The following is a 227,743-nucleotide window of genomic DNA, read 5'->3' as shown; positions in this document are numbered from 1 at the left end:
GCGAGCTGTATTGGCTTTGCCAATGCTTCTTAGGTCTCTGCGTAAACACCCTTTAATTCTGAGCAAATCAGTTAATCTTCCCTGGCATGAAAAAGAAAAAAAATAGGACATTTGGTAGGTAATCGCTTCATGAAAGAAAGCAATTGTCCCTATATCCATGTCTTAGTGAAATATAATATTTGTTGGTAACATCTGTTGTCAAAGAAGAAAAGTGCTGCTTTGAAGTGTGTGTAGTATAGTAAAACATAGCTACAAATGGCAAGAGGTTCAACACAGATGACAACGAAGAAGAAAAAGTAAAAGTAGTGCCTCCATCACAGCACTATGAGTGGAAGGACAGCAATCAAGTAATCAGTACTTGGTCCATGCTCCAGCCAAAAGAAGGGAAAGTTAAGTTAACATGCACTGGTCATTAGAAGGTAGGAAATAAGTGTGACAGTGAAGCCAACAAAAGGTAAGTAATGGGCGTGCTGCGGCCCTTGTTGAATACAATATCTCTGGTAAGCAAAAGCGCATGCACAGTCGCAGGCAAGACCTAAAAAGTAGACACCATCAGTTTGTTAATCCTGGATTTATGTACAGTAATCCCCCTTTGTAAATCATTTAAAGTGCACATAAACTCAGTAACATGTAAGTCCTTTACAAGAGTAAAAAACAACTCAATAGGTTTATCGGGGCTTCAGGTAACATGCTATTATGCCTCCAGAGAGTACCAGTTTAACGTAAACGAAGACAACTATTCACAACTTTGTTGTTATTTGGCATCATCTCTAGGCTGCACTCACGTGTTCCAGGGTATTCAAGCAGGTCACTCTCAGACACATGCTCAGACTGAAAGGGAGTTTCTTGTTGTAGAAGTTTCACTACAAATCTGGAAAAATTACAATAGTGAGCAATGTCAGTCTTTAGTTGGCCTAGCCAGCTGAGTCTGATTTGGGGGATTATGCATAATGATTAATGCATAAGTTGTTCTTATCTGAAATAAGTTGTTCTCCCTCCACATAAATCCGCCCTATTGATCTGAACCCTGGTGCCAGATCCATCTACCAGAGGACCAGCTCTCCAAAACGAGCCCAAGACTGGAGGAATCCGCCCCGTAGAACGAGAGTTACGTGCGTTCCCGAGTAAAGGCCTACAGCGGAGGAAAGACCGGGACCTGTAGTGCTGGGGTGCCTCGGACAACGACTCCACTGCTGAGGCCCCCGGGACGCGCTCAGAAATCGAGGCGATCCGGGCATAGCCCGCCGAACCAGCCGGAGCGCCCCCTGCGCCCCCCCCCCTCTGAGATTTGCCCCTGGCCTGCTTGGGAGCGGAGGCCCAGGGGCATTACCGGAGAGTGCGGGATGACGGGCCGCATCGGAGCAGCGACCGCAAAATAGGGGTGAGCGGCTCCACCCGCCAGGGGTGGCGGCGGTGACCTAGTGGCCCATCCGGAGTGGCGGGGAACCCAGAAGCAGCAGGCGATAGGCGCTGCGGGAATATCATGGCGGCCTGGACCGGCACGGCACACGGAAGGCGCAGGGGTGCAGGCACACGCACCTGAAGGGAGCTCAACCCTGAGGCATCCACATGAGACTTTCCCTCTGCAGTGGCAGCACAGGCCCACACCGGTTGGCAGCTGAGTGGGTAACGAAGGATGATAGAGTGCAAGAAGTGCCATACCGACGGACATCAAGGTAGGGGCACACTCATAGGCCTGGGACCTGCCGCAGAGGTACAATAAGACCAATGGACATACCACTGCGGCGCCCCTCTTCGCCCAGAGGGACCCAGGAGGTGCACATTGATCGATAGTGGAGGCAGCTGCAAGGGGCCCTAGAGGCCAGAGCTGGGGGGTCCAGGAGGTGAACTCCAATTGATAGTGGAGGCGGCTGCAGGGGGCACAAGAGACTAGAGCGGTAACGTGTAGTGCCTATTTACACCAGGGACTCAACAGTATACCACCCATCTACCCCCAGGGCAGCGACCTACTCGACAGTGATGTCAGGCTCACGGGGCTCAAAGAACACTCAGACTAACAAACTGGATGAGTAACATGTCCCAAATCGGGCCATGGCATCGCCACACCCTCCGGAAGCTAGTGAAGGCTCAGAGACAGGAGCGACAGAACACACCTTGAAAGATGTGCTCGACGCCATTGGAGGGATCACTACTTCGCTGGAACAGAGAATGGACACCATCTCCTCGGAAGTTATGCTCATCAGAGCAGACCTGGCCACTAACAGGGAGAAATTTCAACAATTGGAGATCACCGCGGCGAGCCTCGTAGAAGATACCAACCAGCTTCAGATACAAATACGAGAATTACAAGCATTCCGGAAATTTGGGAAAGGAAAGCTGGACGATCATGAAGGGTGCACGAGGTGCAACAACGTGCACATCCTTGGTGTTCTGGAAAGGGCAGAAGGGCACGCAGCAGACCTATTCGTAGAAAACCTGATCACCAAACACCTCCAACCCAAAGGCCTATCGAACATCTTCGTCGTCGAGAGAGCCCACCGGGAGCCGGGGGGGGGGGGCCGAGGCCTGGGGCCCCCGCCCCATATTGGCCAAACTCCTGAACTATAGAGACAGGGACCTAATATTGCAGACAGCCAGAGTGGCAACCCCAATACGTCTGAAAAATTCGGAAGTCAGCTTCTTTCCGGACTTTACCCAAGTGGTTCAAAAACAGCGTAGATCTTTTCTGGAGGTTAAAAAGCGCCTGAGAGACAAAGGCTTAAAGTACGCCATGTTGTTCCCTGCGCGACTTCGGGTTGAAGCCGGGGGAAAGACCAGGTTCGTTGAGACACCGGAGGACGCTGCTGATTGGCTGGACGAATGGAGAAACCCGACGGTTCACGGCTCCCAATGAGAATAGGAGGTACAGAGGCTCCACTAACTAACTCTGGGGACATCGGGCCCAGGTCTGGACTATTTCTCCGTTATGCTGACTGGGGACTCTCAGACAAACCACAGCTTTGTAATGTACTTAAACGGTGCGGGTTGTTTTCCTTATAAGATTACCATGGGAGGGAGAAGAGGGGTGAAAGAGAGCATATCCCCGATTTTCTTCATTTAGTATACGTTAAGGGCGACAGGCACTCTGCATAGTTCAGATCATGGCAGTTTGGAGCACAGAGTGCAGGGGAGCAGGAAGGGGGGCAGTTGGGGGGGTTTATAACTAGTTGTATGTTTTCTAGGAGTCGTCAAGGCACCTCAATCAGGCGAATTCGGCATATATGTGATACATGAATGTCAGGGAATATGTACTGGGATAAAGGGTTCAGATTAATGAGCTGGAATGTCAATGGATTGGGGGACAAAGTCAAAAGAACGGTGGTGCTACACCATATTAAGAGACAGGTCCATGATGTTGTACTCCTACAGGAGACACACCTGGTGGGTAATTCCTGCAAAGCCCTCAATCGGTGGGGATATAGTCTGAGAAACTCCTTTCCCCTAGTGATCGAATCCACATGGGTAGACACGGGGGGAGATATGTGGGCATCACGGGCCAGTTGGAGGGGAAAGCATTGACTCTCATGTCGGTCTACATGCCACCAGCCCTCCAAGACCCAGCATTTAAGGATCTAGGGTCCATCCTGATGACTATCCCAGAGGGCCTACTAATAGTGGGAGGGGACCTGAACGCAGTGGCGGATGGCACATGAGACAGACATCCGCCTAGGCAACTCCGTCCGTCCAACAGCTGGTTGCCAAACTTTTTGGGGGCGCTGGGGCTACAGGATACATGGCGATCGCTGCACCCGGACACCACCCAGTTCACCTTTCACTCTGGTGCCCACAACTCCCAATCCAGGCCAGACTATTTATTGGTCCCCCTGACCAACTACAACACGTGCAAGAGATCAGCCACATGGCGAGAGGCATTTCTGATCATTCCCCGTTGTGGATGCATCTTGTGGTGGGCCACCATAGAGTGGGCAGAGTACCCCCGATCAACCCCTGGCATCTCTGCAACCCAGTGGTCCACAAGGCGGTTCATGCCTCTATTGAGCACTATTTTTAAGAGAATGAGGGATCTGTCAACTCAAGCCAAACACTGTGGGAAGCAATCAAGACAGTGGTCAGGGGCCAGGCCCTTTCCCAAATAGCTGGGGTAAAGAAGGAAAAGGTCAAGGAGGAGGAGGCACTAGAGAGGGAAATCAGCCGGCTAGAAGAATAGCAGGCAGAGCGACCTAACTCAGACACCCTACACACGTGCAATTAAAACAAGATAACTATAAGGCCCTTGCTACGGACAGGGCCAAAGAGCTGGGAAGAGAAACGTTGGGTAGTATCTATGATAAAGGAGACAATGCGGGGAAATTGCTAGCATGGCTGGACAAAACAAAACTTGCAAATAGACTAGTACCTGAACTAACTGATAAAGACGCACACACCATTACAGACCCCCAAGACATAGCCAATACATTTGCACTACATGTCCAGGGGGTCTATGCCTCTCTAAACCCATACACGACACAGGACTCAATTGCCTTCATAAGATATATAACACTCCCTAAACTCTCAGACTCAGAACTTGAATACCTGGAGGGAGCAATCACACCAGATGAGGTGGCACAGGCAATCAGGGGACTCAACTCGGGGAAGGCATCGGGGCCCAACGGGCTACCGATAGAACTCTATAAACTCGGGGCGGATATCGTTGCCCCTCACCTCTGCAAAATGTTTCAGGAGAGTAGGGAGATAGGAGAACTGCCACTGTAGTGTAGTTCCTATATTCCCAATAGGCTCTGCGCATTGGAATAATATATCCTATAGATGTGACGTAGGACTTATGTCTACTAGGTCGCTATTGAATATATTAGACTTAATAATGAGTGTCAGCTAGCTCAGAGGTCACTAGAAACTTTCTTGAGTTCACAAGAAGGGATTTCGTTTCTGACAACCGCATAAACATGACAACTTTGTTTCCCCAAGATAAAACTGATCTTCAGAGTCGTGAAAACAATAGATAGATATTTTACTAAGTCAATCCTGCATGCTTCATTTCACCAGAGGTGCAGAGAAATAGATAGACAGCCGTTTTCAATAAAAAGATGTATTGAACAGTCTTCTTTCTCAAGCATAAGACATGAACTGCTACAATCGTAAAACTGGTTGCAAAATATAATACATACAGTAAAAAGAGTAGAATAAAATAATACTGTAAGAGCATTGTATGGTTCCTAGACCATAGATAAATATATACATAAATAACAAAGGCTAAAAAAGTACTCAACTGGTACTTCTAAAATACGCCTACCCCGGTGTACCTAACCTAAGCTTACTTCGAGGGAAGAAGTAAGTGAGGTGTAGCATAAATTTAGTATTCTTTGCCAAGAATATATCCAAGATTTCTCTTAGGGTCTAATCAGCTCCGTACCTTGGTTTAGAATGAAGAAGGTCAATCTCAGGACTCGATTTCCCAACAACCCGCAATGGTAGCTTGGAAAAACTCGAGCTGGATTTCTCCGTAGGAGAAAAGACAGCGTCTCTCTCAGTGCGTCTGCTGGAGGGTCGGCTTCCTTCGGCACTTGCAGTAGCAGGGCAGGTTGGGCAAGTAGATAGTCGAACTGCTCCAAACCACTGTGTGTTTGCAATGGCAAGTGTGGGCATATTTATACTTTGAAGGTAACAAGTTTGACGTAAAGGTAGACATAATAACGTCATCAAAGAGTCTCAGTTCTTTGAAAACTCCATGAGTTCTTGGACAAGTCAGTATTCGAGCAAGGGGAAGTCCCTAGCTGCTGAAGCCGAGTTTTCTAAGAAATCGTTGTAGATTTTCGGAACTAGTGGAAGTAGCCCTGTCGTATTTGGACTGCATGAGCTATGTCTAAATATGGTTATGATTCTTATGCCTATATAAGGATATGGTGATTTATACCTATATAAGGGCATGAATCGGGAAAATTACAATAGTGTCCTAAAATATTATACAACACCCACTCCACGTTATCATGTTCAGCTAAGTTCAAGCACTAAAACATATAGCATGTGTTTACAATCCCACCCAAAAGTACATATAAAATGCATTTGAAATGGTTGCACACGAAAAAATGAAAATTTTTACTGAACGTATTTAAAAGCAAAGATTTAATTGTAAGCCCACAATATGATATTGGAAATGCTAACTGAATGAATCATGAAATTACATTTATGAAATGGCTCTTGGTTACAGAAAAAAAAAATTGAGACCCTCCCATAGCAAAATATACAAGCTATTTTTGGTTTGAGAATTTAGGTCAATATTGTTTCTAGGAAGTATTCAAAGAATTCTTGCTCTCTGAGAATGTTTCTACCTTAGCAGATTGCCAAAGTTCATTGTGTTTTGGAAAAAAGTCAAGTCAAATTGTAGAAAAATGGAGTTCCAAAGTTAGAAGCTTTTTGTTTTGAAAAGAGTGAAGGTCGAACTTCAGAGTTGAAAGAACACTGTGTGCTAACTTCAAAAGTTATTCTCGGTGTCAGGAGAAAACATTAAGTCGTTAAGGCTGGCAAAGAAATTGTCTACCACAGTAGATGAAAGTTGAACCACTTCATTAAGAAGGTCAATTGTACACAGATGTGAAACATCGTCGTCAGCGTCAGTCGCATTAGCAATGTTCGTAATAGATGGTACCTGGGTGCCTGTTGGTCCGTGTATGTCACTTTCATCTGGAATTTCCTGTGAGATCTCAATGAATGTCGTCATCAGGATTGGTAGCCGTTGGGGGCAACACAATACATGAGCTGTTACCGGACCCAGTAAATTGTCAACATCCGTTGGCATTGCCGATGGAAGTATTAGACAGATATCCAACACGCATTTCTCTCCACAAAGCAGGCATCGTAGAACAGGTAAGATGCAATCTTGCCAGATTGGTCTGAATGGCAGGAACCATGTGTTATTCAGATCTCTCAAGCGAGCCAAGCCAAGGATCTGTGTTATTCTTTCACAATGCAACATTGTCAGAAGAGCATTCTCCATGGTAATTTGGGTATCGCTGTTTGCCGGACTTGCCATAACGGAGCAGGAGGAATAAAAATAGTATCCCTGCTATGAGTTCCAAGATTAGAGGCAGGCCACCGAACACAGAATGCACGAAGTTAGGAAAAATGCCCAGGACTGCTTCAAAGGGTGCTAGCGGTCCCGAAATAATCGTCTTAAATACATGTACAATACCGCTGGTATCAGACATGTTTAAGATATGACCTAACATTTCTGCGAAATGTATGGGGCAGTTTGTTGATAATAATGCATGTATCTCTGCAGAGGACCTTGCAACTTGCAGATCATACGTCTCTCTGGACGAGATCATTGGCACAGTTTTTTGTAAAATAATGGCTTTCATTCTGATTAAAGTATCAATTCGTATAGAAGAGATGTTCAGTGAAGGCCATAGTGGCGACTCCACGTCTGTCTTAGTTTTTTGAAACAATACTTGCATACAACAAGTTACCCTGGCAGACACACTAACCAGATAGGCTGTCCCTGGCATCATTCCACAACAGCTGTGATCATTCAGCATTAGGTAGCTTCCATTGGAAAGCTGTCTAAAATTGGATCTATCACTGCTGCCGGGGAACCCTGCAGGTGGCATGATAAGTTGTTTTAAGAACCCTCACAGGCTCCATGTAAATTAATGCCTTGACACAGAAGTGGTTTTGCAATTTTTACCACTAAGAAATACCTCCTTTTCCCCACTCCAACATTTGTGTGTGTATGGTCAATCCCAGGTCGACTTTATGTACTCTTTACCCAACGTTTCATACAGGCCTGCTGGTATGTGTTTTAAGCAATACTGAAACTGGACAATCGTCACTGGTATTGTGATGGTGCCATGTATGATCCATTCAACTGATGTTTTCTCAGAAACGGTCAATGGTAATCTCTCCAGTTTTTCTATGCTCAGCACCGTATAGTCTGCTCCCCTTTGTGCCAAAGAGATTTGTTTATCTGTAAGGTTAAATACAGTAAATAATGACGTGGTGTTGATTAGACGCCAAGGCACATAGCCAGAACAAAGGTTTTGTAACGTTCAGCATAGCAGCATTATAGAAGGTAATTGAGACTGGCCATGTTGTAACATTAGCAAGTCCTGTCCCATTATGTCAATGGCAGAGGATACGATGCTGTCCAAAGAATAAATTCCAGACGACAGAGTTGTTAACTCATTGTCAACAACAGAGAGAGCTTTCTCTAAATTAATACGATCAATTTCTCGTATTCGTTCTGCAGTTTCCATTTGCGTGACTTTCCATGCTTCATTGTAAGCAGCGTAAATACCGGCATATATGAAACATTTATGACGTGGTTTGCGAAACCAAGTAAGAATTCTCGTAAGTCAACGTCATATTTAAGTAAAGTTAAGTCTTGTTTTATATCTGGGAGTGTGGATTTTTGTAGCCATTCAAGGCACAGTTTTCTTACACTGTAAGATGTTATTATCCCTGGATGTTGTCTCTGGACATATCTTGGATCTGGCCTAGTTACTGTAAACCCTTGTGTCTTGTTCAGGAATCTATCTTGACAGGTATTTGTGTTTGTGGGCCAGATTAACAATTTTTTCTATTCAGGATTACTTCTGTTTTGTTGTAAAATATAATTTACGTCTACCTCCTCATCTATAGTTCTATTACTATCAGGTGTAGGCTTAGGTATTGACGGTTTGTTTAAATCTTTTATCTTAGCCAGACCAAGACAAGATGTCTGTTGAATAGTTTCATTTAAGAACAGTGGGACCGATTCATAGAATGAACTTAGGACTCAATCCTAAACCTACTACTATTTTGGTATTCACAGAATGCACTTATTACTTTTGGTTTTCACAGAAGTTAGGATTTTGTCCTAAGTTAGTCTTAAGACAGACTTAAGACAAAATCCTAACTTAAGTGGGTCTTAAGTTTGTCTTAAGTCTGTCTTAGGTTTGTCTTAAGACAAACTAAAGACAAAACCCTAACTTCTGTGAATACCAAAAGTAGTAAGTTCATTCTGTGAATACCAAAAGTAGTAAGTGCATTCTGTGAATGCCAAAAGTAGTAATTGCATTCTGTGAAAGCCAAAAATAGTAACTGCATTCTGTGAATGCAAAAAGTAGTAATTGCATTCTGTGAATGCCAAAAGTAGTAAGTGCATTCTGTGAATACCAAAATAGTAGTAAGTTTAAGATTGAGTCTTAAGTTCATTCTGTGAATCGGGCCCCTAATTTGTTCTGGGATGATGCAGGCTCTGAATAATGCTTCTAAACCTTGTACCTGCCAGTCTTTTGTGCCCCAGACAGTTTTTGTCTCAATGTTGTCTTTCCAAAAGTCAAAGCCTAATGTGGACAATTGAGCATTAAAGGCCGCAGAATAAATTTGTTTAGTATTTGTTAACATACTTTTCATGCCTGTCTTATTAACATTTTTAAAGTAAAAGCTTTCTGGATTTGTGACATTAAAACCTGTAAAGTATGGACATTTTCTATAGAATGTTTTAGAGCTACCTTTTGGAGGTGTTGGACAATGTTCCCATTGATTATAAGATATAAAATGTCTAGGGTTTGCTGATTTGTGCAAATAATGATGACCAAAATGATTAAAACAATACATTTCTTCATAATTTGATGAACCTTATAAATATTTATGTTTTGCAAATGTTGCTGACATTTCTAAGTCTGCCATCATGTTATTAACAGTTTCAAAGTCCCAATCATCAGAAAATGTACTTGGTGAAACAAAATCACTCAAGGAAACCTTAAATTGATGTGGAATCTTCAGCAGCTCGACAGGGCCATAAATGTCATAATCAGTTCTATCCCAAGCTATACCACCAGGTAGAGGAACGGCTGTGATGCTCACTGATGACATGTCTCTTTGTTCACGATGAGATGATTTGTGTGGTTTCGGGAGCAAGTTGATGCTCTTACTTGCTGTGCCCCTTTTAATATGTTTTCCGTCTATCAGCTTTCCCAAACTTAAAACAAGAATGTGCCATAGTAGGAGAAAAAGTACACCTAACCCAATCCAAAGTTCAACCCATGGTGAAACCAGATATGTATTTGCAAGCTAGTGAAAAAGTTCTGCTACTTGTTCCTTGAAAGTTTTGTTTGTTGGCATTGTTTCAGGTTCCCTGGGATCCTCAGAAAAGGTATCAAAGTTGATGACATAGCCAGAGGCAGTTCTGTCAATAGTTGGTATCGCAACCAGATTATTTGAAATCACTGGAGCTGCTTGTTCCCTTGACATGTTAGTGTAGTCATTTGCTACATCATTGTAGACGGGAGTTTCTTGACAAACTGATATTTGGGTTTCAAGAGGCGCAAGTTCCATGGCTTTGTTGCATAGTCCTTCTTTTCTCACTGCAGATTCTTCAAAGGTGATGAGTCTTTCAGTTTGAACCTCTTGGATAGTAGCAAGATTCGGTCGCCTGCTACATCTTGGGAGTCCACTGGGCCTACTACTTATTATCGGCCACATGATGTGGTTTTACCAAGTCAATTGATACAGACCGGTTCTCCTTTCTTCCAGCAAGGGGCGGCAGTAACACTGTTCTTGATCCTTGGACTGCTAGTACAGGTAATGGTTTTCTGTAAGAAGGCCCAAATTCCTTCTTATCTGCTAATTTCTCTCTGACCAGATCCCCAATCTTTGGAATCCAGACAGGTCTTGCTGGGACAGGTGGTTTTTCTTCAGTGGTAGTTGGCTTTTGTATGGTGTTGCTTAGACTTCTTGTTTCATTTAAGTTCTGTAAAACAGCTAAGCATGGGCGAATTTTGCGAATTCGCGATCCGCAAATTTGCGGATTTGCGAATTCGCGATCCGCAAAATTCGCGAATTTGTGCGAATTTGCGGATTTTTGTTTTTTTGCGTGTTCGCGGGGTTTTTTGCGTGTTCGCGGGGATTTTTGCGTCTTCGCGAGCCGCTTGCATAGCGAAGTTACCCATGCAGTCGTTTATGGGAGAGGGAGAGAGAGATAGATAGATAGATAGATAGAAAGAGAGAGAAAGAGAGGGAAAGAGAGAGGGAGAGAGAGAACGAGAGAAAGAAAGAGAGGCCGGATCTCTGAAGGGCCAGATTCCTGAGTTGCCCCTACAGAACATACAGCTTTTTATTTTTAGCAAAATGCATATGAAAATTGTGCTGTAAAGGTCTCTTTTAGTTTAACCCCTCCTGACAACTCAAAATGGGTGTGTTTGCCATCCTCTCCCTTCTTCCTGTTTTTTAGATCTGTAAGTGCTTCCTGATGAGGTTTAATTCCTTGGACAGGTGCCTCGTTGCCTACTTGTAAGTATTCTCTGACCCTGCTTCAAGGGTCAGAGAAGGGTCAGAGAATAGTTGCAAGTAGGCAACGAGGCGCCCGGAAGCAATTAGCAGCAGGTGTCCAAGTTGAAGTTAATTTGTTTGTAACCCTTTTGTAAAAGGTTACAAAGAAATTAGGTTCAACTTTTGCACCTGCTGCTGTAACCCTTGCTTGGCTGAAAATTCGTCCCCGAAACGGATTTTACGCCCATCCTTAAAAACAGCCAAACGATCTTTGATATCAAAGGGTTTTTGTTCCACCACTGAAGTATGACGATCGAGGTCTTCAACCATCATTCTAGTACCAAAAAGGATTTCATATGGAGTGATTCCACCCAGAGGATTTCTTGGCAGGTTATTAAGACTACGTTGGACACTAATTAGATGTTTGACCCACCCGTCACCCGAAACTTATACCCTAGCTGTTATAGATTGCTTTATGTCATGTTTTTTTCTTTCCACAACCGAATTTCCCTCAGGATGGAATGGACTCAAAAACCACAATGCAGCGCCCAAGCTGGCCATGGCCTCCTTGTAAGCTTTGGAGCTAAACGCAGGACATTGGTCAGAGTGTAGCGTGCCGATTGCGTATGTGCCGATAAAGACTCGCAAATCTTTTATAACAGTTCGGGCGTCAGCCCAGCGCCAAGGCCACATCCAAATGAATCTTGTACTAGTACTTTCGGGACCGCTTCTGTCCATAGGGACGTCTGAGCGTGGATAGTCTAATGCTACCTAACAGTGGTGTCTGTACTGGGCTGGCTACACTGTAGTCAGTAATCTAGTGGGGCTTCAAGCTGTGATCTCTGTAACAGTCATCGCAATTAATTTCGAATTCGTAAATGTGGGCTTTCATCCCTGGCCACCAGTACATCTCATGTAATTCTAGTAGAGATTTAGAGATCCCTTTATGAATCAGACTCTCTCCCATGTGTGCTTGTTGTATCAAAGCACCTCTCCTACTTCTGTTTGGGATTACCCTATCCCCAACTCCAAGGATTCGAGCAAAAGGACCGGAGTTTGCGTCAATTATGTATGTATACTCGAGTGGATAGTTTTAGAGGTAACGCAGCTCCGCCGCCTTTGCTTGTGGCATTGACAGAGAGCATGGTTTCACCGTCTATTCTTGTTTTTGAACGAGTGATTGCAGCTACGGAAGCCGTTTGCACAGCTGCCTTCGCGGCTTCATCAGCCAATTAATTACCTTCAACGTGAACGCCATCACGCTGATGACTCAGTGTATGGATCATGTGAGTCTTTTGTTGTTCTTTCTGTAAAAGAACTACTTGTTCCCAAAGCATTTTATGCTTGATTGTGCCACCTTTTGCATCTTTAAAACCATTTTGAACCCAGTTCTGCAGATATTCATTATAAAGCTGGAGGCAGTAATACAAATCGCACACTATGAGTGTGGGGAATTCGCGATCTGTATTTTCCAGCGCCATCTTGAAAGCCTGTAGTTCAGCTCGCTGACACCACTGGATTCAAGCAAGCCGGGCTGAAGACAGCTGGAATGCCAGAAACCGGTCCTCGGAAGCTTGTTTCCGGTCCAGGGAAGGCATGGCTTGGCAGTTCGGGCTGGACTGTTCCCATGAGGCACAGGGTCAGACTGATATGCATATGGCCATGTCTGAACTGGGATGGTGTGGAGTGCAAAAAAACAATGGATTTAGACCCAGATCTCTGTACTGGGGTGAATGTATGACATTGTTCTGCATTCTGTCCATCAACTGTGGTTTTTGCATTTGTCACCCCGAGTGGGATGGGTATGCTCAGACGTGAGTCCCATGCTCTCCACACCACTGGATTCAAGCAAGCCGGGCTGAAGACGGCTGGAATGCCAGAAACCGGTCCTCGCAAGCTTGTTTCCGGTCCAGGGAATGCATGGCTTGGCAGTTCGGGCTGGACTGTTCCCATGAGGCACAGGGTCAGACTGATTTACCAATGGCCATGTCTGAACTGGGGTGGTGTGGAGTGCAAAAAAACGATGGATTTAGGCCCAGATCTCTGTACTGGGGTGAATCTATGACATTGTTCTGCATTCTGTCCATCAACTGTTGTTTTTGCATTTGTCACCCCGAGTGGGATGGGTATGCTCAGACGTGAGTCCCATGCTCCCCACACCACTGGAGTCAAGCTATCCTGGCTGAAGACGGTTGATAGCCAGAAACCGGTCCTAGGATGCTTGATTCCAGTCCAGGAAAGACATGGCTTGGCAGTTCGGGCTGGACTGTTCCCATGAGGCACAGGGTCAAGGCTGATTTGCATATGGCCATGTCTGAACTGGGGTGGTGTGGAGTGCAAAAAAACAATGGATTTAGGCCCAGATCTCTGTACTGGGGTTAATGTATGACATTGTTTTGCATTCTGTCCATCAACTGTGGTTTTTGCATTTGTCACCCCGAGTGGGATGGGTATGCTCAGACGTGAGTCCCATGCTCTCCACACCACTGGATTCAAGCAAGCCGGGCTGACGACAGCTGGAATGCCAGAAACCGGTCCTCGGAAGCTTGTTTCCGGTCCAGGGAAGGCATGGCATGGCAGTTTGGGCTGGACTGTTCCCATGAGGCACAGGGCCAGACTGATTTGCATATGGCCATGTCTGAACTGCGGTGGTGTGGAGTGCAAAAAACGATGGATTTAGGCCGGATCTCTGTACTGGGGTGAATGTACGACATTGTTCTGCATTCTGTCCATCAACTGTGGTGTTTGCAGCTCGCTGAGCTGTACAGTCTCCTAGGGATTGAGTTTTTGTTACCATAGGTCTGAATTTACCATCGCGCCAACGACCTTTAACGATCGCGCACGCAGCACTATAAGCTTGTTCCCCCCATTGCGGGCTGTGCTGACCCGTCTGCATATATTATACAGCCGTAGTGTTCTAGAGGCAGAATTTCAGTGGGCAGAGAACATTCTTGTTCGTATTGGAGAAATTCTTGTGTCTTCAAGTTAGGGTCAAAAACGTATTCAACGTCTGTTGCAGCAAGAGAATTAACCCATTGTATACATCTCAAATGTAGAGCTTTTGCATTTGGAATGCTTGCTTTTGTTACAGCCTCTAAGGCAGGTATAGGAGTAACGACTTTAATGCATGCCATTTACCCTGTGCGAGGGCTTTTTCTTTTGCTACCGCAGTCTGAACCGCTGTCAGAATTTTTTCTGTTGAAGTGAATTTCATTTCAGCTTGTGTGTACAAGTGTGATATGTAAGCTATTGGTACCTTTTCATCTTCATTAAAGGTTAGGTATGTGAATCTGCATCTCCCTGGGATGATTCGGATTACAAGGTTGTGTTCATTTACGTGTGTCTGTAATTGTGTGTCTGTGTGTTTTTGAGTCCAATTAGCACCTTCGCTGCTTGAGATATTCCTCTCCTGTGCTGGGCCCTAATAGAAATTGGTGTGGTCATGACGAGCTCAGCTCATCATGAGCACACGAGCACTGTGCCTCATGACGAGCTGAGCTCGTCATGAGCACCGAAGGGGTTAGTAGGTTTAAAATCAAGTTTTATTAATTCGTAGAGGGGTTTAACCCTTTTTGCGTAATTTAGAATTTAAGTTCTTCCGAAATTCAGGAATCCTAGAACTGACTGTAAGTTTTTCAGCATTTATGGCGGTTGGAGCAGCGCACATTTCTCTAAAAAGTTTGCTGCCAGGCTTTTGCCTTCACTTGAAAGTTCATATCCTAAGAATAGGACGTTGAGGTGGGCAGGTCCTGATTTTTTAAAGTTGAATTTATACCCTTCAGAGGCGAATCCAAGTATTATGGTGTTCACCCTGTTCAAGTTCTTGTCCAAATCATCGTCTGTAAGATAGATGTCATCAACATAAGATAATGCCTCACCATCGTACATTTGTAGTAACTCTGTTACTCTGGCTGAAAATAACCCTGGACTATTCTTGAATCACTGTGGGAGACGATAGAAGTGATGCTGTGTCCCAATAATTGAGAACGCGGTCAAGTACCTGCTTTCAGGTGCAATATTTTGACAGAAAAAAACATTTGAAATATCTAATGTGGTTTTATATTTTTTGCGCACAATGATATTCATCAGTGCTGCACTGTGTGCATTTTGTACTGCAAAGGTTTTGCAAAAAGAGTTTAAATATCTGTAGTCCAAAACTAGATGATATGTATTGTATGGTTTGGACACTGGAAACAAAGGATTGTTCATGGACGAGGTGCATGTTCCAATCACCCCTTGGTATTCAAGTTGATCTAGAATCTCCCTGACCTGCTTTTTAGATTCTTGTTTAACTGGATACTGCTTCTGAGCAGTTGGTTGATTTTTTAACTGGATCTTGTGGTGAGGAGAATCCTCATCCCATCCCACATGATTTTTATATAACGCTGGTGCCTGGGCACAGCCCATTTTCTGGCATAGGTATATTTTTTATGAATAGGAATATGATTTGATCTCTTTGCCATGTGGGCACTCCCATACAAATTCAGGTGTCCAGTCTTTTTCAGCCAGAAGGATGTCATAACCCTTAGATAGTTTTTCCCAAAAGAGCACTTTTATTTTCCTAGTTATACCCCCTCTATTCGGAGTGTTACTTCATATAACTTATGCGGTACACTAACCCTGGAATCTGCAGTTTCAACCTGAATGCTTTCATTCAGATCCACTGTCTCCAGATGATCCTTCAGGAACTTGCGTGCTATGGTAACCTCTGCTGCGCTGTCCAGCATTGTCTGGGCCAACTCCCCGTTCTTGAGTTGTGTCTTCAAGATCCTCGGCATGTCTGATTTTAAGACTTGCTACCTTCTTTTTGGTGAATTGAGTTTTATTATTTTTCGGAACGTGTTGATCATCTGTGGACTTCACGAGTTCTTCCTTGTGTTCTGATCGTCCTCTTCTTTCGGATTTCTGCGAGGAAGTGTGAAAGGTACGAGAGGAACGTGTATCAGTATGTTGATATCTATCAGGTTTTCTCAAATTATCTCTGTTTCTGAGGTTATACCTCTTTTCAGAGGGCTTCTTCTGAGGAGACCTACCTCTGGATTGAGAACGCTTCTCTTTAGGAAATGTTTGTCTAGTATTTTCCCACTTCTTTTTTAGGAGCGGTGAGAGTGTTTTTAATAAAAACTTTTTCAGGATTTTCTGTTAGTTCAGGTTTTACTGGTTTCCCTCCCAAACTATCTCTTCCTAATTCTTCATAGGATTTTTCTATTATTCTGGCCAGTTCATATGGTTGCTCAGTTACATCAAGTTCTTTTTGACGGATTGCCACGGATGCTGCTTCACAGTGGCGTAACAAAACTTGAGGGGCCCCCCTGCAAACTACATGGAGGGGTCCCCCCCATTCTGCGTGCCATTCTAGAGCTCTCAGGCCAGTGACATGCCATACTGCAGGGGATGCGGGTCTATTGCTATACCACTGTCACCAATACAGCCATTATAAGTAACACTGGATGGTGGAGTTAAAGGTTGGGCTTAGTCTGCCAGCAAGCAGGCTATCATAGGTGGTGGTCCATTCATTACAGGGTCCCTGCCATCAGTAGGCCGGGGAAGTTTGCCCAATTTTAGGTGGGTTTCCTGATGCAGACTCATATCATAATATACAACATTGGGCCCACTCATCGTTCAGTTTTGACAAAAGTACATCCACTGCTCCTTCTCGTTTCCGTTTTAAAACATTAGACAATGCGACAATGCAGTATTTCAAAAGCAGATGTAACTACAAAGAGCACATTTTGATAATACATTTTTATTAGTAGACAATAGCAATCTTAAGAGGCATTGCATAGCTTCATACACACTTTGACTCCAATTCCATCAAAGACTCTCTCTCTCTCACAGTCAGTCAGTCTCTCTCTCTCTCAGTCAGTCAGTCTACCTCTTTATATCAGTCAGTCTATCTCTCTCTGTCATTCAGTCTCTCTCAGTCAGTCAGTCTCTCTCAGTCAGTCAGTCTGTCAGTCAGTCAGTCTCTCTCTCTCTCTCTGTCAGTCTGTCAGTCAGTCGGTCTCTGTATCTCTGTCAGTCTCTCTATCTCTCTCTTTCTGTCAGTCTGTCAGTCAGTCTCTCTCTCTCAGTCAGTCAGTCTCTCTCTCTGTCAGTCAGTCAGTCAGTCTATCTCTCTCTTGCATTCAGTCTCTCTCAGTCAGTCAGTCTCTCTCAGTCAGTCTGTCAGTCAGACGGTCTCTCTCTCTCTCTGTCAGTCCCTTTCTTTCTCAGTCTCTCTCTCTGTCAGTCTCTCTCCCTGTCAGTCCCTCTGTCTGTCAGTCTCTCTCTCTCAGTCAGCAAGTCTCTCTCTCTCTCAGTCAATCTATCTCTCTCTGTCATTCAGTCTCTCTCAGTCAGTCAGTCTCACTCTCTCTCTGCCAGTCTGTCAGTCAGTCGGTCTCTCTATCTCTCTGTCAGTCCCTCTCTCTGTCAGTCTCTCTCTCAGTCTCTCTCTCTGTCAGTCTCTCTCCCTGTCAGTCCCTCTGTCTGTCAGTCTCTCTCTCTCTCTCTCTCTCTCTCTCTCAGTCAGTCTCTCTGTCAGTCAGACTCTCTCTCTGTCAGAGTCCCAGTCTCTCTCTCTCTCTGTCAGTCTCTCTCTGTCAGTCAGTCTCTCTGTCAGTCAGTCTCTCTCTCAGTCAGTCTTTCTCAGTCAGTCAGTCAGTCTCTCTCTCTTGGTCAGTCAGTCTCTCTCTCTCAGTCAGTCTCTCTCTCTCTCTGTCAGTCAGTCTCTCTCTCTCTTATTCTTTCTCTGTCTCTCTCTGTCTCTCTGTCAGTCAGTCTCTCTTTGTCAGTCAGTCTCTCTCTCTGTCAGAGTCCCAGTCTCTCTCTCTCTCTGTCAGTCTCTCTCTGTCAGTCAGTCTCTCTCTCTCAGTCAGTCTCTCTCTCAGTCAGTCTCTCTCAGTCAGTCAGTCTCTCTCTCTTAGTAAGTCAGTCTCTCTCTTAGTCAGTCTCTCCCTCTGTCAGTCCCTCTCTCTGTCAGTCTCTCTCACGATCTCTCTCTCTCAGTCAGTCTCTCTCCCTGTCAATCCCTCTCTCTGTCAGTCTCTCTCTCTCAGTCAGTCAGTATTCCAGACAGTCTCTCTCTCCCTCTGTCAGTCTCTCTCAGTCATTCATTCTCTCTCTCGCGCAGTCAGCCAGTCTCTCTCTGAGTCAGTCTCTCTCTCTCTGTCAGTGACTCTCTCTGTCAGTCAGTCTCTCTCTCTCTCTGTCAGTCAGTCAGTCTCTCTCTCTCTGTCAGTCAGTCTCTCTCTCTCTCTCTGTCAGTCAGTCTCTCTCTCTCAGTCAGTCTCTCTCTGTCAGTCAGTCTCTCTCTCTGCTGGCCAGTCTCTCTTTCTCTGCCAGTCTCTCTCTCTCTGTCAGTCAGTCAGTCTATCTCTCTCTGTCATTCAGTCTCTCTCAGTCAGTCAGTCTCACTCTCTCTCTGCCAGTCTGTCAGTCAGTCGGTCTCTCTATCTCTCTGTCAGTCCCTCTCTCTGTCAGTCTCTCTCTCAGTCTCTCTCTCTCTGTCAGTCCCTCTGTCTGTCAGTCTCTCTCTCTCTCTCAGTCAGTCTCTCTGTCAGTCAGACTCTCTCTCTGTCAGAGTCCCAGTCTCTCTCTCTCTCTGTCAGTCAGTCTCTCTCTCAGTCAGTCTCTCTCTCAGTCAGTCTTTCTCAGTCAGTCAGTCAGTCTCTCTCTCTTGGTCAGTCAGTCTCTCTCTCTCAGTCAGTCTCTCTCTCTCTGTCAGTCAGTCTCTCTCTCTCTTATTCTTTCTCTGTCTCTCTCTGTCTCTCTGTCAGTCAGTCTCTCTTTGTCAGTCAGTCTCTCTCTCTCTGTCAGTCAGTCAGTCTATCTCTCTCTGTCATTCAGTCTCTCTCAGTCAGTCAGTCTCACTCTCTCTCTGCCAGTCTGTCAGTCAGTCGGTCTCTCTATCTCTCTGTCAGTCCCTCTCTCTGTCAGTCTCTCTCTCAGTCTCTCTCTCTGTCAGTCCCTCTGTCTGTCAGTCTCTCTCTCTCTCTCAGTCAGTCTCTCTGTCAGTCAGGCTCTCTCTCTGTCAGAGTCCCAGTCTCTCTCTCTCTCTGTCAGTCTCTCTCTGTCAGTCAGTCTCTCTCAGTCAGTCTCTCTCTCAGTCAGTCTTTCTCAGTCAGTCAGTCAGTCTCTCTCTCTTGGTCAGTCAGTCTCTCTCTCTCAGTCAGTCTCTCTCTCTCTGTCAGTCAGTCTCTCTCTCTCTTATTCTTTCTCTGTCTCTCTCTGTCTCTCTGTCAGTCAGTCTCTCTTTGTCAGTCAGTCTCTCTCTCTGTCAGAGTCCCAGTCTCTCTCTCTCTCTGTCAGTCTCTCTCTGTCAGTCAGTCTCTCTCTCTCAGTCAGTCTCTCTCTCTCAGTCAGTCTCTCTCAGTCAATCAGTCTCTCTCTCTTAGTAAGTCAGTCTCTCTCTTAGTCAGTCTCTCCCTCTGTCAGTCCCTCTCTCTGTCAGTCTCTCTCACGGTCTCTCTCTCTCTCAGTCAGTCTCTCTCCCTGTCAATCCCTCTCTCTGTCAGTCTCTCTCTCTCAGTCAGTCAGTATTCCAGACAGTCTCTCTCTCCCTCTGTCAGTCTCTCTGAGTCATTCATTCTCTCTCTTGCGCAGTCAGCCAGTCTCTCTCAGTCAGTCTCTCTCTCTCTCTGTCAGTGACTCTCTCTGTCAGTCAGTCTCTCTCTCTCTGTCAGTCAGTCAGTCTCTCTCTCTCTGTCAGTCAGTCTCTCTCTCTCTCTCTGTCAGTCAGTCTCTCTATGTGAGTCTCTCTCTCTCAGTCAGTCTCTCTCTGTCAGTCAGTCTCTCTCTCTCTGCTGGTCAGTCTCTCTTTCTCTGTCAGTCTCTCTCTGTCAGTCTCTTTCAGTCATTCTCTCTCTCAGTCAGTCTCTCTCTCTCTCTGTCAGTCTCTCTCTCAGCCAGTCATTCTCTCAGTCTCTCTCTCTTAGTCTCTCTCTCTGTCAGTCAGTCTCTCTTTCTCCCAGTCAGTCTCTCTCTCTCCAAGTCAGTCAGTCTCTCTCAGTCAGTCATTCTCTCTCGAAATCTATCAGTCAGTCTCTCTTCCTGTCAGTCAGTCTCTCTATGTGAGTCTCTCTCTCGTTGTCAGTCTCTCTCTGTCAGTCAGTCTCTCTCTCTGTCGGTCAGTCTCTCTTTCTCTGTCAGTCTCTCTCTCTCTGTCAGTCTCTTTCAGTCAGTCTCTCTCTCAGTCAGTCTCTCTCTCTCTCTGGCAGTCTCTCTCTTAGCCGGCCAGTCTCTTGGTCTCTCTCTCTCTTAGGGCCCGATTCACAGAACTACATTAAGAACAAATCCTAAACTTACTAATTTTGATATTCACAGAAGTTAGGATTTTGTCTTAAATTTGTCTTAAGACAGACTTAAGACAGCTTAAGTTAGGATTTTGTCTTAAGCCTGTCTTAAGTCTGCCTTAAGACAAACTTCAGACAAAATCCTAACTTTTGTGAATACCAAAAGTAGTAAGTTTAGGATTTTGACTTAGGTTAGTTCTGTGAATCGGGCCCTTAGTCTCACTCTCTGTCAGTCAGTCTCTCTCTCTCCCAGTCAGTCTCTCTCTCTCTCCCAGTCAGTCAGTCTCTCTTAGTCAGTCATTCTCTCTCCCTCCACTCTCTATACTCTCTCTCCACTGTCTCCCTCCACATTCTCTCTCCACCCTCTCTCTCCACTCTCTCTCTCCACTCTTTCTCACCACTGTCTCTCTCTCCACTCTCTCTCTCAACTGTCTCTTTCCCCTCTCTCTCCACTCTCTCTCTCCACTCTCTCTCTCTCCACTCTCTCTCACAAAGTAGTGTGTGTTCCATGGGCTTCCGCAAAAATGTTTCCAGGAGGGGGCACATTTTTACCTTCATCACCATCCCTCTTGCACCCTTCTCCCCTCTGCCTTGCACCCTTCTCCCCCTCCCCCTTGCACCCTTCTCCCCTCCCCTTGTACCCTACTCCACCTCTGCCTTGCACCCTTTTCTACCTTGCACCATTCTGCCCTCTGCCTTGCACCATTCTCCCCTCTGCCTTGCACCCTTCTCCCCTCTGCCTTGCACCCTTCTCCCCTCCACCTTGCACCCTTCTCTCCTCCGCCTTGCACCCTTCCCCCCTCTACCTCACACCCTTCTCCCCTCCGCCTTGCACCGTTCTCCTCTCTGCTGCACCCTTCTCCCCTCTGCCTTGCACCCTTCTCCTCTCTGCCTTGCACCCTTCTCCCCCTCCACCTTGCACCCTTCTCCTCTCTGCCTTGCATCCTTCTCCCCTCTGCCTTGCACCCTTCTCCCCCTCCGCGTTGCACCCTTCTCTACCTTGCGCCCTTCTACTCTCTGCCTTGCACACTTCTCCTCTACCTTGCACCCGTCTCCACTCTGACTTGCACCCTTCTCCCCTCTTCCTTGCACCCTTCTTTCCTCAGCCTTGCACCCTTTCCTCTCAGCCTTGCACCCTTCTCCCCTCTGCCTTGCACCCTTCTCCCGTCCACGTTGCACTCTTCTCCCCTCTGCCTTGAACTCTTCTTCTCTCTGCCTTGCACCCTTCTCCCCTCTGCCTTGCACCCTTCTCCCCCTCCGCCTTGCACCCTTCTCTACCTTGAACCCTTCTCCCCTCCGCCTTGTACCATTCTGCCCTCCCCCTGCACCCTTCTCCCCTCTGCCTTGCACCCCTCTGCCTTGTGCCCTTCTCCCCCTCTGCCTTGCGCCCTTCTCTACCTTGCACGCTTCTCCCCTCTGCCTTGCACCCTTCTCCTCTCCGCCTTGCACCCTTCTCCCCTCTGCCTTGCACCCTTCTCTACCTAGCACCCTTCTCCCATCTGCCTTGCACTCTTCTCCCCTCAGCCTTGCACCCTTCTCCCCCTCCCTGTTGTACCCTTCTCCCCTCTGCCTTGCACCCTTCTCCACTCCGCCTTACACCCTTCTCTACCTTGCACCCTTCTGCTCTCTGCCTTGCACCCTTCTCTACTCTGCCTTGCACCCTTCTCCCCTATGCCTTGCACCCTTCTCCCCTCTGCCTTGCACCCTTCTCTACCTTGCACCCTTCTCCTCTCTGACTTGCACCCTTCTCCCCTCTACCTTGCACCCTTCTCCTCTCTACCTTGCACCTGTCTCCCCTCTGCCTTGCACCCTTCTCCCCTCTGCCTTGCACCCTTCTCCTCTCTACCTTGCACCCTTCTCCCCTCTACCTTGCACCCTTCTCCTCTCTGCCTTGCACCCTTCTCCCCTCTGTCTTGCACCCTTCTCTACCTAGCACCCTTCTCCCCTCTGCCTTGCACCCTTCTCCCCCTCCGCCTTGCACCCTTCTCCCCTCTGCCTTGCACCCTTCTCCTCTCTGCCTTGCACCCTTCTCCCCTTCGCCTTGCACCCTTCTCTACCTTGCACCCTTCTCCCCTCTGCCTTTCACCCTTCTCCCCTCTGCCCTCCCCTCTGCCTTGCACCCTTCTCCCCTATGACTTGCACTCTTCTCCCCTCCTCCTTGCACTCTCTCCCCTCTGCCTTGCACCCTTCTCCCCTCTGCCTTTCACCCTTCTCTACCTTGCACCCTTCTCCCCTCTGCCTTGCACCCTTCTGCCTTGCACCCTTCTCCTCTCTGCCTTGCACCCTTCTAACCTCTGCCTTCCACCCTTCTTCCCTCTGCCTTGCACCCTTCTCTTCTCTGCCTTGTGCCCTTCTCCCCCTCTGCCTTGTACCCTTCTCTACCTTGCACCCTTCTCCCCTCTGCTTTGCACCCTTCTCCCCACTGCCTTGCACCCTTCTCCTCTCTGCCTTGCGCCCTTCTCCCCCTCCGCCTTGCACCCTTCTCTACCTTGCACCCTTCTCCCCTCTGCCTTGCACCCTTCTCCCCCTCCCTGTTGCACCCTTCTCCCCTCTGCCTTGCACCCTTCTCCCCTTCACCTTGCACCCTTCTCTACCTTGCACCCTTCTCCTCTCTGCCTTGCACCCTTCTCCTCTCTGCCTTGCACCCTTCTCCCCGCTGCCTTGCATGCTTCTCCCCTCTGTCTTGCACCCTTCTCTACCTTGCACCCTTCTCCTCTCAGCCTTGCATCCTTCTCCCCTCTGCCTTGCACCCATCTCCTCTCTACCTTGCACCCTTCTCCCCTCTGCCTTGCACCCTTCTCCCCTCGGCCTTGTACCCTTCTACTCTCTACCTTGCACCCTTCTCCCCTCTAACTTGCACCATCCTCCTCTCTGCCTTGCACCTTTCTCCCCTGTGTCTTGCACCCTTCTTTACCTAGCACCCTTCTCCCCTCTGCATTGCACCTTTCTCCCCCTCCCCCTTGCACCCTTCTCCCCTCTGCCTTGCACTCTTCTCCTCTCTGCCTTGCACGCTTCTCCCCCTCTGCCTTGCACCCTTCTCCTCTCTGCCTTTTGCCCTTCTCCCCTCTGCCTTGCACCCTTCGCCCCCTCTGCCTTGCACCCTTCTTCCCCTCCACCTTGCACCCTTCTCTACCTTGCACCCTTCTCCTCTCTGCCTTGTGCCCTTCTCCTCTCTGCCTTGCACCCTTCTCCCCTCTGTCTTGCACCGTTCTCCCCTCTGCCCTCCCCTCTGCCTTGCACACGTCTCCCCTCTGCCCTCCCCTCTGCCTTGCACTCTTCTCCCCTCTGCCATGCACCCTTCTCCCCTCCGCCTTGCACCCTTCTCTACCTTGCATCCTTCTCCCCTCTGCCTTGCACCCTTCTCCCTCTGCCTTGCACCCTTCTCCCCTCCGCCTTGCCCCCTTCTCCCCTCTGCCTTGCACCCTTCTCCCCCTCCGCCTTGCACCCTTGTCTACCTTGCACCCTTCTCCCCTCTGCCTGCACCCTTCTCCTCTCTGCCTTGCACCCTTCTCCCCTCTGCATTGCACCCTTCTCCTCTCTGCCTTGCACCCTTCTCCCCTCTGCCTTGCACCCTTCTCTACCTTGCACCCTTCTCCTCTCTGCCTTGCACCCTTCTCCTCTCTACCGTGCACCCTTCTCCCCTTTGCCTTGCACCCTTCTCCCCTCGCCTTCCACCCTTCTCCCCTCCGCCTTGCACCCTTCTCTACCTTGCACCCTTTTCCCATCTGCCTTGCAAACTCCTCCTCTCTACCTTGCACCCTTCTCTCCTCTACCTGCACCCTCCTTCCCTCCGCCTTGCACCCTTCTCCTCTCTGCCTTGCACCCTTCTCCCCACTGCCTTGCACCCTTCTCACCTCTGTCTTGCACCCTTCTCCCCTCTGCCTTGCACCCTTCTCCCCCTCCGCATTGCACCCTTCTCTACCTTGCACCCTTCTCCCCTCTGCCTTGCACCCTTCTCCTCTCTGCCTTGCACCCCTCTCCCCTCTGCCTTGCACCCTTCTCCTTTCTGCCTTGCACCCTTCTCCCCCTCTGCCTTGCACCCTTCTCCTCTCTGCCTTGCACCCTTTTCCCCCCTTCCTTGCACCCTTCTCCCCTCCGCCTTGCACCCTTCTCTACCTTGTACCCTTCTCCCCTCTGCGTTGCACACTTTTCCTCTCAAACTTGCAACCTTCTCCCCTCTACCTTGCACCCTCCTTCCCTCTGCCTTGCACCCTTCTCCCCTCTGCCTTGCAACCACTCACCTCTGCCTTGCACCCTTCTCTACCTTGCACCCTTCTCTACCTCGCACCCTTCTCCCCTCTGCCTTGCACCCTTCTCCTCTCTGCCTTGCACCCTTCTCCCCTCTGATTTGCGCCCTTCTCCTCTCTGGCTTGCACCCTTTTCCCCTCTTCCTTGCACCCTTCTCCCCTTTGCCTTGCACCCTTTTCTACCTTGCACCCTTCTCTACCTTGTGCCCTTCTCCCCTCTGCCTTGCACCTTTCTCCCCCTCCCCCTTGCACCCTTCTCCCCTCTGCCTTGCACCCTTCTCCTCTCTGCCTTGCACCCTTCTCCCCCTCTGCCTTGCACCCTACTACTCTCTGCCTTGCACCCTTCTCCCCTCTGCCTTGCACCCTTTTCCCCCTCTGCCTTGCACCCTTCTATACCTTGCACCCTTCCCCCCTCTGCCTTTCACCCTTCTCCACCTCTACCTTGCACCCTTCTCCTCTCTGCCTTGTGCCATTCTCCCCTCTGCCTTGCACCCTTCTCCCCTCTGCCTTGCACCCTTCTCCCCTCCACCTTGCACCCTTCTCTCCTCCGCCTTGCACCCTTCCCCCCTCTACCTCACTCCCTTCTCCCCTCCGCCTTGCACCGTTCTCCTCTCTGCTGCACCCTTCTCCCCTCTGCCTTGCACCCTTCTCCTCTCTGCCTTGCACCCTTCTCCCCCTCCACCTTGCACCCTTCTCCTCTCTGCCTTGCATCCTTCTCCCCTCTGCCTTGCACCCTTCTCCCCCTCCGCGTTGCACCCTTCTCTACCTTGCGCCCTTCTACTCTCTGCCTTGCACACTTCTCCTCTACCTTGCACCCGTCTCCACTCTGACTTGCACCCTTCTCCCCTCTTCCTTGCACCCTTCTTTCCTCAGCCTTGCACCCTTTCCTCTCAGCCTTGCACCCTTCTCCCCTCTGCCTTGCACCCTTCTCCCGTCCACGTTGCACTCTTCTCCCCTCTGCCTTGAACTCTTCTTCTCTCTGCCTTGCACCCTTCTCCCCTCTGCCTTGCACCCTTCTCCCCCTCCGCCTTGCACCCTTCTCTACCTTGCACCCTTCTCCCCTCCGCCTTGTACCATTCTGCCCTCCCCCTGCACCCTTCTCCCCTCTGCCTTGCACCCCTCTGCCTTGTGCCCTTCTCCCCCTCTGCCTTGCGCCCTTCTCTACCTTGCACGCTTCTCCCCTCTGCCTTGCACCCTTCTCCTCTCCGCCTTGCACCCTTCTCCCCTCTGCCTTGCACCCTTCTCTACCTTGCACCCTTCTCCCATCTGCCTTGCACTCTTCTCCCCTCAGCCTTGCACCCTTCTCCCCCTCCCTGTTGTACCCTTCTCCCCTCTGCCTTGCACCCTTCTCCACTCCGCCTTACACCCTTCTCTACCTTGCACCCTTCTGCTCTCTGCCTTGCACCCTTCTCTACTCTGCCTTGCACCCTTCTCCCCTATGCCTTGCACCCTTCTCCCCTCTGCCTTGCACCCTTCTCTACCTTGCACCCTTCTCCTCTCTGACTTGCACCCTTCTCCCCTCTACCTTGCACCCTTCTCCTCTCTACCTTGCACCTGTCTCCCCTCTGCCTTGCACCCTTCTCCCCTCTGCCTTGCACCCTTCTCCTCTCTACCTTGCACCCTTCTCCCCTCTACCTTGCACCCTTCTCCTCTCTGCCTTGCACCCTTCTCCCCTCTGTCTTGCACCCTTCTCTACCTAGCACCCTTCTCCCCTCTGCCTTGCACCCTTCTCCCCCTCCGCCTTGCACCCTTCTCCCCTCTGCCTTGCACCCTTCTCCTCTCTGCCTTGCACCCTTCTCCCCTTCGCCTTGCACCCTTCTCTACCTTGCACCCTTCTCCCCTCTGCCTTTCACCCTTCTCCCCTCTGCCCTCCCCTCTGCCTTGCACCCTTCTCCCCTATGACTTGCACTCTTCTCCCCTCCTCCTTGCACTCTCTCCCCTCTGCCTTGCACCCTTCTCCCCTCTGCCTTTCACCCTTCTCTACCTTGCACCCTTCTCCCCTCTGCCTTGCACCCTTCTGCCTTGCACCCTTCTCCTCTCTGCCTTGCACCCTTCTAACCTCTGCCTTCCACCCTTCTTCCCTCTGCCTTGCACCCTTCTCTTCTCTGCCTTGTGCCCTTCTCCCCCTCTGCCTTGTACCCTTCTCTACCTTGCACCCTTCTCCCCTCTGCCTTGCACCCTTCTCCCCACTGCCTTGCACCCTTCTCCTCTCTGCCTTGCGCCCTTCTCCCCCTCCGCCTTGCACCCTTCTCTACCTTGCACCCTTCTCCCCTCTGCCTTGCACCCTTCTCCCCCTCCCTGTTGCACCCTTCTCCCCTCTGCCTTGCACCCTTCTCCCCTTCACCTTGCACCCTTCTCTACCTTGCACCCTTCTCCTCTCTGCCTTGCACCCTTCTCCTCTCTGCCTTGCACCCTTCTCCCCGCTGCCTTGCATGCTTCTCCCCTCTGTCTTGCACCCTTCTCTACCTTGCACCCTTCTCCTCTCAGCCTTGCATCCTTCTCCCCTCTGCCTTGCACCCATCTCCTCTCTACCTTGCACCCTTCTCCCCTCTGCCTTGCACCCTTCTCCCCTCGGCCTTGTACCCTTCTACTCTCTACCTTGCACCCTTCTCCCCTCTAACTTGCACCATCCTCCTCTCTGCCTTGCACCTTTCTCCCCTGTGTCTTGCACCCTTCTTTACCTAGCACCCTTCTCCCCTCTGCCTTGCACATTTCTCCCCCTCCCCCTTGCACCCTTCTCCCCTCTGCCTTGCACTCTTCTCCTCTCTGCCTTGCACGCTTCTCCCCCTCTGCCTTGCACCCTTCTCCTCTCTGCCTTTTGCCCTTCTCCCCTCTGCCTTGCACCCTTCGCCCCCTCTGCCTTGCACCCTTCTTCCCCTCCACCTTGCACCCTTCTCTACCTTGCACCCTTCTCCTCTCTGCCTTGTGCCCTTCTCCTCTCTGCCTTGCACCCTTCTCCCCTCTGTCTTGCACCGTTCTCCCCTCTGCCCTCCCCTCTGCCTTGCACACGTCTCCCCTCTGCCCTCCCCTCTGCCTTGCACTCTTCTCCCCTCTGCCATGCACCCTTCTCCCCTCCGCCTTGCACCCTTCTCTACCTTGCATCCTTCTCCCCTCTGCCTTGCACCCTTCTCCCTCTGCCTTGCACCCTTCTCCCCTCCGCCTTGCCCCCTTCTCCCCTCTGCCTTGCACCCTTCTCCCCCTCCGCCTTGCACCCTTGTCTACCTTGCACCCTTCTCCCCTCTGCCTGCACCCTTCTCCTCTCTGCCTTGCACCCTTCTCCCCTCTGCATTGCACCCTTCTCCTCTCTGCCTTGCACCCTTCTCCCCTCTGCCTTGCACCCTTCTCTACCTTGCACCCTTCTCCTCTCTGCCTTGCACCCTTCTCCTCTCTACCGTGCACCCTTCTCCCCTCTGCCTTGCACCCTTCTCCCCTCGCCTTCCACCCTTCTCCCCTCCGCCTTGCACCCTTCTCTACCTTGCACCCTTTTCCCATCTGCCTTGCAAACTCCTCCTCTCTACCTTGCACCCTTCTCTCCTCTACCTGCACCCTCCTTCCCTCCGCCTTGCACCCTTCTCCTCTCTGCCTTGCACCCTTCTCCCCACTGCCTTGCACCCTTCTCACCTCTGTCTTGCACCCTTCTCCCCTCTGCCTTGCACCCTTCTCCCCCTCCGCATTGCACCCTTCTCTACCTTGCACCCTTCTCCACTCTGCCTTGCACCCTTCTCCTCTCTGCCTTGCACCCCTCTCCCCTCTGCCTTGCACCCTTCTCCTTTCTGCCTTGCACCCTTCTCCCCCTCTGCCTTGCACCCTTCTCCTCTCTGCCTTGCACCCTTTTCCCCCCTTCCTTGCACCCTTCTCCCCTCCGCCTTGCACCCTTCTCTACCTTGTACCCTTCTCCCCTCTACCTTGCACCCTCCTTCCCTCTGCCTTGCACCCTTCTCCCCTCTGCCTTGCAACCACTCACCTCTGCCTTGCACCCTTCTCTACCTTGCACCCTTCTCTACCTCGCACCCTTCTCCCCTCTGCCTTGCACCCTTCTCCTCTCTGCCTTGCACCCTTCTCCCCTCTGATTTGCGCCCTTCTCCTCTCTGGCTTGCACCCTTTTCCCCTCTTCCTTGCACCCTTCTCCCCTTTGCCTTGCACCCTTTTCTACCTTGCACCCTTCTCTACCTTGTGCCCTTCTCCCCTCTGCCTTGCACCTTTCTCCCCCTCCCCCTTGCACCCTTCTCCCCTCTGCCTTGCACCCTTCTCCTCTCTGCCTTGCACCCTTCTCCCCCTCTGCCTTGCACCCTACTACTCTCTGCCTTGCACCCTTCTCCCCTCTGCCTTGCACCCTTTTCCCCCTCTGCCTTGCACCCTTCTATACCTTGCACCCTTTCCCCCTCTGCCTTTCACCCTTCTCCACCTCTACCTTGCACCCTTCTCCTCTCTGCCTTGTGCCCTTCTCCTCTCTGCCTTGTACCCTTCTCCCCTTTGCCTTGCACCCTTCTCTCCTCTGCCCTCCCCTCTGCCTTGCACCCTTCTCCCCTCTGCCCTCCCCTCTGCCTTGCACTCTTCTCCCCTCTGCCTTGCACCCTACTCCCCTCCGCCTTGCACCCTTCTCTACCTTGCACCCTTCTCCCCTCTGCCTTGCACCCTTCTCCCCTTTGCCTTGCACCCATCTCCACTCCGCCTTGCACTCTTTTCCTCTCTACCTTGCACCCTTCTCCCCTCTGCCTTGCATCCTTCTCCCCTCTGCCTTGCAACCTTCTCCCCCTCTGCCTTGCACCCTTCTCTACCTTGCACCCTTTTCCCCTCTTCCTTGCACCCCTCTCCCCTCTGCCTTGCACCCTATACCCCTCTGCCTTGCACCCTTCTCCACCTTGCACCATTCTCCCCTCTGCCTTGCACCCTTCTCCTCTCTGCCTTGCACCCCTTCTCCCCTCTGCCTTGCACCCTCATCCCCTCTACCTTGCACCCTCCTTCCCTCTGCCTTGCAACCTTCTCCTCTCTGCCTTGCACCCTTCTCCCCTCTGCCTTGCAACCACTCACCTCTGCCTTGCACCCTTCTCCCCTCTGCCTTGCACCCTTCTCTACCTTGCACCCTTCTATACCTCTCACACTTCTCCCCTCTGCCTTGCACCCTTCTCCTCTCTGCCTTGCACCCTTCTCCCTTTGACTTGCGCCCTTCTCCTCTATGCCTTGCACCCTTTCCCCCTCTTCCTTGCACCCTTCTCCCCGTTGCCTTGCACCCTTCTCTACCTTGCACCCTTCTCTACCTTGCACCCTTCTCCCCTCTGCCTTGCACCCTTCTCTCCTCTGCCTTGCACCCTTCTCCCCTCTGCCTTGCACCATTCTCCCCTCTGCCTTGCACCCTTCTCCCCTCTGCCTTGCACCCTTCTCTACCTTGGACCCTTGTTAGACGGGACCCCTGAGGGTCGGCCGAGCAAGGGGGAGAGGCCTCCAGGCGAGGGCCCTCTCCTAAGATCGTACAGACAAGCAACCACCCCCCTGCAGATGGACGCCACACAAAGATATGTTCTTAACTCTTTTATCGGTAATATTAGCCAGGTTATCGTAATGATACATAAGGAATGGGATTCTGGGATCCCTTCAAACTTAGTCTCTGGGGGAAGAGGGTAGCGGGACAGTCTTGATACCGGCCTGGTACGGGTGTACTTGACGCACAGCTTTCAATCCTCGAGCTGGAGGGTTCTGTGGTATGGGCCGCGGCAGCGCCAGCAGGACTCCCAGATGGTTCACGAAGATGAGCCGCGGCAGCCCTAGCAGGACTCCCAGGATGGTTTACGACGATGAGCCGTGGCAGCGCCAGCAGGTCTCTAAGGATGGTTAACGAAGATGAGCCGCGGCAGCGCCAGCAGGACTCCAAGGATGGTTCACGAAGATGAGCCGCGGCAGCGCCAGCAGGACTCCAAGGATGGTTCACAAAGATGGGCCGCGGCAGCGCCAGCAGGACTCCAAGGATGGTTCACGAAGATGGGCCGCGGCAGCGCCAGCAGGACTCCAAGGATGGTTCACGAAGATGGGCCGCGGCAGCGCCAGCAGGCCTCCAAGATGGTTGCAAGAAGATGAGTTTGTCTCGGTGTCTCTCGACTCCAGGATACAACTCCCTTCCTGCTCTGGAGCGGCCCCAGTTATAGGTCTGGCGCCCTTTGATGTCCGGACCCTCGCACTTGGAGGTCGGGGGGTCCGGAATGAGGGAGTCCAGACACCCAGCAGGGGATGGAGCCAGCGCCCAGGGAGGCTGGGGGCGATCGAAACCAGGCGAATGGGAGCCATCGACACTCCTTCTCCCATTGACTCGCCAAGTGGTCTCTTTACCCCCTGGGTGGGGGGTGGTGCCTCGGTGTCGGGCTTGGCTGGGCCTGAGGCTGAGGTCGACCTGGGGCCACGGGGCCTGGTCGGGGAGGGTCCAAGATGGCGGCTGGGCCGGGGACGGTGGTCCGGGAAGAGGGGGTCCGGCCCAGCTGAGAAGGTTGCGGACAGGAGTTTGAGTTCCATCGGGGAATAGCTGAGGTGGCCCGGAGGGCGGAAGGTGCAGCTCTTGTCCGGGGAACAGGGTTGACGGTAGCCCGGGACCCGCCATGCGGGAGGGGTCGGGCCACGCCACGAGGCCGGGTCCAACATGCGTCCCCCCCAGCTGAAGGCAGGGAGAGTCACCCATCTCCTTGGGTATTCTCCTCGCCGAGGTGGAAGAAGCGGTACAGGCCATCGGCGTTGGCGTGGTCGTTGCCTGGGCGGTGTTCCACCGTGAAGTCCATCCCTTGCAGGGAGATGGCCCAACGCAACAGTTTCGGATTCTCCCCTCGCATCTGCATCAGCCATTGCAGAGGTCGGTGGTCCGTTTGCACCCGGAAGTGGGTACCGAAGAGGTAGGGTCGGAGCTTCTTGAGGGCCGATACTACGGCGAAGGCTTCTCTCTCAATGGTGCTCCAGCGCTGTTCTCGGGCCAGCAGGCGGCGGCTGAGGAAGGCTACCGGCTGGTCAATTCCTTCTGCGTTGATCTGGGAGAGAACGGCTCCGATGCCGTGATCGGAGGCATCGGTCTGCACCACGAATTCCCGGCTGTAGTCGGGAGCTTGGAGCACTGGTGCGGTGCACATGGCTGTCTTGAGGGTCTCAAAGGCGGCTTGACATTCGGGGGTCCATTGTACCTTCGGGGGGTGCTTTTTGGAGGTCAGTTCTGTGAGGGGCCCCACAATGCTGCCATAGTCCTTCACGAAGCGCCGGTAGTATCCGGTGAGCCCCAGGAAGGCTCGGACTTCTGTCTGGGTGACCGGGGGTACCCAGGCCCGGATGGCGGCGATCTTGGGTTGAAGGGGGGCCACCTGACCGCTTCCCACCTGGTGCCCTAGGTAGGTCACGGACCCTTGGCCGATTTGGCATTTGCTGGCCTTGATGGTTTGTCCGGCCCGCCGGAGGGCGGCCAATACCTCCCTGAGGTGTTGGAGTGTTCGGCCCAGTGGAGGCTGTACACAGCAATATCGTCCAGATAGGCGGCGCTGAACTCCTCGAGCCCCGCCAGCACCTTGTTCACGAGTTTCTGGAACGTGGCAGGGGCGTTTTTCATCCCGAAGGGCATCACCTTGAAGTGATAGTGGCCATCCGGAGTGGAGAAGGCGGATCGTTCTTGGGCGCCCGGGGTGAGGCCGATCTGCCAGTAGCCCGCCGTTAAGTCAATGGTGCTTAGGTAGCGGGCGGCACCCAGGCGGTCGATCAGCTCATCAGCCCGGGGGATGGGGTGAGCGTCTGTTCGGGTGACGGCGTTCAAGCCCCGGTAGTCCACACAAAATCTGAGTTCGGGGGCGACGCCCGGGGCGGCGGCCTTGGGGACCAGCATGACCGGGCTGGCCCAGGGGCTGTCGGAGGGCTCGATCACTCCCAGAGCCAGCATCTTGGATACTTCCGCCTGGATGCAGGCGCGTACTCGATCGGGTACTCGGTAGGCCCGGTGCCGGATAGGGGGGCTATCCCCGGTGTCGACATCATGGAGGCACCAGGAAGTGACCCCAGGGGTGAGGGAGAACAGGTCGGCAAACTGCTGCAGCAAGTCTTGGCAGCCTTGGCGTTGTGCTGGGGTCAGGGCGGAAGAGAGGTTGACTCCTTCCACGGAGCCATCCTTTTCGAGGGTCTTCAGGAGGTCCGGGAGGGGCTCGGAGTCCTCTTCAGCCCCACTGTCGGTAGCCATCAGGAGGCTAAGTTCGGAGCGCACAAAGTGAGGTTTGAGTCTGTTGGCATGGAGGACCCGGAGGGGGTTCCGGGGAGACTCCAGGTCTACAAGGTAGGTGACGGGGCCCTTGCGCTCCACCACCTTGAAGGGTCCTGTCCATTTGTCCTGGAGGGCACAAGGTTCGACCGGGGACATGACCCAGACCTGTTGTCCCGGCTCGAACTCGATGGATGAGGCGTTTTGATTGTACCAACGCTTCATGTCTTCCTGGCTGGCTTCGAGGTTGGCCTTGGCAAGCTCCCGGAATCCCAGAGTTTGGTTCCGGAGGGTCAGGAGGTACCGGTACACATCAGGAGGGGCATTCTGGGGGGTCACCTCCCATCCCTCTTTGACCAGACTTAGGGGACCCCGGACGGGGTGCCCATACAATAGTTCGAAGGGGCTGAATCCCAGGGACTTCTGTGGGACCTCCCGGTAGGCAAATAGGAGGCAGGGCAGCAACACGTCCCATTGGCGTCGTAGGGGCTCCTCCAGGCCCATGATCATACCCTTGAGGGTGCGATTGAAGCGTTCCACGAGTCCGTTCCCTTGCGGGTGGTAGGGGGTCGTAAATTTGTAGGTGACCCCGCACTGTTGCCAGAGGGATTTCATGTATCGGGAGATAAAGTTCGTGCCCCGATCACTGACGACTTCTCGGGGGAAGCCTACCCGGGAGAAGATCCCCATCAGGGCCCGGCCCACCACGGGCGCGGTCACGGTCCTGAGGGGTATGGCCTCGGGATAGCGGGTAGCATGGTCCACCAGGATGAGTATGAACCGGTGACCTTGCGATGTCCGGGGCTCCAGGGGCCCCACAATGTCAATCCCCACCCTTTCGAAGGGAGTGTTGACGATTGGAAAGGGTTGCAGGGGGACCTTCAGTTTTCGGCCGCTCTTTCCACTGGCCTGGCAGGTGGGGCAGGCTCGGCAGTGGTTGACCACGTCGTTCCTCATCTTGGGCCAGTAGAAATGGGTCACCAGGCGGTGGTAAGTTTTGTCCTGTCCCAGGTGCCCAGCAAGGGGGACATCATGAGCCAGGTTCAGGAGGAAGTCTCGGAAGCGAAGGGGGACCACCAGCACCCGGCTGGCCCCTAGTTCGGCAATCTTCTGCTCGCTGTAGAGAAGCTCATTGTCCCAATAGATCCAGTGAGCCCCCGAGGCATCCCCTGCGCTCTGGGCTGCAGCTTGTTGTCGGATCCCCTCGAGGGAGGGACACGTCTTCTGTTCTTGGAGGAACTGTTCTTGAGTGGGGCCACCTTCCTGGCGCCACTGGGCCAACTCCGGGATGTCGCGGAACGGTTCCGAGGCTTCGTTGTCGGGCCCCTGTGGGTCGGCATCCGGGGTGGCGTCCTCAGAGGCGACGGGCGGTGGAGGTTCGGGCCACTCGGTTCTTCAGCGGAGGGGATGGTGCGGGCGGCCATGGATTGGGTCGTCGCACAGACCCATTCAGGAAGGCCAAGCATCCCCAGGTGCTCCCTTCATTCAACGGCCGCCCAGGGGGAGCTTTCCAGGTCGTTCCCCAGGAGGCAGTCCACGGGGGCATCGTCTCGGACGGTCACTTTCAGCATGCCCGACACTCCCCCCCATTCGAAGGGGACGCGGGCCATCTGGCACAGGCATTCAGAGTTGTCGGCAGACCGTACTGGGGATAGTACGTTGGGCAAGATTTGATCTGGGGTCACCAGATGGCAGCGGACGGCTGTCACGCTGGCTCCTGTGTCGCGGATGGCTTCGGCCCGGTGTCCATTGATGGTGACCCACTGGCTGTACTTCTGCGTGTTGGCCGGGATGGGGGCCCGGGGGACCATGTCTCTCTCTCCTAGGCACACCAGGGACATGGCTGCGGGTTCCCACTCTGCCGGGTATTGTTCACAATCTTCGGCTTCTTCTTCGCCTTGTTCTTCTCCGAGGGTGACGGCGGTGATCTGGTGGTTCAGCGGACCCGTGGCCTGGCCTGGCTGGTTTCTGGGACAGTTGGAGTCATTGGCGTAATGACCGGGTCGCTGGCATTTGTGGCAGACAAAGTTGGTGCGAAATCCCGGTCACGTCGGAGGGCTCCCTCTTCCGGCCAGGGGAGTGCTAGTGGGGGGCATCGTGGTGGTGTCCCGGCCCCGACCCTGGCCTCCTCCTCCTCCTCGCGGGCGGTGGGACCCCTGGGAGGCTCGGCCCTGGTCACCCACCCAATTCCTGGGGACCCGGGTGCTTTCCCATCGATCCGCCTCGATTGCGAGTTTCCTGGGCTCAGTCAGTTTGCTGTCGAGGAGATGCTGCCTTAGTTCGACGAAACAGTTATTGGAGAGGTGCTCCCACACAATGAGATCAACTAATTGTTCGTAGGTGGTGACTTGGCTGCCTTTGATCCACCCCTCTAAGGCTCTGCTAAAAAAGTTCACATATTCCACCCAGGTGGTACCGGGGATCCGTTTACAGTCTCGGAATCGCTGCCGGTACATCTCGGGGGTGAGCCCATAGCGAGTGAGAAGGGCGGCTTTCATATGGTCGTAGGAGGTCATCTCAGCGTCGGGGAGCTGTAGCAGGGCATCTCTTCCTTCGTTAACGAATCTCCCCCACAATCCGGCCCCCCAGTCTTTTCTTGGGACACGGTGGGAGGTCATGGCTACTTCCTATGCCTTAAACCATTGCTGGATGTCGTTGTTCTGGTAGTACTCTCGGACAACATCTTTGGGGAAGTGGACCTTGGTGTCCGTAGAGGGAGTGGAGCTCTGGTTCCCGGCGACGCCGGTGTTCTTGTTTTGTTTCCTAATTTCCAGTTCTTTCAAACCGCGCTCGTGCTCATACGCGAGCTTCTTCTCCTCTAGCTCCCTCTGGCTTCTTTTCTCTTCCGGGTCTCCCTGTAACCGTAGTTGTTCCAGGGCTATCTTCTTTTCCGCTAGTTGCAGTTCCCCATCTAAGCGGAGTCTAGCCAGTTCCAACTCGTGGAGCCGGCTCCTCTCTCGTTCTCGGGCATCCTCGTGAGGGAGGCCCGTGTTCCTCTCCTCCTCGGGGGTTGTACTGTTCTCAGTGATTGCGATGGTTTCGTTTTGGGGTGGCGACGCTCCTGTCTCCACCCAAGTCTGCAGGGCCTGCTTGAGGTCGTCTTTGGTGCTTAGTCCCGTGGTAGCGATACCCAAGTCTATGCAGAATTGCTTCAATTCCTTGTGACTGTAATCTTCCAGCCGTTCCATCTGGAATTTTGCGGTTGGTCCGGTTTCTTTAGTCGTCATGGTCGCTGTGTGTTATTCGTTTGTAGTGGGGCTAGTTACTCTCTGTACGATTTTGCGTTGGCTCGGATCGCGCCGCTGGCCACCAATGTTAGACGGGACCCCTGAGGGTTGGCCGAGCAAGGGGGAGAGGCCTCCAGGCAAGGGCCCTCTCCTAAGATCGTACAGACAAGCAACCACCCCCCTACAGATGGACGCCACACAAAGATAGGTTCTTAACTCTTTTATCGGTAATATTTGGCAGGTTATCGTAACGATACATAAGGAATGGGATTCTGGGATCCCTTAAAACTTAGTCTCTGGGGGAAGGGGGTAGCGGGACAGTCTTGATACCGGCCTGGTACGGGTGTACTTGACGCACAGCTCTCAATCCTCGCGCTGGAGGGTTCTGTGGTATGGGCCGCGGCAGCGCCAGCAGGACTCCAAGATGGTTCACGAAGATGAGCCGCGGCAGCGCCAGCAGGACTCCCAGGATGATTTACGACGATGAGCCGCGGCAGCGCCAGCAGGTCTCTAAGGATGGTTCATGAAGATGAGCCGCGGCAGCGCCAGCAGGACTCCAAGGATGGTTCATGAAGATGAGCCGCGGCAGCGCCAGCAGGACTCCAAGGATGGTTCACGAAGATGGGCCGCGGCAGCGCCAGCAGGACTCCAAGGATGGTTCACGAAGATGGGCCGCGGCAGCGCCAGCAGGACTCCAAGGATGGTTCACGAAGATGGGCCGCGGCAGGGCCAGCAGGCCTCCAAGATGGTTGCAAGAAGATGAGTTTTTCTCGGTGTCTCTCGACTCCAGGATACAACTCTCTTCCTGCTCTGGAGCGGCCCCAGTTATAGGTCTGGCGCCCTTTGATGTCCGGACCCTCGCACTTGGAGGTCGGGGGGTCCGGGATGAGGGAGTCCAGACACCCAGCAGGTGGTGGAGCCAGCGCCCAGGGAGGCTGGGGGCGATCGAAACCAGGCGGATGGGAGCCATCGACACTTCTTCTCCCATTGACTCGCCAAGTGGTCTCTTCACCCCCTGGGTGGGGGGTGGTGCCTCGGTGTCGGGCTTGGCTGGGCCTGAGGCTGAGGTCGACCTGGGGCCACGGGGCCTGGTCGGGGAGGGTCCAAGATGGCGGCTGGGCCGGGGACGGTGGTCCGGGAAGAGGGGGTCCGGCCCAGCTGAGAAGGTTGCGGACAGGAGTTTGAGTTCCATCGGGGAATAGCTGGGGTGGCCCGGAGGGCGGAAGGTGCGGCTCTTGTCCGGGGAACAGGGTTGACGGTAGCCCGGGACCCGCCATGCGGGAGGGGTCAGGCCACGCCACGAGGCCGGGTCCAACAACCCTTCTCCCCTCTGTCTTGCACCCTTCTCCCTTCTCCCCTTCTCCCCTCTGCACCCTTCTCTACCTTGCACCATTCTCCCCTCTGCCTTTTAGCCTTCTCACCTCCAACTTGCACCCTTCTCCCCTCTGCCTTGCACCCTTCTCCCCTTTGCCTTGCACCCTTCTCCCCCTCCACCTTGCACCCTTCTCCCCTCTGCCTTGCACCCTTCTCCTCTCTGCCTTGCACCTTTCTCCCCTCTGCCTTGCACCCTTCAACTCTATGCCTTGCACCCTTCTCCCCTCTGCCTTGCACCCTTCTCCCCACTGCCTTGCCTCTTCTCGGCCACCCCCTTGCACCCTTCCCACCCAACGGAGGGGGCACCCCAACTGGAGCAATGGCACCATTTCAAAAGCATGATGGACTAGGACTGGGCCCACACCAGACACACTGGTGATCCTTGCCCCCACTGCAGACACCCATGGTGTGTTCTAGCAAGAGTGCTTACCTGAGGGCACCATTTTGCTGCCTCATCCCTTCTCATATGAGCATTGCCCTATTGGGAATGCTGTCTCTGGACCCCCACCCTTGTCAGGGTCCTGTGCAGTGCTCTGTGCTGCCTTCTGCTCTCTGGGGCCCCAACCCCCATCCTTTTTCGGGGCTGGGCTCTGACTAAAGAGAAACAATTCGAGCTCGGCGGTGATGGGTAGGTGACTCTACACGGACACGGGTAACTTGAGCCTGATTCATAGGCAACTCCTGTTGCTCCGACCCGCCGACAACTCAGGTGGCCATTAGTCCAAGACCTATAGGCATAGGATTATCCCCTGAGGTAAACCACATGAGATTCATGACAATAGCATGGTTTCTTTTTTAACTCTTCACTCACTACACCACTAGGTCCTGACGAATCGCGGGAAAATCCCATGCGAGAAACATGTTGACCGACCTTCACATTAGTCTTGCTTTGGGTTACGCTACGTAATTCTCCGTGACCCAACGAGCTAATCACACCTTTTAATGGTAGTAGGAGGACCTCCAGAATAAAGTAGTTCTCCGGCACCCTCTAATACATTTTAATTCACCCTTCCAATTCAGGATACTGATTGCCCTGGCCCACACACCCGCACTTCACCAACAGGCAGCTGGACAAAAAGATCTCCGCCAAAGAGCCCCTCTTTGAGGTGAGCCCGTCGGGGATTGCACTGCCTCCCCGACGAGGAGCAACCGCCGATGATGAAGCATGACATCCTTCGGGGTGTGTGAGGCAAACATGTCCAACAAAATGGATGCCCAATGGTGTTAGTATACACCATCGGTAAAGCCAATCCCCCGGGGGAAAAAAAACCCTCTAGGAACAGTTCAGCAACCCCCTCTTGTTGTTAACGTGTTCTCTACACGGGCACACGCTGATACTGGACCTTCCACCCTCCTTGGGTTGGTAATTGGTGCCCGTCTGATCAACTGATCGCTCTCCCTCCTTCTTGATGACTAAAGAGAAACAATGTAAGTTGTTACATTGTTTCTCTTCAGTCAGCGGGAGGGGCTCAGAGCAGGCTGCAGACAGACTGCACCTGCTTTAGAAGGAGAGAGGCTTGCCTTAGCCACAAGCCTCTCTCACAGCTCTCATTGAAGAGCTGAGGGGGCCCCTTCATTTACTGAAGAGAGTGGGGCCCCCGCACCGTGTGGGCTGCGGGGGCGTTTGCTACGTCCCTGTTGCTTCACCTTTAATATTAGCTAATATTATCGCTGAGACCTGTTTGAAATCTTTCAGCAATTTCATACCCAGATTTAAAGCAGGCTCTGCCCCGTATTCATTTTGAATCTGTTTCAGGATGTCTGGTATTACCGCCATGGAAGGAACATCATGTGTTTTTGTGTATATTGCAGAAAAAGACTGTACCCCAAGTGTCACAGTCCTCTAGGTGTGGTGTGATCTCCATTGGTAAACAGATTGTAAGAATCCTGTGTTTCTCATGAGGTGTGCTATCGGGAAATACTACCTCAATTTGAGTAATTTTCTAAGCTGGCCAGAAAGGAATTTGTTCCCTTTTTGTGGGTAATTTGCCGATCACTGATTGTATAGTCTGTGGTGTAATTTTGTTTGTGTTCCCCTGATGAGGGGTGTGCTGTGGAATTCTTATAGCAGGTTGGACTGTTAGAGTCTGCATCACATATTGTACCAATTGTCTATAGATTTTAATTAATTGTTTTAGCTGAGCTAACAGTTCTACAGCTGTCATTCTTTCAATGTCAGGATGTGGTGTATCCTGGTCCACCTAGTGGACCAAGCCTGGTAAGGTGATTTTGATGTTGTAGGGCGCCTTTAAACCAGAGCTGATGCTCTTGGTAAGTTAGTGGAATTTCAATGTCCTCGAAAGGAACGTATTCTGCTGGAGGTTCCTATATCTTATAGAAGTGGAACACATGTGTTTTTGGATTTGCTTGTGGAAAGATAATCTATGAATAGAATACCTCTGTCTGCCGATATTCATGTGCCTCTATGACAAATATTACCCTACCACCTCTTGCTGATAGGCCATTTTCTATAAGCTTTATAGCTATGTTTTTCCGCACATTATCTGGGATGTTTATAGCATCCGCATCGTCATGTCGGAAACCTGTAGTGTCAAGACCTGGTTAGTTTGCATTTACTGCAGCTCCATTTACCCTAGGATTATCTTCGTCGGTATCCGACATTCTGTTGAAAGTCTTGCAGAGCAAGTTTCAAGGAAATAAAAATAAGGTGCACAATATTTTGGAACACTGTATCCTTCAACGTTGAACAAAACCAAAATCGAATAAAATAGGATTTTTCATCCTACTCAGTTTAAGGCGGATATTTTATCCTTTAACCCACTCCAGAAGTCTATTGGAGTATTTCATGGGAGAAAGGGGTCTCTGTGAAAAGCACGACTGAGTTACTCTAGTATGTAGCGTTAAATTTGTGCCTTACCAAACGTTGGGCGCCATGTAGTATAGTTTCTATATTCCCAATAGGATCTGCGCATTGGAATAATATATCCTATAGATGTGACGGAGGACTTATGTCTACTAGGTCCCTATCGAATATATTAGACTTAATTGTGAGTGCCAGCTAGCTCAGAGGTCACTAGAAACTTTCTCGAGTTCACAAGAAGGGATTTAGTTTCTGACAACTGCATAAACATGACAACTTTGCTTCCCCAAGATAAAACTGATCTACAGAGTTGTGGAAACAATAGATAGATATTTTACTCAGTCAATCGTGCATGCTTTGTTTCACCAGAGGTGCAGAGAAATAGATAGACGGGCGTTTTCAATTAAAGGATTTATTGAACAGTCTTCTTTCTCAAGCATAAGAAATGAACTGCTGCAATCGTAAAACTGGTTGCAAAATATAATACATACAGTAAAAAGAGTAGAATAAAACAATACTGTAAGAGCATTGTATGGTTCCTAAACCATAGGTAAATATATACATAAATAACAAAGGCTAAAAAAGTACTCAACTGGTGCTTCTAAAATACGCCTACCCCAGTATACCTAACCTAAGCTTAGTACGAGGAAAGAAGTAAGTGAGGTGTAGCATACATTTAGTATTCTTTGCCAAGAATCTATCCAAGATTTCTCTTAGGGTCTAATCAGCTCAGTACCTTGGTTTAGAATGAAGAAGGTAAATCTCAGGACTCGATTTCCCAACAACCCGCAAGGGAAGCTTGGAAACACTGGAGCTGGATTTCTCGGCAGGAGAAAAGACAGCGTCTCTCTCAGTGCGTCTGCTGGAGGGTCGGCTTCCTTCGGCACTTGCAGTAGCAGAGCGCGTCGGGCAAGTAGATAATCGAACTGCTCCAAACCACCGTGTGTTTGCTATGGCAAGTGTGGGCATATTTATACCTTGAAGGTACCGGGTTTGACGTAAAGGTGGACATAATAACGTCATCAAAGAGTCTCAGTTCTTTGAAAACTCCATGAGTTCTTGGACAAGTCAGTATTTGAGCAAGGGGAAGTCCCTAGCTGCTGAAGCCGAGTTTTCCAAGAAATTGTTGTAGATTTTCGGAACTAGTGAAAGTAGCCCTGCCGTATTTGGACTGCATGAGCTATGTCTAAATATGGTTATGATTCTTATGCCTATATAAGGATATGGTGATTTATACTTATATAACGGAATGAATCGGGAAAATTAAAATAGGGTCCTAAAATGTTATACAACACCACAAGATCAAAGGCTAGCCTCCCTAGTGATGATCCATAAAGAACGTAAATGTCGGACGGATTGCTCATCCTATAGGACTATTTCCCTAGTAAAGGCTGAACCCAAGATCCTAGCCAAACTCCTTGCTAATCGGCTAATTAAGGTCATTAATAATCTCGTACACCCAGACCAGTCTGGCTTCATGCCTCAGCGCAATACAACTCTGAACTTGTGTAGAATACATGGAGTGATGGGGAGAGCGACCACAATACAGGCGGAGGCAGTCCTGGTATCATTGGATGCCTCCATGGCCTTCAACATGCTAGAATGGAAATATTTATTTGCAGTACTAGAAAAAATGGTTTTTGGGCCCCAATTTATCCAGTGGGTGCAACTCCTTTACACTAAACCACTAGCCCAAATTGTGGTAAATAATAAAACATCTGGTGTGTTTGAATTGGACAGGGGCACGAGACAGGGATGCCCGCTCTCCCCTCTCCTTTTTGCCTTGGCCCTAGAGCCTCTGGTGTCATGGATACGGAGGGATCCGATGATCCGTGGATTTAGGTGGGCAGAATCCTGGGAGGATCGCATCTCCCTATATGCGGACGACATCTTGTTGTTCTTAACTTCCCCGAAAGTCTCGCTCACAGCAGTGCTTGACATCTTTGCCAACTTTGGCAGAAACTCACGGTACTCTATAAACTGGCTCAAGTCAGTATTGTATGTCCTCAAGGGACCCCTCACAGGCCTACCCAGGGGCTGCCCGATACAGGTTACCACACAGGGCTTCAAATACCTCGGCATCCACATTACCACCAATCCAACAGAAAGATTTGTGCGGAACCTGCTTCCACCCTTGCAGAGACTCAAAAGAGACTCTGACCGTTGGCTGCAACTCCCACTCTTGCTGCTAGGCAGAGCCGCACTGTTTAAAATGATGTCCCTGTCCTGATTCCTATACGTCCTGCAAAACTCCCTAGACTTGGTTTCCGCCAGCTATTTTAAGGTGATCGAGACCCTGCAACGCCGTCTGCTATGGAACGGGAAGCCACGCATAGCACTGTCCAAACTCAACCTTACCGGGTACGATGGCGGGATTGCTCTCCCCGATCTAAAAAAATACTACTGGGCTGCACACCTGGCAGCCATTAACCATGGCATTTATAGGCAGGCTGGCGACCCAGGCTATTCCATGGATCGCTGAGTTCTGCCTGGAGGGAACTACAACCGAGCGCTCTATTCAAGAGCTGGGAGAAATCAGCTGACTGGTCCAACTAAACAATCAGTGCAGGTTTGGAAGGCGGCGTCTAGGAGCTTAGCATGGGAAAATAAAATAACACTAGCCACACCGTTATGGGACTCCAAAAGACTTAGGAACCTCTGGTCCACTAAAGGCTTTGATAAATAGGATCGAAAGTAGGTGACCTATGGGTTAAAGGCTAGGAGAAGTCGTTCTCCACCCTACAACAGGAAAATGAATTTGCCCCCACAGAATATTTTAGGTACATGCAGGTCCTCCATGCCCTCTGCTCCTGTCTCCAAAAGGGAGTATCCCCCACTGACGTAGCACCCCTCAAAGATAGACTCCTTGATGGCTATTTGCCTAGAGGCTAAGAGATGTCTCCTAAATGTATGGGAGCCAGCAGATCTCAATAACACACGCAGAACCGGGGCTACATTAGGGCTTATGATAGCCAAACGCAACATAGCACAGAGGTGGGGGGCATCGAGGGCACCAGCTGTGAATGACTGGAGGAAAGACATGGACTGGTGCATGTTCTGGGAGAAGCATGTTTATGTAGCAAGGGGATGTCCCAGGAAATGGTCCCGCATCTGGGAAGGTTGGAACGAATATAGAGGAAGTATCTGTACCCCGCCGCCGATGCCGGCTCAAGATGAACAATTGTAGACATGTCACTAATCACCAGTAATCACCACATAGTTTATCTGTACTTGTCTGAAAACCTTGTTTATGATAAGCAGTGATAATGTAATGCTTTCTGCCTTGTGATTTGGATTCCTACTGTTAATAAAAAGAATTATATTTTTTTAAAAACACGTTCCTATATCATGCACTGATATAATCTGAAGTTCTAAAGTGAAAAGGTTCTGTCTGGGGCGTGGCCAAGAGCCGAACATGGTGGACGTGTAGTCCCTGAGCTCCGTCCTTAGCCCTGAAAACGAGCTATTTATCCTGCAATCCCTGCCTGCAACCCACCTGAATCCAGCACACGGAGCCTCCGGGAGCAAGCGGCGTGCAGCGGTGAAGTGCTGCTCTCCCCGAACCACTCCGGAAAAGCAGCGTGGCTGTGGTGCCTATTGCGGCCTGCGGAGCAGTGTAAAGCCTCGGCCTCAATTGAGCGGCCTGCCCGACCTGCCCCCAGTTGCTGCCGCGCTCCAGTCGGAACTCCGGACTGGAAGTGAGCTGCAACGCCTGCCGAGGCACCGAGATGCGGTGAGGTGTCCCTGCTCGGCCTGTAGCCCCTCTGCCTCCCTCCAAACTGCTTTCACCCCCAGCCAGCTTGCCCTGCCGTGAGCCCACTCTGGACACGGGGACTGCACGGACCGACCCGCAGCCCGCCCCCATCATCAGCAGTGCCCACACCAGCTACGACTCGGGTGAGGAGAGCGGGACAGGTGAAGCGTGCTGCCCGCCGTCGGCGCTGTGGGATCCGCTTCTCTCTGGCTGCACTACTCGCTACAGGACGGGCGGTCGGGGCTGCCCTGCCGGCGCCATCTTGACACTGGGGTCCCGGTAGTGGTGCCTTGCCTACCCCTATATCATAAAGCAATGAGCGGACCACGAGGAACTGACACGAGTTGGCACGCATCAGAGGCCCGCACACCTTACAGTGGGAGGTGTGCCCTGAGCATCTGAGCTGGTAGCGCCGGCCCGCTGTGTAGGAGTGCGTCACGCACCGCGGTGCACTGCTCCGGCATTAAATACCTGTCTCCTGTTCTGCTCCCGGTCTCTAGAGGAAACCAACATTGCAGCCACCTGGGAACTGCGATCTTCCCCCCGTCTACCCCGCACGACCACGGACGTAACAGCCCGCAAGGCCCCCAGCAGAACGCTGACCCACTCTGCAGCGACGCTACGTTAGGCGAGTCAACATTGCCCCTGCCACCACTGGGGTCTGCACTGCGACTGCCTTCCTCCAGCACAACCCAGATTCACCGCGACCACTGTCCGGCACCCTGAGTAGACACTTGAGAGGGTTGTGGCAGACGGCTGCAACTACTACAGCGCCACCCTGCTCACGAGGTCAATGGGCAAACATAGGGGCAAACCTCAGGACCAGGGCGCCCCTACGGACATGCAGTCCACAGGCTCCGAGGACCCACTAGCCTCTTCAAACGCGGACATCATCCCGCCGACCGGAAAGGGATCCCAGGATGCCAAGTTGGACCTTATCCTAAACGAAATACGCGCGACGCGCGAAGCACTGGAATCGCGCATGGACAGTATGGCAACTGGCCTGTCCCTACTGCGGGCTGACCATAAAAAATTGGCGGAGCGGGTCTCAGAACAGAAGATAGCGCTGAGTGACCTCATCCCGCAACAGACAGAACATTCCACGAAGCTGGAGAATGTAGAAAAACAGCTCAGACAACTGTGGGACAGGGTGGACGACGCAGAAGAACGTGCCCGCCGCAATAACGTCCGCATCCTGGGTATTCCGGAGAGAAGCGAGGGGAGGAACCCCACCCAGTTCGTGGAGGATTGGCTGCGGAAACTGGTGGGCCAAGAAGATCTTACTGCCCTATACAGTGTGGAACGGGCACACAGGATGCCGTCGCGACCCCCACAGCCGGGGGCGCCTCCTCGTCTCTTGATTGCACGCCTTCTCCACTATCGAGATCGGGACACTGTTCTACGAGCGGCTAGAGAGAAGGCGCCGACACGCTTCGAGGATAAGAACATATCGGTATACCCTGATTTCACGCCCACAGTGCAACGAGCCAGGTCCACCTTCATGGGAGTGAAGCGCAAGCTGAGAGACAGAAATATGAAATATGCGCTTCTGTTCCCCGCAAGGCTCAAGATACTGCATGACAACAAATCTCATTTCTTCGACTCGCCGGAGGAGGCGGAAGAATGGATGGAAGTCACACTGACCCCACCGACCTCGCAGGACCCTTTAGCAGATCATCGCAGCGGTAGTCACAGGAGCCCACCTGACCGATGGGACAACACTTCCAACCCAGGACGCCACCCTTCACGAGGCACACCGACGAAAACACAACCTTCCGGAGATCAGACAGCAGATCATTCGTCGCCGCAGATACGGCTAAAGGAGGAGGCGCTGGCCGCTCACGACGCGGGAGCAACCGGAGACAGAATCACCGTTACCACCGACACCCATACCGAGGTATCCGGATCAGTGGACAGCCTACAACTATTTCCAAAGATCACGGCTCAGATGGCGGCGGAGTTCTGAGTGGCACCACGATTGATCCCCTCCGGGTGGTAACGTATAACTGATCCCCTTCTTCATGTATGGTGGGTTGCATAAAGGCCCACCCTGTCGAGGGCTACCATGCCCATGCAGGCCGTTAAGTGACAGTCACCAGAGGCCTACTACCCAAGTATGCACACAAACCTAACTGACTTGTGCCCACGTTGGGCACCTTGGTTTGGCTCCCGAGCCCGTTGGCTTGGGGACCTTATTGTTAAGGGGTTACATGTTCGCAAGACACTCTCACCTTGTAGCAACACAGATCTGGCTTGGTCACCCAGGTGTTTCACTTTACCGTTTCACACAGATGGTCATGGGGCCTCTTAATGTTTACCAATTGTGCACCTGGAATGTACGGGGCATGGGATCGGTACACAAAACGCCATAGAATTTTGGCTCAACTCAACCGTAGGGGGACACAGATTGCTTGCCTACAAGAGACACATTTGAACAATGCAGAAAACATGAAGCTACGCAAGAAATGGAAAGGGCAGCTCTTCGCTACCTCCTATTCCGCCTTCTCCGGGGGGCGGCAATTTGGCTCCGCAACTCTGTCCCTTTCAAAATGTTGGAGCAAAGAATTGATCAGGAAGGTCGTTATGTATTTGTGCGGGGATTGTTGGACGGGGATGCCATTGTATTTGGTTGTGTGTACTCACCAAACACAGGTCAAACAGAGTTTTTGTTCACTATAAACGGGATACTTGCAGATTGGGCTGATCACCGCTGGATAATTGGGGTAGATTTCAACGCTGTGCTCGATATTACACTGGATAGGTCACACCCCCCCTTGCAGGCCACTGCGAGCAGGAAACAGGCAGACGCACTGGCACGGTGGGCCGAGGGATGGGATTTGGCAGACGCATGGCGCAGCGCGCACTCACAGGAGAGGGAATATACCTTTTTCTCCCCACCCCACCAGCTCCACACCAGGATTGACCATGTCTTCTGCTCCCGCTCCCTCACTGACTCAATTGTTCAGACCCAACACATGGGGAAAACTCTATCCGACCACAACCCCGTTGAGCTCGCTTGGCAGTGGGGCAGGCGACTGGCCCCCATCCCGACTTGGAGACTGCCTCCAGATCTCCTTGAAGACTCGGTCTTCCGGTCGTCCCTGTCCGACACTATAGACGCCTACTTCTCCACAAATGTGAACACAGCCAGCACCCGTCAGATAGAATGGGACGCTTTCAAAGTCTGTCTCAGGGGAGCAGCAATGACCACTCGAGTGGGCAGGAAGCGGGAGGTAATCAGTAAATTGAAGGAAGTGGAGGGCTTGCTGGCGTCCCTAGAGAATGAGGCAGCGGGCACAAATGCACCTTCCACACCACTGCAGGAAGCTCACATTAGACACGCGGAGCTACTGGAAGACCTAGGGCTCCTAGACCATAAAGAATACACGAATAGACAGCATACACAGGCAGATAGAGCCGGTCCCCTACTAGCCCGCCTCCTACGTGATTCCCCAGCTTGCCATCCGATCCTGGAAATACTAGACCAGGCAGGTAACCCGACTTCCACCCAAGTAGGGATTAATACGGCGTTCAAAGACTATTATACCACACTGTACAGCCCCCCCCCAAGCCCCTATCAGAGAATGCGTTCGAGGCCTTCATGAGGGACCTAGACCTCCCCCAACTTACCGACAGGCAATGCAAAGACCTGAAGCGCAACATTTCAGTAGCGGAAATTAGGCAGGCAATACGAGCTCTCCCGAAGAACAAGGCTCCCGGTACGGATGGCCTACCGGCCGAATTCTATGCAACATTCCTTGATGTCCTGGCCCCTTCGGTTACACTCTGTTTATTTGGAAGCCCTACAGACGGCATCCCTACCACAATCATCCATGCAAGCATTAATCACATCCCTCTTAAAGCCTGGCAAAGACGGGCAACAGCTGGCCGACTACAGACCCCTGTCCCTCCTCAATACTGACTCCAAGATCTTGAGCAAAGTGCTGGCGTCGAGACTAGTGCAATGCATACCACAGCTGATCCATCCGGACCAATGTGGTTTTGTACCGGGCCGTAATACGGACATGAATCTCAGGCGCCTAGCCCAGCTGATGCTCGGCAACCAAGTGGGCACGAGCTCGGAGGGCTGCATCTCTTTGGATCTGAAGCAAGCGTTCGATTCCCTTAGATGGGACTATATGTTTGCCACACTGTTAAAATTCGGGATACCACCCGAATTCATTGCCTGGGTCAGATTGCTGTACACCCTCCCCACAGCTAGAGTGCGTACCTCCAGCCTCATCTCAGGACCCATAGCTATAGCGAGGGGCACCCAGCAGGGCTGCCCGCTCTCCCCTCTCCTATTTATCCTCGCCCTCAAGCCAATGCTCTGTAGGCTTAGGACAGTGGCCCCCCGCTGTGGTATACAGAGGCACGGGACTGCACACATTGTGTCCGCTTATGCGGATGATATCATATTATATCTTCGGGATTTGCGGAGCGACCTGAGCCCTATACCCCAAATATTTGAGGACTTCAGGGCAATCTCTGGCCTCACCATAAGCAAATCTAAGTCCTATGGATTCACCTTTGTGGCTACGGGCTTATCTACTCCCCTACCCTTCGCCCCTCACGAATTCCAGATGGCAGAAACCACCTTCCGATACCTCGGGATGCACATCTACAGGGAGGCTGACATGATGATAGACGGCAACCTTGGAAGGGCCATTAGAGCACTGAAATCACAAATTCAATTCTGGCTAACACTGCCCCTCTCAATAGCAGGCAGAGTGGCAATCTCTAAGATGGTGATGCTCCCCCGCCTCATCTACCACTTCACCAATCTGCCGTTCCTGATCCCAGCAGCGACATTTAAGACTCTTGACACACTACTCAGGGAACTTGTATGGGGGCACGGGCGCAGACGCATAGGCCTTGCTAAACTACAACTCCCCTCCGACTCCGGTGGTATGGGCCTACCGGACTTTAGGGTCTATAACTATGCGTGCCAGCTGCAGTGGCTGGCCTACTGGGTAGCAGGTCGTAATCTTCACGAGATCAATGTATCAGAGGATGAACATGTAAAAGGGAGAGTACATACATTACTTTTACCCAGATCAGATCTACCGAGAGACACCCCACCACTCCTCAGGCTGGCGGTAACATACTGGCGGAAGGCATTAAAGTACACGTCCCCCAAGACATCTTACGCCCCCATGATCCCACTCTTGGGTATCCCACTGGGCTCGGGAATACTCACGACGAACAAACTGGTGTCCTGGCACGACTCAGGAGTGTCGCAAGTGGGTGACCTGTTTCAGGAGGGGCACTTGTTATCCTTTGAAGACTTTAGAGCAGCACATGGCATTCCTAGTGGCTCATTCCTCTTACATGCAAGCCTTCGCCACTATATAACACTCAAGTGGTCACATGAGGGACAAGAGCCTGTTACAAACCCCCTCATAACAATGCACTACCTCATGGGCACAGGCGGCCATCTGACCAAATGGCTCACTTCTAGTATCAAAATGGGGAGGGCGATTACATTGTCACCACTCCGGGCAGTATGGGAAGGAGATATTGGTAGGCCTTTGAGAGACAAAGAGTGGGAGCGTATCCTTCAGTTTCCCAAAAAGGTAGCTAGAAACCCCAAGTTTAAGTTTATTAAATTGATGTTGCTACACAGAGCCTACCTGACCCCACACTGCATACATATGATGTTCCCTGATGCGGATGGCAACTGCCCCCGATGTGACACTGACGACGCATCACTAATACACATGCTATGGCAATGCCCTATGTTGGGATACTACTGGACCACGATCCATGACTCGCTTGAGAGAGCCGGTACCCTGTCCCAATCACCTACACTGGAAGATACACTATTAGGGCTAGGACCACCATCACGCACTAGAACCGTGGCGACACGTTTCACAGACATGGCCCTATTAATAGCGAAGCGAGCAATCACGATGAGGTGGAAGTCATCCAAACCTCCCAACCCTGAATTATGGAAAGCAGAGGTAATACGGTGGGGCAAGGCGGAAGGCGAAGCACTGCAATGAGAGGAACGCAGAGGCCTCCGGAAAACACAGATTTCACTAGATTGGTTTGCCACAGTGGGGACGTTCGAAACGGGGGATGACGGGGACGATGGGGATGCACATGACTCGCCACATATAGGATGAGCGTGTTAAGATCTAGTCCTTTCATGCACCGCCACGGACTATGGTGGACTGTGATGGGGTACGGGGAATCCCGAACCATCGAACATTTTACCCCAGCCTACCTGTGTGTATAGATAAAGTTGCATGTCAAAGTGTCATGGGTGACCCAGATGTAAACACTACGGTTATACGCATAATGAGAGAGTGTCGGGTGGGATTCTCGAGGGTGGGGGGAGGGATCGGGAACAACGTTGGATTGTTCAGTTAACTTGGTTCCGGACAACAAAACGAAAAATCAATGATACTATGTACTTATACGTTCTGAGCAAGCACCTGCATGTACCATCCTGATTATAATCACGCTTGAATATGTATGTAACTGCTCTACCTACTATGCTAATAAACAGATTTAAAAAAAAAAAAAGTGAAAAGGTTCTGTCTGTTAATTAAATTCATTTTTTATTTTTTAGGAGACTTTATCATACTTTTATACTTTTACAGCAAGATGCCTTTAATAATGAAGGTGCTTCTAAAGTTAAGTGGTGCAAGGCTCAACAGCTACTTTCTTTACACCAATTAACCTTTATATAAATGCTTGCTTGTTTGTTTAGCATCTTTTTATTGTTAGCATCTTTAGTAAAAAGTAGGTGATTGCTGGTGAACACCAGGGGGCTGCTTGTTAGGGTCAGGAATCCCCCAGGTTGTACTTTGAGTGTTAATGTCTTATAGAATTGCCACATTTCTAAGTGAAAAATGCCTGCCATTTATTGTTTTTTAAGAGTCTACAGAGGCCCGGACATTATAATAGACAGGACTTTCAACAAATGATATGTCTGCTTTTGTAAAATGACTTTTCTACCTCTGTTCACCATGACTTTAGCTCTCTAATAAAAGAGAGAGGGACCCCTAGACCAAAGGGATAGGGTACCACAATAACACACAAGTCAAAAAAGTCAATTCCCTTTGAGCAGATGAACATTAATACCACAGTACTTACAAACAATAACCTCACTAATACATAAACATGACAAAGAAGCAATGAAAAATGAAAATTCAAAAACGTGAAAACACTGTAATAGGATCAAAACATTAATACAATTTATTGACATACATCATGTTAATTAAAAATTGGGAAACAAACACAGGACGTGACAATAGTAAATAAAAACATTCCAATTAAAAAAGGAGCTAAAGGAAAAGGACTAAATTCAAACACTATTATTATGAATTTTCCTTAGTTATGTAATCCACATTCACTCCTTGAGCATCGACGCGTTTCGACGGGATGAACAATGTATGACCACCTTCATCAGGGTATGAGTATATCTGTTTCCCAATAGTTCTCGGGGATAAAATATTAAGTCAGTGCGTCATAAGGGGTATGTATCCTCCTTATCCTTTCATTGGGATATTCGCCAGCGAATTATCCTAAAGTTTGCCTAAACTGAAGCTGAAGGGACACACTGTGACTCCTGATACCCTTCAATATGGGCAACTCAGTATGGGTCTCTGTCCTCTAGCGCTTGCTTAACCGGCGTCCTGCGTCCGTCCTCACGTACGTGTAGGCAAAATTGATCAATTTTGCCTACACGTACGTGAGGAGGAACGCGGGTCACAGTGTGTCCCTCCTAAGTTTAATAATTATTAAGACTGTACAGCGTTCCAGGCTTACACTCTTTTTATTTCATCTTTTAAACCACATTGCCTGACGTAATTCGGACGCATTTGGGAAGTCGGATTTTACGGCAACTACCATGTTTTTATATTACCTCCAGTTTTAGCGCTGGACGTATTGTGAATCTTGAACGTTTTTCAGCTTCAGTTTAGGCAAACTTTAGGATAATTCGCTGGCGAATATCCCAATGAAAGGATAAGGAGGATACATACCCCTTATGACGCACTGACTTAATATTTTATCCCCAAGAACTATTGGGAAACAGATATACTCATACCCTGATGAAGGCGGTCATACATTGTTCATCCCGCCGAAACGCGTCGATGCTCAAGGAGTGAATGTGGATTACATAACTAAGGAAAATTCATAATAATAGTGTTTGAATTTAGTCCTTTTCCTTTAGCTCCTTTTTTAATTGGAATGTTTTTATTTACTATTGTCACGTCCTGTGTTTGTTTCCCAATTTTTAATTAACATGATGTATGTCAATAAATTGTATTAATGTTTTGATCCTATTACAGTGTTTTCACGTTTTTGAATTTTCATTTTTCATTGCTTCTTTGTCATGTTTATGTATTAGTGAGGTTATTGTTTGTAAGTACTGTGGTATTAATGTTCATCTGCCCAAAGGGAATTGACTTTTTTGACTTGCACCATGACTTTAGTCAGGGATCGTTAACGTAGCTCTAGAACACATTTACAAGTTCTTTCTATTTATACCTACTGTTTGAAGTATGTACAGGTAAAGGTTAGAAATACCGGCTTTGGGAGAGTTTGCTTTTATTTTTGTTCAGGCTGAGACATTAAAATACGGGTGGTGCCGGTAGGAAACCATCCAGGTGGCAATCCTACTGCCTCAGGATAATGGAAAAAGGTACATGAAGCACAGAGAACGGAGGTGCAGTATATGAAAGGAGTAGGACAAAGGGGGAAAAGGGTACACGAAGCACAGAGAATGGAAATGCACCGATTATGAAAGGTGTAAGATAATGGAAAGAACTAAAATAAGAGGTGGCGGAGAGGTGACAGGGGAAACGAACAGCAGAGAGGCGACAGATAAGTGCATTGCGGGCAGAACAGCAACAAAGAGAAAGAGGCTTGAGGGAACAGACAGGAGAAGAGATGCAGTGTATGCGAAGGGCAGAATCAGTGACAGAAGGAAAGAGTCTGGGGGTGTAGTTACCAACATTTTGCACAGACTTTGGATCACAGAAGTGACACAAATCAGTGCAACATGTTTAGTTGGAATGCACTTTCCATTGCAAAACTTCTCGCCTAACCTCTGGCTAAATAAACTCCTGTTTAAGGTTGGTTTGTTTTGCTCTTGAAGTTGCAAGAGGATCTTGAGCTGAGCCAGAGCCACGCAGAAAATGTAGGAGGCTTTCATATGTGTAGGTGGAGGGAGTGGAGAGGTGGACCTAAAGGAATAGAACAGCTGAAACAAGGTAAGACGCTGCGTTGAAAAGAGTGGTGAAGAGCAGCGTATGGTGGAGAGAGGTGAATGAGAGAGGGCCAGAACAAGCAAAAGGAGGGTACAGGCAAGAGAAAGATAAAACGCGAAGAGTAAATGTGAAGGAAAGATGTGGCTATAAGAGGAGCATAAACAGCAAAAACAAGTTGGGGAAAAAAGGAAGGATTGGTGGAAAGGGTTCAAAACCAGCTTAAAAGGTTGAGGCTTGAGGGAAAGGTGAAAAGCGAAAAGTAGTGCATGGGTAGTAGAGATAGATGTAAGAGAAGCAGAACCATCAGGAGATGTTGTGTGGCAAAGAGAGAAGGTTGAGAGGTGTAAGAAGTCAGGACCAGCAGGTAAGAGGGTGAGGGAGAGGAGAAGTAGATGTGAGAGGAGTAGAGCCAGCGAGAGACAATTAAAGGCTGTGGAGAGATGCGAGGTGATATGTATAGCAGGGAGATAAGACTTGGTTGAAAATGGGACAGAGATCAGTGAGAAAGCTAAAAGATGGGAAGAGATGAGGTGTAGGGTGGAGCATGGAAGGGAGTGGTGCATGTAAGAGAAGCAGAAACAGTGAGACGAGATAAGACGCTTCGGGGTATAAAAGGGGAAAAGTTGATATAAAGGGGACAGATCAGCAAACAAAGTTAGGAGACTTGAAGGAGTGATGATAGGTGATGGGCAGGACATGGATGGGAGATGTAGATGCTAGAGAGGCAGAACCAGCAGTAGAACTGAAGCGGAAGGGAAAGAGAGAGACTGGTGTGAGGTGGAGAGTGGACTGTAGAAGGGCTGCCTCCCTGAGAAAGTTAACAGCCAGGGGGAAAGATGGGAGAAAGAATAGAGCATGGAGGAGAGAGGTGGATATAAGAGTGACAGAACCAGAAAGAGAACGGATGAAGTTAGGAATGTCATACAGTTACTACTATTTCAGAAAGACTGTGAGTTTGGGTAACATAAACTACAGAACTATGCAGTATTGAGTCTGCGCACACCATCAGAATATGTTGACCTAAGACCTAGCGAGCGCACAGTGAACCATCTGAACCTCTAACCTTACAAGGTACCGGATGGTATATGCTACCTCAGAACATGACAACCCTGATTCCCCAAGACAATTGTGCAGACAGATCCACCCTGAGGCATGCCCAAAGAATGACTCAAGAAGTAAGCAAATTGGCATTTCACACATTTATTAGAGCAACTGGATTCTCTCTATGCCAGAGTTCTGGTCTGGCTGTCATTGTTTATTCTACCCACCCAGAGCTGTCGCCAAACTGACAACAAACGACATTTTGCGCAGTGAACTTAGTCCTTGTACAGAATGTTCCAGGTCCTGAAAATATGCCTACGAGGAAGTGTAATGAAACCAATTTCCGAGAACATTAACCCATAATGGTGCTCAGGAAATGTGTGTTAAAAGTCATTGTGTAAAAAGGATGTCAACTTAAAATGTGAACGTCTAAAACGGAGATGGTGTGTGCCCACAGCCTTAGTAACCTCACAACAGGAGAGAGATGGTTGTAAGATGGACATAATCTGCAAGGTGTGGTTAGAGGCTGGGGAGGGATAAGAAGAAGTGTTGAACATGGAGGACAGAGATGAGAGCAAAAAGGGTAGAATTAGAGAGTACAGATAGGAGGATGAAACTGGAGAGATGGATGCAAATGGGGCCTATCCGCTGAACCAGTTAAGAGGCTGTAGGAGAAGGTGAGAGGTTAAGGTAGTGCATGGATAAGAGAAATTAATATAAGAGAGACTGAACTGGCAAGGGAAGGAAAACAGAAGGGTGAGAGAGACAGTGGTTAGATGTGGATGGAAGAGGGCAGAACAATCAAGGGATAGTAAGAGGAAGACAGTAAGAATGAGAAAGGAGCGGTGAGTTGGATCTTAGATGGGCAGAAACAGCAAGAGAGAGTTAAAGGCTGGGTGAGAAATAGAAAGTAGATTGGAGATGAAGAGGTCGCTGTAACTGGAGCAGAATCAGCAGGTAAGGTAAGACAAGAATGGGAGGAGGAAGGGAAGAAGTTTATTTAACATGCAGAATCAGTGAGAGAAGAAGAAAAGGAAAGGAAAGAATGGAAAGTGATAGGTGGAGTGAGAATAGTAGAACCAGCAGAAACGTTAAAAGGCTGTGAGGATAGTTGAGTGGTGAAGGGTAGGACAGGGAAGGGAGACATGAATGCACAAGGGGCAGGACCAGCAATAGAAGGTGAGAGGCCGGGTGGAAAGATGAGAGGTAAAGACAATAGTGGAAAGTTGGGCATGAATTTCAGAATATGAGAGAGAAGTTAAGATGCTTGAGGAGAGATGAGCGGGGAAGAGTGGAAAATGCAGGCATGAACGGGACATAAGAGGACCTAAACCCGAAAGACTAGGTAATAGGCTAGGCAAGAGATGAGGTAAAAAGTACAGCATGGAGTGAAGAGCTGGATGTAAGTGGGCAGATTCAGCAAAAGAAGTAAGAGGCTGTAAAAGAGGTCAAGTATCTTTCAACCAGTGTTTGCTGCCAAGACAGTTGAACTTTGTGCTGCAGTTTGCAATTCCCTTTATCTTGATTTTCCATGTCTTATTTCTGAGAAGCATGTGTCATTCTTCACAAAGGGCTGTGGCATTTTGGAACCTGGGTAGTACACCTATTGTCATTATGGATAATTTTATTAAAATTAACAAAACAATTGAGGCCGTTTTTACCGGCAGCAGGAATGACAAGTCATCCCGGGGAAAGGGTTGGTTCGATCATGCATGTACAACTCTCTTAACCCAACTGAAACAGGCCCAGGGATCGAGACCCAGGGATCAAATTCAAGTTGTTCACCTGAGATCTGAATATAAATTGGCACTGTCTAGAAGAAAGAAGGAGTTACAGCAAGAAGCGTGGGATAATCTATCGCAGGCGGCAGAAACTTCTGCTAACTGCCTGTTTTGGTCCACGGTTAATTCTCCCTTCCTTGGGGATGATAAAGTACCACACCTCGCATCTAATGTTGGTAGCGAGGACTGGATCTCCCACTTTTCGACCATATTTCATGCAACAGGTCCCGCTGATGTCGAACCAAGTACTTGGCCCATAGTTCCCCTAGACATCACCTTGGAAGAAGTTGAAAATAGTATTAAGTCTAGCAAGGGGGTAAGGCGCAGGGTCCAGATAGAGTACCCATCAACGTTTATAAGACAGTCCCACTGATGTGGGGACCCATACTTACTCTGGTATTGAATGCAGCCGTAACAACCCAGATTCCATCTACACGATGGTGAGGCCCCCCCCCTCCCCCCGCTCCGCGGTGGCTGCAGGGGCCTGTGTTATGCCCCTGCAAGGGCAATGTCAGCCCAGTAGAACATTAGCTCGGACCTGCGCTGTAAAAGGACTTCTCGTGACCGTCCAAGCAGCCTGGATATTACCGGACCCTGCCATTTAGATCGCTGGATTATCTGTTCTTTAGCAAAGTTCAAGTGCTTTGGTGCAAGTTGCAATTGAGAACTGCTTGAACAGTAGTACAAGCCGTTTAGAGAAAAGGGCATTCATTTCTTACCTGGACTTCGGGAGAGCCTTCTTACTTTCAATTAATCAGAGGCAGAAGAGGCCTGCTTCGTGTTGACCCGTGGATTGCTTCTGTCCCTGTGATAATGGGGTGTGACGTGACTGTAGTGAGCGCTCTAGCGTTGCACGTCACGTAGCCACGTGACGTGCGGTGACGTAGGGAGGCGGCGTGCGCAGCGAGGCATTAGCGCGCAAGCTGGCTGGGCAGAGGACATGCTTGGCGCTCCTTGTATGATACTACTTGAATAAACAGAGTATTGCAGAGACCTGACTCCGAGAGTTATTGGGGGAGAAAGCACATCCTTACAGTGGCGACGATGGTGGGATCAGCGACCCACGACCCCCACGACCCCCACGACGCGGATTACGCGGAGAACGGCGTAACGGAGCGGAGTCGCGGAGCAGAGAGCAAGGAAGGCCCGAGGGTACGCACAGCGACCACACCCTGACCGGGCACCACAAGGAGCGCAACGCAGCCAATAGCACGCGGAACAGAGCACCGCAAGCGCACAGCGAGCAACCTGTTGGGCACTGCGACACAACTAAAGCAGGAAGCCAGTCACGATCAAGGCCCACAGGTAACCGCACTGGCTACCCCACCTGAGCGGGAAGGGGCTGAAAGGAGCAGCCCTCCACCCTTACTCAGTAAGGAGGAACAAAACAGTGCGCCAGGGAGCCCGAGAAGCCTGGAAAGTGCGCCGCCCACATCCAAGGGCGAGAAGATGAGCGCGCAAGCGGGGTTCGCGATAGCACCAGTCCAGTTCCTTCCCAGACCAGGTGAACCGCTCATGAAATGGGAGGACTGGAAAGAGTACATTGATAATTTCATAGAAGTACTGGAAGACGAAAGTGAGGAGAAATTCAAGCCGCCAAGAAAGAAACGCATCCTGCTGCTAAACCTGGGCCCGGAAGGCCTGAGGATTTACAAAAGCTTGGTTCCTAAGAAGAGAGAGACGGATGATGACGATGTGTACGCACACGCAATGGAAGACCTGGAGGAACACTTCAAACCATCGGTATGTGTCTCAGTGGACAGGTTTAACTTCCAACAAAGGAAACAACTACCAGGGGAAACCGTGGAAGAGTATGTGGCGGCGCTGAGGAAACTGGCGTCCTCATGCAAGTACGCCAACTGGGAAAGTGAATTCATAAAAGACCAAGTGGTGATGCACACCACGTGCACGAACGTACAGGACAAGCTATGGGCTGCAGGAGACACCTCGCTCAAGGACGTGCTGGTGATAGTCAAGAGAGCCGAACTGGCGCGAAGGTGTGCAGCGGCTACGAAGAAAGAGAGCGTGCCCAGCGGTGTAGTGGACAATGAAGAGCACCACAAAGAACACCTAGTGCGGAAACCGCCAGAAAAGGGCCCGAGCAAATGGCAAAGCAACCCAGGCCCCTCCGGCAAACTGGCCGGAAGTAACAAACGGTCTTGCTACAGGTGCGGAAGTTGGGCGAACGAGGCGCACGACCGGAAGTGCCCCGCGCTTCGCGCCAAATGCATGTTTTGCGGAATTGTCGGCCATTACGAAAAAGTGTGCAGGAAGAAGGCTTCCAAGAACGCAGTGAAGTACGTGGGCCAAGAAGCGGAGGAGCCAGACGAGGTGGCTGAAGAAGAGGTGGTCACGGTCCTCTGCATCTACGACGAGATCTTGAGCGTGGACGACCATGTCCGAGGCGCCGACGGAAGGAGAACGATGAAGCCAATCATGGACATGATGATAGGAGGTGTGGAAATCCAAGTAGTGGCAGACACAGGATCACCTTACACCATAATTCCGAGAAACGTATGGGAGGAGAAATTTGCTCCACAACTGGGCCCCGAGTTGGATAGGCTGGACATACGTCCCGTTACATACAACGGAGACCGAATCCCCATGGCCGGATGCAGGAAGCTGAACTTCGAGTTCAGGGGCAAGTCTGCCAGGTGCAAGTTGTATGTCTCCGAGAAAGGCCCTTCTGTCCTGGGGTGGCTCGACCAAGGAGACTTGGGGATCAAGTTGGATCCAGGTGGCAAGGAGCAAATACTGCTGACGGAGCAAGAAGAAGGGCTGGACACGGCCAGGTGGAAGAAGGAGTTCCCAACGGTCTTTGGAGGCACAGTAGGAAAGCTCGACAGATTCGCGCACAAGATCATACTCAGAGAAGGAGCAGTACCGGTGGCCCACAAGGTGAGAAACATCCCGTTGGCTGTGAGGGACGACGTAAAGGAGGAGCTACGGCAGCTAGAGAAAAGAAGGATCATCGAGCCGATTACCTGCGCTGAATGGCTGGCACCATTGGTGGTGGTGAAGAAACCCAATGGCAAGGTCCGTCTATGCGTTGACCTGCGTGAGTTGAACAAAAACATAGTGGTAGAGAAGTTCCCCCTTCCCCGGATAGAGGAGATGTTGGCCAGCACGAGGGGCGTTCAGTGGTACTCCACCATTGACTTAACATCGGCTTATCACCAGATTGCATTACACCCGGAGAGCCGCAGATTGACCTCGTTCATAACCCCCTTCGGGTGCTATCAATTCCACCGCATGCCATTCGGGCTAGCCTCGGCGGCTGCGGTGTTCCACAAACTCATGCACCAGTTGTTCAAGGACATTCAAGGGATCCAATACTTCCAGGACGATATCTTGGTGATGGGTCGTGACAGAGCTGACCATGACAAGAAACTGGATGTGGTATTGGGAATCCTGGAAAGGAAGGGCCTCACAGCAGAATGGGCTAAGTGCCGCATAGGAATGGAAAAGGTGACGTACTTGGGCCATGAGATAAGCGCACGAGGAGTAACCCCCAAAAGGGAAAATGTGAAAGCGATCTGCGACGCACCCCCACCGGTCAGCAAGGAGGAGGTCCGATCATTCCTGGGGATGGCAGAGTACTATGGGAAGTTCATAGAACACTTTGCCTCGAAGACCCATCATATGAGACTGCTAACAAGAGAAAACAGCGAATTCCGGTGGTCGGAAGAAGCCCAGCAAGAATTTGAGAAGGTAAAAAGAGAGGTGGCAGGGGCTGTTCCACTACAAGGATTCGACCCCCAAGGAAGTACAATACTCACAACGGATGCCAGCGACAAAGGACTGGGAGCAGTCCTCATGCAAGACCGCGGCCAAGGGAGAGTGGAAACCATATGCTTTGCGTCCCGCACCCTGAACGACACCGAGAAAAAGTACAGCGTGGTCGAGAAAGAAATGTTGGCGGTAGTGTGGGCCATGTCTCGGTTCCGGCAATTTCTGTGGGGCACCAGGTTCCGGTTGAGGACTGACCACAAGCCACTGCTCAAGGTACTCACATCCAGTGGACATGCAGACGCAACGCCGAGGATCTCAAAAATGTCACTCAAACTAATGGAATTTCGATACGATGTGGAACATATCCCAGGGAATAAGAACAAAGTGGCTGATTACCTGAGCAGAGCGGCAGCAATGGAGCCCAGCACAGAACGCAGCGAGGCGGCGGAAGAATGGGTCGCAATCACCGAAGACCAAGAAACGACCATAAGCAGGCAGGAATGGAAACTAGCGTATGATGAAGACCCCGTCCTGGAAGAAGTGAAAGCCCATATAGTAAGGGGTTGGCCAGACAAAAACAAGACAGGGCGAGGCCTCATTCCATACTTCGAAGTTAGAGAGGAACTATCAATGGATGACCAAGGCATCTTCGTATACAGAGGAGAGAGAGTCATACCTCCGGCAAAGATGATTCCCCTGTTGATGGACATGTTGCACGAAGGCCACCTGGGAGCGGGGAAGTTGAAACTAAGGGGCAAGCAGAATTATTGGTGGCCGGAAATGGACATAAGAGCGGAAAGACACGTTAGGGAATGCCCGAGGTGCCAGGGCGCGGACAAAACACTCAAACCGGTGCGCCCAGCCCTAGGAAAATTTGATCCTCCGAAAAATCCGTGGGAGGAACTGTCCATAGACATTTTGGGTCCAGTACTAAATGCACAAGGAATACAGAAGTACATCTGTGTAATGGTGGATCGATATTCCAAATGGCCGGAATTGAGGATTGAAGAAACCATGGACACGGAGATGATAGTGAGCTTCATGGCTGAAACTTTTGTGAGAGAGGGCATCCCAAAGTGTGTTCTCAGTGACAATGGGCCCCAATTCCGTTCTGAAAAATGGTCCCAGTTCATGCGGAGGAATGGCATCATGGCAAAACACACATCCATATACCATCCTGCGGGAAATGGCCTGGTGGAACGTTTCAATAGAGTAGTGATGGGTTCGATACAAGCAGCGATCTCAGACAACAAAGACTGGGAAGCAGAGATTTGGCACATGGTATGGGCGTATAGGATAACACCCACGAACACCGGCTATAGTCCCTTCCAGATTCTCAGAGGCCGTGAGCCTTTCACTCAGGACAACAGAATATGGAAAGAAAGAGTCATCAAGAGCGAGTGGTCACCGGCGGTGGTGCAGGCTAATCTGGAGAGAGCCCAAGCGGTGTACACCAAACACTATGACGCGCGGAGGAATGTAAAGGACGCCGCTTTAGAAAAAGGAGAATGGGTGAGAGTAAGACTGGCCACATTGCAGAAAAAGGGAGAAAGCAAGTACAGCAAGCCCCTGCAGGTAGTGGAAGTCAAAGGCAGGGCGGCCTTGCTGAGCGATGGTAACGTGTGGTCGCAGGACCGCATGGCCAGGTGCAACAAAATACTCTGCTGGAGAGGCAACAGAAATTATGGAGATAGTGAGAACAGCAGCGATAACCCCTGTGAGTATGGGGGAGAGGATCTAGACATTGGTGAGACAAGGCCAGAGGACCAAGGAGCGAGTGGGGAGCAGCTGATTGAAGAGGACAGGAGCCGGAGTGAGCCTAGCGCGGCTGCGCTAGGAAGTGGTAATGAAAATGAAGCGACAACTGCCACGCCCCCGGTAAGACTGACGAGAAGGGGCAGGGCGGTGGTTCAACCTGCGAGGTTCAGAGACTACGACATGAGTCAGGACTTGTACATATAATTCGTTGGGAAAAAGGGGAGATATGTAGTGAGCGCTCTAGCGTTGCACGTCACGTAGCCACGTGACGTGCGGTGACGTAGGGAGGCGGCGTGCGCAGCGAGGCATTAGCGCGCGAGCTGGCTGGGCAGAGGACATGCTTGGCGCTCCTTGTATGATACTACTTGAATAAACAGAGTATTGCAGGGACCTGACTCCGAGAGTTATTGGGGGAGAAAGCACATCCTTACAGTGACCTACTTCGAGACCCAGCCCAGGCCCCAGGCAGTTGCAGTTTCGGTTTCTGGCTGTAATGTGTGTAGCTCACATTAGGCGGGCGGCAGATTTGAAATACTTTATGCACGCTCCAGTCTCTCCGCACGCGCCGCACGCATGCATTGATGCTTGATACCAGCTCTTCGAAGGGATGGGGAGAGACTGGAACGGTGGCACCTGCTCCGAGAATGCGCAATTATTGCTCATTCGCATGTGGGCTTGTCTAGAGTGTAGACCCGGCCCTGAGATATAAGTGCCGGTGCTAAGCACCGAGAAGCACCGGCACAAATTATCTGATCTGACATGTATCCCTTTCTGTTGACTGCACCATGCCTGCTGAAAACTAAATGCCTGTTTTTGAACTTCACTTGTGCAAAGAGAGTGCTGGGGAGCCACTTCAATCACTCCTGTATAGCTCTGGGACAGTCTGTGGTGGAGTTTTACTCAGGCACGAATAAGGAAACAATTAGTGAACCTCGGAATAATCATACCGGTTTTGGTGAAACCTACTCCTAACTTTTAGCTCAGTTTGATTAACGTAATTGTCCATTAATACAGACGCAAACATATGTACTTATTTTATTAGGGTCATTATTTATATTTTAGCGATAGCCATACTAGGTAACCTGCTTCAACAATACCAGAAAATGAATGGTCAATTGATTCCACTGCCTCGGACGTTACATCTTACACGTGCCTCCCTCGCATGTTCATATTCTGCCCACAGATCCTGAAACAGACCCTGGGATGAGCTGTTCGCAAGAATCTCGAGACATCATGTACAGAAAGAGAATACAATTGGTGTCATGTTATTTTTCACGTCCACGTGCGTGTGAGCGGCTTAATTCGCCGACTCAGAAAGTACTCGAGAACTTTCGATTGACTTTTACTGGCCCGGGAGTTTTCACGAAGGGAGGAAAATTAATACCAAAGCCGCTGGGCAACAGGTGGATCGTCAGCCAGACAAATGCATCTCACCTCCCAAAATGAAGAGCTGTCAACGACACGCGGTAATTACATCCGGGCTGCAATGTTTTTTAGTAAACGTGCGTGCCAGCGTGCCGGGGAAAGTACACAGGAGACACGTTGGTCGAGATGAAACTACTGTGCACGATTTAATGTACACAGCTTTTCTGGCTGATTTACATACAGCCGGCTCTCATAGGCTGCCCTGGAGGAGGATGGACGGAAAGGGCGACAAAGAGGCACTGGAGTGAGGTGGGGCGATCCGAACCTTCAGGAGTCATTAAAAGACAGGTGAGCCGGAGGATCGGAGAAAAGAGAGACAGGGGAGGAAAAAGGACGAGGAAGAAATCAACACTATCAAGAAGAAACAGCAGAGAGAGGTGGAAAGGAAGGGAAGGATCAGTCTCTTTTGCACTCCAGGTGAAAGCAGGCGTGCACCATGCTGTCCCTCAGCGCAGTGTTACTGGCTCTGGTGGTGGCTGCAATCACAGCACAGTATTTCAAGCTTCAGTGGTCGAGGAGAAGGTACCCTCCTGGGCCGACCCCGCTCCCCATCATCGGCAACCTGTGGACCCTGGGATTTGAGCTTCGCCATGAGACCCTCATGACGGTAAGAGCAGCTGGGAATGGCAGGCCAGGGGTACTGGTAAATGTAAATCCGTATTTGTAAAGCGCAAACTACTCACCCTTTCGGGTCTCAAGGCCTTCGTGGAAATGAAGTGAGCTATTGCCCAGAGTCACATGGTGCTGAGCTGAGCTACCACCGGAGCCGGGGATTGAACTGTGAACCCTGTGATCCAAGTCAGCTGCCCTGGCTGATGCGCCACACCTCTGCACTCTGGTCATGCCAGGGTGGACCTCTAGCTTCAGGGAGACAGCACAGCACTGGGAGGACATAGCAGTCTCACTGTGACTGCAGGCAGGTGGTTGTAGTTCAGCATAACAGGTGAGTGTGTTTCATATTTCATGGTCTGAACTGAGCCACTGATGGTGAAGTCAGAGTGCTTCGGCAAGCCTCTCCCATTGGCAGCCGACATCACTTCGTCTCTTCACTCCTACTATATGAGTGTGAATGCAGGTAGCAATGGGACTCTGTAAAAGAGGAACCTATAGCAGCCCTCTAGCGAACCTCTCACTTGTGGAGGAGTTGCATCAGGACCAGGCTGGGCAGGGGCAGCATCATTGGGTCTTGGGCAGGCTGCTTAGGTTCAATGAGCAGGTCTACAGGGCAGTACCAGCACCTGCTGAGGCTTTGCAGTTCTTACACGTTTCGGCTGTCCCAGCAGCCTTGATCACAGGTGAGCCAAATTGTACTGCGTAGCGAACCGATGTTTGCACTATAAGTCACATGCTAATTTGGATTTAAGGCCTCCAGTGCTATGCAGTACAATTTGGCTCACCTGTGATCAAGGCTATATATACATGTTACCCAGTGGCGGTTGCCTCTGGGTAGTTACAGTTAAGATTGTGCTTCCATAGGAAAAGGCTTTTTGTGTTTGCTAATATCTTTGGCACCGTTTGATGAATCCCCACTAAAGTTTCTAAAAATGTGCTACTTTCTAATTTAGTTTGTGCATTGAAAGTTTCAGGGTGATCCGCCCAGCTGAGGTTGAGAAAAAGGAGAGGTCCCAAAATGTGTTTTCCTCATTCATTTTTCCATAGGAACTTTAGACACAGCTACAACCAAAACCACTGAAGGGTTTTACTCCAAATTTGTCAGAAAGCTAGATCTTGGTGCAGAAGGAGTTGTTTTTGTAATTTTATTGTAATGTAACTGACCATGTCATGAGTGATGTAATATGTGAGATCATAAGCAGTGCATTACAGGGGCGTGAGCTATAGTAGCCCGGTAACTATAACTGCTGAATTTCTATGGTTTTGTGCGTGTGAATTTCTAATGGTTTTTTAATTCTATTTCCTAATTATAACATCCTTGTTACCTTTGGTTTGTTCACTGTATCTCTACGTTTTTTAATGTTATTTCCTAACTATAAAGTTCGTGTAACCTTTTGCTTTTAGTGAATTTCTATGTTTAAAAAAAATATTTCCTAATTATAACCTATAACATAAGGATGGGTGTGTGAGTGGCTGTATGAGTGAGTGAGTTGGTCTGTGAGTGTTGTATCACTCTATGAGTGGGTGTGTGGGTCTGTGAGTGGGTGTGTGAGTGAGTCTGTGAGTGGGTGAATTAATGTTTGTTTGGGCTTGTGAGTATCTGTATGGGTATGTGAGTGGGTGCGTATGTGTGGAAGTGGGTCTGTGGGTGTTTGTATGTGTGTCTATGAGCGGAGGTGTGAGTGTCTGTATGGGCATGTGAAAGGGTAAGTGTTCATTTGGGTGTGTGAGGGGGAGTCTGAGTGTCTGTGTGTATATGTGTGTGGGTCTGTGAATATGTGTGTGGGTCTGTGAATATGTTTGTGAGTGTGTATGTAAGTGGGTCTGTGAGTGGCTGTGTGAGTGTCCGTGTGGGTCTTAGAGTGGGTGTGTAAGTATTTGTATGGGTCTGTGAGTTGCTGAGTGGGTCTGTGGGTGGATGTGTGTTAGTGAGTCTCTGGTTAGGTGTGTGTATGCCTGTGAGTCTGCATGGGGGTACCTGGGTGTGTCTGTAAGTGTATGTGTTAGTCTATAAGTGGGTGTGTGAGTGTCTGTGTGGGCCTGTGAGTGTCTCTGTGGGGCTGTGAGTAGGTGTGTGAGTCAGTCTGTGAGTGGGTAAATGAATGTCTGTGTGGGTCTGAAACTGTGTGGGTATGTGAGTTGGTGTGTGAGTGTGGACATGTGTCTGTGAGTGTCTATGTATGTCTGTGGGCAGAAGTGTGAGTGTCTGCGTGTGTCTGTGAATGGGTGTGTAAGTGTTCATTTTAGACTGTGAGGGGGTATCTGGGTATCCGGGTGAGCGTGTGAGTGGGTCTGTGAATGTGGGAGTGGGTCTGTGAGTGGGTGTGTGAGTATGTAAGTGGGTTTGTGAGTGTCTGGGAGTGTCTGTGTGGTCTGTGAGTGGGTGTGTGAGTGTGTGGGTCTACAAGAGGCTGTGTGAGTATTGTTGTGGTCTGCGAGTTGGTGTGTAAGTTGTTGTATGGGTTACTGTGTGGGTCTGTGAGTGGATGTGTGTTAGTGAGTCCCTGGTTAGGTGTGTGCATGTCTGAGTGGGTCTGTGTTCATTGTAAGTGGGTGTGTGAGTGAATGTGTGGGATTGTGAGTGGCTGTATGAGTGTTTGAGGGGTCTGTGAGTGGTTGTGAGTGGGAATGTGAGAGGGTGTGTAAGTGTGTGAAGGAGTCTTTGAGAAGATGTGTGAGTGTCTGAGAGTGGGTGTGTGAGTGTCTGTGAGTGGCTATGTGATGTGTGAGTTTAAAACAAAATTGCAGTGGGATTCTCAGATCCATTGCAACGCCACATGGGTCCATGCTGAGCACCAATATCGGTCCATGGATCCTCGTATATCGAAAAAAATGTTTTAAGAAAACATCGTGACCTTGGGGTCAGGGTACCTCTATTCTGCCCTCTAATCAATATGCAGTCAAATTTTCAGGCACCTTGGACCGTGCCCCGATACATAAAATGGCACTCACTACTTTCCAGTCAGGTGGCAGTCATCCAAGCAACACTGCTGTTAGCACGTGGGTTTGTGGAGTGCTGCAATGGATCCACTTCACTGGATATATATTTGGAAAAAAAATTCTGCAACTTTTAAACTGATTTACATCAAATCCCTAAAAGAGCTCTTTATTGACCAAGAACTATCTTACTTGCAGACTGGGTGAAAATCCGTTCAGCAGTTCAGGCTGTAGTTGTGTTAAAGAACGGCAGAATCCCCATAGACATGGATTTAGGAAAATGTGTTTCAGGAATAAGCATGGGCGAATTTTGCGAATCTGGCGTTCGCGAATTTTGCGAATTTGCGAACTCACAATCCGCAAAATCCGCGAATTCTCGCGAATTTGCGGATTTTTTTTTGTGTTCGCAAGGATTTCTGCCAGTTCGCAAGGATTTCTGACAGTTCGCGAGGGTTTTGTAACAGTTCACAATCGCGAACTTACATGTCGGCTCGCAGCGGTCACGATTATGTTGTTTCTACGTCTGGTTCATCATCATAGGTTCCCAGCACCCTCTGTTTCACCCCTGCCACCCTCTGTTTTACCCATGCCACCCTCTGGTACATCAATGCCTTATGCCACCCTCTGGTTCATCATCACTGTAGATTATGGGGGGGAAAAAGCAAGCACACCTGCCCTGCTTCAACTGACTTGAATTAATTTGGGGTTGATTTATTAATGTGTCACTGTTTTAAAATTCCAGTCTGGCACATGCTTCCTTATCTGTAATTTGCTTTCTGTTGCAGTGCAATTTTTTTTTCCAGGACCTTTGTGGCCTACTTGTAGCTATTCTATGAGCCTGCTGTGAGGGTCAGAGCAGGGTCATACAATTGTTGCAACTAGCAACTGAACTTTGGAGGGGCCCTTGTCAGGAAGCACTACAGGGAACAGTTACTAATGATGAGTTTGAACTTTTGAACCTGCTTTCACTTTTGCAAAACTCGTTTTTCTGCAGAGCAGCATTACAGCAACTTTAATGCCCCACCAAGCTTATATGAGAAAGTTGATTTCTAATCCAAAAGTTATCCAAAGAAAAAAAAAAAAGGCATCAAATCTAAAAAAGTGCAGGCAAATGTCAACCTGAGGAGTTATTCTGATAAAAATAATCATTTTCAGAAGGTCTATGCTGCTTGCTAGTAGATTTCTTGTGCGGAATTGCAATTTTTGTAATTTCACGAGTGCGAGATTGTTGCTGCCCGCCGCACCTACATGTTCGCAATTGCGAACTTACACCGCAAAGAAAAAAAATCCGCTGTGTGCGAATTTGCGGATTTTGCAGGAAATTCGCGAATCTCGCGGATTGCGAATTTACAGAAAATCCGCGAGCGTAACGGATTTTCCGCCCATGCTTATTCAGGAACCCCTACATCTCATCCCACTCTTTCCAAACTTTCCAAACAGCAGCTGAAGTGAGTGGCAAAAAAGTTTTGAAAATATTCTTCAAACTGAGGTAAAGTTATTAGCAAAACAAATAATGGTTTGTCAATGGGAAAAGTTTGTCCTGACTATAACTACCTACTGGCGACCCCCATTAGGTGACATATATATATGTATATGTGTCTATATGTGTGCATATATATATATATATATAGAAAAATATATTAGAGGTGGGCTGAAGTCGAGTAAGGGACTTTCGCAGAGAGGCACGGAAATTGAACCAATCTCCATGCCTCTCTGCATATTTCCGTTACGCGACGCCCACCCACTCGCTGCCCGCCTCCCGCCCGCCTCCCATCTCTCGCCCGCCTCCCACCCGCCTTATTAAATTATATGTAAACGCCTAAAATTAAACTTAAATAAAACTTACCTTACTGCGGCCGCATCCTTGCTCATCGCGGCTTCATCTGGAAACTGTGCATGCAAATTTCTTGCCAGGACTGTGCATGCGCAGGCTCCAGCCCATGCGCAGTTTCCCCGATGGGCAAGGATGCGGCCGCAGTAAGGTAAGTTTTATTTAAGTTTAAATTTAAGCTTTTACATATAATTTAATAAGGCGGGCGGGAGGCAGGCGGGAGGCGGGCGGGTGGCCAACTTCCGTTCCGCCCCCGAATGTGCGGAGATTTGTCGCAAATTTACGCCTTCTTTGCGCAAGGGCAAATCTCTGCACATTCCTTGAGCGGAACGTATATATACATATATATATATGCCAAACACTTATTCACCGCACAAACGGATTCCGACCAGGACATGGACCACACAGCAAGATTTCAAAGTTTCAAAGTGCTTTTATTTTCCCATCCAAACAGACATGGCGTGTTTCGTCCGGTTAGCCCGTCTTGATCACATGACATGTTGTGACCACCCCAGTGCAAAAAAACTGTTTCCAATTAACAAAGACTCCTACCTTCTTTTGTAAAGACATAGAAGACAGACTATGACATTAATTCATGTATAAATACAACACTGATTATATAACTGTATGCCGATATTCGAATGTATAAATATGTCTGGATATTTCAATTCATTTCTCCATAAAAACAGAGTATAAAACGTTCGACATATATATCAAACAATTTAAAAAATATTTCAGATATACTGGGCAAGTGCCCTAGCTCTAAATGACCAATTGATTAGTGGGACCAAAACCTAAAAGCCACAGCAAATATATGAGTTACCCAACCGACAAATATTGGCATGTAATCCATAGCCTGTAATTCATAATAACAGAGGGCCAATGAATAGAGGGAAACCAGTAAAATTCTTTTATTTCATTATAGTGCAAAAAAAGAGAAAGTATATAATCTTAACTCGAATCCTATATAGTTTAAAAAGCAAAATCCATCAAAATTACACATTTTATGACGGATGTAGTATACATAGTTAATTCATAAGAGAAAATGCAGTATTGTTCATTCATATGTTGTCATAATATTAAAATGTGTAATTGATCAAGGCATCCAAGACATAAAGTGACTAGTGAAATGAAAAGATAAATACATGAATCAGAACATGGCAGTTCTTAAGACTGCATTACTTTTCCATATTTTTACTATTGATCTTAAATTCACATGATATAAATGTCTGTATCAGTGCAAAATAGCAAAGTACAAACACTCCACCCAATAAACACCAGATAAAAACAAGTAAAACCAAATATTTGGTAAAACCCGTTAAAATCCAATATAAAATAGGCAAAATATTCATACAATACTATTTACACACATAATAAAATTGCATAAAAGACAGTTATAAAATTCAGTTATAAAAAACACATTCATAATGAGGTAAATTGCAGTTTTAAGTAGCAGCAAATATATAACCGATTAATAATATTTCTACAAAAAAAGTTCAGCTCTAAAACTTTTTACACAAAATTATATAAATCTTCCCCTGTGTTTAAACCGTTCGGTATCTTAGTGTCAAATTGCATATTATAACGACTTTCCAGTTGTCCAAGTTTTTTATCCCTGTTTCCTCCTCTTAATTACTTTGGCACCGCATCTAGTACAAAATAAGTTAGATCATTAAGATTGTTATTATGTACAAGTTTAAAATGGCGGGCCACAGGGTAACTGGCGTCGGAATTGATAATGGCTCGTAGGTGTTGTAAGATACGATTGGCAACAGGTAATTTTGTACTGCCTATGTACTTAAGTTTGCAAGTGCATTCTAGGATATAAACAGCAAATTCTGTTTTACATGAAAACAGACCTTTCAATTGGTATAGATCTGTGGAGAAAGCATCTTGAACCTCCCTTATATTGATACCAAATTTGTAGGCTCTGCATGAGCTGCATTTATAAAAGCCTTTCCTGTTAGTTAGGGAGTCACTTTTGATGTTAGTTTTAGTGACTATCTCTGGCATGGTTTTTACTAATGTGTCCCGCATAGAAGGTGCATAGTAATGCTAGGGACAGTTTTAATTTCAGATGCCAGTGTTATGTCAGATTTTAGAATGAGACAGTTTTTAGTTATTATCTGTCTATACTTATATATCCAAGGACAAAACTGCTCCCACCAGGAAACAGAGCAGAGCACACATCTGACAGCAGGAATCAAATTTTATTTAAATCAGCATGATGGCTTTCAGCATTCTTGCCTTTTTCAAATGCAGAATTGCTATTGGCGGATGTTAAACGTGGGCAGTGAAAAAAGACTTCAAAGTCTAAACTCTTAAAATAGTTGATCCGAGCACCACACGTGCATATGTTATTAACATTTTTTCAACCAAACATTGTTCATTGGCCCCATCACTGTTGTCTGCCGCATATTTTAAGTGAATGTTGTCTCTCCCAATGGGCACAGGATACATCCATTAGCACAATGAAGGCACCACCCTTCTCATCACCACACATTGACATTGTTCGCCATAATAATGCGTCCCGTACCTTAAAAATATTCAGAACCTGTAGTCCCTTCATCCAACCGAATATATGCCCACCAGATAGCCAATACCTGCGAGTGCTGACATGTTGAACAACACTCCTCATGTTGTCATGACCTGACTTTTGTTGGCAGGGACACCATCGCTGCTTGTAGCGATTCAGCAGATACTTCAATACCTCAAACACTTCCTCCCAATGCTACTGAAGCTGCCTAACTTCTTCAGGATGGGTCCTCCAAAATGTGCTAGTGGCTGCACATAAAAATCTAAGGACAAAACTGCTCCCAGCAGGAAACAGAACGGAGCACACAGTGGGACTGCAGGAATCACATTTTATCTAAACGATATACATGGATATGCATATTCACTGAAAAAAACAAAGGTTACAGGGATGTTATAGTTTGGAATTACCATTTAAAAAACCTTAGAAATTCACAGAAAAAACAAAGGTTGCAGCTACTTTATAGGTAGCAAATATAATTTTAAAAACCCTTAGAAATTCAATGAAAAAACCAAAGGTTACAGGCACGTTATAGTTAGGCTGACATTTCACTAGTACAAAACTAGAGAAATTCAGCAGTTATAGTTAGCCCAGCTAACTATAACTTGCGCCCCTGCATGCCACTGCTTATGACCTCACATATTACCTAACTCATAACATGGTCAGTGACATCACTGATACATCATCTAGTGACTGTGAATATTTTTTAAATGTTTATGAGTGTTAAATATATATACCAAGGTGTATTGATGAACCACTGGGTGTATGAGTGCCTGTATCAATGATTCAGTGGATGCGTGACTGGCTGTATAAGTGAGTGATTAGGTGTCTCAGCGTATGTACGAGTCACTGAATAGTTTGTCAGAATATCTGTATCAGTCTTCAATTGTAGTATAATTGGCAGTATGGGTGTGTGTATAGGTATGCAGATGGCTTTACGGGTGATTGATTGGTTATCTAAGGAGTAAGGTGGACTTCACCCTCCAACCAGTGGTGTATCAGGAATCACGCTTGCAGAGTGCTGGAGAAAGGGGGACTAGCCCCTTAACACCTCTTAGCAATCATACTGTGTGAGACTTACTGAAGGTTAAAGGAGGGGTAGTGGCCCCCAAGATGCCCTTGTGGGCCCCACTCTTCAAATGTGCTTCCTGGTGAGCAACTAGTTGGGGGATGAAGTCGCCTTAGTTCCAGAGGGTGCTTGGGGGTCAGCAACTCCTCCTGTTACCTCCTGTAAGTCCCACACAGTGGGTTTGCTGAGAGGTTTTCAGTGGCCTCGCCCACCTTCTCCACCACTCTGCAAACGTGTATCCTAGTGCACTACTAGTTGGGGATGAAGTCCCGTTTGCTCTTCAGGGTCCTTTGGGGACCAACTAGCCCTTCTGCTACCTCCAGTAAGACCCATTATGCTGCATTGTTGTGAGGTGGTCAAGGCAATGCCCCCTTTCTCTGCCGTTCTGCAAATGTGACTGCTTATGCAATACTGATTCAGGGATGAAGTCCACTTTAGTTCTGAGGCCCTCAGAAGGCAAGGGGACCTCATCCTCCCACCAGAAATGCGCAGAGAGGCATGTTTGCTGAGTGGTGGAGAGAGGGGTGTATCCTCCGACCACCGCTCAGCAGTCCCATTGTGTGGGGTATACTGGAGGTAAGAGGAGGTCTTGTTGGCCTCTCAGGACCCTCAGCAGCCAAGGGGACTTCATTCACCCAACCAAGAGTGCACCATGAGGCACATTTGCAGAGTAGTGGTGAAACTGAGTGGGGCCTCCCGCTAGTTGATGGATTTTTTTTTTTTTAGGAAGGGGTGCTGCATGCCCCACCCCCCTCCTGGGCCCTTTTAAGCATCGGAGACCCCATCCCCAGGGGCATACCCAATTTTTTAAAATTCTTTTCTTTAAAGGAAAGGGAGGGATGCACACGGCTCCACTCCCGAGGCCGAATTTGGCCCTGGGGACCCCATTCCCCAGGGGCAGGCCTTAATATATATCAATATATATTTTTAAAGGAGAGGGGGATCACGTGCCCCTCTTACCAGGCCGATATAGCTCTGGGGACCTCATCCCACAGGGCATGGCCACTTTCTTGAGGACCACAGGGGGTGCCTCAAGGTCACTATTGTTGCTTGTAGAAAACACTCCTATGTCATTTTGCGTGCCTTGGACAGGCTTCATTTCTGTGCTGTGGAAGAGCTGGAATGAACTTGGATCCGGGACAGTTTAGGTATTTATAAAGAGGGAGGTGAATTTATGAGCTGGATACCGACCTTTCTCACTGGTCGAGTAATCTTCCCTTACTCAGTCACGGCTAAGCCTGGGCGTAGTTCGCGATGTAGCGCTACGCATAGCTACGCGAAGTGCACTTCGCACTACGCCAGCTAGGTATAGCGCTACGTGAACTGCTTAGTGCGCTATTCGCGATGATTGCACACTGCCGGATGCTTTTCCGCAATAATTGAAAATGGCATCTTGCACAGCGCGAGCTGTCTTTTACTGCCGCTGGAGTAGATTTTTACTTGAGCGGCATATTTCTCAACGCGGACTGGTAGTTTCTCATCGCAAGCGGGCGCGAGCATACGTGACCACTCGCAATGAGTAACCTGACCTCCCCGCGTTTATTTTCCACGCTCGCAATTGGAAACTTGATGTTGCTGATTGCGAACAAGGAAAAAGTCTCGCCAGGATGCCATTTTGCTTGGTCGCGGTCGCCAACTTGAAGTTGAGGACAGCGAGCAAGCAAAAAATGACTGCTGCACTACTCTATGCTACGCTACACGTGTTTGCACTGTGCTACAGGCAATTCACGTAGTGTGAAGTAGTGCAAACTTCACAAACTACACGAGCGTAGCGTAGTGCTTTGACCAAGGTTAGTCATGGCCATCTTAAGGGTGTACTCTTTCAGACACCAGCATCAGATAAGAAAGCACTATAGTATAGGCGTGCAACAGGTTGTTCCCCCGATAGAATAGCATTGAGATTGAGGCCTTTTACAAATGATTGTAAAGATGCAAACATTTGTTAAATTATAATGGAAGATAGCTGCCAAGTTATCAGTTTGCTTTTGTGTGACGTTTCCATGCGTAGAGTGTGTTCATGTGTGAAATTCCAAGACCTATTGTGTGACACTTTGAGTTACACCTTATTGAGAGTAAAAAAAGGCAGTTGCGTCCATGTCAAGAGACAACAGTCAAGAAGAATTACACCTTTTTCTTATATCCATTTTTTAAAAGGGACTGTAAAAGGCACATCATCCTTAAATCACTAGAAACAATCAATGTGGACAGTGGCATATCAGAGAGGATTATGTGACGCATAGAGAACTCATAGCTGAAACTGAGATCCTATTCTGTTGTATCCTAATCTGTGAAGATTCGGGCATAGGGGAAGAGCCCACCGCTGCTTGGAGCAGCATATTGGCTTCTGTACCATCAGTGACATAACTGAACATTCATATACTGAAATTATAACTCACAAAAAGAGAGAAGGACTAATTTAAACAGGGCCAGAGATATTAACCCAATTTGAATTATAAAGTTCTTGTCCCTTTTACTACATAGGAATAGTTAATACGTGAGACCCAGTGGAAGAAGGAAAATCAAAAGATTTCCTAATACTGCCCTCACCCACTATGCAGTGGCATGCTTCATCATAGGGCCACTGCAAACGTCCAGGCACAGACCAACACACTGGATGGAGCGCTGTTTTTAAAGCGGTGAGGGAGACAAGAAAAGAAAAGAAAAGAAAATTAGTGACAGCGAAGAATATTCCCTAAAGAAGGGATCTTTAGTGCAGAAAAGTAATAGAATAAAAATGTCTAAGGAGATACCTTTGTAATGCCTTTATTCTTTGTTTCCCTTGACAGGATTAAAAATAATGCGACCTGTGGATATGCCATTGGGCTAACTGCCTTTAAATCCCCACTGCAAGTACCAACATGTTTCGGCCTTCCATTCTAGCCCCCATGGGTCATCGAGGCCTACTTCAAGGTGTAGCTCTCTTTGATTAAATGGTCTTGACCCACAATTTGGTCTTTGCGAAGAAATAAAAATAAAAAATAAATTATAAAATATTTATATATGTGAGGCGCCTTCTACTTTTCCAGTAGGGTATTCATTTTCTGTAAGGGAGAAAAAACATAGAAAGTCCTGTTCACTCCCCTTCAAAAAACCATCATCATACTGTTTTCTTTTGAAATGTGCAGCCCAGCAAGAAGGCTTGTGGCACTGCTTTGTGCTAAAATGCTGTAAATGAGGACCTTAGTACTTCAGTGAACTTTATATATTGTTTACTATTAGATTGTGAATATTTTGAGTCCAGTGTATTTTGACTACAGCAGGCTCAGGCAGCACAGCGCAAATTTAGTCACCTCTCGAGGAATTCACGTCAGCACTATAAATGTGTGAAAAATGCATTTTAGTATGATGAAGGGGACACCACACTAAACTGCGTTAGTTTTACACCTGCTGCAAGGTACTTGGTAAGGCTGAAGGAATATAGAATATGCATGCATCTGTTTGAATAAGCAAATCAAAGAATAGAGCATTAAGAAATACAAAACATTGATGGCAAGGTGGAAACAAAACCGCATGAGATCTTTAAATCTTGGTGGCCATTTTGCTGCCTACAGTATGAAGTCCACATCATTGGAATCACACCATTGCCAGACAATAGTAATTGCTTTTACATCAAGAAGGTTGACTTCGGTCTTCAAAGAGCCTACTTGAATACTGAGGCTGTCTGAATCCTGAGTGGGCTGAATATTCTAGACATTCCGGCTTGGGCTTGAAAAAAACAAAACAAGAAATAAGTGATACAACATTTATAGATTTTTTGATTAATAGAAGGCAAAACTAATTTTAAAGTTTGCAATTGATATAAAAAAGCAAGATTAATCAACGGATTGATCATTGTGAAAGAAAGACTACAGACAAAGAAGATAACTCTTAGACAAAACGCAAGTTTCCAAATAAGGATGTGACAGTCAGTTAACTTTAACAGGGTAGACATACATTTGAGATCAAGAATCAAAAACAGCCAGCAGTTGAAATTAGTTGCATACATTATTTTGAAAGCCTGCTTAGACCTTAATCTAAAGGACAATATCAAAAATGTATCTCAGAATTGAAACTATTTTGGGTTTGACAAGGCAAACTCAACAAAATCATGGAAGAAGTACAGGAGAAGGTGTATAGATGATGACAGCTGGGAGAATTCTAGCACATTAAAGATCTCTATGTTAGGGTTGAGTGGGTATTTCATACATAATATACACAAAGGAGCACCTGAGGAAATTTTAAGACCAACAGAGGCTGCTTCCCAAAGCATATAACTGGAAAACACAATATGGGCTCCGGGTCTAAAAGCGTATTGTTGGGGCGCTGGAGTATCCATTTCTTAGGACGAGTCCCCTCACCCACCTGTGGGTGTCATGCTTCATCATCGGGATGTCCTCGCACTACGAACCTAGTCATAGAGCAGGTTACAACCCCCTCTCTAAGAGGAAGGAACTCAGGTATAGTTTGAGGGAGATGCTGAGGAGTACTAAACCTGTTGATGAGCTGTTTCATACATGCCATCATTTCAGAGTTGGCAAGAGGCAGATTTTTTAAAAATAGTTGGGAGAATGTATTTCCCCACTTACTTATATTGAATCTGAGGCAATCTGCCTATGTCAGCTCTATTGGTATGTATGGTGACAGTCAATCAATGTTTAATCTTTGACAGTTTAATATCATTCTGTAACAAAAACAGAGTTATAAACTCTAGGCCGTATTTGTGACCCCAGTTGCGTTGTGCTTGCATGACACAACGTGGCACATGCATGACACAAGATGAGATTTATAAAGCCACGCAAAACCACTTTGCATGGGCCTGAAGGGGTAAATAAATCTCGAGTAAAGCAATGCAGCGCAAATCCCTGAGTTGCCATACTCGGTGCTAGAGAGACGTCCATTGGCATCGTGTGTCTGTGCCCACGCAACTCCCATGGTTTTGGAAGCATTTCTAGATTTACCAGAACTGGTATACCCGAGTATGTGCCAAAAAGATACACCTTCCCAGAGGAAGCATAACAAGGAGAAATCTCTTTATTTCTTCTTGTTACATCCTCTTTCTATGTGTGCCGCAATATGCCTCTCAGGATTGGTTTTGTGCAGGAAAAACAAAAAGCTAGGCACACAAAACAATCCTGCATGCAACACAGGCACCCTCGCACAATGGTGCAAAGGTGTCTGCATTGGCTCTAGGCAGCCAAAACGGTGCCAGCGCATGGGAAAAGGCAGGAATGTGCCATATTTGTTTAATTACGGCACATTCCTCCCCTTTCCCTGTCATGCAGTCAGCGCTGCATTGCGTGAGAGTTCCCATAAATATGCCCCTCGGTTTTTGTTTGCGCTTGGTAAAACTGCCAAAAATAAAATGATGAGTCCTGTCACATGCGCTAATCTCCCCTTCCAAGAATTAAGGGCAAAATGTTAACCTTTGATGTCAGAAATAATTCTTTGAGAGGGAGATTGTATCGTGCTTTACATGCATCAACATTTTATTTTTGGCAATCTTACAAAACTCAGAATCAAGTTTCTGCACGTAGGTATTGGGAGGCGAGTGACTAGCCCTAAGGGTTGGCATGTATGGTATTTAAACACTGATCTGTTTATTTCCTAGAACTTCTGAGAAGAGTAGGGAACATGTTGAGTTGATTAGAAAAACCTTGTCCATGCAGACTGAAAAGAAAGAGAGAAACCAGTGAGAATCAATGCGTTGAACATCTATCTCTTCAACTCATTCTCTCAAAATCCAAACCCCTTTCCTCTTCCCCATCTTCCTACAAAAGGGGGTAATATGGTTAGCTGTAAAAGGTTAAGAAGGGTAAAGGGGTTATAGCCTTGTTCATCACTCCCACTGAGCCTGAAACACAGGTTAGTCACATTGTTAAACGGTAGTAGGAGTTGCTTGATTTATGCGTACCTAAATCTACCACATGCTTTGAGTGCTGTGGTAAGGTCACGCTAAGAATACTGAGTAAGGTATGAGGCAATGCCTGTGTTGTACAGTTGGAGGTTGACTGGACTTCATTGCCCACACTCAGGCTGAGATCCTAATTAGGACGAAGGACTCCTACAAACTTGCACTTCATAAGTGCCGGACTCTCCCTGCCGTGCGGCACCCTCTGTTATGCAGTTGGGTGCTAAGTGGGACTTCATTCCTCACAAACCAGCTTTGCCCATAAGGAGGAGGAGGGGCTCCTACAATGTTGCGCTTCTTAAGCGCTGGACTCTCCCTGCGGTGCGAGATGCCTGTGTTGTGCAGTTGGGTGTTAAATGGGAATTCATTGCCCACAATCCAGTTAAGCCTCTGAGGGGGAGGAGGGGGTCTAAGGATCTCATGTTTCTTAAGTGCTGGAATCTCCCCACAGCCCAGAAGAGGATGCACTTGGCCATCCCTCTTTTGCCTCCACAACCACGAGTGGTCCTTTAAGGTACTAATTCATTATTTTTTTTCTGATTGCTACCCTGTAATTCTCAATTTATGGGATTTTTTATTTATTTTGTTGGACTAGGAATAGGGAAAAGCAAGCCCACTGCTAATTTGTCCAAACCACAGTTGGGCTCTTCACTGGATGAGTTCCTCCGGCATCAGTAGGGTTTATCAGCAAGGAAATTGAACTTGCTGAGATCCATTTTTCTTTTATTCATACTCTCTCAGAGCACCCTCATGGTCAAACAGCCTAGCTTCTGCACTTAGTGACCCATCCACTATCAGTGTGGACCTCCCTCCTTCTCGTACGGTTCATTCTGAGCCATGACTGAATATATCTCGTTCTACAGTTACTGGCAAGCCAGTAAAAGAAGAGGGTCCAAGTATGTGCCACATCCTCAACAATTTTTCATCAACTGCTAGCCCAAAAGGGAATTCTGCTAGCCTCAGAAAAGTATTTACTGCTGCGGCAGTGGCAGTTCTGTGTAGCAATATATCCGTTATTTTGGAGGCCAAATTAAAGCCAATCTAAAAATGTTTAGAGGCCTCTGAGGCAGAACTTTCTAAGATAAATCTAGCCATTCCACTGCTGGTCCCCAACCATTCTCCCCCCACCCTGGAGCAGAAGCATCACCTTCTTCCAATTGTTTGGCTAATGATGAAGAGAGCACTGGGCAGGTGTTAAACCATCCTACTAGAATGGGGAGCAGTCTAAAGAACTTGGCCAAATTTGTTACCCTAAGGGGAGAGTGGGATAGCCACTGTGCCAGCGAGCTTGAAAGAGGTGGAAGGGCAGTGGGGGAATAGAGTATCAATTGCCTCAGGAATTTTATTTCCCAATGTTTAACCTCCCTCCTGAGGCTTGCCCATACCTGTCAGTATTAGCAAATGTTCCTCGCTGGGCACCACATAGTGTTAAATCCTTAGTCCAGTTTAGGTCAGACAGGGGCATCAGGCAGGGGTGCATTTTAGTGCCCCTGCTGTTTACACTTTATATAAACGCCCTAGAACAAAGCCTGGGGGAGGTTTCCGCGGACGTTCCGCGTGTGGGGGAACTGGTCATACCAGTTCTCCTATACGCGGATGACGCGATTCTCTTGTCACGAACCGGGGTAGGTCTACAAAGACTGCTAAATGCTTTTGGTACCTTCATGCAGAACCTGGACTTGAAAGTAAATGCCAAGAAATCCCAGGTTCTGATTACAGGAAGAAGTAACTTAAGGACCAACGCGAAAAGCTTCTTCTGTAATGGAGAAATGGTCTGCAGGGTCTCCACATTTCCCTATTTGGGGGTGGTTTTCGACCAGAAGGCCACTTGGCGTGCACAAAATCACAGTCGTTCGGTGGCATTCACGAGGACAGTTTCAGGCCTCATGGCGTTTAGCAAAAAGCTGGGAGGTAAACCAATTAAGGCAATTTTAAAGGTGTATGAATCCAAGTGTTTGTCCGTTGCGACTTACGGGTGTGAAATATGGGGCTACACCGCCGTAGAGAAAATACAACAAGTAGAGAATAAGTTTCTAAGAAGTGTACTATCAGTTCCTCAATCAACCCCTACTTTCTCATCTCACACAGAATTGGGAATCGTGTATATATCCGATCGGATTAAAATTGCACCCTTGATTTATTGTTTGAGAATATGGCTAAATGACGAGATCCCCTTAAACCATTCAATAATCAGGGACTGCTAGTCACTGGACAAAGCACATAAAATTTCATGGCTGGCGTACATAAGAGCAGGGTTCCAGAAAATAGGGCGTATTGGTTTATTTACCTCTCCGGAAACAATAACCAATAAAGACATTGCCTTACCAAAAAAAGCCCTCCTGGACCTCTTATACCTAGAGCAGGAGGAATTAGAGATGAAGAAACCCAGGGTAAGAGAGAACTATGCACTGGTTACCTGCACAGGCCTCGAATCATACCTGACCATAGTTAACATTCCTTATCACCGGTTTCTCTTGACCAGATTTCGGTTGAATCTAATTCACTTTACCCTGGGTGTTTATCATCAATGGTGCAGTCCGGAACGGGCAGATCCTTGCTCATGTGATAACTTTTCCACCCAAAACACCCTACATTTTCTGATGTTCTGTGAACATTTTAATGACTGCAGGAGGAAATATGTATTACCTATTCTCAGAGAAGCAGGATTTGTACAGGTCAGGCCTGCTCTTGTGTACCTAAAGCAACTCAGTACACCTAAAATAATGTTTCATGTTGCTAGCTTTTTGATTGCAGCCAACCGAATTAGGAAAAAGAATGCTATACTTTTACCGCTCTTAAATATCTGTGAAGAGTAGTCCCCATGTTCATAAACATATTACTATGGGACAGGCCGACTCTATGGAACTTTTACATAAATGTGGTTTTTAGAAAAATGTTTAAAATATGAGATATAATTAAGACACATATTTTTTAAACATTTATTGTATGAAATGATTTTTAAGAAAAATTTCGTTTTATTTTTAGAAATTTGTAATTAACTGTGTATTTATTGTAATTGACTGTGTTTTCTTGTCTTTATATGATATTAATTTATCGAAATAAAGGAATTGACTGACTTAGTCCAATTAATAAAGAGAGTACTTCATTGGTTTGGATGAAGCCAGGTTCCACATTCTAGACTTACTCTGGAACCCCTGGTTGATGGCTCTTTGTTTCCATGATTTTTAAGTGTGGAGTGGAGAGAAACTCATCTGTCAATTGTACATTACCAGTGCCCATGACACTGAAGGAATACAGGATCATAATCCAAAATTTTGTATATTTATTACAAAGCCAAGAAAGGTTGGACATATGAAACAAACACCTCATGAAGAGGGTGCAAAGATACATGGACACTAATGCAAAACTACAAATGAAATTTAGGCAATGCAACATGCACAGAATCACCAATTCAAGGATAAAAATATAAAGAAATAGAAAGACTACATCAAGAGATTTCTGCATTGGCGGTTCTTAAGTAGAAAACATTTATCTGTCCCTACACTACTTCTAGTGTTTGAACAGCATTTACAACGCAACTTTTACCACGCACTACCTTTACCACGCAACTTTTATAACGCAAGTCGTTACAATGACTTGCGCTGGGGACCGCTGTAGGATAGGGAATGGTTTAATTTACTATCCAAAACCTTCCCTACTATCCATGGGACTGGAGTTGGAATAGTAAATTAAACTATTCACTATCCAGCGCCCCCCAACGCAAGTCGTTGTGAAGACTTGCGTTGTAAAAGTTGTGTGGTAAAGGCATGCGTTGTAAAAGCATGCGTAGTAACGACATACATCCTTCTAGCGTGACATCCCTACTTAGCATTTCCCCAGGCAATTTCCCTGGGGAAATGCTAAGTACTACTCCACTACTCCACTACTCGACCAATTCCCTAGAATTGGTCGAGTAGTGTAAAGCTACAGAGCTTGTTATAAGATGCTCTCTTTTTCCAGGTAACGGGGAGGTTTTCTGACTCTGTCCCTAACCCCTCTACAAAAGTCAAACTTAATACCCCCGAATACATCACGAGACCACTTCATCCAATTAGACCCCTCTTGTTAGGTAACTTTCCATGAAGGAATGGACATCCAGGCTGTTGCTCGATGACCTTGGTTCCCAGGCCTTTCTAGACACAAATGACATCCTCTTACATTATTGGCTCCATTAGTTCAAAGGCATCCTCTCCTCCCTATGTCTGTCCAACTCCTAAAACAGACGTTATTTAAACTTAATGAGGACAAATTCCTGCACCTGCATGGGAAACTTGAAAGGAGAGAAACTCCACAAGCACATATATTCAAATTAGCAACCTTCAACCCGAGAGCAAACAGGGAGAAATGAAAGTTAAGACTACCAAGTTTTCAGCTAACATAAGAACAGTGCAAACGTTTAAAATGCATGCATATATGAATATGCATGTATTTTACATGCATACATGAACATTTACATTGCATAAATGAACTATTAAAATACACACATTATAGGAGCCTTTATAAAAAATATGTTCATTAGTCTATACTTCACACGTATGTGGTTACCCAAATACTTACATTTACAAACTAAATTCTTTGTCTACATGTGGGGACACCACAAGGACAACAAGCTGCTATTGTTGCACTGCTCTTTACCCACAACCCCTTGACATTGTGAGTGAGGAGGCGGGTGTTTGAGCGCAGGATCGCTATAACAGAGGCAGAAGGGTCCCGCAGCGCGGCCTGCCACAAGGACTACACGCTGCTTTTTTGCACTGCACTTTACCCATGAACCCTTGACCCTGTGAGCAAGCGGGTGTTCGAGCGCAAGAGCGCTATAACAGAGGCAGAAGTTTCCCAAAGCCAGGAACGCCACAAGGGCTTAATGCTGCTTTTTGTGCACTGCACTTTACCACAACCCCTTGATCCTGTGAGAAGGCAGGTGTTTGAGCGCAGGAGCGCAATAACAGAGGCAGAAGGGTCCCGCAGCAGCGAAGACCGGGACTGTCTTAACCCGTCATAGATCGGAGGAGGCCAGGCTGGGCCACCCTCCTTGGTTTCCCATTGTGAGAGCCTTGCTGTTTGGTGAGTACTTAGTAGCCTCTTCATATAGCTGGATATCCAAAGAAAATCTGTTGACTTTGATTGCACCAGCGATTGACTGGTTAGCGGCATCAAACAAACGTCTTGCAGAATTAACAGCAATATAAACATCTTTGCTGATTGCTGGTTTTCCCTATCAAAAAAAAAATCTTTAAAATGGGAAAAAAAGGCGGAAGCCAATAAAGAAACTCTCAAGAAGGATGCGTCTAAGATGGTTACAAGTTCATGTTCATCTTCATTGAATTACCTCACGGTGGTAATCGAAAAACAAATAAGTACTGTTGAGGAGACTTTAAATGCGGGGACCAGAGGAGAAATCTTGCACGTCAAGACAATTTCAATAGAAAGACCTCTAACAGTTAAAGGAACTGACCGTGATTTGTATAAAAATGGATGTGTGCAAAATGTATCGGACCATGTGTGGGTTAAAGTCCATAGGTCGAACTCTGCTCCACCCACCAGCAGGTATACCCCATGAGCATCATGGTAAATGCAGTTCTTTGAAGCGTGTGCGCTTTTCGTAGAGTCCCAAGTATAAATTCAAAATTGCAGGCCAACTCTGGACACCGGCGTTTCAGGATTGTTATCCTTCATCAGCAGAGTATAGGCAGTACTTCAGGGTTTGCTGTGCAGGCTGCCAAGTTTTATAGGGTCTGGTACCTCTCACGGCGCGCATGTGCGTAATCTGAGCTCGTCAGCTCGTATGCCTCAAGGGAGCCATATTAAGTGAAAGTCCATAGGTCGCAATCTGCTGCACCCACCAGCAGGTATAACCCATGAGCATCTTGGTAAATGCAGTTCTTTGAAGCGTGTGCACTTTTTGTAGAGTCCCAAGTATAAATGCAAAGTTGCAGGCCAACTCTGGACACCGGTGTTTCAGGATTGTTATCCTTCATCAGCAGAGTATAGGCAGTTCTTCGGGGTTTGCTGTGCAGGCTGTCAAGTATTATCTGGTCTGGTACCTCAACATCCAGCATTACAGCTGTTAATAGCTGAACTATTGCTGGGATGAATTTTAAATTAGAAGATCTAGAGTCAGGCCACATCATAGACCATTACAGGATTTGACTTTTTTCAGAAAAGGTGGGTGACCTTGAAAATTTCAGAAGTGGTTTTATGAGCTATTGCATTCTGACTATCAGGTCCCCAGTAGAATGCTCCTTGGATGGGTTGCTCATTTGGGTGAGCAATATGTTGACCTGCTCTTTAGTGGAGTTACCCATTGTGTCACCTGACATGCAAGGGTCAAAGTTTACGTATAGTAAGGGAACGCCTCACCTACTGCTTAACATTTACATTTGGAATTTCGGCAACAAGAAGGAGTCTCCAACTCTTTATCTAATTGATAAAACCCTTGTGTTGTATTCAAAGACCTATAATTGCATTGTGGCAGTGCTGGAAAGGGTCAGGAAATGTGACTATTTGGGGATTCGTCTCTTTTTCTAACCCATAGAGTGGCAGCCATTCTTAAATTAGCCAAAATGACTCCCTAGTACCCAATTTTACAAGCAATGAAAATGTATAACCCTCAACCAAGTGGTGCAGCTCAGTATGGTGCAGAGTTATGTGGCCAATGCCCCACAGATTATCTGCGGACCAGTGAGAACAATTTTATAGGAGCTCTTACAGGTATGGAGGAGGCACCCCCTTGGTTCCCCTTTGCTTGGATCTCAAACTTAAACCTGTCTATGTGTTGGCTTCATTAAGGCTGCTACTCTATTGGGTTCGCATATGGACTGTTGAGGAACTACAATTTAATAGAGTGTGTATTGCTGACATCCTTAACTTACATAGCTCTAACAAGATTAAGTTGTTAGCCTATGTTAAAAAGCTATTTCATGACCTGGGTTTAGCTAACCTCTGCAAAGAGAATTCCTCCATCACATCTACTGTGGTTACTGAGGTCAAAGCTAGATATTGGGAGAGAGTTATAGCCCAGATTGAATTGTTTAGTATAACAGGTAGCTGCACAATGTTTTTTTTTTATTATGTAAGTGCGTTTTTAAGGATGAAAAGTTTCTGATTTTATCTGTTGCGCCTGCCCATGTTCACTCTACATAGAGTTTAGGCACAGTATCTTACTGATTGCTGTGTTTACATCAACATGCAACATGCAACAGAAAACTTTCAGTCAGTAAAATGTCAGAAAGTGACGAAGAGAGAGAAAGAGAAGCCTTAGCAGCTCGACTCTTAGAGGAAGACACAACCCTCCAAGAAAATGACCCGAGTGTTATAATCATTCCGGTCAATATAAGAAGAACTATAACTTTTAAACTTATCGAAAATGGACTGACACCACGAGGTGGTACAGTCATATTCGTGGCAGGGGCACATGATTATCGGCAGACAGAGGTATTCTATTCATGGATACATTTTCCAGCAGCACACGCTGTGCCAAAAGACTTCCACTATTCCAAAATAGAGGAACCTCCGGGAGAATACACTCCTTTCAAGGAGATCGAAATCCCACTAAATTACCAAGAGCACCTGCTCTGGTTTAATGGCGCCCTAAAACATAATAATCACATCACCAGGCTCGGTCCACTAGGTAGACCAGGAGCAACGTGGCTGGTTCTAGCCAGCTACACACCACATCCAGACATTGATAAAATGTCAGACCGGGAACTTTTAGCTCAGGTAAAACTCTTAATTAAAATACATAGACAATTGGTCCAATATGTAATGTAATGTAATGATGTCTTGTAAAGCGCATGTATCACCCCGCCATGGGGTATCTCAGTGCTGTAGACCGATGGGGAATCCGTCCTGGTTTTCCCTGTGAGATGGTCCTTGCTGGGTATCTCCAAGGTGAAACCAGGCATCCCTGGCGTATGTGGGGGGCCATTGTGGAGATCAGGCAAGCTAATGCCCAGAGTTGCCAAGTGTGATCCCTGGTTAGAGTAGGCACCGAGGCGAGAATTATCGAGTCCGCTGACTCTGGTCCACGACCCTGCCGCGTCAGGAATTGAACCCTGGTCCGGGGCCGTCCTCTGCTTCTGGGTCTGCCGCCTCTAACCAGTGAGCCACACCACTCCACCACGTATGTCATGCGGACTTCAATAGTCCAACCCACAATTAATATTCCACAGCTGACCCCTCATCAGGGGAACACAAACAAAATCTCACCACAGAACATACAATCATGTCTTGGTAAAGTACCCACAAAATGGGAACAAATTCCATTCTGATTAGCACAAAAAATTACTCAAATAGAGGCAGTATTTCCAGATACTACTCCTACTGAAAAACACAGAATTCTGACTATATGTCTTCCAATGGGGATCGCACCACATGTGGAGGACTGTGACAATTGGGGCACAGTCTTTGCTTCCATCTATACAAAAATACATAGGGCTCGAATCCGATCCGGTAAAATGCGCTCCGAATCGTCGTACGGAGCAATTTTCCCCGTACGAATCGTACCCGTACACGTCCACGTACGTACGACGAAGTACGATCCGTACCAGGAGCCAAAGACCGTACGAGTCGTACAGGACTCCGTACGACTAAAATATCCGTACGAGTCTCACTCGGAACCCGCTGTACGTGACATCGCTACGGTTCGCGGCTGGTTTTTACGACCCAGCAAGTACGATTCGTGTCGGGTACGCAACGTACAACCCTTTTTTTTACAGGAGCTGGAAACAGCCGTAAACGCATAGTTCGCGCCGAAACAAGTACAAAACGCCCCCCCGGGGACGCCGCGTACCCCACATGATCGCCGGGGTACGCGCCGTACCCCTGCGATCATGTGGGGTACGCGGCGTACACCGAGCGTACATGGGGTATGCACCGTACCCCATGTACGGTGGGTGTACGGTGCGCACCCCATGTACGCTGGGTGTACGCCGCGTACCCCACATGATCGCAGGGGTACGGCACGTACCCCGGCGATCATGTGGGGTACGCGGCGTACGGTGTGTATGTGATTGAGCGCTTTTCCGTACGAATCGCCCTTACCTGGCGCCGACCGTACGAATAGCGTCCTGATCACCCGGTCTGGATCGTACTCACCGGGTCGTACGGTGTGTTTACGAGTCGTACGGAAATGGCTACGAATACGATTCGTACGGGGGATTTTTTTTACCGGATCGGAATCGAGCCCATGGTGTCCCGTCTATGGCGGTCATACCAGATGTACTAAGACAGATTCAAAATGAATACGGTCCAGAACCTGCTTTAACTCTGGGTATGAAATTACTGAAAGACTTCAAGCAGGCCTCGGCTATATTATTAGCCAACATCAAAGGAGAAGCAGCATCTGTGGCGATCCGCCAGAAATTGAAGGAAACAGATATAGCAGACCAACCATTTGAACTCGCCAGAATATTAGAAAAATCCTATGAAGAACTAGGAAGAGATAGTTTGGGTGAGAAAACGGTAAAACCCCAACTAACTGAAAATCCTGAAAAAACATTTATTAAAAATAATTAAAAAACTCCAAAAAAGAGTTGGGATGGTAATAAACAATCCACTCCCAGGGAAAAACATTTCCAGTCCAGAAGAAGGTCTCCTCAGCGGAGAGAGAGATCTCCAGATAGAGAAGACAAGTCTCCCCAAAGGGAGCCCTCTGAAAGAAGATATAACCTTAGAGATAGGGATAAAATAAGAAAACCTGACAGATATCAAGATGTTGATACACGTCCCTCTCGATCCTTCTCACTCAATCTTTCTCGATCTTCCTCACAGAAATCGGAAAGAAGAGGACGGTAAGAACACAGAGAAGAGCACGTCAAGTCCAAAGACAAGGAACCTGCTCATCAAAGTAAAAAAGTACAATTTCCCAGAAAGAAGGTAGCAAGTATTAAAATTAAACATGCCGAGAATTCTGAGGACACATCAGAGTGGGCACAGACAATGCTAGACAGCGCAGCAGAAGTGACAATAGCTCGCAAGATCCTGATGAATCTTCTGGAGACAGTGGACACGAATGAATACATTCAGGTGGAAACTGCAGACACACGAGTTAGTGTGCCCCATAAACTATATGAAATAGCATTACGTATAGAGGGAGATAAAACCAGGAAAATAAAAGGCCTCTTTCGGGAAAAACTTTCTAAAGGCTATGAAATCCTGTTAGCTGAGAAAGACTGGCCACCAGAGTTTGTCAGGGAGTGCCCTCATGTAAATGTAAATGTAAATGTGGCGTATTTGTATAGCGCGAACAGTGACCCGGAGGCATCCCGGCGCTTGTACTCCTACCACAAGGGAACCCCTCCTGGCTTTTCCTTGTGGGGTGTCCACTCCTGGGTATCCCATGGTGAAACCAGGCATCCCTTGTGTATAAGGGGGCCTTTGTGGAGACTAAGCAAGCTATTGCCCAGAGTTGCAGCGTGGGGCCCATGCTTAGAATCGGCACTGAGGCGAGAATATCCGGTCATAGGAATTTAAGCTCGAAACCCACCGAGGCGGGAATCGAACCCTGGTCCCTGGCCAGCGTTCTGCATCAAGGTCTGCCGCTCTAAGCATTGAGCCACACTTCTCATGGCGAAGAAATGATTATGCCTGCCTTCTCAAATCATATTCATTGGCAAGAAAATGGGCAGTGGCGCAAGCTCCTGCTTTATACAAAAATCATGTAGGAGGGGATGAGGATTCTCCTCACCACAAAATCCAGTTAAAAAATCAGCCCACTGCACAAAGGCAGTACCCAGTTAAACAAGAAGCTAAAAAGCAAGTCAGGGAGATCTTAGATCAACTTGAATATCAAGGGGTGATCAAAACATGCACCTCTCAAATGAACAATCCTTTGTTTCCTGTCTACAAGCCAGATGATTCATATCATCTAGTTTTGGACTACAGACACCTTAACTCCTGTTGTAAAACATTTGCAGTACAAAACTCACATAGTGCAGCACTAATGAATAACATTGTGCGCAAAAAATATAAAATGACATTTGATATCTCTAATGGAATCTTCTGTAAAAACATTGTAGCTGAAAGCAGGTATTTGACAGCTTTCTAAATAATGGGATCACAAAAACAATTTTGCTGACTCCCACAGGGATTCAAGAATAGCCCAGGATTATTCTCAGCAAGGGTAACAGAGTTACTACAAATATATGATGATGAGGCATTATCCTATGTCGATGACATCTATCTCACAGATGATGACCTGGAGACTCACTTAAAAAGAGTGAACACCATAATACTTGGGTTTGCATCAGAGGGTTACAAATTCAACTTTAAAAAGTCACGAATTGCCCATCTAACAGTCCTATTTTTAGGATATGAATTATCAAGTGAAGGCAAAAGCCTGGCAGACAATTTCTTAGAGAAATGTGCTGTACTCCAAGCACCAAAAACGCTGAAGAATTTACAATCAATACTAGGTTTCCTGAATTTCGGAAGAACATACATTCTAAATTATGCAGAGAGGGTTAAACCTCGCTATGAATTGCTGAGACCAGATTTCAAATAAATCAATTGGACTCAGAAACACACAGAGATTTTGAGATCATTGCAAACAGACATGTTAACTAAAACAAAATTACAAACTCGCGAAAACATACGCAACCTTGTAATCTGAGTGATCCCAGGAAGACGCGGATTCACATACCTAACCTCTAATGAGGGAGAAACGGTACCTATAGCTTACAAATCTCATTTGTACACTCAAGCTGAAATGAAATTCAGCTCTACAGAAAAAATTCTGAGAGCGGTTCAAACTGCTGTAGCAAAAGAAAGAGCCCTAGCCCAAGGCAAAAGAATATCTGTTTATGCAGCAGAATCAGCCCTTGAGGCATTAACAAATCCCCGTAATCTGATTACAGTGGCCTTAGATCCAAAATGGATAGAATGGGAAAATTATTTTGCTACAGAAGACGTGAAATACTATTTTGACCCAAAACCGAAAAAAAACTAGATGATCTACAATATGAACGAGAATATCCTCTGCCAATCGAAATTCTGCCTCTGGAACAATACACCTGCATAATCTATATGGACAGATTCGCACAACACTACGATGTGGATAAAAAATCCTACAATGCAGCGTGCCCGATTGTTAAAGGTCGCTGGCGCTCTGGTAAATTCAAACCGATGATCACCAAAACTGAATCACTCAGAAACTGTCCAGCTCAGCGAGCTGCAATAAGATCTTTAAAGATGGCGCTTGAAAATGCTGATCGCGAATTCCCCACACTAATAGTGTGTGTTTCGTGTTTCTTCGTCAAATCCTACAACAGTGACATGCAGACATGGAGTAATAACGGTTACAATGATGACACAGGTGCCACAATAAAGCATAAAACGCTTTGGGAACAAGTAGTTCTTGTAAAGAAAGAACTACGAAAGACTCACGTAATACACACACTGAGTCATCGACGTGATGGCGTTCGCGTTGCAGGGAATTCATTGGCTAACACAGCCACAGCGGAAGCGGTTCAACCGGCTTCCGTAGCCACTGAAAAGCGTTCAGAAAAACACATAGATGGGGAAACCATGCTGGCAGTAAAAGCCTCATTAAAAGGCGATTATGCAGCATTCCCTCTCAACTATCCACTCAGTAATACATACATAATAGATGCAAACTCCGTTCCGTTTGCTCGAATCCCTGGAGTGGGGGATAGAGTAATTCCAAACACGAACCGGAGAGTTTTCTTGATTGAAGACGCACACATGGGATTGGGTCTGAGGCACCAAGAGATCCTGAAATCTCTGATGGAATTACAATCAGAGTACTGGTGGCCGGGAATGAGCGTAGATATCTTCAATTTTGCAAGAAATTGTGAGGACTGCAACAGAGATCGCAGTTGTGAACCAGACCAGCCAATAGCCCAGATACCACTATTAGATAGCATCAGGCTATCTATAGCGCAGAAATCCAGTCGGAGGAATGCGTCCCCATAATTATTAAGACTGAATTCACTTAAAATGTAGACCCTAGCACTCGGCTGACGCCAGAACTGTTATAAAAGATTTGCGAGTCTTTATCGGCACATACGCAATTGACATGCTACATTCTGATCAAGGTCCTGCGTTTAGCTCTCGAGCTTACAAAGAGGCCATGAACAGCATGGGCATTGCATTGCGGTACTCTTCTCCCTTCCATCCTGAGGGAAATGCGGTAGTGGAAAGAAAAAACCAGGGCATAAAGCAATTTATAACGGCAAGGGTATTAGGTTCAGGTGATGAGTGGGTCAAACATTTAACAAGTGTCCAACGTAGTCTTAATAATCTGCCAAGAAATTCTCTAAAAGGTCTCACTCCATACGAACTATTGTTCGGCACTAGAATGCTCATTCAGGATCCTGATTGTTACACTTCAGTGGTAGAAGAAAAATCCTTTGATATCAAAGATGGTTTGGCTGTTTTAGAGGATTTAAATGAAACAAGAAAAAACCTGAGTAACATAAAGTTGAAACAACAGCCTACAGCCACTGAAGAAAAACCACCTGTCCCAGCAAGACCTGTCTGGATTCCAAAGATTGGGTATCTGGTCAGAGAGAAGATCTCGGTGAAGAAGGAATTTGGGCCTTCTTACAGAAAAGCAGTACCTGTCTTAGCTATCAGCGGAACAAGATCAGTTGTACTACCGCCCCTTGCTGGTAAAAAGGAGTACAGAGTTGTATCCATCAACCTGGTAAAACCACAGTCATGTGGCCAATAATAAGTAGTAGGCCCAGTGGACTCCCAAGAAATAGCAGAATACCGACATTTGCTACAATCCAAGAGGCTCATACTGAGAGACTAATCACATTTGATAAACCTGCAGTGAATAACAAAGGACTATGCAATAATGCCATGAAACTAGTGCCTCTTGAAACCCAAATTGCAACAGTTCGTCAAGAAACACCAGTCTACAATGATGTAACCTCTGACTATGCTAATGAAACAGAGAAAAATGCAAAAGCAAATGAAAATCCGGAAGAAATTCCAACAAATTACAGAACTGCGTCTGGCTACTTCATCAATTTCGACGACTTCTCTGAAGATCCAAGCGAACATGAAGAAACGCCTCCAACAAAAACTTTCAAAGACAAAGTAATTGAACTTTTTCACCAACTACAAGAAACATATCTGATTTCACCATGGATTGAATTTTGGATTGTGTTAGGTGTACTTACTCTCCAGCTTTGGCTCATCATGGTTCTATGTTTGGGAAAATTCATAGATGGAAAATATAGTACAATGGACACAGCAAGTCAGAACATCAACTTGGTCCTAAAGCCTCACACATCCTCCCACATCGAGAAAAGGAACTGTCATCAGTAAACATCTCAGCCAATCCAATACCCGGTGGGATAGCATGGGACAGAACTGATTATGACATTTTTGGCCCGGTTGAGCTCTTGAAATATCCACACTAGTTTAAGGTTTCATTAAGTGACTTTGTGACACCAAGTACCTTCTCTGATGATTGGGACTTTGAAAACATTAATAATATGATGTCAGATTTAGTAATGTCAGCCAAATTTACAGAATATGATTACTTACAGGGTTCATCGAATTATGAAGAGTTATATTGTTACAATCATTATGGTGATCACTATTTGCATAAAACTGCTCAGCCTAGAAATGTTTTATCTTATAACCAATGGGAACACTGTCCAACTACACCAAAAGGCAGTTCGAAAACATTTTATGAGAAATTCCAGTACTGCTCAGGGTTTAACAACAGTGATCCAGAAATGTTTTATTTTAAAATGTTATTTAGGACAGGAATGAAAACAATGCTGACAAACACTAAATTGATTTATTCTGATTCTTTTTTAACAAAGTGTCTATATTTGATTTTGAATTTTGGAAAAAGTACAAGGCCTAGAAGCATTATTTAGGGCATGCATGATCCCAGAACAAATTATATTCTTGAATGACACAATTCAACAAACTACTTGTCTTGGCCTAGCTAAGATAAAAGACTTAAATACACCGTCTATTCCGAAACCCATAACTGATAGTGACAGCACTACAGATGTGGAGATAGACGTATCCCATATTTTACACCAAAACAGAACACATCCAGATTGGAAAAAGTGGTTGATCTGGCCAACAGACACGAATAACTGTCAAGATAGATTCCTGAACAAAACACAGGGGTTCAAAATGACCAGGCCAGACCCTAGATACTCCCAGAGACAACATCCAGGGATAGTTACAACATAGAGTGTAGGGAAACTATGCCTTGAGTGGCTAGAGAAATCCACACTGGCTGAAATTAAGCAACACTTGACTTTACTTAAAGACGGTGCTGACCTGCGTGATTTCATATTGGGACCACGCAAACCGCGTCAAAAACGTTTCATAGCAGCCGGTATAAACGCTGCGTATAACGAAGCTTGGAAAGTAATGCAAATTGAGACAGCAGAAAAAAATACGAGAAATTGATCGTATAAATTTGGAAAAATCACTTTCTGTAGTGGACAATGGGTGAACGACTCTGTCCTCCAGAATATATTCACTGGACTGCATTGTATCATCTGCTTTTGATATAATAGAGCAGGACTTACTAATGTTACAACATGGTCAGTCTCAATTACATTCTATTGTACAGCTTGGTTGGACGTTGCAAAATCTGCGTTCAGGCTACGTACTTTGGCGTTTAATCAACACAATGCCATTATTCGGTATCTTTAACCTTACTGATAAACAAATCAGTTCGGCACAAAAAGGAGCAGACTATACGATTCTGAGCATTGAAAAACTTGAGAGATTACCATTGACAATGTCAGAGAGACCTGTCATTGAATGGATAATACACGGAACAATTCCAATTCCAATAACAACTTTCCAGTTTAAATACTGCCAAGAGTATATACCTGCAGGCCCGTATGAAAGGTTGGGTAAAGAATACATCAAATCAACCTGGGATTTACCTTATAAACACAGATGTTGTAGTGAAGGGAATAAGGAGGTATTCCTTAGTGGTAAAAATTTTAAAAAATCACTAAGCGGTACACTTTTGTGTCAAGGTATTAACTTGCATGGAGCCTGTGAAGGGTCTTCGAATAACCTTTCATGTCACCTGCATGGCACGCCTGCAAAACAGATAGAGCCATTTTTTAGACCACTTTCTAACGGCAGTTACGTTTTAATAAGTGACCACAGCTGTTGTGGCATGCTGCCAGGAAAAGCCTATCTGACAACTGTAACTTCCAGGGCTGTTTGCTGTATGCAAGTATTGTATCCACACAGCAATCCAGATATGGGTGCTGCGGTATGGCCTTCGTTGAATATATCTTCTATTCGAATTGATGCTTTAAGCAGAATGAAGTCTATTCTTTTACAGACAACTGTGCCTTTAACGTCATCCAAAGAAATGTATGATCTGCAAGTGGCAAGGACATCGGCAGAGATACATTCCCTTTTATCGACAAATTGCCCCGTGCATTTCGTAGAAATGTTAAGCCAAATCTTAAACATGTCTGATACCACTGGCATCGCACATATATTTAAGACAATTTTTTCGGGACTGTTAGCACCCTTTGAAACAGTTCTGGGCATCTTCCCGAATTTTGTCCATTCTGTGTTTGGCGGCCTACCCTTAATCTTGGCACCCGTGGCAGGAATTTTATTTTTGCTCCTTCTGCACCGATATGGCAAGCCAATCCACAGACAAGACTCCAGCAACGATGGAAGAAACGATCCTAGCAATACGATACCGAGACCGTATCACTAAGGTCCTCGGATTGGCCCGGCTAAGAGATCTGAATACAACCGGGTTTCTTTCATTCAGACCAATCTGGCAAGATTGCATCTTACCTGTGCTTCGATGTCTGCTATGCGGAGAAGAATGCGTGTTGGACATCTGTCTTACACTACCATCAGCAGTACCAAAGGATATCGATACATTGCTAGGTCCTGTAACGACTCATGCATCGTGTTGTCACCAGCGGCTACCCATTCTGATGACGGCATTCGTTGAGACTTCACCACTACGAGTAGGTGGTGGTGAGGTACGAGAGGAAAGCAGCACCAAACAGGTACAACCTTCCTTGAGCATTGCTGATCCAAACATCGATGATAGCAATCACGCAGAGAACTGCACAGTTGCAGTATTTTCGAACTTGGTCGAACTTTCACCTGATGTTGTAGACCAATTTTTTGCGAGTCTGTCTGAAATTATGTTCTCCCCTGAGCAACGAGAATGAAAATATTTTAACAAGTACACTGCGTTCCCTGAACTATGAATTCGGCCTTCAGTTTTGATAAACAAAGCTACCGAAAATATTTGGACCAATTTTTTCCCCTGAAAGCGAAATTATTTTTGTCCATATTTCCAAAATATTTACCTTTTTTTTTTGCACATGGAACTCTGCTTAAAGTAGAACTATTCTTAGAGAACAGAGTTTCTATTTTTAGGATACTAGAGACAATATTTTACCTCAGCCCCTAGCACATATACAGCATTTTGTATAAATATGTGATGGAATGGTCTCAACCTTCTTTTCTGTATTCAGAGCCATTTCATGTGTAATTTTCGCAATTCATTCAGCTGATATATATATGCATTTATCTGAATGATGACACTGCTTGAAAAGCGTACAGTACCAACACTCATTTTCGTGTATTTACCATATACCATTTCAAATGCGAAATATGTATTTTGGGGTGGGTCGGAAAACACACATGCATCGTTAAATTTTTACTATTGCTTAGTTTTTTAGTAATGATGGACATTAATCCGTGGAGTGGGTGTTATGTTTCTATCTAGGACCCTAATTCGATATTCCCGATTCTTGCCCTTATGTGGTTATAATCAATAATATCCTGATAAAGGCCTAAGAATCATATCCATATTCAGTAATAGCCCATGCAGTCCAAAGCACAGCACGGCTACTCCCATCGACTCCTAGAAAGCACAACGCGTTCTTTAAACAAACCAAGCCTCCAGCAGCCCGGAAAATCCCCCCCTGCTTTTGTTTTGATTTGAACAAGAACTCCTGGAGTCCAGAAAGCACTGTTAGTTCTTAGTGACGTCTTATGTCCAACCTTACGTCAAACTCAGCACCTTTCAGGTATAAATATACCAACAGTTGCCTTAAGCAAACACACAGTGGTTTGGAGCAGAGCGGCCCTCTATTTGTCCGAGAGCCCCGCTGATGCGAGAGCCCACGGAAGCCACCCCTCCCGTTTGACGCACTGAGAAAGACGCTGTCTTTTTCTCCAGCCGAGAAAATCCAGCTCCGGTGTTTCCAGCCTACCCTTGCGGGTTGCTGGGAGATCGAGTCCTGAGGAAAGAGATACCAGACCTCTCACATTATATTACCAAAGTACGGAGCTGGCTAAACCCTTAAGAGAATTCTTGATGCAGATTCTTGGCAAAACAATCTTAACCAACTTAACTTAAACTGCTATTTACTTACTCCTCCCAAGTATTAGGCTTAGGTCAGGTACACCGGGGTAGGCGTAGTTAGAAGCACCAGTTGAGCACGTTAGTCAAATGTTTTTATGTATGTATATATTTTATCCATTTTTAAGTATCATATGGCTAAGAAACAACCATATCAATGCTTTTACAGTATTATTTCATAATACTACTTTTACTGTACGCACTTTACTTTATGATAAGTATTGCAATTGTGGCAATTCATTTCTCTTGCATGAGAAAGAAGACTGCTCAATAAATAACACCTTTTATTGAAAACGCCCGTCTCTCTATTTCTCTGCACTCTGGTGAAACTAAGTATGCACGGTTGACTGAGTGAAATAGCTGCCTATTGTTTTCACACAACTCTAGAGATACACTCTTATTCTGAGGGAGCAAAGTTGTCATGTTTATGCGGTTGTCAGAAACTGAATCCCTTCTTGTCTGGTAGTTCATCCCTCCCTATTCATTCAAGAAAGTTTCTAGTGACCTCTGAGCTAGCTGGCGCAAACCTAAATTAAGTTTAACATAGTCAGTAGAGACCTAGAGGACCTCAGTCCTACGTCTACACTGCTGTTTATGGTATTCCAATGCGCAGAGCCTATTGGGAAAATAGGAACTACACTACATGCCTGTAAAGGTAATTTGATAGTAAGTCAGAGTTTCAGTGTTAGTGAGTTCGTGTTTTGGTGTAGGTTTTATGTAATACTGATTATCAACCCACAGAAATGTGTCGTAAAGGAATATCAAGGATAGAATATAGAGGGCTAAAATATTAAAAGGTAAGTGCATATAGGTAAGAGGGAATTACTATTCATAACTCCACATCACTGTACCTTTAAGATATATATATATCACCAGGATACATATATGTGGAGTTGTGTTTGGACAATCTTGACATATTTAACTTTTGATATTTGATTTTTGATATTTTGTCCTAGATATTGTGTCCCATTAATATTCAGGTGTCTATATTCAGAGTGCACACCATTGATTAATAGTGGAGACTGCAGTGCTTAATTTGTAAATAAAAAATAACTTTAGCCAGAAACTCTTTTCAGAAGCACGCGGCTGGTGCAAGTAAACGCTGGTGCCCCAAATATCAAGGTTGGCAGTTTTAAAACTACCTCATGACTCAGTAATCTTCTATCATACACTCTATGCCCTTTTTTCACACTTTTGCATGTTGGCATATTCTACCTTTGTGCCTTTTTTCTGTATTTCTCATCTGCTCTCTGTTACATATAGTGCTTTTTTTCCATCCCCAGCTTGCAAAGACCTATGGGAATACTTTCACTTTGTGGCTGGGACAGTCACCGGCGATAGTACTGAATGGATGCCAGGCAATAAGAAATGCACTAGTTGCACACTCAGAGGAAATGGCTGGACGTCCTGCTACACCCATTTTTGAAAGACTATCAAGAGGAAAGGGTAAGTAGCTATTCTGTAAGAATGAGTATGTTACTCATTAAATACAGGAGACTACAAGAAAAGAAAGTGTTGAAAAAATGGCAATTCATTAGATGAGATATAATGACTGGAAGCATGACCTCAGTACTTCACTAGTAAGTCTGTCTGTCTGTCTGTCTGTCTGTCTGTCTGTCTCTCTCTGTCTGTCTGTGTGTCTGTCTATCTATCTATCTATCTATCTATCTATCTATCTATCTATCTATCTATCTATCTATCTGGTAGTAGCCACTGTGTACCTTTATACAAGTCATAATTGATAAAAGAAGAGTGCTTTTTGTTTTGCTAATAACTTTGGTGAAGTTTGACGAAGCTTCCTGAAACTTGAACAAAATAGTATATCCACCTCAGTTCTTTTCTGGAATGTTTTAGCATGATCAGCCAAGAAGGGGAGTTGGGGGGCCTAGAGAAAGGGGGACTCAAAGCTCATTTTTCCCATGGAATGTCCATAGGTAAAATTGAACAGTGATACAGAAAATACAGCTAAGCTGAATTACACCAAATCTGGCAGAACGCTAAATACTCTGGAAAGTGTGCTTTTTGTGATATGGTGTAAATACTTCCAGTCATTTTTGAGAGTGAGGTTTAAAAACTAGAGATATCTGTTGTTGCAGGACTCTCTCGGGACTCCCAGAGGATTACAGTGGAAAGAAATGTCACAATGTGCATTCTATTTGACCTGTCCTGAGAGACACCAGCATGGCTAAGTGAGGTGGTTGACTGACTGCAACAAACAAAATCATTGTGCCTGCTATTACAGGATCAGGGGTCTCAGCCCAGAGTTCTGAAATATAAAATAATAAATAATATAAGGAGTCTAGGTAAGGATACATTGGCCCTCAAGCCCTTATGGTGACATCCCAGAGGGACCCTCTCTCCAGGACACAAAAATGGAAACTAAAAAACATTTGCGGTCACAGTTAGACATCCTTGATATAAGGGAAACCTGTATCACGCAGTCATTACGACGCATTAACATGACCATGCAATCACTCTCACGCAATGCCTTTATCGAATCACTGACAGAATATCGACAGTCAAAATATCGACTTACCAAATTATCGAGGTAAAAATATAGAATGCTAGAATATCAATTTCCTATCTACAAACAGGTAAGTACAAAAATATTCACTCCAAAATATCGATAGGAAAAAATATAGACAGTCAAAATATCGAATTTTTTAAACATCTTAAAAGTAATTTAAAAGTAATATAATAATAAATATAATTAATTTAAACATACTTAAAATACTTAAAATTAATAAATAATTAACGTAACTTAAAAAAATATATATATTTTAAAACATATATTTATATATATATACATATTATTAACAAAACATATACACTATTTTTTCCGTAGGATAGCGAGAGGGTTAAATTTACTATTCCCAATCCAGAGAGTGCAACAGTAGGGAAAGCGTTGGATAGCGTAGGGGTAAAAATTACTATTCCCAATCCAGAGAGCGCAACAGTAGGGAAAGCGTTGGATAGCGTAAGGTTAAAAATTACTATTCCCACTCCAGTGTGCGCAACAGTAGGGAAAGCGTTGGATAGCTTAGGGGTAAAAATTACTATTCCCACTCCAGTGAGTGCAACAGTAGGGAAAGCGTTGGATAGCGTAGGGGTAAAAATTACTATTCCAACTCCAAAGAGTGCAACAGTAGGGCAAGCATTAGATAGTGAGAGGGTAAAAATTACTATTACCACTCCAGAGAGAGCAACAGTAGGGAAAGCGCTGGATAGTGTGGGGTAAAAATTACTATTCCCACTCCAGAGAGCACAACAGTAGGGAAAGCATTGGATAGCGTAGGGGTAAAAATAACTATTCCCACTCTAGAGAGTGCAACAGTAGGGAAAGTGTTGGATAGCGTAGGAGTAAAAATTTCTTTTCCCACTCTAGTGAGTGCAACAGTAGGGAAAGCGTTGGATAGCATAGGAATAAAAATTACTATTCCTACTCCAGAGAGTACAACAGTAGGGAAAGCGTTGGATAGCGTAGGGATAAAGATTACTATTCCCCCTCCAGTGAGTGCAACAGTAGGGAAAGTGTTGGATAGCGTAGGAGTAAAAATTACTATTCCCACTCCAGTGAGTGCAACAGTAGGGAAAGCGTTGAATGACATAGGGATAAAAATTACTATTCCTACTCCAGAGAGTGCAACAGTAGGGAAAGCGTTCGATAGCGTAGAGATAAAAATTACTATTCCCACTCCAGTGAGCGCAACAGTAGGGAAAGCGTTGGATAGGGTAGGGGTAAAAATTACTATTCCAACTCCAGAGAGTGCAACAGGCGGGAAAGCGTTGGATAGCGTAGGGGTAAAAATTACTCTTCCCACTCCAGTGAGTGCAACAGTAGAGACAGCGTTAGATAGTGTAGGGGTAAAAATTATTATTCCTACTCCAGACAGTGCAACAGTAGGAAAAACGTTGGATACCGTTGGGGTAAAAATTACTATTCCAACTCCAGAGAGTGCAACAGTAGGGAAAGCGTTGGATAGCGTAGGGGTAAAAATTACTATTCCCACTCCAATGAGTGCAACAGTAGGGAAAGCGTTGGATAGCGTAGGGGTAACAATTACTATTCCCACTCCAGTGAGTGCAATAGTAGGGAATGTAAATACTTCATATATAAATATAAATAACATACATGTTAATACTAATTACAACATAATTAACATATTTTACAATTTTATCAAATATATTAATCAATTAAAATTACAAATAACAATTAACTAATAATAAAAATTACCTACTAATACTAATTATTTACCAATTACCAATAAATTAATTTACAATATAAAAATAAATAAAAGTTAGACACAAAAAAATATTTATAAAATGTATTTACTTACAATTAAATTACTTCCCAAGCTATTCCCCTATAAACACACAGTCCACTACAGAAAATAATGTAATAAAAGTAACATATTTATCAATTAATCAATTACAATAAATTACAAATTATATTTTAATTAATTACCAATTAATAATTAATTAACAATTAATTCTAAATAAATAACAATAAATAAAATACCATATTTAATTATTTATAATTAAATTACTTCCCACCCTATTCCCCTATAAACCCACAAACCGCTACAGAACAAAAATTACTAAAATTAATCAATTAAAGTTAATTACCAATTATATTTTAATTATTTACAAAGTAATAATTCATTGTCAATTAATTTTAAATGCATACCAATAAATAAAATAACATATTTAAATACTTATAATTAAATTACTTCCCACCCTATTCCCCTATAAACCCACAACCCGCTACAGAAAATAAATTACTAATATTAACATATTTATAAATTAATCAATTAAAATTAATTACCAATTGTATTTTAATTATTTACAAAGTAATAATTAATTGACAATTAATTTTAAATACATACCGATAAATAAAATAACATATTTAATGAATTATAATTAAATTACTTCCCACCCTATTTACCTATAAACCCACAACCAGCTACAGAAAATAAATTACTAAAATTAACATATTTATCAATTAATCAATTAAAATTAAGTACCAATTATATTTTAATTATTTACCAATTAATAATTAATTAACACATCAATCTAAATAAATGCCAATAAATAAAATAACATATTTAATTAATTAAAATTAAATTACTTCCCACCCTATTCCCCTATAAACCCGCTACAGGAAATAAATTACTAAAATTAAAATATTTATCAATTAATCAATTAAAATCAATTACCTATTATATTTTAATTAATTACCAATTAATAATTAATTAACAATTAATTCTAAATAAATACCAATGAATAAAATAACATATTTAATTAATTATAATTGAATTACGTTCCACCCTATTCCCCAATAAACCCACAACCTGCTACAGAATTATATTACACAAAAATTAAAAATTAATATTAACTTACCCTAAATTCGATATTTTTGTTGTCTATAATATGTCTAGTCGATTTTATGTCCATTCTATATTTTTGATTCGATATTATGTCCATTCTATATTTTTGATTCAATATTATGTCCATTCTATTCGATATTAACATTTTCTAGTCGATATTTTGGTAGTCTATATTATGTCTAGTCGATATTATGTCTATTCTACATTTTTTACTCGATATTATGTCTAGTCGATATTTAAAACTCAATATTTTGACTCTATACCACCTTTATCACGGATTGCCTTTATTATGCAAGCCTTTACCACGCATATGCCTAAACCACGCACACCTTTATAATGAAAATGTGAGGATATCGCAGGGAAGTGAAACTGCTAACTTGTCCACAAAGAAGACGCACTCCACTCTGTTTCCGAGTTCTTTATTGGCAAGCATAACCTGGCATTTGTTTTCAGCTGTAATTCTTGCCGAATGCATTTCGGGCATCCTGGCATTTCCATGCATTTTTCTCCACTCACTGATTGATTTTATTTTACCTCCAGGGAGGCCTTACAGGTGAGTTAACTTTCCTGCGTGCATAATGGAACTTGTATTGCCTCAGTGCAATTAATACCTTCCAGGGGGTATGCTTAATTTTCATCTGTATTTTAATAATTATTCTTAGCCCTCCATAGGAGCACCAAATGAAATTGCTCAGTTTAAAATACTATCTGCTGTTTCAGCTGCTAGGCATTGAACAGCTGTGTGCCCCCTGTGGCTCCACAATACATTACTGTGTTGGTGCAGCCTTCATGGCAGGTCTGTCGTCATATCTAGTGCCCAAACTTGTCCTCAAAGAAGATGCGCTCCACAGCAGATAACTCTTTCCAATGTCTTTATTTACAAAGCATAAATTTAATTTAATTTAATTTCTTGTTGAGTGCTAACAATCATCCAGGGTAGGATATCACGGCGCTATGCTTGCTAATGTGCATGTGACGTGGGTGAGAGCCCAGTTAGATTTATTCAGGATGGTGGAAGAGGAAAGATTTTAGCTGTGTCCTCAATGCCAGGTGGCATTCTGTGAGTCGAAGGGCTGTGGGTAGTTCGTTCCATTTGGCAGCAGCGATATGGGAGAAAACGCGCTCGCCCATCCTAGCTCTCTTTACCCGGCAGGTTTTTGCACGAGCCAAGAGTTGAGAGCGGAGGTTCCGAGTGGGAGCATAAAACTGAATCCTATTTCTAAGGATGAGGGGACCAGTTTTGTGCAGTGCTCTATGAGTAATGCACATCATTTTAAAAGATGCTCTTTGCTTCATTGATAGCCAATGGAGGTAACGCAAACAGCTCTTGGCCGAGTCGTATACCCTTTTCATGCAAATGGCCTTGACTGCTGCGTTCTGCACCATTTGGAGCTTGGTAAAAAGATACTCAGCCATGCCTACAAACAGGGAGTTTCCGTAGTCCAGCCTACTCATCAAGAGTGACTGGACCAGGATCTTTCTACACTCCATTGGAATCCAGGGGAAGACTCTCTTAAGCATTTTTAGGATTGCGAAGCCTTTTCCGCATATGGCAGCTACATGAGTCTTCATGGATAGGGCAGTATCTATGGTTATTCCAAGGTTCCTTGCTGTTTGTGATGGGGCAGGTGGAATGCCCAGCGCTTTTGGCCACCAGCTGCCATTCCACAGCTGGGTGTGATTTCCGAATAGAAGTATCTCGGATTTATCTGCATTGAGTTTTAGGCAATGCTGGTGCATCTATTCGGCCAGTTCAGCAAGACAGTTAAGTAGCCTTTCTTTGGGATTGTTTTTTTCATCCAGGATCACAGTGAGTTGGGTGTCGTCGGCATAGGAACAGATTTCCACACCCCACTTTCTGTCTATTCCCGCCAGGGATGAAACAAAAATATTAAACAAAGTTGGGCTTAGGGAGGCCCCCTGTGGGACCCCGAATTTGATGTTCCGGCATGGGGACGAGAACTTACCCATGCGTACTGATTGTGATCTCTCTGATAGGAAGGACCGCAGCCAGCCCAGTGCTTTGTCCCTGATACCTTTAGATGCTAGGGTTTCCAGGAGCAGGTGGTGGGGGACGGTGTCGAAAGCCGCAGAGAGATCCAACAATATCAGGGCAACTGTCTTTCCCTGATCAACGTGCATCCTGATGTGATCCAGCACTGCCAGGAGAGTTGTCTCTGTGCTGTTATTGGCCCTGAAACCCATCTGTGTGATGTCCAGTAGGTTGTTTGCCTCGAGAAAGCTGGCCAGTTGTCTGTTGACCAGTTTCTCTAGGACTTTCGACAGGTAAGGAAGTTGGGATATGGGTCTATAGTTGGCCGGATTGTTAATATCTAAACCAGCTTTTTTTATAAGGGGAGTGACTGTGGCGATCTTCCAGCTGGATGGGAACTCTGCAGCATCTAACGAATGATTTAAAACTGGCAGTTTAGAGCCTCCTAGCCCTTGTCCACAGGCTTAGACAAAATGGAGCCCAGCATTCCCAGGCATTTTTTTACACATGCTAATTGCTTGTATTTCCCTCCAGTGGGGCCTTACATCTGAGTTAACTTTCCTGCATGCATGATGGAACTTGTAGTGCCTCGGTACAATTAACAACCTCCAGTGGGTGACCTTTGTTTTCATCTGTTTTTTAATAATTATTCTTGGCCTTTGACTTGACTATATTTTGTTGGTGACGTTTGACAAATTTTCACGAAATTTTCCAAAATAAGTCTGCCAGTGATTCTTGTTCCACACAAGAAGATTAGGAGTGATCTGTCAAGCGATGGCCAAAAAATAGGAGTGGTCAAAAAAAGTGTGGTACCCATTTTTATTCCCATAGGAGCTTCAGACGCGACTGCAGTCTAAACTGCTGGGCGGAATTCACCAAATTTGTCAGGAAGGTAAATTTTGTATCACAGATCTTGCTTCAGTTATCCAATGTAATCCCAGCTGATTTGTGAAGATTTTGAGATTAATCAAGAATGTGCGTGCCTACAGGAATGCCGTGATTGACTGGCCACAACTTGAGCAGAGAGTTCTGGCCACCATTCCACTAATTGCTTTTATACATGAACAACAGTCCCTATCAGAGGAGGGATTGGTAGAGGAAATCTTTATATAAAGATGCAATGATAGCTATATGCCGTTGTCCAAATGGACAAAATCATTTCATGTAAAGAATTGAAAAAACAAAACATACAATTGGGAACATGTACAACATTAAAAAAAGAGAACTCAGGCAATTGGTGAGGCACGGCCCAAAGAATAGTTAGGCCAACATATATGACATTAGGGTACATAGGCACAGCATAATAATTAATATGTGTTTGTGTCTGAGTACAAGAGGTTAACAACGTTTAATGCATTCAGAACAATTCTGGGATCATCTTCAGGACAAGACAAATAGTGCCTGAAAAAACATGCCTGTTAGGGTCTACAAGATGGGCAAAAAATTAAATGAGGGACTGACAAGGAAATATAGTAATTGAGAAAAAAGGGGGGTACATGGATATAAAATGTCAAACTAGTCACATGATAATTATTAGAATGTGAGTTGATAAGGGCATGCAATATCGTTGAGAAGATCAAACACTGGTGAGGAAGCATGTAGATAAACATGCACAAGCGGGAGCTAAATTGCAGCAAGGGCAGAGATAAATATGTTATGTACCAAGTAGTTGCGGCAAGACTCCTATGTAAAATGGAAGAGTTCCAGTATAGGCATTTTGGCACATGTGGGCACAGTTGCAAATTCACTCAATGTAAGAATGTGCATTGTTTCCAAAGAACCACAAGAATTGGGTGCCTATGACGGAAAATACGGGAGAAATGAGCACATGGTAAAGCAATAAGCAGTCAAGGTTGCTTAGGAACTGTACGGGCGCATACCCATATTATGAAAATGTGCTGTAAGATTATTAAGAGATCTGGGAAAGGATCCACAGTCCATGTACGGATGAAGGAGAAACTGTTGGTTACCTTACTCCAAATGAATTTCTGTTCCTCACTATGAAATCACCCTGAACACCTGTTATTTACAACCTTCCCAAACTTCATAAAAACATGAAGACCCCTCCTAGACATTAAATTACCTCTGGATGTGGCTCCCTTTTGGAACCACTTGAACGTTATGTTGCCTTCTTTATAAAAGACTATGTAACTAAAACTCGCTGTTACGTCAGGGATAGCATGGATCTCATAAATCAAGTTGAACACTATCCCTTTGACCCAAAAATAGATATCCTGTGCACCCTAAATGTCGAAGCAATCTATACTAATATTCCCAATGCGGAAGGCTTGGGAGTAATTGAGAATATACTTAACGATAGACCACAACTACACACTGTCCCCACCTCTTTCATTCTATAGCTACTAACACTATGCCGTACTCGCAACTTTTTTTGCTTCAATGACAAATTCTACTGGCAGGTCAAGGGCACATCAATGGGAACTGTTTTTGCCCCACATTTCACAATACTGTACAGGGATGATCCAGTAACCAAGACAATCCTGACCCCCATTAACCCATATTAAGACAACATATCCACCAGGAAATGCTATATTGGTGATAATTTGCTCATTTGGCATGGCAACCAGCTTTCTTTGTTGTCATTTTTAGAATGGCTCAATATCAACGGCAATGGACCCATAAGGGCAAACTATTCACGTCACTGTGTAGGAAATCCAATAAAAGAAACATCCTGATACTCTATGGTAGCAACCGCCAACACACCTATGGGATTCACTCCCATTCTCACAGTTTCTCCAAATTAGGCGAAACTGCTAATTTAAAAAGGATTATTTTCAAGAAGCCCATGTATTGGCTGACAAACCTATGCCTATAGGATACCTACGTAAACTAGTACGCAAATCAATCAAAAGAGCCTGGTACTGCCCAAAAGATATTCTCATTTCACCTAAAGCAAAGAACCACACTCACAATCATCTTTTGAACTTGATCAAGGAGTTTTTTGCAGTCCGGAATGGAACTAGTCTCTTTCATTTGTTTTTCCAGGTCATTAATTTCTTCTGTTATTTTCTGGACCTGCTCCACAGCTGTATCAATCCCAAGCATCATCCAGCGCCTGGAGCAGGAAGTAACAATATAACTAAAGTTATTCAAATATGTTTTACTGTCAGTGAAGACACCTGGGATATTCCTTACCGGCAAACCAACCGGAATGATGTCTGCCTTAAGATATTCAGTGAGCCTGTGACTCATTAATTGCAGTCTAACCAGGTTTTTTTCTGCATCTCTCTAGTTTTTCGCTGTGAAGCTTGCTTGAAAACAGGAAAGGTCCCTCTAAAATCCTTTTAATGTAGTCATCTTAATGTAGTAGTGCATGGTTGGTCATGTTGGTCATGATATTGTGTCATATAGAGAATTAGGAAGAGAGAGAGAGAGAGAAGTAGAAAAAGAAGAACCCACTGGATGGAGTAAGTAATAGTTTTTAAGCCCTTGCAATCCAGCAATGTTTTACAGTAACAAGGGAAACCAATATACAGTGAGAGACCTTGGGTACAAAGTTTTCTACAGGAACAACAGTCCCTATCCGTGAAGGGATTGGTAGAGGAAATCTTTATATAGAGATACAATGATATTTGTATGATGTCATTTGAGCTTGCTTTTCATGTAGTGGTAGATTGTAGGGAATAAAGGGGGATGTGTGTTCAAGTTTGTTCATTTTTTTGAGAACCAGTTTCTCAAAGGTATGAATCTCTGTTGGGAGACAGCCATATGGGGGAGAAAAAGTAGATGGAGGATGTAATGCACTTTTGGTGTTGCTAGGAGTCATTGGGCTGTCGTCGAAAAAACAAATTGTAAACACATTTTTTTCAAAAAGCGTAATATCTCAGTTTTCAATACTTGTCACATGACTAGTATGAACTGTCAACCAATATTCTTGATATCGGCATTCCTCGTGCACATTTAAATGCATGCTATTAATTCTGCATGACAAGAATAAACTTTTTTCCGCCCCTGAAAACATTTGATATCTCAGCCACTATTTGCCTTGTCCTTAAGATGATCCCAGAATTATTCTAAAGGGATTGAAATGTTGTCGGCCTCTTGTACTCTGACACAAACAAATATTGATTAATATGCTATGCCTAAGTACCCTAATGCAATTGATGCTGGCCTAACTGATGTATTTTTTTGGCCATGCCTCTCTAATTGCCTGAGTTCTCTTTTCTTTTAATGCTGTACATGTTCCCACTTGTATGTTGTGTTTTTTCAATTCTTTACATTAACTGATTTTGTCAAGTTGAACAGCAACATATATATAGCATTGTAAAGATTCCCCTCTAACAATCCTCCCACTGATATGGATCATTGTTCCTGTCTAAAACTTTGTACCCAAGTTTCATCACCATATATTGGGTTCCCTTGTTATTGTAAAACACATTTATTTCATTAGCACAGTCCCTGGGGTTCAAACCAAATTGTAAAAGGTGTCCATGTGCCCTAACCCCATGAAAGGAATATCGGGGTGTTTGAGGAACCCCCTTATGAGTAAAAGATGTTAAAAAAAGATTTATTTTTACACTTGCAATATTCATGAATCCACATCGACCATCAGCATGGCCCCCCAACGTGACAACAAATTCACAAATATACGTTGTGATGAATATACAAATGTTACTGAAAAAAATGAATATGTTTATATACCCGCCCTCTGTTTCATTTAGACACTCATACACCCACTTAGCCATCCACGCGGAGGCTGATGTGCCCAATCACAGATTCATATACCTACTCACAGACTCAGGCAGACACTCATGCACCCACCCACAGACCTTCTCAGATTCACATACCAACTCACAGACCCACTCAGAGACTGACACATCTACTCACAGATGTATTCACTCATGCGCTAACTCAGAGATCCACTCATACTCTCATGCACTCACTCAGAGACCCATACAGACACTGACACAGTCAGTCACAGACCTATTGATATTCTAATGCATTCACACACAGACCCACTCAGACACTCATACATTCACTCAGAGACCAACTGATATACTCATGTGTCCACTCATAGACCCTGTCAGAGACTGAAAAACACCCACTCACAGACCCTCTAAGGACTTATGCACTCATTCACATACGCACTCATAGAGCAACACAAGGATTCACACACCTACTCAGACATTCACACAGGCATTAACAGACACACTTACAGACCCATACAGGTACTCACAGAACCACTCAAAAACGGATTTATGTCGTTACAACGCGTTATTTTACAATGCAGACCGTTACAACGCAGTTTTTACAACGCAGGTACCATTATAATGCATGCCGTTACAACGCATGTCAATACGTAGCAGATACTATTACAACGCATGCCATTACATCGTAAGTATTGGTAAGTATATCTTTTTTTAAAAAATGTAATAAAGTTAATGTAATTAATTTTAATTAATAAATATAATTTAAAAATTGTTAAAACAGTAATTAATTTAATTTAATTATAGTAATTGAATTAATATTAAAATTGCAATTAATTTATTATATTTAATATAATATAACTAATGAAATATAATAAATTTAAAAATAGTAAATAATAAAATGTAATTTATTACAATAAATATAAATTAAATAACATTAAAATAATACTTAATATAATTAAATTTAATATAATAAAAGAAATGTAATTAATTTAAAAATTGTAAATAATAATAATTAAATATAATAAATTAAATAAATAAAAAAGTAATTAATTTAATTAAAGTAATGTAATTCAATTAATTTTTTAATTGTAAAAATTGTAATTAATTTAAATAAATTTTATTAAATTAATTAAATTAATTAAATTTATTTAAAGTCGCAATACCCCTGTACCCCAAAAACCAAACCCATCCCTAAAACCTAAAAATAACCCTGTACCCCAAAAACCAAACCCAGCCCTAAAACCTTAAAATACCCCTGTACCCCAAAAACCAAACCCAGCCCTAAAACCTAAAAATACCCCTGTACCCCAAAAACCAAACCCAGCCCTAAAACCTAAAAATACCCCTATACCCCAAAAACCAAACCCAGCCCTAAAACCTAAAAATACCCCTGTACCCCAAAAACCAAACCTAGCCCTAAAACCTAAAAATACCCCTGATCCCCAAAAACCAAACCTAGCCCTAAAACCTAAAAATACCCCTGTACCCCAAAAACCAAACCCATCCCTAAAACCTAAAAATACCCCTGTACCCCAAAAACCAAACCTAGCCCTAAAACCTAAAAATACCCCTGTACCCCAAAAACCAAACCCAGCCCTAAAACCTAAAAATACCCCTGTACCCCAAAAACCAAACCTAACCCTAAAACCTAAAAATACCCCTGTACCCCAAAAACCAAACCCTGCCCTAAAACCTAAAAATACCCCTGTACCCCAAAAACCAAACCCAGCCCTAAAACCTAAAAATACCCCTGTACCCCAAAAACCAAACCCAGCCCTAAAACCTAAAAATACCCCAAAATTACTTAAATAATATTTTAAAATTTTATTTTATTTCTAATATTAATTAAAATAATAAAATAATGTAAAATAAAATTAAATAAAAATAATATACTTACCTATACTTACGATGTAATGGCATGCGTTGTAATAGTATCTGCTATGTAATGACATGCGTTGTAATGGCTTGCATTGTAATGGTATTTGCTTTGTAAAAGTTGCGATGTAATGGTAGTGCGTTGTAAAAGTTGCGTTGTAACGGTGCAATACCCTCAAAAACACATACAGGCACTCATGCACCCTCCCACAAAGATATTCACCCACCTACTCACAGCCAACACAGACACTTACACAGGTACTCACAGACCAACTCATAGATCCACACAGATGCTACCACGGCTACTCTGAAAGGTGACAGGTAACTGTTAGGATTAAAAATGCTAACAAATGTAGAAATTCATTGAAATACTCAAAGGTTGAAGGGACATTATAGTTAGGAAAAAGAAATGTAAAAACTGTAGAGATTCACTGATAAAACCAAAGGTTACAGAGACGTTATAGTTAGGCTCATATTTTGCTTGTTCAAAACCAGTTAAATTCAGCAGTTATAGTACCCTGAGCTAACTATAACTTGTGCACCTGTAATGCACTGCTTATGACCTCATATGGTAAGTCACTCATAAATTTTTGTATGCCTTTTATGATTTTTATAAATCGAATAAAGTGTATTTGACTGACTGACTGACACTCATGACATGGCTGTGAAATCATTCATGACATCTCAAATTACATCACTGATGATATCATCCAGTGAGTATAGGTCAGGGGTCTTCAACTTTTTCTGTAGTGAGAGCTACTTCTGATCAGTGAAAATCGTAGTGAGCTACTAAAGGCCAAGCAACTGGCTCATTGTTAGGAGGCACCTCCCACGCCCTTATAACAATACCGCACCTTGGTGTGCATCAGGCAAGACAAGGAAACACTTCCCATATAGGATCACAAACCAAAGAAAACACTTTGAACCAGCCACCCTACACATGCAAAAGCTTTCTAACAATGTAGGTAAGTGCTTCAGTGCCACACACTGGTAAGCACTACAGAAATGCTGCAACTTAAGGCCTCCCCGTTTTTTCATTTTCAAATAAAGTTAAACAAAGGGAGAAAAGTTATGTTACAAATTTGCAGACTATTGGAGCAACAACGAATGGCTGATATTTGGAAAGGGGGTAACCTTACTTTTATTGTAAAGCACTTCACTCAGTTCTGTAATACATGCTTCAACTCTGCAAAGTCCATTTTCAGAACAGGCATAGTTCTCCAATGTTCAGCAACACACTGTCTGCTAAGCCTTGCACATGTGCCATTTTTAGGGCAATTTGCAGGGAGTTCAGTATACCAGTGATCTACCTTTTGGCAAATAAAGTCAAGACATTCCTTCAGCTTCACAGTGGACGTTTTCCTGAAGTAAATGTTTTGTTGGCTACTTGGCCTTCATGTCTTTGCCTTTTGTCCATTATCTCTGATTTTTAGGCTTCCTGCTGCATTCACAGGCAAGTTAGACAAGTAAATAGTGACCTCTTTCTGTACCAGAAATATACAACATTTAAAGTACCTACAACAAGTCGTACTTCTGGCAAGGATGATACAATTTCACCCTGCTCTCGTTTGTAGACTTTTCTCTCAGCTGTTGCCTATCAATGGCTCAACTGGCCTGTGAAAGGGCAGAGCTCCAGCTTTTGGGATTCTCATGTTCGTAGACCCTGTCCATCCATGCATCCTTAAGACTTGGACTGTAAATGCTTAAGGCCATAACTCGGACTTCTTTCTGGGCTGGTGTCAGGAATTGTATGGTTCTGCTTTTCATTCGGGTAAATGTTTGATGTTGTAATTTCTTTAGAGTAAATTAGACATGGGCTTATCACTGGCCACAGTCTGTGCACAGCTCGTAACTCACCATGCCTCCAGACAGCCATGCAGGGGAGCAGCAACCACGAAACCCACAACAGAAAGGGTATCCTACTCTTTTACCTTGCTGTTCCCTGCATTTCATTACATTTCTCTTGCTGGTGGAAGTGATTATAGGTCCACCCTCTTTATGAGATGGAGCTGGTAGGAAGGACATTTTTAGAGACTTCCAACATCATTTCAGCCTTGGGATGGTGGATACCATCTCACTGATATAAACACTGAGGTAAGGAAGGGAGATTGAAAGTAATGAACATTACTGGTAAGTAATTCAAACACTCACACATCTCATATGGGAGACAGCTGTGTGTTGCCTTACACAGCAGATTAATTTGCAATTGGATTTATCACACATCATCTTTACTACCGTCTCTCTTTTGATTTCATAATGATTGACTATTATGCCACTAGAAGTGTGTGGCAGCATATCTTCTAAAATATCTTAACTTGTGCTTTCATTGGCACAAGGTTTACATCACACTACAATGCATTAAAGTGTTATAATAATGTTTGTAGGTGAAAGCGAATCATATGAAAAAATGCACTTTAAAGAAACATTCACCTGATTTATTCCTCTCAGGTGTTGTTTTTACATCTGGCCAGACGTGGAAGCAACAAAGACGCTTTAGCCTGGTGACTTTGCGGAACCTGGGTCTCGGGAAGAAAAGTCTTGAAGGACAGATACATGAAGATGCGCAAACTCTGGTGGAGACTTTTGCTTCAAGTAAAGGTAAGTAGTTTGTTAAAGCGCTGAGTTGTCCATTTTTACAGATTTTTTTTCACAAAATATTTTATTGAGTTTTGTGCCATAAGAAAACCCAAGAGGTCATACATATATCAATAAAGTGTAATAAGATGCACCTTGGCATTATATATTAAAAGCAGGTACAATAAAACTTTAAACCTGCTGCGATGTAATATGTATATGTGTCTCCGATAACATTCTAAGAAGCGTCCCAGATATCCTGGTATCACAGTACTTAGGAAAATGCCTTCCTCACATATATGATCATACTTCTTTGTCTATATTTTGGGATGTTGACTCTGGAGGCTTCAGGGTGATCCCCCTAAAGTTTACCTATCTTTTGCCAGATCTCCTTGTGTTTCTGGGAGCAACATTGTGTGTCGAAGACTGCCATTTCCACTCCCACACAAAAATCCATCCAATGCTCTACTTTTGCGGCAAAAGATGTGCCAGAATTTCTGACGCATCCATGAATCCTTGCACTAAGAAGCACTATATTGTAAATACAGTGCATCTATGGTGTCTTTAGGGCAATTGTGGCAGGCGCAAAAAATCTGACACATGGATGCTGATGCGTCAGTTCTTGTAAATATGCCCCTAAGACTCAGATCACACAGCAAAAAACACAGCGTGAGGGAGTCGCTGAAATGGTGTTTGGATGCAAACGAGGAGAAACGCTCAGTCAAGCCTGTTTTTGCCATGCAGCACGGCTTCCCTGCCAACAGCGATCTCAAAGAGGAGACCCACCTAGGTAAGGTCTAATGATGAAATTCAAAGTTAAAAAGATAAGTCTACACATGACCAAACCTACAAGTATAAATGTACTCTTACACTTTGGGGCCAATTGTGATCTCATCCAGAAAGCTTTCCGACAGAATCGGTCCAGGAATGCTTTCTGGACTACTCGGATCAGGAAAGTCCGACAGAGTAATTTGGATGATTCTGGATAGGATTCGGTCAGACTCCTACTGACTTCAATGGGAGCCCATGTTCCAAACAAGAACACAGGCTCCCATAGGAAAAAATGGTGGTTGGGGAAAACTCAAACACAACTTCCAGCGGTGCGGGCGAAAATAGGGCGCACAGGTGTATAATCCTGGTAACTGTATTTCCAATCGTTTAGGACGCACTCCACTCTCAGTGGTCCCACCGCCACTGGACCAATTTTAAACACCATATAACCTTGATCTGAAAGGAGCGCTTTAATTCATAAAAATTTCCAAGTTAATTACTCTTTATGTAACTCAATTCACAAAAAGTCCATAGGCAGTTTTATATGTATCCAATTAATGCACTTTATTTCACAATGTCCTCTTCATAACTCCAGATCACACCATAATAATCAATGTCAGCCGACGCGTTTCATCCATTAGGGACATCATCAGGGCTGAAAACATTATTATTCGCAGTTAGCTTCTAACCAGCTACCCCTCTTGGCAGCATCCATCTGTCCTTTCAATTGTATGTGTGATCTTTCAGTTCCTCTGTTCAATTAAAAATGAAGTCCATCAGGTCGGTGCGATCCTTCCTGTGAATTGAGTTGCATAAAGAGTAATTAACTTCCGAATTTTGATGAATTAAAGTGCTCCTTTCGGGTCAAGGTTATATTGTGGTTGGAGAAAACCTTGCACCATGTGGTAGGCACCCCATGGTGCCTGCCACACTGTGCATGGTTGGGAAGAGGTAACCTGCTACAGGCCCCCAAGACAGATTCCGACAGCCATTTTGTTCCTTGCAAACCGAATCAGAACGACTGTCCGAATCGGTCATCGTAATCGCTCGCTCAGAAACGGAGTCCATTGAGCTGTACGATTCAGCTCTGAAAGGCTAGAGCTATACGAATGCCTTTTGGAACCAATTCGGACGGCCCTTCCGGTTTCTGGGCATTGTAATCGGTCGTTCAGCAATGAGTACGATTTGGTCAGAAGCAAGGGTCCCGAATTGGATTCAGCAAACCTGAATCTGATTCGGAGCTGTTCCGAATGGCATCATAATCGACCCCTTCGTAGTAAATTTGCTGCTTTTCGATAATTATCATCACCAAAGTGTAGGCAAAACGTATCCCCACGCTATGAAAACAGGGTATGGAGCCAAATTTGACGTTACTACTAGTAATTTTTCAAGTGGACATCTCTGCCCCCAAACATCATAGTAAAGCACAGGAAAAGTTCAAAATCTTCATTTAATTAAAAAAAATGTTTTCAAATTCAATAATAATATAAATAACTTTTTATATCATTAAATTATCTCAAAATTAGATCAAAATAAAAAAGCTCAAGCACTCTTAACTTAATTGTTGAACGCAGAGCCTAAGATACTCGCTAAGCTCCCCACCAACAGATTAATTAAGGTAATCGGTGGGCTGACACACCCGGATCAATCAGGCTTCATTCTGCACAGAAACACAGCCTTAAACCTGCGCAGGCTACACTGTGTGATAGCTAGGGCACATACCCTTAGGGAGCCGGCCATAATAGCGTCGCTCGCCGCAACAATGACTTTTGATACTGTGGAATGCCATATCTATGGGCTGTCCTGGCTAAATTTGGTTTCGGTCCTGAGTTTATTCGATGGGTGCGACTGCTCTATACTGAGCCGCTCGCTCAGGTGGTGGTAAACAACCGGGTCTCTGCGCCATTTTGTCTTGGGCGGGGCACTCGACAGGGCTGTCCCCTCTCTCCATTTTTGTTTTCGCTTACCCTCGAGCCTTTGGCTGCCTGGATCCGCTGGGAGCCCTCTATTCGTGGTATTCGAATATGCGGACGATATTCTCCTTTATCTAACCTCAACTCGGAAATCCTTAATTGTAGTGTGTGACGTGTTGGCCTCTTTTGGCAGGAATTGGGGACTGTCGATAAATTGGGGGAAATCGCTTCTGTATGTACTTTCCGGGGAAGCTCCGGTCCCCCCGCAAAATTGCCCAATTCAAATCACCACAGAGGGATTTAAGTACCTTGGGATTTTCATCTCATTGGATTCTACAATCAGCTACTCCAGGAACCTCCTCCCTCCTTTGTCCAGACTGGGGCTGACACACTCAGCTGGAAGAAGCTCCCTCTATCATTATTGGGGCAAGCAACTCTTTTTTAAATGATGTTGTTGCCCCGCTTCCTTTATGCCCTTCAAAACACGTTGGATGTGGTTCCAGCTAGTTACTTTCGGGAGGTGGAAGGACTGGAGCGTAGTCTATTGTGGGAGGGAAGGCCCCGCATTGCATTGGCCAAATTGACGCTACCCTGGAATGATGGAGGAATTTCCCTCCCCGATATCAAACGTTATTATTGGGCCTCTCAGCTGGCGGCCTTCAACCACGGGACCTTTGGGCCTGTGTCAGACCCTGGTTATGCAATGGACAGGTGGCTTCTCCCTGGTGGTAACTATAATAGGGCACTATACGACAGATCTTCGACTGTGAATCTCACTGGGCCTACTAAACACACAGGTGGTATTTGGCATGACGCCACAAACTCGATGGGATGGCAGGAACGCCTAACACTGGCTACCCCGCTATTTGCGTCGGGAAAATTAGGCAAGCTTTGGCATACAAAAGGGTTCGATAAGTGGGACTTGATTGGGATCTCGACCACTGGTGACCTTTGGGGGAAAGGGAGGATTAAAATGTTTGAAGAATTACAGACAGAATTTGAGCTGGGGGGATCTGAGTATTTTAGGTATGCGCAAGTTACACATACGCTGAAGGTGGCTCTGCCTATGGAGGCGGACCTGCCTGAGGCCTCCCCCTTAGAGGATTGGATTTTGGACGGTCACATGCCAGAGATGACTATCTCCCTGATTTATAAAAAAAATATTAACCATAGATCTGATCTTCTTATGGAGGTGAGGGATAAATGGATGCGAGATGGTCTTGAAATAGATGATGAAGATTGGCAGTCAGCCGTCTCTTCACCGAAAAAGGTCACGATCCCAGCAAGTCTAAGGCTTATTCAGTTAAAAATATTGCATAGGGTGTATGTCACTGGACCCCGATTGGTTCGGATGGGGCTATCTGAAACGGATTTGTGTAGAAGAGGATTTGGTCTTGTCGCAACGTTCATCCATGTCCTTTGGGAATGTCGATATATTGTTGAATACGGGAAAAAGATACACAACACGATGAGTGAGGTCTTGGGGATCTCTTTGCAGCCGGAGGCTAGGAGAAACATACTCAATATTTGGGAACCGACAGATCTAAATTCGGCCCAGACCCAGTGGGCGATATTGGGTGCAATGATTGCAAAACGTAATATCGCTCAAAGGTCGGGATCCGGCGAGCCGCCTACTCTTAAGGGTTGGAAAGAGGATATGAACTGCTGCTTGTCCAGTGAAAAAACTGTTTATGTGGCAAGAGGCCGACCCCGTAAATGGTCTTCAGTGTGGGGTCAGTGGAATCGATACAGAGGAGATATTTGTGTACCACCTGCCAACTCTAACTTTGATGTTCCGAGCTCACCCTGAGCACAGTGTATTTATCCTAAACCCTTGTCCCCCCCCCTTCCCCCCATCCACAGTCTCCTGTTTTAAATGCTGTAATATTGGACGATGCCTCCTCTGTATAATGCCTTTAACCTCATGATGCCTTGTTTTAAATAAAAAGAAATACCAAAATAAAGTAAGCCTCGTAGAAGTGACGCAGTGAAATCTATGCAATTTCACTGCGCCACTTCTAGGATGCAAATGCATCAAAACCTTATGCCTGCCTCATGGCATTCATAAGGGTGACACAGTGCTATGTCCATAGCCCTCCCCCCTGCATTGCTGGAGTTGCATTATGTTTCTGACACAGCTCCAGCAATGCATCATTTTTGCGCCGACAGATACATCAGTAAAACTTACGAATTTGTCATTCCTTTTGACATGATGTGTCATACAGTAAATATGACACATATATCATGTCGCAAGGAGGATACAATGGAAATTGAAGCATCGCTGTTTCCAAGCAGCGATGCTTCACTTTCCATAAATAAGGCCCCATGTTTCTAACCGCCTACCCGGCGGTCTCATCATAATATGGCGGCTGGAACCACCGTTTGCTTTTCGGGTTGTCTCCATCCCTCTGCGATGGTGGCCGATGCTCGACCGACTGCCATCATAATGAGGATTCAAGTTAGGTATACAATTCATTTAAACAAATTCAATTATTCTTTATAATTGAAGTTACCTTCATTTTTGAAATATAAACATATTATTAAATTTTAAAATAAAATATTTATTTGTATTGCTATATATAAAAACATTCAATTGCATTTTTATATATTTTTGAAAGTCAAAATAAATACATTGATTTTACATTCAATTCAAAGGGGGCATTTTATAAGGTCCTGTTTCATTATTCTCTAAGCGAGGGTACCAGTGGTTGGCCATTTATTGTGCTGGACGTAGAGCTTGAAAAGATTTGCAACTGTTGGCACTTTTTGGCTGTAGTACCTATAGAAGAACAATTTGTGAATAGTAGGAGGCTTACTCTTTTGTGTGTGGGCATATCTATCTCAATAAACCCCTCCTTAACCCATCATTACCCCTCCCTAATCCCTTCCCACTTTGTGGTAAGTATTTTCCATTTCCAGCTACTCCTCCCTGTCCTCTCACATTTACGACAATGGCATAGGTATACATAGGTGGAGATTTCCTTAATCATGAAAAGATAATCGCACACAAAGATAAAAAAGAATAAGGTGTACAATTCTACAAGAAGATTTGTCAATAGCATTTTGAAGGATCAGAGAAGTAAGACTGTAGTAGTGGTAATGGAAGGTGCAGTTTGTAAATAGACCGCATTGCGTACATTTATTTGTTGCAAAAATGTGAAAATATCTTTGTTGCAACTTCATTCCTACTCGGATTAAAAAAAATATTATGTTGAAATACCAAGATAAGAAAAACAATAATATGGTTAAAAGAACTTGAAAAATCCAGAAAATATTATGAAATTGTTAGCCCTATTTTATTCAGGCTAGTCTGAGTTTTAGAAGTGAATTTGTGTTGAACCCACTGGCAAAAATCATACCAATTCTGGATTGCTGGCAACAGCACTGTAGGATATAAGGAATGGTGAAGGTTTTCCTGCAAGTCTTAAGTTCATTTACATTTTTGGTACAGTAGGAATTATTATGCATATCATTCATCTTCAGATACATATTATGACTTTATTTAGCTGATGTGAACTATTCACAACTATCAATAATATCTGAACAGTGTTAGAATCTCAATTTTTCATAATTTTCCGCTGCATAGTGAAAGGATCTTTGGACATCTTTTTTTAAAGCAACAGCTTCTGGGGCTGGGCAGGGGCGGCTCCTCCGTTATGAAATTATCGTTTTATTTTTAATCTGATCTTCTGGCTACCAGCGAGCCAAATCTTTGGGCTAGGCTGGCCAGCCTTTAAAAGCAGCTGAAGCAGGGAGGAGTGGTGGGCACAGTAAGACCGCATGGCGGTTCGACATGGCGGTTTGAATTGGCATCTTAGGATGCCCAAATGGACAGGAGCACTTAGCATTTCTCTAACCCGAGCTGTGTTGCACAGCCGAGTGGCAGTGGTGGCGGCCAATTACGGGGAGTGGTTAGCCAGTCAAATGGCAGGTGGGTGCCAGTGCACAACATTACATCAACAAAATTAGCAACATGCATTACATTATTGTAACTTTCAAATTTTTATGTTATGCATGTCGGTGATTGTGTGCACATACAGTATGCTACATTACATACATTTAAAATGTTTTAAAAAACAAAAAAAAGAAAACTCATCTTGCAGCATGTGTGCTCCCGTCCGGTGTCCTTCACTCCTCCAGGGCGGGCCCCAAGCAACTCTCCTAACCAATCCTGGCGCTGCTCTCAACCTACATGAGAGCAGCACCAGGACTGAATGGAGAAGACTCTCTCAGCACTCCAAAGAGCACTGGAGGCCTCTGCTCGGTCTCAACTCAGGTGTCCAAGACAGCAGGGTTTTAGATGTTTAAAGTGCACATGGCTGGCTGCCGTTGCAAGGCGACTGGCTAAAGCAACAAACACACCTTAAACACAAGTGCCCTGCCCATAACTACTTTCTGCTGCTGCCAGTTCTCAACTGCCTGCCCCATCCTGATGCTCGGCTTGGAATAGGGTTATTGGAAAATTAAACTGTATTGCCTTTTTATTTTTTATCTCTGGGGCATGGGGGGCTTTTCAGTAGGAGAGGTGACTCTCCTCCTTAATGAAGAAGCTGCCCCTGCCGGGTGGAGGACACACAGGTTCCCAGGCCTTGTATGAATGGCAAACCAGGCTGCTCAGACCAAAAATAGTGCTTCTCTTATGCTGGGTAATAGTATAGCATGAGAGCAGTGTCGGGATTGGCATCTAGGAGCCTACGCAGTGTGCAGCAGCCTATGGGAACTGAGCATTGGAAGAGGAGCAAGATTGCGACTGGAATGCTTGCTTTTTATTACTAGGTCAAATGCTTTAGCCTTAGAAAGTTTGTGGCATTTCTGATTTATGCCTCAGTACCTTTCTTTGCACTTTATACGCATTATCGTATTGATTTTTTCAACTTAATCTATTTGGTTATTATGATCAAATTCTAAACGTTGTAATACACATTGTACATTAAAATTAAACTTATTATACAAGAGCCATGCTCTATTTTACTTTACTACTATTATAAAGAAACAATGGTCCTGGACCAATTATTTAAGGAAGAGCTAGATTAACAGAATTTTCAATTTATTTGAGTTTACATTAATCAGCTCACAAACGTCTGTAAATCGTGAAAATATATGTGCAGATAAACCACTAATTATAATTACAATATATTTATTTAGTTATTTAAAGGAACAATCATTAGAGGGTCAAGAAGGTAGGAGAATGTTCTAGGGAACGTGTAAGAAAGCGTGCTCGAGTATATATAGGAGTCAAGAGAGCTCAAAGTGTGGAAAAGTAAAGGGCCTATATTTACAAGACTGTACAAAAACGATATCCAATAAACAGTTAGATGCAACCTGGCCACATGCAAATTATTCATTTATTCGAATTTGCAAGGAGAGCTTCCTTGTGGATGTAAACAGGGGTAATGGGGACGGGGAAATTGGTCCAGGTGCTGTAGGGGGTAGCGTCGACGTTTCGATCCGGCTTATCGGTAAACAAGGGGCTTTCTTACCTCAGCTTTGCAGAGCTTCCTTAGGACAAGGGGACAGATGAAGTGACCCTCATCAATCTTGCAATGCTCAATTGCAGTCCAAAACCTGGTTATACCAATGCCCGTAAAGTGGCAAGGGCTAACTGAGGACAAATCCCATTATTCAGTAGTTATAAATGGTGGTGGTGCCCAGACCATCCATGGAACATAATATCCAGGCCTGTATGTGTGGAAAGAGTTTGCTGAATGAATCGGGCAATCCAGAGAACAGCGTAATTTATACAACTGGATACGATCTGATCGATGTCCTTACTCCATCATGAGGGCAGCCATTCAGCAAACTCTTGCCACACGTACAGGCCTGAATATTACGTTTGTCACCCCGAGGGCCACAGGTAGGCCCAGACGTGGGTCCCATGCTCTCCATGCAATTGGAGTCAAGCCATCCTTGCTGATGAGGGCGGAAAGCCCGAAACCGTTCCTAGGATGCTTGTTTCCAGTCCAGGGAGGACCTGGCCTGACCGTTCAGGCTGGACTGCTCCCATTGGGTGCAGGGTCAAGACTGATTTGCATATGGCTGGGTCCAAAATGGAATGGCATGGTGAACAAGAAAACAATGGATATAGGACCAAATCTCTGTACTGGTTTGAATGTATGACATTGTTCTGCATTCTGTGCATCAATTGTTCTTTTTGTATTTGTCACCCCGAGTGGGACGGGTATGCTACCATGGTGGTCTGTTTTACCAACCGCTATCCTAATGACCCCCTTCATCTCCAAAGGAGCACACAGACATGTTGTATATTTTGAATGCTACAGCCATTTGGGGTCTCTGTCTCAATCATTTCAACATGTTAAGGTTTTTACCTTAAATTTATTGTCTGGGAAGAATAGCAAAAATAAAGTGCCGCAAAAATGCTGCAAAATTTCGAAATATGTGCCACAAAATGTCCCTTATTTGTGCTGCACAATTTGCTAATCTATGCTGGAATATCCTGACAGGCATCCAGTGCAAATGCCATAACATATAATACTATTAGTTTGTGCTAGTAAATGAGATTACCATCCTTGAACACCCACCAGTATGATAGAATGTTCGCATGAGCAAATCCGATTATTTTTAGGCTGTGTTTGTGGGCATTACAATCGGAAGAGCTTGGTGAATGCCCTTGCATGTTTATGGGTATTTGCCACTTTTTTGTGAAGGTATTTTCAGGGTGGGAATCAGTGGGAACACCCACAATATTGGTGAGGCAGCAAGGAAGTGATTTAGAAAACAATGGAATATCGAGGGGGAAACCAAAATTATAAAGATAGCAGATGTAAATGCCCTTTAGAATGACAGATGCTTATTATTTTTAATATGTTGTATGTTATTAGCTACACATGTGATCATAGGCGTCGATTTAGAACAATGTCAGGGGTAGTGGCAGTGACATCACATATTCCTTGATCTTAATGGCATCACATGAAATGAACTATATGCTCATTGACCTTCTTTCAGGAAGGAGTGCATTTTAAAATGTAAGTTCCACATAAGTTTGCTAAAATGCCAAATGCGCTGGCAGAGCACTTAGTAAATAATTACATCTTTTTGTGGTATGCCAGGCCAATGAAACTTGACATTCCCCAGGAGTTGACTTCTATTGTTCCAGGGCCATGATCCTTTTGTCATGGATGTTCACACATGTCATGGCTGTGGCTTATATAAAAGTGACATAAAATGTTCTAAAGCCAGAATTTTGCAATGTATGTTGTCCATACACCAGAGGTGACCCTTATGTCAAAAAATACATCAGCATGTCATGGTCAGCAAATTGTAATGGTTGCCACCCTCACATATGCTCGTTTGTCCACCTTTATTATAAGAATTATCTACTAACTACTAACACAAGCATTGTGCCCCAGTGCCCACAAGCTTAGACATTCCACAAGTATGTCAGTATTTTTACATGGGTGCTTTTTGTACATTTTGTCGTACGAACAATTAGACGATGGCTCGTAGTTCGAGTCATTTACACATGTTTTTGCACTTTACATATTTTAATGAACTGCCGTATCTACCCCCCTGATTGTACATTTAATTTTTTTTGGGCTAGATTGCTTTTTTGCACATATTATTGTATTGTAATCTGACATCTTGCAACTCAATGTAACGCGGATCTCATTCCCCGACTTATATCTGGATGTTTTAAAATTTTAATTTTAAATGTTTCTTTTAATAGTATGCTTTTATGGTGACAATACTTACACCAAATAAAGCTGATTTGTTTGTTTGTTTGAGTGCCCCATATGCTTTTAATTACCTCTAGTATGCCAGTGGCAGGTTTTCACAATTGTCACCTTTACATCAAGAATATCCTCCAGCGTGCTAGAGGCATTATTTTGTCACAGGTGTCACTAATGCTAAGAATTGCCTCAAGTATGCCAGTGGCAGTATCTTATCCTGGGTGTCTCTAGAAGACAATAATAACATACAGAATGCCAGGGCAACCTACAACTCACAAGCATTATATCACATTTTCACTCACACTCCCATCACTTACTCACACTCAGTCTCTAACTCATTGTTAGTCACATCTGTTCATTCTCACTCACAATTTCTCATCCACACTCTCTTACACCCCTTTAAACTCATTATTATTTTTCCCCAGCTATTGACATTTAATCTCACTCACTCATACTGACTGGCACTCAATCTCACACAATTTCACTCATTCCTTGTCAATGAATCTCTCTCACAATCAATTACACTCATATGCTTCTATATACAGACACATATGCTCACACATGCACACACTCTCTTTCACATAAACACTCTCTCACCTGGAAGAACATATAATATACACAGATTTAAACATTTTTTACTAACCAAGGCTGCCACCAAAGGTCCTGTACTAGCTAAGTGTGCTCAGCATTTTATGATACTAGTAGCAAACATTAACATATTTTTCACTCTTGGTGCAATTAAAATCAAGCAAAAACTAAGCAATGCAGAGCTTCCCCAGTGTTATTGCCTCTGTGTTTGCCAACTTTGAGGCCAGGGTTCGCAAAATTAGTTCCAAGCATCACAAGAATAAGCCTGGTGTCACAGCTGCTACTCCAGGCGACCTCTAAATGACATCCATGTATGCAAGTACTCCATGAAAATACTGTCGGTCAAAGATTCCAAGCAGAAATTATGGAATTATTTGATCAATTATATATTTACTGACAATGTAGGCATTAGACCACATGAGTGAAATTCTGACCTATAGTTTAGATGTTTTGTTAATCTGGTCCTACTTCATATCTAAGCCTCTATCCCTAATACACATTTAATCACTAGTCTCATTCTGTAAACCTTGACTTTTCATCCTGTGTTCTCAGGGATAGCCGTGGATCCTGCACCTATCCTCTTCCATTCAGCTGCCAATGTGATCTCTTCTGTTGTTTTTGGGCATCGCTTCTCTAGCGACGACAAATCCTTCCACCAGTTCATTGAAGGAACTAATTACACAGCAAGATTTCTAGGTTCTGTGTGGGCCATGGTGAGTACTTTTTACCTGTGATAAATGTTTTACACCTCAATGTAGTTGTTGTACTAATATCATCTGCTGCAAACCTTTTTTTTTGTTCAAGAAGTTTTTATTAAGTTTTCAAATACATATGAAAAAAGAGAAAATGGAAACAATAAAATGGTGAAGGGGTAAAAACCATAATAAAACATACATTGCATAATTAGGATAAACAATCAGGTAAATAGCATATAATAAAATAGGAATATTATAACAAAAGAGAAGGGGAAAGGAAAGTAGGAAAAAGAAAGAAAGAAGGAGGAAAAGAGAAATAGAGAGAGGACAGGGGAGAAAGAACTAAAATGGTGGTACACATTAGTGTAGAAAAGGGGAGAAAAAGAATTAATGTATAGGAGAGTGTGAAGAAAGATATGTAGTGAAAGGAAGCCAAAGAAGATCTGTTTTAATTTTATGAGAAAGAGAAGAAGAGGAAACTGTAGCAATTCTATGTTCATCACCAATAAAATTCCACCAAGTTAATAAAGACATTTTTGAATTGTCTTTCCAGGAGGATAATCTGGGAGCAGATGATGCAACATCAACATTAGGAGATAAAGATCCAAGAAAAATATTTTCAAATGTTAAAGTAGCATTAAAGTTAAACACAAGCATGCAAATATTCCAAACAGAGCTCCTAAAAAGGAGAAAACATTAGAACATTCATAAAGTAGATGCATTAACGTGCCTGTTTCAGTGGAGCATGACCAACATAATGGAGAGGAGGTTGGTGAAAATTTACAAATATTATTAGGAGGAATAATCGCTCTTTGATAAATAAAATACAAAGATTGAGTTATACGAGCAGCAGCAGAAACTTTGAAAAGTTTGGACCATATAGTGTCCCATGTAAAGACAGATAAAGAAATGGACAAATCAGTTTCCCATGCAATTTCAATGTGAGACTTAGGTCTTTCAATACCAGTTGATAACAATAACTTATAAACAAGAGCGGCTTGAGGTCTGTGAGTTGAAAATATGGAGTATAAAGGTGTAGAAGGGGATAGACGGTGTGTGAGGTGGAAGAGAAAAAGTAGTTAGATGAGATTGTATGGCATTAACAATGATATCATATTCATTAAGAGAAGAATCAGGTAATTGATATTTTGTTTGTAAAGTATGAAAGGGAACAATAGAATTATTGTGTAATTATTGATGAACAAAAATAATACCCTTTTCTTTCCAGTATTTGTAGTAAAATGATTTAACTTCATATTTGAGAAATGTATTGTACCATACAGTAGAAGATAAAAAAGATTTGAAAGGAGTAAAGTCCCTAGAGAAAGTATTATAAAGTAAAGATCGGGAGTATTTTAAAATAGGATTAGTAGACAAAAAGGCACAATTTGACATAAAAACTACCTGCTGAAAAGAGAAATCTTTTAATGAGGAGCGTTCAAAAAGAACCCCTCTGGGACCAGGACACTCCACAAAATCATAGACTAATGTAAAAGATTGTTTAATCAAAAAAGTGATAAGCCATAAAATTAGGAAAACGCACACCACCTTCGTCTTTAGGACAAATGAGTTTATGTAGAGCAATTCGTGGGTGTTTATTGTTCCATAGAAATTTTGTACATGTAGAGTTAATTTTAGAAAAATATGAATTGGGAATTCTGACAGGTAGCATAGACAGTGTGTATAAAACATGAGGGACAATCATCATTTTAATGGTATCTAACCTACCCCACCATGAGATAAATAAGGGTGACGAGATGAGGAGGAGTGACTGGATATATAAAAGTGTAATATAGGAAATAAAAGAGGGGCCAAAACCAAACCATTGAAGAGTTTGAAACATAAATTGCCAGTTAATACGATCAAATGCCTTTTCAGCATCCAAAGACAGGGCTGCAAGGGGAGATTTATATTTTTTGCCATAAGAAATGATATTAGAAAACACTCGAACATTATCAGATGCCAGTCTGCCCTTCACAAATCCAACTTGATTAGCTTTAATCAAGAGAGGAATAATGGTTTCAAGTTGGGATGCGAGAATTTTGGAAAACATTTTACAATCATAATTAATTAGTGATATAGGGCGATAGTTTTTGCAATAGGAGTGATCCTTGTCAGGTTTGGGTATGATAACAATTAAAGCATCCATAAAAGAGCCAGATGCTTTTGCGTCAGCAATAAAAGAGTTAAAAAGTTGGAGGAGTTTGGGAACAAAAATGGTACTAAAAGTGTTATAAAATTCTATAGATAAGCCATCAGGACTTGGGGCATTTGATTTTTTTAGGGTTTTGACAGCATTAGTTACCTCCTGAGGAGTAATGTCTTTTTCTAACGCATTAAATTCATCAGGTAAAGATGGAAGAGAAGGTAGGCCTGAGAAGAAGGTTGTTAGATTTTGAGTAGTGGGGGATGTATCATCAGAATAAAGAGATTTATAGTAGTCATGGAAAAGCTCAGCAATGTCTTCATCTGATGATACTAGTTTTGTAGTGGATTCATTAAGAATAGGTCCTATAGTCTTACGTTCAGAATTCATTTTTTAATATTTAGCCAACATTTTCTCCGCTTTATTTTGCCCTCCATGATATTTAGATTTAATTTTAAGCAAAATATTACCTGGTTCAGTTGTTACTAATTTGTTAAGTTATTTTTTTGCTCTAATTAAATCATGAAGGGCATCAGATGATCGGGAAGTAAAATACATATGTTCTAAGCTTTTAAGTTTACATAGTTGTTCTTCATATTTCTTCCTTGTGGATTTCTTCTTTTTTGATACATAAGAAATGGTAAAGGCACGAAAAGCAGCCTTAAAAGCATCCCAATTGTTGGGAACAGAAGTAGTCAATGGGTTATTAAAGCTAAAAAAATTCATTAATAAAAGTGGTAGCTTCTTTAATAAAAACTGTGTCTGTTAATAAAAAAGTATTAAGTTTCCATCGGTTAAATTGAGAGGAGACATGTGAAAGATCCAAAACAGCGTAAACAGGGGCATGATCCGATATAAAGATGGAGCCAATTTCAGATTTTTGTATAGAGGGGAGCAAAGACTTACTGGTCAAAATATAATCAATCCTGGAACGGGTGTGATCAGCCAGGATAGCTTGACTCTAGTGGCATGGAGAGCATGGGAGCCACGTCTGAGCAAACCGGTCCCACTTGGGGGTGACAAATGTGAAAAGAACAATTGATGGTCAGAATGCAGAACAATGTCATCCATTCACCCCTGTACAGAGATCTGGGGATAAATCCATCATTTTCATGCTCACCATGCCCTTCCAGTTTGGACGCAGCCATATGCAATTCAGTCTTGACCCTGCGCCCAATGGGAACAGTCCAGCTCGATCTGTCATGCCAGGTCCTCTCTGAACTGGAAACAAGCATCCTAGGACCAGTTTCGGGCTTTCAGCTCTCATCAGCCATGATAGCTTGATTCCAGTGGCATGGAGAGCATGGGACCCACTTCTGGGCAAACCGGTCCCACTCGGGGTGCCAAATGCAAAAACAACAATTGATGGTCAGAATGCAGAACAATTTCATACATTCACCCCAGTACAGAGATCTGGGCCTCAATCCATTGTTTTATTGCTCACCATGGCTTCAAGTTTAGACCCAGCCATATGCAAATCAGTCTTGACCCCTTTGCCCAATGGGAACAGTCCAGCCCGAACTGTCAGGCCAGGTCCTCCCAGGACTGGAAACAAGCATCCTAGGGCTGGTTTCGGGCTTTCAGCCCTCATCAGCTAGGATAGCTTGACTCCAGTGGCATGGAGAGCACGGAACCCAAGTCTGGGCATACCCGTCCCACTCGGGGTGACAAATGCAAAAAGAACCATTGATGGACAGAATGTAGATCAATGTCATACTTTCACCCCAGTACAGAGATCTGTGCCTAAATCCATTGTTTTCTTTCTCACCATGCCATTCCAGTTTGGACCCAGCCATATGCAAATCAGTCTTGACCCTGCACCCAATGGGAACAATCCAGCCCAAACTGTAATGCCAGGTCCTCCCTCGACTGGAAACAAGCATCCTAGGACCATTTTCTGTCTTTCAGCCCTCATCAGCCAGGATAGCTTGACTCTAGTGGCATGGAGAGCATGGGACCCACGTCTGAGCAAACCGATCCCACTCAGAGGTGACAAATGCAAAAAGAACAATTGATGGTCAGAATGCAGAACAATGTCATACATTCACCCCAATAAAGAGATCTAGGCCTAAATCCATCGTTTTCTTGCTCACCATGCCGTTCCAGTTTGGACCTAGCCATATGCAATTCAGTCTTGACCCTGCACCTAATGGGAACAGTCCAGCTTGAACTGTCATGCCAGGTCCTCTCTGGACTGGAAACAAGCATCCTAGGACCGGTTTTGGGCTTTCAGCCCTCATCAGCCAGGATAGCTTGACTACAGTGGCATTGAGAGCATGGGACCCACTTCTGGGCAATGCGGTCCCACTCGGGTGTGACAAATGCAAAAAGAAAAATTGATGGTCAGAAGCAGAACGATGTCATACATTCACCCCAGTACAGAGATCTGGGCCTAAATCCATTGTTTTCTTGCTCACCATGCCATTCAAGTTTGGAACCAGCCATACGCAAATCAGTCTTGAAACCCTTTTCCCAATGGGAACAGTCCAGCCCGAACTGTCATGCCAGGTCCTCTCTGGACTGGAAACAAGCATCCTAGGACTGGTTTAGGGCTTTCAGCCCTCATTAGCCAGGATAGCTTGACTACAGTGGCCTGGAGGGTAAACAGACAAAATATCGACTACACAATATCGAATGGACATAATATCGAGTACAAAATATAGGCTGGACAAAATATCGAATGGACAGAATATAGACATCAAAAATATCGTTTTGAAGGTAAGTAATGTAATATCGAATTTTAAAATATAGATAGTCAAAATATCGAAGTACATAATATAGGTTAATAAAAATATTGAACATTTAATAATATCAAATTTTTTATAGTGTATTTCATGTGTTAAAAGTGTTTATTTATGTTATAATGTAATTTAATTAATGAATTTAATGTTATTTAAATTTTGCGTAATTTAATTCTGTAGCGGGTTGTGGGTTTATAGGGGAATAGGGTGGGAAGTAATTTAATTATAATTAATTAAATATGTTAATTTATTTATTGGTATTTGTTTATAATAAATTGTTAATTAATCTTTATTTTGTAATTAATTACATTTTAATTTACAATGAATTTTATTTAATTGATTATTTGATAATTATGCTAATTTAACAAATTTAATTTCTGTAGCGGGTTGTGGGTTTATAGGGGAATAGGGTGGGAAGTAATTTAATTATAATTAATTAAATATGTTAATTCATGTAGTGTTATTTATTTATAATTAATTGTTAAATAATTGTCATTTGGTAATTAATTAGATTGTAATTGCCAATTAATTTTATTTAATTGATTAATTGATAATTATGTTTTTGTTGTTTATTAGATTTTAATTGTTACGTAACTTTTTAATTCCTAATTAATTAATTATTAATTTGTAATTAATTAGTATTAAAAGATAAGTAATTGTAATGATTAATTTAAATTAGTATTTGAAATTAATTAATTATTATATTATAATAAATTGGTAATTACTTTTAATTAATTTGTTGTATCCATATGCAAATCAGTCTTGACCCTGTGCCCAATGGGAACAGTCCAGCCCGAACTGTCTTGCCAGATCCTCCCTGGACTGGAAACAAGCATCCTAGGACCGGTTTCTGTCTTTCAGCCTCATCAGCCAGGATAGCTTGACTCCAGTGGCATGGAGAGCACAGGAACCATGTCTGGGCATACTCGTCCCACTCGGGGTGACAAATGAAAAAAGAACAATTGATGGACAGAATGCAGAATAATGTCATACATTCACCCCAGTTCAGAGATCTGGGCCTAAATCCATTGTTTTCTTGCTCACCATGCCGTTCCAGTTTGGACCCAGCCATATGCAAATCAGTCTCGACCTTGCGCCCAAGGTCCTCCTTGGACTGGAAACAAGTATCCTAGGACCGGTTTTGGGCTTTCAGCCCTCATCAGCCAGGATGAAAACCTTTTTTTAGAGCTGAAATGTACATCTGTAAGAGATGTGGGGGAAGCAGGGCATACTTCATTTGATAGAATTCACCAATCAGGTCATCAGATCCCAGAGTTATTCCTGGTGCTATTTTCTAGATTAATTCCTTTATTTACTGCACACTAATTGTGAGGTTTATTGCCTGTGTCTGCTCAGGGGTAATAGTGTTAATTGATACCTTACCCAAGTAGGCAGCAATCTCAGCTGGAAAGGCTGTGTCTGATTTTCTGTGTAACATGATGTATAGTCTGCAAACACTTTATTAATTCGATTAGGGTATAGATGGCGCCACCGGATGATTTTTCAACTCAGCTATGGTTAACCAGGCCAGGATGCCACCTGACCAATCGCATTTCATGTGGGTGTGTATGGTTGCATATTTCTCCCTTTCCTTACTGAGTCTATGCCAATTACCTCAATGCAACAGCGTGCCCACTCCAAATTCTTTATGGTTTCCTCTAGTATATTTAGCTTCATCACTTAGATTTTGCAATCTCCAACTAATTTTTTATACAACCATCCCTAATGGCCACTTTAATGGCCTCCCATTCCAGTAATGAGTCTGAAGTGTACTCTCGTTTTCCTGAAAATATCATCCGCTGGCTTCTATAATTGTTTTTATGAAGGCTCCTTCTTCTAAAGTGGTGCTTTGTAACCTCCAATATAGAATTTTTGTGCATTATACAACCCAGGAATTGCATAGGATCAGTAGATTGTGGTCAGGAATTGTTCTGTTCTCGTATTCTATGTAGGTTGTATCATGTTGCATCCTGGTAGTTCACAGAATCTGGTCTTAGCTAACGTATGTTAGGTTAGGTACTGGACTCTACATTAATGCCCATTGTGCCATTCAGCCTTGCATATGCTATATTGATTCACCTGCTTGTATGTGGGGAATGGGAAGTGTGAACGGTCCAAAACAGTATCTAAGAAGCAGTTCTAATCTTCGCCTAGCAGCACTGAAACTTGTGGCTATTTAGATAGCAGAAAGGATATCGCAGCTAAGAACTTAGCAGGTTATAATTTTGGAGCAACTATGCCACCTGACATCACTTCCCTGCTGTCTGAGTGCCCTGTAATCAGAATGAATCTACTCTTCTTATCAATGTATGTTTCTAAACTAACAAAATAGATTCCATGTCTTGGGGCTCCTATAGTGTATGAAGACAAACCTGTTGTAAAAAGATGTCTTTGCCATTTACAATGTTATTCAGGTATTTCTTGGTGGGATGAATGTGTCTATTGAACCTATATTAGCACCTCTGTGCTGTTTAAAGGACTGGAACCCAAGCTTTAGATACATGCCCAGTTTGCTGACCCTTATTTGCATATACCCTTTGTGATCATCTGATGCTTAAGTATACATCCTGCCTTGAAAGGCTTTTCCAGTCCAGCAGGAAACCAGCCATCCAGTACCCACAGGCAGACCCCAGCTGCATGATTGCAAAGCAGCTCTGAAAAATCCAAAACAAAAAACCCTAAACTCCAATACCCCATTAAAACTGTCCACTTAATGTTTCTCGTGTCATTTAGAAGGGTGATTTGGTGCAGACAATTCTGTCAGATTCTTTTTTATTTAGTGCCTTAGTCACTCAGTATGCAAGGAGGGGGTCTGGGTCAGCAGTTGTCTCCTTTTTATAATTATTCAGCACAGACCCAGGACACCTTTGGGCTCTCAAAGAAGAGAACCTTGTCTTGCAATATAATTGTGAGTCTGGCCTTAAAGAGCCACATATATTGCAGGCTGGCATCTATCAGTCACTTGTTAAGTGCTGTGAATTATGCCATTTCTTGTTGGACAACTGGTATGTGGTCTGGAGTCATCTGAAGCCCTGCATTTGCCACTTTGATCGTGCTGTTTTGTGGAACTTTTGCTGGATAATATCCTTTTCACTGTGACAGATTGCCAGCCATCTGGTTGCAGTGGTCAAAAGTTTAGGCCGACTGCAATGGAGCACGGGACGGATACAGGACCAAGGTCAGTCTGCTAAAAAATACCTCGTGGTCCTGGGAGTCTAGGTGCAAAGTGCTTGCGTCAAGCTGCAAAAACTGGTACAGAGGCACTGTAGATGAGGAGCAACCGTGAAGTTGATGGCCATTAACAAAGCTTGGATGCTAGGTAAGAGTCATCATTGAGGAAGCAGCTGTGGCTGCAAAGAACAGCCCAGCAATGTGCCAGTGTTGAGGACAAGGTGGGCTGCGCACGGCGGGTGTTAGCGTTGAGCAGCTTCAAAGGAACAGCTGGTGCTTGCGAGGTACTGAAGACGAGCTGCATCGAGCTGGGCTGGTGTTGGTTTCAAGCTGCACTGTGCTGCATCAAGATACATGGAGTTGCGGCGACATCGATGAAGCCTGCTATGTCTCTGTGGCTTGACAGGGAGCAAGCCGAATGACCCCTGGTGATTTCAAGTAGTACTGGGTCCACAGAGGGTATCAGGATTCAGCTGGAGAGCTTACAGCAGCATATGTTCTTGGTGCAGCAACATCAGGCCTTGGCTAGCAAAGAAGCCCTCGGTCAGCTGATTAGAGCTGGGGGAGTAGAGCAGACTTCACACCTGGGTAGTCCTTCTTCCTGCCAAATTCCACAGGTCCTGAAGTAATTTGAAGAGTTGGGTCTGATGGTCTATTATTTATACCTAGTGCAAATTTGAAGTGGGAGAAGCTTCTTCAGTCCTCTCCCTTTAAGTGTGTCTAGAATTTCGTGCCTCCCTGCCCTTGCTCCAGCTTGTAAGGGAACACAAAGTGCAAGTGTCAATTCCTTTGTGAGTTCACTGAGGCAGAGTCTTTGTGATGTCCAAGTGTGGTAGGTGACATCTCCGTCCGCCTATCAAGTCAGAAATGGCCCATCATGCCAATACCTATTCCCCCTTTGATTCACTGTCTGGGAGTAATACACAAAGACCAACTGGCAGCTACACCTAGTCATGTGACCCAGTTTATAGGCCGCAGGAACCAAATGGTTAGAACAAGAAAATGCCAACTTTCTAAAAGTGGCATTTTCAGTATTGTGACTTAAAATCCAACTGGACTAACAAAGAGAGGTTTAAACAAAAAAAACTAACCTGGACTCTCTTGCCTGCTCCCAATTGTAAGTTATCACTTATTACATTTGATGAGGTAACCCAATGTTATCCTATGAAAGAGAAAGGCCTTGCATTAGTGAAAATTGAATTTAAGAGTGTTTCAATACCAGGACATGCAAAAGTTAAAAGTACATGTTCAACTTATTAAATAAACAGCGCTCTGCCCTAAGTGCTGTGTAGAGCCAATCCTATGGGTGACTTAAATGTATTAAAAAGGAAGGATTAGTCCTTGCAGAAGCTTTGTTTTGACAGGTTATAATGGCAGTTTACAACTTCACACATAAGCAAGTGGGAGGCACAATACATGCCGCAGGCCCACAAGTAGCATTTAATTCAAGTCCCTGAGTACATGCCGTATCACTTTTCTAGGAACCTACAAATAAATTAAATGCACAATTGGGTGTAAGCCAATTTTAGCACGTTTAAAGGAGAGAGCGCAAGTATTTTAGCACTGGTTAGCAGTGGTAAAGTGTGCAGAGTCCCAAGGCAAACAAAAATGAATTTAGCAAAAACAGAGGAGTAAGGCAAAAGGGTTGGGGAAAGACATCCGTAAGGCTGACAGGTCTAACAGTTCTCAAACTCTCGTGCAGAATAATGTTCAAGTTTGTACACCCATACAACTGTGTCTGACTTGACATCTTAATTGAGAGATAGAACTGAGCATGTATTTTACTATTTTTTTTTCCAGCTCTTTGACGCTTTCCCATGGCTTATGGAGCACCTTCCAGGACCTCATCAAACCGTGTTTAGGCTTAACGATTTTCAAAGCCGATTTGTGGAGGAAGAGATTGAAAGTCACAGGAAGAATGGACTTCCTGAGGAGCCTCGAGACTTCATTGATTTCTACCTGACTCAGTTACTTAAAGTAAGTATTGGCGCCTTCACTGGAGTGGGATCCTCTTCTGGTCCATACAGGAGGTTTTATCATGGAGATGGAAGAGTAACCTTGAACATTCCATATGTGGCCCAACATACAAATAATACAAGGTGCACTACTATACAATGCATTTGCTTCCTAGATGCTTTTGGGTCGGCACAATTTATGTTACATAACTTTGGACTAAAGCTTGCTGATAGTATTGCATCTCTGAAGCCTACTGAGACTCAGCCTCTCTCAGTAATGTTTTTGGGACCCATCTTCAGTTTTGTTTGCAAAGTCATGGCTGGTGTTTTGATTTAACTCCACTACAGGAGATCCTGTTTGTCAACATGGAAGTCACCCATCTTGTTCTTTATGGTCACTTATGCTTAAGTGTAGTTCTAAGAGCTCCTGAGCATTTTCATTAAGATTTCTGCTTTACTGGTCTTTCACTTTTATCTTTTAAATGCAGATACGTTCCTGGTAATTCTAATTTGTGGCTGTCACCCCATGCATTTTTTTTGTCCATGGACCCCAGTGGCTGAGGTCCAAACGTGTACTTAACACTATCTTTGGATATATGATCTAAACCAATGCTGGGTCATAGGGGTTTATGCTCAAAAGACAGGCCTCTATGCTTTTGGTTGGCTTTACCATTGACAAATTTCTGTCTTCTCTCGGTCCTTGGGAATGAAGGAACACTTCTCATATCAAGATACTTCAATAGTTACAATCAGGCCAAGGAACTTGGTTCCCACTGCACAACTTGTCTAAGTGTGAGTTGCTCTCAGTTATTTTCACAGGAATATAACTATAGTCACATTCTCAATTTGCTTGTGGCCATCAGCATGTGATGGACTGATGCTGAATGCATAAAGTCACCAGGTACCCAGGACACACTTTCCCATAGGACGGTTGCCATAGGACATTTTGATTTTGTTGGGCATCTAGTTACTAGATTGCATCTTTTCAATTTTGTAGAGGACTTCCTCTGTTGATATTCACTTCACAATGTCCATGAGACAATAATGGATGGTTATCTGTGATGTTGAGGAAATTAGCATTGACTTTTTTAATGGACCGACCTCTTTGTTTTTCCGTGGTTATTTATGTGGTGTGTCTGTTTGTGCAGCTGCCATCTGGTTAATCATGTCTTCCAGAATGCAGTCTGCCTCCAGGTACCATTTCACATTGCTCGTTTTAAGCATTCTTTGGTGTAATATGTGTTGCAGTTGCTTCAATTTCCAATTCTCCAAACAGCAAACATAGTGCACAAACAGTATTTGCTTTTTTTGCAGCAGTGCAACTGTATGTAATTTGGATTTATATCTTTTTCACTTACACTGCAAATTGTATTTACTTTAGTACATTTTTAAACCATAGAGGGCATTATTTATATCTTGGTGGTATGGATACTCGATCTCAAAGGCAACAGAGTATCCATACCACCAAGACTGAGGTCCGCTCACCCCATTTCAATGTGGAGGTGCCTGTGGTTTAAATATGGCAGAGACTAATCTGCCTTATCCTTGATTAAACCCCTCTGATGGCCCAGCGGATTAAGGGCCATTGAAGGTTGACCTTTAATTCTACTTACCTAATTTAGATGGAGGTAAAACAGATTTAATTGCCCGACAATGCCAGGGAAACTTTGGAGGTAAGGGGCAGTGAAAAAAACTACAAAATGCTCCCCACACCATGAGAGAGACTGCCATGGTGAGAGGAGCATTGTCTTTTTTATTTACAAAACAGAAAATACTGTGTTGGATTTTCTTTTTGAAAATAAAAAACAAAACAGTTTACCGGACAGTTCCATCATGCTTGACGCAGCTGTGCCTCAAACTGCATAAAGCATTAACAGAGACCACCATGCACGTGGTTCCTGGAAATACTTGGCGGTCACTTCATGATTTGGTGGGCGGAGGTGCAGTCAAGGCGTTGGAGTCCATTTCTCCATCTCCCTGACTGCCAAACCTCTCTCTGCCAAAATATAAATTGGCTCCAAAGTTTGACGTCTAAGGTTCTCTTGATGCAATAGGAATAATAAGGAGCTATAAGTTTGTGAAAAAAGAAAGTGCTAACATAGACAATCAACCGTAAAAAGCCCTCTGTTTAGTTTTTTACAAACAAAAATGTCAATGCATGGCTCACTGCCGGAGTGATCAGGTAACACTGATGGACTGTGTCCTATTTTGTAAAATGTATAATATTAGCAAATGCTGCATCAATTTGTACCCCAGTTCACAAGGAGGTCATTGGTGACCCATGGAGAACCCAGAGGGCTGCATAGTAAATACTAGTTCAAGAATGTAAAATACTTTCTGATCCTAAAGCTGAAGGTTACTAAGATCTATAATCAGAATTTAATTACAAGGTAGTATGCAAAGAAAACTGATATAGAAACATGAAAGAATGAGCAAGTTAAGAGCAGGATTAGGTTAGGTTCCTCTATAGTGTGGTTAGGATTTAAGCAACGGAAATTGTGAAGTAGAAAATTGTACACCTACTTTCACTATCCTGAACTTGTCTATTACCACCTGATCCAGGGCTCTGAGGATGCCACCACCACGTTTGACCAGGACAACTTGATACGCATTGTAATAGAGCTGTTTGGGGCCAGTATTGAACTCAACACAGCCACCATAAACTGGCTGCTCCTGTACATGATGACTAAACCAGATATCCAAGGTGAGCGAATAAGAAGGAAATAAATAGTCTTATGGTGTTTGATGTGAAATTAATAATAGTTTTCAATATATCTATACCATGCTGGGAACTCAGCTTTAGATCGTGGAGTGATAGAAGGCTTACACAGCCCATTACAATATTTTCCCAGAGCCACAGCCTTTGTTCATTTAATCACTCAAATCTCGATATCCAAATCTATCACATGGTGCTATTTGAAGAAAAAATACAAAATATATGAGAGGGTCTAGGGGATAATATTTATAGACCTCCTTACTCCACACCCCTAATTACACACATCTATACAACTACTGGAAGAAAGTAGGTCTGAAGTTTGACACAGTAACCTCGAATGCTCAAAAAATGAACTCCTCACCAGTTCAACATAGCTTGCCCAAACGCTGGCTTCAGAGAAAAAAGTGTCTCCATCAGCCCACCCATCTGGCGGAGCATCATCATTTGGAAGACTCTGAGAAAAAGGGGTCAGATATAGCCCGTGTAGCTAGAAGCCTAACAGGTGTAGAAACTTGACCTACTATTCTCAGAAGTTCTCAGCCACAGATTGTTCAAAGTATGAGTATCACTGATGGGGCGCAGTTCATTTTTTGAGCATTCGAGGTTACTGTGTCAATCTTCAGACCTACTTTCTCCCAGTAGTTGTATAGCTATTTAAAGAAACCAAAATCCAAGATGACCGCCGTTGTGGCACCCATACCCACAGTGACTGTTTTGGCATGGGATTTGTTCAAATGTAACTAAATGTATTCAAAGATGCAGGCACACTTGCACCGGTAACAGTGGTGGGTCAGGGCGGGGAGAAGTGGACATATGACGGGATAGGGAAAGAAAAAATAAATAAAAAAACACCTGCCTTACTTAACATGATTATGCAGATGAAGGCTCAGTGACATTGCAGAAATTGGGATATTTGCAAAAGCAGAGGATTATAGCCTGCAATCATGAAAAATATCAATTATGATATAACAGTGTAATGACTTGAGTCAGGAGCAGTTATCAATGTGAGCTGAGTGACGAGTCTTATGTACAGAGGGTTCTAATGATATACAATTGAAGATAATGTTTTGATTATGCATTCATGAACACATAATTAGTCCAAAAAAAAGCAGTCTTGGGATTTGCAGAATACATTTAGGGCCTCATTACAATGTTGAATCCTTTCCGACCGACTCAGGTTCAGGGAGTCCGATGGTTCCAAACACTGTTCGCTCAGACTCCAATTGACTTCTATTGGAGCCTGTGTTCTGACAGACAACAGAGGCTCCCATTGAAAAAAGGGGTAGTTGCAGAAAACCTTGCCTCTGTGATGGGCACCCCATGGTGCGTACAACATTGTGTATGGTTGGAAAGAGGGGTCCCATGGATACCCCCACAGGCCCCAACCGGAGGCCACCAGCTGAAGGGGGGCCTGCTTCAGCCCCCAAAGTCAGTTTCTGACAGCCACTCCATGTCCGACAGACCGATTGGGAAAGGCTTTTCGAATATGACATCGTAATACATTGTTTGGAAACAGGGTCCGTAGACCTGTACGTTTGGGTTCTGACCAACTCGGAGTCTCTGAATCCCAGTCACAACCGAGTTGGACAGACCCAACAGTTACCTACCATTATAATTGGTTGGTTGGAAATATTTTCGAGTCAGTCCGAAACATGGGTTCCGACTTGAAATGGGAAAATCCGAATGCTGTTCAGAACCTTTCCGACCAAAATTGTAATGAGCGGTACAATAGAGGGTGGTGATGGACGGAGCCTCTGAACCAATCAAACACTCACACCCAGTCAACAGATCTGGGTTTAATCCTTCACCGTTCTTTAGCCCACTCTGCCACCCCAGTTCAGACATGGCCATATGCAAATCAGTCTGACCCTGTGCCTCATGGCAACAGTCCAGCCCGAACTGCCAAGCCATGCCTTCCCTGGACTGGATTCAAGCTTCCTAGGACCGGTTTCTGGCATTACAGCCGTCTTCAGCCAGGCTTGTTTGAATCCAGTGGCAAAGTGAGCAAGGGACTCACGTCTGAGCATACCCTGCCAACTTATAGCCTAAAAGCAGTACAAAAGAAGGTGGTGATGGATGGAGCATCTGAATCAATCAAACACTCACACCCAGTCAACAGATCTGAGTTTAATCAATCACGTTCTTTAGCCGACTCGGCCACCCCAGTTCAGACATGGCTATATGCAAATCAGTCTGACCCTGTGCCTCATGGGAACAGTCCAGCCCAAACTGCCAAGCCATGCCTTCCTTGGATAGGATTCAAGCTTCCTAGGACCGGTTTCTGGAATTACAGGCGTCTTCAGCCAGCCTTGCTTGAATCCAGTGGCAAAGTGAGCAGGGGACTCACGTCTGAGCATACTCTGCCAACTTATGGTGACAAAGCGGTACATTGTAATGAGGCCGTTAGTTGAGACTATGGACCATAACTCAGAATGCGAGGACTATGCTAGAGTCAGAGGGGCAGCATGAGCAAAACCTAGTGGCAAGGCTTTGTAGTCAAGAAGTTTTTGAATTCCCTTAGGCTCTGTCATTCATGTCAAGAACTTCGATCTTCCGCTGTCACTCCCCACCGATACAGTGCCTTATTTAACAATTCATTGGCAACAGGAAAACTATCCTCTCAGTTAATCAAAGCCTACTGAGGCAAATTAATAAAAAATGTATTGATGTCTTACATTAACTTCAACAATTTATGCAAAGAAAAATAATGAAGCACAGGTATTTTTACTGTCAGCTCCTGCCACCCTGGATGGGCGTAGATGGGATGCAGATTTTAATAATCATGTAACAATTATTATGCTCGCCATGTATCATGCCATAATCACAGCATGTTTTTTTATCCTTTGATTTATAACTAGGTCAATAAGGAGCACTCAAAATTCTCGAAGATAGAGAATGAGTAATTGACCAGAATAACACTGTGTCCCTTTGTATTGGTTACTTCAGCACTGCTCAGCAGTTATCATATTTAGATATCTAAATGGCAAATGAAAGTTACATGAAGCTCAGTCCATCAAAATATAGCTGATGGGAAAAAACCTGACCACCTAGTCCTGTCCCGAGTGTGTGCGTTTGTGCACTTGTATGTGTGTGTGTATGTGTGTGTGAGGGTGTGCTGGTGTGTTTGCGTGTGTGTGTGTAAAATCCATCCTGTACTGGAGGCTGTCCTATTTTTTTAATCCAACCTGCCCACTTAGGGAACCTACTCACAATATCCACTAAAATACTACAAGGGTACTAATCATTTCAACAAACCTTTTACTTCACTCAAAATAATCCTGCTGATCTTTGCTGAGTTTTGAGTGTAAGCTATATGTTCTATCTTGACTACAAACGGCCACACAGTGGTAGTAGATGCCTTTCACCACAAAAGATATACTAACATGATGTAATATAGGTTGTCCCAAGGAACAGTTTTTTGGATTATTAGTCCATGTATGCCCTTCTTATTGGACATATAGCTCAATTAAGTCTGATCATACGTTTCTAGTGAAGTCTGTGGATGTTGTTTTGTTCTAGATGTCCTGAGACTACAGTTCAGTATATACTGGGAGTAGTGTTTCTGTGTTTACAAATCCCGGTGTCAATTTTCTCTCTGTTCTAGAATTCTTGATTCACATGTGTCAGTAAAAGTCCCTGTTTTCAGGATCAGCAATTATTTACTAGTTCAAATTGCTCCCTTAAAGCATTATTTGACTGTTCCAATAACTCGTATGCCCTACCTTAAAACAAAAGGCTCAACACAGACTCTAATGTGTCTATGCTATGGCATCTTTTTGCTGTTGAATACTGTCCCTTTCTACCTCGTTTACTCACATTCGGTACTGAGTAGTTCTCTAGCGGCTAGTGTGTGCTTCTCAACAACTCACAGCGTACCCCTGTGCTGATAGGTGATCCATGGGCCTGATTATGACTTTTCCAAAGCCATATGTGGTCCGCCTGCTAGGTTACTAGTTCAACTCATGTCTGGCAGGCAATTCTTTTGCCGGTCCCATGGTGTTGCCCTGAAAAATGGGCACCCCAATGGGAACGCAAAAGCAGTTCCAGCACGAAAAGGACTTTGAAGTTCATGCCGTGCTGGAACGTGAGGTGTATGCAAACAGGGGGGCACATGTTGTGCCCCCTTGAATGATTCACTTTGAAAAGGAACATAGACAGAGTGGCTGCCCATCTCTTGATGCAGCTACCAACAGACGTGGTCTGCTGAACAAAGTTTACCAAGGCAACACCGACTACAAGGTGTCTGCCTTCACCTCAGGGATCTATTCCACTGGTGCGACCATTTCAAACTGTGCATGCCGGCACACTTATTATAAATTAAGGACATTTACTATCAATTAACGCCCCAGTCAATTGTCCCTAATTAATACGGGGTACACCCTCGCTCCGGCTTTCCACTGGTTGCCTAATTCTTCATGCTCACAAATTTATGTCCTGATGAAGGTGTCAAATCAGTGCGATTGGAACGTCGTCAACCTTATACAACAAGACACTCCTTTTATTGTTTAACTTACACTCAGAAATTTGTGTCCTTGTTGTCAATGCAATGTATATAATTTAATAGTCACCTTTGTTCGCCTCATCACGCCTGCTGTCACTTTTTTGTGACCACTTGCACTATAATTTAGGTAAATACGTTGCAATATTTTGAGAAATAAATGCTGCATGTTGAAAAAGCCCTTTTGTGTCCCTGCCTACATTTAAATAGAAGCCCGCCATTGCTCTGCCCTGCTTTAACTGCTTCTAAATTCCTTTTATGGTACATGCATATTTGATTAACACTGTTTTAAACTCAACTGCTCTTACTTGGTTGGGACTGATATGGCCCCATATGAACCACTGTTTTCTTAGGATACACATGAATAAAGCCCCATGGTGTCGGTGGCCGGGTCATAGGGACCTGTAAGGCCCTTCTTTTGTTCCCCACTGCCAACCTTTTCATGGTGGACTCACCTCCAAGAAAAGGCTGGCGGTAGGGAAACTCGTATTATGCTTGGCGGACCACGGCGGTCTTGCATTGCATATTGCAAACCCCGTCCGCCGCCCCACTGCTGGGGAACAGCAGTTCCCTTGTGCAGCCGGTGTAGTGTTGGTGGTCCATATGGCCTCCTCAGAATACAGCAGCAACAGGCCCGCTACCTCTGCACCACTGGGAGTCTGGCGGTTCGCCAGACTCGTAATTTAGCCATAAGTGTTTCGCCTCTGGCAGCCACAGCCACAAATTGTGCCCTCTCCTACCTCTGGGTGGATTCCATGGTATGCTTTATTCTTACTGAGGGACTGCAGTTCACGTCTCAAAAGTAGCTGCTTTCTGGATGTGTATCATTCCACTGGTGCTATGATGCAGATTATCTATGCCAGATTCTTGTTTCAGAATATTGAATACCAGAATATCATGATTAATTTTTTTTATAGGCAACAACAATACCTACAACATTTTTTGGGGCATATTATGCATTTTCCATAATAAATACTGTCAAAACCCAAAATAAATAGATACTCGATAATATGGGAGATAATAATGTCCTCCATCTGATGCTATATGTATATATGTGGTATTTCTTCTATGTAAACTAAACTTAACTGAAAGGCAGTGAAGCACTGTAGAGGTCAAAGACAAGTCAACAAGTGATAGAAGTGTTAGCTGGTTTAAGGACTGTAAATGCATTGTGATTTAGTGCTCTTTAAAGATGTGCATCTTCAACTCTTTCTTAAATTTGTGAAGTGTTGGTGTGGTTCTGGAGGATATGAGATGCTGTTTCATATCCTGGTTGCACAGATGGACTGGGCCTGATGTTTTTCTTTTTTATTTTACACTTCTTAGTCTGCAATCTGAAAGTGTTCTTGCTGTGGGTGTGCGAGAACCACCAGAGATAGTGAACTCATTTGCAAGATAAGCGTATGTGCTGGATGTGATCTCTTTGTAAATAATGCAGCTGGTTTAGAAGATGGTATTGGCTGGCAAGAGGAGCCAATGGAGTATGATCAAAATGATGATGATAATATTACTTAAGGCCCTGAATCATACATGCCACACTGTGGCATGTCCTAAAGGGGTGCTATTTTAGATTCTGGAAGGTCACGGAGCACAGCATTACCACCATCCAGATGCTAGAGTTTGAGGGCTTGAACAGCAGTTCTGAAGGCGCTTTGTGAAAAATATTGGGAAAACTGGTACCTTTGTTTTTGGCAATATGTTCCTTGAGGAGGAGGGTGGTGTTAAGGGGTGAATCCAAGGGACTTGACATTCAGTGAAAGTTGGGGTTTGATGAAGGTCTATGTCACTGAGCCACATTTGTTGGCAAATAACAGAAAATCTTTCTTGGTTGGGCGGAGTACACAAGACTTTTATCAGAGTTGTGTATAATCAGCATATTGGTTAATATTGAAGCTGTTATCTGTGAGCAGAAAAGTAAGAGCTTTATGTAGAGGCTTAAGATGACAGGGGCATTCTGGAACCCTCAGGGATTCACATGTGCCCATTTTTATAAACTGGTATTGGTTGGAAAGATAGGAGGAGGATCTGTGGTCAGGAGGGCATCATCTATGATGTCTACGGTAGTGGTCATCATTCTGCAGAGTGATCTAAGGCAAGACGAGTCAAGCAGGAGATGTTTAGCATTACTGTGCTTTTAGACATGCACATAGGCTTTTTTTCAATGATCTTGCAAATGAATGGTAGGTGAGTAATGGGACGGTAGTTCAATCAATCAATTAGGACTTGTAACGCATGGCTAATTACCCGTGAGTGTATCCAGGTGCTGAGAACCCTGCTGCTAAGGAAGGATCAGTTGAAGAGCCAGGTTGAGTCCTTTTCTCAATTCCAACAGATAGGATGAGGTCCAGAGGAGATGGGGGAGGTCATTCAAGGTCTTCACAGTGAAGTAGGAGGAGGAGCATCCTCCACTGTTGACTCAGCGGATGCTGGAATGTGGATAGGGGGGATGGGGGCAGAGCGCAGGTGTCTGGAGGGTTGTGGAAGTTCATGCTGTGGTTGATGTATGCTGGCCCTTGGTTTGGTGCATAGGGATTTGTAAGTGTGTATCAGCATTTTGAATTGACATCTGTTCTGAATTGGGAGCCAGTGGAGCTTCCTGGCGGGGGGCGGTGTTGTGGGTTTGCTTTGGGAGGTCGAGGATGCGTCTGTCTACTGAATTTTGTATTGCCTGCAGTCTCTTCAGGAGGTGCGCGGTAATTTCCTATGTAGAGTGTGTTGCAATAGTCCAGCTGGCTGGTGACTAGTGCTTGAGTGTTTGTTCGTCTGGTGATGACGGGTAGCCATTTGAAGATCCTACAGTACATGTGAAGACTGAGGAAGCAAGCAGAAGTGACTGAGTTGATCTGGCTTTTCATGGAGAGTTGCTGGCTAGAATGATGCAATGGTTGCACGCATGGTCTGTTGGAGTGGGCGTGGATCCAAGATCGGAAGGCAAGTTATCCGGATAAAGGGCAGGTTTTTCAGGAGTGGGAAAATCTGGCCTGTCTAAAGAGCACACAGAATGATACAATGAGTCAGGGAGCCGTTGACAAATGTTAAGCTGTGGTGAGAGTCCCTAGTAAGTGCTTTGATAAAGGCCGAAAGTAAGACATCATCTCCATAGGAAGTGGCTTTGAGAGAGTTGAGCATTTCGGTGGGATCTACAGACAGGGCCTCGAAGGATGACCACTGATAAACTGTACAGGAAAGAGTGGGCACAAGATATAAAACAGGCTTGGAGTTGTTGATGTACTGTTGGATATTCTCTATTTTCTCATTCACTGGAGAAGAGATTGATGGCTTTTCACTTTTCTGTTGAGTGAGAAATAGGTGAGCCTGGCTGGGGGTGTATGCAGTGGCTAAGTGTCTTGAAAAGCATTCTACTTGTGGTGATGGCTACATTAATGGTATTGGTATAATACTTTGCTATGGCTGCGGTGATGCAATGTCTATGTGATGTGCAGATTGACATCAGTATCATGACGTCATCAGGAGTTTTGTCTTTCATCCTATTTTTCATGTTTGTGTTTGGATAGTTTATTGTCAGCAAGGTTTTTAGAATACAAGAGCACATTCTTCTGTTAATTGGGGAATGAATGTTCACAAAGGTTTCCAAACAAATGTTGAAGTTGTTTAGTTGGGTGTTCGTGTCTTTTAGTCTTTGAAGGATCTGCAGGCTGGGTCTTCACTTTTGGGTCTACCTTGTTTTGTGTGTATGACACTAAGCAAGGCACTAGGGATGGTCTGTCCAGTACAAGGGTGCCAGTGATTTGCAATGGATTTTCATATGTGGGTACTAGAGCCGATCAAAGAGACGGGGATGACAAATCTTGTCCAGTCCAGGGGTATTGGTGCTTTATATTGGACTGTTGGTAAAGACAAGGTCGAGGATGTGCCCTCTGGCATGCGCTGGTTGATTGACATGCTGTACCAAATTGAGAATATTGATGAGGTTGGAAAGGGTGTCACTTATTTGTTCGAGCATGTTTTTTCAGATGGCTTGAAGTCACCTTAGAGGGTGGTGTGGGCATGTAAGATGGATGATGGTTTGAGGAGATATGAGAATTCATCATAGAAATCTATATTCTCCCTGGAAGACCGTTAGATGAGATAGAAGGCAGCATACTTAGTTGCAGAGAGTGGGAAAATTCATATCAGCACCTTCATGGAGTTATGTGTAAGTTGCTTGCCTAGTGTGAAGGACCAGGGGGACTTATGGATGGCAGCGAGGGCTGCTATCTTCTTATGTGTGTGGTCCACATAATCGATGTAGTGAAATAGTGTGGCTCACTGGTTAGAGGCGGCAGACCCGAGAGCAGAGGAAGGCCCGGGACCAGGGTTCGATTCCCGGCGCGGCAGGTTTCTGGACCAGGGTCAGCGGACTCGATAATTCTCTCGCCTCGGTGCCCACTCTGATCAGCGATCACACTCGGCAACTCTGGGCATTAGCTTGCCTCATCTTCACTAACGGCCCCGCCGGGGATGCCTGGTCTCACCCTGGAGATACCCATTAAGGGACCATCTCTCAGGGAAGCCAGGAAGGGTTTCGCAGCAGTCGAAGCGCCTTGGGACCCTACGGGTAAGTAGTGCGCTATATAAATGCCTATACATTTACATTTACATTTACATTTACAATCGATGCTGTAGCCTGTGAGAAGAAGGACCTCTATAAAGTGGGAGAATGTATGAGCGAAATATTTTTCTGTGATGAAGATTACATCAAGTTTGTGGTAGGTGATGAGGTCTGTGATGACTAGTGCATGTAATACTGCAGAATGAGCATTACAAAGCATGAGTTGGAATGTGTGTTACATATTGTGAGGGCTTGTGGCAGTTAGTGGTTTGTGTAGCGGATTGGGTATGTTTTGTGTGAATCATCCAAGGCCCAACGTTTCTCAAAAGCCCACAGTACTGTTGCAAAATGCCTGGATTGCTAAAAATATGTAGGCTGTGTAGTTTTCATTTCATCTCTTTCAACAAGCAACACATTTTCCCTGCCCCTTTCCCTCACTCTTCCTGTTTCTTTAGCATCCCCTTGTCACTTTTTGTCTGTCTTTCTCTTCCTCCATATTTTCCCATTTGATTCCTTTCGCTCTCTCATACTGGGTTAATGTATGATGACACAAAGTACTGCCAATGAGTCTCTCCTGAAACAACCACTCTAATTGAACACTGGTGTGATTGTTGTGTGAGTGCTTGGACTGTCTTGGTCTGGGTGTGATTGTGGGCATTGGAAATATAGGGATTTGGCTGATGCAAATATGGTTTTGGGAGAAAAGAGTGATGTCATTTCATGTGTGGATTATTGAAGGGAAATAAAGTCATCTTACCTGGCTTCTACTTTTGAATATGGTTTTGGTGGGAAACCAGTGGTCTCACTTCCTATGTAGTTGGATGACAGGAAATGCAGCAATGACACATCATCTGCAGATGGATGATGGGAAATGCATTGATGTCACTTCCTGGGAAGATGGATGACAAGAAATTACGTTCTCTTGCCTGGCTCTATCTTTTTTAGATGGTTTTGAGTGAAACCAGTGATGTCAATCCACGAGCATATTGATGATTTTGCCAACACTGTAATTCAGCTGTCGTACTGCCTAGTCGGCAGGCGGTGAATCTGAAGGCACCGTGACTGCGGTCCGAAGACCACCAAAGTCCTAATCAGGACTTAATTTTCAAAGTAAAGCAAATATGAAATTTGAAGTACCAACTAATAATTATGATTATAATTTCCACTCAAGTACTAAGGAGATCATAAATATAGTTATAAAGTGGTATTTCAGCAGTAATTGTAATGTGTTATCTATTTTTACACTTCATTCAGCAGGCATACATAATGTTATACAATTATATTTTGTCTACGAAATTTATTTGAAAAAAGTTCAGAGTCCAACAATATAACCAGTTTCAAGGGAAATTCATTATACTATTGGAGTCTGGACTTTTTTGTTCTCTCTTGTTCTAAGTTAAATTCAGATGACTTAAAATAAATTACGATCTTTAATAAAGAGTGCAGATGAACCCCCACCTGCTACCAATATCTCAGATGAAGCACTGGTGAAATTCCTATCCTAGTGTTTGGGTCCTTTATGTCTGGGTGTGATTGTGTGAAATGGCAGTATGGGGTTCAGGGAGAGGTGAAGTTGATTTGGGGGAAACCAGTGATATCACTTTATGTGTAGATGGATGATGGGAAATGAAATCCCTTTGCCTGGCTTCCTCTGTTAATTCTTTTTTAAGTGGTGTCTCTTCCTGTGCAGATGGATGATGGGAAATGAAGTCCTTCTGTTTTTTGAAGGTTTTGTCAGAAACTGGTAATATTATTTCCTTTCTGGATGGACGATGGGAAGAAAGTGATCTCTGTGACTTAATTTTTAAAGCAAAGTAAATATGAAAGCTGAAGCACCAACAAACATTTACAATTATTTCTGCACATCATGCCACACCTAAAGGACCTCCACGGGCTCCCCATTCAGAAACAAGCATAGTTCAAACTCCTCACTCACACTGTCAAGTCAGAACACTGGCCTAGTATAGCACAACAATCCCATCTGCTTCACAAACCTACCAAACACCTCTGCTCTTCTGACCCCTACTTGCAGAAATCCAACACACACACTGAAAACTAGACCTGGAGGTTGAGCCTTCTCCTAAATCATTCTTAAAGCATGGAACGATCTCCCACTGCACAGAAGAGCCTCCTCCTCACTTCTTGAATTCCAAAAGAAGCTTTAGACCTGACTTTTTGACTCGTGCAACAAGTTCTAGTGTCTGCACATTTAGACAACATACGCTGCAGGATTGATGTTCAGACTGATTCCAGACACCCCCACCTGGTATGTTGGACTTTGTACCAGCTAGCTCACAGTTCCACTAGAAACTCCTCTTACCAAGGAGAGAATAGTTCTTGGCAACTGTCTAACACGACAACCCTGATCACTCAGGACAGTGGAAACAGTGTACGACTTTTCGCTCAGTCACTCGTGCTCACTAGATCTCAGAAAAAGACATCGAATAAATGGTGGGGACGTTTTCAATAAGTATTTATTGACCAGTCATCATTCTTGTGTAAAATAGATGTGCTGTAACGATCATTAGACAGTTACATATATAAATGACTTAAAGCACTAAGAACGTAAAAGGATGGTAGATTTCTACCATTCTGATATGATCATGAATACATGCAACTATATAGAATATATGACAATAAAATGACAATAAATTTGCGTACACCTACGATGCTACCTTAACCAGATGTACCTATGGGTACCTAGCATGTATGTAGGTGTTAAGTCAAGAATCCATCTAGGATAACCCCCCAAGAAGGAGGTCAAGAGTCTCGGAGTGTGGCTGGAGACCGACCTTACCTTCAGGACACAGGCAAGAAAGACGGCCGGCATATGCTACGGCCTACTTAAATCTTGCAGGAAGGTAATCCCGCTACTACCTTTCCAGTTGCGTCTCATGCTGATCCAGGGCCTAATTTTATCCAGGCTGGACTACAGCAATGCCATCTACCTGGGATCTCCAGAATCCACTCTTCAAACTCTGCAAAAAGCTCAAAATGCCGCAGCCCGACTCCTAACGAACACCCCGGCTAGGTCATCTGCTAAGCCCGCTCTTAGGAAGCTGCACTGGCTCCCTATCAGGGAAAGGGTCACTTTCAAGGCCCTCTGTCTTGCCCACAAGGTACTTCACAACTCCGGCCCCCCCATACTAAACAACTGGATCACTCCCTATAGACCCACGAGAGCGCTTCGCTCGGAGCACGGAAACCTCATTACGATCCCCAAGGTGAAGAAGGCCCGCATAGGTGGCCGCCGCTTCTCGGTCAACACAGGAAACAAATGGAATGCACTCCCTCTGAGCCTCAGAGCAGAACCCAACCTCCTTCGGTTCAGAAAAGCCCTCAAAACTCTACTCTTCCCCTAAGCTGTCACTTCTCCTGACTAACCCCCTTTGCGAGTAAAAAGGTTCAGCGCTGGGATACCCACTGGGTGACTACGCGCTCTATAAAACCATAAATAAATAAATAAATAAATAAATAACGTCAACCCCCATTAACTGAAGTGAAAAACTGTGGACCCTGTCCTGGTCTCGGTTTGGACACCCCGCAAGGGATGTCAGAGCCCTGCGATCTGGAGTATATGCATGCAGGATGCTTCAGCGTCTCACGTTAGCGTGTCGGCATGAAAGTTCTGATCTCCTCTGTTTGTTTCATCAATATGTGATGTTTTCATAGCCAAAGATCTCACCAGGGGTTTTACCTTGCTGTGCCAGTGTCGGACCTCGGATGACATAAGGAATGAACTTTATACATAGTTTTTATGCAGGGGATGAGCCCGGCTGAGTTTCCAAGAATCCTCATGCATAATGTATGAGGCTGCACCTAGGGAAATCCCGCGTTCTGTTTGCAGTGTCGTATCTAGGTGAAAGGTCAGTCCCCAAGAACCGTTATGTGTGTAATGTAGGGGAGAATATTGGTTATGTTACGTGAGCCTATATTGGGGTACCTATATGGATTATAACAAAAGGTGTGGTTAGACTCACACCCGCTCAGCGCCGGGATCCCCTTCCGGGTGATAATGTGCTCTATAATCCACATAACATAAAATACAATTTATTTCCACTGTATTCTTAATTAGCTATCCACTTTAATCTTCATTCAAAAGTCATGCATAATGTTCGTGTATAACTATATTTTTTATCTTGAAATTTATTTGAAAAAAGTTCATACTCCCATAGTACAAGTAATTGCACCGGAAATTACTTATACTATTAGAGTCTAAACCTCTTTGCCTGCTGAATGCAGTTTAAGGTCATACTCACATTCAGACTGGCCATTGGTGTCAGGTTAGTTATAATTATTAGTGTGAAGGTGGTCTTGAAAGAACACCAGTATGCCCTTGCATTGGATTGTATTCAACTGCACTGAATTGGATTTTGAATTTCAAAACCCCAAACTCTTGTCTAGTCAAAGTAAGTCTATAATTGTTATTTACTATGTACATAGCAGTGCACTGCTCTGTGGAAGAATGTATGCTGGCCAACTACAATTTTTCCTTATACCTGAGGGTTATTCGTGAAATGTTATTTGTTTATTGTCACTTAGTCGGATTTGTCATTTAATATCATAAAGGGAAATGTTTCAGCTTTTATTGACAACCAAGACAAAATGATTATTTTGTGGAAATATTTCTCCGCAGAAAAAGTGCAGAAGGAGTTGGACGCTGTCCTTGGTGATTCTCAGGTCATCCAATATGAAGACCGGAAGAGGCTTCCCTATACCAATGCTGTGATTCATGAGATCCAGCGCTACTGCAACATTCAGGGGATCGGTCTTTTAAGACAGGTTGTAAAGGAGGTCTCACTGCTGGAGTATACCATTGGAAAGGTAGGATGTTGGTGATTGCGGCTGTGAAGTAAGCATTGCAGGGCCTTCATCTAACTATGGACATTAACTCACCAAAATGTAAGAGCAAGCGGATGTGACATCAAGCACCTTAACCTAAGATATCATTACAGCATTGCCCTTGGTCCCCTCATTAACAGCCCCCTATTTCCTGTTGAGCGGTTAGGTGAAGAGCACAGGTTGTACACGGCAGCTGTTAGAAATCCATGTTTGTATTCTTCTCCTGCTGCTGGCTTCTTGTCTTTTGAGAGATGGAGTAGAAAGAGCAGTGCCTATAAGTACCAAAGATTAAGGGCCATATGTATCAAGCCGTTTTTGAACCGCAAAGGCCGAAATTCGCAGAATTTCGGCCTTTGCGACTCGCAAACGGCCGTTTTGCACGTTTTGAAATGTATGAAACATTCCCAAAATAAGGAATTGCAAACTTGTGACATTCCTTATTTTTCCATAGCATTTAGGGAATCGCAAATTTGCGATTCCTTAAATGCTATGTATGTAGCAATTTTAGCTTGCGAATTTTGTTTAAGAATTCGCAAATTACCACCAACTTTCAGTTGATGATAACTTGCGAATTCTTCCTGAAATGCACAAATTGGCATTTTTAAAGGTGGCATATGATGCACACACATGCCCATAGGGCATGTATGTGCGCCATATGCACACACATGTTCTTTTCAGGGGTGCAGCAGGGTGTCTTTGAGACACCCCTGCACCCTTGCAATAATTCTCAAATTGCGATTAGCAAATTGTGAATTTGCAATTTGAGAATTATTTTGCATTCATTCCTATGGGCCTCCTAGCCCATAGGAATGCATTGGAAATTATACCTTAATTGTGAATTCGCAAAATGCGAATTCGCAAATAAGGAAGCTTAAGGAATCGCAAATAAAATGCGATTTTGTTCATACATACCATTTTGCATTTCCTAAATAGCGATTCCTTATAATTCGCTATTTAGGAAATGCAAAATAGTTTGATGATACATATGGCCCTAAAATAGGTGCTATCCAATTTGACACCTTGCTACCAGATTCATTTGACAAGGTATAGATGCACCTGCTTAATGAGACACAATGGTATTGATTGTATGTGTTAGGTTGTCAAGACAATGAATCCATACGAGCAGAAGAAGATATTCTCTTTAATGATGCATAGCAGCACAAATCTTCCCTTTGGTAACTGCTCCAATCTTCACCAGCCAACTGAAATTGAGCTTGGAAAACTCATAAAGAGATGCACTTCAAACATTCCATTCTTAAAGGGACCCTAAGGAAATCTACCAAGACACAGCCAATAGCACAACTCCCATCCCTACAATTGCAGAAAATACCTCAGAGTAAACACTTAAAATGAAGGTACAAATAATAGTTAAATAAATAACTTGTACTGAGAACCAAGGATGTACAAATGACAACAGGATACTCAAGACAGATCATAATCCCTTAAACACATGAGATATGCCTCTTATCACTTCCAATTGTGACAGTAGGTAAGAAATAGTGTATTGACAGACCTGTTGATGTCCTCAGAATCTGCTGCCCAGTCCCTTTGCACTACCCCATCCAAAGACCAGTCAGCCAAACCCTTCCTGGAGTTGGAAGATCAAGAGAAACCCAACCACTTCGTAGAGTTGGATGGACAAGCACCCTCCTCCTCACTTTCAGCTTTAACCATTGCAGCCTGCTCTTACTCCGCCATTTGTAATTTTCCACCAAAATGGCATGCCTAGAGTACTTAATAATCTGTTTGCTGTGGTAAACCTTTGAGGAACTTTTCCTGAGGCTTGGGGGTGAAAATATACCTCTTAGAGCTTTTCTGGTCATCATATCTGTGCTTTCCTCAGTCTTTAGTTTCCTTTACTCTTTGGTACACACCACTCACACAAGAAATCCCATCACACACACTTGTCTTCACTAGAATCCAATTCTTGGCAATATATTAGAAGAGTCCCTATTCCTCATTAACACAAAAGGGAAGACATCTATGGTAAAATGATTGATGAGTGTTGTGGTTGCTCCATAACCTGTCACAAGACCATTTGTGAGACACTCAAACAAGGCGACAACGCCATAGGAATGGTTTCTTTCAATACACAATTTACCGTCTCCACCATTCCATTCCCTTGAGGGTTTTACAAGGCATCCAAAAAACAATCGAGGAAGTACAGAGGCAGAAGTGATAGAATCACCCTCCTAGACGCTATAAATAACACATGGGATTCTATCAATGTGAAGGAAGTGGATATTTTATTCGTTTTTGCAAATTATAAGGTGAAGACTTGATGTCTCGAAGAAGTGAGAAAAGCTCTCTTTGCGGGTGGCAAAAAGAGAGCACTATGTGCTTTTAAAATACTCCTAACACACTACGAATCCCATAGTGTCATGCTTCATCATAGGGGTCTTCCCGTCCCTCTACGGGGCGGGGCGTGCTGCGACCTACGAACTACGCGGGAGCACTTAATTTTTGACGATAGGCTATGTGTGGTGTGAGGACAGTGGTAAGGGATAGGGGTGTAGGGACCTATGTAAGTGTAAAGGTGATGTAAAAGAATATTTAAAAATTCCCTGGCTAGTAGAAAAAATTGATTTAATGACTTCTCTGGCTGGGAACAGTAAAAAGGGGGTAAATAAGTAGAACAAAATACGTTATCTACTTAGTCGACATGGCATGTTTCGTAAGCAGTCCCATCCTGCTTACTCCTCAGGACCTCTATTGGTCCCTACTAACAATACTCAATTCTAAATAAATATAGTATGCCTAAAGTCCTAGATCCTAGTAGCAAAAATCAGCTACTTAGTTTTGCTTCTGGGCTTGAGTGGGCCCCCAATGAAGCACAAAAAAAAGGTTTGACCTCTTGTGGTGCCTGTGGAAAGAAAAGGGAGAGAAAATACAATTTGTAAATACACATAAAAAGACTTTTCACATAGTTCTCATGACCCGCTTGTTGCTTGGGTCACATTGTGGCATAGTATCCATATAGTTGTGGCGCTTATTTTACTCATAGTCATTCTGGACAAAAAAGGACCAGTGATATATTTTTCTTCATAATCCTGGTACAGTGGGTATAGTAGCCCTCCAAAATCTCACAAAAAACAGTGCACACACCTCAATACATTCCACACACACATTCTACAGCGATCCCATGTCATGTGGGTCTCATCGCAAAAAGAAGAATCTAATTAAGAGGTTCCATGTTGCGAATGAAAATGAAAATAAAGGAGACATGAAGTTAATGAAAAAGAGACAAATCACTGGTCCGTTTTCTGAAAAAACGAACGAAAAACACACATTGGGCACCTATCCATGAATAAATGCATATGGCATATACATACAATTGTTTCACATGTTGCGTGCCCCATGAGCCTGCATCTTAGGGTTTTAATCGGCGGTATACTGTGAAGAAACAAACATGATAGAGTTACTCGAAATGCTTATTTTCGAGTGTGGCCCATTCATAGCGTCTGACCAGATATTTTTAACAACCCATGATCTAGGTCTAACTTACGTGACCGCTTTTGATAACCAGCATTAGTCCTACCCCTCAGCAGCTCCGTGGGATCTGGGAGGGTTGCCAGGCACCATCTATTTATGCCCAAAATGCAACTGCGAGACAAACGCTGTGTCATCCTCGCCGGCTTGTCCTATTGTTGGAAAGCTAGAGCGCTAACAAAAATGGCCGCTCACTGTGGCACAATCGGAGGTAAAAAAGACCCGATCTTTAGGTCTTTTTTCATTCGTTGTTGTCTCATTAGAGAATGAATACTGATGGCTCCAATATAGTAATAGAAAAAATATAAAAAATGCCTTTGACAGTAGGTGGGTCCTTTGTGATGTTAGTAACGAGCAATGGTGGAAGGGGAAACAGTCTACCAGGATGTTACAATTTAGAGACCTCAGATCCACACACAGAGGATTGAACTGGATCTATCACCTTTTCACTGCGCAGGTTATGCAGATGTTCTTTTATTTGACTCTGAATACTCAGCAAAATGTTCAGCAACCTATGACTAACAGAAATAGCTCTTGGTTTGAGAACAATTTTATGTTCAAAACCATTCACTTTTCCAAGTTTACCCTGAAATATTGATTTATAGGTGTCAAAAAGGAGCTTCTTAAGATAGAGTTTGAGCGGCCATTGAGTCAACATGTTAGATTGAGCAAGCCATACCAGGTCTCAAAACAATGCCAAACAACCCTTGGTCTCTCTAAAGTGGTATGTAGTGACCTCTACTTGCTACACACATCATAGCGTGTATAACTCCTCCTTATAACTAACAGATTCTTTAAAATAACCCACCAAATCAATTTCAAACCCTCCAAATGCTACAGTACGAATGCCAGGGGCAACAAGCGTATGTGTTTCCATTCCTTCTCATTCAACTTGTCAGTCACTTAAGTGACAAGATATCCTGAATCTACAGGGATATCAATTTCCAGATCACCAATTGTTATATTGCAAACTTGATGCAGCTCCTTGTCCAACTGCACTATTTTGCCACTCTCTGTACATATATAAGACCATTCTGCTGTCTCCATTACTTATTACCAAATGCAATCCTCTGCATGTTTTTACATGCTCGACAAAAATATCGATCGTCTTGCATTTCATGCAAGTCATGCCTACTACATGACAATGATTTGTGACCTCAACATGTAGCAAGTTACCTGCGCACTAGCACCAGTCATTACCAATTTCTTGCTTTCATTATTTGAATTTCAAAATGCTTAGGTTTGAACACAAGGGCATTCACAGTTCTGCTTCTTACACTTTTGAACTTCCTTGGATGCTATTATGGAACAGTTCCTCTTGCAATTTCCAATTTCTGTTCCAAACTTAGATTCCTGGGGCACAGTAGTCTTTCTTGTGTTCTTCAATTAATACAGCTAACTACAGTCTAATCCCTTAAGTAATTATCCAGTATTCTGTTGTTGTAAAGAGAGGAAACAAGGATTATCAGCTCTGCTAAGAATCCATCAATAGACTCATGTTGAACTTACTAGTGTGTTTAAAATCTGTCTCTCCACTATTATACTAGTATTATCCTTGAAGTGGTATTTAAATCTGTTCACTGCTTCCTCAAACTCCCCCCAGAACATTTGGGCTGGGGGAACTACCACAGGTACATGATCAAACATTCTTTGACCCTCTGTTCTAAAGCAGCTCGTTATAAAGCATATATTTGTTCTCTAAAGGAGCAAATTTTGTGCCATCAATAGCAACCATATTCCTGTCAAAAGAATAATACCATTGTTTCTACATTAATCTCTGCATGTCTAGTTCTGTTAAGAAAGTGGTTGAAAGAGTTCCCTACTCCTTTATGGAATCCTTAGTATGAGATGTAGTTTATTTAATAGTGGTAACTCTGTACAATACTTTAAACAAGTTTAGATGGATGGTATCACAAAATAAATGCTTTGTAAACATTAGGTCTGTGTGTAAGATCTGGTTACTGCAGGAAGGCTGTTGGAAAAAGAAATTAAGGAGAGGCCAATCTATCAGGCACCCACTAGCTTTGTCTACAACAAAGTTGCTTTAGGAGAATCAGCAAGTACGATGCTTACTCAGCTTTGAACAGAGTCAGGAGATTGAGGCGATCCCTAAGAAGAACCCAACCAAACCAGCCAATGATGTGGCGCGGTTCGTGCAAGTAACATCGGTGGGGCGGTGTAAGGGGTGATTCCGAGGGATGATGCAGACGGAAAATTAAATAAATAATAAATGTTCCCTCTGCATCATCCCTCATAATACCCCCTTACATGGCCCCACCGCTGTTACCTGCTTGGACCACGGCTGTCTTTCACTTACTTTAGCAACAGCTAGTAGTAGTGCTGGCGAAGTAGGAGCTAGCACAGCTACACTCCATGGCCCATGGGTCTGTCAGGGCTAGACACAGAAGCCAAAGCAGCATGAGGAAAGACACTGTTATGCTTCCATACATGCTGAATGCTTCATAGGGGAGGTGAATACTGTTCAAAACAGCAGCACAGAAAAAGGCACCATAACACCACAACTAAACACTGCACTCTCAGTGGGGAATGTGATTTAAATCCATCTCTGACTGTCAAAAGCATGTGAGGGGAGTGCACACACAATATTTGAAGGCCCAGGCAATCCTTCAAGCACTACATATACATGGATTTGGTTGCTCCGCAGCGTAATCACAGAAGGGAAAGGCTGATAAACAAAGGCAGCCCACCTTTAACCACGAATGAAGGAATGTTAAACTGTTTTTGATACTGCGTAAGGTGTCAAGTAGGTGCCTCTATTCAGAATCATCCAACCCTTGTATCCAAAATGAGTTTAGGTTGGGAGAAACCAAATCCAGGTAGGCTGCTGAAGATAGTGTTATTGATAAATTAATAGAAGAAACAGCACACAACATCCCTTTGGCTACTGCTCATGGCTCCACCAGGCAACTGAAATCGAGCTTGGAATACTCACCAAGAGATGCACATAAAATATACTACTCTGGAAAGGACTCTAAGGAAATCTACCATGAGATAGCCCATATCAGTAGGGTTTAGTGTCTCATGGTCATGCAAACTAGCAGTGAGGGGCGGCGAGTGAACCCAATCCTACATGGTTTATCTGTGTTGCAGGGGAGGAAGCAGAGTCCATTGCATAGATGAGAAGAGACGCTTCCATACTTGACATATATCTAGAGCTGCGATTCTGCAGCGGTGGCATTTTCTGCTTAATTTTGTATGTACTACGCGTAGCACATAATCCACTATTTGCTGCATAATTTGCAGCTTTTTACATAAAAAATCATGTTTCTAGCTCATATGTTCAAAAGTTACAAAAATAGAATGCCATGCATGGTGTCCAGTAGTGTCAGACCCTTTCAGGCATAATTTTGGATTGCAACTAATGACTACTTATCCACCATCTACTTCATTATTTGCAGATTTTTAAAGAAAAGTTTTCTAGCTTGATCCCATCAAAGCATATGAAAAAGAGTGCAGTTCATGGTGCTCAGTAGTGGAAAACCAATTTCAAAGGTTAACTTTTCCCCTTTCAGGTGACTGCTTCTTTTTGGGTATAAAAATTGGTGCTAATGAGATGTAACATTTACAGTGTTAGTGAGTGTAAAATTGAAAAATTGAAAAAAAACACTTCCAAAAATGTGCATATTATGATGCATAATTTAGAATTTCATGCTTGACTCTACTGCATTATTATGCTCTTCCATTGCCTCATAATTCTAGTTGCCCTGTGACATACCAGTTTTGTTACATCTTAGTGCTCTCAAAGTTTCATTATGACGAAAGCTTCAAGGTATCAATTAGAGAGGTAGTTACATGTACATCAAATTGTTTCAGTTCCTAGAGTTACACAATCAATGCACTGACTTTTACTCTTTTTACAATTTCCTAGATGTACACTAATGACTACTGGCGGGTCTGGGTTTTAGTAAAGGAAGTTTTTACTCAACAGAGCTGCTCATATTGCCAAATATGTCTAAGGAAGGCAGTGGACTACTACTACCCTGCTTCAACCGTAGGTCATGTAGGTGGACCAGATGGTTAATGGAACCTTATTGATAAGTTGTTGATCCAGTTGTGGCCTGTCAGGAAGTGGCAGAGTAGTTATGAAAGAAAAGAGATCATGGTGGTTTCACATGGTTACATGAAGAACACATCTGTCTGATAAGACACCTTGTATGGAAAAAATAATGGACAATATTTTAATGATCATCATTATGATACTTGGTCTGAATTTATTTCTTGCAGGGTACCATTATTATACCTAATCTACCTTCTGCTATGTGTGATCCTGAATTCTGGAAAACACCCCATCAGTTCGATCCAGCAAATTTCCTGGATAAAGAGGGACACTTTGTGACCTCTGAAGCCTTCTTACCCTTTTCTACAGGTATGTAATTCCAAAACAAAAACGCCCAGTTCAAAATCCCTCCAGTAGGCAGCCATACTATTCCTGTTATCTTCTGTTCCATAAATCAGTGATTTGTAATTATTTTTAGAGTAAGCAATAGTGGCTGTGTAGATATTGTTAAGGTGTATTTTCCATAAAGGAATGCATTTGTTGATTTGCTATCAACTTGTGGCACAAATTGACAGATTAGTGCAAAATTTGGAACTTGCTTGGTATGTCTAACTCAGTTTCTAACTTGATATTTTGAGCAGATTGGCCTACAGGGTGAAGTAAAAGTAGTTTTTTCTATCATAAACTACATAGACATTTTTGCTCTACTTCACTGAATTACACAAAACGTGACAGAATATGTTTGTGCTATGGTGTAACTCCATTTAGTAGTTCTTGAGATATTTTTGCTACTAAAAGGTGCCTGATAAGAATTCAAGTTTTACTTTTATGTATATCTTGACCGTTAATCTACAGATTATGCACAGATCTTATTCAAGGAGAAACAGTGGTTATAAAGGTAAACAAATGTGACTGGTCATAAAACCTTTTCTGTTGACCTCTTCAAAATGTGCTGATCCAGAGAGGATTCACAAAGGGATTCAGATATTCTGGAGATCTGATTATATCAGTATTTGTAAAGCGCACAGCTATCTCCAAAGTGGTGTCCCGGCGCTGGGGGACTCAGGAAAATTAAGCGAGCTATTGCCCAGAGTCACATGGTGCTGGGCTAGCCTGCCTCCGATGCCGGGGATCGAACCGTGAACCCCTTAGTCCAGAGTCAGGCACCATGGCCACTGCGCCTCCCATGACTGGAAGCTCCATTGAGGCATTATTACACAATGTAAGGGAACAAGGGGCATACACAAATCCTGCGGTGTGGGTATAAAATCTGTAGACCAAACTAGCTATTCTTATCATTACAAAATGCATTTGAAAATCAGAAGTGCTTAAAGTGAAATGTGAATGAACAAGGATGAGGAAATGTAGACATCACAAACGTACTGTGGAGAGTGAGACCTCAGAGTCACAGGTGTGAGAGAGAGAGAAAGAAAGGCAAAGTAAGAGACAGCAAGATATAATAGACAGGGTAACATGGCCTTAAAACTGTAAAAGGAAAGACAGATCCTTCAAAGAGTTTAAAGTTAATGTTTATATATTTTACGTTAAATGAGCAATACCTTCCTGCACAAAAACAATCCCTAAAGGCATTTTTCTCTTTTTTTGAGTGCTGTCAGTAGAGTCAACAGATTATATTACATCCTTAAGGTACTTAGAAAAATGAAAATGGATATGTGACACCTTTTTGATGAAAAAAAGGGCAAGCTCCTCGTAATGAGTCTAAGATAGCGAGACGTTTTGCGAGGTCAGAGAGGTGTTTTACCACATTGAAGAGCATCTAAAGACACGTTTGAGCGATATTCTCTGTAGGCTGCGCGCACAGCCTTTCTACTTTGAGGGCTCAGACTTTCTCAGGGAGTGTGCTCATCGCTTCCATACTTAATAGAGATTGAAGGAAGTTGTAAAAACTCCCCTTTTCTCTTTCCATGGCAGATGCCCCAGGAGGCCAGTAGGGAGCAGTTTTTGAGGTGGGCCACAGGTTGGTGAAATAAACCATATGATTGTGCTTCACACATCAAAGAGAGGGTGACTATGTAGAATTACTGCCAGAGCTGCTGAATTTGGAACTGGGAAAATAGCTTCCAGTGTGGTGGTCAGGTATAATGGCCCAACAATTTTTGGTCCAGTTTGCTACATTAAATTGCAACAAAAAAAACCTTTCACGAAAGTCTCAGTTCTGTTTTAAAACTCACTTTTGATAAATCCTTCAGCACACAGTCTGGTGTACTAAGGTCAGGGAAAGTAGAATTATTCTGCATGGGTGTGCAAAATTATGCGGTAAGGTTGACTAAATTATGTGGCAACAAAAGACAAATTACGCTGCATAATGTAGCACATTTTTTGTTTGTATTAATTCATTGTTTTGTTATTTTTACACATGATAAAACTGTCTATTCACAGGTTTTGCCTAATTCCTACCTGATTAACAACCAAATGCAGAAATATTCAACTGAAAAATAACCAGCTATATTTGCTTTTTTTGATAGTATTACTATAATATTTTGGCATGTTCACACATGCTAACACAGTCTGGGCAAATTTTACTCCTCATTAGTACCAGCGTAACACCCAAATACAACAATTAGCAACAGAAAGTTGACTGGTTAAACTTTGCAAAAAGGTCTTCCACTTAGTACCTTTTGATACATTCAAGCTAGAAACTATTTTTTGGGTTTAAAATCTGAAGATTATGCAGTACGTGATGGATTATGTGGCACATGTGGCAAATCCATAGTTATGCGGAAAGGGTCACAACTGTGCCTAATTCCATTGGTCCTGACCTTAGTACAAGGGTGTGAGGGTTCTATTAAGCATAGGATTTGAACTCGAAGGGGACCCTTTGAGTGCCAAAAATATCATTTACAACTTGTCCCACTGTGTGTATGCAGCACAGTGCAACACACATACAAAGTTTGAAAAATATGGAGACTTTTAAAATTTGCTCTACTGTTATGTCTGACTCAGAGAGTGGTATTTTTATGGCTGTCCAACCACTGGCAATCACTTAGGGTAGCAATCCAAACCATTGTTCTTTTGGCCACCAGACCAACTCAGTCTTGACTCTGCTCCAATAGGAACAGTCAGGCCCAAACTGCCATTTTCTTCCTGAACCAGAAAACAAGCAGCCAAAGACTGCCCTGATTTTGCTGAGAATTTTGTGAAGTGTCTCCCTGGGTTTAGCTCTGTGTGCTCTTTTCCTCTGAGAGGGTTGGTGAAGAGTCATTCAAACAGAGAATAAAACCGGTCCGAGGCATGCACTGGTAAAACTCGCTGATAAACCCCCACCAAATACACATGCAGGAAGATTTAATGCACCAACTACCGATGAAGTTGCAGTTCTTTTAGTGAACAAGAACAAGGGGCCACACGACATTGTATTACATACCCGAGAGGGAGTACTACGCAAAGTATCTGAATTACATAGATCCTATGATCCTTTGCAATACCCGATCCTATTCCCTAAAGGTGAAGATGGTTATTGTCTCAATATACCACAAAGAAACTCTGCAACAAACAAAAAGGTTACATGCATGCAGTACTATGCCTATACTCTTATGGTTAGAAATACAACTTTCAATACCTTGCATTGGTTCCGCAAGCTCTTCAATCAATACATTGTAGATATGATGGCCAAAATGATCACAGAAAGACTAGTATTTATCAGACACAATCAAAAACAACTACGCGCAGACAACGACATCAATTTAAAAGATGCAGTCAATCAAGATCACAACTTACAAGCTCAAGACATTAGGCAGCACGTTATTTTACCAGCTACCTTCACTGGATCACCAAGGTACATGCACGAAAAAACACAAGATGCTATGACATACGTCAGGCACTACGGCAGACCAGATTTGTTCATTACTTTCACATGCAATCCAGACTGGCAAGAAATTAAAGATCAATTGTTCCCCAAACAAAAAGCATGCGATAGACCTGACATTGTTGCACAGGTATTCAATTTGAAAGTAAAAACACTAATAAAACTATTAACACAACAAGGTATCTTTGGATCTGCTAAAGCTTACATATTTACTATTGAATGGCAAAAGAGAGGACTACCTCATGTCCACATACTATTATGGCTTGAACCAAAAATTCATGCAGATGACGTTGATCTCATTATCTCCGCTGAGCTGCCTGATCCTATTAACGATTCCAAACTATTTCTTATTGTCAAGAAAAACATGATACATGGTCCATGTGGTGAACACAACATTCTTTCACCGTGTATGAAAAACAGGATTTGCAGAAAAAAATACCCACGCCCTCTCATTAATGAAACAGAAACTGGGGTTAACGGCTACCCCATTTACCGTAGGAGGAACACCGAACATGGTGGACATACTTTCACAATGACGGTTAGAGGACAGGAAGTCACTGTCAATAATCAGTGGGTAGTTCCATATTCATCAGTACTGTGTCGCACTTTCAATGCTCACATTAATATTGAATACTGCCAATCTGTTAAAGCTATCAAATATATTTGCAAATACATTAACAAAGGCTCTGATCAAGCAACTGCTGTGATTGAAAACAAACACAATGAGATAGACACATATCTAAATGGACGGTACATTAGCACTTCGGAAGCGGTCTGGCACATTCTAGAGTTTCACATTCATGAACGCCATCCCACTGTCACACATCTAGCTGTGCATCTTGAAAATGGTCAAAGAGTATATTTCAATGACAAAAACATTAATCATGTAGCACAGAACCCAACCCACACAACGCTTACTGCCTTCTTTAAATTGTGTGCCACCGACAACTTTGCAAAAACATTGCTATACCAAGAAGTTCCACAATACTATACATGGTCCAAATCTAATTTCACACGTAGAAAATGTGGACAGCAAGTATTAGGACACCCTGGTGTAAAAAAAGACTCAGCTCTTGGTAGAATGTACACTATTCACCCAAACCAATCAAAAGTGTTTCCACTTACGCATTCCTTCCAATAAGTTCGCGGACCAACAGGGTTTCACATTCTTTTAACTGTTAACGAACAACTAATGCCTACCTATCAAGCAGCATGTAAACAACTTGGACTCATTGAAGACGACCAACATTGGAAACATGCGTTAGGTGATGCTGCACTTTCACATTCCCCATCAAAGCTACGTGAATTGTTTGTTACTATTCTACTGTTTTGTAACCCATCTGATCCTCTCACTTTATGGGACCAATACAAAGAAGATTTGTGTGAAGATATACTACACAATAGGCGTCAAGAAACAAATGATGAATCAATACCAATGAGTAATGACATATTTAACCAGGGTCTCATACTAATTGAAGACTCTGTGTATGTACTAAGTGAAAAAACTTTCAAAGATTTCAAATTGCCGCAAACAAATAGAACTATACATACACCGTACAACCATACTGATTTTGAAAACTCTACAGAGAACCTACTGCAATACGTTGCACAGCATTTGAAAATCACGGGGAGGGAAGGGATGAGTTCTCTGTTGCGGTACCCGGTAGTTCACAGGCTCGATGACACCATCTGCTGATCCCTGCATAACAGAGTCCCCTTTTTTGCCACTTCCACCAATGTCGGGAGTCAATTAAACAAGGGCTCGAGTGCAAGAAGCAAATGGCCCAAAAGAGGTGAATGCCTCTATTGCTTGCTTTCCTCTTTTCATCAGGGCGAGTACCAGGCTTATTCTGTTTTGCGAAAGTGAAGGTTAGCCGTGAGGCATGCCAGTTGTTTCCTGGTATAGATATATACATATATACATATATATATATACTAGCAGACCGTCCCGACGTTGTCCTGGGATGAAATGTAAAGTGTGTAATGTTGTTACAGATGAAGTATGTCATTATTGTAAGATTTCGCGGAAAACTAAATTTTTAGTTTCATTTGAATGAGGATGTAGAATAAATTGATTTTGCACATTCCCGGTGCGAGAGAGTGCAACATATAACTGGCCATGAGTGAAGCAGTCTTCTCGTAAGTCGATGCCTATAACTTTATATGTTTGACCTTGCGATTTGTTAATGGTAGAAGCAAAGGCAATGTTAAAGGGGAATTGCAAACGTTTAAATTGAAATGGTAGATCTGTAGGTATCATGGGTATGCGTGGAATGTGAGCTAACTGGCCTGCAGCAGGGCCAGATAGAATAGTTGCTTTAATGACATAAGGTAAAAGACTTTTAACTTGTAGTCGGGTTCCATTGCATAGATTTGGCAGATGTAGGTTTTGCAATAAGATAATTGGAATGCCAACTTTTATTTTGTTTGAATAGCTTTATTTCGATATATTTGTCATATCATAAAAGCATTACAATAAAAAGTGAATAAAAATACAATGCAATCTAGCCGTACATTCCTCACAGACAATATACATTATATGTAGTCTACAGAACAGTAATAAAAATGTCGTGAAAAATAGCATAATTGCCTGAATAGTAAAAACAAGCTAGAGGATTGATCATGCAGAACATATTACTGGAGCAGCAGTTTCTTCATAGATCTAATCCGCCATACCCAGCCCAGGAATTTTGCCAGGCAGCAGGCGAACAAAGGGCGAGCATCGGATCGTAATATACGTAGAGCCTCCATATGTGATCTAGTGCCCAGGCTCCTGCATAATGGTTTCAGCCAACTAGACCTGGGCGCTGCATAAGCAGGACACTCGAACATTAGATGGGCAATGGACTCAACCCTTGATTCACAGAAAGGGCAAAACGGAATGGTTTGCAACGGTGGCTTCCAACTCGATGTTAGCTGCCCTAGAGGTAGAACACCCACCCTAAATTTGAAATACAACGACCTGTCATCCGGATTAAGAATCAGGTCCAGGTAAGGTTCTCTAGAGGGGAGCTCCTTGATTGATAGAAACTCTACAACAGATCTACATAGTTTGGAGTTGCTCGTTCTGTCATTGGCCGCCCATGTCCAATATAATTTCTTGAGCATCTGTTTGGGTGGAGCTGTTCTGTTAACCCAAGCGTCTCCTAAACCCAATTTACAAAGCACTTTTATTTTGAGTACATGAGGTGGAAGTCCCGAAGGGTTAAGTGAGTTTAGGAATTCTTGAGGATAATGTACTGTGTCTTCAGTATCTAATACTGTGTCAATGGATTTATATACTTTTGTTTCCCCTGGGATTTGAAGTAGTATGTGTTCATTGATGTGGTTGACACTTGTGTTTCTGGGTGCAACTATAGCTCTTTGACAAATCCATTGGTAGTCTTTGTTAATTATATTGTGAATGTCTGGGTATACATGTTGTATGAGTTCCTGTAAGTTCGAGACAGCCGTCCCTAAATTTTCAATATTAATTGTATTATTTGTGTTGTGTAAATCTCCATTACCAACTTGTAGTAGAAGATCAGCAAAGAGATTATCTCCACCTCCTAAATGTGTTCTCATGTTAGTGCGTAAGGTAAGAGTTTGTACGGAGTTCCATAGGTGTGATGCTTTTAAGCATGCTTTTAGTATATCAGCACATGTTCCTCTTGGGACAACAGGAAGAGTCTGACGGAAGTCACCTGCAAAGACAAAAGTGACCCCACCCATGATTGTAGGACAATTTCTAATGTCTTGTAGAGTTCTGTGTACGGCGTCTATATGTGCGCGGTGTGTCATAGTACATTCGTCCCACAAAATAAGAGACACTTTTTGAAGCAGGATGCCTAAGGGTCCGTTTTTGCGTACTGAGCAAGTGGATTCATTTTCAATGGAAACAGTTAACGGTAGTTTAGACGTGGAGTGTGCTGTTTTATCTCCAGTTAGCAAAGTGGAAGCTATTCCAGAAGATGCAACTGCTAGAGCCAATAGTCCTAATGAGCGTATTTTTGCAAGTATTAGGTTGATTAAGTAAGTTTTCCCAGTCCCTCCTGGTGCGTCTAAGAAGAATATTTTTCCATCTTTTGTTTCCACACTTTCAACAATGGTGTTGTATGCTATTGCTTGATCAGGCACTAAGTTTGGCAAATGTTGTGCAACATATTGCAGTAGGTTCTCTGTAGAGTTGTCAAAATCAGTATGATTGTACGGTGTATGTATAGTTCTATTTGTTTGCGGTAGTTTGAAATCTTTTAAAGTTTTTTCACTTAGTACATACAGCGAGTCTTCAATTAATATGAGACCCTGGTTAAATATGTCATTACTCATTGGTATTGATTCATCATTTGTTTCTTGACACCTATTGTGTAGAATATCTTCACACAAAACTTCTTTGTATTGGTCCCATAAAGTAAGAGGATCAGTTGGGTTACAAAACAGCAGAATAGTAGCAAATAATTCACGTAACTTAGATGGGAAATGTGAAAGTGCAGCATCACCTAATGTATGTTTCCAATGTTGGTCGTCTTCAATGAGTCCAAGTTCTTTACACGCTGCTTGATAGGTAGGCATTAGTTGTCCGTTAACCATTAAAAGAGTTTCAAAGCCTGTAGGTCCGAGAACATGTTGTAAAAGAATGCGTAAGTGGAAACACTCCGATTGGTTTGGGTGAATAGTATACATTCTACCAAGAGCTGAGTCTTTTTTTACACCAGGGTGTCCTAATACTTGCTGTCCACGTTTTCGCCATTTAAAACTTGATTTTGACCATGTATACTATTGTGGTACTTCTTGGTATAGCAATGTTTTTGCAAAATTGTCTGTGGCACACAATTGGAAGAAGGCAGTAAGCGTTGTGTGCGTTGAGTTCTGTGCTACATGTACAATGTTCTTGTCATTGAAATAGGCTCTTTGACCATTTTCAAGATGCACAGCTAGATGTGTGACAGTGGGATGGCGTTCATTAATGTGAAACTCTAGAATGCGCCACACTGCTTCGGAAGTGCTAATATACCGTCCATTTAGATATGTGTCTATTTCATTGTGTTTGTTTTCAATAGCAGCAGTTGCTTGATCCGAGCCTTTGTTAATATATTTGCAAATATATTTGATAGCTTTAACAGATTGGCAGTACTCAATATTAATGTGAGCATTGAAAGTGAGACAGAGTAGTGGGGAATATGGAACAACCCACTGATTATTGACAGTGACTTCCTGTCCTCTAACCGTCATTGTGACAGTATGTCCACCATGTTCGGTGTTCCTTTTACGATAAATGGGGTAGCTGTTAACCCCAGTTTCGGTCTCATTAATGAGAGGGCGTGTGTATTTTTTGGTGCAAATCCCATTTTTCATGCATGGTGAAAGAATGTTGTGTTCACCACAAGGACCGTGTATCATGTTTTTTTGACAATAAGAAATAGTTTTGGATCGTTAATAGGATCAGGCAGCTCTGCCGAGATAATGAGATCAACGTCATCTGCATTCATTTTTGGTTCAAGCCATAATAGTATGTGGACATGAGGTAGTCCTCTCTTTTGCCATTCAATAGTAAATACGTAAGCTTTAGCAGATCCAAAGATACTCTGTTGTGTTAATAGTTTCATTAGTGTTTTAACTTTTAAATTGAAGACCCGTGCAACTATGTCATGTCTATCGCATGGTTTTTGTTTTGGGAAGAGTTGATCTTTAATTTCTTGCCAGTCTGTATTGCATGTGAAAGTAATGAATAAGTCTGGTCTGCCGTAGTGCCGGACGTATGTCATAGCATCTTGTGTTTTTTCGTGCATGCACCTTGGTGATCCAGTGAAGGTAGCTGGTAAAATAACGTGCTGTCCAATGTCTTGAGCTTGTACGTTGTGATCTTGATTGACAGCATCTTTTAAATTGATGTCGTTTTCTGCACGTAGTTGTTTTTGATTGTGCCTGATAAAGTCTAGTCTTTCTGTGATCATTTTGGCCATCATATCTACAATGTATTGATTGAAGAGATTGCGGAACCAATGCAATGTATTGAAAGTTGTATTTCTAACCATAAGAGTATAGGCATAGTACTGCATGTATGTAACAGTTTTGTTTGTTGCAGAGTTTCTTTGTGGTATATTGAGACAATAACCATCTTCACCTTTAGGGAATGGGATGGGGTATTGTAAAGGATCATAGGATCTATGTAATTTAGATACTTTGCGAAATACTCCCTCTCGGGTATGTAATACAATGGCGCGTGGTCCCTTGTCCTCGTTGACTAAAAGAACTGCAACTTCATCGGTAGTTAGTGCATTATATCTTCCTGCATGTGTATTTGTTGGCCGTTTGTCAACATGTATAATAATGCACAAATCTTCCTCTTGTGAATTCATGTCATAGTTGTACTTTAGTGAACTAATGTATGTGTTATGATGGTGCAATGTGTCTTGTAGTAGTTGTATAAGGTCTGTGTTCAAATTTGGCACCATGTGTGAGCGTGTGTCTATTTGTTGCTGTTGAGATAGGAAATATATTTGTAGGAACTGTGGTGCTTTCCCTTCCATTGGCAGCATACTTCCAATCAAGTGGTATAACTGTCCCTGTATTTTAAATGTCGGCATGAAATTTCCTTCCCTAACTTCATTTGCACCAAAGGATGTCATTTGGTGCGTGTGTTTGTTAAGAAATGATTAGAAAGTGTGTGAGTGCCATCCAGTAGTTGTCTAATGAGTGGCGGTGGATCTTCAATGTTGTTTAGAATTACTTTTCCTGATGAGCAGCAAAGGCCTTTAGGCTCTGCCTCCCATTTAAGTGCATTGCAGTGAGTACAGATATTGTTCATGAGTCCAATTTGTACATGTGGATTGTTGCTGTAGTCATGAAGTGGGTTGTAGTTGAATGCAGATCTGAGAGTGTGTGGGTGTTGTACTGTATGTTCTTCCTGCTGTGATTGCATAGTTTGAGTTGTTGAACTTTGGTGTTTTTGTATGTTGTGGGTCTGCAGTGTTTGATTGGGAATTAATGTGTCAGTGTTGTCTTTGTTGTTGTTGTTAGTGTTGTTAGTGTGTGTGGTCTTAGAGGTCGTTGGCTGTGGAGTACTGTTATGATGCTGTTGTGAATGTGTTGTATTTGTTGTTTGTGAAAGATATGAGGTTGATGCTGCATTGATGTTATGTAATGTTTCCTCATTATTTGTTTGTGTAAGTCTTATGCGCTTGTTTGTGTTTGCATGTTTTTTGTAAGTAGTCCGTAAGAGATGTGTTTTCCTCTTCACCATATTGAAATGTATGTGTATTAAATATTTACAAAAGAGAGACTAATGTAGTTACGTTGATGTTCACTGTTGCTTTCCCTAAATGTTTTAGCGTAGTAATGTCACAATTGTCACTTTTCCCTCATGTATCTTAACGTCTGCTTTTGTAATCTGTTCACGTGTAATGTGTTCCTTATGTTTCTTGTAACCTGCACACTTGTCACGGTTTACTCCTGGCAGTTTTTGCTACCTAATGTATTTTTTGTGGTCACAATTGTCACTTTTCCCTCATGTATCTTAACGTCTGCTTTTGTAATCTGTTCACGTGTAATGTGCTCCTTATGTTTATTGTAACCTGCACACTTGTCACGGTTTACTCCTGGCAGTTTTTGCTACCTCATGGATTTTTTTGGGTCACAATTGTCAGTTTTCCCTCATGTATTTTAACGTCTGCTTTTGTAATCTGTTCACGTGTAATGTGCTCCTTATGTTTCTTGTAACCTGCACACTTGTCACGGTTTACTCCTGGCAGTTTTTGCTACCTAATGTATTTTTTGTGGTCACAATTGTCACTTTTCCCTCATGTATCTTAATGTCTGCTTTAGTAATCTGTTCACGTGTAATGTGCTCCTTATGTTTTTTGTAACCTGCACACTTGTCACGGTTTACTCCTGGCAGTTTTTGCTACCCAATTTATTTTTTGTGGTCACAATTGTCACTTTTTCCTCATGTATCTTAACGTCTGCTTTTGTAATCTGTTCACGAGTAATGTGCTCCTTATGTTTATTGTAACCTGCACACTTGTCACGGTTTACTCCTGGCAGTTTTTGCAACCTCATGTATATTTTTTGTTCACAATTGTCACTTTTCCCTCATGTATCTTAACGTCTGCAATGTGCTCCTTATGTTTATTGTAACCTGCACACTTGTTATGGTTTACTCCTGGCAGTTTTTGCTACCTAATGTATTTTTTCTGGTCACAATTGTCACTTTTCCCTCATGTATCATAAGGTGTGCTTTTGTAATCTGATCACGTGTAATGTGATCCTTATGTTTATTGTAACCTGCACACTTGTCACGGTTTACTCCTGGCAGTTTTTGCTACCTCATGTATATTTTCTTTTCACAATAGTCACTTTTGCCTCATGTATCTTAACGTCTGCTTTTGTAATCTGTTCACGTGTAATGTGCTCCTTATGTTTATTGTAACCTGGACACTTGTCATGGTTTACTCCTGGCAGTTTTTGCTACCTAATGTATTTTTTCTGGTCACAATTGTCACTTTTCCCTCATGTATCGTAAGGTGTGCTTTTGTAATCTGTTCACGTGTAATGTGCTCCTTATGTTTATTGTAACCTGCACACTTGTCACGGTTTACTCCTGGCAGTTTTTGCTACCTCATGTATTTATTTTGGTCACAATTGTCAGTTTTCCCTCATGTATCTTAAGGTCTGCTTTTGTAATGTGTTCACATGTAATGTGCTTCTTATGTTTGAATTATCCTTGTACTCGTGCTTAGTACCTTTCTGTAAGTTGGACACACCACTTTTCCCTTTTATTACACAGTATGCTACCTCTCACATTTAGTTTGTTGTTTATACTTGCACAAGTGCCACCATTCCCTGAATATTGTTTATTGTTGTGCCTGAGTGTGCCTTTTGTGAAGCGGTCTCGGGTAAGCTCGGCGCTATATAAAGACGCCTTTGTCTTTAATTGTGAGCTGTTGAAGTACGTGTCTGCGCTATATAAAGTGGTCTGACGGCCTCAGGTAAGCTCAGCGCTATATAAAGACGCTTTTTGCTTTAATTGTGAGCTATATAAACTTGGTTTTTGGCGCGCTATGTGAAATACGCATATGCTGGTTAAATAGGGTTCCGCGGTATGTGAAACAAAATGCTCTTTCAATACGGGTGTGCGCTATGTCAAAACGGCTTTGGGAATGTCCACGCTGTGTAAAGACGCATAAATCAATCCTCCTCGCGTTGAACAAATGGAGCCTTGTTTACTTCCTGCCCCCTTTATGACGTGTTTGCCCAATGGTTACAGAGTTCGTATTTGTTTTATCCTAAGTTGTGTGTGCGTTTTATTAGCAGAGTTGTGATTGGTGAATAATGTTATTAACCCAGCCCGCTGTGTGACGTCATTATGGAAGGCACTCCCGCTTTAGCCTTCGAGTGTAATTCATTGTAATTTAAATATGGGGTCGCAGTACATGAAGCCGGCAATTTGAAATATGGGTCAGCGCTACATGAAGACGTCTTTCGGTAATTTCGGCGCTATTTTTAAACGCATAATTCAATCCTTAATAGCGTTTTGGTGATAGGAAATGTTTTTTTTAAATCGTGTCAAATCTGGTGAATGTGCATTTCCGATCTCGTTCGAGTGTATGGTTTTAAATTTGGTGAAAGCGCATTTGCGCTCTAAGGGTGCAATGTAAGGGGCGCTCTATGTGTGCAATATAAGGGGCGCTCTATGTGTGCAATTTAAGCTTGCTCTCTTTGCAGTTGCCATGTCCCTGTGACCGGCCACATATTTTGTTTGAGACGCCCACAGCCACGTTCTTACACGTAGTAGAAATATAAAAGGCAATGTATGTGACAGTTGTTGTAAATAAATAAGTATACATAAGACTCAGTGATAGTATGAGTGACTGTATCGAAAACTGTATACTTGTAATAGTGATTTTATAACACACTAAGTATGAGTTATTATCTATATGAATAAATAAAGTGGTGTTTGTATAAGTGTGTAGCTTAGTAAATGTAAGTATGATCAATTGTTTGCATAAGTGGGTAGGATGACTGCATAAGTGAATAGGGTGTGTGCTGGTGTGTAATGTCGATGTAGGAGTATAAGTATATTTAATAGTGTTCTATTGATCTTTGTTAGTATGTATGAGTGAATCTATAGGCAAGTGTTTAGATGTGTGTGTAGATCTAGGAATCACTGAGTGGGTTTTTAGAAAGTTGTATTGGTGTGTCAATGGATTCAAATAAGGTACTCTGTATTTTACAGTGAGTGATGTAAGGTTATATATGATTGTCACGTGCATGATGTCATCAGTGAAACGCGTTGTTTCCTGCCATAATTAAATTCTTCGTGCACCAGCAACTCTAGCGTGTCGAGTACGTTCCTTTGTTTACAAATGGAATTTGGATTTGAATCTGTATGGTGACCGGGAGCCCTACCTCGGCCCGCCCGTGAGCGGAACTGGCGTGTTTACCGGAACTGTTTGAACACATATATATATATATATAACAATTACACATATTATAATGTTAAATACATATCACAAATAACTACAAATATTATATTAAATAAAATAAAAAAAGTATTTCCAATTTTTTTTATTTAGAAATTATTTATGAACAAAAACATGAATTATTACATACATTTAGTTTATTTACTTCCTACCCTATAACACCACACAAATCACAACCCACATCTAATTTAAAAAAAACTGTACTTCCATAATTAACATATTTAATTATTAATTGAAGAAATATTATTAATTAAAAAACAAATTAAAACACATACAAATGAATGAACTCCCCACCCTCTACTCCTATAATCCCCACATTCCACACCTAAAATTAAACTGTACAAAAATGAATTACACTATTAAAATTGTTTTTCTGTCATGTCCCACGGAGGTGGGCAGTCTCGAACACTGCCTTGAGACGTTTTCTTATAGATGGAAACTACAGTTCCCATGATCCTTGGTACTGCGTGCGACGCCTCAGGCCGATGACATCACAGGCGGAAGCTTCAATACGGAGCGGGGGACGACAGCCCCTTGCCGTTGATTCTGTAAGCGAATCGAAGACACGGTAGGAGATCGTTCCTCGAGTTTCCAGCGTATCCTTTGAGTGAGGCTTTGTTGTTCTGGTATCTGTTCCCTTGAGCGCTCCGTTCGAGCATTCAGCTCGCTGTATCGGAGCTATTGTTTCTGTTAAGTGGAGCCCTCGGCTGAGGCTCCGTTCTCGAGTTTCCGAGGAGGTTTTGTTCAGTGACTGCTTTCTGTGGCATTCCAGCTGGACCTTCCCGTATGGAGAGCAACATTGTATTGGGTGGTACTGCTCCCCGGATCTGAACCTCAGACTGTATTCCTGCGTTTATTAAGCTTTACCTACAAATCTGAGACACTATTTGCCAAAGCCCTCGGGACCAGTGGGGTATTGACTATAGTATTGCTACAGTAGTAGAAGATACTGTGTTTATATTTTACGGAGGGTCTTTGAGTACATGGGAAGTGCTCAGTTTGGACAATTGGGCCATACAAGTTATACTGAAGATGTATTCAGCGTTCTTTGTTCTTTGGGCTCAAGTATATGTACAGACAAGTGTTCTTAAGTTGGAGTATCCAACCTAAACCGCTACCAGTAAAAGCCTACAGGTGATGTTAACCCGGAGGTCTACTACTGTGGGTATTGGAGACTAACGATTATTTTCTATTTTGTGGATTTTCCTACAACAGGGGTTAATGAGCTTCGCCTGGCTGGCTATTTACCGTTTGTCCTCTGTTGAAGCCATTGATGTTATTACAGTTGGTACGTGTATGTTACAACAGAAGTTATTAGGTCATGTGCATTGGATCCGAAAGATAAAATATAGATTCTTGTATTCTAGATCTGTGATATATGTTCTACCATCTGATTGCCAGGCAAAGCCAACCTTTTCCCTCCCTCCAGGTAATAAGCCTACGAATATCTCTAGCTAGTGGGAAAGTACATTGTGCAATCTATCTGTGTATAATGTTTCTAAAGTGTGTGCTTGACTCATAGTGCCTTGTTCTCGTTTCAGCATCCTCTCCCCGCAGTTCCCTTCCTACCCTTCCTGATATCCCTCGCTTGACAACTTCTGTGTGTCTGTTATCATTCAGACCCAGGGGCTGTCGAGAGGTGGAACCCCTTTAGCATCGTACGATCCTGAGGACACCTGGACCTGACATTTTCAATTAAAAAATTAATAGTATTTAACAGCTGATTATAATGTAAGTAAAATAAATGTACTCCCCACCATTTCCCCCTATAAAACCAAAACCCATGCGCACAAAAAAATTAAACAATTACACTAATTAATTATCAATTCATTAATATTAATTATCAACTAATAAATTAATTAAAAATAAATTACTTCTAACCATTTACCCGATAAACCCCACAACCTGCACCTAAAATTAATTACACAATTTCCATATTTAATTTTCAATTAATTAATCATTATTAATTAACCAATAATTAGTAATTAATTCAAAATAAATAACTTCCCACCTTTTACCTTTATAAACCCAAATCACAAAATAATATAATTAAACAATTAACAACATTATCAATTATTTAATATGAACTAACAACTAATTATTACTTTATTAAAAATAAATCACTTCCCACCCTTTACTGCTATACAACCCACATTTAACATAAATAATTGCCAATTAATGAATTAACAACCAACTAATAATTAATTACACATAAATGACTTCTCACCTTATACCCTATAAACCCCACATTGCACGCATAAAATGCACACATAAAACCACAATGAACACTATAAAATCTCAATTAAGTAAATATTAATATATAAAAAATTATCATAAATTTGTAATAATTAAATTACTTCTCACCCTATTCCCCCATAAACCCAGAACTCGCTACAAAACAAAAAAACGCAACATTTAATTAAAATAAAATTGACAACTACAACAAATATATAACACATATATTAAAAAACATAATCAATACTTGTAAAAAATACATCACATACATTTAAAATATACACTAAAATATATAACACAAATAAAATATTGATATTTTAAACAACTATATTTTTTGCAAATTATATTAATGACTTCTATTTAAAAAAAAATGATATTTCTTACCTTAGATTCGATATTCTTGACCATGATGTTCTTGCTGTCGATATTTGTGTATCACGATATTTAGAACTCGATATTTCTGTAGGTTGACAGTTCCAACTCAATATTTTGTCTAAATACCATCTCGCACAAACTGGCCTCAATTTATCATCCCCAAAGCAACACCAGCGGTGAGAGACTTACCAGCTTGCTGAAAAACAAGGTTTCCTAAATTTGTGCCAGCCTTAACAAAAATCGGCTCCACTGTCTACCCCTAGCCTTGTGTTCACTGAGGAACACACCTACCAGTGATCACCTCCGTACACCACACCAGATTGTAACATGCAAGTTGATGGGAACACCCATCCCACAAACACGGACCAAACTGAGCGCTGAGGTGAGCTCTTAGGCAGTAGTGCACAAACTGTATGTGTATCTTTCTGAATTACCAAAAACTGCCAAGTTCCTATCTAAGCAGATCCACCACTGGAGCTCCAAGTGCACCACCGTCAAGCTGCCCTATCAAACACCACAGCACAGGCCGTAAGTATATATCTGCAACTTCGTGAGAAAATGGAAGCAGGCAAAGTTAAACAAAATTCGCAACAACTACCACCCACAGGGTGGAAGGAATAGAGGCCTGGGTCCACCTCTACGACGTACGGCTGAAACCTTACTTGTGAAATCCTCCATGAACTGTACAATGGACTATTTTTTATGGACACATTTTTAAAAACAGACTATTTACACTGTGCTAAGCAAATACATCCCGAACGCCAGAAATGTTTCAAAATTTACATAATATTGCATCTTTGTACATCATTTGCTTAGCATGGGTGCGGTCACATCCATCATTAGCGTGAAATCTGCCTAGTCACATGAAGCCTACCTTGACATTTCTAAAGCACTTGCACATGGACCGCACTCACCTCACTTATACTTACACTGAACCAATCACTAGTATTCTTCACAAGCTACAAACCACACCCTCATACACCACATGATACCAGCATATGACTGCCGTGGGCACCCAGACATTGGCTAAGTCATGCTATGTAATCTCGCTGATACCTCAGGCCGTTGTCACAGATAGACTTTACTTATCCCAAGAAATAGCCTCTGTGAAAGCAAACTGTCTCATCCACCTGTACCTATGTAGGATTAGGGCCAAAATACACACAACCCAGTAGAGCTGAACCCCATTGACCAGTGGAAAACATTTCCACACAGCACTAAATTTTTTTTCCAAACCCAGTGACATTCATACAGACCTAGACAGGATGGGAAGGCGAGGCACAATAGGGGAGGATACTATTTGGCCTGAGATTTTCCAGAGAAGAGGTTCTCGGAGGTAGCAAGACCACTGCATCCGTGCGCAAACATAGCTGCTCCCATCTCTGTTCATGGTCTCTGCTTCTGTCTGTGGTCCCAGGGTGGCCCTTAGTGTTATCGGGCAGTATTCATCAGTAACAAATGGACCCGGACATGAAGTTCCAGTGCAGGGCCATTTACCTCGATGATACCAGGGAAAATTAGTCTAATTGTAACAAAACTTAACTTACACTGTATTCCTTTTGTTCAGAGGCAAAGTAACAATCCCGGTTAGCACCAGCGAACATTGTGAAGCAATACTGCATGTACCAGATATGCAATGGGGCACCTCCTTGATGATGGAAACCTACAGGCAATGTGGGCTGTTTGCCTGCACCCAGCTCGTACCCGGATTGTGGGCCCCCTACCCTTGTAACCATTCACACCCCAACCCTGGTCGTCCCTGGAGAATATCTGTCTGAGTTGTACCAACATCCGCTACAGAATGAAATAACTATTTTGCATCAGGCTAGAGAAAAAAGAACTACTGATTACTTTGGCTGGGCTCATATTTTGGAAAAATTCAGACACTCGAGTAAGCGTGGGAGGGTCTATACCCTTATTCACCTTGCAAATTAAGGAGAACACTTGGTGGTTACAAATAACTAGGTGGGAGCTACTTAAAATGATCAATAATATGAACTCAGCCTAAATGCTATCAAGGAAGAACTAAGAGCCATCCACTTCATGGTGATGCAACATCAGTATGTGTTGGACTTGATGACCACGATGGAGAGTGGGGTGTGTGACAAAATCAGCGTATCCTGCTGCACTTTTTTCCCCTGAACCTACCTAGATAATGGGACACTGACTCTTGCCATTCACCAAACTGTATGATCTACAAGCTGACATGAAGAAGAAGGGAGGTGCCACTGAGCAGACCTGCTTTATAGACATATTTTCCTGGATCCCTGATGGGTGACCAGACTGTGCCTGTCATTGTTTCCTATTTTATTGGTCTTTTTGTGCTATTTTTGTGTGGTTTCCTAAAAGTCGGGGTTTTCTGCTGTAAAAATCTCAAGGTGAGTAGTATGTAAGTAACTAGGGAATTAGTAATAGACACAAGAGAAGCACAGCAAATCTCGAATAATGTGACGGCCATGAAGTATGGGGTAAATGTGTAGTTGAAAATTCAACTAGGGGGGAATGTTAATATTGGAAACAATCAATACAAATGTTAATATATATATAACGAACATGCATCACTGTTGTTGAAATCACCCAATGCGACCTACCCCACAACCCCAAGACAGAAGTACATGGTTAGGCAGGCCCTGCGACTTAGGCCCAATGCAAGTGTTTGACAGATCACAGGTGGGGTGACAAGTAACCCTTAGACAAACGTGAGAACAGGAAAATTCAGATCGAGCCCAAAGATAGACCGCAACACCACAATGATCTCATGAGATTGGACTCAATCAAATATGTTGGGCCGGAAGGATGTGCATTCTCAAAACACCATAAAGTCATAGGCCACACTTACTCAGTCAATCAGAACACAGCATGCAAGCTACACGCAGTAATCATGCACTCCCCATGACGGACATCTGGACATGTACCCACTAGCTCTGCATTCTATCCACTCAGGGTCGAGACTCATCTGCTCTTCTTATCAAATTACCAGATTTATGGCTCTGTTCTAAAATGAATGTACAAATTTGTTTTATTACACTTTGTGAAATGTATATAAAGACAGATAAAACCAATGTACTTTGAGATAGTCTTCAGATCGCGACTCTGTTTCCTGCTCTCCCGGCTGCTGCATTTAATTAAACCAACTGTTTCTGTTTTGCCAAACGCCTCTTGTCAATTTCAATTTCAATTTCAATTCAATTCTTTATTTATGTTTTGGAACTCATAAGAGATCCACATAAAAGAAATACAACATACATTTGTGCATACACAGACTTTACATAATACAGGATAAGAACGAAAATACAGACAAACATTTGCTTCCTAAGCCCTCTAATAGATATCTAAGAAACATTTAAAAAAAAGTTATATATATTAAATATTTCATTGGGCGGATTGTACAAAGCATTTAAGAAAGAGCTCGCCTTCATGAGACCCAATTTTTAACATATATGTCTAAACAACTTTCTACGTGATATCCGCAAGGCGGGGCATATAAAGAGGACATGTACAATATCCTGGGTGGACATATTGCAAAGGTGACAAATTGCATGAGACCCATACCATCTAGATGTTAAGTTATTTAGAGGGAGGAGGTCCTGCCTCAAGAGAAACCAAAAACGCTGTATACTGTGAGGCCTCTTGTCTTTCATTCGTTCACAGTATATTCATATTCAAGCAAAAGAAGAGTGGATTACCAGACTCTTCTCAGTAGGAGAATGTGTAATGAAAGGAGAGCCACGACGATCAGGTCTATAGATTCTGGCCACCTGCCTAGTCACCAGTGGATACGAACAGGGTTTTGACCAAGGGCCCAAAGAGGTATCTGTAAGGGATTCAATGAACTGTAGCAAGGGGTCAAATAAGGTTGGTGCACATTGCTAAGCCTCAGTAAGGACATTTGTCTTGACGGATGTACCATTATACTCCGCATACCGTTACAACTACCTACCATTACAACGCGACTATTACAACGCATACCATTACAACGCATAGCGCTTTGGGGTGCTGGATAGTGGTAAGTATAATTTACTATTCTAACTCCAGTCCCCATGGACCCTAGGGAAGGTGTTGGATAGTAAATTATACTTATTCCCTATCCTATAGCGCCCCCCAGCGCAATGCGTTGTAATGGTATGCGTTGTAAAAGTCGCGTTGTAATGGTAGTGCGGAGTAACGAATGCGTTGTAACAGGTGCATACCGTCTTGACTTCAACTGAAGACAGTTGTAGGTCCATTACATTAGCGATAATTACGATAGCAAAGTAAGCTAACTCCCCCATTTCGTGCCAAAGAGTTAAATTCAGCTCTGTTTCAGAAGAAGTAGCAAGCCCAGAAGTCTCCTGTAAGTCCATGTAAAAGCTCTCATCATCATGATTAAAGGTTAGATCATCCTTATCCCCACCGTCATCATCTCTGAGTGGTGGCAACTTCTGGTCAGGTTCAGAGTCATAAACACAGTGGAGCCTTTGAGGGGTCCTTTGCTGTAGCAGTAGCATAGGAAAAGATTGGAGCTATATGGAGAATGGATGCACTGTAGCAAATTCACATTCCAAACTCTGTCATAGTTGGGTAGCTGCTGGTTCTGGGTCAGACATTGGAGCTGGTACCAGATTCTCCTCCGGTGTCAGCGGCATCAGCACTGGCGTTGATGAAGGAGGGATTGACTTGGCACTTGGAGCAGGGATGGAAGTCTGTACTGGAGTCAGTGCTGAAACACGATGGGTCCAAAGACAATCAGGTGCCAAAAAGAAGAAATAAGTTGTAGTAATTTGACTGACAGCCTATTCCTTGGGGCCCGAAGTCACACTAGAGGAAGCTGGAAGAGTGTCAAAGATATGAGTACAGCCTCCTTAAAGGCTTCGCCTTGCTGTGCATTGCCGATGGACCAGGAAACTTGAGGCACATCTGTATCAACTGCAGAATCGGCTCCTTCATAGGAGATCAAGAGTGATATTGTTGGCACATTTACATCCTCACTACTATTTTTTCAAAAGTATTGCGGGATGGGGTGGAGTCTCACTTCGTCTTCTTCCACTTAGACTTCAACTTATCCGAGGACTTCGACAATGAACATGACTTCTCGCAAGAATGACCTCTAGAGCTGGCCCAAACCATCGACTTGGAGCGAGAATGTGATTTTGTCATTTCATCCTGGGCATTTACAGCTTTTCAGTCCTACATAACACATCATCGCACAACTTGTATCCAAGCTAAATTAACAAAACACACCTTGGTGGTTTGAAGCCTGTCATTTTAGGATGGTTCATCATTCCTTGGCACAATGTATTAAGTTTTTGTGGGTCGTCAACAATAGTAGAGCTCCATATCTGTGTTCGAAGGTGAGGAAAGAAAGCAACGGAGGCAGCATGCAGGGGTGGCACTAATGTGCTGCTTTGCTCCATTGCTTCGTAGGCAAAGCGAAGCCTTCGCATGCCACACAGGGCTACCTTTCGAAAGTTTTGCTCCATCGCTTTGTAGGCAAAGCGAAGCCTACGCATGCCACACAGGGCTACCTTTGGAAAGTTTATAATCTAGTCTGGTGCCTGCAGAATATTCTAGAGGTGAGGACTCTGCTTTTAGAAGTATCGATCACAAATGTTAGTCACAGAATTTGAATTTAAACCAGAGTGGTTTGAGACTGTGTCTCAGCACCTGTTCCTTCACTCAGCTCTAGATATGTGGGGATGAATAGGGCCTCTCCAGGGGCCAATTACCTTAAAAAGGTCAAGTCACAGTTATGTTTCTTTTGTTGCCCTGTAGTACTGGATCTTCACCGGCACTTATCTCCAAATAGGCCATTTTAGCTCGAAATATTTTGGTTCTTCTGGGCTATATGGCTTCCTGATGGCTGATAACCCGGAATAATGGACGATTTCCAAAGCTCCCTTAAACCTATAGTAACAGTCATGAATGCCTTTCAATGTTGAGTTCCTCTTGGCTATGTGAGACCACAGGTAGGTTCTAAAGCACATCATGCTGCACAATTCAAAATCCTGGTTTTCCCCACAACTGCATATAGGTGGGAAGGTGCAGAGTGCTAATTTGCAGTATCTGAGGATTGGACATTTAAAATTTAGCTGCTTTTAGATCTTCAGAATGTGAAAATGTTACAAAATATTTTCTTACACTGCTTTCATGTTGTCCTTCATCCCATAATGTCAGTGAGATTGCTTCTTCAATATTACACTGAAGAATAATTAATTTACTCACTTGTTGTGTTTTAACAGGACTTCGAATGTGCCTGGGGGAACAGCTGGCCAGGACTGAGCTCTTCATCTTCTTCACCAGTCTGCTAAAGGCCTTCACCTTCAGGATCCCAGAGGGGGTGAAGGATATCAACATGGACTACATGTTTGGGTCTACACTGCAGCCACACACATATAAGATCTGTGCCATACCCCGCTAAGAATTGGGGAATTCTGAAGAGTTCAGGAATTCCGATAATGCAGGAAAAGTTTATGAAACTAGCATGTCTAAACTAGGTCAAAGTCTTCTGCAAAAATGTATAGCTGAACATGTTACATGTCCTTGGCAACTTTTTTTCTGATGTTTACTCCTTTTTCTCATAGATTAGAAATATAAAGGGTCCTTGTTGAGAGAATTATACACAGGTGTCTAGATCTGGAAAATTTTAAATATATTCAGTCACGTACCAGCTCATGTAATACTTTAATTAATTCACAGAGCTGTAGCACAGTGAATGCGCATCCTTGGCAAGTCAATCATGTAACTATCCAGAAAGTGCCTCTTACAACTCTGAGTCTGGAGCAGGAACACTTTTCAGAGTGCAGTGCTGGTCTTTTAGCATCTGTTCAATAACATCACAAGGCTCCTGAAAATCTTGGAGCTCATACAAGATATTTAGCATATCTGAGAAACCCCTTCTGAAATGACTTTGCAAAGAAAAAAAAACAGAAGCATCACGTACTGGAAGGTTCACCTGGACTCTTGCATGGGAATACTTCCAAGGGTTTGTTTTAGAACAGGACTTAAGGACATTGTTCAGCTCCTTTACACTGGAGCACAAATAGACTGATCTTTTTAAATATTACTTACATATAGACCAGGTCTTTCACGACCCACCAAAAAGCGGCCTGCAACTCATAAATGGGCCCCCTCCCCCAATCTGGGAAATGCAGGACTAAACATTCAACTTATCGTTGACTAAACTTGCATGTGTTCAAGTTTCAATCTTTTACCTCATTTCAACAAGCTTTATAAAACTGCTTCGAGGTTCTTATCTTTTTTCATCTGGTCAGTCCCAAAGACTACTTTACTGTTGTCTTAAAATTCTAAAGTTCCAGATAGGTTGTCCAGTATGAGATGCAGACACCATACTTGCTAGTCTGAATGGCATGCACTTACAATCATACAAAACCTGAGGTTAGACAAGCCATTAACTGTTTGCGTGCGCATCCGGCTCCACCCTTTGATAAGTATTTGTTAGATCCAAAGTAGAGAAGACAGGTACCCCTGCCAAATATGAAAGCAACTCATGAATGTGAGTCACATGGTACCTGTTCACTCACACATTTTCATTGAAAACTCCTTCAAACTATGAACCATCTCAGTGCTTCTTTTATTTTATCATCCATATCTACCATTCCTACACAATATGAAGTAGGATTGGCCATAAGGTTTCTCTTTAACCAGTCTCTTCCCACACCTAAACAGTTGCACCATTCTTCACACCAAAACTAGTATTATTATTATAATTATTATTAATTTAATTTTATAAGGCGCTCAACTACCCAGGGGTTCCCGGCGCCATCGGACACACGCAGAAAGAGAAAAAAAACTATTAGTTGAATAACCACGTTTTAGGCCTTTGCAGAAGTTCTTATAGATGGGTTCATGCCAAAGTGGTGTGGGGTGTGAATTTCACAGTGAAGGGCCCAGATAAGAAAAAGACAGGCCACCCATACGTGACCGTCTGGTCCTAGGGACTGAAAATTTGGCCTGAGTAGAGGATCGGAGAAGGCGCATTGGGAGGTAGGGATGGACTAAGGCACTCATATACTGTGGTGCTGTGCCCGATTTAATTTTATGCATATAACACAGAGCCTTGAATTTGACGCAGTTCTCCATCCTAAGCCAGTGAAGGTCAAAGAGAGAGCCTGAAATGGAGGACCTTCTAGGCACCTTACAAAGTAGTCTGGCCGCCGAGTTCTGTAATACCTGCAGTTTTCGAACCAACTCCTTGTTGGCTCGTAAATACAGGACGTTGCCATAGTCCAGCCTGAAAGTAACAAGGGCCTGGACCACAGTTCTTTGCGTGGGACCAGGCAACATCCAAAGTATTTTTTGAGCCATTTTAGGATGGTGAAGCAGGTTGAGGTGACCTTGACTGCTTGCTGCCTCATTGATAGCTGGTCGACAATGATTACGCCTAGATTGCGAACTATTTGCACCGGTTGGGGAAGATCACCCATTTGAGGAGGGAGAAGATTAGCTGGGTATCATCAGCGTACGAAAAATAGATAACCCAGCCTCTTCAGCTATTGTGACCAGGAGTCTGACATAGATATGAAATAATAATGAACTGAGGATAGAGCCCTGCGGTACTCCATAAGGAGAAGCATGAGACTTAGAACTTGCTGACGAGGAAAAGACCTGAAAAGTATGGTTGGTCTAAAAATCTGTGAGCCATTTGAGTGCTGTCCCAACAACGCTCAAAGATTGTAAAGCTTTTAGTAGGGCGGTATGTGGCACAGTTTCGAAGGCAGCACTTAAGTCAAGCAGTATGAGTGCCACAGTTTCACCCATATCAAGACCTTGACGCAAAGTGTCTGTAACTCCCAAAAGAGTGGTTTCCGTAGAAAACCTAGCTCTAAAACCAGACTGAGATGTATGTAAAAAATGTTGGGAGTCAACAAACTGCTTCAGATGTTGGTTAATATGTTTTTCTAAAAGTTTTGAAAAAGCTGGAAGTAAAGAGATTGGGCGGAAATTAGATAATTCCGGCGGATCAGCATTAGCTTTTTTTCAAGAGTGGGAGGATCATGGCATGTTTCCATGCAGTTGGAACAGCTGGTTCCTGCAAAGAGGCATTTAGCAACTCCATACCTTCTTCATCGCCAAATGAATGTTGAATCAGCCCAGAAATACCCTTAAATCTAATTTGTCTCAGTATAGCGGGAGGGATTTACATCTACTGGCTACAATTTCCTTTCATCCTATACATTTCCTTTATGTCTTCTTAGTAGTAATGGACAAGGCTTTAAGTCTAATAACAATGCATGGATGACATACAGCAGATCTACCCGGGCATGCCAGGTTTTGCAGGGCCTTTGTAAAAAACCTACAGGAGGGACTACATTTCCATTTAAGCAAGGTGGCTCGAGCACTTTATTAAAAGTATGAAACAATGTTCTCCAGCATAAGACGAGCGAGCACTGGTGTGGAATTTTTTTTTAAGAAAGACTAATGGGCAAAATGCTATAGAAATCTACTTATACTACAAAGAACTCCATTTTCCCGAACCTGCTCAATAATAATATGTTGAACAAATAAACATACCTATAACTGTGGTTTCATATAACCCTGTCTAAGTATTTCATAAGTGCTTTTACAAAGAAGATTCCAATTGGGAGAACAGTGTTTTCAAGGAAGGCACTTATAGAAATCATAAATTACAAATGTACTTGGTGCACTTTGTATTGGGAGATCAGCATTACATAACTACATATGTACATTTTTGCTAGAACCAAGCTGGGATCTACAAAACCTCTGACATCCAGGTAGGAATGAAGTTGAATTGATTGTCTTAGAGCACATGTTCTTAACTTGTGGTCCAGTGACCCTTGGGAGTCCACAACGCCTTCTCCGCGGGACCACAACAGCTTAGAAAAATAAAAATAATGAAAAATTCATAAAGTGTATATAAATAAAAAAAACTTGTTAAATTGAAGTTTGTAAAACGTTCGGTAAATTTGCAGGACTTTGAAATTGGGGGCTAAAAATTAAGTTGGAATCCTCCTTGATTGGTGGGGCCAGTGCAAGTACATCAAACAGAATACAGTATGGACTGTGGGTGACCTCAATTGAACTTAGATAAACTTCAACCTTGCCATTGAATTTTAAACGTTGATTTGTTGTATATTTTGTTATAATCAATATTTCTTCATTTGTGTACTTGTTTAATGAATGCTTGTTTCTGTATTTTCGTGTATTATTTTGCAGACCAAATCATCAATATTAGGTCCCTGCTTCCAGCAATGACTTATTGGGGTCTCAAAAATGATTCAGTCAGTGTCTCTGAATTCCAGTAGAAGGCAAAAGGGTAAGAACCTCTGTTAAAGAGCTCCTGAAATAATGACTTTTCTAACTCGTCTGCGAATGTCTGGAGCCATAAAAGATGATTCAGCAAATTTCCATTCCAGTAAGTACGAGACATTATCTCTCAGGGTGATGAGGATTCCCACTTAAGAAAATCAGAACCTGTGAGTCGTGGCAAATAGCAGTAACATAGAAAAATAAGCATTGGTAATGCATTGGTTTCGCCTATGCAATAAATAATAGCCGTTTTCATCAATCATCATCCGACAGAAGAACAGCGCTCCCTCCCTGATCACACTAGAGGGGAGAGCATGTGGTGGAATGGGCAGAGCTGCTGACTCATGAGCTGGAGATCCCGGTTTGAGTCTTGGTGGCACCGCGCAACATCTTGTGATTCTTTGCAAATCGCTTAATTCCTTTGTTTGATAAATTGTTAAATAAATATACTTTACGAGAAAGAAGCAAAACTTTATGAAAATATAGTTACACTAAAGTGGATTTTAACAGTATTTCGACTGCGGGAATCAGATACGAGAAGCAGACAAGGAACAAGCATTGGTAAACACAGGAAAATTTGCAACAGCCAATGGAAATGGAGAATAAGTAAGTGGCACGCACAGGAACCAATGAGAAGCCAGAAAAGAGAGGAGGCGGGATGTAAGTCCCTTTTAGGTTTCTAATAAAAACAATAGATTTCTCAAGCACAACGCAAGCCCTGCACAGGCGAAACTTACAACGCAGCAAATCATACACTTACCTGGGCCCAGTGGGGAGCACCTTAAGGCCTAGTGTGTGAAAGCCCTTACCTGCATCCTCTAGAATCATTTTTGGAGTGTGCAGTCTAGTGGCATTGAGATCATGTGAAAATATGACAAAGCTCTAATACTTTCTTTGCTAGAGAAACCTATCCACAGCATTTCAAAGTAGTATTCTGAAACATCCTGAAATTAAAAGCATGTTTACTTTACACCACCATACAGTGTGGTGCACCCACTTTGTAGAGGCGCGGAAAGGACTGTCAGAGCCTCCCAGAAGAGGCAGGAGACCGAGAGTCCAGGAGGTCTTTAGTCGTGGCTAAGCCATGCCTCTGTAGCTAGATTGAATGGATAGGATATCCATGTAGCGGAGAGCACGTCTGAAATAGCTAAATACATGTTGGTAGGTGTTACTCAAGCCAAATAAATTAAATTGCTTCCATTCTGGCAGTTTCCTGGTGTGCCATGGTACAAGCTTTGGGAAGTGGAGTCCTAGAAAGAGTTGTGAAGCGAATGCTGTGGCTCTGACTGAAAGAACACCTTCGCAGCACATTTAAGGCAGAAAATGTCACCACAAAGAGAACTGTAGATGGCTGGCAGGGTAAATCTCCCAGCATAAAAAGTGCCAAGGGGGCTGTGCTTGTGGAATTACTTATGCCACCAGCATTAGGAAAAAATGTAAAACATTTTTTGCCTGAAGCCACCACCGGGCACATGTTTTGATACGGTGAAAGCTTCCAGTTATCTAATAGTACAATCCAAAAGCTGAATTAGTCACCAGTCAGATAATTATCTGTTTAATACCAACCTTTTAACTCATACCAGTTATAAGTTTGGCAGTGGCGCTGGTGCACTGGGCCAAACCCAGCAGTTTTCCTGAGATGAATCTTTTTAGTTGCCTGAAGTTAACATCAATCAAACATTTCAATTTACAGTGTAGTCCATTTTTGCCACACAGTGAGGATCAAGATTTGGTAAATAGTGTTAAGTAAAATGTTATTACAAATTTAGGACCAAAATAAAGTATATAAATTTCAATACATTTTGTAAAAATATAGATTGAAAAGTGGTGATCCAAATCTTCGAACAAAGTTAAGACTTAGTAAGTAGCTTAAAGGCAAACAAGAAATTCAGTCACAGCAATGCAGAAAATATGAAACAGAATCTGTTGATCTGTGCAAACGTTTTGATTCTCTTGTCTAGACATGAATAAATCTAAAGTAATCCTAAACTAGTCCTAAAATAAAGCTGGAAAAATTTGGGGAACCCCTAATTAATTCAAGAACAACAGAAAGGTGTCAGCATAATTGAAACCTGCGTAGATTTCTCCAAATCAGGAAATTGCATAACATGAAGCCACACAATGAGAATATAACAGAGAGGTCTGTACCCCTCAGATCCTAAAGGCAATCTCCATCACTTAACTCACAGTGTGAACCCCAATTAATCCACAGAACCGTCGAGAATTCCACATCACAGACTCCAGTAATTTTCCACCTACGAAAGTAGGAATTGGCATCATAGCTTGTTCCTCCTGTCCCATAATTTAAACATCAGGACAACCTTGAATTTCTCCTATCTCCAGATCTCACATTAATAGGTGTCCCTCTTTAAAGTGTGTTAGCATCACTCAAACTTGCCAAATGTTCTCCTCCCGAGCCTCACTATCTCCAACACACCATGGGCCTTTCACTAGCTATGAGATCATGACAATGCACCTGAAAAGAAAGAACATTGCAGAACTGCAAACATTTAACTTTCAAGGGCAAACAGTGAAAGGCAAATTTTTAGTTGCTTAGAGCCTTTGGTTAAGCTAACTTTATAAACCATTCTAATGTGCGCTTTAAATACAGATGTGCACATACTATTATTGAATACATCTGAGACGTTAATAAAGGAAGGCATGATTACATGGAAAGTGCACTTTAGGTAAATACAGTATAACTCAAAATACACAAATGTAGATTGGACTGAGAAGTTAACTACAACTCTTAACATTATAGTGAAAACATTTTAGTACACACTTGTGAATATCTAATTTCTACAGTGAATAAATTTCAGAGAAATGTCTAGTCCTTCACTTTACGTTTACAAGGTTAAGGCACACATTATGTATATCGTGCTAATACTCAAATACTACGCTTTGGTAACTTGTAGGGGCGGAGCTTAAATTGCGTGTCTCCAGTGGCTATAGGTATAAAAAAGCGTTTCCTTTTCGCTTGTGTTCTATGGGGGGACCTAGAAGACCTGTCAGTAGAGGGTGTGTTTAACTTTTTGCTATAAAAACAAGTTACTTACCTTCAGTAATACGTTATCTGGTAGGGACTCTATCTAGCTGCAGATTCCTTACCTTAGAATTATCCACAGGTGTGAGACTGGATCCGGAAAATGTTTGGGAGCAGTACCACTGTGTGCCTGTAGGTGGCATTTATCAGCTTCGCATGGCATCCACGCTGGAAGGAAAGTGTACGTTGCCTATATAGGCACGACCCCAGCATGCTGGGCTCAGTTACTTTTTGGAACTTTGCACGCCAGGAGAGCTGAGCCTTGAAGAAAACTGGCCACTGGTGTAAAAAACTAGGGCCGTGGAAGCAGAAAGCCCTTTCCCTAGAAATCTGTTCACAGAGCAGAGAAGATGGGAGGGTATTTAAGGAATCTGCAGCTAGATGACCTGTGATAGGTCAGTGAAGATGACTGGTGAGAGGTCTGAGAAGATGACCTGTGAGAGGTCTGAGAAGAGGAAGCCTGAGAGAGGTCAGAAAACATGACCTGCAAGAGGTCTAAGAAGATGACCAGTGAGACGTCATAGAAGATTGACCAGAAGTCAAAGGATGAAGGCCTAGGAGAGGTTGTGAAATGAAGAAGTACACAATGAAAGGTCTGGGCACTGAACAAAGAGAAAGCATTGTCCCAGGGGTAGGACATGGCCAGGGAGACTCGAATGAATTGCACGTCACATGGAGAGACCCGGTCAGAAAAGAAGAGAAGGACTAGAAGGGAATAGACAGCGTTGTGAAGTGAAAGAAGAGGAAAAGGCAGAAATGTGTCACAAGCCACTACAACTGCAAAATGAGTCCAAAGAAAGAGGAAGTGAGGAGTGTGATAGATATCTGGCACTCCGCAAGGTACAGAAGAAGACACAAAGTTTTGGACTGATAATGCTGTTTTTTCGTCTCTGAAAGTGCACTGAGGTCTGCTAACCAGACCTCTGTGTCAGTGCTCTAGTCCTCAAAAGTGTATGTTTGATTGGCTTATACCCAATTGGTATAGGCTAATTCACCTATAAGTCCCTAGTATATGATACCAGAGGTGCCCAGGGCCTGTACATTACAGTGTCCCTCCTGATCTGCAGTACTAATTGTGCTACCCTGAGTATTACAATGTAAAAAATGCCTCTCAGGCTGCCACTGCAGACAGGTAGAGCAGTTTTAAACTGCTTACTGAACTTTGATATTTATTTGCCACATGGTTCACTGTCAGCCATTCACGGCATTTTAGCCAGTAGGACTTTGGGTTGTGGGCCTAGCAGTTTTACTTTTCTATTGTAAATGTGGGTTTAAAAATATCAGCATGTAAGTTGTAAAAAGAAAACACTGCCTGAAGGGGTAAGGAATGACAGGGGAATCAGGCAGCTATGTTATGAGTAAAGAAACCTACGAATGTCTTATGGTTTTCCTTGCTTAAAGCAAACGCAATGAGGCTTTAAGATCATATTACATAGTGGGGAGCTTCCCAAAGGAATGTTTGGTAAAACATGTTATGTTTGCTGCATTTTAAGGCGTATTAGTCCTGTTACATTGTTGTAATAGTGATAGGATTTAAACCAAATTTCAAAGGAAAGTTTCTGGGTTCTTGGAGTAGCTAGTCTCTAAAGATAAGTGCCCAAGCATATTGAACCAATCACTGCAGGCAGGTAGAGAGGTTTTAAACTGCTTACTGATTTTTGATATTTAAATGTATTTTAAAGTCCTTAGCTCCCTTTTTAATACATGTAAGTCACCCCTAAGGGAGGTCTGTTGAGCACTGAGGCAGAGTTCTGTATATTAGAAAGAGGGAACATATTTTTTATAAGTCCTAACAGAAAAAGCCATATATTGTGTTTTTACTAGAAGCTAGTAGCCTAATTGGCAAGTATATGTTACACGCTGACCCCTCAGCTGTGCTAACTTCTGAATAGGACTAGTAAAGATGGTTATCCACGGTATCAAAAGAATTATGAAATTAAACTTAACTTGATGCCCAAGTCGAATATAATGTAACTTTTGATTAAAAGGCAATTTTAGAAAGATGCCACTCTGTTGTCCAAGATTTCCAGTGCACATTAGCAGATGTTGGCCACAAGACAGCCTTGTACGCTCCAGGCCAGAACTGTGAATGGCTTCCAGGAAAGGACATAAAGTAGTCCCAGTATTGGAAGCAGTGTTACCTCTCCCTGGCAGGAAGCCAAACAAGGTGTGAGCACAAAAAGCGAGCTTCGAAGGGGAGGCTGCCTTCGAAGGGCAAAGGGTGAAGACACATTAAGAGGGGCTGCTCTTTTGTACTGGTTAACAGGTTGCATCAGGAACCAAGCAGCAAATACAAAGCTTTCCACACCAAGAGAAGGGTGTTGCAATCTTGGGAGTGGGAAGAAAATAGCATATTTCAAAGAACACAAAATAAAGGTAGGGATTCCCTTGCCTGTTCTGTGGTCAGATCACTATCTCATACCGTTGACCTTAAACAACCTCCAGTCTGCACACACACAGGCAGTAAATCTTGCACGACTGGTAGAAAAGTATGAGGATCTAAAACCATATCTATATGGGAAAAATGTCTATGCACCTGAGGAAAATAGTTGTTGCCAGGTGCCCCCTGTTCAATGTTTATCACTTATCAAGAAATGCATATGCTGCCATTAAATTACATACTGCATTACTAACTTTCTGCATACGTGAGGAATCTTGAAGATGCATGGTCAATTTAATGGGCGATCGCACAATTAAACTCACCTATAATAAAAATCGCCCCAGACCAGACGGTTAGTTCCAAAAGCTAGATAATAAAATATCCGAAGATCTTCTAAATTTAAACCACAAATAGCACCAATTAAATACATTTTTGGACTAAACTCACTTTTTGTGAGTGCCCAGCTCCTTGCAGCAGACTTAATCACTCTCACCACTCTTGTTCTTTTGAATAATAATGACAGAGCTCAGATAGGTAACTAGGTGCGAGGTACAAATGACAACATCATAATCTAACTGTCTTAGCACTGCTCAATGTGCATAAGCAATTAGTATTTTGACAAGATATAAAGTAGTAGCTTTAAAACTCCTCACCTACTCTATCACAAGGCACCATTTTATAGAGCTTTAAAGGTCAAGCATGCTCCAGCACATTATACTCTATGCTGCCATTATTTCATTAGACTACTTCCCAACATATCAAATGGATCCTGCGGTCATTAGGATGGCGGGCTGACTTTGTCCGCCCACCATCCTATCGTAAAATGGGACCGCCCGCCATAAGGGCGGGGGTCCCTTGGAGGCTATTAGGATGCGCCCGCCACAGTGGCGGGCGCATCCTGCATTCCTGACATTGTGGCGTGCGGTGCACTCAGCACCGCCCACCACAATGCCTGGAAGGCATGTCGTGCACTTCCATGCACAACATGGCAGGCACCACGTGGTGGCTGCCATGTTGTGCATGGAACTGCAGTGGGGTACCATAGGCACCCCCCCTGTGCACTCCCCAGAGTCCCTGCAGGCCCGCACCAGGACCCCGCAAGCAATTCCCACATGCCTATCTGTGAAGGCAATGCCTCCACCGAAAGGCATGTTTCCACCCCCATAGTAATATGGCTGGCGGTCTCTAACAGACACCGCCACCATATTAAACTCTTTTCTGAGGGCGGAAAAGGGATGGACGGTCTTTCCATCCGCTGTGGTCCCCCCCGCCATAGTAATATGGTGGGGGAAATGGGTGGCGAGCGGGGTCGGATCTCAGGCGAATCTCCACCACCATGCGGGCGGTGGCGATCCGCCCGAGATCCATAATGGGCTCCCAAGTGTTGAATAAAGAAATGCTTTACAGCTCACTCAGTTCTTCTGTCCATTTTTGTGTTAAGTCCTGCCCAACCCGAAGAAAGCAACCTCCTTCCAAAAATGTTCATCTTTGCCCCACCACCCTATATGACCTCCTACAATGCATTGGAAAATCATCCCATTTTTTTTCTACTGTAGATGATGCAATAGTATTTTGCCCTCCACTTAACCACCATCCCCCAAATTAAATCATTGATATATAATCAGCCATATTATACCTTATCACACCATGTTATGTTAGAGACACTCTGGATTAACCAACATTACTGGTAATAATGCCATGCTTATGTTTGTCTATTCATTTTCCACTGCCTAGATGGCTGCATCCCATAATCTTTACTTTTTCAGGTTGCTGCAGGAATATCTGAGACCCAGATGACTGTAGTTGCTCTATCCTACAGTGCAGCTGCCACTGGCGATGAACAGTCAAGTGACAAAAATGAGATGAGCCAAAAAAAGATGTTGTGCCAACAGAAATAAGGGTGACAAATCATGCTTGAAGAAATATTGCTTGGCGTAAGAGAAAATAATCAGTATTGTTCAGAATGAGTTTAAGCCTAGGACTTGAATGCATACTAGATTGAATATTGATACTTAATTGGAACATATGATCTCGGTGAATCTGTGAATCAAAGTCCAAATCCGCTAAGTCAGGGAAAGCTTTTTGAAATAAACCAACAATAAATTGGAGTGAATCGCTCGTCTTCAATCCTTCTGAAATTCCCAGTACATGTAAGTTTTTTAGCTACTGGTAGTTTTATGAGTCTTCCAGCTTCCACTGAATGTCATACTTTTGTTGTTAGTGTTTGTTCATCTGCATAGTCATAACATTAGCTTCTTCCAGTTTAAGCATTGTGCTTTTCAAGTTGGACCAAGCGTTCAGACAGGCTGCAAATATTGCATCAATTTCCAGACAAATTGGGCCTGATTTAAATCTTGGCAGGTAGGATACTCCATTGCAAACATGACGAATATCTTGTATTATAAGTGCATTATATTATATGTTACTTGTAATACGGTGGAAAGGGTAATCCGTCACGTTTGTGACAGAGTATTCCATTCCCCAAGATCTATATACTGAGCCTGTGTCTCAGTTCTGTGTGTTTTTATCAAATGGACATTAACCCCCAAGTGAGGATTCAGTAGCCTCTCCATCTGCATTAGGCATCCCCGTGCTCAGCATCCACTGATTGATTATGTCTCTCTAAAATGGTCCTTTTCATCAGATCAGCCACCATTTCTAACTACAGGGCTTTTAGTTGAGATTTCCCAATTCCTCAAAAAATCTGCCATATACATTTCTGACAGTCTGGGGCTGGTTTTCTTCCCTGATGCCATTTGATTGCTACTGTCGATAGTCTCTACTGACCATATTCCACTGGTACTATATTTAAGGCAAGCTCAAAGTGTTTGTAAGAGTTCACAGTTATATGCCTTTAATCTAAAGCAGATTTGCCCTCTGAAGTCTTTGCAGGACATAGGTATACTTCCTCAGTGTCCATGCTCCCCTGATGGCCTCTGCATCAAAAGCTCAGCCTTGCTGCAAACAAACAATATGTTAGAAGATCTTGGTCAGGTTGCTTTACTCCCAGATAGATCTCTGCACAGCCTGCAGCAGAGTTATTAATTAACTCATCAACATCATCACCCTTTCTTTCTACATCAACAGTAGCCTCTCTTTGAGTACCAGATAAATCCAGCATATAATCATTGTGGTCTAATCCTCTCAAGCTAGAAATGAATGCTTTACATTGATTGCTCAGCCCATTTCTTGGCACCACAATAGCAAATCTAGTACTGTCATTTATGACGGACTTCCCAAAGACTGCTTGAATCACGGGTACAGTTTTGGTTTCAGTTGAACTTACTGTGGCTGCACAGTAGCTCATAGTCATTATCATGTTGCTTCTCCCACCACTGCTGCTGTCTCCAATCCCAGTCTTACTTCTGCTTCTGGCTGAATTTAGAGGCTTAGGGTGGAACATGAAACAGGGTCAGGAGCTTCCATAGTCCCCTTGGCTATTTATATTCTGAAAATTCCTGCTGTTTGCGAGTCAGCCTTAACAATGAGCATGGAATGACGGTAAGCATGAGCGGAAAATCCGTTCCGCTCGCGGATTTCGCGGATGTTCGGTAAATTCGCAATCCGCGAGATTCACGAATTTCCCGCAAAATCCGCAAATGAAAATCCGTGAACGGAAGGGATTGGGTCAAAAGTTCAAGCTGACTTTTGTAACTCTTTTAGAATGGCGCCGGCAAGCTGCCAGAGCCATTCTAAAAGAGTTACAAAAGTCAGCTTCAACAGGAAGCTCTAATAAATAAAGTAAAGCAGGTGCTGCTCAAATTCAGTTATACAATCATTAATCACCCCAAACTTGGGGTGATTCATGATTGTGTAACTTAATATGCCCTTCAACTGGAGCACCTGCTTTACTTTATCTATTTGTGCTTCCAGTTGAAGCTATTTCTAGCTATTTCAGAATGGCGCTGGAAGCTTGCCGGCGCCATTCTAAGTGGGGCTGAGGGCAGAAGGGCGCAAAAGTGGGACAGAGGGCAGAAGGGGACAAAAAATGAGTGGGGCAGACGGCAGAAGGGCACAGAAACAAGTGGTACAGAGGGCAGATGGGCATAAAAAACGAGAGGGTGGCAGTGATTAAGCGGGTAAAAAAAAAACGCGAAATTGCAAAGCGCCTCGCGAACACGCAAAAATAAAAAAATCCGCAAATTCGCGCGAATTTGCGAATTTTGCCGATTGCCAATTTGCAAATTCGCAAATTCGCGAATTGCCAATTCGCAAAATTCGCCCAGGCTTAAATGAAGGCAACTGTTGATTCCTTCAGTTTGAGTGACACATCAGAAGAATCTCCACCTGGACCCCAGAGGAGGTAATCCACTACAGAGCAACCAATTCTTGGCTGTACGCTCTTCCTGTTTGAACCAACAATATTTTGTCCGGCTACAGGAAACCTGTGCCTCTCACTATGTGGAGACCTTCGCCCTTGTACACTAGGCTAGAGTGGACTAGAAAGATAAAATTGTATCAGAAAATATCAATGTATTTACATTAGAATAGGGCTGCTGGATTATAAGGCTGTGTTATCTGAATGTATTAGGTAGCAGGGTGGAGAAGAGGGGAATGATGTGGTTAGAGACGCTTAGCTGACTGCCATCTTTTTCCCTAGTCCAGAAATCCTTTTGCTAGGAAACTGAAAAGACAATGTCTTGTCAATGCATTGCCCTTCTTTGTCAAAAGTATTTAAACATTGATGTTATCGCACAAGAAAGTGATGATGAAAAATACGGTTTCCATTTGTTGAATTTAAGATTGATAGTGTTTAATTATTACGGATGTCCCTGCCGCCACATATTCTTTCTTACCTGTTTTGGAATGCCACTGGGCTCAGATTGCTTAGTCGTCAATGAAGTTGCTGATCTTATTTTTGGTAGGACTTTTCAAATTGAAAAAATGCTCTGAACGAAATGAAAAGGTATTTGGGAAGGGTAATCCTACAGAGTTTTATCTGATCCTTATACATTCTGCATTGTAAATATTGAACAGTATTTATTGAATCACTTATGCAAGCTTCCTAGTCTAAAGTTGATTACATTTGGTCAAGAGATTTTCAACCCAGCTAAAGCATGCCTTTCACAGCAGGTTAAATAAATAAATGGTTAACACTAGGAAAACATACCTTCCGAAAGTATAGACGTATGTGGCTCCCAAAAGAACTGTTTAGTTATTTTAGGCCCGATTGCAAGTCAGGTGGAGGGGTAAGCCCAGGTGGGATGCTGGCACAGTGTTTATGCATCCACTTTTCTCAGGATCAGTAAAAACATTAATAATTTTACCAGCCAGAAAAACATCCTGTGACAGTGTATAGGTGTGAGCTAAACAACATCCAGGCCCCAGCCCATGGCTACAACCAGCCTCCTTATAAAGTAAAAGGGGGTCATCAATGCTCCCCACCATAAGATTTCTTCCCCTTCAATCCCCTACACCAAATCTAATCCATCACCCTTGATTCACACCAGCCCCACCATAGATGTTTACCTCCTCCTCAGAGCAGGAGGTAAATGTGTGCATTAAACCCATTGGAATTGTGAATACCATGTGTAATTTCACTCAGTAATTCCAAGTCCACATAGTTATTCTCACAAAAAGAGAAAAAACGTAGCTCAATGTAGTACACCACGGCCTGCTTGAAAGCTGGAAGCGATCCCACTAGTGACTATTAATTTCCGGACGAGGGAGAAAAAAGGGCTAAATAAAAGTAAAACTCAATTACAAACCAGAGTCTAAAAGTAAGCCCCCCAGCATGGTAAAGACTGCTCCCACCCACTTAATAGTGGGCCGCTACAGACCCCCTGGTGCAGACCAACACTAAGGGGTCCATTAGGACGTCAGGGGTGGCACCACCGCGGTGCTGGCGGGGCGGAAAAATGTATTTTACCGCCCACGAGCAGCGGTACTCACGTCTGCCATATTAGTATAGCAAAACATAGGTCATTTCCCGTCCGCCGCTGAGCGACGCGCACCGCCATCAAAGTGCACCCACCGCAGCGGTGGGAGCCAATGGAGACTCACCGCCGTGCGGAATGGCGTCCGCCTCGCTCCACAAATTAGGATGGCCCAAACAGGCAGACCCACCGCCCCGGAGACACCGTCCAAACAGATATGGCGGAAACTCGACAGCGGAGCTCCATAGCAGAGACCCGGTCCTCTCCACCCGGTCATGAACGCCATGGACCCAGCTCTACATATGCATCCGGTGATGTACCTACTACCGCACTACCCTCAAATTGGCTGCCGCGGACACCGCAGGTATGCAACTACACAAATACAACACACAGGCTGACACAGGGTCCAATTCCACCACAGACACCCTGCTGAGGGTCACAACACATCTGCAAGGGCACCCACACATAACCCACCTACCACCAAGTCACCCCTCTGCATCCGGACACACATCCCAGTCTTACTTCTGCTTCTGGCTGAATTTAGAGGCTTAGGGTGGAACATGAAACAGGGTCAGGAGCTTCCATAGTCCCCTTGGCTATTTATATTCTGAAAATTCCGCAGGTATGCAACTACACAAATACAACACACAGGCTGACACAGGGTCCAATTCCACCACAGACACCCTGCTGAGGGTCACAACACATCCGCAAGGGCACCCACACATAACCCACCTACCACCAAGTCACCCCTCTGCATCCGGACACACATCTACCCTGAACTAGCAGCAACATCCCGTTCCCGGTCACGTCACTGCCGCGGTCAACACATGCGCATAATGCAGAAGGCAGGGCCACTCCAAGACATGTGAAGGGCACAGAGACCACAGGGAGACACCACCCCCTACCACACATCAACATACCCCAACAAGTCACAGGCCAGGTGCCCATCCTGTGCACCCCCATGTACACCAACAAGCACAGCAACAAGCAAGTGCAATGCACACCCTGCACCACACAACAAACAACCAGGGAGACAGCCACTGCAGGAGTGGCTGACAAGGAACACACCACACCAGTGCCTCCCACACTGAAGGCTGCCAATACTTGCCAGCACATACACACACAAACAAACTCACACCCTGGGGGTATCCACAAACATAACACACACACAGGGAAGCCTGTGTAGAGGCCTGACCAAACACTACACACAAACACAACAGGAACACACACAGAACCCCAACAGAAACCAACATACCCTGTCAGACAAACTGTGGAAAGGCAAGGGGAGCACAGACACAACATGACTGCACAACATCATCACTCAAGAACAAAACACACACACAACATACCACAAATCACACAAGAAGTGCATCTGCACAGACCTACACTGCCACATAAAAACAACCACCGATGCACATGAAAGCACACATCAACAAACACCATAGGACATCAGGGAAAGCACATCATGCAATGCCAAGCCCACATACACACATCACTGTATGCACAACAAGCAGTGTGTGCACAACAAGCATAACAGCTATACACAGACATGACTGACAAAACCTCAACGCACACCACAAATCTGATCAGCACAAATACAACAGCACACCCAGGAAGTGAAGCAATACCACAGCCAACACACATACATTCAACACGACAACAACAGAATGCACCACTCTGGAATACAAGAGCAGAACCATCTATACCAGAACACTGAGCAGCACACAAAAATCAAGTGCACATGGGCAATCCTCACTGATAAATAGCTCAAGAGCATCACACATAAACCATTGGGACAATGTCCAGAGTGGAACATCCCTCTTGGCCCAAGAACTGCACCGCAAGGCATAGTCTCACAAATGAATGATGGGGATGTACATAGACATGTAAACAAAGGGGACAGTTGACCTCAATGTCAACCGACTTCCATGTCAGTAGTAGACAGGTAAGGGGTGTACCATACACAAATAGAGGGAGTGCAGACCCACAATGGCTAGACACAAGTGGCACACATAGGGGATGGCATTACACCACACACACCATGCCACACACACCATGCCATACAGCAGGAGAAAAGGCATCATGTGCCTGCAATGCATGAGGATCTCAAACACAATGCCAGTGAGGAGCAGAAGGGCCACGCAGTCTACACAAACACACTCAAGACACATTGATGATCATAAAAACACAACACTGATGTGCAAGTCACACACTATGCACACTCATAAGTGACCAAAACAACAAGGAGGAGTCACACAGAACTGCATGGACACAACAACACACTGCACAGTGCACAACAGACAACTCACACAAGTGCATACAATCATTTACACAGGGCAGGACAATCCAAACAACAGACACACAACTCCTGGGTGGCACATGTGTGGCTCTCACAATCCAGGTGCAAAACCAAAACTTGATGGACGGAATGTTGCACAATGGCAAAACATTCACCCCCAGTCACAGGTTTGGGTTTAATCCATCGTTATTTTACTCACCACACCACCCGAGTTCAGACATGGCCATATGCAAATCAGTCTTGACCCTGTGCCTCATGGGAACAGTCCAGCCTGAACTGCCAAACCATGTCTTCCCGGGACCAGAATCAAGCATACTAGGTCCGGTTTCTCGCTATCACGTCTGAGCATACCCGTCCCACTCGGTGTGACAAATGTAAAAACAACAATTGATGGACGGAATGTTTCACAATGGCAAAACATTCACCCCAGTCACAGATTTGGGTTTAATCGATCGTTATTTTGCTCACCACACCACCCCAGTTCAGACATGGCCATATGCAAATCAGTCTTGACCCTGTGCCTCATGGGAACAGTGCAGACCAGGTCCTCCCTGGACTGGAAACAAGCATCCTGGGACCGGTTTCAGGGTGGGTCACCCTTCTTCAGCCAGGATAGCTTGCATCCAGTGGCACAGTGAGCAAGGATCCCACGTCTGGGCATACCCATCCCACTTAGGGCAACAAGTGTTACAGCAAACAAATGATATAAGGAATGCTGACAATGCAAACATTCTCCCCCAGTCAAAAGATCTGGGTTAAATCCATTGTTCTTTTGCCCACTACGCCACCCCAGCCATATGCAAATCAGTCTTGTCCCTATGCCCCATGGGAGCAGTCCAGACCGAACTACCAGGCCAGGTCCTAACTGGACCGGAAACAAGCATCCTGGGACCGGTTTCTGGGTATGTCACCCTTCTTGAGAAGGCTAGCTTGAATCCAGTGGCACAGTGAGCAAGGGACCCAGGTCTGGGCGTGTCCATCCCACTTAGTGCAAAAAGTGTTACAGAAAACAAATGATGGACGGATTGTTGACAATGCAAACATTCTCCCCCAGTCAAAAGATCTGTGTTAAATCCATCGTTCTTTTGCCCACTATGCCACCCCTGTTTGGACCCAGCCTTATGCAAATCAGTCTTGACCCTGTGCCCCATGGGAACAGTTCTGACAGAACCGCCAGGCCAGGTCCTCCCTGGACTAGAAACAAGCATCCTGGGACCTGTTTCAGGGTATGTCACCCTTCTTCAGCCAGGCTAGTTTGAATCCAGTGGCACAGTGAGCAAGGGACCCATGACTGGGCATACCCATCCCAGTTAGGGCGAAGAGTGTTACATTAAACAAATGATGGACGGAATGATTTCCTCCCCATACTGATGGCCCATCTAGGCACACCTAGTTCTTATATTGTGTGACTGTCTGGGAGGAATTCACACAGTCTAGCTGTCAGCTACACCCAGTCATGTGATCAGAGACAGACTACAGGCACAAAAGGGTTAAGGGCAGGAAAATGCCCACTTTCTAAAAGTAAAAAGAACAATTGATGGACAGAATGCAGAACAATGTCATACATTCACACCAGTCATTCCGTGCAGTGGTTAGCAGTAGTAAAGGGTGCAGAGTCCTAGGGCCAACAAAAATAAGGTCAACAAAAATGGAGGAGGTGAGGCATGGGTTTTTACTGAAAGACCACCCTAAGGTGGGCCGGTCCTATTGGGTCCTAAATTCATGCCCTTTACAGGCAAAAACAATACCTGAATTCTGAACAGTGACTGTAGAAAGCCATGAGATAAGCCATAAAACTGATGCAGTCCGTATTAACATTTCATTTTAACTTTATCTTGCATCCCCTATGAGAATTAGTTTTTTCCATATGTTTTGTTTCTGAAATTGTTTACTACGTATGACTCTTTTAGGTGAACAGAGTCGCCTCTAGGCGATTGGATGAGTTCTGGATGTGATTTAGTGTTTATAACGGGATATCTGAGAGACGTCTCGAGAAGACTATGTGAAGAAGAAGTTATTGTGACTTCACACCTATGTAATCCTTGCCCCCCGAGGAGAGAGCATTCGAAGCATTTGACATGCACTTGCCAATTGTAACTGTGATTTGATGGTAAATTGTATGAAGAATATGCATAAGTATCAAAATATTGACAGTACCAAAGGACATGAATGTGCAGTACCTAAAGAGGATGGTTTGTGTTTGTAGGGGTATGGTGAAGTGAAAAGAAGAACTGAAGTACTTGTAGAGGACAACAGTGATGACATTGTGACATGGAAAATTATTATCTGTTGGATATGCAGATGATTTCAGAAAGATGTCAGGAAAAAAGTGTGTCTAAAAGAGTGAGAGATGCAATTGGTACACTCAGAAGACCGCTTCCCATCCACAGATTTTAGTAATATTTAATTCAGTCATACATTTTCAGAATTTAAACATAAACATTTTTTAGTCTAATTATTCATAATAAAATCATTGCTGTTACCCATTCATTTGACACTGCTAACAAGCACTAGCAAAGCCAATAGGTCTTGTTTCCAGGTGTAAGATTGTCATATATCTGGATGCAATAACACACAACTCAGAAAGAGGTATCATAACAATAGCTAGGTGGCATGCTTTGCAAAGAAAAGGATTTCAGTTTTCACTTTTTAAGCCACCTGCTTAATTATATATGCCATATCTCTTTGCCTATGTCCCTTTTAGAAACTCTCCACTTAAAGCTGCAGCCACTTGGGATAATGATCACAGTGACCTGATCAACCCTCAGACTTTTAGCTTCATTCATAACTCAGGCCTTGTGTACAGTGTTTATACACTTGGGGCGTAGTGCTCAAGTGAGTGAATTTGGCACTTAAATTATGGGGTCCCTGCTGCAACATTATTTTTCCTCTGTCTGAATCCGCTGGTATATGTAATAAGTATCAGACATAAGATCTGCATGACAGTGATTTTATCTGGCGATTTCGGCTCCTAACAATATTCAGTGTTGGTTCTTTTCACCAGGTTCAAGTCGAATCTTCGAAGCCCCCAGAAACACATCACATACATTCCCCAGACTCTGCCTGAACTGTCACTCACCTGTGTCAACAGAGTGACAATGCATACTATTCGCGATTGTGACTGAGCTATACCTCATACACTCAGTGTTACTCAGAGAGAGGCCTCAGTTTCACTACCGGGCACCTCATTTTCTCATTCTCTGATGACAATATAACCTCTGTGTTAAACACCATTCTACCAACGTTTCACCTCTAATTCAGGAACTTGCCAAATTTTAATATATTCACTGCCTATGCCCAGTGGTGGCTGGTGAGATTTGAAAGTGGTGAGGCGTAAATTTTGGGGAGGACTTTTGTACAGCGAGCGACACAAACAAGTTTAAAGGACAAACCTGGGGTTCAGACTAGTTCCCTCTGAAGAACAAAAAAATAAAAAAGTTGCATTTTAGAGCAAATGCATGTAGCAAAAAAGCAAGGCTTATAAAGCAATGGGAACGTATAGTCTTGAAATGTCAAACACATGAAAAACTGCCCCATATCTTAGTGCATTAATATGTTCAACAGTTACTGTAATCTGTAGGGTGACAACTTTATACTTCAAAAATGTATTACACAGAATGCAGCATTAACTTTGAAAAAAAAATGTTCTAACCAGGTTTCGGGAAAAAGCAGCTATATAGCTCTCTATAAAGGAACATGTCAAATAAATGTGTTTGTTTGCCATAGTGTGCCACCTGACAGGTATTTTAGTTTCTCTCTGAGATGTAATTGCATCCAGATAAATGACACAACAACTGACATACATCTTAAACCTGTCAGTATGATTAGCTTTGTCAATGGTTGTTAGCTGCTAAAGATAAATGAGTAACCACAATGATTTGTTATAAATAATTAACATTGAAAATGTATCACTTCTAAAATTGAGAGTCTGTGAATTAAATAGCATTGAAGCTGTTACAGGGATTCTGTGCAAACACAGAACTATGAGTAGGACTCTGGGACCTTAGTAGGTAGGGACTGAGTCATCCCACCACCCTAGCACCCACGAGCCCAGGACCGACTAGCTATAGTGCCTCACCTGCCCTCCTACTCACTCACTGAGGCACTAGTGATTAGACACCCCAGAACACAGCATTCCTGACTCCCTCATGAATTGTAGTTGCAAGAAACACCCTTTCGCTCACATTCTTGTACTTGTCCACAATGCGATCTGACAGAGACATGAACAAGTTTAAAATCTTTATTTTAACTAACGTGCACTAGTACGTAGTGTATGTGCCACAATAAGCAGAAAAATAAATAACACAAATATGGTCAGCAAAGCAAGTAGTTCATAAATCATAAAATAAGTGGTCATGACATACAACAGAGTAGCCTAACCTTCCTCCCCTTGTATAGAAGCAAGATGATTATATATTAGAAGATCTCTGGGCGTTTTTCGCAGACCTCATACCTTAGTCTATAGATGATAGATCTACATCATAGGTGTTGTCATGCTCTTCTCCCTGAAAAGGTCCCTCTCCAAGTGTGTGGTCCATGTATTCCAATAAGACCAAAGTACACATTCCCACAGACCAGCTGCATTTGTATGTTATGTCTAGGTGCTAGGGCCTGACCAGAACAGAATAACAAGGGGCATTGTTGTTCGACCTTGAACACAATATTCAGACTAAATCCCAGGAACCTGAAAAGCGTGAAAAATAACTAGGTTCCTGTGTGAAAGTTGCAAAAGAGACATTTGAAAAATAAACTTGTGTAGTAATGTGCGCAAAGAAGCAGACAGCCTGCAGTGTGCTCATTCTAATATAGGGAAGACATCAATGTCCCCCTGGGCCATGTGACACCCTCCTCTTGGTCAGGACGTTAGCCCTGTGAAGGAAGTTACGCATTTAGGGTCACTTATGACCATCTTTCAGCCTTCCATTCTGAATGAAGAGTCAGTCCGACAGTATAGAGAATACAAACCAATCGCTGTTTATTCATATACACTCAGAGCAGAGCCCCCATCTGCCCAGTTCCTAGGAGTGCTGCAGAGGAAACTGAAACCAACAAGATACATTATGTATGTTTCATAACCGGCGAAAACATGCCTGCAGTGGAAGTTTCCAAGCAGGTGCAGCTAAACAGTGAAATACAAGAAAATTGTTTCAGTCCTCATATCCTTACACAAAGTAGCGGAGTCCAAGGTCGTTCCATCCAGAGCCTGCCACCAGACAAGGGGGAGAGGACCTCTATCTGGTGAGAAAGGTATGCGCTAATAAGAACAGTGTATTCGTTACTAAAACAAAACCCACATGCAGAAATGAAACCCAGAGAAGAACATTTCTCGGAATTTAACTAGATCAGTTTCGAACAGCCTAAAATGGCGCCCTCTTAGAAAATGGGGCAGCGAATGCTAACTTAATCAGAAATGGCATATGGTTACCAATTTTTATTCTTGCACCTGGACTAATATAGAAGTCTCAGTATAGCAGAGCCAAAGCGCTACATTGAAATCGAAATCGCAATCCAATTCAAAAGCAGGGCAATAAAAATTCTTAGGGTAGAGATTGTAGAGAAAAAAGGTATTTTTGTAGATGCAAAAAGGTAGCCAATTACAGCGTATCTTCTGGTCCAAGGATTTCATATGACAAGTGGAATTCCATAAGTTCCAACAAGGTGTCAGAGCCTTCAATAGTGAAAAGGGATGCTATCCAAAAACACAGTCAAGAACCCACCTCACATAAAGAAGAACACTATTGACAGTACAATCCAGATGTATGTTCATGGTGGGACCAGGTAAGTTCTTTTCAACCACAAGATGAAAATACAAATCCGTTAAGGAGGAAACGCTATAGGCAAAGACAATGATGATGCATCTGAAGAGAAATTATCTTGGTCAATGTAGTAACCACTGGTACTGAGCTGAAACAAAGGGGTTGTTCCTCATTAGAAGCTGAATGTATTACAGTTTCCAAGATATCGACTGTATGTTCAACTGGCGGGGAATTATACTTGGTTTCTACAATTGTTGACGTGGAAGGCAAAATAGGCAGTTAAAGACTATTATCTCCCATTCACGTGCCGGGGAAAATCAGGAGAAACAGTATTTATTTGCCTCAAGTGAAACATTCTGACTTGGGATACTTGTAGGCATACTATTGAGTATCGGCCATATGGTGGAGCTTGACATGTTCAACTGAAATTAATCGATTGTCTTTGCATCCAGGTAGCGGAGGTAAAATCACAGTACTGGTGCCCTTTAGACCATGAACTGAGACTGGAGCACAGTATGAGGTGCCAAATTCTTTCTTGTTCACTACTTTTTACCGGACTAGATTTCCAATGTTAGGAAGGCAGCCAGCCAGAAACAGGGACTCAGCGGCTATATCCGTCGGCAAAAGCAAAAGAGATTTTGCAGGAGCATCTTGATTCCTCTGTAGATCCTGTCACATATCACAATGTTTACCTATGTCAAATGTAGTAGAAGCCGCCACAACGTCTAGCCTGTCAATATCTGGCACAAACATCTTAATGCCAAAGAGCATTTTGTACGGGGTCCGCCCACCCAGAGATCTTCTAGGCACAATATTTAGTGCATGTTGGACCCCATATAAATGAGTCAATCAGCCACGGCCTGTACCTAATACCCTTGCTATTAAAGGTTGCTTTTAATCATGGTTCATCCGCTCCACAACAGAATTGCCTTTAGGACAATATGGAGACGAGAAATGCACCTGCACCCCCATTGACTTAATCGAATCAGAGTAAGCCTTAGAGGCAAAAGCCAGACCTTGGTCTAACTTGAAGGTGCCATAGGCATATGTCCCTACAATGACATGCAAATCCTTTATAACAGTACCAGCGTCAGCACAGCGCTGTGGCCAACCCCAGAGGAACCTAGTGCAGGGATTCACTGCAACCAAAAGATATTTGAAAGCATTGTTTGATGTCAAAGGACCACAGTGAGTAAGATAAATACAACCAAACGGTTGATTAGAAATGAAGAGTTTAGTGTGTGGTGAGCGCGAAACAGTAGAAGGATTAATCATTTGACAGATGTCATAGGAAAGTACATATTTGTGCATTTGTTGGTGTAAGCCACACCACCAATAATGTTGCTGTAAAAGTGATATTGTGGCAGTCACACCTGCATGCACAGAGCCCATTCCTTCATGTGAAAGCCTGCGGTCCTTGTTGGGAATCAAGCGATCCCCAACTGAGGGGATAGTCATGAACGGAACTTGGTCATTGGTTGAGTGATAGGTATAACAAGCTGGCAAGCCTTGGGGAAACACTGTGCACTCCTTCATCGCAGCAATAGCTGCCAAAATATCATCATCAATTTTAGTCATGCTCCTTGTAACAGCTGGTACTGAGCATGTGGCTACTGCAGATTTGGCTGCCTCATCAGCCATTGGATAACCAACAGCATGTGCTACCACACGCTGATGGCCCAGTGTATGGATAACATGTGTGAGTGGCAAACATTCCTAAGAGCGGTACCCAGACCCAAAGCATTTTATGCTTTTTGGGCCACTCTTAGAGTCCTAAAAATCATGTTTCTTTTTTATCAAAATAATAAATTGTCATTAAAGGATTGTACACAGTAGAACAAAGTGCACAAAACAAGAGTAAGCACCCTGGGACCAGCAAACTCGAGAGTCAAAGCAACGTACGTAACATCGGCTAATTGTGCCGTGCAATCCGCAAGGGATTGTGTGTGAACCAAGGAGGATCTTAAATCTCCATCCACTATGGATCCTACCACAATAGCGCAGGCAGCAGAATAAGCTTGTTTAGAACCCACGACTGGCTGTGCAGAACCAGCAGTGTAAATTATACATTTGTACTGATCAAGAGGGAGTTGGGACAAAGGAAGAGGTTGAACCTGTTTCTATTGTAAAATCTCTTGAATTTGTACAGAAAGGTCATAAACTAAATTGACATCAGCCGACGTCAATGAATTAGCCCATTGTATCCAACGTGGATGTACAGCTTTAGATTTGGGCACATTCGCCTTTGGGACAACTTCCAAAGCGGGCACAGGCGAAACCATGAAAATGTGTTCACCTTGAGCCAGAGAGCATTCCTTCAGATTCGTCATCTGCACACCATTTAAAAACTTTTTGGTGGAGGAAAAACGCATTTTAGCAGGAATATAGAATTAACAATTTATAAAGAATGGGAACCGTGTCCTCTTCACTTAAAGTCAAGTAGGTGAATCCTAATATTCCTGGTACAATCCTTACGACTAGATTTGTAGTATTGTCTCCCAGAAACAAGAATTGAGTCGCAAGCAGATCAGACTGCAAAGACCGCAATACTGTGGTGTGTTCCAGAAGCCAACTGAAAGCAGAGAAAGATGGATGTATCATGCATACTTTGCTTTTCGCTGATGAAACACTTTTGGTATCTAAAACTCCTATGGTCTCCAGAAGCTCCTGGACAAATTTAAGGCTTTCTCTGATGCGAGGGGCTTGGTTATTAATACCCTCAAAACCAAGTTGATGATAATGAACCCTCATAAATCCTTTAAACAGAACCTGGTCCTAGATAATGTCCCTTTGGAGAGGGTTAGCTCCTTTGATTATTTAGGAATAGTGATCTCCGATAGCATGACCTGGAGTAATTAGTTCTACAAGGCGTCCCTAAAATTCTCTCAGTTATCAGGGGCATTGCGACGCAAGATTTGCTTATCATATACAAAGCCCGTAGCTCCAGCTCTTAAACTCTATAGCTCAAAGGCTGTGAGTAGTGTACCCTATGGGGCAGAACTATGGTCTTGTGGACGCAAGGAAATTAACAACAGTTGAAAACAGGTTTTTCAGTAGTCTTATAGCCCTGTCCATAGCACCGCCCTCCTTCCTTTGAAACTGGACCTGGGAGTTATGTCTATACATGACCAAGCGTGTCTGCCTTTCACGAAGTGCTTGAACTGGAATTCATGAGGAGATATTGTACATCTAAAAAGTAAAACCAATCATCGTGTGTTTGTCATATTCAAGTCCCATTCAATCCTTTATCTCCAATATGTTTTCTACAAAGATATCCTTCTTTGCTACTTTTTACAGCCGTCAAAGACAAACAGGCTACACTGAATGTGATAAACAGCATCCTTGCATGCAACACTTTTAAATGGCATTTGTGAATGCATATGTTTGCTTGTATTGGTACATTAAAGCTAGGCCTATTTGACTTGCAATGCTTGTTAGGACTCTTTTTCTTCTTCTGGCTTGAAGAAGGGCAGTTTTTATTTCTACCAATTGTTGATTGGTTCATTACAAAATGAATAAATGAGTGGCGTATCCATAGTTCTGGATTCTGTTGTTTGTTCCCCGGCCCTATACAGCTCATACTGCACATGAGTGCTAGCATCGCGCTCACCATGCGCACCTTTTTGTCTCAATGTTGAGATGCTTAAATGCTGTGTTTAGACCCCACTAATAATTTGAAAGTCCTGGTTCCCATGCATTTTGGTACCTGTAGTCCTAAGTTTAAAATGCAATAAGCATGATTTCAAGTACCAGAATGCAGAGAAAACAAGCATTGGCAGTACAAATATGTCTCGCCGTATATTGGAGTTTAGTATACAAAAAGTATTAAAGTGCAGTGGTAGCAAAACGGAAATCAAACCCTGACAACTTCAACAGAAAAGAAAAAAATGAATTATTTACCGTATTTTTAAATAACATGCAATGCCTAATATTAGTAAAATAAAATGCTCTGTGGTGTTTTAATATTATTTTTAAGTTTGAATGGTATAGGTGTAATAATTATACCAACACACACAGCTTTAATTGGGCCAGGTCCTGCCAGTGTTCACGATTGTTAGCTCTAAAAAGCTGGTGCTGAAACAACTGCATATGCACTGCGATTTACTTCCAGCCACACCTTACATGACTCTGGCACCTCTGCCCATGTCCGCTTGCAAAACGGAAAACAAACCCCGACCGACAACGTGAATAGAAAAGGAAAAAAAATTATCTACAGTAGTTTAATAATACGCAATGCTTTATATTACTAAAATTAAATGCTCCCAGGTTTTTTCATATCATTTTTAAGTTTGACTATTTGATACAGTTGTATTAATGAGCCCAAAAGAACCAGCTTTAATTGGCCCGGGTCGTGCCGGGACTCACCATCGTTAGCTCTAAAAAGCTGGTGCCGAAACAAGTGCATATACACTGCGATATACTTCCAGCCACACCTTGCATGACTCTGGCATTTCTGCCCATGTCCGATGGCAAAACGGAAAACAAACCACGACAGCGTCAACAGAAAAGGAAACTAAAAATGCTCTACCGTAATTTTTAAAAACATCAGCTTTAATTGGCCCGGGTCCTGCCGGTGCTCACTATCATTAGCTCTAAAAAGTGCATATGCACTGCGATTTACTTCCTGCCACACCTTACATGACTCCAGCATCTCTGCCCATGTCCGCTTGCAGAACGGAAAACAAACTCCAACAACTTCAACAGAAAGGAAACTAAAAACGCTCTACTATATTATTTAATTATTAACACGCAATATTTAATATTACTAACATAAAATGCTTGGCTTCACGGGTGCCGCTTGGCCGAGCTGGGAGAGTGAAATCGCGGGCAGAAGGACTTCCTTGCGACGGGACTCGAAGTCCCAGGAGGCCACTAATCCAACTCGCCTGTGCTGCAGAGACCCACCCACAGCTGCCGCCTCTTAGCTCCTCACCGCACCCGCTTCGCGGACCGCGCGCGGGCACGCGCCGGGTGAAGGGCGGGCCCGTTTAAGCCCGTTGCAGCCCGTAGGAGACCGGACCGGGCCAGCTCTCTAACTTCTAGTGTGCGCCACAACGAGGGCTTCTTCATCGTCCTGTGAGTATTCATTCATGCTACTTCTGAGCCTAGAACTTGATAATGGCTGGGCGCGAAGGCAGGGGTAAAAAAGTGACGTCGGGAGAGTACGTCGCCTGGACATTAGACCAATTCATTACGAGTGCTTCGTCCGTTCTGAATCATGAGATAGCTATTACAGAATGGCAGCTGTCCCAGGACACTGTTTTTACCAAAAAGGTCCTCGATAGGACCCCCTGGTAAATGCCCGTACACCAGAAAGGCCACAGCTAGGGGTGGCCACTGTTGGTTGTCAGAGCGGGCCTAATATTCAGGTATCTCTAGAACTGGACCATACCCCTCTGATTGGAGATCTTGAACAACCGATAGCAAGAAATTATATATTAATCATCCCTGATGAAAATATAGCACAATCCAGATCGATAATTCCTGATGTTTCTATAAAATCACATGGATCCCATGAGGGGGCAATTCCCAAAAGGAAGCGGGCGGGGTTGCTTTGAGAGGCAGAAAGCCCAAGGTACAAAAGCTTAATAAGGGTCCTGTTATTGAAGAGCAAGAACCTACTGAGGACCTTGTGGAGACCCCACCTCCACCATCTGTACCAACAGTATCTGATGTGGCAAATACGGCCAAAATACCACCAATGGCAGAAGACTTATTTTTGGCAAAGTTGGGCGTTCTATTAATTTCATCATTGAAGCCACTAGAGGAAAGACTGTCATTAATAGAGCAAAGGCTTACAAAAATCGAGGAAGTGTCCAGATTGAGCGAGGACTTTATTAAGGGAAATAGAGTAAACCAGGGGCACAGGTCACTACCCTAAAATATGGCCCAGTTGCTCCTCACAATCCATGGAGATTTTAATCCATCCAACCACCAGTGTACGCCGAGATGGTTGTGTGCCCCCGGCCAGTAACACAGAACCGCCCAAAGCCCTGCAACACACTGGAGAAGAGGACTGGAAAATCGCAGGCGGTAAAGGAAATTGAATCCTGAAGACCGCGGGTCTAATTTACCATATATTGATTTACCTCCTGAAAGTGCACCTTATGTAATTGTCTTAAAAGGGGGACCTAAACTAGGCGTAAATGTAACTGTCCTATATAGAACTAAAAAATAAGACAATCCACTGGCTGAATCTAAACAGACCACTCCCTAGCTATGTTAAATGCCGAATCTTATTTGCTAGAAGAGTTGGATGGGTGAGATGTAGACCTAAAGATGTGGAGGGGGATTGTATTGTTATTAATTTTAAGCACAGTAGAATGGTTGAACATGTATGTATGGTCCATCTGCAAAATTCACAAACATCAATCCAATTCTTTGACTTAAGCTATTTTTACCCTCCACCTAACTATAGTACGAATTTAGACCATTGCAGAACTAAGCGGGGGTGGCAAGTACAATATGCTGCCCCAAGTCACAGTGAGGTTGTGGGTAGAAATCAGCAATTTTTAGATTTTCCATAGAGTAATAGATTTAGTGTACTCGATCTGGTTGACTGACTACCTTCTACTACCACGTCTATAGTTAGATCACTGAAGAGAAATAGGGTAATAAATACAGGAGGGATTCCAACTGGGATTAATCGGGTCGCCTTGTTTGGGGAGGAAACGCGATCAGGTGATAGTAACCAAACATCTACAGATCCTATGGATCTAATAGATGGGAAACAGGCTATAACGATGGATTTACACATTTTATCTACCAAAGCTCTGCCATCGTCCGAAGCTGTACAGCCACCAGGTCGGCATACTAATTTCCCTGATGTATTAGATCTCCCAGAGACAGCAGGAAATGATGGGAGCAATGTTGGAGGTTCCATTGGCACCCTAAAAATATTGTCATGGAATATTGCGGGCCTCGCTGCAAAAACTGACCTGCCAAGTTGGGGAGAATTTATAGACCTACATGGGATTTGCCTCTTTCAAGAGACCTGGGCCGTAAGCCCTATTCATAGAGCTGGGTACGTGTCATACTGCGAACCGGCGTCTAAGGGCCCTAAAGGCAGACCTTTGGGGGGTCTATGTATATGGGTGGGAACCCACCTTGGGTGTGAGGTGAGAAGAGTGGATACCCACTCTCCCGATATAATTTGTATCTTCATAACACATAGAAAAGTACCAAAACTGGCACTTATAAACATCTATTCGCGACCAGACCAGTTCAGTATGGTGGGATATCCCTGACCCTAGTATCCCTGGTGAACGTTTGAAATTTTCTTCCAGGTGATGTGTCCTTCTTGATTGGTGGGGACTTTAAATGTCATTACGAACCCCTGAGTGGCCTCACAAAATATGTTACAAGTGATGAGGATGCAACTTGGTCCATTCCACCCTCTAATATATATCCAATAAAGCGGTGGACTTCATTAGTCCTGCAATTGTTAAGGGTGTTCCCATCGCAACTGGTCTTCCTACATAATCCTGTTATGCATTGGCTCTGATTAACATTATGATCAAGTAAATTGTTAATCTGCTGTAATTAGATTTTACTGGAGAGAATGTTAACTTGAGTAATTTCTGTCTTCAGTATAATTTATTTGTCTTCACCAATGTTTGTTGGATTGTTGCTCGGAAGCTAACCTGTAACAGCGTTAATAATAATGCGCGTGAGCATTTAGTGTGTGTTTCACGCGCTGGTTACTGGAATGTTGGTATTGTCATGAGGAAAGTCTATTTAAGGAACTCTCGTCAACGGATCTGTGCTTCGTCTCTAGTTGACGTAACGACGAGCGCTTCAGTCTGCTGCATCAACCTTGATTTTGACCCGTAAAAGGTTCCGATTCTTCATTTTTCGAATTTATTTACTTCCTTCGGAAGGCCTTCATCAAATCCCTGTCACCTAAAACTTGCCTGGAATTCTTGACTGATTTTCTTACCTGTTAATCGTCCTGTGGAGAGAAGACTCGAAGATTTTCCCGAAGGGTGAAGAGCGTAGATGACGACGTTCATTTCTCGATGAAAGGCAGACCAGAATCTCGTCTTCACCGTCGAGAAAGACTGAAAAGAGAAAAGGGACAGTAAGATTTGTTTAATTAAGGACAGATGTAAATAGTTATTTTTGACTGCGTAAGGGCTAATTTAGCTGAGTAGCTAACTGAGTTTTCAGAGACTATTTTTTCAATTGAGCTGAGACAGCTAAAAAAAACTAAACAAGTCTTGGCAAAAGCATTCAGATTCTTCACGGAAAGTATTTGTATATAATACTGGAAGAGTTTTCTTAGTCACATAAGGTCTAAGTTGTTTAGAATCATATGTAACAAAACTTTGGGGTTTTAAAAGTCTCACATTTATTAGCAGGTAACCTTTTTGAGTAGGTTGCTGTCTTGTTCTTCTTTCTTATCCTTAAGTTTCAGAACCCCCCGAACAGAAGTAAAACTGGACTTTTCAGGTATGAGCAAGAGCATGAGTTTTAAGTTAAATGTTAAATAGTTTAACAAATTAACATACTAATTAACATACTAATTTCAAATTAATTTCAAACGCAGAATTGATTTATTTTTCAACTTAATTTGAAGGAGACAGTGTTGAAGTTTAAAGATTGCGCTTGGCTCCAGAACCAGTTAAGTGTGAACAAGGGCTAAAAATTCTTATGGTAAGTATTTCAGAAGAGTTTGAATAATTAGAAAAAATTCAGTTAACTAAAGAAGCAAAGTTTTTGATTTGATGCACTGTACTTCAGGATTACGTAGGATCTGGGTTGCGTAATAGAAAACAACGGCCTGGAACACTTTCAAGAGAAACAGCAGCAGAGACCAGTGTTTGTTATTGTTGTTTGTTTCTTTCACCACTTCCCCTTTCCCTTAGGGAATAGTTAACATTGTCAGAATTTTAATCCTGATTGTGTTGGTTGATCCTTGAGGGAGTTGGGAGTTTGCGGCGTCAAGAGGAAACGGCTGGAGTGTCTCTTGTGACCATTCAACAGCAATTGACCTCCCTTACACTCACCTTTACCTTCAGGGCATGTAATGGGCGACTTCCGAGAGACAGCCCTGGGCACCCAACCTTTGAGAGGGTAGGCCAGGCCTCTGTCATTGATTATTTTTTAATAGGCCTCCAAGTCTGGCATAAAGTGGATGATTTTAGTGTTGAACAGCGCACCGAAAGTGACCATAATCCTTTGGTCAATCTACTGAAATTTGGCATGATGGAGACCGATCAAGGAATCGAAACCCCCCTAGTAGTAATCTTAGAATAGTGGAGGGAGGGAGGCACATCCGCTGGGTCACAATTATCGAAACTCCAGAGACAAATCAAAGAATATATAAGAGCATTATTCCTATTTTAGAAAGGTCAAGGATTTTTTCTGGAAATAATACTAGTATTGCCCATCGTGATGACCTAGGCCAAATTCACCAGGAATTGGTTGTTACCCTGGGTGAGTACTTTTTTTCTGAAAAGCTACTTCACCACAAACAGTGTGGGGGTAAAACCCCCTGGTTTAGCAAGGGTTGTAGGGTGGCAAAGCGAGCCCTCTTGTCAGTCTTTAAGGGGGAGATCGATTATGCATAAAGGAAGCTAGACTAAATTTTACGAAAATTGTTTTTAATAGTAAATCGGAATGGGAATCAGATAGATGGCAGTCAATTAAAACTGCCGTAGATGCAAAAGACCCAAGGTCCTTTTGGAATTTGGTCCATACAGGGAGCACTGACGGTAAGACTACTATTGAACCTAACATCGCTGAGGAAGCCTGTCGCCTCCATTTTAAGGACTTATATTCAACTATGACAATTGAAGTAAGTGAGACACCGGTTGGCCTCCTAACTATAGATCCTACATGGTATATACCTCCGTGTACCCAGGCTGAGTTTAAACTAGCTCTGGATTAGCTCCAGCCGAATAAAGCTCCAGGCCTAGATAGGATCCCGGGGGACCTTTATAAAAATGAACAGTGAGTGTGGGTACCTTACTTTCAACTACTTTTTAGTGCAATTCTTCAAGGCCTTAAGCCCCCTAGTATGTGGGCAGGCGCTAAGATAATCCCCATTTATAAATAGGGGTCCCCCATGGAGCCGGCCAATTATAGGCCTATTAGCCTAATCGATGTATCCCAAAAACTATATGCAAGGGTATTGTTAGAAAGACTTCAGGAGTGGATTAGCGACCACGATATCTTGACCCCATTGCAAGCAGGGTTTAGGGCAAAAACCTCTACTATAGATCAGCTATTTAGGCTCCAGCTTATTCATTGGAAGCATGTAGTATTGGATGGAGGGAGTTTATAACTTACCTTTGTGGATCTGACATCAGCATTTGATATGGTGGATCGCAACCAGCTATGGAATATCTTGCTGGCCATGGGAGCTCCACCATACCTATGCTTTCAGTTTAAACAACTCCATGAAGAGACTTTCTCAATAGTCAGATATGGCAAGAACAGTCAATTGACGGCTCCGTTCCCCGTGGGTAAGGGGGTGAAGCAGGGATGCGTGCTCGCGCCGACCCTCTTCTCCCTCTTCCTTAACAGCTTAATTCATGAATTAACTGCCACTAAGGACATAGACTCCCCGAAATTGGCCCATCGTAGATTTCCCGCATTGATATTCGCGGACGATACCCTGCTGCTTTCTAAGTAAGCAATGGGTATGCAGCATGTCCTAAACGTTTTTAGTGAGTTCTGCAAAAAGAGGAATCTTGTGCAATATTAGTAAAACCAAGTATATGGTTTTTAATGCTAATTCCACTAACTGCCCACAACCTGTAATGGAGTGTAGGCCCCTCGAAAGGGTACCTATTTTTTGATTATTTAGGGTTAACCCTACATGATAAAATGGGGTGGGGCCCACAAATGGATATGGCTGATCTATAACTGATTCAGGCTGCCGGGGGGGGATTTTAAAAGTTCAGAAGAACTGTGTTTTAAAGACTTTAAGCCCGGCGAAGGGCGCGCGACGCGGCGGACAAGATGGCCGCTCCCCCTTGAACTCCGTGATTTTGGCGGTGCTTTCTCAACGAAGGACCCGTTTCCAGCTAGCATTTCTGGGCAGAAACACCTGTTCTCAGCGTCGGAACTACCCCCCTGCTGCTGGGTATGTTTGTAGACCGCAACATGCATTTTTTGATGTAGAAAAAATGCGAAAATAATAATTCCTCGAAAACTGGCACCATTTTATTTTTTCCACTAGTTTTTTGTGAATTTTTTTTATATCACTTCTGCTCCCTGAATTTGGCCTTCAAACCACATTTTCTTCATTCAATATCGCCTTTATGAGGCATTTTTTTTTCTTATTCGTCCATGGCAGTTTCCTGAAATCGTTTTTTTACATCAGACTCTCTCTTCTAGTGTCAGTCACTGGCTTCAGGATTCATTTTGTGACTCACTTATTTGTGGTACCATTTTTACGCTACTTACCCACCTTTAAGGTGTTTTCTGCTTCATTGATGAGGTTCTTTGTGTGACTTCCTAGCCAGCGCATCAAGCAGTGTTGCCTTCTCACTTACTCTACGCTGGTCCTTTCAGCATTGCAATGATGGAACACGCACATAACTCAAAAGCCGTTACCGCAGCTTCTGCTACACGCAACAAAGCGGCTTCTACTGGTAAACGCCTCAAGAAAGACCCCCTTCTCCCTCCAAATCTCCACTTCCTGTTACTCTTGTGGATATTATGGAGGAACTTCACCTCATTCGCCCTTTTATGGCGGATACTAGTACCACCTTACAGAGATTGGACGATAAATGGTCCAACCTGGACAAGAGAGTATCGGATGTCGAACAAAAAATTAGCGATGCTCAAGATGTTGCCGCCATGGTAGTTAGCCTCACTAAGGATGTTGAAATGTTCAAGAAAACCTCTGAGGATTTGGAAAATCAAAATAGGCGCAATATTTTGCGTATTTATGGTGTTCCGGAGAATTCGGAGTGGTCAGACATTATCCAATTTTTGAAGTCACAAGTCCTACCTATCGTTGGTTTGCCTAAGCATGTGGATGTGAACATTCAAAGGGCTCATCAACTTGGTCTCAAGAATTCTTCTCCCTCCTCAAAGCCCAGAGGCATAATTGCTTATTTTCTTCTTTACTCCGACCTGATGACTATTCTACACTCTGCTACACAGCACAAACAATTATTATGGTCGGGTCACAAACTCTTTTTCTCTCAGGATGTTTTGAAGCAGACTGCTGCACGTCGCAAGGAATTTTTGGACTTACGACCTACTCTTCGATCCATGAACGCTAGATATGGCCTTATCCATCCTTGCTTTTTCAAGGTTACATATAAAGAAAGGACATTTAGCTTCAACGATCCGGCTGATCTTCGCAAATTTATCCACTCTCACAAAGAAGATTCCATGGAACACAGCTTCTCTTAATCTCTCAAAGTTTCTCTTCCCCGTAATTTGCCTATTATTTTTTAACTCCATGTCTTATTGTTCCTCCTTGTAATACTCCTTTGTTTTGCTACCTTGTTTTCTAGGTCTCCTCTTCAAGTGTTTTGGTTCCCTGATTTCCCCAATGTACTGTGCTGTTGTTCATTTTATTCGCCCCAGTTCGCTGCCCTCCCTTCACAAATGTTTGGTAAGTCTCCTTCATTTGTTTTATATCGTCGAGTTTGGTCTCTCACTTCATTTGTATATTTTTCTTCATTCCTTTATTTCATGTTTTTGAGACCATGCATTCGACATCATTTTTTTTGTGCGGTTTTCTTTTCCTGTTGCTCCCGCTCTCACTCTATTGATCTTCACGTTTGTTGTTCTGTATGGCTGAAGCCCTTCTGGTTTTTTGCCATCCTTCTCTCGTCTCTTTTTCTGAGGTGAGCTGTCATCTCTCATTTCTCTTTTCCTCTAATGTCCTTCTCTCCTTTTCTTTTTCTTTCTTCATGGCATTTTTCATGTACTTCTGCTTCTCTTTTCTCTCTCACTTTTTTCATCTCTTCTCTCTTCGTATACTGTGGTAATGGTTTATTATCTCCCTTTTGGCTTATCTCCCTCCTTTCAGATTTTTCCTTCCTTCTCCGCTCTAGACTATCTCTCTATTGCTCCTGTCTATCTTCTCTTGCCTCAATTTTTTCTATCTTCATTCTTATCTGTCTTTTTTATTTTTAAATGACTGGTCTTCGTGTCATTTCTTGGAATGTTAAAGGTCTTCGTAACCCGATTAAAAAACAACGGGTTTTATCCCATTTAGCCAGACTGAAATGCCAAGTTGCTCTGTTGCAAGAAACTCATATCTCCCAAAAAGATCTCTCCTCTTTGCGTAAACAATGGGTGGGTGATGTTTTTTGTTCACCGTCAGTTAATAATAAGAATGGTGTTCTTATTTTGTTTCATAAATCGTTGTCAATTCAGTTAAAAAATGAGATTTCTGTCTCTGATGGTAGATGGTTGTACTTAGATGTCAAAGTTAATGATACTGATTTATCCTTTTGTAATGTTTATGGTCCAAATGGTGTTGACCCTACTTTTTGGACTGAATTCTCCATGCTCCTCTCCTCTCATACTAGTGTTGATTTAATTGTTGGAGGAGATTGTAATCAGTTAATGGATCCTTTTCTGGATCGTAGATCTCAGACCAGGTACATTCCTAATAAAATGCAAAAGTCCTTTTACAGAGCAATTTCCTCTTGAGGTTTAATTGACTCCTGGAGACTTTCTCACCCTGATACTTTGGAATTTTCCTTTTTTCTCCTGTCCATGCTTCACACTCCCGCATAAATTATATCTTTATCACCCAACACACTTTTCAATTCAGGACAAATGTTGAAATTGGCTCTATTCTCATTTCAGATCATGCCCCGGTCAGCCTAGACATGTATTTACCCTCATCTACTCCCAGTTCTCGCCGTTGGCATTTTAATAATTTTCTTCTTTTGGACCCTCAGTTTGTTGATCAATTCACTCTTTTTATGGATGACTTCTTTCATGCTAATCTTAATTCCACTTCTCAATTACATTTCGTTTGGGATGCATTTAAAGCTTCAGCCAGATGCTTTATTATTGATTTCGTTTCGCGTAAAAAGAAATTTGGCCTTTCCAAATCCTCTCTTATTCTCAAACAAATTAAGGATTTAGAACACCTTTTTATACATCCAACTCTCCTGAAGCTCTTTTTTCTCTCATCAAAGCTAAACTTCAATTCAATAAATGTTCTTGTGATTCTGCCTGCAACCATCTTTTAAAATTTAATTCCAAGATGTATGGTGGGCGCAATAAAGCGGGCAGGTCCCTTACAAATTATCTTAAAATTAAGAAACAAAAATCTAAAATAGCTGTTATATCTGATGCTAATGGGATTCGTCACTGCACGGATGATAAGATTCTTGATTGTTTTGTTCAGTATTACTCCTCGTTATACACACCCGAATCAAACCTGTCTCCCTCTCAAAAAGATTCCTTTTTTCTCAATATACCCAAATCCTCTTCCGCCAATATCAATTTCTCTTCTCTGGATGCCCCCATTTCCGAGAAAGAGATATTACAAGCAATTACTCTTTTACCCAAAGACAAATCTCTCGGTCCAGATGGTTTTAATGTTCGTTTTTATTTTCAGTTCAAAAATTGTCTGATACCTCACCTATCTTCCTTGATATCTTCTTTTCTTTCTGCTGGCGAATCTAAAGGCTCTTTTACCCAAGCCATGTTATGCTTACTCCCCAAAAAAGATAAAGATCCTTCCCTTTGTAAGAATTATTGGCCCATTTCCTTAATCAATAGGGATTGTAAAATGTATGCCAAAATCTTAGCTTCCCATTTATCTACTTTTGTTCCAGATCAATATTTATCAGTCAGGCTTCTTTAAGGAAAGGTCTATCACGTATAATTCCAGAGCTCTCCTCAACATTATTCACCTAGCTTCCAAAATGACAACTTCTCTCACTGTTATCACCCTTGACGCTGAGAAAGCTTTCGATAGGGTTAATTGGGATTTCATGTCCAGGGCCCTTCGCTGGCATGGTTTTAGTCCTCATATCATCAAACTTATCCAATTATTATATTCGTCCCCCTCTACTTCCATTTGAGTTAATGGTGCTCAGTCATCTTATTTTCCTCTACATAGAGGCACTAGACAAGGTTGCCCTTTGTCTCCCCTTCTTTTTATTTTAGCATTAGAACCTTTCCTTGAAAAAATACGTCTTTCCACCTCCTATTCCGGTTTTGTTTACAAATCATTGAACATCAAATTCACGGCATATGCTGATGACATTTTACTTTATATCTCCAACCCTGCTACCCCCTTACCTGCACTTTTTTCTTTACTTACCGAATATTCTTCAGTCTCTGGTTATAAGTTAAATATTGATAAGTTTGAAGTCTTACCTCTTAACAAATACTGTCTTGCGCATATGTTTCATGGTTCCAGTTTTGCATGGAACCCTACCAGTATTAAATGTCTGGGTGTCTTATATTCTTCATCTATTAAAGATACCGTTAAATTCAATCATAAAGATATTCTCTCCAAGCTTTCTGCCCGAATAGAGCGTTGGTCCTCCGTATTCCTATGTTGGTGGGGTCGATTGGCAACTGTTAAAATGATGCTTCTCCCTATTATTATTTTTTACCTTTCTATGTTTCTCTTCCTGCCTATTTTTTCACTCAGATTAATCGTATTCTCACTCGATTCCTCTGGAATAACGGTAAATCCAGGATATCCATGTCTCACCTTCAACAACCACCAAAGCATTTAGGTGGCGTAAATTTTTCCAATCTTGTCCGTTTTCATTCTTCCTTTACTTTGAAGCAAGTCTGGCCATTCCTTGCAGATCCCCCCCCCCCCTTCCCACTGCATGGAATGCTTTAGAGCAAGCTCAGCTTTTGCCTTACCCTTTTCTCGCTGCTATCCATTTATCTCAACCCCAAAACGATTTCTTTCTCCCATTTTTAAGCTCTGCAGGGCACTTTCCCTTTCATTGCTTCGCTCCTCTTTCTCTCAAGCGCACTTACACTCCCTTTTCCCGTTATGGTATAATCACTCTCTGAAGATCAACAACAAGGCTCTCTTCTGGAAGGAATGGATTGACAAAGGCATTATGTATTTGGATGATCTCTTTGTTGATGGTTCCTTACTGGATTTCCCTACCATTTGCTCCTCATTTCAAATATCTAATACACATTCTCCTCAGTTTCCTGATCTCAAAATAGCCCTATCTACCCTCTCCTCATTCCACACTACCCTATCAGATACTGTCCCACCTGATTCCACTCCCTTAGCTTTTATATCCCTACACAAAGCGGCTACCATTTATAAGATCCTCTCCCGTTCTATTCCTGACCGCCCCAAATCCAAACCTGAACTTGCATGGGAAAAGAATCTAGCACAGGATTTTTCCTTTCCTATTTGGGAATCCATCTGGTCTAAGATTCACACTGTTTCTCGTTCAGCTAGCACCACTGAGACTCTTTATTTCTTTTATAATAGGCTTTTTCTTACCCCAAATGACGTTTTTAAGTTCAAAGTCTTAGATTCCAGCCATTGTTGGTCATGCTCTCATCCTGATGGCACTTTGTTTCATATGTTTTTTCAATGTCCCTTGGTTGCATCCCTTTGGCAGCATATATGGTGCAAGCTGAATGAGATTTTAAATTCCAATCATATATTTGATATTGTTCACATTTTTCTAGGTGGTTCCTCTCCTATTTGGAATGTTTCACGCAATGTTCGTAATTTTATAGATTTGTTTATAGCCATTTCTTTGCAGATTATTACATTAAACTGGAAAGATACCTCAAAGATCTCTTCTACTGCCTGGTGGAAATTATTATGTCATCATCACAGACTTGATCGTGCACATGCTACGACTACCTCTCTTTTAATTAAAAGAGATTTGTTATGGTTACCCTTAACTGATTTTCTTTCCAGACGCCTACCCTGATATGCCTCATCTTTCTCCTTTCTCTTTCTTTCCTTCTCTCTTTATTCCTACTTTCCGTTCCCCTTTCTTCTAGCCTTTCTATCACTCTTTTTTTTCCTTTTCTTCTTCCCATCTTCTCTTCTTTCCCAACTCCATAAAATTTAAAAAAGCATTTTCCCTCAGTATATTGTTTATATTTCCCCTTTTGGGGTTCTTGTTTTTATATTCCACATTCATATTGTATTATCCCATTTTTCCTTTTCTTTTCTCTCTTATTGATTGTGATTCTGTATTGATGTTTTACTTGGCTTATCTGATTTATTAAAGCTTTCTAAACTCAAAGACTATAAGCCCACCAGTTGAAGTCTACAAGGTCCAAGTTAGGTCATCTTCACTATATGGGGCGGAATTGTGGGGGCATAGGCCTACCAATCCGAGCACAAAAACTGAAAATAATTTTATCAGAGAAATACTGACCCTACCTAAAAACACACCACTTATCCCCTTGAGGATGGACTTGAATATCCTTCCTATTGCGGACCTCATAGAATCGCGTCCGCTGCAATACTGGCGGCGCTTGTGGAGTACTTTGGAGTTGGAATGTTATAGGGAAGAATTAAAAGCAGTAATGTTGGCATTAGGTGCTGATAGTATACCTTGGCTTTCATTTATTAGGGATTCCTTTAGGGCAATTGGTAAGGAGCATCATTGGTTGCACCCAGAAGTTGCTTGCCCAGCTACCACCCCTCTGATAAACTGCGACTGTTTTGCGACCGCAATTGGATAACCAACATATGGCTGATTCGCCTCCCACCACTCAAGAGAGTTTGCACTCTCTACTGCCTTCCCAGATAGATCCTGCCCCAGCCTGACTATTCGCCACATACAAGGAGGCCTGAATGAGCTGGATATGATTGAGGCTTCCCGAAGTACAATCTTCGGTGGAATCCGACACCATACCAACAGTTCCAGGACTATGTAACGGACTAGTCGAAGGGGTGCTACCAGCAGTTATGATCTGTGAGATCAACCACCAGTACTCTTTTACCAACTGCATTTGCTTGTTTGTCAAATATAATACTTAGCCCCTCACAGGAATGTCTGTGTGACTAAGGGCCACATGTAGAAGTGGTTCAAGCTGAGAATTTCTAATTGCAATTCCAATTGATTAGGAAATTGCAATTTCAACTGTATGAAAATCGAGTTTTATTTGTGGTTCCCAGTGGATCACAATTGAACCTAATGCATAAATACTCATAAATACTCATGAGGTAGGTCACATATTGCGACCCATTGGAAATCGCTAAACACACAGGGATGGTGGCCTGCTGGGGAACAGCACACCGCCAACGTCTGTGTTTGCTTTTAAATAAAGCAACTTTTTTTGAAAAATGCAGCCCGTTTTCCTTAAAGGAAAACAGGATGCATTTCAAAAGAAAATTAAGCTTTACAGTTTTAGGCAGCTGTCCATGGGACCAATTACTGCTCTTAAAAAATGATTACTCATACAATCACAAATCGGTCCTAGGATGCTTGTTTCTGGTCTTGGGAGCACCTGGCTTGGCAGTTCGGGCTGGACCATGATGCACAGGGTCAAGACTGATTTGCATATGGCCAGGTCTAAACTGGGACGGCACGGTGAGCAAAAGAATGATGGATTTAACCCAGATCACTTGACTGGGGGTGAATGTTTTGATTTATTCTGCATTCTGTCCATCAACTGTGTGTCATTTACTATCAGGCACTGCGCTTCCTATGCAGTATGTTCTGAGCCTAAAACAGCACCCAGGAGCCCAGAACATAACAAAGCTTCTGCCAGTCAATATATTAGCCACCCTACTTGTATGATAGATTGTGCCCTCTCCTCTTACCTTTTGCAATCTGTTGCCTCTGTTGTTGCTGCAGTACATGCCGGTCACTAACTTGATCTTTGTGTTGAGTACACCATGCCTGCTGAATACTCAGGGCCTCACTTATGAGGTTTTGCCATAGGGCAGAGCAGCAGGCATTTCTGCGGCCTTTCCCCGCGGCAAAAGAAAAGGGCAGGAATGCTTATAGATACGGCGCATTCCTGTCCTTTTCCCCTGCGCAGGCGCCCAATGGGCTGCCGTACGCCAACACAGGCACCTTTGCACCATGGTGCAAGGGTGCCTGCGTTGCGGGGATGAATATTTTTGTACAGGAAGGGAAACCTTTATGTACAAAAATATTCACAAGAACCTTTTTCCTCTTTCTAGGTGTGCTGTAGAATGCAGCACATTTCGAAAAAGGAAAAACTAGGAGAAATAAATATATTTCTCCTCGTTATGCCTCCCTTACGCCTCCCCTGGGGAGGCGTAAGCTTTTGGCGCTGCCTCAGATTTAAGATTTCTTATACATCTGTGGCGGTGTCAAAAAGGCCATGGATGTGACTGGGAACGCCCCCAGCAACACCCATTGCACACCCCTTTAACGCAGAACACTGCGTTCAAGGGAGTGATATTTATCAGGCAGCGTTAAGCCCAAAAAGTGGCTTAGTGCTGCCTAATAAATATGAGGCTTCTGCACCACGGAATGTCACAAAAAGTGACATTCCAGAGGCGCAAGGCCTTCATAAATAAGGCCCTGAATGTCTGTTTTTGAACTTCACTTGTGTAAAGGGAGGGCTGGGGAGCCACGGCAATGGCTGCTGTATAGCTCTGGCTCAGTCTGCGGTGGAGTTTTACTCCTGCACTAATCTGGAAACAATTAGTGAACATCGGAGTAATCATATTGGTTTTGGTGAAACCTACTCCTAGCTTTTTAGCCCTGTTTGACTAATGTATTATATTTCCAAATTCATACTTATTTTATTAGGCTTAGTATTCTTTTTTTTTAGAAAAACTGAACTAGTTAAGCTGTTTCAACAATGCCAGAAAATGAATGGTCAATTGACGTCTCTGTCTGTGATGTTACAGCTTACAGAGTCCTCCCTGCAGGGGCGTGACCAACGCCCCCGCAGCCCCCGCGGTGTGGGGGGGTCTAGTCTCTTCAGTAAATGAAGGGGGCCCCGCACCCCCCCCCCCCCCCCCCCCCCCCTCCCTCAGCTCTTCTGTGAGAGAGGCTTGTGCTAAAGCAAGCCTCTCTCCCTCCAAAGCAGGTGCAGGCTGTCTGCAGCCTGCTCTGAGCCCCTGGCCCCCTCCCTCTGACTGAAGAGAAACAAAGTATCAACATACATTGTTTCTCTTCAGTCAGAGGTGCCAGACCGAATAGAGGATGGGGTGGGGGTCCCAGAGAGAAGGAGGCAGCACAGAGCACTGCTCAGAGCCTTGACAAGGAGGGGGAGGGGACAGAGAGAGAGAGCAGGAGGCAGCACAGAGCACTGCTCAGGACCCTGACAAGGAGGTGGGGGGCAGAGAGAGAGCAGGAGGCAGCACAGAGCACTGCTCAGGACCCTGACAAGGAGGTGGGGGGGGCAGAGAGAGAGCAGGAGGCAGCACAGAGCACTGCTCAGGACCCTGACAAGGAGGTGGGGGGCAGAGAGAGAGCAGGAGGCAGCACAGAGCACTGCTCAGGACCCTGACAAGGAGGTGGGGGGGGCAGAGAGAGAGCAGGAGGCAGCACAGAGCACTGCTCAGGACCCTGACAAGGAGGTGGGGGGGCAGAGAGAGAGCAGGAGGCAGCACAGAGCACTGCTCAAGACCCTGACAAGGAGGGTGGGGGCCCAGAGAAAGAGCAGGAGGCAGCACAGAGCACTGCTGGGGACCCTGACAAGGACAGGGGCGGGGCCCCAGAGAGCAGGAGGCAGCACAGGGGCACTGCTCAGGACCCTGACAAGGAGGTGGGGGGCAGAGAGAGAGCAGGAGGCAGCACAGAGCACTGCTCAGGACCCTGCCAAGGAGGTGGGGGGGCAGAGAGAGAGCAGGAGGCAGCACAGAGCACTGCTCAGGACCCTGACAAGGAGGTGGGGGGGGCAGAGAGAGAGCAGGAGGCAGCACAGAGCACTGCTCAAGACCCTGACAAGGAGGGTGGGGGCCCAGAGAAAGAGCAGGAGGCAGCACAGAGCACTGCTGGGGACCCTGACAAGGACAGGGGCGGGGCCCCAGAGAGCAGGAGGCAGCACAGAGCACTGCTCAGGATCCTGACAAGGACGGGGGTGGGGGCCCCAGAGAGATAGCAGGAGGGAGCACAGAGTCTGCTCAGGACCCTGACAAGGAGGGGGGCCCAGAGAGAGAGCAGGAGGCAGCACAGAGCACTGCTCGGGACCCTGACAAGGGGGGGGGGGCGAGAGAGAGCAGGAGGCAGCACAGAACACTGCTCCGGACCGACAAGGACGGGGATGGGGGCCCCAGAGAGATAGCAGGAGGCAGCACAGAGCACTGCTCGGGACCCTGACAAGGACAGGGGGTGGGGGCCCCAGAGAGCAGGAGGCAGCACAGAGCACTGCTCAGCACCCTAACAAGGACGGGGTGGGGACCCCAGAGAGAGAGAGCAGAAGGCAGGACAGAGCACTGCTCGGGACCCTGACAAGGGTGGGAGTGGGGGCCCCCAGAGAGAGCATTCTCAAGGGCAAAGCTCATATGAGAAGGGATGAGGCAGCAAAATGGTGCCCTCAGGTAAGCACTCTTGTTAGAAGTACCATGTGAGCATCTGCAGGGGGGGGGCAAGGGGGGCCGAGAAGGGTGTAAGGCAGAGGGGAGAAGGGTGAACCGTAGGCAGGAGAAGGGTGCAAGGTAGAGAGGAGATGGGTGCAAGGTGGAGAGGAGATGGGTGCAAGGCGGAGGGGAGAACGGTGCAAGGCAGAGAGGAGAAGGGTGCAAGGCAGAGGGGAGAAGGGTGAAAGGCAGAGGGGAGAAGGGTGAAAGGCAGAGAGGAGAAGGGTGCAAGGCAGAGAGGAGAAGGGTGCTAGGTAGGCAGACGCCCATGGCAACGCACACTACTTCGTGAGAGAGAGTGGAGAGAGAGTGGAGTGAGAGAGTGAGTGGAGTGAGAGAGAGATGAGAGAGAAAGTGAAGTGAGAGAGAGTGGAGTGGAGTGAGAGAGAGAGTGGAGTGAGAGAGAGTGGAGTGAGAGTGAGTGGAGTGAGAGAGAGTGGAGCAAGACAGTGGAGCAAGAGAGAGAGTGGAGCAAGAGAGGGTGGAGCAAGAGAGAGTGGAGAGAGAATGGAGAGAGAGTGGAGAGAGAGAGAATGGAGACAGAGAGAGGAGAGAGAGAGTGGAGAGAGAAGAGAGAGAGAGTGGAGAGAGAGAATAGAGAGAGTGGAGAGTGAGAGAGTAGAGAGAGTGGAGAGAGAGAGGAGACAGTGGGGAGAGAGAAGGGAGAGGAGAGAGAGAGAAGGGAGAGGATAGAGAGAGAAGGGAGAGAGAGAGTGGAGATAGAGTGGAGGGAGAGTAGAGAGAGTGAGAGACAGTGGAGAGACAGTGGAGAGAGAGACAGTGGAGAATGAGAGAGTGGAGAGAGAGAGAGTGGAGAGACAGTAGAGAGAGAGACAGTGGAGAGAGACACAGTGGAGAGAGAGCCAGTGGAGAGAGTAGAGAGAGTGGAGAGAGTGGAGAGAGTGGAGAGAGAGAATGTAGAGAGAGTGGAGAGAGAGTGGAGAGAGAGAAGGGATAGGAGAGAGAGAGAAGGGAGCGAGAGAGTGGAGAGAGAGTGGAGGGAGAGTAGAGAGAGTGAGAGACAGTGGAGAGAGAGACAGTAGAGAGAGAGACAGTGGAAAGAGTAGAGAGAGGAGAGAGAGTGGAGAGAGTGGAGATAGAGTGGAGAGAGAGTGGCAAGAGAGAGAGAGTGGAGAGAGATTAGAGAGTGTGGAGAGAGAGTAG

The 227,743-nt window shown here is 44.1% G+C and overlaps 1 protein-coding gene across 1 annotated transcript; it reads left to right on the top strand.

Moving 5' to 3' along the window:
- The first annotated feature begins 63,384 nt into the window (after positions 1-63,384).
- On the top strand, positions 63,385-182,386 carry LOC147684139 (cytochrome P450 2J4-like). Its single transcript, XM_086944529.1, has 9 exons — positions 63,385-63,680; positions 97,602-97,764; positions 112,692-112,841; positions 124,330-124,490; positions 134,331-134,507; positions 137,048-137,189; positions 150,888-151,075; positions 158,828-158,969; positions 181,715-182,386. Exons 1-9 carry the CDS (start codon positions 63,510-63,512, stop codon positions 181,891-181,893), a joined length of 1,473 nt encoding a protein of 490 aa, XP_086800655.1. The 5' UTR covers positions 63,385-63,509; the 3' UTR covers positions 181,894-182,386.
- The last annotated feature ends 45,357 nt before the right edge of the window (positions 182,387-227,743 follow it).

This window comes from Lissotriton vulgaris, chromosome 11 (assembly GCF_964263255.1).
Source record: "Lissotriton vulgaris chromosome 11, aLisVul1.2, whole genome shotgun sequence".
Taxonomy (NCBI): Eukaryota; Metazoa; Chordata; class Amphibia; order Caudata; family Salamandridae; genus Lissotriton; species Lissotriton vulgaris.
The sequence above is the reverse complement of the archived record's forward strand: the minus strand, read 5'-3'. Positions and strand labels throughout refer to the sequence as shown.

Excerpts from the sequence above, each read along its gene's own strand:
- LOC147684139 (XM_086944529.1), top strand. The coding sequence starts at position 63,510 with ATGCTGTCCCTCAGCGCAGTGTTACTGGCTCTGGTGGTGGCTGCAATC. Across the intron at positions 134,508-137,047 it reads ACCTGACTCAGTTACTTAAA|GGCTCTGAGGATGCCACCAC; the intron begins GTAAGTATTGGC and ends CACCTGATCCAG. Across the intron at positions 158,970-181,714 it reads CTTCTTACCCTTTTCTACAG|GACTTCGAATGTGCCTGGGG; the intron begins GTATGTAATTCC and ends GTGTTTTAACAG.